General features: G+C 37.5%; 3 protein-coding genes and 2 long non-coding RNA genes across 11 annotated transcripts; 2 read left to right on the forward strand and 3 right to left on the reverse strand.

Moving 5' to 3' along the window:
- The first annotated feature begins 1,192 nt into the window (after nt 1-1,192).
- LOC140172414 (uncharacterized) lies at nt 1,193-5,457 on the forward strand. The gene is made up of 2 exons (XM_072195563.1): nt 1,193-1,210; nt 1,678-5,457. The coding sequence occupies exons 1-2, from the start codon at nt 1,193-1,195 to the stop codon at nt 5,455-5,457; spliced, it is 3,798 nt and encodes a 1,265-aa protein (XP_072051664.1).
- A 6,498-nt stretch (nt 5,458-11,955) lies between these two features.
- Nucleotides 11,956-16,459, reverse strand: LOC140135516 (uncharacterized). The gene is made up of 3 exons (XR_011856527.1): nt 16,104-16,459; nt 15,025-15,104; nt 11,956-11,984 (listed from the first exon to the last, which is right to left on the reverse strand). It is a non-coding gene; the product is annotated as an uncharacterized lncRNA (long non-coding RNA).
- Nucleotides 16,460-52,655: 36,196 nt separating this feature from the next.
- Nucleotides 52,656-160,909, reverse strand: LOC140135517 (G protein-coupled receptor kinase 3-like). 6 transcript variants are annotated; one of them, XM_072157041.1, is made up of 21 exons: nt 160,420-160,909; nt 160,123-160,199; nt 156,536-156,609; nt 138,411-138,512; nt 137,388-137,462; nt 114,168-114,229; nt 106,953-107,004; nt 97,207-97,298; nt 92,257-92,353; nt 90,795-90,876; nt 88,328-88,553; nt 86,058-86,165; nt 76,541-76,607; nt 71,544-71,644; nt 71,212-71,278; nt 69,522-69,617; nt 60,971-61,124; nt 60,129-60,286; nt 57,446-57,466; nt 54,153-54,266; nt 52,656-53,012 (listed from the first exon to the last, which is right to left on the reverse strand). In XM_072157041.1, exons 1-21 carry the CDS (start codon nt 160,530-160,532, stop codon nt 52,839-52,841), a joined length of 2,112 nt encoding a protein of 703 aa, XP_072013142.1. In that variant the 5' UTR covers nt 160,533-160,909; the 3' UTR covers nt 52,656-52,838. The 6 variants fall into 6 exon arrangements, with proteins under 6 accessions (XP_072013142.1, XP_072013143.1, XP_072013144.1 ...); XM_072157042.1 differs by lacking the exon at nt 76,541-76,607 and adding an exon at nt 76,641-76,707; XM_072157043.1 differs by lacking the exon at nt 106,953-107,004 and adding an exon at nt 107,062-107,113.
- A 52,017-nt stretch (nt 160,910-212,926) lies between these two features.
- On the reverse strand, nt 212,927-217,697 carry LOC140136494 (uncharacterized). The gene is made up of 3 exons (XR_011856666.1): nt 217,565-217,697; nt 214,932-215,042; nt 212,927-213,010 (listed from the first exon to the last, which is right to left on the reverse strand). It is a non-coding gene; the product is annotated as an uncharacterized lncRNA (long non-coding RNA).
- Nucleotides 217,698-224,188: 6,491 nt separating this feature from the next.
- Nucleotides 224,189-241,511, forward strand: LOC140136495 (uncharacterized). 2 transcript variants are annotated; one of them, XM_072158209.1, is made up of 9 exons: nt 224,189-224,275; nt 228,074-229,417; nt 230,495-230,729; nt 230,905-231,060; nt 235,083-235,162; nt 236,233-236,326; nt 236,815-236,944; nt 238,119-238,238; nt 241,436-241,511. In XM_072158209.1, the coding sequence occupies exons 2-9, from the start codon at nt 228,126-228,128 to the stop codon at nt 241,471-241,473; spliced, it is 2,145 nt and encodes a 714-aa protein (XP_072014310.1). In that variant the 5' UTR covers nt 224,189-224,275; nt 228,074-228,125; the 3' UTR covers nt 241,474-241,511. The 2 variants fall into 2 exon arrangements, with proteins under 2 accessions (XP_072014310.1, XP_072014311.1); XM_072158210.1 differs by having other exon boundaries at nt 224,231-224,418.
- The last annotated feature ends 46,847 nt before the right edge of the window (nt 241,512-288,358 follow it).

Below are 288,358 nucleotides of genomic sequence, written 5' to 3' on the forward strand. Positions count from 1 at the left end.
CGAGAACTGGTAGCATACAATACACAGGGACTTTGACTGGTGGTACTTTCTCTGTTTATCTCTTTGCTCTATGATAATAATTGACATTTCCATTGTGTTATCGTTTTTCATTTAAATAAAAAGCAAAAGCAGTTTGTAAATGTTCAGTGTACGATAGAAAGAGCCATCGGTTTCCATCATGACACCCATCATGACACCAATAGTGATATAGGACCGAATAAGATGTTGTGTCTTAATTTATTACTGGTTTATACCTTTCTTTTTCTTTTATGTGATATTTGCTGCAACATTTAACATTATTTATGTCTTATACTTTCATAATCAAGTATCCTTATAAATGTTTGTATTAATGCTATAGACTTGTTCTGTAACTATTTAATGGGTGCCACAACTCAAAACGCTCTGCATTTCTGTGGCATCCACATCTCACACACCACATTAATATAGTATTAATTTGTAACACTAAAGTATACTACATGTAATATCATTAGTATCCCATTTGTATATTAATTATTATGCATTGCATTTTGTATATTGATATGATTTATGACAATTTTTTTCTCCATATTACATTATTTCATTGTACCAATATGCGCTGAGAAATAATAAAAATAAAACTGAACTGAACCGAAGGGATCACACCAACATCTCGCCTGAAATATTGAAACATGCTTGGGGGGGCACTCGAATATGAAAGTGATGTACCTGTGCCAACCAGAGTATGGCACTAGGGGTCTATCTGCAATTTTTGTCAAAAAAGGGGGTCATTCAGTGCAGTGGCAGCTCCAAGAAAATGGGGGTCATTAGGTGTGCTAAAGAATGTGCAACATTCGTTCAAAGGGTGCACAATTTTTGCAGTTTTGGTATGAAAAAAAGGGGGTCATTGGGTGTAAGCTGATGAAAAAAGGGGGTCATTGGGTGGCATATTTGCTGAAAAAAGGGGGTCTATTGACAGGCACATAAGGCATGCAAATACATGTGAGTGCCCCCCGGCTAACATACTGAGGGTTTGAATGAAATAAGTTCACCATTTATGCTGATTTAAAAAAAAAAAAAAGAAGGATAGTCACCATGTATGTACCCAAGTTTTGCATGTAGTGGTGGCTGTATAATTCAAATTGATTTGTCTTGTGTCCGATTTGACCTTAACAACAGGCAGGCAGATATACTTTTTCAGAGCTAAGGGGCCTAAATGACTGTTGAAAATGTGGTAAATTTGTGACTATTTTTGCATTTTTCTCAAAAAATAATTACACACTGGTAACAAAAGTTATGTATATTATTGGGGCAAGGAATCCAATTACTACACTGAAATTTCATTGACTCAAGACAAGCGGTTCAGTATATATGATAGGAAACGAGGTACATCCTAGCAGTACTTTATTTCTGATCATAAATAACAAACCGCTTGTCTTGGGTCACTGAAATTCCAGTGTAGTAATTGGATTCCTTGCCCCTATAATATACATAACTTTTGTTACCACTGTGTTATTAGTTTTTGAGAAAAATGCAAAAATAGACACAAATTTATCGAGGGGTGTAAATACCCCTTAAGGCTTATTTCCATCACTGCCAGTAATGTGTAGTCATGGTTGGAGACTGGGCAGTACATGTGGATCATTTCAGTACTTTTTAAAGGATAAAATTTGAAAGGTTTGTTTATTCATCTTTTTTCAGTCCCTGAGGTCTGAAGCAGGTACTCCATGTAGAGAGCATTTGGAAGATGCAGAGAACTCTGCAAACCAAGCGCATAGTTCCACAGAAGAGGACATGAACCAGGGAACACAGATCACTCTTGGGCATGAAAAGATATCCATAAACTCTACGCTCCTTTCTGGTGAAGGGCATCATAGTCCAACAGATTCACTGTTAACAACTAGCATCACTGACAAAGAGAAGCCGACAGTATCTGTGGTAAGAGGATATGATATTGACTGCAGTCAGAATAGAAGAGATTCAAAAGTTGCAAGTGGACAGTCTCAATATATATGTGTTCATTGCAAGCAATCTTTTTCAGATTCCGATAGTTTAATCCATCACAATACCAAGATGCACACACAAGTTAAACTTGGTAGTAGCACCACATCTACTATAAGTAAGAAAATAGTGTACAGAGGTAGATATAAATGTGATGAATGTGGCGAACATTATTGCCAAACGTATAATGAACTCATGATTCATAAGAGGAAACACGGTTACAATATGCCTTTTAAGTGTCAACTCTGCAAGAATGGGTTTAAGAATGAGAGTTCACTAAAGAGTCATGATTGCTTGCCAAGGATCCATGGTAATGAAGGTACCAGCAAAGACCCACCCTTGTATGTTTGTTCACATTGTGGGAATAGTTATATTGATCAGAGCAGCTTGATGAAGCACAAACGTCGGATACACGGAATAACACCACCTTGTAAGTGTCAACTCTGCGGGAAGGAGTTTAAGAATGAGAGTTTGCTAAATAGTCATAATTGCTTGCCAAATATCCATAGTAATGAAGGTAACAGCACAGACCCACCCTTGTATGTTTGTTCACATTGTAGGAATAGTTATATTTGTCAGAGCAGCTTAGTGAAGCACAAACGTCAGATACACGGAATAACACCACCTTGTAAGTGTCAACTCTGCGGGAAGGAGTTTAAGAATGAGAGTTTGCTAAATGGTCATAATTGCTTGCCAAGGATCCATGGTAATGAAGGTAACAGCACAGACCCATCCTTGTATGTTAATTGTTCACATTGTGGGAATAGTTATATTTGTCAGAGCAGCTTAGTGAAGCACAAACGTCGGATACACGGAATAACAACACCTTGTAAGTGTCAACTCTGCGGGAAGGAGTTTAAGAATGAGAGTTTGCTAAATAGTCATAATTGCTTGCCAAGGATCCATGGTAATGAAGGTAACAGCACAGACCCATCCTTGTATGTTAATTGTTCACATTGTGGGAATAGTTATATTTGTCAGAGCAGCTTAGTGAAGCACAAACGTCAGATACACGGAATAACACCACCTTGTAAGTGTCAACTCTATGGGAAGGAGTTTAAGAATGAGAGTTTGCTAAATGGTCATAATTGCTTGCCAAGGATCCATGGTAATGAAGGTAACAGCACAGACCCATCCTTGTATGTTAATTGTTCACATTGTGGGAATAGTTATATTTGTCAGAGCAGCTTAGTGAAGCACAAACGTCAGACACACGGAATAACACCACCTTGTAAGTGTCAACTCTGCGGGAAGGAGTTTAAGAATGAGAGTTTGCTAAATAGTCATAATTGCTTGCCAAATATCCATAGTAATGAAGGTAACAGCACAGACCCATCCTTGTATGTTAATTGTTCACATTGTAGGAATAGTTATATTTGTCAGAGCAGCTTAGTGAAGCACAAACGTCAGACACACGGAATAACAACACCTTGTAAGTGTCAACTCTGTGGGAAGGAGTTTAAGCATAAGAGTTCACTAAGGAGACATAATTGCAACAAAGACCTATCTGCTAAATTGTATGCATGTTCACATTGTGGGAAGCAGTATAAGTGTAAGAAGTGGCTAGAGAGTCATAATTGCAGCAAATTGCATGTTTGTTCACATTGTGGGAATAGTTATAAAAAACAATCTACTCTATCAATACACGAACATCGGAAGCACACAACAATGCTACAGGAACGTTTTCCTTGTACGCAATGTGACAAATTCTATGAGTGGAAAAGTGTACTTAGAACCCACATGGTGGCAGCTCATTCTGTGAATGGACAGCTACGACCATATTTGTGTTCTGTGTGTGGGAAACAATTCAAACACTTAACCGGTTTCAAACAACATGAAATCAGTGCTCATTCTGTTATCAAGCCATACCAGTGTCCAACATGTCTGAAATATTTTGGCAGTAAAGTGATATTGCGCCGTCATATCGCAGGTAAACATAGAGGCGAAAAGCCATGTCTCTGCATGCTTTGTGGGAAGCAGTTTGCTAGCAATCAATCATTGGAGTTTCACTTGCGGATCCACTCCAAAGAGAAACCGTACAAATGTAAATTCTGCAATAAATCATTTAGGTACATAAGTTCCTTGAAGAACCATGAGAGACTCCATACAGGGGAGAAGCCATACAGATGCACAGAATGCGGGTCTCAGTTTCGTACCGCAACTTTACTGTATATTCATAAGAAGACGAAGCACACCAAAGACAATCCCAATGTTTGTAGTTTCTGCCATACAGTATGGGCAACTAAGAGTCATTTGAATTGTCATATGCGTATTCATACCAAGCCATGTATGTGTGTCATCTGTGGGAGAGGTTTTGCTACAAAAACCAGCTTAAAAGAGCATAAATTGTCGCATGATGAATTTGTCAGCATGGATGAAACCAAAGACAAGCTACATATTTGCAACATATGCAATAAACGATTCATACGTAAGAGTGTCTTGAACCAACATATGATTTGTCACACCAAGCGATATGTTTGTAACATTTGCAATCAAGGATTCACACGTAAGGATTACTTGGACATGCATATGCTTTGTCACACCAAAGGCAAGCCCAAAGACAATCAGAAGACACATAAATTAATGACAGAGGAACAAGTTGCTGAAACAATAGAGCAATTAATTAAGCAGGTGCAAAATGAGGAACAGGAAGATATTACTGAGACGGGGAAACACACAAGTCATACAGGCCAGGAGAACCCTACAGACACACAGCTAGAGAACATTGAGATAGTCAAACATGGAATATGTGCAACTACAGAATCACAAGATCAGGAAAGAGAGAAACCCTACAAATGTAAATTCTGCAATAAATCAATTGGGTACCTATATTTCTTGAAGGACCATGAGAGACTCCATACAGGGGAGAAGCCATACAGATGCACAGAATGCGGTCAACAGTTTCGTACCGCAAATTTACTGTATATTCATAAGAAGACAAAGCACACCAAAGACAATCCCAATGTTTGTAGTTTCTGCCATACAGTATGGGCAACTAAGGGTCATTTGAATTGTCATATGCGTATTCATACCAAACCGTGTAAATGTGTCATCTGTGGGAAAGGTTTTGCTACAAAATCCAGCTTAAAAGAGCATAAATTAAAACATGATGAATTTGTCAGCATGGATGAAACCAAAGACATGCTACATGTTTGCAACATATGCAATAAACGATTCATATATAAGAGTATCTTGAAGCGACATGTGATTTGTCACACCAAACTCAAGCCATATGTTTGTAACATTTGCAATCAAGGATTTGCAAGTAAGCGTTACATGAACAGGCATATATCTACTTGTCACACCAAAAGCAAGCCCAAAGACAATCAGAAGACACATAAATTAAGGGAAGTCATGATAGAGGAACAAGTTGCAGAAACAATAGAGCAATTAATTAAGCAGGCGGAAAATGAGGAACAGGAAGATATTACTGAGGCAGGGAAATGCACAAGTCATACCGGGGGCACTCAACACAAATGACCATACGGGTATGCTCCCCGAAAGACCCCCTTTTGGGTTTCGCAGCTCGAAAGACCCCCTATATTTGACCAAAATAAAGCTCAGAAAGACCCTTGATTTTGATAATTTCAGCTCTAAAGGACCCAAAGATTGCTTATTCCTCATATTTCTTGTTTTTTCAGGCGATTTTCAACCAAAAAGCCAAGAAAGACCCTTGATTTTGACTTTTTGCAGCTCCAAAAGACCCCATTTTACTTGTTCACAGCCCGGTTCGCAGCTCTGAAAGACCCCCTGTTACCGGTACGCCGTCAGCTCAGAAAGACCCACCACCTCAAAATTCCGGGAGCATACCCACCAAAATTTTTTGATGTGCCCCCCCCCCCCATTGTGAGTCATACAGGCCAGGAGAACCTTAGGCCCTGTATCCATAGGCTGTTCCCTTGTGACGTGTGCCCTTGTTCCGTGTTTACTTGTTCCCATGTGACCTGCCACACAGACAACCTATGGATAAGGCCACTAAGCAAAACAAAGGTTCGTTGTCTGTGTGGCAGGTCACATGGGAACAAGTGAACACGGAACAAGGGCACACACCACAAGGGAACAGCACACACCGTCATCATACCTATATCTTCGTGTTAAAAATTGCCGTGGTAGTACGATAAATCCTCACGTTTTTCAACAACTACGCATGGTGATTTTGAGCTATTTTGTTCGAGATAGGCCGTGCGACTCAGGCTATGCATACAATTTGAGATTTTGAGAGCCGGCCACACTGTTTCTATTCTATGTTTTACGATTTTCGCATGATCAGTATATGGCTGTCCGTAACCGCCATAACGTGGAGCTGCTACGCGTAGCTTACTTTTTAAACCATGAGCTAAATTGACCAATCATGTTAGATCTTTTCATTACGCCGAGCCAGTTGATGCATCATCGCTCCAGAGAGAAAACTCTTGCCAAAATTAATGTTTACTATGTGGATTTTAAATGAATCGAATGTAAATAAACCACGAACAGTTGTACAGGATCAATACCATTGTTTGATTAGTGTATAGTCAATGTTACCTTGCATGCATGTGCCATGTGTGTGGCGTGTTTGTTTGTTTGTCTACTGTGTCAGGCCAGGATCACTGACACCCACGGTACTGATACTGTCATACTATCACGGTGATCATATTGTTGAATGTTGTTGACTTAAAAATAATCATGGATGCAGTCATGTCTACAGTAGAATTCACCACGACCTTTGATGGACTTAAACCCCATTAAAAGCTATTAAACCAAGATAACACTCAATGAAAACAGCTCAACTATGTTACATCAGATCTTCTCTGGTTAAATACACACTGCACTTGTGTCTGTTTTACCTGTGCAATGAACAATGAGCTGGTATTATAGTTTCAGTTAGGTAAATGATTATAAAGCGAACGCAAGGAAACAATACTGTCTGGGCTTTTGTTTACTAAATGAGACAATAGTCTGCTTATTGTTAACCAGCGTTCTTGAAAATGAGAAGCATAATGGTTTGCAGACTTAACACGGTTTAGAAATAATTTGTTCATATTTTTTGGTGTTATCTGTCGTTTACATATCCTTCCTAAAACACAAAAGTACCAATATTTCCAAACACCTAAATTAGCTAAAATTTAGGAAATGTTACAAAACTATATTTTCTAGAATTTCAGAGAATACTTTAAATATTGACTGCTTATTTTTTACACAGTGACGTCATATAGGCAATGGCATAATACTTCTAACATACACTAGGTCACGCGTCAATGGTGAGCGCACTGAGTATTGTGTATAGGAAAACGGGCAGTACCGTAACTACAGTATGTATGGCCTACTACTAGTATATAAAGTAAATCCGAACTGGTTTGCTGAAGGTCGAATTCATGAGGCCACGCCCGCTAAGATGTACAAATCAGCTCCCAAGGCGTACACTGCAGATCGCAGAATTGTGTGCATGGTTTACCACCACTCTGCCTAGCTATATAGTTGTGTACAATACTGTATGAGTTTCTTGTGAGTGCATGTCCATCTTAATAATAAGTCGGTTCGTACTTTTCATAAATTACTTTTTGAATCATAACTATCGTGACCGAGGATATCTTGCAACTACGTGAAGCTCGTCTGGCAAATTCTTAATGACTAAATTCGCTTCACGTAATGAGTAAGTCGTACTTGATTGGTCAGTTTTACCTCCGAGTAATGAAAAACTCTAACATGATTGGTCAATTTGGCTCCACGGAACAAAAAGTCAGCTACGCGTAGCAGCTCCACGTTGTGGCGGTTGCGGCCTACCATATCAGTATCCCATATGATATTTCTATTGTAAGAAAATTGTATTTGTTGTCACGTAAATCACAGGTTTCGTTTAAATGTACTAACTGGAAATTAAATGTACTAATTAGTGAGGACCGGTATTTTGCTGTGGATATGTTTAACTGCAATTTGCGGGTAAAAAATTTGAAATCCTGGGTAAAAATTGTGATCATATTCAACTCTTTGAGAAATAATAATATAAAGGAATGTATGTAAAATCCAGCTGCAATACAATGTACATTATTGACACACTATCACGCTCTTTATCTTCGTCAATAATAGAATAATCGATTTCAATCGAATTGAATGCATGAGTTTGTAGTTGACTACTGAGGGACCTAAGCGATCGATTGCTAGCCAATCAGATAGAACTCCTTTTCTTGCGTTCAGTGAAATACCACTCGCCTGTCGCCACTACCACTACCTGTCGCTCACCAACGGAGTATTAAATTTATATTTATCGTATAGGGCGTCGACGGTGTGCAGCATATGGATACAGGGCCATCAGAAACACAGCTAGAGAACATTGAGATAGTCAAACATGAAATATGTGTAACTACCGAAACACAAGATCAGTAAAGAGAAACTAAAGACATCTGCCTATAAATTTAGATATGCTGTAAAATATTGAGATAAAATTTGAGTTGAGGCTCTGATGAGGATCCCCTAGCTGAAATTTTATACACTTTTGAAATGTATCAAATAAAAGTATAAGAATTGGAACCATCATTTGATACACTTCCATGTATTAAAACTCCATCAAATTAGCATTGCAATTCTTATCCTTTCATTTCATGCATATCAAAAGTGTATCAAATGGTGAGATAATGTATCAAAAATGTACCAAATAAATTGGGTGTATCAAATGTATCAAATGGAACATATCAAAACTGTATCAAATAAAATGTATCAAAAAAGTGTTCCAAATCTTATCCTTTGAATTCATACATATTTGATTTTTATTATATTATTTTTTGCCATATTCTACCTAATTAGTGCCCAGGTGCTTACGTCAGTCAGTTTCAGGGGGCACTTATTGAAATTGAATACTTGGGTGGAAGAAGGGCCCAACTCCATCAAAACTCTTTTTGAGATATTAAGAAAAAACTTAATTGGAAAAATTTTATAGACAGAATGTTTTCATCTTCAGGGTAATACATGAACGTACAGTATTACATACATTACATATGTTTCCATGGCAACGGTACAGGTCTTAATACGAGTTGGAGTTGGCCCTTCTTCCACTAATACACTGCAAGTGCCAGTTCCGTAAGCAGATGTGTTATAAATAGCTACAGAAATTAGGTAATTATCCATTAATTGCCCAAGTAGAAACATGTAATATGTTCGCAAGAAAGTTTATTTTAGTGAAAAGCAGATGTCATGGATGAACAAAATTCCTCTTTAACTCAATATTTGTAGAAGGGCCCAACTAGTAATTAAGTGTATGTGGAAGACTATTTAGAGAGTGGATTCTGGCTTATCTTTCACACACAAGGAAGAACAGTCTGCTGGCAATAAAATGCTGGGTCCAACTCATTTTTGTAAAAAATTGGAGTTGGGCCCTTAATAAAGTGTGATCTGAAGTAAAAATTATCACAATACTTAACTGGAAGGTTAAGGTAATATGTTTTTAAGACATTTGTATAAGTGCATTGAAAAGGGGATGCATAGACAGTGTTCTCTTGAACATTCTTGTAGGGTGCTTATTAGGTGTGGTGCTAATTATATTATATATATGTAAATGTACAAATGAAGTAATAATGCTGCTTTATTTTAATCTGATTTTCAACTCATGGTTACTTTAAATGGTGCTTACAAACATTATAAACAGTAAAAATGTAGTCATGTAGAGATAGTCATACATATATTATTTATATATATACATCATTGTTATCTTGATGAACTTGTTTTATAAAGTAATAAAATTATTATAGCAATAAATTACAACAGTTTTTCTTGAAAATTTCTATGATCTTTGTGTACCTTTTGATTGCCACATTCACAGATTTTGTCGGGGAGGGTCAGCTGAAATGTTTAGGCTAATGAAAGTTGATTCATTGGTTCCTATTGTAACGGCGATCCAAGGACCCCCGTATTTTTTTTAAGCTTTTCTATTTCGTATTTTTATTTGGTTTGTTTCCACCTTCGCGATTAATTTTCCCTGCCAAATTTCAGCTCACCTTTTAATTAAATATCTCATTCAAAGTCCCCTATCCTTTATTTTTCCATTTTAGTAGTATTTTTGCCTTCAGAACTCAAGTTAAAACTATATAAATTCTTCCGATGTCCCGCTATGAAGGTCGTCATTTTTGTTATGCACACCGCGAGGATACTGCCAGCTGAAACGAAACTCCCAGTAGACCTAAAATATTGAAAAGCTTCCTGCATTATTCCGTGATTACCGTCGGCAGCGTTCAGCATATTTTGATTAGTTTATCTTTTATTTCACCCTTTATTTTAGATTTGCTTTTGCGTGGTTGCTTTGTAGGCGCGTCGCGGGGACTCAAAAATATGCGTACGCGTAGCTATCGCCACAAATCGCGAGACCCAAATTTGCTTGCGCGATTCAGGAAAGAATACGCGGACGGACGGTAATGTTTGGAACATGCAGGAAAAGATTCTAAAACAATTCACTTTTTTGCTTTGGGACCAAAGGAGATAGTCGCATTTTATTACATACGGAGAATTCAACTTGGTTTGACCATCGGATCAATAATTTAGGTATGATGATCGGTTAATTTTTAATTAACCTAAACCTCTTGGTGGGAATTCCCACCAAGGTGGTCATTTTGCTATTTAAAATGGCAAAATGAATTATTTTTATCTTTACCGGTGATCGGATCGTCATCTCGTATTTTTGAAACTGATTTGCTAATTGATAATAATTAACTCAGCATGTGGCTTGATCGTCGCCGGCGATTTGCTGTTTATGATGATCACAATTTTTAAGCTCCCATTAAATACGAGATGAAATGCCATCACCGGTATTATTTTTTTATGTCCCTTCCTATGCTTAGATTTTGCATCCGTGATATATTATTAATGTAAAATAGGTCTTTTAATGAATATGCATGCAATTAACATCGCCGTATTTTTTTGTGTTCATGACTTCCCGATCGGCGATTGTGCCTTGAAGATGACCTTCGGCCAAGTTTGTATTGCATGCATGCTTAAGGTGAAAGCACCTATGTTTAATCACTTTAAGGTGATGATTCCCAAAAATTCTTAGTCTTAAATTATATTCTAAAATGTGCACTTTGGATTCATTCCCATTTTGTAGGACTATGGATTCGCGTTTGGATTTTTATATTTTGGATTCCAACTTTGGATAAATTTAGATTCACTCCCATTTGGTAATAGATTCCTGATTATCGGTATTAAAAAGTAGGCCAGGATTCTCGGCAAGAAATCACTTTTAATTTGCTATAAAAATTTAGTTCCAAATTTCTTTGTATTTTTTTAAACCCTTGGGATTTATGGAAAGGAATAATTCTTGTATTTTATTGCCACTCTTCTCAGTCATAATTCATGACTTTCTTAAACAAGAAATTCCTTTAAAAAGGAGCCTGGGTTGAAATCCTGATTAAATATTTATAGGCTCAACTTCTCCATTTATATTTTATGTCACACTCTGTTAAATATTTGTATTACCATTTTTAAATATATATACGCATTATAATATAACAAATCTACGACAATCAAACTTCAATTTGTATTTCAGTTGTCATTTTATTTTACCATTTCAAAGTCTCAGTCTGAATTATTGTTTATTTTATGAAATGAATGATGATGATTTTGAGGTCGAAGTTTTCCAATCATTTCATTTACCGTTTCATACGTAAATGGTTGATTTTATATGAGATGATTTGAGAGATTGCGACTTCGACATCCAATCATCATCACGCATGGATGATCTTCCTGTTCCCAATTTATAGGCCTTTCTTTCATGACGCCCTTATCATATTATTTGGTCATTCAAATATGTCCTTTTATTTGCTCTTCAGTTTAGATATTAAATAGTTCATTTCATAGCATTATTCTCCATCTTCATATTATGATATGTGCAGCGCCCTCGTGAGGCTCGCGTCATCCTTGCAATGGTGTCAGGAGGGATACTTTTCTCTTTTTATTAGGAAAATAACCCGTCAAGTGATGAATAGCGAAGAGGGAGCACGCCCTGAGTTCGGAAGACTCATCGGCAGCCGAAAAAGATCATGCACCTGTAGAAAATGAGAATAAAAGAGACGAATTAGAAAGCGAATTAACAGGGAGTCAAAATAACAGTGACATGATACAAATAACTGGAGATGGTAAATGCCTAAGAGAGAGCAGTTCACTTGCTTTTCTGTTTTTATTTATTTTTGTGAACTCCTTCTCAGAAATCCAAAGTGCACAAGCCCCATATAATAAAATTATAGGCCTATTCATGGATGTCAAAACCAAGTATATTTTTTTTTTTGGTCCTGAATCGCACAATGTGTATATTTGCAGTAAAAAGTAATACAAATGGTTCACATAGCTCATAGGTTAAAAATATATTCAAGAAAAGATTTTTGAAAAATTTGGTTAAACATGTGCAGTACATGTATGTGTGGTCCCCTAATAGAGGAATAATTTAGGCAGTTAAACTTAAGACTGCAGATGGAAGTCCATTTTAGGCCATTCAGTATTTAAAATAAGGATACGATCCATGGAATGAGGTACCCAAAATATATGAATGTATATTTATGTATATGGGGTGACTTGTTTGGTTTTTTTTGTTGTTTTTTACAACAAGTTGCACAAGCTGTCTACCGGCGCTGGTCGCTGGGACATAAAACCAATAATATTGTTACCTGAGGAGTGTTACAGAAGGGCCCTCTGTGACCGCTCAACAATAATAGGAGGCCATTTTAATTTAGGCCAGAAAGAAAAATCACCAGGAAGTCAGGTAATACTATTAATGGCTAGGTTGTTGCAAAAATGTTGTTAATTGTGTGCGTTATAATGCGAGGATTGTTTTCAAAAATAAACATTTGGAAGGCATAGCAGAGCACTATTAAATGTTTTCAAAATGTGATAATCGGGTGCGCTATAATGCGAGAATTGTATTCAGAGACAAAATTCTGAAGGACATAGCAGAGCACTGTTATATGTTTTTAAAAAAAAAGGTGATTAATCGGGTGCGCTATAATGCGAGAATTGTATCCAGAAACAAAAATCTGGAGGACATAGCAGAGCACTTATGGTTTTAAAAATATGTTAATTGGATGCGTTATAATGCGAGAATTGTATTCAGACACAAAAATCTGAAGGACATAGCAGAGCACTATTAAATGTTTTTAAAAAGGGTATTAATCGGGTGCGCTTATAATGCGAGGACTGTATTCAGAAACAAAATTTGGAATACATAGCAGAGCACTTATGTTTTTAAAGATATGATTAATTGGGTACGTTATAATGCGAGGATTGTATTCAGAGACAGAAATGTGAAGAGTAGGCCTGGCATTTTCGGGTAATTTTGTACCCGGGTACCCGCCGCAATTTTCGGGCGGGTAACCGGGTACCCGAAATTGCAAAAAAAAAAAAAAAAATTTTTTTTTTTTAAGTTTTTTATTTTTTCGGTTTTGTAGTGTCCCTGGACCTAGACCTAAATGCCAGGATCATTCATGGTTGACCTAAAAAAAAAAAAAAAAAAAAATTCAAGATATTTTGTTATTTTTATATGAAAATTGATAATTTGTATTCATGTCATAGTCTATTAATGATTTCAAAATGTATTGAATTTGAATGCATTTTGAAATCATTAATAGACTATGACATGAATACAAATTATCAATTTTCATATTAAAAATAACAAAATATCTTGATTTTTTTTTTTTTTAGGTCAACCATGAATGATCCTAGCATTTAGGTCTAGGTCCAGGGACACTACAAAACCGAAAAAATAAAAAACTTAAAAAAATTAAAAAAAAAATTTTTTTTTTTTTTTTTTGAATTTCGGTACCGGGAGGTATTTCCTACCCGGGTAATGTAATCTCAGGCGGGTACCCGTTTACCCGACCGAAAATGCCAGCCTTAGTGAAGAGCATAGCAGAGTACTCATGATGTTGTCACATTTTTTTTAGGTATATATCCAGAAAGCGAAGTATGGATATCTTAGGCCGTCCAGAATGTGGAAGTATGGACACACATATTTTTTTAGGTATATATCCAGAAAGCGAAGTATGGATATCTTAGGCCGTCCAGAATGTGGAAGTATGGACACATATTTTTTTTTTAGGTATATATCCAGAAAGCGAAGTATGGATATCTTAGGCCGTCCAGAATGTGGAAGTATGGACACATATTTTTTTTAGGTATTATCCAGAAAACAGAAGTATGGATTATTAGGCTGTATTATCCAGGGAATGGATATACATTTTTTTTAAGGAATAAATCCAGAGTATGGATTATTAGGCCGTATTATCCAGGGCATGGATATACATTTAAAAAAAAAAAATTATCCACAGTATGGATGGATGTTTTAGGTTCATTGCCTGTGAATGACAAAGGAAATTCAATTGATAAATATTGTGCATGAGAGATCATTTTATTAGTGGATTATTTCCATGTTTGGACTGTGGACCTAGGGAGGAATTTTTGAGTCAAAATTATTGTTTTTATTTTTTTTGATAAGAGCTATGTGAATTGTTTAGTATTACGAATATATCTACAAAGTGCCTTTCATGCCCCTGTCCAAAAAAAAAAAAAAAAAAAAAAAAAAATATGTAGCCCTAAACCCTATTTTTATTTCTGTTCTCATGTTGGTATACTTGCTACAAGGCATTACACGGATTGGTTGTAGATCCCTTGATCTCAGGACTGGTTGGTGCGACGGTGTCTTACCTGTGTCCCACATGATTTCAGAATATGCACCTAGCATTTTTATTAAATGGTGCAAGATTTGACTCAGTCAAATTGTCGCTCATACAACTGAGTTGCATGAGCTACGGAACAGTCAAATCAATGAATATTTACAGTACTGGAAAGATCAACTGAATTTAAATAGTCAGTCATGCAATTGGTTGCATGAGAAATGGAATAGTTGATGTACAGTACGGTAGCAAAAAAAATAAATATATATTTTAAATTTGGACACCAATTTCATAGCGCTTGATTTCAGCAAGGTGGTGATCCAGAGAGCCCAGTTCATGTAGCCCTGCCCTAGCATTTAGTAAGAACATGGAAATAGTAGATCTACTATTTCCATGGTAAGAATGAGGTAAATATTCTACTTACCTCTAGCCCCACATGTGCAAAGCCCCTGCTGTGTACCCGCAGCAGTATAGGAAGTCACTCGTCCCCAGTGGCTAAGTACCCTAAAAAGAGAAAAAAAGAGAGAAGATACTATTTACTGCACATGTTTCATGAAGTGAGAAAGCCCCCCCCCCAAAAAAGGAAAAATCCTGGCCCTCTCTTTTCTCACCATCCAGGTGAAAAGCCATTCATCGCTTTGGGCCTTGGGCAGTACAAGATTGCAATGACCAAGCACTCATCATGACGATGTTGGCCAATGACATCTCGCCATCCAGCGAAGAACCAGCCACCCATCAAGTGACGACAGACGGCTCTTTTGGTAGTGAGTTGGCAGCAAACTCAAGTCACCAAGTGAAACGCCAGACTACTACCACTACCAGTCACCGACTCGGGAGCGACGCGAGTCACGCGACTGTCATCCAACCAGGTCCGGAATAGCCAGTAAAGGACAAGCAAGCAGCGAGGGATAGGTCGTTTGATGATGAATCAACGGCAACTCAAGTTTACAGAGTTAAAGTGAAGCACCCTACTATTACCAGTCACTGACTGTCATCCAAGTCCAGAATGACAAATGGAGGACAAGCAAGCGCCGAAGGACAAGTCGTTTGATGGTAAATCAGCAGCAAGCAAAATTCTATGGACTGAAACAGCTTACAAGTCACCGACCACCATCAAAGACAAGAGTAGATGAAAGGATCAAGAAATCAAGGCAACTTTGCTGAATACGAGCATTTTTGAATTTTTCGTTTACTTTGATTTCAAAATGCTCCTAAAAATGACAAGTGACTCTGGTTTATTACATTTAATGAGAACTTCAATCATTAATAAAATGTTTTGGTGAGATGTTTTCTTAGAAGCAATTCAAAGTTCTAAATTATCCAAATTCTTTGTAAATTGCAAAATGGTCAAAATTCAACAACAGCTGTCTACTGGCTGTAGTTTTATTTCTTGTTAATGTTATTAGAAGGTTGTTGTACAAAAATGATGAAATGTTTTTTATTATGTGCTAAACATGTTTCAGAAATTTAAAACGTGGAATTAATTTTAAATTGCATCCTTACCTCTATTTCATTTCATTAGCACCAGCCCTGCATGGTGAAATCTCAAAATTGAGCAGCCATAGATGGTGATAAATTATGCCGTTGCATCCGTGTTGCATAGCATGTGAATTGTGATATACCGCACAGTCGAATCTTCATGATCTTGGATTTTAGATGATCACCTTTTTTACTTTTATAGTCCCACATGTGTTGCAAAATAGATGCAACGTAGTTTGGATGTTGGTTTCCATGCTGCCATGTTCCCGTATTTATGCAAAGTTTATTAATTCACGATAGATTTAATGTTTAATTATTTTGGAAAGCCGGAAATATGTGAAATTGATTAGCGTTGATGTTTACCGTTGCGTTGACATTAATCACATGACGATTGACGAATTACGAAGTGTTGCTAGATTTTTCTTGCAAACAAGAAATGTTTTAAAAAAGGACAACGCAGTGATTAAAGGAAATAGGCCTATGAGCTCCTAAAATATTCAAACGAAATTATCTAGTGCAAGTTTAAGAAAGTTTATGTACATATATCTTGAAATGTTTGTTTTGGTCAAATTGTAAAAGAAAAATGGGGAAAAGAAAGAATTTTCTGCGCTAGAAATTTTAGAGATTTTTTTTGTATTCTCAAAAGCAGGCAAAAATCGACGAAGTTTAAAATATGACGACAAAATGACGTCACTACTTTTGGGGCCCGATTCTTCTTTTTATTGTAATCAGCTGTTCATATGTAAACAAAGATCAGCTGATCATATCAACAAGGCAAATATCAATATGGTGTTCATCTGAGTTCATTATATTGTCGTAAACATGTTAGAACATGTGCATATGATTATTATTTATGTCTTATGTTTTGTAGGACAATGCTGAGGAGTTTCGCGGACGAAACAGTTTTTTTTTTGTTTTGTTGTTGTTGTAACGGCGATCCAAGGACCCCCGTATTTTTTTAAGCTTTTCTATTTCGTATTTTTATTTGGTTTGTTTCCACCTTCGCGATTAATTTTCCTGCCAAATTTCAGCTCACCTTTTAATTAAATATCTCATTCAAAGTCCCCTATCCTTTATTTTTCCATTTTAGTAGTATTTTTGCCTTCAGAACTCAAGTTAAAACTATATAAATTCTTCCGATGTCCCGCTATGAAGGTCGTCATTTTTGTTATGCACACCGCGTGATACTGCCAGCTGAAACGAAACTCCCAGTAGACCTAAAATATTGAAAAGCTTCCTGCATTATTCCGTGATTACCGTCGGCAGCGTTCAGCATATTTTGATTAGTTTATCTTTTTATTTCACCCTTTATTTTAGATTTGCTTTTGCGTGGTTGCTTTGTAGGCGCGTCGCGGGGACTCAAAAATATGCGTACGCGTAGCTATCGCCACAAATCGCGAGACCCAAATTTGCTTGCGCGATTCAGGAAAGAATACGCCGACGGACGGTAATGTTTGGAACATGCAGGAAAAGATTCTAAAACAATTCACTTTTTTTGCTTTGGGACCAAAGGAGATAGTCGCATTTTATTACATACGGAGAATTCAACTTGGTTTGACCATCGGATCAATAATTTAGGTATGATGATCGGTTAATTTTAATTAACCTAAACCTCTTGGTGGGAATTCCCACCAAGGTGGTCATTTTGCTATTTAAAATGGCAAAATGAATTATTTATGTCTTTACCGGTGATCGGATCGTCATCTCGTATTTTTGAAACTGATTTGCTAATTGATAATAATTAACTCAGCATGTGGCTTGATCGTCGCCGGCGATTTGCTGTTTATGATGATCACAATTTTAAGCTCCCATTAAATACGAGATGAAATGCCATCACCGGTATTATTTTTTTATGTCCCTTCCTATGCTTAGATTTTGCATCCGTGATATATTATTAATGTAAAATAGGTCTTTTAATGAATATGCATGCAATTAACATCGCCGTATTTTTTTGTGTTCATGACTTCCCGATCGGCGATTGTGCCTTGAAGATGACCTTCGCCAAGTTTGTATTGCATGCATGCTTAAGGTGAAAGCACCTATGTTTAATCACTTTAAGGTGATGATTCCCAAAAATTCTTAGTCTTAAATTATATTCTAAAATGTGCACTTTGGATTCATTCCCATTTTGTAGGACTATGGATTCGCGTTTGGATTTTTATATTTTGGATTCCAACTTTGGATAAATTTAGATTCACTCCCATTTGGTAATAGATTCCTGATTATCGGTATTAAAAAGTAGGCCAGGATTCTCGGCAAGAAATCACTTTTAATTTGCTATAAAAATTTAGTTCCAAATTTCTTTGTATTTTTTTAAACCCTTGGGATTTATGGAAAGGAATAATTCTTGTATTTTATTGCCACTCTTCTCAGTCATAATTCATGACTTTCTTAAACAAGAAATTCCTTTAAAAAGGAGCCTGGGTTGAAATCCTGATTAAATATTTATAGGCTCAACTTCTCCATTTATATTTTATGTCACACTCTGTTAAATATTTGTATTACCATTTTTAAATATATATACGCATTATAATATAACAAATCTACGACAATCAAACTTCAATTTGTATTTCAGTTGTCATTTTATTTTACCATTTCAAAGTCTCAGTCTGAATTATTGTTTATTTTATGAAATGAATGATGATGATTTTGAGGTCGAAGTTTTCCAATCATTTCATTTACCGTTTCATACGTAAATGGTTGATTTTATATGAGATGATTTGAGAGATTGCGACTTGACATCCAATCATCATCACGCATGGATGATCTTCCCTGTTCCCAATTTATAGGCCTTTCTTTCATGACGTCCTTATCATATTATTTGGTCATTCGAAATATGTCCTTTTATTTGCTCTTCAGTTTAGATATTAAATAGTTCATTTCATAGCATTATTCTCCATCTTCATATTATGATATGTGCAGCGCCCTCGTGAGGCTCGCGTCATCCTTGCACTATTTTTAATGCAAAAAACTATGTTATATTTGGAATCGGGAGTAGGCTTACGCATACTGAATGCAACAAAACCATGTGCCTTGGATGCTCCTCCTGTTTAATCAGGAGAGACAACACATAGTCAAGTGGGTTAAGGTGAATAAAAGATATTACACCTCATACATATTCATGAGAGATGGCACTATTTCATTTGTCAATCGCAACTTGTCACGGCCACAGTGACACAATGTATGGCTAAGGAGCTGTGCAATAATTATGAGCCCCCCGGGGGGGGGGGGAAATTTCCAAACTGCTCGCCAAAAAAATCGCTTGGGCTTGATACATGTTGGGCCTCAAGGAAGAACAGATGATTAATTGCGTTTTCAACTTTTTTCAACTGATTGAGTGTCCCAGGTTTAAGGTCCGTGACCCGATCGACAGCATCATCCCCCGATATTTTTCATTGTTGATGAGGTTTTGGTATCACATGATAGATACTATTTTTCTCATTACTATCCTGAAATGTATTTCCGGAGAAATCATGAAACACAGCGGTTTTTACAGGCTACCAGTTTGTAATACTAAAAATTACTTCAGATTTCTGGGCAGGGAATTAATTGCGAATCATCAGTCTCCTCAACAGCTACTTTGGTTTCGCGTCATACAAAAACAGAAAAAAAAGCTCGGCTTGCCAAAAATTGCTTTACCCCCCCTTTTGGCTCGCCAAAAATTTCTTGCATTCACTTTCGTAAGCATGTTTTTCATATCGCGGAAGGTAGGACTTTGCATTAATGTTGCATCAAGATCATGCGCTTCATTATCATGAAATGGGAATTAACGTATCTCATAACAAAAATGGCAGTGTCTATGAAAAGAAGTGTTTTCCTTGGCAAATGCAATAATATCTCAAAAGGATGCTCAATCTCTTAGTGTCCTAAACTTAAAGGGCCATTTCGTGATCCACAGCCTCATCCCCCCACTTTTCCCAAAATAAGTTGAGATTTTTACACCACTGGATACCTCTGGCTACATAATGTTTATGTACCAAATATTTCTTGCAGATTAATTCGTTTAGCAAAAATATCGCCAAATTTGAATTTCGTTCTGGTGCACGAAATTACAACACATTATCTATGGAGCAGTGTAATACACATAATCATGCATAACTCGCAAAGCGCAAAATCGGAATCAACTGAAATTTTGGAAATAAGCTTTTTTCGTGGATATCTACTGAAAATGTCATAAAAAGAGGATGCTAGGATCACAAAATCCTCCTTTAATAAATTTCTGCAGTAATGGTCTAATGGAATACTGACATTATGGACATTAGGAAGGACCAGTTGTATAGTGTATATGCTTATTTTGTACAGGGTGTATCAAAATGATTGGTACTCATTAGCTTTATTGTCTAATGAAACACCTGCTTCTTCCAAATTCAGCACTGGATCTTTAAATTACTATAATTGATAGTTTTGTTACATAAATCTACAAGTAAGGCGAAAATTATACTGCAGTTTGATGGGGGCAGTCTTGTCCATTCTCACTGGATATTGATGGGTACCAATTATTTTCATACACCCTGTATACCCATGATCACACAAAATACAAACACAAATCGTTCTTTTCATTTCATTATATATTTATTTTTGATACATTTTAATAATATATGAGGCAGTATTACAAAAACATTTTGTAATCTGGCACTACACATGACATACACAGAAAATTAATCTTTGGTTCACAGACAAGTTACTGAGTTATAACAAGAAGGATGCAAAATGTACATGGCTGACCTATTTGCATATATGCAAATTAACTGCTTGCAAATAATTCTTGCATCAAGTTTATATTAAGGGCACAATCAACTAATGTCTAAAAATTGAAAAATGTCATTGAAAAATGTCAAGAAAGTCAACTTAACTTTTGTAGAGGCAAATAGTTCCAATTTGTCAGGTTTTTTTTTAAAGATAAGCTTTAAAAAACTAATCTTTTTTCATTCAAATTGCCATTCAAGTCTTATAAATCCAAGGATTTGTCAAATTCAACTGAAAAGATCTGCATGATTTACTATGCATCTTATTGATATGTTCATGCATGAAGCTAGAGGATGTTCAGCAGATAGATGCTCGACACTCTGATCTGATTACGCAATTAAGATTATAGGCACTGGAATGAAATAATAATTTTCTTTGTTTTACCTCATTTGTTCAGCCAGAAATTAAAAGAGAACATACCTTGACATTTTGTGAGAAAAAATACAAATCCATTTAGAATGCAAATTGCACATAATTGCTTTGTGTAATGAAAAATGCTGCTTTTTGTGCACAGCCACAGTTTACAACACTCAATTTCAGTAAATCCCATAATTCTGAATGTTTGGACCCCTACATACGTCATGCCGATGCACACACCATTACCGCAGTAGCGAAGCAATTTGATGTCCACATGGGCATGGCGACATCAAGGGCCTAAACATGAAGGCTTACAAGATTTAATGAAATTTTATCAGCTACAGAATTAAATCCTTCTTGTAATAACCCAACAATGTGCTACTCAATATATTTCATTCTCATTTACATTTTGACCAATTCATATAATTTACAATATAACAAAACTAATGATATTCATTTTTTGTCACAAATACTGACCTCTGACCTGCAAAGATCAAAGTTCATTCCCTAATTATTTGACCTCTCATGAAACTCTTGTTGAAATTGTATATTGGAGAGTACAAAACAGGACTGCCCTGAGCTGTCTTACATGAGACATGATGATGATGGTCCGATTCAATCAGACCATGATCTGATCCAATCAGACCAAAGTTGGCAATAATGAAATTGTGATATAGGCAAAAATGAGGAGCAAAAATATAATTAAAACATGAGAAAATGAACATAAATTATAAACATTCATTGCAAGTATATGAGGATTTCAACATCAGTAAGCTGTAAAAGGTACTAAGCAAGTTACATTTTGTAGTAAAAAAAAAATCAAAATTTTCCACTGGTCCAAGTTGATCAGATTGTGTCAAATTTTAGTCTACTTTAGTAGACCCTTTTAATTCATCATCACTTTTATCATCTGGCATTCCCCTTCTGTCCATGGGAATCGCCGTCTTTCCTATTCAGATCCAACATCTATTAATCTTCAACGTTGATGGCTCACTCTGAAAACTGCTCCCCACTGAGCAATGCTCCCCCAGGGAATTTTCTCGGAGGTGCGGTTCTCAGCAGGGAGCAGTATTCGGAGTGAGCCATCAACGTTGAAGATTTAGCTGTTGGCTAAGAACAGGATAGACGGTACTTCCATGGTCATGGTCAGAGGGGGAAGGTCAGATAACAGATATGATAAATTAAAAGGGTCTACTAGAATAGACTAGTCAAATTTATGTCTACTAATTAAATAAATAGTCTAAACAGAATAATTATAACTGACATAATCTTTGCGGCAATCTCATTTTACATCACCTGCGATGTCATGCAAGTCATAGAGTACAGCTGTACATAATTGTGTTTATTCTTTAAGCTAGGGGGTCAATATTACCACCTATGGCTTTGCTTATCACATGATATAAATATCACCAAACAAAGCAATGAAGTGTCTTCGTACATACAATGGCAAGAGTCTGGTCTCTCCTAGCATATACTTTGTGACTTGTATGCTCCTACAAAACCCGCAACATGTTGGCAAACCTACTGCAATTAGTTTTCCCCAATTTTTGAATGTGGTACTTTCACTGTTACTTGTCAAAGCCTAATCCAGTATTAGACAAGTCCAGTTAGCTCAAATGATAGAGGTGGTACTCTTTGGGACAAATTACTTTAATAAACAAAAATGTCCAAAGAACACATGACAACTTGTTCCAAAAATTCAAAAAATCTTCAAAATAATTTATTTTTTCAAATTTCTTTTCTACTCTTAAGGGATCTAAAATGAGCGTTTATTAACGTTTCGACAGTATTTTTTGTGGGACATGAGAGCACCTCAGACCTATCGAATTGCATTCTGAATACGAAGCATGTCTTTCTGATATCAAATAATTTTCATTTTTTGAAAATCACAATATAATACAAAATTTATGACAAATTATAAAAATTTGATATTTTTCAAATTTTTGATATATAACAGTCCTCGAAGTAAATTATATAAATCTAATGACATATTCTTAAACTGTATGTAGCAGGGAGGAAAAGCCGACGGTCAATTGAAAATTTTGACCTTTCATATTGAAGATATGGATTTTTTTCCCAAAAAGACCTGATTTTTTTTTGGTGTTTTGGGAAAAAAATCCATATCTTCAGTACAAAAGGTCAAAATTTTCAATTGGTCGTCGGCTTTTCATCCCACCTACATACACTTTAAGTATAAATCATCAGATTTATAAAGTTTACTTCAAGTACTGTTAAATATCAAAAATATCAATTTTAATGATTTGCCATAAAATGTGTATTAAATTGCAATTTCAAAAATCAAAATTATTTGATATCAGAATGATATTCTTCGTATTCAGAATGCAATTCGATATGTCTGATGTGCTCTAATGTCCCACAATAAATACTGTCCAAACGTTCATACCCCAGCCCTTAAAAATCTGAATAATCAATAACAAAATCTCAATATAATTTAGACATTTTGTGGGTTTTGTAGGAATGTGTCACATGTGTCAACTAATTTATACTGGGCTATTCCAGTTGAAATCCATACACCCCCTATGGAAGACATGACCTTAATATCCCACACAGGGAGTGTCAATTTCAAATGGAGTCACCCATTCAGATAACCCCATTAGAAATATATACTCCTTGTGTGGAAGGTCATGACTTCTATATGGGGTGTATGGATTTTATCTGGAATAGCCTATTCTTGTATACATACTATCTTACAAACTAGAGATACATTGTAACAATTCTATTTGCACATGATTCAACTTATAGCTACTACGAAGTGGTACGAAGCTTGGCCAGCTGTTTACAAATAACAGGACAAAAACTTCCAAGTTCAGTGTTTCCAGAACAAAGTGTACTCAAATCAAGCCGCCTTTACCCCACTACTACCTTTCTTACAGTACCCGAGATTGGTTAATTGCAGAATATAATTATTTATGTAACCAATCAAAATAGAGCTTTTAGATCTCTCGGCAAATTAATGATTAATAATCCTCTTCAGCCCTACTGATTATTCTTACCACATCTCTGATTGGCTCAATACATGATATAGCCCTCTTTGTAACCAATCAAAATAGTTCTTAGAGGACGATAATTCAGACAGTAGCCATGTATTAAGTTTAATATTTTGGGGGGTTTTTCGTACCAATTTAGAATTGCTACATTGACTTTTAAATGTTGAACTTGAAGTATGAAGTTGATGCTGTGCAAAATTCATAAAGATGCTACCAAGCAAACACAAAACATTTAAATGTCTGGTATAAAGTGTATAAAACATTTTAATAACATTCAGAAAACATTGATACCAACAATTGTAAAATAATGTTATTATGTGTTGACAAAATATTTGAAAACCTAAAATGTTGTTAAAGTATTATTTCATATAAACATTTAAAAATGTTTTCATGACCTTTAAATAACCTTTTAATGTCATTAAAACATTTCAAACAAACCAAAATGCATTTATATCATGTGTATAATATTGTTAACAAAAATTGTGTTTGCTGGGTCAACACCATTTATGCAGGAGACAGTGACTCTTTCAAAGTAACACTGAAATGGTCATTTCATTTAAGTTATATAAAAATAAATATAAATCTTTCATCATTTTCATTAATAAAGTTATGTCTATGGCTATTTTTTAACCCAAATTCAATAAAATAAATTTAAATTAGCACATTATTATATTAGGGTTGTGTTTAACAGCAAAATCATAAAAAAGTTGATTTTGAGTTAACTGGCTCATCATGGGCTATTCCAGTTGAAATCCATCATCTCTTATGGAAGACACAATTGAGATTTGCCAGACACATGTGGAAAAACAATCCAGAGATGCACCATTTGGTTAGCACAATGGGTAGCACAATGGGCTATTCCAGTTGAAATCCATACATCTTAACTTATAACCAAACCAATCTTGTGTTGAGATAAAAAGTTTAAAACTCTAAATTACAGCTTGGGAAGTTAACACAGGTTTATTTCCATTTATCAGCGAGTGTGTTCAACAACCTCTGAAAAGTACTGATTTATAAAATTGTATAAAATGATCTGTAAATGTGAAAAACCCAAAAAGAAAAAAGGATTTGCAAAACTCAACGAGTACCAATTCAAAATTTTCCTGTGTAGGCCTATAACCTCTGGCATTTATCGGCTACCCAAAATAGAAGGATTGTTGGTGTCTTTCAGCTTGAGCATTTACAAAAGTTTGTGCATATAGTGCTTATCCTACATTCTGTGGCACAACGCCTTAACATGCAGAACATAAACAGCCACACACTTTGTATAGAGTTTGCTGGTTGCAGAGTAAAATGTCCTGAGGTATGCTATTTTGTCCCCCATGAGTGACACTGAAACATGGTGAGGTCGGTACATATCTATCAAAATCATTTTGACTTAAACACCAACTATCAGAAGTTCCCAAATGATGCAAAAGACTTTCTCCACATATGGCATTTAACATTTCATGAAATCTTCCTCTTAATTCTTGAAACTAAACTTTCCAGAATAAGCTGTTGCATTTTTTAGATATGTACTTTACTAACAGGTTCATTGATAAAATTATAGGCTGAAACAATTGTGTCCAAAATTCCATGAACCAACCTTCTTCAAATATGTCAGATCATTAATTAGTTTCATTGGTTTTTCTTTAAAATAATAATTACAAAAATATCATCACCTTTTAAAAAACATGATTCTCTCTATTTTACATGAGCTAAAATGGGCTATCCAAGTTGAAATCCATATACCACCTATGGAAGACATAACCTCAATCTCTCACACGGGGGGTATAGATTTCAAACGTAGACACCATTTCGGGTATAATTCAAGACAGAGATAAAAGCAATTTATCGCGTCTGATGTCACTGTCAATTACGATCCTTGATTGGTTTACACAGGTTATCAGCGCGTAAAAGGAAGACCGATCTATCTGGTGCTGATCAGAGAAAAGGAATAGCAGCAAATGGCGAAAAAGTTCGTACTTTTACAAGGCAAAAAGCAGCTTTTCTAGGCATTGTGGACATGGTGCCTTCGGTTATGAAAGTTTCCTATGATTCTCTGGACATACATGATCAATATGGACCGGTACGCTACTGATTTTGACCAATGCCACAGGCAGTTTTGATGGATATATGAATCTGACATAACTGATATGATACAAGTACTGTAAAAGTGGTAATTTTCGTGTGTATAATTTTTAGCGCTTTGCCTATTTTGAACTATATTGCTTGTTTTTAATTTCACAATTTGAGTTTTCTTACACAGACCTTAAATTAAAAGAACATATTTTTATATTTGCAGTAGCTGTGTTGCGCACGAAAAGCGTGAAAATTAATGTACCACGAAAATTCCACTTTTACAGTATTCACCTAACTTCTCATGACAATACTATGCATTGGGCTATTCCAGTTGAAATCCATATACCCCTTAAATGAAAGACATGACCTTAATCTTCCACACAGGGGGTGTAGATCTCAAATGGAGCCACCCATTCAGGTAACCCCATTTGAAATTCACGCTCCATGTGGAAGATTAAGGCCATGTCTTTTGTTTTCAGCTGGAATAACCCAACTGTTCCCATAAGTGCACATATACACTACACCAGGCACAAAAAGAAACTCGTCAGTTATATTCATCCTTGCTGTTCAATAACTTGATAGTTTTGGATTATTCTGAAATATACATTTTGTTAATTGGACTTTGCTTTCTCATTTGACACCCTGTTTGTGAAAAACGAACAAGAATTGACCAAGATATGCGCCTCCAAAGCCTCAAACCCCAAAATCAGAAGTTGCATTTTCAACGATTTTCAGTGGGAACGCATCGTTGTATTGCACACAAGCACAACGGGCCAATCAATAAAGCACAGTGTAGCAGGCACAATTGAATCGTTAAAATGGCAACTTTTCATTTTGGGGTTTGAGAGTTTGGAGGTGCATATCTTGGTCAATTCTTGCTCAATGTTCACGAACAGGGTGTCAAATGAGGAAAAAAGTCCAATTGACAAAATGTATATTTCAGAATAATCCAAAATTATCAAGTTATTGAACAGCAAGGATGAATATAACTGACGAGATTCTTTTGTGCCTGGTGTATAAGCTTAGCCTACTATACTCTGTTCATCTGGTAATAGGCAGAACTTTGTTTTGTCATTCTGCCCATCAATAAAGTCAAGTTTACACTCACAGAAATTAACGAATCGTGGCATTCGCATAAGAATACCATATGACACTTGGCATGCGTCCACCTGTGTCCATATTGCGTCTACCTGTGTGTCCATATTCTATATCAATCAACATGAAAAAGTGCCTCTCCTATTTGAACAAAATATAATGGGCTATTCCAGTTGAAATCCATACACCCCCTACAGAAGATATGACCTTAACTATCCACATAGGGTATGGGATTTTTAAATGAGGCTAACCTGAATGTGTGACTCCATTTGAAATCTACACCCTCTTGGGAGATTAAGGTCATGTCTTCCATACATAGGGAGCATGGATTTCAACTGGGATAGCCCAATGCCTACTTGTTTTAATTGATGCCAGTTTGGATGTCTCTGAGGTCACGTAACACATAACATTCACATGCATTATAATCTGGTATAGTACATGCCTGCATGCACCTTCCAAAAATAGAATAAATAAATAAATCCACATCAATAGGACTTATTACTGAGGTACCGTATGTACTACAAAGCACTTGATACTCTGCAAGTGCAAAATTACATAAAAGGGCATTTTCATGATAGAGAACTCCTTGCATCGAGTGTTTAGGGGTAATATTCTGGATACATTTGGTATAAGGTCAAAGGTTAGAACTATAGGGTTGTACACAAGGTGCAAAGGGTATTCCAGCGTTAATTGATATGCCCAATATTTTTTTAACATACATGTTGTGTTCTGCAATTATGACCACCTGCAGAGGTACAACGTTGCCACCTGTGCAGTACCAGGGGAGTAAAAGACAGTGTAGTACCACTGCTGGTGCCTCCTGTGGCAGTATTTGTATTGTGTAGGCAATCTGTATGTACCAGTCATGTTCCTTGGCGATAGTGTACCTGTGCAGGCAGCCCAAATAGGAATCTTGCAGTGTATTTACCTTACCTTTATCTTATACAAAAAGTTTGTTTTTAACAATAAGGAGGTTTTTGATAACTTTATTCTATACTATACGAAGAATTTCAAATGAATGAACACAGTGTGACAAACGCCTCCATTCCCACCACTTGACCATGACAACGTGCCCACATGGATCTTACTAAATGCAGTGAATGCATGCAATTACATGTACATGCGCTTCTAAAATGGTACATTGTGTCCATTCATTTGAAATTCTGCTTGTCGTTAACTTTATTTTGGTCATTATATAATGCTGAATTGGCTACAGGTGTTTTTCAACACTCAACACTACTGGTAAAGGATTGTTTTTATGATCATTATTTTCAGTGTTTCAAGGCAAAACAAATTTGACTTGTTTAAAGTGTTGCCACATTTGTTAACATATTTTGACTATACTAGGAATTTCAATTGAATGAACACAGCTTTCCACAGCTGTACACAATTCAACCATGATCATATATTGTGTATTTTAAAACACGAACACTCAACCATGGATACAATACTAACCAATCACGAGTGCTTTGGCATGATTGGAATTACTTCCATGTTACGCACACACCGTCGCACAAACTGGCATATATCGCGCAGTGTATGCAAAAAATTGTCACGCTATGTCAGGCTGTGTTCATTCAATTGAAATTTCTACTGTAGTACAGCAATTTATTTTCTATAGTGATGATTCATGAATTACATAATCTGCAGACAAAAATAAACATGTGGTCAACAAAGACCCCCTCACTGCAGAGTGACTCACTTGTACATGAGGTTGTGCTTTAGTTGGCCCGGTAACTAAACAATTACACATTTTTTCCACACTTAATTTGAAGTCATTGTTTTGCATATACGTACAATGACCCAAATCAAGTTGGCAAGTCATTGTAAATTGTGAGAACATTTACCAGGAATATGCCTTTCTATGATGAAATCAAATTAAATGAGTCAAGTGTCCAAAAATTTAATGTGGTGTACCACATGAATAAAAACGTTAATAACATTAATACAAGTGTGACAATATCATTTTTCTTCAAAAGTTTCATCTGATAATTGATTTCATTTATTTATATCATTATAATAATAAAATTTTGGTAAAACTCAGGCAAAACCTGACCAATACATTGAAGGGATGCCTACATGATTGTATCAATGCCCATTTCTTCAGTAAGTGAGAGGTCTAACCAGGTCCATAACCATTTTGTGTGACCTTGTCTTGACGAAAAAACTTGTAGACTTAGGATATAAGAAGCTGATCCCTGTCCAAGTCCATTCACAGGTCAAAGGTCAAAAGTTTGCAACCCGGTGCAGATTTCTCCCACTGAAAGAAGATAGAGTACTGTTTGAGAATTGTAAATGTCAAATTTGATTGTACTTGAATCAAAAGCTACACTTTTCTCAATAATTCTACAACTTCGTAACTTTCATAAGTATTTTAAAATGTTACTATCAGTGTACCTCTGATTTAAGCATTGCACAAATTTGGGATAGCAAACCATAAACCAATTACACTAAGACTAGCAGTATATCAGGTGCAGACACTTTGTAATATATAGAAAAGATGTGCCTTGCACTACGCGTGTACAAGTCTATGAAAGCTAAACACTGTTGCTAACTATGTATATATAACCAGGGTGTGTTTCACTGTGTTTTAATACATCGTAGCATAATAATAGTATACAAATATTGACTGCTATGAGGGGCACAGTTAAAATTATAGGCCGGTGATGTCAAAACCATGACTATGCCCGGCGAAGCTGAGGGCATAGTCATGGTTTTGACATCACCGAGGGCCTATAATTTTAACTGTGCCCCAATATTAAGCAGTCAATATTTGTTTTATATACCAAATCTTAAGATTCTTGTCATCTGTTTGGTTAAAAGCATCGATTTTGGTAAGAGAAATTAATAGTTTCAAGGCTTAACGGCACAGATCATTACAATCTGCGATATCCGCGTAATTATAGCGCGAAAACATTAACGCGTGCGTAATATCATTTTACGCTGGGAACAACGCACACGCAGAACTATGCCCGGGGAATAGTTACTTTTCCGGGCATAGTCAAAACTATGCCCGCTCTTTTAACCAATCAGATGACAGGAATCTTTAGATGCGGTATATAATAAATAATAGTTAAGTTACGATGACTCTTTACTTGTGACTTTGCCATGTATTCCTATTACAAATCCCTATTACTTACAATGTGTATTGCAAATAGTGAGATTTACGATCGATTTTGAGACTTACAACATGTAGTATATGTGAGTGAAACACGCCCCTGGAGAATAGGCTCCATCCGGCTTGTTGTTGGTTTCCACATGTGTGTGTAATACTGTTGGATACAGTGGGTAGGTGGGTCAGTGGGTTGGAATTTATGTTATTGTTTGTAAATACCAGCAAATTTGTGTGTAACAGTGGATGCACATGTACCATGGATATCCACAGTTCCTCAGGACATGAAAACAGTGCAAGGCATTATAAACAACCTCGGTGGGAAGTGTATGATCAGACCACACATGGATAGTGAAAACATATCAGTCCATCTATTGTACATAGTACCTTCAATCATATTCAATATGGAAATTGGTCCGAAACTTTACAATCATGGAAGAAAGTTCAGTTTAGAACAGCCAGGGTTCGAACTCGGTACCTTATGGTGCAAAGCGAGGACAGAAACGCTACACAAAACCTGCTGTCCCCTCATATTTGTTTGAAAAACCAAGTACAATACTGGATGGTTCTACAATATATTTTCTGTATCCTAAAGACCCAATCCCAAAGAGTACAACCTGATAGTCTGCAATGTGCTATCCCAAAATGCATTGCTCAAATCAGTGTTAACAAAACCTGGTACACTTTGTATACACTACAACTGCGATCTTCATGGACGGGTGTCACTGCTGCTGCTGCTGCACTCCTGAAGCTGAGGGCGCTCTTCACCTAGTTGGTCTCAAGATACATTGTCGCAAACTCATCCCTACTTACCAAGCTTTGGTATAGTTGTGCATCTGGCAGACAGATCTGCATGCACGTATAGGAGTAGTACTATAAATCAACAGTCACTGTTCTCTCCCTCTTTTACGCTTTGCACCAGTGTATACAAAACAAACAATGAGGAGACATTCTACCACAATATAGAAACCACATACATGCAGTCTACAAGTTACACTACACTGGCAACCACCTGCAGCTATATAGGCTCATTGTGAGCTAGTTGATATAGCTATAACAGGTCCTTTTCACTGACTGCATGGTAGCTAGCTGGCCTCAGCATACTGGTATAGCTATAGGTCCGTACTGACGACTGGTAGCTAGCAGGCCTCAGCATAATTGATAAAGCTAGAGGGTCCCTATTGCTGACTGGTATCTAGCAGGCTATAGCATACTGGTATCTAGCAGGCTATAGCATACTGGTATCTAGCAGGCTATAGCATACTGGTATAGCTATTACAGAGGTCCCTGTCGCCGACTGGCAGCAATTAGGCATCACATACTGGTATAGCTAATAGCTTCCTATAGCCGATTGGTAGCTAGTAGGCCTCGGCATACTGGTATAGCTATCTCTGCATACTGGTATAGCCATAGGTCCCTATTGCTGACTGGCAGGCCTCTGCATACTGGTATAGCTAAAGGTCCCTATTGCTGGCAGACTGGTAGCTAGCAGGCCTCGGCATACTAAGGTGTTGACACTTGGTGTTATTTACTCCATTGCCTATTATAGTATGATCCACCTGTAAATGAGGAAACAGACAAGAGTAAAGAAATGAGTTATATTACCAATGGGCTATTCCAGTTGAAATCCATACACCTCCTATATGGAAGACATGACCTTAAATCTTCCACACAGAAAGTGTGATTTTCAAATGGGATAACCTGAATGGGTGACTCCATTTGAAATCTACACCCCATGTGTAGGAGATTAAGGTCAAGTCTTTCATAAGGGGTGAATGAATTTCAACTTGAATAGCCAAATTATCAATTATTAAAGTAGTGTGTGGTTGATATGTATGTATTATTATACAATGTAGTTTTTGTATTGTATAGTACTAACACAATGACTGCACCTGTATTAAACCTGGACACCATTCCATCTGGTTAAAACTGGTGAAAACAATTAAATAAATGGATCCGAATAGTAGGTTTGTCCTTTTAAGTCAATTTGTACAGAAATTCCTTCTCACAGCACAATGTGCGTATTGCATAACAAAGGAGGTGGATTAACCTCTACACTGTATCTATTGTTATGCAATTGCCTATTACCTTGTGGGAAAGAATTCCCCTACAAATTGACTTCCGGTAGAAAACCCAGGACCCACCTGACGGATTGAAAACAAAATAGATGCTTACAACTTACATGTACGTAGAGGATGTTTTATAATGAGACATTCCAGTTTAAATCCATACACCCTCTATGGAAGATATGACCTTATTCTCACACACAGTGGGTGTCGATTTCAAATGGAGCCACCCACACAGGCAACCCCATTATAAATTCACACTCACTGTGTGAACAATTACGGTCATGTCTTCCATAGTGCGTGTATGGAGTTCCAACTGAAAAATCCCAATGGGGCCATTTATTGGGCTGTCGCACATGTTATCAAGGTAACATTAAACCCTGTCAAGAAAATAAACATTTTACAGCCTTTTAAAGTTATTCACAGACAAATCAAATCACGCAACCATACAAACATTTCTATACAACCTATTGGGGCCAGGTACACCACCACATACCAGTGCAGTACCACTGCTGGCGGGTCCTGTGCATATACCAGTCGAGTACCTTGGCCATGGTGTACCTGTGCAGGCAGCCACAATAGGAATCTTGTAGTGTACAACCAGGCTCAATGTTTCCTTGGTAACATTTAGGACATCAAAAAATGGCCCAGTGGATATTGATAGTTATTGTGATAAAAATGTCAAAGAATGGAGTGACAATAACTGTGAAATTTACATTAACATTTTGTGACTGAAGGGCATGAAAAAAAGATCAAACCAATTAAGATGGTGCATTGAATGAGTGCAGCAAATTAAGAGGGAAACATGATGTGCTATTGGTGATCATGAACTTAAAAATAAAATACAAAAAAGTATGAACATGTATTTAAGTAATATTGCATGCATGAATTTGACCACAACATTGGGCTGTTCCTGTTGAACTCCATACACCCCCTATGGAAGACATGGCCTTAATCTTCCTGTAATCTTAAACATTTCAAATGGAACTACGCATGTAACTCCATTTGAAATTCACACTGTTGCGTGCAAGATCATGTCTTCCATAGGGGTGTGAATAGCCCACTGTCACACTTTGAGTTGTTATCCATACACTAAAACATGGTGAAACCCACCCCAGCTAATTATAAGTTGCAGTTCGTGACACAGTGATATAAGTTGTGCTGCTTTAGCATACAAACATGCATCACACACAAGTCACACAATCCATGCAACAGACAGAAGTTTACATTACAAAATAAATCAGTTTAGGTAAAGGCTTGCCAAACTGTGGGTTACGACCCAAATATCAGTCGCGTGCATATCTCCTGGAGTTCATCTTGACGGAATAAATAAATAATTGTAAAATGAAGACAATTGTTACATAATTAAGGGGGTACTACACCCCTGTCCAATTTTGTGCCTATTTTTGCATTTTTCTCAAAAATTGTAGCACATTGGTAACAAGTAAGATATGTATATTATAGGGGCAAGGACTACAACTACTGTACTGAAAATTCAGCAACTCAAAGCAAGTAGTTATTGATTTATTGATCAAATATTGGTTTTCCCTCATTTTTGACTGTAACTCCACAACTGTTGTCTGTGCTGAAATAAAATTTCCAGTGCAGTAGTTGTAGTCATTGCCCCTATAATATACATATCTTACTTGTCCCCAATGCGCTATAATTTTTGAGAAAAATGCAAAATGGGCACAAAATTGGGCAGGGGTGTAGTACCCCCTTAAAAACAGAAGAGGTTCGCTTCGGAATTTGCATTAAGTCCCCTGCAGATTTTCAACACTATGCATCAAAGTGCAAGGTACCAACACTGAAAGTCAGCTCAGACCCAAGTTGCATGGTTTCCACAACACTAGCAAACTTTCACAGATTCCCAAATAAGCAGGCACATGCATCACATCAGCTTCGGTAAGTAACAACATTTGTATTATGCTGTAGAGGGTTGCACCATATTTTTCTTATACAATTTGGGTCACAGGAAAAAATCCTGGTTTAGATCCCTAGACGGTGTACCTGAAAGAAATGACATGAACATCTTGTTTTGGATGACTCTCACACCCGCTCTCACATAAGCATGTGTTTACAAGCAAACACAATCACATCATTTGAGCTAATCTTTAACTATAATATAGACATATGGGAGCTCACAATTTTATAGACTTCTTGTTGAAATGAAATCCACCTAAAATTTACTCCATTCCCAACATTAATTACATTTATACAAATAGTGCATCCACACAAATATCATGCTATTTCATGCAAGTTTCTGCAGATGTATGCCACAAATAAAATAATAGTGAATCTACAAAATGGTAATGCTGAAATGTGCAAACTGATGATATTATCAACTTTTTATGTGATCCGCTCGAATAAAGTGAGTGAACCATCGCAAATTTATTTACAAAATTATAATTTTAAGACAACATTAAAATTGGTATTTTCACTCTTTTTACTATCATCACTTTTTGGAATCACCTGTACATAAATATGTCATATTTTCACAATATATTGGGACTAGGATGAAAGTATTGTGAAGTAATAAGAAAATCTTCTTTTTCAGAGCAAACATCGTTAAAATGTCAAAATTAACATTTGCTGACTGTGACTTCATTCTGCTTGATAGAGGCCATAAACATAATGTGAAATCATTATGATATAAATTTAAAAACTAATTTCTAACTATATAATGGGAAGTTTATGTACAAATTTTTCAATTGTTACACCCTGGACCTGACAATATACATGTACCTCAAATTCAAAATATACTAAATTCTTTCAAAAGGTGAGTAGCGCCCTCTTGAATAGGTTTTGAATCCAAAGACATCCACGGTTCTAGTATACTGAATTGAAACTAATAAAATATGGACCTAAATATAAATAGCCCATGGTCATGGATAAAAATAAATGCAGAAATCATACACGGACAGCCCAATACACATAAAATATTCACATTCCAGTATACACAAAAATGCTACAAGCATCATGCACTGTCTGCACACATCCAAATTAAATCTGTAATTCCAACATAAAGTTGACTAAATATATGTGTATTAGAGGAGAACTGGTAGAGGAGAACCGGTACTCGACCGCATCTTGATACAGACATGGAGCAAAAATTGGGGTATTTGGTTTCCCTCGGAATGCGCTTTTGAGGCATTTGATGTCATGCATGACATGGCATGATGGGCACATTTGTGAGACACACTTGATGCGACCTATACGCGACGCCAAGACGATAAAGATGAGATGCAGAATTGTTTTTGTTCATCTCCGCGCACAATCGGCAAAGTCCCGAATACCCCCAATACTCATGGTTTTGCATACAGGTAAATAAACTGTCTGAATGAAATTTGCTACTGATCTGCTTGGATACATTCTATATAATCTCAGTATACATGACAGAAATGTGCCGCATTAATGCCTCACATTTTCTGCCATGTAGTATGTCAATGACTCCTTTTTCGAGGTGCATAGGCAATTATTCTCAATTTTTTTTCAGACAAATAATCCAATGTTACCTCACTACAGCCAAATTTCAAAAACTATATTTGATTTCAATTTGAAAAACTATTTTATCTAGTTACAAGTCCGCTATTTGTATTTTGTATTTCTTGGAGACCCCCAGCTACCAAAACCAAACTTGAGTACCCCCACCCCATGGTTCATAATACAGTAATACATGCACACATTTACAAACTACAAGTACAAAGTGAACTTATTCATGTACAGCAAGCATGCTCTTAGAACAAACACAAAAGGGTGCATAACAAACATGCAACACAAGAAAATGAAAGTTATATAATATTTCTAACCTGGATTAGTTGCATCCATAACCTGGGTTAGTTGCATCCATTAGTTTGTACCATTGCTTTAAATTAATACCAGTACCTTAAGTCATCATTAATTTTTGTTAGTGCTTGAAGCAGAAATATGGCAGGGAAATTAAATACCATGCACAGTGTTAAACAAGGCAAAGCATAAGGCCAAAAAATATTGTTTGCTTGCCCTCCACCGACCGACCCAAAATTGGTCAAAATCAGGGTCGGCCCATCTTAATTTGGCCAACGACATTTTCCTTAAGATGAAAATCATTAGTGTAAACTCATAACATTTATAGCTGTCCATTCCTGCATCAATGTTTCCAATAAACTTGGTGTCTTATGCCTGTAAGTATGCAGTTGTTCTAGTTGAATCCATTTCTATTGGGTATCTTGCATATTGAAGATCTGAAGTGAACTGTTGATGTATCTTTCCACATGACCAATGTTCATTGCCTATAGGCCTATACAGTAGCGAGTCATTAAAAAACAATATATATATTTTTCCGACCAACCTCAAAAATCCCACTGGAGGGCAAGTAAACAATTTTTTTTTACCCAATGGCTGCACGTGAGCCTTGTATGACACTAAGCACAGGGTATATCCATATCTTAGTGACAGATTAAATTTAATCAAAAGTGCATCCATCATTTGAAAATCATCACTTTCATGTATTTTTTAAATTCTGTAAGTGCACAAAAAGATAAAATATTCCATAAATAAAATATTCCATAACCATGGCAACATGCCTGCGCTGTGATGGCTTGTTCAAAAGGTCACATTAGAGCACTATACACTTATCAACACCATACTATATAATGAGATCTTACCAACCTTTAATGAGATATCCAAGGTTAGAAAATCTCCATTGATGTGATTGTGTCAAATTTATATAGGGGTATGATAACATTTTTTCCAAGTATTCAGATTGTCCATGGTTTGAATTCACTTCAATTGATAAAATATTGTTTTTCCTTAATGCTTGTCACTAGGGAAGCAGAGGAAATATAATTTGGAACCGTGGGCCTACATATACCATTTTTCACTAAGATGTGGCAACGATGTCAACACGTTGAGACGGCCGTTTCACATACGCCATCTATGTGGCGTCTTTAAACGTGTGTACACCAGCGCTTTGAGTGAAGCGATTTGAAGCTGCATCCAATGAAATGTGTACTGCCGTCGTTGCCTCCATGTACACCAGCTATTCTTTTTTGAATTGTTTGCCTTACTCCTTGTATTAGGCTCTTCCAGATTAAATCCACACACCCCTATGGAAGACATGACCTTAATCTACTACACAGGGGGTGTAGATTTCAAACGGTTATGTCTTCCATAGGGGGCATATGGATTTCAAATGGAATAACCCAATTCTTTTTTTGGTATTGTTTGCCCATTTCCTTGAATTTGTGAAACTGTTGATTTGAAAAGCTCCAAGTTGGCGGATCCGTGCAAAGGGCGAATATATGCACAGGGCAGCTCTCTGACAAGATAAAAAGTCTTGAGAGAGAAATTCTATCTGCGACAAATAATGTTGCTGTGTGGGTTTTTTTACATTTATGGATGATCAACTTGTAATCTATTTAGCAAACAAAATGACTGTGCATCCTATTGCTGCTGTCCCCAAAGGTACACCGCTGCCCATCTACTTCATTGATCACTGGGAATCTAGAAAACCTGCATGGGTAGTCTGGAGTACACACATCAGAATCAGATGCACAGTACACACACTGGTACTGGATTGGCACTGCACTGATACAAAGTAGCTGGGCAGCAGTGTATCTTTAGGGCAGCAATAGGAACCTGGTAGTTTGCAATGAGAGTCATATATAAAATTAACATTATTAGGTGCAGGCCGAATTGATACAGATGCAAACTTTTCCCTTGGGAGGGTGTCCCATTGAAGAGGTGGAAAGCTTTGAATTTCTGGGCTCCATCATGAACACCAAAAGTGACTGCACCCAGGAGATAAAGCAAAGATTGACAATAGCTTGGAGTGTAGTTCAAACATGACCAAATTGTGGAAAAGTAGACTTCCTCCATCCCTCGAGGTTTGTTTGCTAAAATCAACAGCATTTGCTGTGGCATCATATGGATATCTGAATCCTGGACAATGAAATCATCTGATAGGAAGAGACTGGATTCTTTTGAATTGTGGTGCTATCAACAAATCCTGAGTATCCCATGGACTGAGAGGAAACCAAATGAGTGGGTTTTTCAAGAGCTTGGAGTTCAGAAGACCTTGCGAGCCGATATCATTGCTAGAAAGTTATCATACTTTGGTCACATCATCAGGCATCACTGCCTTCAGAAAACAATCATCCAAGGAATGGTTGAGGGCTGCCGCTGACTGTCATTTGATGGTATACTCTCATACGAACCACACCTGCATATGTGTATGCAATGTGACCTCAGAGAGAGGTCTGGGGTTATGAGTCATGTTAGGGGTGTGTGGAAATAACTTCATTGATAAGTAGAAGGTAAGTATTATTGAGAGGGCTAATTAACAGACAAAAGCTAAATAGCAGTGAAATTACCACATTAAAGCCATATTGTAACATTTGCTGAGGAAGAAGCCCTCACTGAATTTTCAAAATTTCTTTTTTTACACGATTTAATTGTACTTTATTAAACCAATATACCCTGCAAAAATCAAGACTCTAGGTACTGTAGTTTTGTCAAAATTGGAGATTTTGAATAAAACGCCGGAACCGGCGCTTTATTATTACAATGGAATTATTAGTCGAACGCATACACGATGTTCATAACACACAGTACGCGTATGGGACGGTGATACACAACAAAGGGTCGTACCACAACATGACCGAAGGAGTGGTACGTATTGGCGACATGTGCGCTGGAAGTAAATTCCAATTTTCTTTGCTTTGGCGTAGTTGTTCGGCTCAAAAATAAAAGGTGATATATCTGACAGTAAAAGCTAACATTTTATGGCAAAGAAATGCTAATCTATTTTGTTTGAAAATGTTATAATATGGCTTTAAGGTGACATGTCAGCTTTAAGAACAGTTATAACCACTGGAGTGACTGGACATTGCAATTTTCCATCCTGCATTGCAACTCTCAGCAAGACTGTGATATCAGGGCATCCGTTTCACTGTCTCTGCGACTTCTTTAAACGAACATGTGCATAAGCAACATAGCAGATGCTTGCAATTTGAAGTTGTAAAGTGCTCAATAAAATGCGCATTGATGTCATGAACTCGCCATGAGTAAAAATACTATTGACCCTTTTCACGGTCATCTCAAAACAAGATTCTACCTGCAAAGTGCATTTTGTGTGTGCATGCGCCTGTCAAACATGTGCTTTCATTATCGTATACGTTTTGCACAAGCCTTCTGTATGAGAAATAAAAATGCACTTTTGGGGCATGCGTTTGCAGGGAGAACCTCGTTTTTGTAGCAAGATGGAGGATCCATGCAAAGGGCGAATATATGCACAGGGCAGTTCTGTGACAAGATAAAAGTCTTGAGAGAGAAATTCTATCTGCGACAAATGTTGCTGTGTTTGTTGCAGCAGCAATAATGGCTATTCAAGTTGAAATCCATACATTACCTATGGAAAACATGACTTTAATCTCCCACACAGGGAGTGTGAATTTTGCATGGGGTTACACGAATGGGTCACTCCATTTTGAATCTACACCCTCTGTGTAGGAGATTAAGGCCATGTCTTCAAAAGAGGCATATGGATTTCAACTGGAATAGCCTAATGTTGTGGGACCTATAACTGTTCACAAAATCTTTCACATGTAACAACCTCGTTGGTAATTTCACCGCCAGATGTAAGTTCAATTGCTAGTAACAAAAGAAAGAGTGTTAAAATAGACACACGTTTAAATCTTCATTGTATTTTGACTGGTTTTAATGCTAAGCAGACAAACCTTTTGTTTTGTGTTTTTTTAAATTACATACATATTACATACAGCACAAAAAACACCAGTGAAAAGATCTACCTAAGCATCAACATAGTTTAGTAGTTTTCATTGTTTTTTTAAGTTAATAAGACCAGTTAAAGGGATTATCAGTGACTTGCAAAACCAGAGCACCCTAGAATTCATCAGCGAACAAATGTGACCTGCTACCATGAAAGGAGCGTAAAGTTGTAAGTCGGGAGTTTCGATACATGCCAAGTATTGCGGTGTTGCGGTAATGTTCTTAGATAATGTTCTTAGGCTTGAAGACACCTGTATTGGCAGTGGTGAATCGGGACATAATTGAATCGAGTACAGCATATAGACCCTGTTGAATACTATGTGACATCCTTATTTAAATAAATTTCTGTCCACCAGGAGGCTCTACAGGAGTAATTCATATGATGATAATACAATAAACATGTGATAGGTATGAATAGTTGTTGAAACGAACAAGAGACTTGTTCCCTCAGATTAATAAGTAAACAGATTGGAATTGTCCATGCCTGTGCCCTCTACGCGTACTCGAATTCAGCTGACGCCGGTACAGCATTCAGACCTGGCGACATCGCGCAAAATTTCTTTTGTGTACGCTCGCGCTATTTGTGCTATTTTTTAGTTTCCTCACGCGGTACCTGACTTAGCGTCGATCCCCATGGGCAACATGCCAAGTTTCCACGGTATGCTTGTTCCTCTGACACTTAGAACTGTCCACCAACATGGCTGCGATTTCAATTGTTATACCGTTCAGTTGGTTTATTCGATAGGGTCTATCCACATTCACAAAAGATATACCACTGACTATACAGGTGTCTTCAAACAAAGAGCATCAACTCAACAATTGAAAGGTCTCGAAACTACCAACTTGCGACTTTATGCTCTTTTCGTGGGAGCAGATCACAAATGCCAAACGTGAAAGCAATCTGATAAAGACAAAATCAAAATGAATATAGAATAAAAATACCTCCATACTTTTATTACCATCATTTGTGCAATCCGCTCGAATGAGGCTGTCAAATTCGGCAACAAAATTTTGTGTAAGCATGTTAGCAGACGACACAGTAATAGCAATTTATATTTACAAAGGGAATTATTTGCAATGTTTCTGAAATAGGCATGAGATATTAAAGGGGCACTTCGTGATCCACAGCCTCATCCCCCCACTTTTCTCAAAAAAAGTTGAGATTTTTATATCACTGGAAACCTCTGGCTACATAATGTTATGTACAAAATATTTCTTGCAGATTAATTCGTTTTGCAAAGATATCGTGAAATTTGAATTTTGTTCTGGTGCACCAGAACGAAATTACAACGCATTGTCTATGGAGCAGTGTAATACACATAATCATGCATAACTCGCAAACGCAAAAATCGGAATCAACTGAAATTTTGGAAATAGGCTTTTTTCGTGGATATGTACTGAAAAATGTCATAAAAAGAGGATGCTAGGATTACGAAATACTCCTTTAAGATCAGATTAATTGGCCTATATAATTCTTGATCATTTTGTGGTGCAGTTAAACAAAATATTTTGTACCAAAAAAAAAAACTTGTCCTGATAATCCCTTCATAAGACCATCTCTTCATACATGTTACAAAGCTTTCCAAAGCTTCCAACACTGAATATATTATTGTAAGAAAAAACAGAAAACAAAGTCATTCAAGTTATAACATTCTCAAACAAAACATGATCATGGCTACCTTATCAATACCACCCGGAATTAAGTACAGCTACAAAATACCCAATCAATCAATAATCAATTCTTCTGTTGGGATGAATTGATCAAATTTTTAATATTAAAAATTCTCTTTCCCCAAATGACGCCAAGAGAATGCAGGCTGTTGCGTGAGTCTTACTGAATAATGAGATAAATTGTATAAAAATAGGATTGTCACTTTCCCTTCAGTAGTTTATCATCAGGAATAATAATCAATTAACAATTAATTAACATGATCCTTGTTTTATTAGATATAGAAGCCACATCTATACAAATTGACTGAATCTACATGGTTAAGAGAGATTATAGAAGCTACAAAGATTGCACATGTACTTTTGTGTGTGTATGTTTGTGTGTCAGAGTAATCAACTTCATGAATATTCATATGGTGGAAAAAAACAACTTTATGAATATTCATACTGTGATGACTAAAACCAAATATATTCATGTAGAATTTTTAATGACTTGCAAAAAAATGTTATTGAATTCACAATATTGATTGAAGAATTTTTACGCAACTTGTGCAGTCCATCATCGTCTTGCTTCTCAGATACCCACGGTTTGGTTAACATTTAACAGCCTGTACTTTCCAAAGAACAGATGGAAGTGGCGTCAATGAGTAACATGAAGATCGTAGCCTGAACAAGTTTGGGAAGAGTAATCTTCAATATTAAGTTGCTGCTTCTTCGATTGAGACATACAAATTGCAGTGCCAATTTCGGTTTGGGAAGAGCAATCTTTAGTTGCTGCTGCTTTATCAAGACAACTTGCACTGCCAAATTTGGAAACCGTGAAAAGTTACGGTGCAAGTCTGAATCAAAATGCTTTATTTTGGGGAATCCCTTTTTTCACTCAAGGTGCATATATCTACCAATGCAATGGGAAATTGACAGTGATAAAATAAAGTGTAAGGTTGTCCTCTGATTGTTTAACAATATGCAGGAATACTTAGAAGACTTGCTTTGCAAGCTAACATTTCTTTGAAATTTTTGGTTATTATAATTATTGTTAAAGAACTCATTCATCACACTTATGGAATCAAAATTGACTGCAATTTCTTTCAATTCCCTTGGCAATTTTCTATCTATATATTTTTATATTACTGTGTATGAAATGATCTCCCCCCTCAAAATTTCAAAAATACTTAAAAAAAGAATGGGAGATTCAACTAACATCCCCTTGGTAATATGGTTATTGTTAAAATGTACCTTCTCCAGGTGGAAACTCAAATATGTTTTACTTGCTGATCATTCCAATTACTGTTATATTTTTGCAAATTATATTAATATTCAACGACTTGATTATGCATGAATTATGTCACAGCCACAATCATATATCGCGCTATTTGATTTGAAATCCATCTCCTATGGAAGACATGTCTTTACCTTCCACACAGGGAGTGTAGATTTTAAATAGAGTCACCCATTCAGGTAACCCCACATGAAAATGTAGCTGTGTATGGAAGATTAAGGTCTTATGTTCCACAGGGGGTGTAAGGATTTGAATTAGAACAGCCCACTGCAAGATTAAGGTTTGTTATTATGTATGTGCAATGTCCATAACATTAGATTACAGCGCATGATCCAAACTCCAATATATAAACACAAGAGCATATCCAGCCCATGTTTAACCCCATGAGCACTACCTGCCGATCTAATGTTGCCTCTGATTGGTCAATTACATGATATCTTCACTTAAATCACCAATCAGAATGGAGCTTTGCAAATGATTCACCCCCATTTTGTTGTGTGGTGAAATTATTCTAACAATGTTGCTGATTGGGCCAATTGATAATGAAAACTTCTTTTTGGCCAATCGGCAGGTAGTTCTCATGGGGTTAATCTAAAATAACATATTGATCAATACATTTTGCTTCTGTAGAAAGATCCTATTACAACAACATTATATGCCGATTAATTCCTAAAGTAAACAAACATATTATTCAATTAAATAAATAAATATAGGTATTCCTTTTTTTTTGGTAGCATCATTCTTTCACTCAAGGTTTTTATCTTCTATTTCATCCTATATAAAAATGAAAAGTTTTGCATCATTATATCCAATTATTTCTTTCACTCTCTCGCATGAGATGTTTTGTCAGTTGCAAATAAAGTCACGCCCATATTTTCTTTAAAAATCGCATTATTACTAATCATTATTGGAGCAACTAACTCTAATATAATAAAGAAATAACTTAAACAATTATGTACATATATGAAGACACACACAAAACAATAACTAAAGATCAGAAAAATGATAAGATATATAATAATATATATATATTATATATATGTTACAAAGTAGTACAATTATTATTATTTTTTACCAGACCCAGTCCGGTATCTATAAGTAATATGTTATTTGAAGCCTGAAACCAGTCAGCGTAGGAGACTCAAGTAAATTCATATTACTTTATTTGTTTTGGTCGCAATCCCCAAAATTAAAATATGAGAGCAGCCAATTTCTACAAATTGTCACTAAATATTCACAATCTCATCGAGTTGAATCAATACAGAATACAACAGTAAAATAAATTGGTATTCATGTTTTTCCTATGAATATTCATATTCTGATTTGAATATTCATATGGATCACCATTATAAGTTTGATTTGGATTGCTTGCATGTTAATTTACAACAACATTACATACATTTGCACTTCGTCTACTGCTACAATTCTTGACTGTTTTTCAAGCACTGAAAATGAATCATAAATTTATAGCGCAATTATTTAATATCATTATGCTTTACGCTTTACACAAAAATTGCTGACCCAAGACAGAACTTATAAACCATTTAGCATCTTACAAAAGTATAGGTCTACACAGGCGCATGAACCCGAATTTGCCTATCTTAGCAAAAAATCAAATAATGGAAAACTTATAAGAGACAAATATGTATAGCGGTCTGTGGATAGCAAGTATTAATTGCATGTTACACATATCTGAATATTCTGCATGCCCGACACTTCCAGAACAAAATAGTATAAAATGAATTTTGATTTTTAACTATTTTATCTCAAACATATTCATAATTGTAAGATTATATATATATTAGCAAATATGTTCTTGACATTACTTTTGAAGCAATATTATCATATTTATGATATTCCTGCTGGCCAATACATGTATCTTCATGGTTGTCAGGGATACATTGTATTTATCCGCTATGTTTTACAATTACTGATGGTGTAATTACTTAAAAAACAGTCACAAAATGTATTTAATAAAAAAATTAAAGCTTAACCTAAAATCACTGAGCAAAAAAGCTTCAACTTGTAATGGCATAGTTCATTCAATACTGATAGCTCAAAATTTGACCTCGCATTATGGGGTACACATTTTTTGTGTCCAATACATTGAAGGCCATTCTGTGTATGTGCAAATAATATCGGGGAGCAGGGGATTTTCCTGTAAGAATTCACAGTGGGCTATTCCAGTTTATATCCACACACCCCCTATGGAAGACATGACCTTAATCTTCCACACAGGATGTGCACATTTCAAATAGGGTTACCTAAATGGGCAACTCCATTTGAAATCTACACTCCCTGTGTGGAAGATTGAGGTCATGTCTACCATAGGGTGTGAATGGATTTAAACTGGAATAATCCAATTCAATTCAGTATCAGAATAGACGCTTTTAAAGACAGCTTTGTTTCAATATGATAAAACTATTCTTACCATTTTGAGATCAATCAGGGAATTGATTTTACTAACTTTAGTGACGTTCTCAAAAAGTTTAATTGGTGCTATACAAACATGTAGACTATTAATAGTCCAAATTTATGTGCTAATTACTACAATTAAACATATCTGTTAATCAGCTAGGCAGCATATGGCTTAATTACTCATTCAACCTTAGTTTGACGTACAAATAAATCATACATTCTTTACAAAAAAATGCAAGCTTGGATGGGAAACCCCAACGAAAAAATATTATTTTTTTTGTCAAAAATCAGTTAACACTCAGGTAGATTTATCACATGATATTTTTTTTCATCATTTTGATATTAACAATTTAGTTATAGGTGCAATATAACATTATATTACAAGAAAATATTTAACCCCCTGAGCACTACCTGCCGATCTAACATTGCCTCTGATTGGTCAATTACATGATATCTTCATTTTAATCACCAATCAGAATGGAGTTTTGCAAATAATTCAACCCAATTTTTTGCTTGGTGAAATTATTCTAACAAAGTTGCTGATTGGTCCAATTGATAATGAAAACTCCTTTTTGGCTAATCGACAGGTAGTTCTCATGAGGTTAAAATCTTTGGCTGGCTCTCTCACTATTTAAGCATCATTTATAGTTTGAAAACTAGCTGATTTGTTATAAATGGTTCCTGTTATTTGTGTGTTTATGTGTATATGCTGTGTTCTATCATAGTACATCTAAGTCGCACTCTTGAAGTGTTTCTATACATAAAACACCAGATACAGGTTCCGTACATAATAAGAAATGTATATTTATATATAATACCATACAAACAGGTTAGACGATATTTTTAGTCATTTTTTTTTCTCTTTCAAGGGCTAATACCTATGTATGCCTCTCAGTAAGGCCTGTACACAGTATGCTGTCGATATACATGGGAAAATATCTATAAACAAGGAAGGAGAAGGAAGTCTACTTCATTAAAATTACAACATACATATTCATGAAGGGGTGTAACAGCTAAAAATAAGAAATAAAAGATTTGAACAAAACTTAGGAAGTATCCATCGTTGGAAACAAATAAAAACATTATGAAAGCACTAGATTCTTCTCTCAAGGTTTTTCTAATTTTAAAAATGCAGGGAGCACCTTCTAGACCAATATAATAGAGTGACTGCTTGTGCTTGTAGAAAATAACAAAGTAACGGCCACCATGTGCAATGGGCTATTCCAATTAAAATAAATACACCCCCTATGGAAGACATGACTTTAATCTTCCACAGAATGAGTGTGAATGTCAAATGGAGTTACCTAAATGGGGGACTCCATTTGAAATCTACACCCCTGTGTGGGAGATTACGGTTATGTCTGCCACAGGGGGTGTAGGGATTTCAACCAGAATAGCCCAATCAAGAATGTGTGTGTGCTGACCATTTTCCATATAATTCACATACTAGTTTCACATATTAAACCACACATGAATCACCATACCCGCTAGAGAAACAGCAAATTGTCCAAGCAGGATATTAAAAACTAATTTTACATTTTTTTTTACATTTTTTTCTTCACTATTTTGCATCAGCATACTGAAAAGTTCTTGTTTAGTTAGCACTAGTTAAATTAGGGACTTTAGACTGTTCAGATGTATATAATGCGGTGATTACCATAAACACTATTTTCTCCCAGATTTGTACTTTGCCCACTTCCTGTCCATAATTCGCTGTCTTAATGCATGTTAGTAACCATTGGTTACTGGTTCAAGCCTGGGCTCATACACCTGTACCAAATTTTGATATGCCATAGGCTTTGTGTTGTGATCATTTCGATCATTGGTTCGTAACAAACAAAGTGTGAGCCAGTTGATCTAGCAACGGTCATATTCTAACGTGCACTATGACAGTGAATGAAATCCAAACTAAACAAATGTCACAAATCACTTGGTCCGTTAGATAGCGCATATGTATGAATAATCCGACTGCCTGGAGAAGCTACATAGAACTACTAGAATTAAACATGAGGCAGCCATGCATCCCTTAGACCTCACATGACTAGATAAGTCATAACCGAGTTTAAGTAAACTAAAAAAAATTGCAAGACCAGCTTGGTTGAATTTTTTTCAAAAAATTGCAGATTTGCTCTAGAAAAGTACATGGTACCAAAATCGCAGATAGGTTTTCAGTACTATCAAACTAGATCTTTAGTTCTTTTATCATAATCATAAGCAAACTACTAAAAAATCTGATCAGAATTATACACTGATAAAAATTTCTCATTTATTTCTTTTTGGTCACTAAATATGCAATATTCTTTTCTTCAAAAATATACTTACAGATGTACATGTAACTGTGGCTTAAAAGGAGCCCAAAGGTGTCAAAAACACCCTGTTCAAAGGTGTCAAAAACACCCTGTTCAAAGGTGTCAAAAACACCCTGTTCTATCTACTGCCCTTTTGTTTTTTCTAATGTAAATGTGGATTGATTTTGACAGAAAAGTGAAGCGAGTGAAAAAAACAATTTACAGATTTTTATCATTTTTAAGGGTCAATTCACTTACTTGCAAAAAAAATGCCTGACCGATCAACTGTAGCCAAAAGGTCTAGTGCACCCGCCCATAAAACAGTGTTGTTGTTTTTTCGACGCCTAACGCTGGCCAAAAGGAGCCTGGTATGTTGAAGTAATAATGTAGGCAAATATCCAATTTATTTTCTGCTAGCCACTTTACAGCTTAAAACTGTCAAATTCTCCATACAACTTATTCTCAACCCTAGATTCCAATAAGAGATATGACATTCCAACAGGGTTGTAGCTACAGAATTTTAGTGCCGGGTGGTATTTGAGGAATTTTTTCGTGAAATTTTCAATTTTATTGAAAATTGCCTAAATTTGGCCAAATTCTATGTGATTTTGCAATTTTGACACTTGAGTGCCAGGTGTTAGAGCTTAAATTGTTAATCAGTGGTGCCGCCCGCCACCGCTCGCCATAGCTACATCCCTGCATTCCAACTCATTTGGGTGCACCAATTTAAGCTTTCATAGATTATCAATTTCATGTTCGTGATCTGAAACTGCTTTTGACGTTCCATATTTTTTTTAAACTGAATAACCAGTAAACAATGGGGGTAAATCTTATTAACATTTATCAGTTGAAAATTAGTTTAAATGCTGAGAATGGACCTGTGGAAATCTTTCACATGCTTAATCAAAACCAAAAGACACTGAAAGCATATTTTCCAAACCCTTCAGAACCTACAAGAAGTAAATCGTCTGCACACATCACAAGCAAACGTCCACCCTCAAACATAAGCAAACATTTCCACCAAGTCTACCTTCTGTTGTAATTGACACCCAAACCAAACTTACCAGATTTTGATTGACAGAACCTATGACCTATGGATATTATTAGTTATTAGGTGAAGCGGAGGTATGGTGCGGGAAATTATCGTGCTGGAAGTGTCATACTGGGTGAAGCCAAGGCTGAACCCAGTATGACACTGAGCGCACGATAATTTCCCGCACTATACCGACGCTGAACCTAATAAACAATTTATCATACCACTAAGTCATTCTAAATTTGGAAATAATTACGTTTTAAACATTTTAATTGCTGCTAAATAGGAAAACTTTGCAAAAAATAGATGACTGTTCCGCGTATTACAGATTGCGTGCATTTTACGCGCCCGGTTTACGCGAGCCGCCTTTATACGCGTACCTCGCCGTACACGCGTGATCGGGCTTGCAATGCACGCTCTTACTGACTAGATATAAAGCGTAAAATACGCACTCACTGACTAGATACGAAAATATATCAGGTTAGCGGTGTTTTTTGATATTTCCCTTAGTGGTATGATAAGAGGTAATATTCTGCTACTGCTTGGGAAGATCTACCAAAGTCATGAAGTAAACTTTTTTAATTCTTCCATGGTTCGGGTTAAGCGCTGGTCATCGGCAATCACATACAAAAGGCAAGGTCTCCACCCCTTCTACGTAGCGACGACCAATGCGTCAACTATGTTGTTGTCATGATCTTTAATCAGCTAACCAGCATGATTGCTTATCACTTCTCGCTCTTATATGCATGATACACTCGATGCACAGCATACAACACAGAAGAATTAAAAAATTTACTTGAGTATCAATGAATTAACCAAAGACAATGACACACTGACAGAACGCCCTCGCATTCATGCATTATGATACAATAAATCTTCTAACTATCCTATTGTGCAGTGACAATGTAAAAAAGGGACCAGCCTTGTTAAATATTTTTCATTGAAATAAATATATATATATGTCACGAATGGATGAACCAAGTCGTACAAAAGCCAAGACCAAATCTCTCACACTATATGTCACATTATATATATACTATAATATATTTTATGAAAAACTTCACTTCTTGTGGAAAGATTAGGTATATAGCAAACAAATCTTGCGGATTATACCAACCATCTCTTTAAGACTTATTTTTGCCTGCCATATGATAGGACCACTTTCCAATACATCCTGCAGTTCCTAAGCTTTTTACGCTTTCCTGCTGTATTCAAACCTCAACTTGCAATAACTTTGAAATAAATTCAGCTATTTTTACTGTACAGAGCTTTCTGTAGATTGAGTCAATCAAATACAAGACATAGTCTAAAACTGCAAGTTTCTTCAGCAGTTCATGGCCTTTGCTACTGTTCATACATAAAGCTGAGCACACAAGTAGCATTTTGCACTTAACCCTTACTAAGTATAACATACGCTTCAATTAACCTGCCTAAGTATTATAGTTGCCCATAATTTAGCACATCTACACACATTATTGCTGGCTTTTATGGCAAATTTTTGCCATAATCCCCACATTAGTGGGATTGCTCAACTTCAATCCAACCCACTCACCCACAACTATTTGTAACCCATCAAACACAAAAATGTTTTTTAAACGTCATAAACCAAGCCAAAATGTTTCATCTTTTTAGTGAAATCATAAGAATATGTCTTTGATCTACAAGTTAGAAACCACACTAACTACAGATGACTCAAATAGCAATATCATCAACCCCCTGATCACATTGTTCAACCCATCCATGCCAAAAGTGTGGATATTATCATTATGCCACCCCACCCCAACATTGAGCTATTCCAGTTAAAACCCATACACTTCCCCTATAGAAAACATTACCTTAATCTTCCACACAGGGAATGTGAATTTCAAATGTAATTACTTGAATGGGTGACTCCGTTTAAAATCTACACCCCTATGTGGGAGATTAAAGTTATGTTTTCTACAAGGGGTGTATGGATATTAGCTGCAATTGCTGGATCTTACTTGTAACCATGGTTTCCTGAAGTCATCTTCCTCTGTCAAAAGCTGAATTGTTAGTACAAATGCTTATTGGTCGAGGGGGGGTGCATTTCAGAGGGGTCAAAAATCATTATATTTCTGCAAAATTGTTGCAAAATATTTTAGTTTTTATTGGGAGGATAACGGGGGAGGGTGCAAGATCTTGGAAGGGAATCATTACACACTATCACTACACTTGAATAAACTGCACAAATGTATGAAGCTCAATGGTAGGTATTTAGTAGGTAGTGAATATGACATTCACCTATGCAAAAAAAAAGAAGTTATATTATCTGACAGTGAACAACGAAATAAAGTCCACACATTTGTATGAAAGGGTTCCAACTTCATTCTACTTGCTTGTTTTACATACAAACCGACTGCTCAGTGCTAGAAGTATAGGTAAGAGCAATAGCTGCCCTGTGAACATTTGGCAATTTACACACAGTATACTATACTCATCTACACATGGCAGCTACACACTTCTGGCACTAAGCAGCCGATTAACACTTCAATTTGTCATTTTATCTAACACAGACCATACAGATATCATATCATTCTTAATGTTCTCATAACCAAGGCAACCGACCATTTTCTTTGCATGAACTTGTTAATTGAGTAAAAAACATTTTGAAATCATGAAGCTTGTGCATGTGACGTTATATCGTAATATTTATAATTCTATCCCATATTCTATTCTATTTCAAAACAATAATAAAAAATAACAGCAATTATATTGATTTCATTCATTCTGAATTATTTCTCATCAATGTTAGACACAAGCTCAAATTCAAACTTTCTCGTTTACATATTCATAAATCACGATATTATTATAAAGTCTTTCCCCGTTGATATACCAATAAAAATGGCAGTTCAAATTCATACCAAAAGAGTGATATTTGCCTAAGAACATAATCTAAAGATTAAATTGGTATGTTCACTACCACCGACACTCTTGCTGTGTCGATTGTAACATGTTGTACAAATAGCATGAAAAAATGTCAACCAATATATATATATACATTGATGAGGCGCTTACTGTAGTAAACTAAGAGTTCTTCCTTTACTTCTCTGTTTGCCGACATAAAAGAAGATGACTTACTTTACCATGATAGCATCAACTCTCTATTTGTGAATATGAGTTATGTTAAAGCGTTAGTAGTAGTAGTAGTAGTAGTAATATCACTTCGAAGCCAGCAGTATTTTGGAACTTTACCAATGTATTTAAAGCATGGGACACCTCTGACCCTCTTGTTCTTTAGCTTAGAGCAGAGTGGCAAGTTTTTTCATTTTCTAAATGTCAAATTGCCATGTTTATTTTGTTTTCTAAAACTTGGAAGATTCTAAGTAAATCTGACAATTCCATTCAGGTTCTAGAAACATCATTTAAACGTCCAATATCGGGAGATTGTGTTACTGAACAGGGAATAAAACTGTTAAAATTATGACTACTTATTGGCCATAAATGCAAGAAAATAAAGAAATTGATGAAAATAGCATTAAAAGATGGGGTTTGTTTGGGCCTTTTGCCGTGATATACATTCAAAATGCCAGAAGCGCTAGGTTCATTTTAAATAAGCTTAATTTTGCAAAATTTCTTTTTTTTTTTTTTTTTGCGTATTCCTTTTCTACTCCAATTCAGTGAAGCTGCTGATGATTTAGACATCCACAATTTCTACAAAATCCGCTGGGCAAAATAACTCCACCCAATGCCAATATCAACAAAATCACTTCCATATTTTATATGGAGGTAGGGGTAATAGAGCAAGTAATCAGTGCCTCTCTGCATTACATTGGTAAGATTCGAAAACTAGACAAGGAAAACCCAAAAATGTGTTAATATGCGATTGGTTGGCTAGTGTTAGTGTGCCCCGTTGCTGTTACGTTGTCCTAGCGGGGGATGTGACTTATGTTGCATGATATCTGAAGACGAACCTTTTGTCGCCAGCATTTTGGGTCCTTTCTTCAGCATTTGTTGTGCTATATCAAAGGCATTGGTAATCTCCTTCTTCCATTGTACAAACTCAGGATCACTCTGTGTTTGGAGAGAGAGACAAATGATGTTTATATAGCAATGCTATTATGTTCAATACCGTATTCCCTTTAATTAAAGCCTTTGTATTCACCCATTCCACCACACACCCCCACATGTAATCGCTTCCAAATGTGGACGCTGCTGAGGACTATGCAAACGTGGCCATTTTAACCTCGCAACAGCGGGCGTTATATCTCATATAACGATACAGGTCGCATTTCGCAAAATACATTATACATGCATTTGCAGTCGTTTGCAGACCTCCAGAAACCGAGGACGGTCCCCCATTGCTGAGTGGTCTACGGTTTGAATGTGAAGTGCGAGTTGTGTCCTTGTTTGCTGGCAAACACCTTCGCACCCCTGACATACCTCTGTGAATGGCTTGGGCATTTTGTATTCAGCCCCATACACATACTCCTCCACCCCCTACATGTATTCGCCATCAACCAGGACTCTGTACTGGACTGATAACATGGAAGTGTTTTTTCTAATTTTCTGTGCCAAACAAGGGACATTGACTCCTTTTATACAAATTATACACAATTTTGTTGGATTTTAACCTATCTACCAGGCATTAAAAGTTTCATATCAACAATAGAGGATGCACTAATCCATTTTTAGGCTATTTCAGCTAAACGGTGACAGTCCCCCGTTGCAGTAACATCCACTGTTGGAATGTAAAGTTTCATATTAAAGTCTTGTGTTTGCCCGCAAACGCCTAAGCAGGGGTCGCATTTAAGGAGTTTGCGCATCCAGGGACTCCTTATTTTTTGATTTGCCCATTTTGGACTCCTTAAATCTCAAGTTGAGAGTGACCAAAGGGTCCGATAAAAACTGTATGGACTCCTTAATTTCACAATGCACGGAGGCATAAATCATCAATTAAAAATAAAAAAATAAAAAGATCAGTAAATCTTTTGAATCATCATAGGCCAACAACACTAATAATTTCACTGGAATATTTGGCAAGTTCCGAAGTTTATAATTTCGGACAGATGAACTCCTTAAATTCTCATCGGACCCCTTAAATGTTGGTTGTGCACGTACCAAAGGGTCCAGAAAAATTAAATTGGACCCCTTGATTTTTTGTGCTCGCGGTACCCCTGCGCCTAAGTACCCACACACACACATTTGACCTACCTCTGCCCTGACTATGAATGGCTTGGGTCCTTTGTATTTTAGTTGAATGCATTTGAAGCTTTTCACAGTGACTTCCTCTACTGATAATACCGAGTCCAATGTCAGTACACTTGGCTGAAAATACAAACCAAAACCAACATGTAACATAATACAAAGTTGTCATGACAATTTTGGATACACCTTCCCAAGCTAGCTCTCCTAACATTGCGCTATTCCAGTTGAAATCCATACACCCCCTATAGAAGACATAAGATTAATCATCCACACAGGGGATGCAGATTTTAAATAGAGTTACCCATTTAGGTAATTTCATTTGAAATCTACACTCCCTGCATGGCTGTATGAGAGATTAAGGTCATGTCTTCCATAGGAGTGTATACATGTCAACTGGACTAATATAACCCATTCCCCAAAATATCTAAAATCCACACATCTCCATGGAAATTCCTTAAAATTCCCATCAAATTCCAAAGTTTAGTCATTCAAAAAAGACCAATATTTATCCAAAAACAATGGGGAAAATGTGAAAAGCTTTATATCCAAAAAAAAAAACCCATTTCATTTGTGGTGACATATTGGTACTGATTGAACTGGGTTTCAATATCTTCTACAGTACTCAGCCAGAACACAAACATACATTTTTTGTTGGATTGCAACTGTAATTGAGTTATGTGGACTTCAAATGGAACAAACAAAACTGGTGTAATTTTTCATCCAAGCATCCATTACTGGCCCCTACTAAATTTTTATGACTAAGAAAGTTGCTATTACATAGAAATTCAGCTTCTACACTACAAAGCATATACACTACTCACAAAATTAAAGGATCATATATAATTATTGGCATTGTTCAAAAACAGCATTCACATTGTAAATCAAATAAGTGTAATGTGAGGCCACAAGCACTTGCACTATACCATTTTTCACCCTGATGTGGCAGTGATGTCAGTGCTCATTGGGCGTAGCCTTAGATCGCTGGCGTTTTGCTCAAAGCGTTGGTGTAGACACGCGCACACTAAAATACGCCACCTAGATGAGCGAGCATAACAGCTGCTTCAACGTGTTGATGTCACTGCCACATCAGGGTGAAAAATGGTATAGCGATACTGAATGAACTGAGCAATATTTTGGTTAGCACCATGAAAACATAAAAGGAAGAATGCAAATCAGGATTTTCAGATTCTGATCCTTAAAATCAATTGAGTAGTGTACTTGATATTGTAATTAGTTAACCAGCTTTCCCCGCAAAAGAAGCACCTTCAGTATTTCACTATCCTCTGGAAACCACCTTAATTATTTTGCACAAGCTGGCATCAGTTGAAAAATTATTAATTCTAAATACATTTCATATATTGCATTAACATTATAGAAAGGAAGCCCCTATTTATCCTAATTGTTATTTATCATACCTGTATACTACTTTTAGTTAATATTACCCCAACAATATAGCAGAGATCTGAGGCAATTTTCTACATTATATTAAGCATCTTCATGGACTAGCTTCATATTTGTAAGAAATTTCTAAATAATACAGCTACCAAAGATATAAGACAGGAGAAGTCCAGCTCTGTATTGCCCCATGCATTAAGTCATATCACTTTATCATATTAAATTGTTACAGTTAGGCACCAAAAATAATGTACCTCCATTCTAAGGAACTTTACAGTACTTTAGCGCACCAGTTTTAAATGTGTTCACACGTACAACAAAGTTGTAATACACACCAAACTCAAGTTGCAAGTATGGGCCCATGGTTAAAGAATCTTGGAGTTCACTACTTTAGGCTCTATATAATGATATCTTCATATTAAAATCTACAATCTTTTCATGGGGTACATAAAGAGAGCTGCAAATTCATTTTATGTGGTACTTCATGGTTCCATCCGGGTCCTTTAAACTTCATTTAAGTTAGTTCATTCCAGTTCCAACAATTTTGGGCAAAATCAGTAGATATTTAAAGTAAAAAATGCAAATATTTTTCTCTAACATTGGTTTCTTAAGGGATGGGGTATGAACGTTTGGACAGTATTTATTGTGGGACATTAGAGCACATCAGACATATCGAATTGCAGTCTGAATACGAAGAATGTCCTTCTGATATCAAATAATTTAGATTTTTTGAAATTCGCAATGTAATACAAATTGTATGGCAAATGATTAAAAATTGATATTTTTGATATTTAACAGTACTCGAAGTAAACTTTATAAATCTGATGATTTATATTTAAAGTGTATGTAGGTGGGATGAAAAGCCGACGATCAATTGAAAATTTTGACCTTTTGTATTGAAGATATGGATTTAAACACCAAAAAAAATAGGTCTTTCTGGGAAAAAATCCATATCTTCAACATGAAAGGTCAAAATTTTCAATTGATCGTCGGTTTTTCCTCCCAGCTACATACACTTTAAGAATATATCATTAGATTTATAAAAATTTACTTCGAGAACTGTTATATATCAAAAATGTGAAAAATATCAAATTTTAATAATTTGTCATAAAATTTGTATTATATCGTGAATTTCAAAAATGAAAATTATTTGATATCAGAAAGACATTCTTTGTATTCAGAAAGCAATTCGATATGTCTGATGTGCTCTCATGTCCCACAAAAAATACTGTCAAAACGCTCATTCCAGATCCCTTAAGGACAAAGAGTTACCACATTTTGAGGAAGTGAGTCCAAAATTTCTTGAATGTTACTTTGGAAACCATGAAGTTTACAAAATTGAAAATGGTTAAAAACATCACAAAATAGTCCCTGAATTTCAGAATGGCCCAGTTGGATAGCTCATCAGTGTTTTGATTTTAACTCTGGAATACCAGCAGAAAAACATCAAAAAGTAGCTCAGCCATTGGGTACCCCACAAAATATAGCATGTCTCATCTAAAATTGAAAGCAACACCATACTGGATGTCACAGTGGCAGTTTTGAATTGTGTGTGATAACCTAATTCCTCAGGGCTAAAACACATGCGTGCAAGTGGAGTTTGTCAGTATGCTGGCAACACAGCCGCGTAAATGCACTAACACTGGACATCCAATATGGCGTTACTCTCAATTGGAGACAAGACACACTATAGTCCAGCTGATTTATAAATTTACCCAAAGAGATAAGACTTAAAGAACCCTGCGCACAACACTATGGTAAATCCACCATATTGTATTGTCACTCATGGGGAACAAAATTGGGAGCTACACTATTTTGCCCTCCATGAGTGACACACAGGATGGAGTCTAATCTCCTTAGTTAGCCCTAAAGCATGCTTCTTATAAACCTGATATAAATTGTACCTGAGTCAATAACACTTCATTCTTATACACACCAACCATGTTGATACATACAAATATGCAAAATAAAATATAAAACAATACAAAATCATATTACAACAAGGTTACAAAAATTGATGACAACATGGTTATTTACTGTGAAATTCTATTCTAAGTTTCCAAATCTATAGTGTCTATGATATTGTATGAAAATGATCAACATCAAAGTAAGTCTCTGTAATGAATGATGCATGCATGTCATGTGAACAAGAATATCTTATGAAAAATGTTATGATACTAAGTTCATGCAAATTAGATATTGATGAGTACCCCACTCTGATCATGAACAGTTGTCAAGATGATGATGAAATTTTTTACTTGAACCAACCCCTCCTGACCCCCCTTGAGGAGGAAGATTTTGAACTTCCAACCAAATTCAACAGACCCCTCCCCTTGAGGAGGAAGATTATGAACTTCCAACCAAATTCAACACTTTTAGCCATTCTAACTCCATAAGTATGGAAGATTTTGTAACATTTCCAAACAAAACTTAAATATGGACACCATTTTGTAAAAAAAATTGACAAAATTGACAGTTTTCTTTCAGATAGTTCATCTGTATTGACCATATAGTTCAACAAGAATACTATGGGATAGCTTTCAAACTAAAATGCCGAATTCATTACATTAATTGGCGTTTATATAGTGAAGAACCACAAAATGCAATTTTGATCTATCGTGGCTAAATGTAACTTTTGGGCTTCCACTACCTTTAATTTTTTACATTTGGTGGGCTTGAGTTTTAGAGTGGCAACATTGGTATGGCCATTCCAGTTGAAATCTATAATACACCCCCTATGGAAATCAAGACCTTAACCTCCCACATAAGGGGTGTAAATTTCAAAAGAAGTCTCTAACTGCTATTTACACTCCATGTGTAGAAGATTAAGGTCATGTCTTCTACAGGAGGTGTATGGATTTCAACTGGAATAGCCCAAATGTAGCCCTTATATTGCTAACATATGACTATGAACCAATGAAGATGAAGTACAAAATGTAAGTAAAATGCAAAAACATGCTAGTTTCATTCTTTGGGTTGATGGCAAACCAAAGTCACTTTTCTCAATTTTTTAACTAATCCCTACATCAAAATATCCAACAAAAATAGTGCTTCTGAATTGTAAGTTAAAAGAAAGTGGAAAGTTTGGTGCAGAATCAGTTTGTTTTTCACTTTTTTTTAGGTTAAAATAAGTGAAACAGAGTATGAGTAAAAATGGGGGAAATCATTACAATCATTCAATATTAATGTGCCAATCATCACACGAACAGACCTGCAATCAAATTCCAACACATTTTTCACATGAAATTAAACATATTCAAAATATGTGGATATAGGCCAGACACACAAACTAAGCCAATATCAAAATATTGGAGTGTGAAAAAAAATATTAATCCAAAATTTCCACTTTCTTGATCTTATCCAAAATTATAAAATGGTTTTGTTCAAATTGGTTCACGAGATGTCGCATTATCATTGTTTTTGTAATATCTTCGAGTTATTAGAAGCACAAGCATTTAAATTACAGAAATCTTGACAAACTCCGATGGCATCGGTAACTTTGGTTTTTAAAGTGGATCTACATATCGTACTAGAAACTGTTCTTTTACTGGAGAATGAGACCAATGACATTGCTCATACCACTTGAATATTTGATAGTTTATTTTTATCCATTTCGTAAATTACACTACAGAATTTGAAATAAAGTCTCATTTTCCAATGAAGCCAGGTGAGTCAATGGTTTTATCAAATTCTCAGCATGTCACAACTGACCTTTTTGGTAAATGCCATAATTCTTTGCGATTAGACCCGAGATGTCGTCATTTGACATCACACGGACTTGCAATGCACAGTAATGGTATTGGATAAACGATGTGCACATCAAAGTGATGTCAAATGACGACATCTCAGGTCTAACTGCAAGAAATTATGGGATTTACCAAAAAGGTCAATTGAGCCAAGAGAAGTGCCCTACAAAGTAATGCCCATGTCATACTAGCAAACACAACATGGAATTAAAATATCGCTAGGGATCAATCACTACCAGTGCAAGCAATGAAGCATCAAAGTTGCCTACCAGTCAACTGGTTAGGATTTGATGCTAGGGCATGCTAATGACTACTGATTGCCATATTAGCATCACATGTCACAAAAAATAAAACGCTGCGCTTCTTGCGATTGCTAAGTATGATATAGGCATAAGGTTGCAGGTTACTCAATATTGCATTTTTGTCAAGTTTGTTCGGCTTATAATTGCCAAAAATTATTTGGTCTTCGTTATTGGGCGAGGCAAGTATAAAACTTACACTCGGGTAGTCTCATATTTTCGCCAATTATAAGCTGAACAACCTTTAGTTCAGGAGAACTCCTGGCTACTGATGTATGGATCACAATGCAAACGTTAATTTGCTTCTCGAATCAAATGCTGCAGTTGAACCAACTGCAGCAATTTTTTAGTTTTCTGCAGAATTTTCAATTCACAGTCCACATCAATTGTAACAGCACTTTATTGGACAGAAACTGTTACAAAAACTTGTTTACTAAATCCAATTGACCCATGTGCTTCATGTCTAACAGTGCCTAGTATATAGTATCATGAGCTAAATCTACAAGAACAAGGAATACCAGGGATTACCTGTGCACACTTACCGAACATCCACTTACCGAGGTTATCCCTTTCTCCCCATCTTGCCATTCCAGCCTATTTGGAAAGAGGTAAAAGTATCGCTTCTGCCACGATGTCAAGAATGGTCCTCCCAGTTTGCACAGGTGACCGTGCATTATGCAATCGCTACCAAGAACATATTCTGAGACAGAAATAAATAACATTAGAGAAATGATGAATGCAAGTTTCAAGGACACAAAGCTAAATAACCCCATATGTGTCACGATCTGGTCCATGGGGGCCAAAGGAGGCATTTTTAAAAATTGAGTTACTGTAATTATTACATCATACATACAATAGGCTTTCATTTACTGAAAACACCAAAGGTCTAGTATACTTGGATCTAAAGTTATGAAGTTTTTTAATGTATATTTGGTTATGTATGTTATTGTTTTTTACTCCATATTTTTACCTTTATCTCAGTTTCAAATGTCCCGCCTTTGGCCCCATGGACCAGGTTGTGTCACATATTCTATTATATTAGACTACATGACCGTGCTGTGAAAATCCCAAGTTACAACTTAAGCTGCCATAGAAGATCAATTTGTTCCATACTCTGCTAGCACTTGGAATGCTCTACCAGTACATTATATATAGTTTTTATAAGGATTTCGCATCGCACACTAGATGCATTTGAGAGATGCACTTGATTAAATAAGACGCAGAATTGTTTTTGCTTGTTTCCGCACACCATCGGCAAGACCCGAACCCCCCCAGCTAATGGTGCTACTGTACGTGGTGGTATAGGGAGTCTGGGTTCTCTAGGGTAGGGTGGGTCGGGCCCAATGGTTGGGCGAGTTATGCCAATATTCAACCGTCTACTCACTCTCTTCATCTAGTTTCTTAGCTCTCTTTTTGGCTTCATTTCCGTCTGCGGTTTGGTTGATAGCATCAAAGACTGTCTCAGCTATTTCTTGCTGCCAGCGCTCTGAGATGGTCAGGGGGAAATCCTTGTAGATTTCTTGGTCTGAATCTTGTAGCTGAAAATATTAACAATTCATGTCAGGTTAGTATTATAGTACAGGCCTTTCAGAATTTTCACTTGCCTATTTCCACCGTATACAAAATACATGCATGGACCTATTTATCAAAGGTTTCTGCTTCTTCATATTATTAGCAATAACAAAAGCAATTTCAGTGAGATGAGGCTAAATAATATAAATAAATATATATAAATATGGCATTGTTGTAGGCAAGCTAAGTTAAATACACCTCTCCAAAAGCATGTGGCTGTTAAAAAAGACCCGTAAACATGCTATCTTGTGCAAAATCCCATTGTATTCCCTGACATGCCGAAAGTGTCATTTCGGTAAAATTTTGCATTTTTCAAGAGCTGTGAAGTAAAAAAACTATTGTGGGATAGTGAAAGTGTGACGTATTAGAATAAGTAAAAAAAACACTTACAGAGTGTCCCTTGGCCAGATATAATATAAAAAACATGTAAAAAAACACAATATCGGCCATTTTCAGTGAAAATGGGGTAAAAAGCAAATTTTGTGTAAATCTTTAAAATGCTTTTTTATCGCAACGGCTTCACGATTCAAACAGTTCTTAAAAGAGTTTTAGAAGACAAAAAATTATACCTAAAATCTAAGCCAAATTAGCATTTTGAAATTTTCATATAACTCGATCCCCATATTCATAGAATACGGATAAATACATTTCCAGATATCACATTTTCTAGGATATTTCATTGTCCTTGACCTTGCAAACATTATCAGCCCATCTGCAATGCTGCATCTCAATGAATTAAAACAACGTCACCACACACTACTGCACATGTTCAAAGATATGCACATGCTCAGTGATGTTGTGTGACATAGATTCAATCAGAAATATATTGCAAAGGATTGTACTGAATACCAAATGGGCTACTAAATCATTGATACCATCTTATTATAATCCCTTATCGTGTCATGGTATCACAATCCCTTATCCCAGGATCACATTCAACATTTTCTGGGTACCTCCACATATTTTCTGCTGAGTATAAAGGATACACAGTCATTTTAATTTTAACATCCACAACCTAAGACCAGCTTACGAAAATTTTGACAAAATATGCATGATGTGATTAAAAAACAATGATCCTGCTATTGCTGAAATCAACTCAAAACTGTTTTCTTCAATCAGTTAGATAGAATATTCTCAAATAAATAAGCTGCTTCGTACACAGGCAATTCATTTTTTGATGTGGTTCATCTTTCTCATCGAATTGTACTTGTGAAACTGATTTCCATTTTTAGGATATATGAAAACTGAATTTATCCATTTTGCAGGCAAAATGACTATATCTGAGTTGATGTTACATGTTTACATTCATAACACCCTGTTGTTTCATGCCTGGTACAATAATACAGGAGTATCTATGACAGACCACATGAGATCTTTTCAAAACCCAACTTGAAAAAAAATGTGTTGTTTAATTTAGTGACATTGTGTAGCTTGTAGCGCTACGCAAGTTTGATAACAATTTTGGTATTATTTGCTTAGAAACCAAAGTTAATGCAAAAAAAATCAACTTTGTCCATGGATGTTAATTATAACATATTTTGCCTGACAGTTGTTGTTTGTTATCTCATACAAATAGATATGTATCAAATGTAAACACATGTCAACTTACCAATATTTTATAAAGTTAACATCATGTTCATGATTTTGTTATATGAAGAGCTTATTTCCAAACTGTTAAGTCCACAACCATATGTTTCTCATTTACTTGTGTGATACAATCACAATTACTTTGACAAGTTTGACATTAGCAACAACGAGTACCATCGACAAGTCATTATTTACCACAACAATGCTGCAAAACAATATGCAGACTAATTGTACTCATTTAGGAACCACAGGCCTCACACAGTATTAGTGTAGTCACCAGAGGGGGTTCCCATGCACCGAGTGCTTTTTTTTTCTAACTTACATTTTTGTAATCCTGAAGGTGTCTAGTAAATGAATTTTGATGTTCCCAAAATTAAATATTGTCCCATAGGGTTTATTTGGCTGCCATCTTGGATTCCGACAAAATTCAATTAAATTGACATAACTTTTGAACTAGACATCATAGGAAGACAAATGACCCCATTTTTCGGGATAATGTGGACATGAGCAATCAATTAAAAGGTTTATTTTCATGATTTAAACATGTTGGATATATTAAAATGCAAAATATTATGTCCCATGCCGTTCATTTGGCGGCCATCTTGGATTCTGACAAAATTCAATTAAATTGACATAACTTTTGAACTAGACATCATAGGAGACAAATGACCCCATTTTTTCGGGATAATGTGGACATGAGCAATCAATTAAAAGGTTTATTTTCATGATTTAAACATGTTGGATATATTAAAATGCAAAATATTATGTCCCATGCCGTTCATTTGGCGGCCATCTTGGATTCTGACAAAATTCAATGAAATTGACATAACTTTTGAACTAGACATCATAGGAAGACAAATGACCCCATTTTTCGGGATAATGTGGACATGAGCAATCAATTAAAAGGGTTATTTTCATGATTTAAACATGTTGGATACATTAAACTGCAAAATATTACTAAAAATAGTATCTTCAAGGCATACTCGTCTGTATAGGAGCTCTTTTTGGTACATTGAGAAGGATATTTTGATGTTATTGATTTATTTACTATTTTCTCTTCTAGGTGCATGACTTAACTTATTATTAGCTAGAACTGGTGTTAGTGAACTAAAAATCGTAGCATAGTAATAGTGAAGTGGTGGATAATCATGCCAAAACGCATAAGGGTGATAAAGGTACCGAGTCAGACTCACTGCAGAAGCGTCCACCTGTAAATTGTATTTTTACATGTGAGTGGTATTGAGCATCTAGATTATCGCCGCTCAGTAAAGTAAGGGACTCCGCCACTGACAAGCTGGCTCAGCTACATGACATTTGCGACAAAAGACACATTGAACCTCTTGATTCACCCTATCGCATGGATGATGTCTGTAATCACATTCCGGAGAGTCTTGCTGGTGCAGATTTATATAGAAACAATTGGATATCATTGAGGCTGCTACCAAAACTTTACTGAAAATCAATATCGTTTGGAATGTAGTGCAGGAACTAATGAATCTTCAACATCACAATCCTCTCGTAACCGTAAATTACAATTATCAACTGTCATGCGACTGTTCCCTCCAGAATGTATCTTTTTAGAGTTTAGTTTTTTTAGAAATTAAAGTGTCTGGAAAGACTGAGAGACGCATCAAATTCCCAGTATTCAAGGACAAATACGGAGCATTTAAGGAGCCTACTTGGAAACAGATTGAGCCTCGGGCACTAGAACTAGGACTACATCGTCTACATAGCATGGTGCTAGGTGAGGACCTCTTTACAAGAGAGGCGAATGAGAAGCTGAAGGTCCTACTTGAGAACCACATTATCCATGACTCGATCGCCTATGCCAAATTTCATCTAGGTGACAAAGGGTATATCACCAACAACCTGGTCTACAGCGGCAGCATCTCTGTCGCAGACGCGGTGATTGGAACCTACCAAAGCACATACTGCTCTGCACTATCATCCGGCACCTCTACAGAAGCAAACAACTCGCCACTATTCTCAGCGGGATTCTCAGTAAGCTGGATATAACTGTGACACTGAGACATAACTTCGCCTTGGAACTTGAGACAGTGCTGGCCAAGGATCTTGATGAGGTTTCCACATCCCTTACTCCGCAGATCATTACCGGCGAGGGAAAGGATGTGTTTCATCTCGAATGGGACAATCTAAACAAAACAATGACAAATATTCATGGGCCAAACGTGGTGAACAGCACTGGTGAGATAATGATACAAGATGTGAAACCCGGGTTTGATACCATTACTAACCAGGATCGGACTCTATACCCGAGACCATGGCTTCTGTTCATATCTGTAGTCAAGTCGGGCCCAAATTTCCTGAGGGAACCGTGTTCACTCCGCCCATGATAAAAAGCGAAATGTACTCAACATGCATCTCAAAGAATATCGTGTCTGGTCATTTACACGGGAAGCAGTAGGGAGAAGCAGCCTGTCCCAGGGTTTGGTGGCTTCCTCTCAGCTACCGGTGTGAAACCCCAAAGAAAGTCAACTATCGACTATTTCACCTATATCCATCACCCCTTCACCATCCAAGTGGGTCAGGAGTATGTCCTTGTCTTCATATGTGACATACTTCACAATAGGGTGCATCAAACGCCCCTCATGTCAATGTTATTTTTTGCTCATATGATTAAAGTGTGTCACTTGTCAAGTTAAATAAGTGGTCCAAATTTAAATTCAAGCGGAGGTCGGAAATGGGTCCACCATAGCTCAAAGTTTGAGCGTTATTTGCATGTATAACATATAATTACACATGAGGCAGCTATTTAGTTTTCGGTACTTTATGACATATGCACAATAAAGGCTGCCTCATTGATTTGTGCACTAAGTAGCCAAAATGTATCATCTCAATGATCTCATACTTACAAATCATAATAATCATGCTAGGATGATGTCACAGGTTATAGATATGCCTTCAAAATGAATAGCTGCCCCATGTATTCAAATACATAATAAAGCATACATATCTCTTATAGTCTTATTTGGTGTTAATTCACTTTACGGTTGCCATCAGAAAGGAGTCAATAGATAACCAGTTAAATACAATGATGCTTCTGCTTGAGCAGTGAACAATTAAAAAGCCATTATTTATATTACCATTGCTCAAGATACTGCCCATGAAGTGAAAATTACTAGTTTCGTCTTAATCACGGCTATCGCTATACAGTTTACGCTTCTGCAAATTTGGTGTCTTCTTCCGATCTTGCTCCACCACCTGCAGAACATTCTGATAATGTTTCTCACTGTGGGCTGTAGCCAGGAAATCGGCACTCAGTTTCACACCACGTTCCGCTGCGTCATTAACCACATTGATGGCTTTAACATTGTTTAAGGAGGATAGATCGCTGGGGATTCTGGCCATGTGTCTCGTCATCTGTTAAGAACGCCTCATTAATCTGCAAGATGTTCATAGTAACCCAAGAGGCTCTGCCGGCAAAGTCAGCTAAAGCTGTTGTTTGTGTGATGTTCTCATCAGAGAACTTAGGCTTACCAAAGCCTGAACCATACCAATTAGTTGGTGTGACCATCACTTCATCGGGTTTAACTGCGAGAAGCCTACTAGCAAGAGCTTGTTTCTCCTGTGGTGGCACCTTATCACTGAAGAGAGCCAGTGGGATCATTTCTTGGGAGATGTACCACAGATGTCGTTTCATGGCTTTTAGGGCACTTGCAGCAACATCAGCATTGACATCAGAATACTTAAGCAGACTCTTGTATAAGCAGAGATCGTTCCAGGGAACACCAAATTTGCGGAAGCGTAAACTGTATAGCGATAGCCGTGATTAAGACTAAGCTAGTAACTTTCACTTCATGGGCAGTATCTTGAGCAATGGTAATATAAATAATATAATGGCTTTTTAATTGTTCACTGCTCAAGCAGAAGCATCATTGTATTTAACTGGTTATCTATTGACTCCTTTCTGATGGCAACCGTAAAGTGAATTAACACAAAATAAGACTATAAGAGATATGTATGCTTTATTATGTATTTGAATACATGGGGCAGCTATTCATTTTGAAGGCATATCTATAACCTGTGACATCATCCTAGCATGATTATTATGATTTGTAAGTATGAGATCATTGAGATGATACATTTTGGCTACTTAGTGCACAAATCAATGAGGCAGCCTTTATTGTGCATGTCATAAAGTACCGAAAACTAAATAGCTGCCTCATGTGTAATTATATGTTATACATGCAAATAACGTTCAAACTTAGTGAGCTCGCGGTGGACCCATTTCCCGACCTCCGTTTGAATTTAAATTTGGACCACTTATTTAACTTGACAAGTGGCACACTTTAATCATATGAGCAAAAAATAACATTGACATGAGGGGCGTTTGATGCACCCTACTTCACAAGCAGGGTAAAAGTGGAGGGGTCCTGTAAAGCGAGGTCGAGGGTCTCACGAGGAGTACATGTCTGTACAAGATTCAGCAAGGTCTTGGGGTTGGTGACCTCTCCTCCTCAATGAATCGCTCAATTAACAAGCGCTTCACCGGCTTCACCGACTGTTTAGAGGCAGAACAGTGCTTTTGCATATGCCTTCCCTGTCAATACACTACGTAGGCAGCCATTGGTAATGAGATCAGCCACCAAACCCTGGGACAGGTTGCTTCTCTCAATAGCTTCCACAGATGTGAACAGGGAGCGCGTAGAGAGGGAGAGTTCGATCCTGGTTAGTGGTATCAAACCTGGGTTTCACATCTTGTATACTTATCACACCAGTGCTGTTCACAACATTCTAGCCATGGATATTCATCATTGTTTTGTTTAGATTGTCACATACAAGATGAAACATGTCGTTTCCCTTGCTGGTAATGATCTGCGGAGTATTATGTGGAAACCTTATCAAGAGCCTTGGCCATCACTGTCTCTAGTTCCTAAGGCGAAGTTGCATGTCTCACAGTGACCCAGCTTACTGAAGATATAGTGGTGAGTTTTTTGCTTCCATAGAGGTGCCCGATACTAGTGCAGCATGTGCTTTGGTAGTTTGGTAGAAGAAACAGGGTCACATCCTTATACTTATCTTTGAACCCCAGCTTATATGAATAAGTCACCGCGTCTGCGACAGAGATGATGGCGCCGTAGACCAGGTTGTAGGTGATATAGCCTTTGTCACCCGGATTAAACTTGGCAAAGGTGATCGAGTCATGAATATCATGGTTCTCAAGTCGGACCTTCAGCTTGTCACTTCTGTACTCTGGATTGGGGAAGCCACTTCTTTCAAACTCTTGTATGATTGTACAGAAGACTCAGCGATGTAAGTAACATAACCTCCTTCTGCCCAGTAACTCGGTCTTGAATGAAATCAAGGACAACAGTGAATGCCAGCAGATGTGCAACAGCTTTACGATCCTGCTCTGTTTCAATCGTCGCTTTCGCTTCATCACGCAGGTAAGTTGTGTACTTCGTGTTGAAAGAATCGCGACAGGAATAGTGGAAATTCGCCTCTCTTGCAAACCGTGCACCATGCTATGTAGACGAAGTAGTCCTAGTTCTTGTGCCCGAGGCTCAATCTGTTTCCAATTAGGCTCCTTAAATGCTCCGTCTTTGTTCTTGAATGCTGGGAATTTGACGCATCTCTCAGTCTTTCCAGACACTTTCATTTCCAGTCTTTCACAAAAGATACATTCTGGAGGGAACAGTCGCATGACGGTTGATAATTGTAATTTACAGTTACGAGAGGATTGTGATGTTGACGATTCATTAGTTTCAAACGATATTGATTTTCAGTAAAGTTTTGGTAGCAGCCTCGATGATATCCAATTGTTTCTATATAAATCTGCACCAGCAAGACTCTCCGGAAATATGTGATTACGGTACCTTTATCACCCTTGCGTTTTGGCATGATTATCCACCACTTCACTATTACTATGCTACGATTTTTAAATATTTTGCATTTTAATGTATCCAACATGAAAATAACCCTTTTTATTGATTGCTCATGTCCACATTATCCCGAAAAATGGGGTCATTTGTCTTCCTATGATGTCTAGTTCAAAAGTTATGTCAATTTCATTGAATTTTGTTGGAATCCAAGATGGCCGCCAAATGAACCCCATGGGACAATATTTAATTTTGGGAACATCAAAATTCATTTACTAGACACCTTCAGGATTACCAAAATGTAAGTTAGAAAAAAAAAGCACTCGGTGCATAGGAACCCCCTCTGGTGACTACACTATATCCACTGTTTGCTTTGTAATGGACTGGTGCATCCAACTGAAATTACTATAGCATCACAACCCAATGTAATATCGCACAGTCAGGGATGCAAGCAGCCTTGAAGGAAAAAGCCTGAAAAGTGTGTGAATCGGGCTCCAAAACAGGCTGGAAATTGCAGGAATTTGGACTTCATAAAAGCAGGAATTCCTGCAAAAGCAGGAACACTTGCATCCCTGAAACATGTGTTTGTGGACTTAACATGGATTGGAACCAAGCTCTTCATATATTATAAATGATTTCATTTGAACAAAACCAAAATGTAACTCACGATTGACGGTTTCGCCTATCATGGTCGATAGGCATCATCAGAATGATGCTTGTTGATCCTTACTTCGGTTGGGCGAATCCCGGCCGGCGAGGTGTTTTATCAGCCAGGAGAGGATCATACACGTGACTAAGCATCATTCTGATGATGCCTATCGACCATGATAGGCGAAACCGTCAATCGTGAGTTACATTTTGGTTTTGTTCAAATGAAATCATTTATAATGTTTACCAACAAACCTGATGAATCTATTTTCTTCATATATTGCTTACCTTGATTCCTTTGACATCTTCTTCATCAAAGGAGCCAATATCGAATGCATCTGCTGCATTCACTTCACCTCGTGGTGGAACCAAAGGTGGCGAGTACTAAACAAATCAAACAAAGTAAGAAAATAACACAAATTATTTAACAGTTGTTGTTTTTCCTCTTATTTTATTGGTTCTTGCTTGTGTTATAATATGAGAAAATGGAGTACAACTTGGTGTGTATAGAGTGTATGCAATAAACCAAACAGAATGGTAGAACAAATGAAATGGCAGCAATGCTGGGGGACAGTTCTAAGGTGACAGAGGGACAGGTCTCTAGTTTATTCCACAACCATTCATACCGAACACCTGTTTTATTTTGTTATCATGCGAATTGCCCCGTGGTACCTTATGGTGGCTAGAAATGAGGATGACTCTGTCATGAGTGACGTTGTATTGTATACCCTCTATTGAACTGCATGGTTGCATACCGTAAAACCTTGTATACAAGCATATATGTGATGCGATCAAGCAAAATGAGTCTGATGTCGATCAAAATCAAAATTCAGTTTTCAATCTCATTATATGAGCCATTCTCAGAGCTTTACTTTGCTGAAAACTCCATCATAATTAGACTTATGGTTCCAGAGATATGGCCATTTTAGTGTCGCTCAGAACATTAAAATACAAAGGAAGTTTAATACTATTATTGATTATATCTCAATATCAATATTCCCGACATCCGACTCATTTTGCTTGATCGCATCACATATAGCGGTTTTATATGAAAGCTCAATTAATATGAAACAAGTGTGAATATGCCAATACAATAGATTGGTCTTACAATAGTACTTGTTTGTAATTTATTTGCCCAAACTCCATAATGGTGCCTGGATTAATTTAGCTTTCATCAGACGCCCTCTATACTTATATGGTATATTGTTTGCATTGCGTGTAACATGGTATGTGTGCAGCTATCGCTTGCATTGGGCACAGAGCGATGTTTTTTCATCAACATGTGAAGGACTTAATGGCTTGGCCAATTTCGGGAGTGACTTGTTGAACTTAATCAAAATGGCTAGAAAGTTAATTACATACAAACATGATTTTATGAGTGATCTGTATAAAGGTAGTCATTGTGACGTCAACGCCGCCATCTTATAAATAAATACAATCTTGTGGGTATGGAGTGCCTTGTTGCTAAGATCACTGCATTGACGCTTGACTGAAGAGATGCGTCATGCGCTGCGACTTTCGTGTAATCGGGGGCATAATGTTTAACGCATGACATGCAGAACGGTAGTACCCACAAGATGGCGGAGCTCGTGGAAAAGCTGCCGGCCTCTATTGTTTTGAGACACAGCCGTGTCTCTATTGTCTGAGAGAATACACATAAAAATAATAGCACACAAAAAAAACATTATTTTTGTGTGGAACAACTTGGCATGACAACTTGTTGTTCCATTTAAAATAATGCTATCAAAGTCCACATCAAACACCAGTGACAAGATATGTTGGTCTCATTTGCCAGGTGGGAAGGATACTCACATATTCCTAAAATTTCCACTGAATACAGAGTTTTTAAGCCTGCAAAGTATCCTCTGCAGTTTTGGAATATTATGCTTAAACCTAGCTGTTCTTTTAATTATTTGCCTTTTCAACCCATAGTATTTTTCTCTGCATAAAAAAATACTAAAAACACGATAGTACATACCTTCTGATAGTAGACTTTATTCCAGTCTATTCCATTGAAGAAAGGATGCTCTTTAAGTTCTTGTGCACTGTGGAAACAAAAATAACAGTGTTGTTAAGACCTTTAAACAAGTTCATGAGGAATGTTGATTTTACCTCTAAATTTTGTTCATTTTGAACAATTCCTACAAAAAAACGAAGATGATTAACTCATCACGTTTTAGTGATGTGTCACCACTACACTAATAGCTTCATCAGACTGGCAACTCATCACATCTGACTGTTTCCTTTTATGGTACGGTACCTCTTGTTTTGCAATGCAATTTTGAGGTTGCACAATGACACACAACTTACCCTCTTCCCTCACACCCTAATCTTTCCGACACCTCCCTTTTTAGCAAGCCTTGTAAGATTGACTTCATCTCTTCTGTCATATTTTCTGGAAACTCCACATCCTGTAACAAATCGGCAACACAAAATAATTTAACAAAATACATTTTAGTCTTGGTCCCAGCTGATTTGTGCTCCTTCATCAATACACAAATCTGATGACAGCCTTGAAATGATGATAGCTGATTGGTTGATGAATTTTAATGAACTTCCAACGCTGCAGATAGTAAAATGTTTTAATTGGCTGAATGGAATCACATGACTGTAGAACCAGGAAGTGTCTTTCAAAAATGAACCGGCCAGATGTGGGCTTCTCTGGAAAACTACGGCCAACTTGAAAACTGCACAGGCAAAGTGTACACAGTGTGTTTGTGTTTCTTCTTAACCTATGGTGGTGGCTTTCATTGTGTGAATCTGCGTACCGTATTTCGTCAAATAGTCGCCCCACTCAAATAAACGCCCCCACCACTTTTTTCAACCAAGATGTTTCAAAATGCCAATATTTCCATGCTATCTTGTGTAGTAAGCTTACCAAGTTGCCCACATGGTCGATAATAGCGTTAATAATTGGCGAAAATCTGAATTGGAAACCCGGAAGTGAACCAGAAGTCAGTGTTTCTAGTTCATAGTTCGTCATTTAAGCGTGAGTTTTAAGTTTACCTAACGGGAATTATCGTTCTAAAATTGACCTTGAATAAACGCCCCCTTGGGAAAATGTTGACGAAATACGGTAGTTATTTTTTGTTTCAACTCTACGAAGCTTGCTTTGGTACTTACTCGTTCAAGAGGAGGAATTTACATTCAACTACTACTAATAGTGACAATAGGACTATCACCTAAGTCGTGTGGTACATGAGGAATGTATGTACTGTTGATCTAGTTTTAAATGTCAATCTACACTAAGCCAAAAAAGAAACTTATAATTTTTCACAAGGTCATATCTTAAAATCCTCTCCATAAAAATGAACAAAAATTGCACACAGGATTACTTCAATACTCTACTCTAAACACTGGTCAGTAACCAAACAGTTGCCCAACTGACACAACAGCAAAATGCACTGACATGCAACACCTTCCTGGACCACATTCACAGCGCAACAGATTTCTTTGGCTGGGTTCCAATTATTCGCATGTATATGAATAAAATTACACACAGGATTACTTCAATACTCTACTCTAAACACATGTCAGTAACCAAGCAGTTGTCCAACTGACACAACAGTAAAATGCACTGACACGGAACAGCTTCCGGGATAACATTCACAGGCGAATAATTGGAACCCAGCCAAGAAATCTGTTGCGCTGTGAATGTGGTCCAGGAAGGTGTTGCATGTCAGTGCATTTTGCTGTTGTGTCAGTTGGACAACTGCATAGTTAGTGACATGTGTTTAGAGTAGAGTATTGAGGCAATCCTGTGTGTAATTTTGGTTAATTTTGATAGACGGGATTTTAAGATATGACCTTGTGAAAAATTATAACTTTCTTTTTTGGCTTAGTGTACAATCTGTGCTGTCAATCAACCAATCAAGTCTATATGCAACCCAGTTGAGAATTGGGTTTAACAGCCAATCAGAAGAGGCCTACTTGTCTAGTGATGAAGGAGCACGAATTGGCTGTATCCGGGACTCAATGGGTTGAAGCCAATTTAAAGTTTTGGTCAAGGCAAGGAAACTGCAGCATTTGGTGTAGTACACCGAAACATAAAACTGAATGATCCATGTTGCTACCATCAGGTCATTCAGTTTTATGTTTCGCTTTTGAAGCATTTGTAATCATGTTGTCTGTTTGGGAATTGCTTAAAATAAGAGAATGGCACCCTATGTCAATATTCTTCTCATCTTAAAATTCTATAATTTACTAGGTTTTTCCCTGTATTTACCCGAGCTCCGACTCATAATTGGAAGGTTGCAGGTTTGAGCCCCGGCGATGACATCCTGTTGTACCCTTGAGTAAGGCACTTTACATTATCGATTACTCCTCTCCACCCAGGTGTATAAATGGGTACCGGCATTCTTAAATGCTGGGAAGGGAACAGACTAGCTGTGGATTTCATGGTGGAGTCTGGCCTAATCGCTAACGAAATAGTGATGGGCACTCTGTCCTGTAAAACATGCAGCTAAGACTCCTTGTGGGAGCACGTGTGGCCGAGTGGATAAGGCGCCCGACTCATAATCCATAGGTTGCGAGTTCGAGCCCCGCTCGTGCCAACGTGTTGTGTCCTTGGGCAAGGCACTTTATCCTCATTGCCTACTGGGGGATAGGGTTGGGTTGGATTGGATGTTTGTAAAGTTGTTTGTTTCAATGTTGCAATATTGGTGCTGATTAAGTTGCTGCCCGCAAATTGCATTGTGTCTGTTTAGTTGTGTTTAATGTACATTTCTAGCAATTTGACCTGCGGGTCATCATTAGAGTTTGAAATAAAACCTTCCTTTCTTTACCTTTTACTTTAATGCTTGTTAATTATGTGCACTTTAATCTTGATACAATAAGAGCCTCACAAATTGCGATTGTTACGTAAATTGATCAAGTTTTCTTACTCCCAAATATTTGTTGAGCAGGTGTCCAATTACTGTATTATCATGCTATCAAGTTTCCCTTGTTTTCATTGCTGAAACGCCTCAATTTACCGACTTGATAAATTCCGTATCACACCCACTTATTGCGCATCAATGCCCTCATGTTATGTTAGCAGGACATGTGCATGCGCAGTACTGTTCATATGTGACCCATCGCATCGAAACACGGCAGTTGTCGGAAACCCACATTTAAAGATAATTTTAAAAAATGTGCCCCGAAAAATAAAGAAAATAATAAGAAATTTGAACTGTATTTGTCACATAAAATCACCATTTTACATGCGATGTCATTTTAAAGCTTAAAAACAGTCCTCTTTCTTGGTAAAGAAATCTACAAGTTCATTTATGACAACAACTGCCATGTTTCGATGTGATGGGTCACATATATTAGCAACCGGCCTAGCGACACACATATTTGACAAAGTATTGAGTGTGTAAAAGAAAACAGGAATAATGTTGTATTGATTGATGAGTTACCCTGCAGATAAAAATCAGGTTAGCCACAATACAACACTGGATATATACCTACTACCTACAATGCTAGACTTGTCCATAGCCACCCTTTTTATTTCAAACCCACCCTTTATACCAAAACCCCGAAACCCACCCTTTCTAAGCGTGGTTAATTACTAATCATAGATAAGAGGTTATGGTGGTCCAAGAGGTGCAGATTTGCATCCAAAGAGAATTACATATTGAAGTTTTAGATGACCAAACACTACAGAAGGAGATTTCAATGTTTTTTTGTGTTTCATTTAGTGTCATTCAATCGGAAATTAAAGTAAGCTTTGAGATTGCAATTGTTGACTTCTAAACCCACCCTTTTTATCAGTGACCACCTTTTATATTTGGACACACATTTTAACCAGAAATTTTTTTAACCCACCCTTTTAAGCATTTTGTGGACCTCTCAAACCCACCCTTTCTAAAGCGTGGGTTACCAACAGTGTTGTCTAATAGGTGTTGCTATATTCAACTATTACCACCACCTTTCATTATTTAGCCGATTTATGCTGATCATGAATAAATGTACAGTTTAGCCTCTTCAATCCGGCCATGATGAGGACCAAGCATCAGCTAGATAAGTGAAAAATTAAGAAACGTAAAGTGTGTGTAATTCTGAATTCAACAACTCTTCCTATACATTGTACCTTTGTACAGGAGCCAACTGCTGATAATCAGTGATGAATCCACACTTTTACAGTAGCGTATATGTGAATGCAAGTTAACGGAAGTGCACATACACGATATGCGTGAGCATGTAAAATTTGTCATGCCTGGAACTTACATGTTGACTTTCATTATTTTGGAGGAAATGGCTAAACATTGCCATTTTATTCTGCAATTTTATTGTTGATAATAACAGGTATCTTCTTGTAATGTTAGGTGGCAATGACTAACCGACATTCCTCATGAATCATGTGAATTAGATAATATTTAGCTTGTTTTCATTGTTGAAAGGGATTCAATCGCGTTTCACCATTATTCATAACTGTTTAACAACTCGAGTCTTGCGCATCTGCATGGTTTATTTCACTCGGACACGCAGACGATGTATCATTGTGAAACGCTGAAACACGGCTGAATCTCTAATTGAATGTTAAAGGTGTCAAAATTGGGATGACAAGAATAGACTATTCTATGGGGTAATATCGCTGAAAAGATGGTATTTGAGTATACCACTGCTGCAAAAAACAAAGATTTTGTCCTTTTGATGCTTTAGAGCATAAAAATAAGGTGTTGAATCATTGGGCTATTCTAGTTAAAATCCATACACCCCCTATGGAAGACATGATCTTAATCTCCCACACAGGAAGCATGGATTTCAAAAGAAGTTACCCTTTCAGGTATTCCCTATTTTAAATTCACACTCACTGTGTGGAAGTTTAACCCAAACTGGAAGGGAAAGAATGGAGGAATAAAGAGAGAAAACAAAGAATGGAGGAAATAGAGAGAAAACAAAGAAGTTGTTTGCTCTGGGTAGGATTCAAGCCCGAGACCCCTTGCATGCCAATCACTAGGTTGGCTACACTTAGCCACAGGTCTTTCGCTAGCAGGGCCAACAAAAGCGTGCCTATATATCACTTTGGGTGATTGTGTCATCACATCATGTGAGATGCACGTACGCGCAGTGCATATATCATGTAGTATTTTGTAGTACTCAGGCGTGTTAGGGTTAAGGTCATGTCTACCATAGGGGGTGTATGGATCTCAACTTAAATAGCCCACTGGAAAACATGTTTTTCCTTTGAAGATTATTTATCTGGATGGCCAGATAACAGAGAGATCTGAATAACGAAGTCTGGATAAGAGAGGCTGGACTGTAATTCATTCGTTCATTCTTTGTACTTTCATCTAGGATTTGTCATATCTATCTAAGCTTACCATTGAGAGAGTCATTCTGTCAATCTCATTCTTATCTTTTGTCCTGTGCTGCCTGAATGGACTGTGCCTGAAATGAACAAGAATTGACAAATAAGCTTACCATCGTGAGAGTCATTCTGTCTATCTCATGCTTATCTTTTGTCTTGTGCTGCCTGAATGGACTGTGCCTGAAATGACCAAGAAAACAAAATACACCTCACAAAATTATAATAACTCATACACTACTCAAAAAAGACAAAAAGATTAAAGGATCACATATATTTGTTCAAAACCAATATTAACGTTGTAAATCAAATGAAAGCCATTTCATTCAGTATATGTTCTTGCAACATAAAATTTGCACTATTGAGTAAAGTCCAGTAAAGATAGAATGCTGCAAATCAGGCCTCGATATAAGCCAGAATTTCCGGGGGCCATTTGGGCCCTCTATCTTAAATGTTTAAGGGCCCTCTAGGATTTTTGTGGGCCCGAATTTGGGCCATTGGTTTTAACCTATGAAACCCACAAAAAAGTGAGAAAAATGGTTAATTCATATTTGGGCCCGCCGGATGTATCTTTTGCGTGCCCTCACTGATTTTCGGGGGCTGCTGCAAATTAAGGATTGTCAGATTCTGATCCTTTAAATATTTTTGAGTAGTGTAGATTAGAAGATTGCCACGATTTGTTCCAACATCTCCTGATGATACCTGTAATATTTTAAACATATGCATTAATTGTAACATTGGGGGCAAGAAGAGGTAATTTCACATTTATAGAGAAACATTTATAACTGTGGGTCTTCAGTACAGCAGTAGAATCTATGTTAAAGCAATAATGTGTGATTTGAATAAAGAATTCTTATTTAAATGTTTGTTTTCACTGATCACATTATCCCCTTTTAATTTCGAGCCAAACAAATGAGGTATAACGAAGAAAATTGTGATTTCATTCCAACGCCTACAATGCGTGTACTACGCTCGCCGATCGTATTACATGTAACTGCACAGAGCAAAACCCTGGTAAAGCAACCCTTACACATGTATATAGATGTGCTCAAGCAGGACACAGGACTGGAAGCATCTGACCTGGTAACTGAGAGGCAGGGCAGGAGGACATGGACAGCTGTTGTAGTTTGGGCAAACCACCCAAAATAAGCAAGCAAATATAACCAATTAAAATCACGTTGAAAATACTTGCTGTAATTACAAATAGCAGGAAATATTTTATCAGAAAAAAAGTTCTAAAGCTAAAACAACTTGCATGCACATTAGCCATTGTCAATGCTCAAATCTGTGATTTGGTTGGCAGTTCAGATGCCAGATCTAGTTCGGCTTCCAAATGCTATTTTCTGTTCTAACTTGTTTTTGATCCATGTTACTTCACAAGACAATATATTTGGTGGCCCTCAGCCATTGGGCAACTTGAGCATACTTTTTTTTATCGTATGACAAAGGGGATTTGGTGAACTTTTCAACAACATTTGAGCAGTTTTGAATTTTAATGAAGTTCAACACTTCATATCTCAAAATGCCCATGCTGATAGAAGGTCAGTATAATAACCTTGACAATTAATATCAATCAAAAACAAACCCAACCCCAAACAAGTAAATATAATTGGCAATTGGAATAATCTGGTCCATGGGCCACCTACATGACCACCTTCAATCATGGTTATAGCTCTGATGGGCCTCAAAATTACCTTAAAAATGGGTCAGTTGAAAAAAGTCAACAGATTTATCATAATTAGCAACAGTGATATCCAGGGTTTAAAAAAATAGAGAATTTACACCATACATTTGAACTAACATTTCAACCCTGCACTCAGCCCAACCCATATCATCACAAAACCTGGGTAACAGCCAACATGCTGGGGTTCATGAAGTGTACCAGATAGAAAGCATGTTCAAACGGTTATAGAATTTTTGAGGTCCAAGGATTTACATACTCCAGAATTCCTATTCCTATTTAATTCCTGACATGACTCTATTGAAAACTGGAATTCTTGAGTTTTGCAATGTCTCATGACATTAGCTATGCAATTACTGTGACCAGGCCCGTACGCAGGGGGGGGGTGCGACCTCACCTCCCCAAATTTGCAAAAGTATATAAAAAGTCCCAAAATGTAAGAATTTGCGAGCGTAGGGAGCAAAAAATTTCAGGTTTTTTACGGTTTTTTGGTCAAAAAAGGTCCAAATAAAATTGCCCCCCCCCTTTGGCAAAAAGTCCACTTTTTCAAAATCAGCACCCCCCCAAAAAAAAAAAATCCTGGGTACGGGCCTGACTGTGACCTATCTAGTGATATCCCAAATTGAACTATTGTACAATATTATGTTTTGATGATCCAAGTGTTCTGTAATTGCACATAAATCTGTGCCAGTTACTTTCACGCACAGAGGAGGGAGAAAACAGAGAGCGTACCACCAGTCATTCAAGTCCCCGTGTATTGTATACGGTGAGTTGCGTGCGCGCTTTTGCGATTACGCGATAGGCCATGAAAATATGCGGTAATTGCGTAGCAGTCTCGCCTGTCGCATTTCATGGAACAATCGGCCCTCATTATTGGATGATGCAGAGACTTTGACTGGTGGTACGGGGTCTGTTTTCTCTCTCCTCTGTGCTTTCACGTCTAAATATGGCATCTGTGGCAGTTACTTTCACCTCTAAATATGGCATCTGAAGTCTTAATTGCAGCACATTTGATAGATTCATTTCTGCTGTCATCGATATATTCATCAGCTTCAAACATAATGAGCCATACTAATCTCATACCCGATGACAAAGCTCAATGACCCCCATTAAACAAGTAAAGCTGAAATGTTGACCTAAAGTTGTAGAACATGAGTTTTTGTACCCAACACATCCAAAGGTCATTCTTTGACAATAGACGTCTATTGGGGTTAAGGAACTGTGTCCTAGAGATTGTCATGTTTGAGATCTTAGTGAAGCTTGCCACACTGATTGATCCCCAATGTGCTTCTTGTTCTGGTTCATGATGCATAACTCAATATGTTTTTGGCAGTCAAACTAGATAATGTAAAGGAATAATTATGTTGCAATTCAATATAATATAGAAATAGGCTATTCCAGTTGAAATCAATACACCCCCTATGGAAGATACAACCGCAATCTTCCACACAGGGTGTGTGGATTTCATATGCAGACACCCATTCAGATACCCCTTTTGAAATTCACACCTGTGTGGAAGATTATTAGGTCATGTCTTCCGATAGGGGGTGTAGATTTCAACAGGAATAGCCCAATAATAACTGTACAATATACACCAAATGTCCCAGCCATCGTAACTCAAGATGACTGGAAGTGTTGTGATGCAATTGAATTTTAGATAATTATTCTATGACCATTAATGGTGTTCAGTTAGGAAAGTCCACAAGGGGCACTACAACTTAGTTCCAATTAGATAAATGCATTTAAAATACGCTGCTGCCAATTGTGCAATTTTTCCACTTTGACCTCCATAAATTGCTGTGCTAGGCTCAAGAATAGAGCTGGCATGGAGTACCACTTTCAAATTTCATTTACAATTGATGGCCAATGTGTGTTTGTCTTAAATTATCCTCCCAAAGGAACTCGGTAACAACCCCCATGTGAGTAGTGTAAGGTCAATACCCAGTTCCATGCAAAATTGATGTGTGGCAACATCAATTATTTGGGTGTGTGTGGGTGTCAGATGATAAAATATGCTTGAAATCCCAAATATATATCTTGTCATCACTTACAAGTAGGTTAAAAACTGAAAACTTGAAGGTGAGCAATTCACCCATTGCACGGTTCCGCCATATGCGAGGAGAGCCTCGATCTGGCAGCATGCATGAATGGGATTTGAACCAGTCATGTAACATTGGGTAAAGTTATGCAATACTTCCTTTCATGTCTATTGCCAGTTCAAGGCTCTCCCCGCATATGGCGGAACCGTGCAATAGGCAAATAGATTGTTTTTCTTGATGTGTTATTGATTTCATGAGAAAAGTGAGAAAATTATTTGGAAAATCTTTTCACATACATTATTTTTGATGAGAAATACTGGATTAAAAAAAAAAAAATGTTGTAAAATTACTCCCACACAGGAAATGTGCAAACAAAAAAGCTGGCATGACAGAAATTTGCAATAATGCATTACATCAGTTGAGGCTCAATTATGTAAAACCAAATCCAAAATTGACATGAGTTGTTGCATACCCTTTAACAACTTGTACGCATGACCTCCATGCCACCTGAACACAATCATTCTGTTATTGTGTTCTTCATAACATCATTTCATTCTTCCCATCATACCACACAGTGATCAGGTGTTCACACTCATATCAACAATGTTATATCAGACCCTAAATGCTCTGCGTGCTAGCCATGCGCTTCAATGGAAACAGTTCAAGTTTTGAAATATTTTCTCAAAATATCAAGAGCTATCTTAAGAACTACTGAATCAATACTAGGCTTGTTTGTACTCATTTTGATGCATTTTTCATGCCGATTCCAAAAATGGTCATGAATATTTACATTTCTGACATTTTTGAGTTTGTAAATTTTTTTTAAAACTTGTCGTCTGCAGTCGACACCCGCGTGAAGAGAGTTAACACTTCCACCTGGGAACCAACAGGTTATCAATCTTCTGTATCAATGTTATTTTCAGTGTATCCTTAATTTAACCCAAGGAAAGGATGTTCTTTCTTACAGTTACTAAAATTTTGCTAAGTCAGCAACAAATAACACAAGGTTATTATCACACCACAGTATCAAATTCAAAGTGTTTTAAAATGTCATAATTTATAGCCTCTCTCCTGAGATATTATATGTATAAATTAAAATGCAAATATGTTACTCAGGCCTGATTGTGGTCCTAAAAAAAATCTGTTTTGGTTTAAGTTGGCGACCCGAAGCTCCTGGGTTTTAGCCATATCATAGGGTAAAAATTGGGTTTCTGAGGCATATAATTGTATGGGTTTTTTCTAAAATTGTTTTTCATTTTTAATGCATGCAACTCCTAAAAAGTTTATAATATTAACACTTTCTTAATTTTCCCACTAACAAAAATTTTCTTGCTCTTTTTATGATGAAATATCATCATCCACTTCCGGAAATGTAAAAAAAAAAAAAAAAAAATTTAAATTTATTTTTTTAAATTTTTAAATCGGGGAAGATTTAAATCGGGGAATAATCAGGCCTGGTTACTCTTCCTCCAGTGTCTTCTATATGGCTGCTATTTGGCGCCAATGGTGTAGCCAGACGGGAAAAAGGAGGCATAATAATAAGAAAGGTATGAGCTTTCTTCTCATCTCCATTTCAGAGGCTGTAAATCAGATCATCCCCTTTTAAAAACAGAAACAGAATATGAGGGACAGTTTACACACAAAATATGCTTTCCTCATTTGAACAAAATTGTATACACCAAAAACTTCCAAGTAATATTTTATTGCAAATTCTGCTAGAAATTATTGTACTTGTGTTTGATGCATAGTTTGTCTTTCCCTGTATATTGATATATTAAGAATTGCGGTTCAGCATCATTAATATGATCTCATGCGCTTGTCTGTAATGCTTGATTGTTTCTATGTTCCTGTGTACAATGCATAAGCCTCTTCCCTTTTTAATATTTAATGGTAAAAATTCTGCTTCTACAGTGCCACAATTATTGCAATGATTGGGTGTAAAATGCACAAAGGTGGCAACACTGGTTTTGTTATCTACATGGCAGTTATTCAAGTATTTCCTTGTTTACATCGACATTTCCTCTCGGATCACCTATGGCCTTCAATTACTACATCAAAATAAGCTCATGCTTGTCTCTCGCTTTTATACTCTTTATAGATACAGGAAATAACAACATGGACAACTTTACATTATTATGACCCACTTTTAGGAATATTTTGCTATGCATAATATCATTGATATTGATAAGTTGCAAGAACTATACCATTACAATTTACATTTGAGTATACAATTACAGTCAGCGCAGTAAATAAGGTGTCAGTTTATGAGCCATACTTTGCAGCAAAAGGTGACCAAAATGTGTGCAACACTTCATACCTCAAAATACCCATGCTGATCTAAGGCCAGTAAAATAACCATGAGAATTAATATCTATCAAAATGTTTAATTTGAGATATCAGTTACAGCAAATGATGGAGAAATCACCAAGTTATGATTCAGAAGTTGCAATTTTCACTTTTGTTAACATATATCCATAGCAGGACAAGTAGCATGCCCCATTTTCCACACTGCACCATGCATATGCACTTTGTGAGTAAGGAAGGAAGCCTTTTGGGATTTGAGACTAAAATGCTGAGTCAAGTGATTCTTTTCAATTTGTATGGCTTTCCAAAACTCACAATTGATTTTAGAAGAATCCTGTGAGAATGGTTTGCTGATATGTACTGTAAAATGTCAAGCATTGCATTGATATTGTTTCAGGAACCTGAATTTTCATCACTGCTCAAGCAAGCAGACACTGGCCCCAAGACCAAGATTATGCATAAGGCATGCCTGCATGCAGGATTTCTTTTAGGGGGTGTCCATTTTGAAAAAGTGGACATTTATTCCAGGGGGGCAATTTTGATATAAAATTGGATCGATTGAGCCCATATTTATTGGTCGAGCCATGAGTTTTAAAATATTGGGCGAGGCGTAGTCGATTCCAATATTTTAAAACTCATAGCGAGACCAATAAATAGGCCTATTGGGCGTAAAGCATCCAATTTTATCATTATTATGTGTTGGATCCAATATTATCACAACTTGGATCCATCAAAACATAATAATGTTAAAAATGGACCTTCTTCCCAAAATTTGGATCTTCATGTTTATCCTCAATACGAAAGATCAACATTTTCATACGATGGTCGACTTTTCCTCCCAGCTACATACACTTTAAGTACATATCATTAGATTTAGAAAGTTTGCTTCGAGGACTGCTAATGTCAAAAATATCATTTTTTTATAATTTGCCATGAAATTTGTATTGTAAAAAATCCAAATTATTTAATATCAGAAGGACATTTCTCGTATTCAGAATGTAATTTGTTGTCTGATGTGTTCTCAGGTCCCACAAAAATACAGTACAAAGGTGGGTAACCAAGCCCTTAAAAGATGTGTAATAGTAGAAATATAATCACTTGGTGAAAGATTGAATTGTTCCAGTCCACTCCCTGTTACAGCTCATGGAATGGAACAATTCATCATTTGCCTCATGATTATATTTCAACCATCACTATCATAGACAGTTAATTTTTGCATATTATCTGAACAGGCATCCATTAGCTAGCATTTTTTATTACTTCCATTAACTATCTTGTTTATAATACTAACATAAAAAAGGTCTGATATCAGGTCAAAATAACACTTTTGGTTCAGGTTACCCGTCAGTAGGAACTTGATACAGGAAATCAATGTATGCGTTGAAAGAGAATGTATATTACATGAAGCAGCTTTGAAAATTACATTTCTAATTGCACTCTCACAGTAATAGCTGCCACAGATAAAAAGTATGATGACATAAACTACTGCTTCTCATATAAATCAGACAATCACTTTATCCAAAAGAACATCTTATATTTTTCAGGGATGGTGCATTGAAATGGGCTATACCAGTCAATGAGCCCACTCCCTGTGTGAGAGAATCAGATCATATCTTTCATAGTGGGTGTATGGATTTCAAGCGGAATAGCCCAATACACCCTTATCAACCTATATCAAGATAACCTACGTGTATCGCATCCAGGGTTCATTTTCTGTTTCATTTACACCATGGAAATTTCCCAATGAAATGTCATGCCAGTTGTGATTACCGACATTTGATCATTTTGGGTCGATCCTTCATGTAATTATTTCGTGTAAGCTAATCCTAACTCTAACCCTAATCCTAATTCTAATCATAACCCTAATCCTAACCCTAAACTAACCCTAACCTTAACCCTAATTTCGTGTAAAATTATATGAATAAGTTTTGCTGAAATAATTACAATGGTGTTCACTCGGTCGGGGATGTTCCATCTATTGCACTTACACACTTAACACGTCTGTCAAAAGGGACACCCTCGCGAAATCCCTATTGGTTTGTACAGGGGCTTTTTTTTTCAGTTCAAGTCAATTTTCTCAGCACAGAAAATACCAAATTGCTTTGTCTTTGGTAAATATTTTTCCCTGATAAGAAATCAAACTTTTGGAACTGTTTCATCAAGAGGTATTTATTTTATGGCATGTTTTGTGATTTTCCCTTTTGAGTGCAACGGTAAGTGTCCCCTTCGTCGCAAGTGACGTCATGACGACCAACAGAATATACACAAACCAAATATTGGCAAAAAAGTTACACAAAACCTTTTTTTAAATTATAGACAAGAAAAAGTGCTTTGATCATTATGTGTTTATAGCCTTACACAACATGTCATTTTTTAAGCATATGCAATAGAAAAATTGGCCCTTATGAATATATAAGAAAGAGAGCTACATAGTAACTGCAGACTGAGACAGTGTGACTTGTAATCACTGAAGATTGAGCAGAACAGAGGTTTTGATACCTGATAAGCATGCCACCAAATCAGCTGGTTCTGCAATGCTAGCAGTCACCTATCTGCCAGCATCCAGAGCAAGATCATCCCAGGTAATATGGATGGATGGGATGAAACCAGAACCTCTCTACCATACAGCACAAATTTTCTCCCGTTCAGACAGATGCAGTAAACAAAAAAAAACACCCAAAAACACACTGGAATCAGTGTGTTCTAAGACTGAGCGACATAGTGTGATTGTTAATATACAGGATTCCTCTTACTTGATGCAGCATATTGATATGGTGTGGTTGGACATGTTTTGATGGTTCCATGTAAATGTTTTTCGTTAAATCCTCCTGTAAAGGCCTATTCACCACAGAGATATATTAGTATATACTTTTGTTTGCCTGAAGTTTAGTAGTGACGACAGTGCCTTTTTTTTGCAGTTGTGATGCAAGCATGCTGACAAAACCCACGTACGCACTGCACCATTAACTATATGTACACAAATGAATACTATAACCAGCGAAATACGCACCTACGTCACTACACTACATAACTCAGGGGTGTGAGAGGCCACAGACCAAAAAAGAGAAGTTACAAAAAACGCTGAAAAACAGCGTAGAATCAGGGTAAAAATGCCAAATATGGGCTGAAAATAAAAGAAAATGTGTAAATTTTAGTACCAAAAAAAGAGGAAATCAGCTGAAAAGAGGAACTCTCACACCCCTGATAACTAGGCCTATATCATGGGCCATTCCATTTAGAATCCACACTCCCCCCTATGGAAGATTTTGCTAGTCTTCTTCAGAGGGAGTATGGGTTTTAAATAGAAAAAACAACTGTGTAACTTCCATTTGAAATACTCATTCCAGTTGTGGTAGATAAAAGGCACAGCCATATACGTGGGGAAGTAAGGGTTTCAAAATAAATAGCCCTAACCAATTCCATTTGAAAAACATACTCCCTCTGTGGCACCTAAATCTTCAACAGGGGAAGAGCAGATTTCAAATGGAATAGCCAAATTTGAGACTTACCCTCTGAGTAGTTTATAGAGCATACAACCAAATGAAAACCAATCGGCGCTAGAATCGTACGCTGTGCCTTTGGATAGTACTTCTGGTGCCATGTACCCATGTGTACCCCTGAAAACATACAAAAATATAAAGAGTGAACAATTATTTACAGAATGAGAAGATTTACATATTGGGAATAGACATCAAAAGTAATTTTTAAAACTGGTCAATAACACCAACTTTTTGAACCAAATATTTCTGAAAAACCAATCTCCATCATCAGCAGGGGTACACCCCATCAGTCTGAAGCACCGCTAGTCCCGAATTTTAAGCTTACCTAACACTAACCCTAACACTAAACCTAACGCCTAACCCTAAACCCAACACCTAACCCTAACCCTAAACCTAACCCTAAAAATTTGGACTGACAGTGTTTCGGACTGACGGGGAGACCCCATCAGCAGTAATGCTGTTTGGTATAGAAATGAGACATCTACCCAAAAAGGACATTCACCACAAAGGACAAAAAGGACATTGTCAACATTAACATCTTGCCTCAGTCTATTTGTCATCCCTCTTGACTTTGTACTCTCCTGCCCGTGGGGGATTGCACTCATCCACCAACATCACTCGCCTTGAAGTACCAAAGATAAACAGCAGAACTCTCAAATAAGCCGCTGACAAGACATTATTTTTTACAGCACCATCCATGTGGAACAGTCTGCCTCAAACCATATTAAGATCCAACAGCTCATTTCCAGTCTTCAAAAAGGGCCTCAAATCCCACCTTTTTCCACTATTATAGTTGTTTCATGTTGCTTTTTGTTGCTTCATTTTTTTCTAATTGTTGTTTTTCTTGTTAATTGTTTTATGCACCGTGATCACCTGAACTGGCGCATTATATAAAAGCCTGTGTATTATTATTATTATATAAAAACACTAGAGAATCATCAATCAGTCTACAAAAGCATTACACCGCTGATGGCACAGAATGATTTTTCTTGAGAATCTGTGAGTTAAGGGAGTGTTGTTGACCAGTTTTTAAAAACACTTTTAAATAATTTACAGGGATTATATTATGCTTCAATTTTGATCAACTTTCCAAAAGATTTCAGCCCGAATCGCGGGTCAAATAATCGAAAAGTCGCCCAATTTTTCTCTTTACCAGGAAACTATCAGAAGTCGTGGGTGCTTAAGATGAAAAGTCGCCCAATTTTTTTTAACCATTGGTTACTATGGGACAGGAAATTGTCAAAAGTCGCAGGAAAATCTTCAAAAGTCGCCTAATTGGGCTACCAAATCACAGGGTTTGGCAATCCTGATGTAGATGGGCGACTTCCAAGTCAAATGACCTTTGTAAAAAAAGTATCAGAAGAGATCACAGCTGTCTACAGATAACTACAATATACTAGTGTCCATTATGCAAATTTTACATAATACTGAATAACCTATATACCATGTGTTTCTCTTTCTTTATTTGGAGATTAATTGGGTCATTGATGAACATGTGTTAAGGGATGGCACTTTTGATAAAATATGCATTTTGCGATTAAAAAGGATATCATATTAAGTACATGTACATAGATCAAGTTGCATTTACCTTTGTGTTAAAAGCTACATGATGGAGAAAAAATCTTTTTCTTTACCATTTCCAGAAAAGACTCTTTTTTTATATTTATAAGTAAAAAGAGAATGGGGTTTCCTTAGCATATTAGTAAATGTTAACATAACAATACATGTTTTTCAGAACTAGGTATCACGGGCTACAATATGGTATATACATGGGTAGATAAGACCAAAATGGGCTCAAATATCTTCAACCTCCCGTAACATTTTCTAATGTTAAAAAAGCAGGATCGGATATACAACTAGCTCATTCTTTTCTCTTGTAAATTTAGTTAAATTGCTTGAAATTTTGAAAATTGTTGAGCAGTTGACATCCATCTTTTCCAGATTATTTATTTATTTATTTTATTTATTTATTCTTTCTTTAGGCAGGGTAGCCCCTTCAATGCTAAAACACTGATTTCCAAGGAGGCCCTGCATCAAAAAGTACAACATTCTTAAGTTAAAACAAATTTAAAATTACATATAAATACTGTACATACATGTAAATAATATAAATTATTTTACGATACAACTTAAAAATTACATATTATACATTAAGGGATCAAATCAAAACTTGACCTGCGGTTGAACCACATTCAAACTGGCTCCAACCAGACGGAACCTGTGGTCGAGTTTTGATTTGATCCCTAAAATTAAGCAGGTGTGAGGATGTTAGTACTTACACACTAGCATGTGGTTTCTTCTTGATAAAATCACAGGCTAGACCAAGATCTGAAATCCTGACATGTCCGTTTTCATCCAACAGTATATTGGCAGGTTTTAGATCCCGATAAACTACATAACGACAGTGCATGTGCTCTAGACCCAGGATAATTTCCGATGCATAAAACCGTACGTCCGATTCGTTGAAGACGCCGTGCTGTGTCAGGTGATAATGCAAATCCCCACCTAAAGAAAGTTGTAAATTACGATGAAGAAAGAAACTTAAGCATTATATATTTCAATTTAATGAAAGATAACAAAATGAGAAAAGGAACTTATAAAGATTGGAAATTGAGATTTGAATCATTGATATTGTAACTTAAAAGAGTATTTTGTGAACCAATCATGAATCATCCTCTTTTTATGACATTTTTCAGTAGATATCCACGCAAAGGTTTATTCCCAAAATTTCAGTTGATTCCAATTTAGTTATGCATGATTATGTGTATTACACTGTTCCATTGACAATGTGTTGTAATTTCGTTCTGGTGTACCAACGTAATTCAAATTTCACAATATTTTTGCTATATACGAATTAATCTGCAAGAAACTTTTTGTACATAAACATTAGGTATACAGCCAGAGGTTTCCAGTGGTATAAAAATCTCAACTTTTTTTGAGAAAAGTGGGGGATGATGCTGTGGATCAGGAATTGCCCTTTCAAGTTACAAATGTATAATTCAACAACAACAAATTCACAACAGGCCTATTGCAGAATTACCAGAGCTATTTTTTTGCGTACATGCCTGTAACTTGATCCCATATTATGTCTTAATAAGTCACGCTTAGCTAAAAGGCTCATTATCATCACTATTCATTAAAATGAAAAGTGGATAAATAAATTACTTGTCTAGTAGAACAAATCTAATCTTTTTTATTTCCATCATCAATACAAGCTGTATCAAAATAATAGGTACCCATTAGGTTTGATGGGTATTAAAAAGCCTGCTTCTTCCAAATGCAATATCGGATTCTCTTGAAATGACCACAATTGATTGTTATAACTGTAAACTGTATGGATTTTATGTTGCATTTTAATGTAGCAGTCATGACCATAAGGCGAGGAAAAAAGAAAACCCTGTTCTACGGGCACGACCGACCCAGATTTTGAACAAATTAGGAAAACAATTTGGTGATTTTGGTGATTTTCTTGTGTAATTTCAACAACAAAAAATGCCTAACCAACCGACCCTACTTGAAAGGTCCGTCCGCCTGTAGAACAGGATTTTTTTTCGTCGCCTAATCACTGGAAAACTAATGGGTACCAAATATTTTGATACAGCTCTGTATACCTGTAGATACCATATCTACCATTTACAAATCATTTATTTAATGAGTCATTAAAAAGTAAAATATCGGTCAATTTAATTGGGTATGGAGACAGGTTACTCCAATTTCAATCTGGTATCATCTATAGCGGAGCTCCGTCATGCCGGTGAAAATAATCAAATCCTGGTGAAAACAATATGCGCAAATCAATTATAAAGGCCACTGCACATTGCGCCTACTGTGCATCAAGTGTGCGACGCTTGTGCTGAGTGCGTGCATGGAATGTTTTTATTTTGACTCACTTGTTGCTAGGGAATTTAGCTCAATTTGTTGCTAAGCACCTTGATGTCCGTGCCCACCTATAGGATATGTTGTTTTTTATAAAGTGGGGTTAAGTGGCCAGAATGCTTTTAAAGGTGTGTGACTTAGGGGTTCATTCATAGGATTACGGGCATGATCGCTGTTTATGCCCGGGCGTGAGCCAAGGGCATAAACAGCGATCATGCTCAGTAATCCTATGAATGAACCCCGCTCATACATACCCAACATTCTTAGCAATTCAATACAGATGAAAATAATAAGGGTTTACAAGTTTAAATGACATTTCCATACCGTTTTCCTTCATAAATTGGAAGAAAATGAGTAGGCCTACTTGCTGGAAGCAGCTTGGCTCATGAGGTCAACGGCCGGGAGTCAACGCGTGATACGCGTCATCTTATGCGCTCAGCGTGAGATGGGCGCGGTGACATCTTGCGATGTACGCAACACTAGCAAATCGTGGATCGTGTTAATTGGGTTCCAACGCTGCGTGGCGCAGCTTGTTTATGCCCTGCATGTACTGGTCATAAACGGAATTTATGACCAGCAAAAAAGGGCCCAAATCCAATCAGAAACGTCGTTATATCGTGAGTATGTATGAACAGAACCTCATCCATAAAAAAGCTCATATTTTTTCTCATTACACCAGTAAACAAGTATAGAAGTAACTATCTGAAGGGCTTCAATATACTGTAGAAGAAGCAAATTGGGGTCTTGATCACTTGCACCCAATGAGGTAGAACCAAAGAGAACCACAGTTATTTCAAAGTCTGGTACAGGTACATGTATAATCAAAAACATCTCTATTCATTCAAAAGAGCATGATCATCCACCACTTACCATTCATAAGGTCAAGAATGAAACAGAGCTTATCAGGGGTCTGGAATGCATATGTCATGCAAACTATGAAAGGACTGTCAACCTGAAAAGAAACAAACAAACAAATTAATAATACACATTTAAACATCCTTCATACTTGACGAATCCTAATGAAATCTATGTTAATCCAAGATTTGAAGCACAGACCTTGCATTCGCTAGTCTAGGGGTTGTCAATAGGTGGCATGTGGGCCTGACAGTGGTGAACTAGGGGGGCCACTAGGGCACGCCAAATCGGCCCCACTTTAAAAAATATTGAACCTACCATTTGGCATGCATGAGCATGATTGCAATTTCATTTTCATGATGTCTTATTATTGAAATACACCCCAACGTCTAAGATATTCTTGGGTGGGGGGGTAGGGCACCAATTTTGTTTCTTGCCCGGGGGGCTACCAACCCTAGTTACGCCACTGCCCTCTGACCAATCATGGTTGGCCCATGAACAGCTTTGAAATATAAAATACAAGGTGTATTTGGCAGTCATACAGATCATTTTAATTAGTTTTACCTCCCTTGCACTACTAGTCCAATGCTGAATCAACTGAGCTTATGGCCAATAAGGGGAAAAAAGAATGTTAATGTAAGGGTTTAAGGAACCAGTTTAGGGAATGCTCTCTGCAAGGCATGTTGCTATTTTCCCATAATAACTAGTATTATAATGAGTACAGTAATTCGGCATTGTGTGCTCGTCCTTGCGCTGCATGCTCCAGATGCACTTCTGTGCATCTGTATCCATAGGGCGTCTTTGACAAATACCACAGGATATTGCCAATCTGCACAGGTTCTTTTCTCATCATGTTGCTTGACCTATAACCCATGGAAATACTGCCTATTGGGATTTCGGAAATAAGCCTGCTGCGATTTTGGACTCTGCCCAGAAGAATCTTGATCCTTTAGATTCCCAAAGCTAACACCTGCCATTTGCGCTATTTTTCCAAAAAATTTCTAGACATTTTTCACATCTGTAAATGTAGTGGTATCTGACACCTCTTTGTGCCTGGTTTAACACTCTTCAATTTTGGTACCTCAAATCACCAAAATCAGTCACTGCTGGGTTTTTTCATCACAGTTTCCTTAATGTATCTCCATTTTCAACAAACGAGGTCTCAAATGCAAGAGGACATCCTTGCACACATTATGGTAAACATTTTTTTTTTTTCTATCATCACTTTGATTGTAAGGTGATATTAAAAAAGGTTAACTTATTGATTGTGCAAACTGTGGAGGTGTGTATGATTTGCCACATACCAATTGTGGAGCATGCTCGCAACTATGGAGCTCCACAGTTGGAGATAACCTCAAAAACAGGGTCTTTGAAAAAATCTCCCTAGTTGGAATGTGGGTGTGTGAATCTCCCCAGTTGGAATACACAGAAAAACCCACACTTGGCAGCATTTACAAGAGTGTCGGGGTGTACTTACCTCACTGACTAGAGATAACATGATGCGTTCATTGAGTGCAAGTGTTTCTCCTTGTTTCAACTTGATTCTTTTCTTATCCAAGCATTTCATGGCATACCTAGGAATTAAGAACAAATGGAGACAATAATGCAATTAGTAAAAGAATACACTTCCCTAAAGGCAGACAAACTAATAGGGGGAGATGTGGCACAGCGGTTAACCCTCCAACACCCCCAACCCGACACTTAAAAGGCCCATGCTGAAAATTTCCCATGGAAATGCTTCAAATTTGAGTTACTCAAAGGCAGCTTAGATCATCATATTGAGCCAAGAACTCAGTGTCTCTCTTTTGGTGACCAAGCTTTTGCTGCCTGTGCTCCCAGATTGTGGAATAAACAACCTGTCCAGGTCAAATAAAACAATTGTACTTGAAAAAGTTTAAGTAGCTCCTGAAGAGCCACATATTTCAGGATGCTTATCAGCAGTAATTTTTGAGCTAATGAGCATGTTGAATCTTTCAGAATGAATTTGGCGCTATGGCATAAATGTAAATAAATGTAACTGATTGACTGATTGAAGTAGTAACCTTGCGAAGGGCTGATATGTATGTGAATAGAACTACAATACTATATAGTCTGTCTCGCGGGGCATATACACACACAAAAAAGGCGCTTTTTAATGGGATGCCATCATCGCAACTGCGTAAACGCACCAATCATAATCTGCTACTGCGATCTGCGTAAACGACCAATTAGAATCTGCCATTGCGAAATCCAACATGGCGTTTCTCAACTTGAAACGAGAAACACTATAGTTTGAACTTTTTTTCTGCATGGCTCCCTACAGCTCCTGGATTTTATCCTTTTAAATTATATGGCGTAGGATGGCTCTCCATGACATAATCAAGTTACGAAATTATATATATATATATATTTTTTTTATATAACTGGCCGCCGTGCGCCATTTGGAATGCGCCAATACGCCACACGTCAAAGGAAACAATTTGCTACCCTTTAAACAATAGCAAAATTACATGCTCTTTACTCGCCGCAATCTGTCATTCTTTTGAACACCTAAACATGTGCCAACTATTCTCGACTTCATAAATAGATAATTGCACCCATTATCACCTGCTATTGTTAATATACAGGATATGGTATACTGTATAATGATTTGTAAAAACATTTGTAATATGTCATCTAATCAAAAATATAAAGCACGGATTAGAAATATTGTCAATCTATCTTTCAGGGCCCTATATATTAAGTAGAACAAAAGATGTTTACAAGTATTAACATTAGACAACATTACACCAAGCCCCTGACTGCGAACACGCTAAGGATCCTGAAAAGAAACCGCAGCAAATCACAAAATTTGGAGCATGTATGGTAGCTGCCATTGGGGTGCTGGGGTGTAGATTGATTAACTACTGTTTAAAGTTTTGTAGGTATAGACTACTTGACATATTTGTTTATCAACAAAGGCAAGGGACTGGTCTATCGATATGTTTGAACGAACTGCAACACTGTTCAATGGCTTTCTTGTACTATAAGAAATGTGGTGAGCGATTTGAAATGCATGTGCCCTGAGCAAACTACGATGCATACAAACACTGCAGGGCAAAGAACAATGGAAAGCAATATAAGCAATCTCTCCTTGCAAATGAATTTGCTTAATATTATAGGAACTGGATTTAAGGTGGTGTGAAATTAGGGGTTCATTCATATATTTTCATGACTACACGGTTGTTTATGTCCAAAGGGCCAATTTCATCAAGTAACATCCCTACCCCAAGATTGCACATGCGGGCCACCAGCCATTGGATTGGATTTGGGAATTTCCGCCTGTTTTTTCAGGTGCACCACTGTTCAGCAGTGTACTTTGAACATCTATCTATATCACCTTTTCACAAACATTATTGTTTATGCCCAGCTTTCGATCAATCACACGTGCTGTTATATAGCGTGTATGTATGATCAGGAAAAAATAACAATAATATCAATCAGTTTACTTGTAAGAGTGATTAATATGTGTCACAATGCTTTAATTTAATTCTTATCTAATGTATAGGCACTATCTTTGGATATCTTCATTATAAGGAAAGGGAGTGGCACATCAAGTACTGATGAACATATTCTAATTTCAAACAATTTCAAGGATTTCAAAACGCATTAAACAGGAAAAATAATAAGCATATTAAAGTGGTAGATTTGACTAGTGTGGAGGTATCTTATTCACTAGGATACACAACATGCTCATCTATCAGGGCACAGTTCTTTAACCCCAATACATTTGTACATTCACTGAATGACCTTTGAAAATTTGAGTACAGAAACTCATACTCTGCACCTTGAGGTCAAAATTTGCACTATGATGGTTTAATTGACGTTATTGAACTATACCATTGGGATGAGACCATTGTGGTCCATGGTGATTACTTTCTGTGTTCATATATACTTACTGGGTGGGTAAAAACAGGGATAAGGAAAGTTGGGATAAGACTCCTAGTCAAATAATATATACAGGTATGGAAGCCGCCATTATCCTGCCATCACGTAGCCCTGGAACACTACCGCGACTTCTACCGGCTGCATCGCGTCCGTGCTCCGCGTTCAAGTAATAAAATTACCCGTAAAAATCACGGCTTGCTGCATCCAAAGTTAGACTTTTTCAAGCCTGCTACAGTGTATTTTTTCAAATGTTGAACAGCTATTTTTAATATTTTAATGACATTTTTAGCGCATCCATGAACTAATTGTTATTGATTACATCCAATCGACCAACAATCCCGCTATCCTGGCCAAGATATACAAGAAAATACTGTTTCAAACACAAAAATTAACCCTAAGTTACACACCTACACGTAAGACTTGGCAATAGTCTAGTTAGATCATTGTTGTCAAGCTCGAGGTGATTGACTCCCAATGATTGACAGTTGGGAACACGTAATTGTACGCGTAGTCATGGTAGCGGGGGTGCTAACGGACGAGCTCGATAGCACCCCGGCGCCCTGTTAGCACCCATTAGCACCCTATGGCGGCCCCCATACGTGTGTCAAATTTTGTGATTCACAGCAACTTCTGTACAGCATTCCGTAGCGTGCAAATTTGGCGAATCCGCGTTTCACTGTCAACCCCCTGGTAAAAACCAGGAAGTGGTTATATCATTGCAAAACTTGGACTTTAAGCTTCTATAACTTTTATAATTCATTATGTAAATAATCTGCAAATCAGCAGTCTCATTGTCATACAGAATAATATATTATGATTGAAATTTTTAAACAAGTGATAAAATAAAAGGATTTGGACTATTTTACTGCATTTTGTGCTATTTTTAGGGTAACATTTGGCCTAAAAATACTTGAAACATGAAAAATAATAATGAATTGTATAGTATTAATTAACAAAATGATTATAGGCCCTTCACATTAAATTCTTAGTTTACTGTTCAAGATGTTTTTTAAATGCACAAGGTAACTTTTTAATTATTAATTCCTTAATATTTTCTTTATTTTGAAACGAGTGGTCACAGGCCAATATCAACAGTACATTTTGGCACTTAGACAACTTTACTATTTAATTTTCATCTCTAATGTGGAAACACCATTAATTTGTTTTTGTTAGATATCTTCATCTCAAGGAGAGGGAGTGGCAGTTACCATGGTTACATCAAATATTGATTAACTTACTATTCAAAGAGTATTCAATGTGATAAATAATAACATTATTTAATAATAACATATTCCATGTTATTGTTATCGTTCAATAACAATAACATTAATTAATAATCCGTTCCAAATTGCTTATTGACAAATTTATATTGTAATTTGCATCTCAATTGCGTTAACATCTTTGTCTCTTCAAAATCTTTTTCCGAAGGTGAAGAGGGTGTGTCAGTAGGAAGAAGAGGTGTGAAACTTGACCATTAATAACAATTACATTAATCAGTAAATGCTTTAAAAACAAATTGATTAGTGCATCCACAGACTAATAAAGACTATTTTCCAACAGTCAAAGTCCCTGTGCATTGTATGTTGTGAATTTTCGCATATCAATGACGGTTGATCGTTCGATTGTGTGTGTCTAACAATCACACCACCATTGGGTGCCTTCATAAATACACGATAGAGCATTGGGTGTCTTCGCGAACGAACACAAAAATATGCGGTATTATGCAGAGTAGTTTCTCCCGTCGCACTTCATAGAATGATCAGCCCTCATTATCGGGTGATGCTGAGACTGACTACTGTATATGGCAATATTTTCGTGTACATATATTTTCGCGGTTTCAAGTATTCACTGACAATTTTCGCGAGATGTTAAATTTTCGGTTGTTGGCAACTTATAATAAAATACATAAGAAATTTCTTCATTTTAACGTATTCGCGGGTTAATATTTTTGTGGGCACATATTAATCTGTGAATTTCGCGAAAATAAAACCACCGCAAAAATTTCAGCGTATACAGTATTTGGAGTTTATTTGTATCTCTTTAGCCTATGAGTGCATGGCTGTGTGGAAATTGTTTTTCTTGGATATTTTCTCAAGGTAATGGAGAGGGAGTGGCAGTAATAACCAGAACATAAATTAGTTAATGCTTTAAAAACAAACTGATTATTGACAAATGTTTAATTAAATTTCTGTCACAACTGTGAGAACATTCTAAAACTAATTTTAGACATCACACCATCATCAATCAGATTCCTGATTAAGTCCCATGATTTTGAAAATTCTAGTTATAATTCTAATCCAGTATATCAGCTTTTATTTACAAAATAATGTTTGAACTACTGGATTAATTATCTATAACTTTACAAATGATACTGGCATTATAACTCAAAGACTAAGACCACAACAAATCTGTATTATGACAAAGAAAAACACATTTCCCTTTGAAGATAATTTGTCCGGATAACAGGGATAAAAGAGGTCCGGATAAGTGAGGCTGGATTGTATCATGAGATTGTACTTACATTTTGCCTGTGTCTGCTTTACGACAGCCGTAGACTTCACCAAAGCCCCCTCTGCCTATTATTCTGTGTACACTGAAGTCATTCATTGTTAACTAAAAACACAAGAACACAAAAAGAGACAGAAATATAAAGTAAGAACAAATTTATAGCAAAGTAAAAGTTAATAAGGACTGAGGACAAGAACTTCCCAAAATCTATGACACTTTGCTTCTAGAAACACCGGCCAAAAGGTCAAAATAGGAAACTGTCAATGTCCGGGAAAAAGTACAGGTCATTCACCAGTATCACACCACTGATGATGGAGTATGTTTGCTCCGACATTATCCAGGCAAAAACGTAAATGTTGTTAAATAGCTTAAAACTTCTCTTAAATTGAAAGTACAAATTGTTTGACTCTTCCAGGTCAGAAATGTAAACATGATCTCTGTGATGTCCTGCATCAAACTCGTTGGTGCTTTAAACATATATAGCTATTAGTTAAGAAAATCATATTAAAGGAGTGTTTCGTGATCCTAGCATCCTCTTTTTATGACATTTTTCAGTACATATCCACGAAAAAAGCCTATTCCCAAAATTTCAGTTGATTCCGATTTTATGCGTTATGCGAGTTATGCATGATTATGTGCATTACACTGCTCCATAGACAGTGCGTTGTAATTTCGTTCTGGTGCACCAGAACGAAATTCAAATTTCACGATATCTTTGCAAAACGAATTAATCTGCAAGAAATATTTTGTACATAAACATTATGTAGCCAAAGGTTTCCAGTGATATAAAAATCTCAACTTTTTTTGAGAAAAGTGGGGGGATGAGGCTGTGGATCACGAAGTGCCCCTTTAAAGGGCATTTTGTTGTGATTCTAGCATCTTCGTTTTAGTGTATGTATGATTTAATTGATGTAGGGCGATTTCACAAAAGGTCATAGTTTAAATCTGCCTCCAGAAAACAAGATGCATGGAACAAAGCAAATGAGTCAATCAGTATCACTTCAACTGAGGATTTCATTTGTGCTTTATGTAGCAGCATGTCTTCTGGAGGCAGATTTGAACTAGTGACCTTTCTTGAAATCACCCTATACATGAAAAAGCTTATTTTCAAAATTTCAGCCGATTCAGAAATTATTTGTGAGTTACATAAAATTGCATGTATTACAGTGCCCTGGCCCACAGGCCACTGTGACTGTGTGGGCATTTCCATCTGCCAACTAGAAAATACGAATTGGCCGAATCTCTTTTGGAGTAAGTGGGGGATGGGCTATGGATCATGAAATGCCCCTTTAAGATAAGGATAACATTACTTTCTTATGTAATAACCATCTTAATTTACCATAAATATGACTACATCTTTATAACTACACCTTGAATATTTTTTGCAACTATAATTGCAAGGTTTTTATTTTCTTGCTTTTCATTATCAATGTCAGAAGTGCAAAATCCTGAAAATGGCATTTCCCAATACTTGTGACTAGTGAAAGAGGAAAAATCTGAAATCAGGAAAAATCCTGAGAAATTGGTACTGCAGAGAACACTTTTCTTGGTAAACTTGCATGATTGGCCTTACAGCCTACCTCTTTTATTTTGTAATGTTGCTCCACATTTATACATTACTTCTCGTATGATTGTGTCATTTGTATGTATATATTGTGTACTGTTTTGCAAGTAATTCAAATAAATATTATTACTATGACATTAGTTATCGGACAACATTGGAACTTTTTTTCACCGGTGTAGTACGTGCAATGCATAAATAAAATAATGGGTTCTGATTGGCTGACTGAATCACGCCATAAAGAGTTAGCACCTCATTCGCTAAATAAAGCCGAGTGGCATCACATGACCTTAGCATGATCTCATTTTTTTGCACAATAAACGATCGAGGCATGGACATCACCAATGTAGAAGTTTTCTAGTACATTGTAGTGTGTAGTATTATCATATTAGCACAAACCAAAATGATATACATTTTGTAAGCACCGAGTTAATCATGCCAGTTGCTGAAAAGTATATACTTTCAAAAATATTTTGTCATTTTACAAAATATTTGATTCCCAATTCAAATTGTAGTACCTGGTAGTATGTTTATGAAAGTGCAGATACATAATTTTGACTTTGTGATTAGACTAGTGCAGTGGTGGCACCAGGGGGGTGGGGGTAGCCAGAACTCTCTCCCCTCCCCCTGTTTCCCCCAGTCAGAACTCTCCACCCTCCTGTTTCCCCAGTAAAACCCAAAATTACAAAAACTGTTGATTTTGCCACCCCCCCAAAAAAAATTCACTTCCCCCAAAAAAAATCTTGGTGCTGCCACTGGAATATACTATTCAGCAAATTACTTCAGCAGTACCCGTCTGATTACCCCGTAAAAAGAACTAGATCACACGATGCTATGCAGCTTGACCAGCGAATGAGATGCGTGATGATGACGCGATACAATTAGCCAATCAGAACCCCACTTCCGTATACGCCATAAACTGTGCAAAATTGGCAGACCGCTGAAGACCTGTGCTGAAAACTGTGGTGCAAAACACCTGTCTCCTGAGTAAGAAGACAGTATCTGTTTTGCACTGTGTATGTAGATACTGCATCTACTTTAGAGGGCAGGACTAGAGTAATGCTGGTTTCATACTACCCTGCCGCTTGCCGCTGAGCGGCGTGGCGCACGCGTATTGCCGACAAACGGACACAATCAAGGCTTGTCATTGGTTGAATGCCCTGCCGCTTGCAAGCAGCGACAAGCGGCAGGAAAGTATGCTGGAGGCTTAAGAGGAACTGATGTGCTCCCAAAGTGCTTCCTACTACATTGTATTGGGCCATTCCAGTTAACATCCATACACCCCCTATGGAATATATGACCTAAATCTCAAATAGGGTTACCTGAATGAGTGGCTCCATTTATAATTCACACTCCCAGTGTGGGAGATTAAGGTTATGTGTGTGTATGGGGGTGTATGGATTTCAGATGGAATAGCCCATTAATAGGTCAAAGTGCTCACCACTTCTGATAGTCCAAAGTTTAAGGAAGTTACTCAAACTGTCAACAGTAGTGGCGGAAGTATTAACATTTTGGGGATGAGCATATTTTGTGACGATTTTCAATTTTGGCCAATTTTAGCCCAAAATGATGGCAAATTTTGGCAACTATTGGACCAGTGCTCCCCCTCCCGCTTCTGCCACCTATGGTTGTCAAATTCACAGTGAAATAAACTACCATACTCTCATACTATAATAATTATTTTATTACGTGTTGATTGCACACTTAGATTCCAATCCATGATTATCATGTGGTTTCAGGTTTACGTGTCGGGTATCACACATACGTATAACTTGCAAAAGGTTACATTACATTAGATTCATAAATTGAATTTAATGACTGTGAATTTCATACCATAGTTAATAACTAGTATAAATGACAGGATGCATCTCTAATCATTAAAACTACATAATTTATTAAGGATCGTATGAAGACTGACACAAATATGATTAAATTGGTTGGCGTATGTATCCAACCATTTTGAATCATGGGCTAGCTGCGCACTGTTTACCAGCCAAGTCGTAACAGGCCACATTAAATAGTATGTGTCATTGCTCCAATTCTACTAAAATTATGAAATGGAGCATAGTTTATGCTCTCATTAAATATGAAGACTTTTAAAGATGAATTTGTACTAGATCGCCTTGTGTTATGCATCACTTTTGAAAAGTGACGGCAATTGCTTTTGCATTTATAATAAACTCGCTACTTCATAAAAACATTTTGCAAATTCACAAAGTACATTAATTGTTAGGACATCCATTGTTTTTAATTATTGGTTTGTGGTATAACTGATTTTCTGATATAAAAGGGGGTGATTAAGTTCTTAGTTAATTATTTTTTGACAAAATTAAAACATTAATATCTCAGGGAATGTATACAGTTTTATGAAATGTCCACCATTGTAGCTTGTAAAATTGGCAAGGAAAAGCAATTAATGGATATTGTTTTTGCTTGACACATTATTAGATAGGACTCATTTTGCACATCATCCTATCAAATGTCTACATATCAGACAACATCTGTTCTCATGGATATCTTATTTTGTATTCAATAAGAAGTTTCACAAGATACATAACGCACAGGTCTACTGAAATTTGGCGGGTCAGTTGCCTGATGAAGTGTGATGGTATCACACGCAACATAGCATTGCTAAAAATAGGTAAGTCCAGTATTTTGATTTAATTTCAAATTTCATGTTACTACAACTGGATGACTGAGAACATTCATCTTACATTTGTAAGAAGTTGGCTGTTGTGAAATTCTTCCATTTTCAAGGGATCGTAAAGGTCCGTTCATACTACCACCGCATTTGCGATACGTTGCTTTGCGATGCCGATATATCAATTACTTTTTGCGCAACTCAACGCAACTTGTTGCATTTCCAAGTTAAAATGTATTTAACTATTGCGATGACGCAATGCAGTAGTTCGCAGTACGATGCAGTGCGGCAACGTACTGCAAATGCGGTGATAGCTGTAAGATTATGTATTTGCCGATATTCATATTGTTTTAAGAAAATCGGGCATCCTCCCTTGGTTTCAAGGGTGATTTCCAGTGTTCGAATTAAGGAAAAATAAATGGTTGTCCCACGGACAACCAGGTTACAATTTCTGGTTGTCCGTCTAAGTTTTTGGTTGTCTGTACTTGGAATATTACCATATCGGCTAAAAGATACACATACAAGGTGAGTTTTGGCTACAGATTTATGGTTGTCCGGCGGACAACCGAATCAGTATTTTTGGTTGTCCGGTGACATTTTTAGTTGTCCCGGGCAACCGGACAACCAAAATTTCGAACGCTGGTGATTTCCAATGCAGTATGTGCCCACATACATAAACTTACCCCCCCCCCCACACACACATGTACCCAGCGGGAAACTTGGACTGCCACACAAACTTTGCGTTCTAAGCTGTTCTTACTATCTACTATGGAAACACACACACAAACCTTATGAGTTCTATTCCTTACTAGACTCTGGTAATAATGCATTTTATTCCAGTTCTCAAATGTCCGAATCGACATACCAAGGAACAAAATGGTAGATTCTGTGTGTGCACTACCACTTAAAGGAAGTCTCCGGCAATCACAACATTATTCCTTATATGTTAGAAAAATAATTATCAAGCACGAATCACATGGTTTTATTTAAAACAAACTCATAGTGACCATAAAAACGAAACACGCGATATTCAAAATTCCCGGGCGCCGAGTGCAATGACGTCCCAGTAATACAATGAAGACTGACGACAATTGAACACAAATAACCATTACGTCATTGCACTTAGACAATTTCGGCGCAGGAATTTTGAATATCACGTGTTGAGACCCGACTGTTTTTATTCGTTTTTTGGTCAATATGAGTTTGTTTTAAATAAAACAATGTGATTCGTGCTTGATAATTATATTTCTAACATATAAGGCATAATGTTATGATTTACGGAGTCCCTCTTTAATCATACAATGTAGGTTAATAAATGTGTATCACTTGTCTCAAGTGAAATTGTACAAAATAATGTGTGCCTACTAAGATGTTGATGCGTCTAATGCACTCCCCTGTGGGGATTTCTTAAGCAACAAGTGATACCCATTTATTCACCTATTTCATACACAATGTGTGGACACACACATTTGAGTTTTATTTCCCTTCACTCCTTGAGCTATATCCACTCTATCACAGATTGACCCTCACCCTCCACCCCTTACTGTAGATATTATTTATGATGCAGTGTTAAGCTATTTGCGATTTACCAACATCATCTCTGCATCAAGATAATTATATATCTACTTGACTTATTATGGGTTACATCTGAGGTAATGGAATTGGTGTCAAGAAAATATGACATAATGGATCCTCATATTGTGCTGAAAAGTTGTTAGAATAGAAGCAAAAGAGATAGTGTGCAGATTTATAGAGAGTGTACTGAGCATCAGCTATTCCAGTTGAAACACATACACCCCCTATGGAAGACATGACATTAATCTCCCACACAGGGGTGTTGATTTCAAATGGAGACATCCATTCAGGTAACCTTATTTGAAATTCACACTGTGTGTGGAAGATGAAGATCATGTCTTCCACAGGTGTGTCTTCCATAGGTATATGAATTTCAACTGAAATAGCCAAAAATGTAGCTGCACCAAAGAAGTTAGAATATTGTCACGGAGGTATAAGTGCGTTAGTGTTATAGACCTGAAGGGGAAGTCCTCTTTTGGTCTATACGCTAGCGCGCTCGCCTCTTAAACCCAGGGTCGTGGGTTCGAGTCCCTGCAGGACCGGAAGTGGCTCGAGGAGGCGCAGGATATTCCGTGAGGGGTTTGTGACAATATGATAGACTTGGCTCTACCATACTTGATTGTGTGATGTTGGTCATCACATTATCACATTAAGTCCAGCTGTGCTCATTCAATTGAAATTTCTACTGTAGTTACAATGTTTAGGTCTATCTGAGTCGTGACATAATGGCTACTGTGTAAACACTTCTTTAAACTCACATGGTACATGTAAGAAGACCAACGCAATTGTAAACCAGTTACATTAAATTTGTCACAATGATGTATAGGATCCACAAACCTGATAAGTTCCCCCTAACCCTTTTTGAAATAAATTGACAAATATTTTATGTAATGTAAAAAAGATGCCGTTTTAAAAGTTGCATCCGAGTCCATACAAGTCAACTCTCAAACAATACAGTAGGCCAGGCCTATACCAGTGTTTGTTAATGAAACCCTAACTGCTATGGACTCGGTTACAAGTTTCAAAACAACCCCTTTTTTACATAATGAACCACTATGACTGAATGCAAGGATGTGCGAAGCTACAAATTTTATACATGTGTAAAACAGATGAGACTACACATACCATTTTACATTATTACATTTCGTAAAATACTTTTTCTATGCATTTCAAAAGTTGTTGGGGGGAACTTAGTTGTGGATCAACTATAATATCTGACACAATCTGATCTAACCACACCAAAGGAGACAATTTTGAACACTTATCTAATACCATCAATAATGTGCACAGTAACAAAGTGCTGAAATCAAGCATACTTGGTTATATACACTACAAGATTCCTATTGGGGTTGCGTGCACATGTACACCATCACCAAGTTCTCACCAAGGTACTAGTACTGTGCATTACCAGTATAGTACCAGTGCAGTACCACTGCTGGTAGGTCCTGTGCAGTTGCAGCATTGTTAGTGTGTACCAGTCAGGTACCTAGGCGACAGTGTGCCTGTGCAGTAAGGCTGTGACCTATCGGGTAATGACGTATTCGGTACCCGAGGTAAATTTCAGGCGGGTAACCGGCACCAAATTGCAAAAAAAAAAAAAAAAAAATTCGGTTTTAGTGTTTCTGGACCTAGACCTAAATGCTAGGATCATGGTTGACCTTAAAAAAAAAATTGAATTTTGCACATTGTTTTGTAATTTTAATATGAAAATTGATACATAGTTTTCATGTCATACTCTATTAATGATATCAAAATGCATTGAATTTGAATGCATTTTGATATCATTAATAGAGTATGACATGAAAACTATGTATCAATTTTCATATTAAAATTACAAAACAATGTGCAAAATTCAATTTTTTTTTTAATTTTTTTTTTTTAGGTCAACCATGATCCTAGCATTTAGGTCTAGGTCCAGAGACCCTGCAAAACCGAATTTTTTTTTTTTTTAATTCGGGTAATCCGTAAATGGAATTTGTATCCGGGTAGGGAAAAAACAGGCGGGTACCCGAATATCCGGGCTTGAGTCACTGCCTTACTGTGCAGGCGGCCACAATAGTAATCTTGTAGTGTATACTAACAGTTACAATAAGTAAGTATATAAGGATTTATAACAAGAAACTATGATCCACCAAGTGGATCCCAAGCGCGCTGTTGTGAAGCACGATTTCATGCAGCTATTCGCTGTCATAGTGCACGTTAGTAACCATTGGTTACTGGTTCAAGCCTGGGCTCATACACCTGTTCCAAATTATGATATGCCATATAGGCTTTGTGTTGTGATCATTTCAATCAGTGGTTCGTTCCAAAGAAAGCGTGAGCCGGTTGACCTGGCAACGGTCATATTCTAACGTGCACTACGCCAGTGAATAACTTAATGGGGCAAACCTAGGAGGAGGTGCCATTTTGAAAGGCAGGAGAGAAACCCGCATCCTGGGGACAAACTTGCAAGGATTAGCAACCAAGCTCACTTAGGGGATCAAACACGGGCCACAGTGGTGTGGGGTAAAAGCTATGACCATTTAACTGAACCATCCTCACAAAACAATGCCTACATGTATTTTACTTTGATTGTTTTTGCCCCCTGCTTTTTCCTATCTCAATTTCAAACTTATCACCTTTGGCTTGCTTGGTTCAGATCATATCAAAACAAGAACTGCCTTTAAAAAAGACAACACCACAGATGAAGATCATGTTTCATAATAATAAGTGTGGACTAATTAAAACAGGGTGTGAAATACCGGATCAGTAATTCTTGGTAAAATAAATACCAGTAAGGTCATACTGGGAAATACCATGAAATATTCAAGAATTTTCATACTGAAGCTGACACAAAAAGTAATACAGAGTGCATCAAAGATATTTAAACTGTTGACAATATCTAGACTATCTACAAGGTCTTTATCTGAAATTTCTACATATTAGGCTATTCCATTTGAAATCCATACACCCTATGGAAGACATAACCTTAATCTCCCACACAGGGGGTGTGGATTTCAAATGGAGTTACCCATTCAGGTGACCCATTTGAAATTCTGAAGATTAAGGTTGTGTCTTCCTTAGGGATGTATGGATTTCAACTGGAATAACCCAAATTTGGCTACTGTGTGTACACAGTTTTTAAATGCAACCAGGATGGAGAGTAGAAGAAGAAAGTTGACTTATTATAGTCACAATGTACAGGTATATTATTATGGTGTGCCTCAAAAGAGATGTCAACTAAATTGACTATACTATGATCAGCTCGTAATAGGCTATTAGGTGTATCCATAATATGGTGTAATCCTTGATGTAAGATATTCATGAGTTACACTGGTGTAGACTGAATTGAGGAATTAACCAGCTTACAGAATAAAGCTGTGAAATCCTTCCATAGAAGGTTTCTGTGCTAGACTAATTCCGTACAGTTTTACACAGATTAACCTCATAATGGCCAAGAATCATTTGTTTTTTGTTATTGCATGCATCAATTAAGTCTGAACTTACTCCTGCTTAAATTCATAAAGGCACGCGTCAGCCACACAATACACAAAGTACAGCAAATTCCTGTAGATGCCGCACCCAGCTGTGTATTCGCTATTCTATATTAACCCTAACCGGCCTGAGCAAAATATAGGCACGTTTTCCTTGGCCCGGCCAGCGAAAGACCCATGGCTAAGTGTCAGCGACCTATTGCTTAGCATGCAAGGGATCTGGGGTTTGAATCCCACCCAGAGCAAACTCTTTATTCCTTCCTCCTTTCCCTTCTACTCGCCAAAAAGCCCTTCAGACGTTAGGGTTAATCCCGGGGTTAATCCATCACGTTATTAGTCCTGCCTACTACTAGCGGATCATAGAATATGTACAAGGTATGTCTACTGAAAAAAAGTTACAAGTAGGCCTACATACTGTAAAGGTATCATGCAGTAAGACTGAAGAGAAGAGACTAAAAAGAGAACTGGTTGTGTCACCATAATAGCAGCCAACCTTAGCTTTTACTTACATTTATATTAAGTTCTACATTCTTCCACTGGCAAAATCTAGTAAATTTGTCACTGCAAGAGAATCAGAGATATAACAGCCATATTATCAATCATTTTGTTAACACTTACATTTATATCTAGTTCTATATTCTTCCACTGGCAAAATCTAGTAAATTTGTCACTGAAACAAGAAGAAACAGAGAAGAGGAAAAAAAATCCAAACAAAAAGAAATGTTAATATGGGATGCAAGCACGCAACAAGACGAGGTACTGAGTAGACACATGAATTGAACCAACATATTACATGCATGATACATACAGGGGTATACAGACATTTAATTTTGACACCCACAGATAATACCAACTTGCCAGTATTTTGATATAAAGTATGAAAACTGTGATTACAAAAAACCTGATCCTGTTACTGAATTGATTCAAAACTTTTTTTTTTCATAATTCCTTAGGTAAATGGAACACCTTTGAATAAATGGCACATGTACTGTTTATTCCACCTTATGGGGGCCACTGAAAGGGGGGTATCAGGTATGTCCATGGACTCACAAAAAGCACCCTAAACAAGTATTTCTGCAACTGAAATTTGAACCCCTAAACAAGTATAAGTAGCCCGATTTCCTACCCTAAACAAGTAGTTGATTTTTCCCCAACCCTAAACAAGTAATTGATGCAATTATTACCCTTAAACAAGTAAACACACAGAAACAGGTGCTTTTAACCCTAAATACGAATCTGCTGCCTTCAGGAGCTCTTTCATACTGCAGGCTTTATATAGTTTCAGCGAGTTTGAGGGTGAGGATTTATTTCAGGAGATTTGTTTAACATTTTTCCAGAATGAAGGAAAAAGCATAAAATCCTAAACTTGGCAAAACTATTTAAGTACATAAGAGCTCCAAAAACATACCCTTTTACACCAATTTTACATGAATTTGACACCCTATTCACATTACGCACATACAGTGGCCGACTGTGAAAATATACCCTTTTTATGTGAATCTTTTGACGCACCTGATATCCACCCTTTTCGTGGACATTGTTCATCTTTCTCCTTGAATTTCACTTGGTGGGAAAAAGCTCAAAGATTTGGGTTTTTTTTATTTAGGATGTGTTTTTTAGGGTGTAAAAGTTGATATCTAATTTTTGCTAGCAAGATTAATATATCCACATACATGTTCACAATATTAAAATACAAACATATCTCATATCTTTTCCTTTCAGTTAGGATTTTCTTTAACAAATAAAACAGATAAAGGACCATAGGTGGCAGAAGAGGGGGGGATGGAGGGGACAAATTCCCTCTAACTTTTTGCATATGGGTATGTCCCCTACCCCACTAAAAATTGTGATAGAAGAGAAAAAAAGCAATATTTGCCCAGTATATCCTCCTTTTTAGTGCAAGAAATACCATGTTTTGGGCCAAAATAAGGTAAAATTGCGAAATTCTGGGCGATCAAACACCAAAATTTAGCATCATTTTGGGCAAAAATAGTTCGGAATTGAAACCTCAGTAGAGCCAACACAAAATATTACTCGTCCCCCTTTTTATGTTTACTACTTCCACCACCACTGCAAAGGACTGAACAAATCATTGCACACAAATATACACCCAATAACATGCTATGACATCATACAACTAGTCGATGAGCTTTGAAAATATATAATCCCGGGTAAATAGTACACCAAGATATGTGCAAATCCCTAATTGTTTGTCTTTTACAAGAGTAATCCCTCTGAAATTAATTAATGTCATAAGTAATAGCTATCAATGGCATCCAAGTTGGCTTCTATTAATAAAAGCAGGCCCATTAAAATTCTACTATCTACTAGTGGCAATTGCAAAAAGATTATGGTCATATAGCCATGTATTTCTTGTTGCCAAGGAGGACATTGCTATTGAGATGTCCCACCCATTCTTTTCTGTTAATAAAAATTCCCTCTTTGTATTACATGTAACTATTACATGGCTATTTTGCACTAAATTATTGTTATTTTTGATATGCTCACTGTAAACTCTTGATTATTAAAAATGTGTGCTATAATTTCAACAATATTTACATAGATATAAAACAATAATAATGTAAATCTATTAGAATGAAAGTTCATCTGTGTTGGTAGCAAACATAATTTAGTGGTTTAAACCTTTGAATTTGCGTACCCGGAATTTTCAGTCGACACTTCGACTTTCATCAGCAGACTGGCAACGTCTGCTGATGAAACTTCGACTTTCATCAGCAGACTGGCAATGTAAATCTAGTCGCATAAATGTGAATGTATACATAATTTTGCTTTATTGAGGGCATAACTGATAGCATCACCGGGTCATAGTTTAAAGTTGCGAATGTCACTTGCAGTCTGGATTTGACTAACACAATAGCCAACTAGTCATATCACCTGGGCGTGCAACCCTAATTTCCAGATTCTCTCGGTCAGGGTTGTTCCATCCATTGCACTTACCCATTTCTCACGTCTATCAAAAGGGACCTTCGTGTCAGAGGGTGCAAGATGGAACAGCCGAATCGCGGCAATAACAACCAATGGGATGAAGCGATCTATCATGGGTGATGTCATGTCGACCTACTGAATCACCCAGACCATTCATCTCAATGTCTCGCTCTTCTTTCTTACATGTAGATTGATAAGGAAGTTGTCCACCTATATTCAGACAAGGAACAGGTGTTGTGCAATGGAGGCCTATAGATCATTTATCAATAACCTAACCTGTCAAGGGTTTATAGCTGGTAGAAACCAATGAAGTAGAACCAAAGAGTACAGACTCTGCCATATGGAAGGAATATAGTTATGATGTGCCCCTCTAAACTTTGATTGCTTGTTTTCGTTCTGCTTCTATATAATCATTCAAGAAGCACCTAGGCTAGGGGGGAGGGGGCTCGGCGAAGCCAACCAGCAAGGCCGAAGTCGCCACGCTATGTAGATTTTAAACCTCAGCCGATAGTCATTCTTGAACTTGAAGGACTTATACTTCTATCATGTGTTGTGGATAACACGCGTGTAAAGCTTTGTAATACGTAAAGAGTGCAATATTTGCTCTGTATGCATGAAAACCAAGATGGTGGATTTACCACAGCCTTACTAAGCCTTAATAATTATGCACGGTGCAATTCCAAGTCTACTCTTTGGTTACAATCTCTTTGCTTAAAACAAGAGTTTCTGAAGTTATAGACGAATCCAACGAGCCAAGTCATGGTCAGGATTTGGTCGGCCATATTTGGGTCTCCGCAGAACCTAACTGGTGTTGTGACTGCCCAATTGGGTGGATTAAAGCCGCTTAAAATTCGATATTAGATTCTTTTGTGTTGTAAACTGTCATCATTCTTTTGTCTACATGTAACACTGGTGATAGAATGCAGTTTAAAATACCCTCCAAGGCCGCATCATTTCACATTTTAGGTGAGATGGAGCCGACGGGGAACCAGCTCTGGCTGCCATTGAGGTGTAGGAATATGTGAAATTGGATTCGTCTATAGTTTGATTCCTCGAATAAGATCATTTATTGATTTGTTTTGTTAGTTTTGTGTGTGTTTTTCTTCCAAAAAGGCTGTCATTATAGTGTAAGGCTTAGGCCTACATTAATTAAGAATTAAATAGAGAGCATGCAGTATCCTTTACACCCAAAGCATGTGAGTAATAAAAGGCAGGAAAAACATACCAGGAGTACGTACAAGAATACGTCAGCTTAAATTAACAGCGCATATCATGAAAATAATGTATGTGTAACTATATAATGCTACACATAGAATGTACCATGCTTTGCATTTAGATGTGATCAGAGCACATTATTGCAAAACATTAATGCACCTTCATGTGATGCATTTGGACCAATCAGTGTGCAATTTTGAATAATGGACAGTGGATGTACAATGTAATAGAGTAATCTTTAATAATGCAGTGAGATATTTTTGTTGGGTTAATTTATCAATTCTGGACAGTTTATTGGGTTTTTAATTCATTTTTCCAAATATATTCACATTAAGTGCTATGTGTAATGAATATTTATGGCCACGAAAAGCGCAGAATTTAAACCCCCACAAATATTTCCCGCTATACAGTAAGTGTAGTAATGTTGCAACTGTAATAATCAAGCTTCCTCTTTGTGAAAAACACAAAATAGGAATGGCGGTCTCATAGGAATGGTTGTCTACACCCCTGTCTACACCTTATTCTGTATGATGGATGCACTGACAAACTGACACACAAATCACACAGCTACAAGGCCTTTCGTTCGACAACATGAAATTAGTAATAAGCACATGCAACATTTAACAGAAACACACATTCATTACAAGAAAACAATACAAAAACAAGGGGATTCAATGAGTGGAAGTATTTCCAGCGTATCCATATCCCTGAAACTGCTACAATGTATAAACATATAATTTACATAAATGTAATTATGGGGGGAGTAGCTGAAAATGGTCTGATATTTCATATTATTAACATAACCTAGGGGATGTTGAGCCCCTAAACCAAGGCTCCCCCTTCACTAGACACACCAATGCTGAAGGGGGAAGTGAATTTCAAGGGGAGAGGGGAATATGAACATTTCCACAAATTTGGTCACCCCCCCAAAAAAAAACCTAGACCTTTTCCCCCATATTTTTGTCTGGGGAAAGGGGGAACAAGTGGGAGATGGGGAGCAAGTGGGAGTTGGGGGAAAGCCCAATATCAATTTGCTTATGTTATATGATATCAAGTATAAATTGATATATTATTATTGACAAATAAATTAATTGCCAACCAATTAAAATATCTATTAACAATTTCATAGAAGCAATTTTGAAACAAACTTCAAATAGCTAAGTCACATACACCAGTTTGAACAATCTCTGAATGTACAAACCCCTTCCAAAACATCACATATGGCCATCATACTTTTCAAGTGAGACTTCAACATCCTCCGATGGCTTATTTTTCAGTTCACATTTGGCACAAACATGCAGGGCGGTAACATTATCCTCTTACGGTGTCATATGAGGTAAAACAGTGATAACACTGCGTACTGTATAAGTGGTAATTTTCGCGTACAGTTATTTTCGCGATTTGGAGTGAGAGACACATTTTCGCGAATGTTATTTTCACGATTGCCCAGTCCATCCCTATACTTGTGATACATTATTGCATATATCCGCACAGTGTTATTTTCACGGTTGGAGCTCTAATCGCGAAATTGGTGAAAATAAAACCCTCGCAAAAATTACCACTTATACAGTATCAGGTAAGGTGGCGAAAACAACAGCTAACACTGAAATGTTTTCTGCTCATCAAAAATGCATTGAGCTACATATTAGACATACAATCACACATCTTCTATACATTGGAGAGCTCTTGCAAAAGTTTTGTTATAAACAGAACATCATGGTTGAATATTATGAAATGAACAGAGACCACAGGCTATTCCAGTTGAAATTCATACACCCCCAATGGAAGATATAAATCTGAATCTCCCACACAAGAGGTGCAGTTTTCAAATAGTCATTCAGATAACCCTGTTTGAAATTAAGTTGTATATTAAGGTTGTGTCTTCCATATGGGTGTATTATGGATTTCAACTGAAATACCCCAAACTTGCTTGCATACTTAAATACTGTAAAACCTCATCTACAAGCATATAGAGTGCTTCTGATGAAAGCTAAATTAATCCAGGTGCCATTATGGTGTTTGAGCAAATAAGTTACAGATCAAGCATATACAAACAAGTATTATTGTAAGACCAATCTACAGTATTGGCATATTTACGCTTGTTTCGTATTAAGTTAGCTTTCATCAAAAACACTGCATATGCTTGTAGACTGGGTTTTATGGTATAGTACAAGCCTGGTGCCTGGTAAACATTTTTAGATCACAAATTATTCAGGGTTACAAAGATAGTAACCCATTTAAGTCCTCCTTCTTTAATCATTGGGCATTCCAGTTGAAATCCTTACACCACCTATGGAAGACACAACCTTAATCTGCCACACAGGGGGTGCATATTTCAAATAGAGTCACCTATTCAGGTAACCCCATTTGAAATTCACACTCCGTATGTGAAAGATTAATATCAGGTCTTGCATAGGGGGTGTATGAATTTCAACTGGAATTGCCCAGACATCAGGTGCCTGGAACAAATGCATATTACTTACAAGACAACAGGGTTACATGAGAGTAATGTTACTAAATAGGACCTTTTCCCTTATGATCAACATCTACACATACATAGTCATTATGGTTACTGTGTGGCCTCTGTCTTGAGGCAGGATAGCTTGCTGGTGATAGCACTTTTCTGAGGCCACACAGTATGAAGGCCCTATCTATTAAGCTTACATATAAGCGGTTATAAAGTTTATGCAAAAAAGGGTAATCCTGTTCATAAAATTCAAAAAAAATTTTGTCTCAATTGCTAGAGGTGCTGGCAGAGATAAACTTGGAATGTTGCGTGTGATGTCAGGGCAGAGGTGCAGCATGATTGGTTGCTGACCTACGAAGTACTGCATATTCGGTCTGATTGACAAGACATCAGACGCAGTATCAGTGGATTGATAGGACGTCATATGCAACAATCCATGTTTATCTCTACCAATGGCTACAGCACATTATTTTAATGATGATCAGGAACTTGGCATCCATTTTGGTAATATAGCTTCTTACAAATTTTATTTCTTCTTGGAATTTGCCCTTTGCACTGAAATAAGGTCTTCCTTGCAAACACATGCACAAAAAGTGCATTTTTGTTTGCTTGTGCTAGCTTTTCTAGCAATGCACTACAAGGCTTTTACAAAATAAATCATGCAAAGGGTAAATATCCCATATACCAGGCAAAATGTGACAATAATTGTCAAAATTGCTGAAAATCCAAAATAACACAACAGTAAGCATCCCACAAGGGGCAAGCAAGATGTTTCCCAGGGGGTACCTGTCCGCTTAATCCCTTGGCTATGCCACTGATGTATATTAGTGGACTTTTAGGTCCGTATGCACGAACGAGTTGGACCGGGTCTAAAGTTAGACCTGGTCTAAGTGGAATTTAGTCCCAGGAGAAAGGGCATTTTACTTTACATTTGCTCAAGTTTTTTTGTATTATTTTTTAACTTTAGAATTTGCTAGCTACTCTAGGAAGGAAATAAGAGTAAAGGACCATTCCCGATGGAACTAAATTCCACTTAGACCAGGTCTAGCTTTAGACCTGGTTTTTTGTGCATACAGACCTTACAGACTGAACTTACCTCTCTAAAAACTTCTGAAATATTTCTCCCCTAAGTGAGTTGAGAATTTCTACAATATATGGCTGTAAAACAAAACAGAAAACAAGAAATTTATATTAGCAACACAATATTTTACAAGCTAGCATCATGGCATGTATTCACATAATGTATTTTGTAACCTGTAAAAAAGCACAATATTATGACACCAAGAACTTTTCAAGATTTTTAAAATTCAGTGACTGTAATGGTTCTTGTACTGAAATATTGTGCAATTGGCTTCATAACATTTTTAAATTGTATCAAGCCATCTTTATCTTCTGTGAACAATCTTGTTGACTGACATAATTGTTGACATGTTGAAGCATATTGTTACCCAATATACATAAATACAAAGCAACTTGATTGTTGTTAAATTTGTTCGAATATTTGACGTGGTTATTTAAATACAAATTCCCTTGTTCATGATACGGATCTACTTGTGAAGAAAACAAAAAGGAAGGAAGAGGATGTTTTGCCCACTTTAAATTTCCTCTCTCAGCCTTGCCATGTAATGAAGGTGAAGTTACTTTAGACCTTAAATTTGAAGTACATGTATGTCACCTACAATAATTTATTATATCTTTTCTAAAAATACTATTTTGTGAAAACTGAAATCCACATTGCACTTTCCAATAACCTTCTCTTGTCATGTCCATTACCAATTACCTCCAGAAATAATTATGATGAAACAAATCTATTATGTTGATGTGAACACTTACAAAAGATTGGGCTGTTCATTTAGTTTAACTCCACACCTTGCATAAGTCAGTTTCATTATAAATGACTGTTACAAGAAAATCGGAAAACATGGACTTTACAAAACATACTAAAAATACAAACATCTTGAATTTTTTTTTAGGTCATCCATGAATGATCCTAGCATTTAGGTCTAGGTCCAGGGACACTACAAAACCGAAAAATTAAAAAACTTTTTTTTGAAATTCAAGTATAGTCCCAGCCCCCAATTTTGAAAAATGTTCACCCAAAAACGGGGTGGGATTATACTCGCGTCAATACGGTATATCTTTTCTAAAAATACTATTTTGTGAAAACTGAAATCCACATTGCACCTTCCAATAACCTTCTCTTGTCATGTCCATTACCAATTACCTCCAGAAATAATTATGATGAAACAAATCTATTATGTTGATGTGAACACTTACAAAAGATTGGGCTGTTCATTTAGTTTAACTCCATATACCTTGCATAAGTCAGTTTCATTATAAATGACTGTTACAAGCAAATCAGAAAACACAGACTTTACAAAAGACAAGTTAGAAAACCCTTTTCCTAGAAAATGGGCATCCCCTAAACACAAGTCATGCCTCCTCCCCCGGACCCACCAACACCGGGGTCCCATTGTGGCCTGTACACCATCCGCGATAATCAACTTTTGAAAAGCACCCTAAACAAGGATTTAACCCTTGGCTAAAACAATACCCTAAACAGGGATTTTATTCCTTGCATCAAATTTTATACCCTAAATTTCATTTCAGCGTATTAGCAATTGCAATTTTGCTACCCTTTTTCCAATATTTCATGTTTTTGACACCCTAAACGCGTTACGCGCCTACCCACGAAAAACTACTCTTTTTACGCCTTTTTATTATCGCGGATGGTGTACAGGCCACAATGGGAGTGACCCACGGGACATACACACACCCCACCCATCCCTACATATACTTAAGATTTTAGATGATTACTTTTCATTGCCGTGCATCAACATAGGCAATATAGCTTTAGAAAATCTGTTCAAAAATGGGGAGTAAAACACATACGTAAATCAACACATACATGTAATTGTTTGAATCGATGTGCATCATTCATGCATGCATTACATTGTTGGCAATCAATCTGAGAACAGGGGTGAGTACCAGTAGATGGAACAGCATCATCACTACCCAACTGTACAGATTCAACGCGACAAATTCTTAATCAATACATGTACACGATTTTATTGTCTTACACTTCACTATAGCCATTAACAGTCAAGGAAAAATATGTAGAAATATCCAGCTATCCGAAATAGCCAGTCTGCTGTGACCTAAAAGATCGCTAAAAATAGCTTATTCCTTGTCGCTACGTTTCAGAGCAACAATTACAGAGTAAGAGGCCAAGAAATTTTTAATTATTCCACTATTTCTCTGCGTTTTAGCATATACATTATTATGATCAGAATGACCTTCACCATTGGGCAGTGCAATCATGCATCTTAGATATTGCTGTAACTCTAAAACATGCATGAACATGCCCTTACTAACTGATTTGCAGCAAAACAGCGTCTTTTGTCATTTTTTCTGCTATATTAAATCAAATTGTATAAGAAATGCTTTCAATTGAGTGCATATGTATGATCATTTTTTCCAGCCAGTCGGGGCTGCTGTGTGTATGTGTATGCTATAACTAGAGGCAGACTTGACACCATAATTTACCTATTTTTCTCTTCGCTAATTGAATGCTAGCTTTCATATAGCAGTTGTCAAATTTAATATTCCCTTAAATTAAAATGACAAATGAAAAATAAAATGCTAAAAAAAAATTTTTTTTTAATTAAAATATCAGTATGCTTGTTTCAATGCATGCATATCCAGTAACATGATAAATGTGGAAAATTGAAATAAAATTATCGTAATCAAAGGTAGTGCTCTGCCTTTTAACCTATAAATTCCTATGATCTTGAAATAACAAACCATAAACTATGCAGGTACTTGAAATATTATATAAATAATGTGTCAAGTGAGAGTAAATGCAATAGCATCCACGTATACAGACATACTATCCATACGCGCCTGGACAGTTATGCTACCGCTACACGGCATATGATGCACATAAATTAATAACAACAACAGGACCCTATGGTTCAGTGTGCATTTTAAATGATATTATGCTCTGGCCAGTCGATCAGTTGCTTGCTTGGATTTCATATCTAGATATAGATATAAAGTAACCTTCGTCATCACTTGGTATTCAAACCCCCATCTTGCCCGGCTCTTTTGATAATATTTATTACTTTGATTATAGTTGTTGTTCTGGCAATCAAAATTGACCTATTTTCTAGTTAACATCATAATTGTCACCATGGCAACCACTTGTGCATATAATCAAACCCCCCTTTCTTAAAGACTAACATGAAATTACAATCTCGCTTACCGTGGGAGCGCAAGAGAGGTATGCATGCACAGGTTGACATGGTGTGTAATGTGTGAGGGATACAGCACACTACAGCATTTGAGCAACATATTGGCATTAAGAAGAGGTAGTCTCGGTTAGCGCGCATAATTTTATGTGTGTAAAAATAACGTGGCTCGGATAAACTGTGTTCCCTTCATGCATCTGGGTCTGTTTATTTTTAGAAACATCAGTTGATCTTATAGCTGAGGGCCTCAAATGATATATGTACTGCATGACCAACAAACCCATATCCACTGGAGCTGAACAAGTTGTGGCTATGGTTAGAGGTTTTTGTTTATGCTTGCTTTTGAACATTGAACTGTTTTTGACACATCTTCAAATGCCCAGTAGTACACAGAAATTTAATACACTGTAACTATATACATCTAAGTAAATGTGCACACAATTAATATGAAATTAATAGAAAGGCAGAAAGGAAGTAAGAAAATAAGGAAGGAAGGAAGGAAGGAAGGAAGAAAGGAAGGAAGGAAAAAAGGAAGAAAGGAAGAAAGGAAGAAAGAATAAAGCTATACCTTTTACATGTAGATGCAGAGTTATGTTGAAGTAGAAATATAAGTACAATGTTTATATGGACAAGTACAAAAACCAAAGGACAAAAACAATCATAATGCCTTACATTTGTGCACATCTTCTGTACAAATGTAGATGTACTCTATCCATGGTAGATGAATAGAGGCACTATGTGTATAATCTACATTTTACTTTTACATATCAACTGCAGGTTTATGCTATCTACTGTAGACATACTTGGTTACACTTTCAGTACATTTTAAATGCCTAACTGAAGGCATAATATTGTCAATGTTCAAAATAATGAACAAAATTCATGCTTCAAATGCTAATTTGGAACGTTTTCACTTGGTTTTTTTTACAATTCTGTTAGCTTCATTATACACTGACCTTCACAAAAAGGAAGATTTGTTTCTTGTTATTTTTGTGGCAGCTGCTTGAAACAGGAAAAATCATGAAAATAAATGTAGCTCAGAAATTTGAAATTTACAATTTAACAGTAACCTTGCACCATTTTGTATATCATCTAAATGGGCTACTGTAGAATATTGAAATCCATACAACCCCTACGGAAGACATATAACCTTAATCTAGAGTCCGAAGTTTTCCATTTTACGGAAAACTGAGGAAAAGCACAGAATCGAAGGTACAACACGGAAAATGACATTTTTGTATGTGACAAAAATTGTTAAAAGATAAGAGAAATAAATGTTAAAAACAATCATGAGTTGTGTATGTTAATTTTTATGATAAAAATACTGTTCAATAATACCGAAATAAAGGTATATTACCAATATGAACCCCCTATATCCCTCCAAACATCGTAATGAGTCGGCCTATTATCGTGAGAATATTCAAATCAGAGCATATCGATCGCAATTGTGACAATAATATGCATTGTATTTTAAGCTTTATTCAGGACACAAATCTACACATTTTACAACACCAATTACAACACGGAAAATGGATTTTAAAAAACGACTCTACCTTAATCTATCACACAAGGAGGGCAGATTTCAAATGGAGTCGCCCATTCAGTTTTACTCCATTTGAAATTCACACTACCTCTGTGGATGATTAAAGCCATACAAGTGGGTGTTTTACAGATTTCAACTGGAACAGCCCAATAACACACCCATCTGCCACAGAATATGGATACTGCTGTCGGTATTTTGGTCTCGCTAGCAAGTGACTTCAATTATTTAAGACTGATGTTTTAGGAAATAGGAAGGCATTTTTTGTAGGATTTTAGAATCTGCCCAATACAAATTGTCACCCTATACCAATTCTCGCTATTCGCAATAAGGGCGCCGCCAGCGGTTTGCGATGTAATCGTGATGTTACATGGGAAAATCGTGATGTATCATGGGAAAAGGTCGACATCCAAGTCCGCGCAATACGAATATTACCATGCTATTACATAGGAACACATGACAATATTTTTAGTTTGTCAATATAACGGTATTACACGCAAATCGATAGAGAAAAAATTAATTGTGCACATTTCAAATCACATTATTAAGTATTATTGAGTATCGATTCGCGTGTAACACCTTTATTTTGACAAACTAAAAAACTATTGTCACGCCTTCCTATGTAATAGCATGGTAATATTTGTATTGCGCGGACTTGGATGTCGACCTTTTCCCATGATACATCACGATTACATCGCAAACCGCTGGCGGCGCCCTTATTGCGAATAGCGAGAATTACCCTGCCTTTTGCACATTTCTATAGGCAGGCATGAGAATGATCATCCATGAAAAAACTTGAAAGTTTGAATAAGCCTGAAAAGATGTGTGAAATGAGGCTAAAAAGGCCAAAAACAGGCTGAAATTAAAAGAAACTGCAGAAATTTGGACCACAAAAAAGCAGGAAATCCTGCAAAAGCAGGAAAATTCTCATGAATGGGCAGCATAAAAAAAATACTGTTTTATTATAAGATATTTCAAACAGACAACATATAAAAAAATTGTTTGACATTGTTCAAGCATAAGAAATTAATCACATGGAAATAACCACTTTCACATCGTCTTAATGAAATTAACATACATTTTTTGACACTCCATATAATGTAGGTTACATTCTCGTCATGTAATAAATAATGGTGCGATATTGCATTTTCTTCCCATCTGCTTATAAATTTATGTTACTACTATCTATCTGCGTGGTAAATTTATGTTACTCATTCTCTATGCTTCAATAAAGATTACATGCGCAAAGGGCAGATACTTGCATAACATGAAAACCATTCTGTAAAAAGAGCAACTTCATTTTTTCAAATTAAACTGAAATGATTTTAAGGATGCAGAATATTTTCAAACAAAATGAATGTATTTAATTTAATTAACAAGTCAAAAAATCTTTTAATAATAACATTTCAAAGTATCACATGACTTGTATACTCAGCAAATGGTTGCATTTTATTATCCCCTTCTAAAATGTATTGAAACAAACGGTTCCACAATAACTATACATTCAAAGAAACATGGACCTATAATGCAAAAATGAAATCAATTATTGTTGTAACCATTAATTTGTTCACAACCAAATTTCATCATATTTTCCCAATTAGAGATGACTTAGACTACCCCGTAGTCCACTTGCCCATCCCGCACACTCCGGATATCGTATCTCAGCCTACCACTCCGACTTAATTAATCTGTCCCCCATTGCTAGATTTTCACATCTGTTCTTTTCAGCCACCCTACTCCCTCTGTTTGTTAGCTTCCCAAGTGGACTACTGACTTTGGATTGCGATCAGAGATGCATAACACGGCTGTCTATGAGCTTCTATGGATGAGATTGTCGGAAATCTGGCCTACTAAAATTGGCCATGATGTAATGCATCTTTAAATGGATCTGGCTTGTGATTGGTCGGCCCGATCTCGTTATGGTTTAAATCCTCCGGGTACCATTAATAACTACATGGTACACAAGTATGTGGCCTACCCGCCTTTGTGTTGTGTAATTGCATGAACGCGTCAATAAGTGCATGAACGCGTTTTGTATTTGCTTATGCAGTTAAATTTGATTGATAAACAAGTATGATTGACAGTGTGAGTGTTAGGGACTTTCCCATTCAAAATCCCATTTAAAATTGAAAGTCCATAGTCTATTTTTAACATGGAATTTCGCGATTAATAAACTGGCAGATTCTAAAATCAGAATTGTTCAGTACTAAAGTGCCAATACAATTATGACATCATGATATGTTGCATTCAATAATATAAGCCTATGTACACTTTACTTTTACTATCACTAATATAATTATATAAACTTTTTCATAACAATTTAATACTAGTATTTTGATGTAATTAATATCAGTATAATTTCGAGTTCAACTGAATGCTTTCATCATAATTAACATCAAAAATAGACTATGGCATAGTCTAGAGATGACTGAAAACCCTCTTCAACCTGGGGCCACTTACATTTCCTCTAGGACACCTTTCAACAACAATTCACAAGGTATAATTGTCATTTGAAGGCAAATGAGCCCCAAATGTGATGTTTTTTGTTTGTTTTTTGTTTTTTGTTTTTTTTAATTGTTACCCATTTCACAATAAACTGATAGTGCTGATATACAAGAATTAACTACTTAAAATGAATGCAAAAAGGCCTCAAAATTTAAAATTGTCAATTAACTATATGTGCAAAAATGTTGCCCATGCAGTTACGTCTACAGTAGATGTACAATGGAACAGGAGGTATGTATAATAGAGTGTTTGTAATATAAAGCAGCTAAACCAAATAGATCAACAGGAGATGAGCATTTAGCAACTGTAGCAATAGATCCGGGTTCTCAATATACCTGCATGCCAGATCCAACCTTCCAATCAATTGTTTTTGGCCCATAAACAGCTCTGAAATGTACAGTAAGAATAGCAAAACAAGGTGTATTTGGCCCTCAAACACAAATCTTTGAAATGAGTTTGGCCCTCTGTGGCATGTGAGCATATAATTGAGAGCCCCTGCAATAGATGTTCATGGTCAATGGGTGTCAGAATTCCTAGATTTCTCATATTTTAACTCCACCTTTTTTGTCTTATATCCATGAAAAAAGCCTGAAAAAATGCATGAAATTGGGCTAAAAAGGCTAAAAATTAAAAGAAATTGCGGAAAATTGGACAACAAAAAAGCCTGAATTCAGGCTTAAACCTGAATATTTTCATGCCTGGTCTTAGAGGATATCAAAGTACAGCCAAGGAGATATATGGATATTTCTATAACAGACAAGCTCTGCAGTTCAACATGTACTTGATCGTATCTCAAAATCAATGTTAACGACATAAACGACTTAGTTTGCTTCATTGCACCAAATATATTCACATATATGATCATGCTAAATGAGACGTTGTCACTAATATTGATTGAGGTAATAATAGCATTTAATTTCCTTTGTATTTTATTGTTCTAAGCAACACTAAAAGGAAAATATCTCTGGAATCGCAAGTCCAATTGAGATTGTGGGATAGGCTTTTACGACGGGAATTCATAACAATTAGTGGGTTTTTAAGCGGGTTAGCCGTCGGACAAGTTTAGAACTGTCAAGCTTTCGTCAGGAGTAGCTCTGACTTCTTAAGGACAAAGTACCTAAGAATGAGACATGTAGACCGCCCCTTGTCTACTGATGACTCTGAAAGAGCTGTTTGCTGAAGACTGCCCCTTGTCAACAGAAACTACCAAAACTTACAAAATCAGCAGATAGGCGAGATCTGCTAGTTTCTGTTGACAAGGGGCAGTCTTCAGCAAACGGCTCTTTTCAGAGTCATCAGTAGACAAGGGGCGGTCTATATGTCTCATTCTTAGGTACTTTGTCCTGAAGAAGTCAGAGCTACTCCTGACGTAAAGCTTGACAGTTCTAAACTTGTCCGACGGCGAACCCGCTTAAAACCCACTAATTGTCCAATTGAGATGGCGTTTTCATCAATTAGAGCTCTGACAATGGCACATATAATGAATTTTGATTTTGCTCGACATTTGACAAATGCCTCATTTTGCTTTATTGCATCACATTATGTTCAAATCAATAAATAAGGCCAAAAAAGTTTTAAAAATAGTGTCTGCGTTTTCCACTCACTTCTTTTGATAGATGGGTCAGTCAGTCAATCAAATGTTTTTTATTTCTTTTCCAAAAGTGACCAGCATGCCAACATACATGTATATAACTCACTATAAGGACCAATTGCAGGATGTGACGTTTCAATTCTAGTTAACAACACTTTTGTTGTACAAATTAATACCTTTTTCAAATGCACATTTCAAATACATCGAATTGTACTGCAAATTGGAAGCAATGTATTGTAATGCTGCAGTCTCGTTATATTGGTAGGGCCTATACAATGTATATCCGATGGTGACAAAAATAAATTTTATAGATTTATAATAACTTTAGCAAAATGTTACATTTTTTCACAATGTCCTCCAAAATCAACCTCTAAACAAAGTATATAAGTAATAACAAATAAACAGTACACAGACAAAAATGTAATTTTAATGTCGTTCGGCTGCGATCACATAGAAGTATACGGTATACGGTATTCGCTATACGAAATACGCTCATTCGATCAGGCTGAGTTCACATAGGAATATGCTATGTGAACTCAGCCTGATCAATGAGCGATTTCGTTATTTCACAATGCCAGGGTGATGTGTAATAATTAAAAAAAGGCAAAAAAAAAAAAATTGTTGTGTTGCCCTCAAGTGGAAAAATGGGAAATTTGGGTAGGACGGTCGGATTATTTTTTTTTCTTTCTTTTTTTTTTTTTTTTCAAACCTTCATTTTTTTAAAATCCCCTCAAATATTAAATAATGCTTGTTCAATTAGGGGACATTTGTCAATTTTGACTTCTGAATACCTGTTCTAGACAACAATTAAAGACTAGTCTTACAATAAAATATTAATTTTAAGTGAAAAACATTGAGTTTTTGAACAAATCTGTAAAAATCATCATTCAAAAAAAAAAAAAAAATTGCGACCCTGATTTTTCAGGATTTAGGGTAGGGCGGTTGAGGGCAACACAACAATTTTTTTTTGTTGGCCTAATTATAGTGTGCTATAATAGTGTCATACAAGAAGCCTGCTACAAACAGAAGATGTAGGTGCAGCAACATGCAATGTGAGATACATTGACGCTACCTACAGCAGATAGCGACATAAAATTAACACAACAGCAAACTGTTCAGTACAATATATTTTCACAGCATAAAATGTTCTTAATTTGAATAGATAAGAATCACCATTTTTGTGCATGCATGCAATTTCAGCAAAATTGAAACATCTTTTTAAAGGCCTATAAAATAGGAAAAAGAAATAATTTATTTGCGAGCATAATTTAATGGATGCATGTCATTCACAATTTTTTCATGCGCACAAATATTTCATGCTTTTAGTATCCTTGTTGTAGTCAATATCAACCAACTGACTGGCCTATTCCAGTTGAAATCCATACACCCTATGGAAGACATGACCTTAATCTCCCGCACAAGGGGGTGTAGACTTCAAATGGAGTCACCCCCATTCAGGTAATCCCATTTGAAATTCACACTCCCTGTGTGAAAGGTCAATGTCATGTCTACCATAGGGGTGTATGAATTTCACCTGGAACAGCCCATACTGCTCTGCAGCTGTCAGGTCTATGTGAGCTAGCCCAATAAAAACATAACTCACCATATTGAAATTATCATTTTGCAATCAGCCCTTAATTTGCACTAGATTTATATACTACATCAACACACAACACAGCTTTTTTACACAATCTAGGCAATACAATGATGCGCATTTGATGATAGATGCAAGTTAAAACCTTTGAACCTTTGAAATTAAGGCTTATTCACACATTTTGCGTGTGGTAGACTGATATTTATAAAATGTCCTAATTTGGATTCATGACTTGGTGCACGTCCATTTAAAGGAATACCGTAAAACCCCGTCTACAAGCATATAGAGTGCTTCTGATGAAAACTACATTAATCCAGGCACCATTATGGAGTTCGAACAAATAAATTACAGATCCAAGCATATGCAAACATGTATTATTTTTAAGACCAATCTATTGTATTGATATATTTACGCTTGCTTCGAATTAATTTAGCTTTCATAAAAAACACTATATATGCTTGTAGACGGGGTTGGTATGGTATGTTGCACTAGATATTCCCAAAGTTTCAGTGGTATAAAAATCTCAATCTTTTTTAAGTGGGGGATAAGTGGACGAAATGCCCCTTAACATTTAAAAAAATACCAAATGGAAGTTGCAACAACATGTTTTATACAAAAACATTTGTGCCCCCCCCCCTATTTTTCCAAATTTCTCATTGTCAAATTTCATGCTTACTCTTTTTTTTTCATTTAAAATGTTTTCTTTCATGTTCCCTCCATTTTCCCCAATTAAAATGATTGTGTTCCCTCTTTGTCACATTTTTTGTTTCATCGTCTACACTAAATTGCCCCATTTCTCCCCCTGACATAAATATTGAATCATTCCTAATTCATGGAGAACAATGTGTGGGAATTTATTACGGAAATTACCATTTTTTAAATATATTTTTAAATAAAGCCAAGTTGCAACACACACTTTTTTATAAAATTGTAAATCAGTGCTCAGTCAATTTGCACACAAATATGGAGCCCCTTCAAATGAATTGAAAATTAAACTTGCTACAAGCTCAATTTCACCAGGGAAGTGCCCCAGTGGCACTTCCCAGACTGCGACCATCCCTGCTATCAAATTGTCATCAAATTTTGCATATAAGAAAACAGAATAATCCAGGTACAAAATAGCTAGGTTTTCATCCCTTTGCTTTGACCTTGAATAACTGCAGATAATGTTATCTTCTTGCGCAAGGAACGGGCAAGAAAAGAATTTCATCATATTCTATACATCTAAGGGTCAGTGCAAGAGGGCCTTATAGCTGCTCTATTGACATTCAATAATTTCTGCATTCCATAATCATGATAATTGTAAATTTCTGGGAAATACTACACCTGGCAGCTATTGAAGATAGGGCCTTACACTACATGTAGCCCCTTAGCATCAAGGGGAAGTGAAAGTATTGAGCAGTGTTACACCCTTTAATGCGGCACTGACAGAATTGACAGAATTTGCTTGATTTAGCAAGATTTCAACAAAAGTGGACACTTTAAATGATAAATTTAGTAAAATACACTTTTTTTTTCCAGTTTGAGTGGTGGGCTCTAGCAACAAAATGAACCTTCAGTGGTGTGCTCCAGATCCAAAAGTGAGTGGTGGGCACCACCGCCGCCCACCGTAGCTACAACCCTGAGCAATGATATCTAGAAACATCACCAGTTATAACCACATACATGTATTTATAAAGTGATTATATTCCCCAGTTATTTTCTTGCCGTATTCACTCTATTGTCTGTAAGCTACAAAATAATTGTGAGAATCTCTTTATATTCACGCAAATCAGTTCAGGAGAATCTCAGGGACGATGGATTCTCACCAAATTTTTGAGCCTGGTCGTTAATAACCAGCAAGGTAAAAAGTGAAATGTGTGACAATATAAAGCAATTGCTGCACACATCATCCGTCAATCAGTTGATTGCAAGCAATGCAGTACCCGCAGTACTCCGGTCATCTAATGTATGTCCAATACATATCATCTATGATAATGTCCAGTACTATAGATTAACCTGCTTGGATAATTGGATGTAATTTGGAATTTGGACGTAATTCTATTTTGGCATAATGCATAAAAAGACATGTATGCATTTGATTTTAGGTATAAGAATTAGAGAATAAAGGCATTGGTTTTAGCCGCTGTTGTGCATCTATCATCAAATATAATTTTGGTTTGTTTAATAATATTGGTTGATATAATACAAATTTTGTGACAAATTATAAATAAATGATATTGTGATATTTAACAGTCCTTAAAGGAAGTCTCCGGCAATCACAACATTATGCCTTATATGAAAGAAAAATAATTATCAAGCACGAATCACATAGTTTTAATTAAAACAAACTCATAGTGACCATAAAATCGAATAAAAACATCCGACTCTCAACACGCGATATTCAAAACTACCCGGCACCGAAATTGTCGAGTGCAATGACGTCCCCAATAATACAATGAAGGCTGACGACAATTGAGCACAAACAATTATTACGTCATTGCACTTAAACTATTTCAGTGCGGGAATTTTGAATATCGCGTGTTGAGAGCCGACTGTTTTTATGGTCAATATGAGTTTATTTTAAATAAAACCACATGATTCGTGCTTGATAATTATTTTTCTAACATATAAGGTATAATGTTATGATTGCCGGAGACCCCCTTTAAAGTAAACTTTATCAATCTAATGATATGTACAGTACATCAAGTGTATGTAGCTGGGAGGAAAAGCTGTCCATTAGATGAAAATTTTGACCTTTCGTATTGAAGATATAGACTAGATATGAACTTTTTCACAAAAAGACCTCAAATTTGTAGGTGCTTTGGGGAAAAATGTAGAGTTTTATATACTTTGGACTTAAACTTTAGGAATAATGATGTTGGAAAAGGTCCGTGTCCTTTTCACTTAAACGGATAAACACACACACACAAAAAGGAATTAAGTTGCATTGTGGCAAGTCAGGCAGACTCAAAATGTGCAGAAGAAATAGACTCATTGAACTTTGAAATTGTCTTGTCGAGTGTAGCTTCATCAAGAAATTGGCTGTAAATAAGAAAGAATTTGTGAGCAGTTTATCTTGGTCTATTTGATCTACCATGACAATGCACTTTGGTTTGAATTTCAATGAATGTATGTTGGAAGATACGGTTGCCATTGCCAATATAGAAATGTTCAATTATATGCAAAATTCATATTGAAATACTATATCAAGCATGCAAACATATTAGAATGCTTGTATGCCAATGGCAATATATGCTACAGATATTATGGAACAAATCTAATCACTTGGATATAAAATGTGAGGTTTGCACAATATATGAATATGGGACACTAAATATTCACTACAATTCATTTCCATCCATTTAGATAAACTTGATGGATGGACAGAAGATTATATGCATCATCCTCAGTGGTGGCACTACGGGGAGGGAATTTACCCCCCCCCCCCAATATTTTTCTTGCTCCACCACCACCCAAAATTACGTAAATTTCCACTTTTTACATCAATTTTGCGTAAAAATTGTCCTTATTTTGCTTTAAAGACATATATCGAGGGTTGAGAGCCAGAAAGCCATAAATCACAAAGGAATCCTATGTAAGTTACAGCTTTCTGGTTCTCAATCCTCCATATGTATGCTCACATCAAAAGATTGAGAAGCAACCCACCCAGAGATGCTAACACACATTGCTGTAATATCATCAAACATGGAATCTAATTTGAATGGCTCAATCAATAACAAGGCCATATACTGGGTTTCTGTGCATTCACATCAAAAGGCGAAGTATACTGGGTTTGCGTACATATTTTTTTGCGATTTCCGACAACGGGGACCGTTGTGCATTTTGGTATTTTCACGAATTTCATGCTTTTACAATGTTATATTGATGGCAGAAGTTTTGTGTGTTGTTAATTTTTGTGACAAAACCCCATATTCGCGAAATTAGAAGAAAAAAAACGTGCCAAAATCACCGCAAATAAATGCAGTAATGGGTGGGTGGGTGGCTAGCATCTAATGAAGGTGGCAAATCCCATCTTCCCAAGCGATGGCGAACATTGACAAATATCACACACAAGTATGCATACATAGAGAAGCAAGCAGGCAACATGCATGTATAACTGATGAAATGATAAGATTGGCTTATGCCCACGTCTCAGCTCCCAAGATGGGTTCATCGTGTACTGCATTCTGACATGTTCAAGGGCTTCCCAGCCAGCGCTCAATATATGCATGCATGCGCCAAGACTAGCAATAAACCTACCCAGTGTGATAAACCCAATCTGATTATGCAACTGGGGAAAATTCTGGGTATGCTATACAATTAAATAAATGTTATTGCAGGGTATATAGGAATATATAGGATCCCATTTAGCAATCTGGGTATCGTAGTCTTGCAATCAAATTATAATAATGTTATTTTATGGCTAATAAAATGAACTGCTTCCAGCTAAATGCTTATCAAAAATATGGCACATAATTTTCTCATAAATTTTGTACAGTAAATTTAACATTTTGACTTATCGTAGCATTTTTGAAAAAATGTCAAACCATTATTTTCCAAATTCACAGAATACTGGTCCTTTCTATTCGTATAATATATTTTATAATTTTTGCAGCAAATTGGGCTTCAACATCAGGGTTACAAAATGAATTAGTCTTATGCGTCCATCAACTTCAATACCGAGAAGGGGAGAGCAATTTTAATTTGTACAAAAGACCTGTTTCAGAATCTTGACCTAAATTGTGACGTGTCATGTCAAAAGGAGACACTTTTGGGCAGGATCGTAAATGGAGATATAGCCAAAAATCTGCCCGGGGTGATTTTTTCACAATTTGGGATTGTTGCGAATTTGTAATGTTATTAATGTTAAAAATATTGTCTGATAATTTCAAACCGGAATATAACCGGCATCTTGTATTTTTTGAGACATTTGTCAAGGTAATTCCTACTCTCATCATTGTCAATAATATTTTTAAAGGCTGATATCTCAATTTCCAATTTTATAATACCATAACTTACGAACTCAATATCTTCGCTTAGGAATGTCCGATTTCATTTGGGAAAACGGCGTTGTGGAGCAAAATATCTCTATATTTAAGATATGTAAAAACCTCAGAATTGATTACCTGCCCAAAAGTGTCTCCTTTTGACATGACACGTCACAATTATAGTTTGTGTATGTACCATTTTACACATTTTCTTTTCAATTGTAAAAGCAAACATTTAACAGTAACACTTTTCAAATGCTTTTGCGGTTAAGCTTACATTTTAGCATATCTTGGTTTGGTATCAGGAAGTACCACAGAATTAGTATACATAATACATAATATGTAGATTTTGAATATGTTATAGAATTATCAAAGCATTAATTACCGTACATTTGAATTCAAATTCAATGCAAATAATGTAAAGAAATACATGAAACCAAGAGTATCACAAAACACAGTAATGGGTTGTGCAGAAATCATGAACCATATAGTAGGAATACATTTCTAAATAGTGTACTAAAATTGCTCTCCCCTTCTCGGTATTCCAAAAATTGCTTGCGTCTGTCTCAATGTGCCATAAAATCTTTTCCTCTCCCTCCTCAAGCACATGCCACATTTCTGGAAACCCAATCTTATGTTATATGTTATACACTAAGCCAAAAAAGAAACTTATAATTTTTCACAAGGTCATATCTTAAAACCATCTCCATAAAAATTAACAAAAAATGGACACAGGATTGCCTCAATACTCTACTCTAAACACATGTCACTAACTATGCCATTGTCCAACTGACACAACGGCAAAATGCACTGACATGCAACACCTTCCTGGACCACATTCACAGCGCAACAGATTTCTTTGGCTGGGTTCCAATTATTCGCCTGTACATGAACAAAATTACACACAGGATTACTTCAATACTCTACTCTAAACACATGTCAGTAACCAAGCAGTTGTCCAACTGACACAACAGTAAAATGCACTGACATGGAACAGCTTCCGGGATCACATTCACAGGCGAATAATTGGAACCCAGCCAATTAAAGAAATCTGTTGCGCTGTGAATGTGTCCAGGAAGGTGTTGTATGTCAGTGCATTTTGCTGTTGTGTCAGTTGGACAACTGCATAGTTAGTGACATGTATTTAGAGTAGAGTATTGAGGCAAACCTGTGTGTAATTTTGGTTAATTTTGATAGACAGGATTTTAAGATATGACCTTGTGAAAAATTATAAGTTTCTTTTTTGGCTTAGTGTATATGATATAATGAGAATAGTTGAGTGAGCAAGCAATTTTGCCAATTTTTAGAGATTAATATTGAAAAGGTACTGTAAATGTGCCAAAAATTGCCCTGCCCTCTTTTTTGATCTATTCAAAATTACTTTCTCCCTTTTGACTTCCAAAAATGCTTTCCCCCACCCATTTTTCCCTTCCCTGTGGTCGCATAATAATGGCAAAGCTGCTTATAATGTGAATTCATGCCAATGAAAAACTTGTGAAACCAAATAGTATCGCCCGACACATCAAGTAACCTAAATGTACGTAAATTCAATGTCAATGCAAATTATTACAAAAATTATTACATCAAAGTCAAGAAAACTGGGTTAAACAAACATCATTTCAGAATGTTAAAGTTGAACATTCTTTAAGAAATTATTGAAGCAAAACACAACTGCCACAATACAGTGTTGCCAGCCAGTGTTGCAAAGTTGTTTTAACCTCCTTTATTTAGCAGATTTATTTCCTCGATCAAAATTAACTTCAGTATCGTAAACGTTTCCAAATATTCCAATTGGTTTACTATCCAGCAGATGTTGTATCAACAATCTTTACATGCAAATTTTAATTTTGTAAATTAATTCAATTTTTCACATAAATTATTTCCTTGTGAAAAAAGCAGCTGGCTTTACTGGTATACAAAATGTGTACATCCATATCAAAATGATGCACTTGTCAGCTGCTACATGTGTCTCATTTCACATAATAGCTAGCAATAAATACCAGAGTCATCTTATAAAAGTGGAGGTCACTTCAAATAATCCCCAAAGTCACATGGTTAAGGAGTGTTCTCTGTATTCCTAAAACATGTGACTTGGGAATCATTTGAAGTGATCTCCACTTGAGATGAGTCTGGTAATTATTCCTAGCTGTTATGTGAAATGAGACACATGTAGCAGCAGATAAGTGCATCGTTTTGATATGCATGCACACAAATGTACATTCTCTGACATTTTTTAATTATGCCACTAAAAGATAAGACATCGATTGAGAGTAAGAGATGTAGAGCAGTTGGAGCTTGCTGCATTTTGTTAGATACAGGCTTTTTCTGTATTCTGCTCGTCAAAACCAAATTGATTTTTAGTCACAATTTAATATTTCGTCCATCTCATCAGAAGACTTCATCAGAAATTATCAGCTGATCCACTCTCCCAGGAGTCTAGCTGGACTTCTTTCAAGTCCACAATGTTTACGAATTACTTTTGAAGACTGAAAAGAAGTCTAGCCTCTGGAACCAGAAACCAGTCTCCAGGGAAAGTGGATCAGCTAATAATTCCTGATGCAGTATTCCGATGAGCTGGTCGTAAATTATATTAAATTGCGAATAACATCCAATTTTGGTTTTGACAGGTAAAATTAACAAATATAGTTGATCAGCAAACCTGCTGAATGTTTAAAGGAGCACTTAGTGATCCTGCACCTCATACCCCCAACTGACTCCAACAAAGTTGAGATGTTTATACCATCAAAACGTATGTGCTGTTTGTATGCATAACCTTTATTGCAGACTCAGTCGTTTGACAAAGATATTGACCAGTTTGTATTCTGGTCTCACAAATTCCCGGGAGGGTTACTCCCATTGTGGCCTGTACACCATCCGCGATAATAAAAACGCTTAAAATGGTAGTTAGTCAAAAACATGAAAAATTGGAAAATAGGGTAGCAAAAATTACAATTGCTAATACGCGGAAATGAAATTTAGGGTTTAAAATTTGATGCAAGGAATAAAATCCCTGTTTAGGGTGTGACAAGAGGCGTGTGTTACCTGTTTAGGGTATCGTTTTAACCAAGGGTTAAATCCTTGTTTAGGGTGCTTTTCAAAAGTTGATCATCGTGGATGGTGTACAGGCCACGATGGGAGTGACCCCCCTGGGAGCAAATTCAATGTCCGACTCAACTGAAATTTAGGAATAACCTATTGAAACAAAATAGCTTTTGAGGATAATAGTGTCTTTTTGTTTGACAAAATCCTAATGCCTAAATTCAACTGCAAAACCTTCCCATGCAAATGTGTATTTATCATAATCCCTGGTTCACAATGTATATTGTTAGCTCTGCAATGTAACATCATTCACTAAGCGATGTAGTATTACTAAAAACTTAAATTAGAAATGTTTGCATATTATGTCAAAATAATCAGATACATGCTAACCCATCGATGATCAAGAAAACAAAAACTATGATTCAAACTCTAGTCTTTTTGTACCTTGGTAAATCAATGAATATGAGAAACATACATCCACACAAGAACAAATGTCATCCATCTTGTTTAGGAAGATGAGCAAAATTTTGAAAAGCTTTCATTGTACCAGAAACCGTGAAGTATCCATGGATATATGGATCTCCAAAGCAATGTTGCATAAATCTCAAGCAACGTTCAACTGTCTCAACACTACACTTAGCATTGTTCTTATCAGTTGTTATCAGTTGCTGTCAGTATCTTAAAAATAGTGCACCGCAGCGCCACTGTAAAACATCAGAAAACGATTCTGAATATCTCCAAATTAAGAATCTTTTACATATATTTTGAATACTTCAACGTAACTGTTTTTCTTTCTTTTTTCCAGGTTTCAACCTTTAATATTGACAAGTAATTTACATGTATGGTCTTTAACTTTTTTATTCAATTTTGGGAAGAACAAAAATTACAATTAACAAGAAAATAGGTCCCACAGTTCACACAGAGCACTTAAAAAAAAAGCGTTTACTCAAAACATTCTGTATGAAGAAAAAATATTATTGTATGCAAAATTGATTGCATTCAAAGTGAGCACATACTATGCTTAATCAGTATGCCATGCGTATAACCCTAACGAGTTCCGGTAAAACACAAAAGCTTTTTTCATGTGCATGCCTTACACTTTTATTGAAGCTATAATATGCTACTTTCTTTGATTAACAATCAACAGAGGAGCCAGCCGTCAAACCATTTGAAATTCATCCCTGCTTCGACAAAATGAGCATGCAGAATTCCCACCCACAAATAAAATATAATAAACCACAATGGAATACATGTAAAAACACCTTCGTCACATTGTCAGCCTGTCAACCCATGTAATTATCTTAATATCGTAATTAAATTGTAACCTAACCCACAATATGTTGTCACACTCCCTATCACTATGGACCACAATGGCCTCATCCCAATGGCATAGTCCAATAACCTTAATTAAACAATCACAGTGCAAAATTTGACCTCAAGTTGCAGAGGATGAGTTTTTGCACCCAAAGTTTCAAAGGTCATTTAATGAATGTACAAATGTATTGGGGTTAAAGAACTGTGCACTACTAGATGAGAATGTTTTGGATCCTAGTGTATCACCCATCCCACATACATGAGAGGAAAATGATGTGCTACTGATTACGGTGCATTGTTGTTGACATTATAACAGTCAGTCGCAGAAGCAGATAGCCACCCCCATGCTTAACGCATCTGTTAAGGGTGAAAACCCTTCTAGATAACAGGATTCATGATGATATGTACCCACTCAATTAATAGATTCATAGCCCCACATCATTAACCCTCTCCATGTGGCACCGCGCGGGTGTTGAATGCAGACGACAAATTAAGTTCCATATTTTCTTTTAAAAATTCATAAATTTCAGAATTGAATATATCCATGACCATATTTGGAAACAGCATGAAACATGCAGTGCAAACAAGCCTAGTATTGGTTCAGTGATTCTTGATATAGCTCTTGAAATTTTAAGAAAACGTTTCAAAACTTGCAACTATGTTCGAAGCATATTGTCATCAGCATGCAGAGCATTAACTTTTACCCACCCATCTGGGTACCGGATATATTGAGTAGTGAAAAAGAGCACCATCACTATGAACCACACAATGGCCTCATCCCAATGGTATAGTTCAATAACCTCAATTAAACAATCATAGTGCAAAATTTGACCTCAAGTTGCAGAGTATGAGTTTTTGTACCCAAATTGTCAAATGACATTCAATGAATGTACAAATGCATTGGGGTTAAAGAACTGTGCCCTGGTAGATGGGCATGTTGTGGATCCTAGTGTATCCCAGGGCTTCAAGCCACCCACCCATTTCCTCCGCCCACATTATAACCACATTATCATTAAACCTTCTCATTATCAAGAGGCTCTTGCCAAGTAGTCATTAGCATAAAATGGGATAGGTTGCGCTGTGCACTTTAGCTGACACTACACTGCCCTATTTTTGACAACATTTACTATCTCCAGTAGATAGAGAAAAACAAATATTAAGGAAGGGTTCCACAGTTCTCACAGTTCTCATATCACATTCTTGTTTTTTCATGTCACTAGGTATACATGTCTTCAATGTTAGTCAGCATAGTTCATGACCAGGACTGGGTTTTCATGCTCACCGGAAGCCATTGTAAATTTTTAAATTATAAAGTTCATGTGTATAACTGCTTTCTTGTAAAATTTGAAGGAAAACAAGATTTGGCCTAACCTAACCTAACAATATGGTTTCCAAATATTTATAAATTGATTTAAAAAATATTAATCACATTCATTTTCATGTCCTTGATTCAAGAATTATGAATATGTCAGTGTAAATTCCCCGGGGTAAATTCACTTTGCAAATTCAAAATGAAATTAATTTGAATTGTGTTGTTGTGTACATGCCATTCAAAATGTTCAATTATGAATGTTTCTTTTAATAGCACATATGTTTGCATAATAATGTTCTAACAAAAACCAAAATTATTTGCCTGAATGGGTAATCAAACTGGTGATTTTTTTCTATTCCAGTATGTATTGGTAGCACCTTCCTGTTTCAAATTACGGAATTACTGAATGACACAGTAATTGGATTTTTATGTAATACTCTGTCGTTAGTGCAAAAAGTGGTAATTTTTGCATGTGAAATTTTTCAACTTTTGCTGATTTTGAAAAAGCTTGCCTGTTTTTAAAGTCACAAATGTAAATTTTAATAGCACATATGTTTGCATAATAATGTTCAACAAAAACCGAAATTATTTGCCTGAATGGGTAATCAAACTGATGGTGATTTTTTTCTATTCCAGTATGTATTGGTAGCACCTTCCTGTTTCAAATTACAGAATTTTACTGAATGACACAGTAATTGGATTTTTATGTAATACTCTGTCGTTAGTGCAAAAAGTGGTAATTTTTGCATGTGAAATTTTTCAACTTTTGCTGATTTTGAGATTTTGTATTTAGACCTACCGTATTCGTTCCATTAACCGTCCATGCCCTTATAAGCGCCCACCCACCCGTATAAGTGCCCACCCAGTGACTTTACAACAAGACAACTGATATTTAGTTTATTATTTGCCCATGCAAATCTGAATCACGGACTGAAACATATAACACACTGATGATAATGGATGAATATTCTGTTGACAATTTGTTGACAATGTAAAAAATAAGCGCCAACCCAAAATGACTTTTTTAAGCGAACTGGGTGGTTAATGGAACGTATACAGTATATATAAAAAAAAACTATAATACACAAAACCACATAGTACGATAATGTTCTTACGGCATGATTTTATAGTGTTTCACTCCATATATGAAAGACCATCACTGTGGTTTTACATCAATGTGCTTTTATTTTTGCAGTACGCTGCATTAAGCACAAAAATTATAATGTTCCATAAAAAATACCACTTTTACAATATTGCATACCAGGATTATACATATGTACAGTGAAAATTAATTTGGCACTTTTTGCGCTATGCACAGCTACAGCGAAAATAAAATTCACTGTGCATAAATTGTGTGATATTTGCATGGACCGCGCAATGTATATTTCGATGTACGAACACTCAAAATTCGAATTTTCATACATTGTAAAAGAACAAGCAAAGTACATGCAGTTCCAAATCGGCAAAGCATTAAAAATTACAAAAGGAAATTATTCACTGGATGCAGGTGTAAGGTGTTGCAAAAAGGATCAATGGCTATGCTGATATTAATTATTAATATCGCTCATACATCAATCTAGACAGTTTGTTGGGCAGATTACCATTTATCATTTTTCCCACCATCCTCTCCAAGAAGTTTTTACTATCACAGTGTTGTGCCGCAGTGTGCATGCGCCAGTCTGTGCATCCATTTGAAATTCACACTCCCTATGTGGGAGATTAAGGTCATATCTTTCATAGGGGGTGTATTGATTTCAACTGGAATAGCGGTAGCCAAATCCTGACTGGGTATGTGATGCAGGTGTCAACTTTGGATCATAAAATACACCTTAGGATTCCAATATTGAACTTGAAAGAATTTTAGACAAAAATTTGTGGCCCACAATGCTCTGATGACACGCTACCCACTATGATGGTGCAAATTTTGTTTTTTGAAACCTTGTCAATGTCATGCACATCTAAGTCAAAGTGGTTCTACATGTAGATATATTCAATTTGTGAATCACAATCTCTTTTTGAACATTTCTGTATGTACACAGGGTTGACTCTTCTGCACATGAACAACAGCTTTACCCGACTTCTGAATCCATGAGATGCTGCACATACACTATGTACACTGAACCTGCAGTGTACAGGGGTGAAATAGCCCATGCCTTAGACCACTCGGCCATCTCACCTTTTTAAAGATCTCACCCTCTTACCTCAAAAAGATCTGCCGGTGTTTCTCTTCTAGTCAGCATATGTGTAACCCTTTCCACTGCATCATCAGAAAAGCACTGGAGAAAAGAATATGCAATGCAAAGTAAACAATCAAAACATGATGGACAATTAGGAGTCTTTGAATCAAAGACATTTTGACAAATAATAAACAGCAGGGACTGTCTTTTCAGGAGAGTGAGAGTAATCGCTCTCTACTGCTCTCTTTAAATCTGAAATAGGAGAGTGATTTTTAGCTCCCCTTAGTTGACCATCTCTCCTTATATTCTATTTATTGTAAATGCTCTAAACCTCTCTCCTTGAAGGCACCAGAAGAGCTATTTAATGCTCTCCTGCAGATTCCAAAAGACAGTCTCTGAAACAGATGGTGCATAATGTTTTTAAGCTTAGTGATTTATAGTGCGCTATGCACAGGCGCAATGCCTAGACGTTATTCCACAAGCTTGGACACTTTACTGGTTGCCACTGACCACACAACAGCTCCATATCATTCCGTAAACCATTTTCGATAACACAGGGACTTGCAGCTAGACTGTCCATAATCAACCTTCGCAACCAGGATCAGCTCCCTAATTTGCATACGGTTACAACAAGACAATTAGCAGTAAGTTAGCTTGTACAGGGGAATTTCAAACTCAATTTTACATGAGAGCATTGTAGCTTGTGGGTACAAGCCAGTAGTAATTAATACTTTTTCTAATGAAAAAATTGGAGACAAAAAGTTTTGGTCTGAATAGCCACAACCCCCCCCTTCCCCGCCCTTTGTGGAACAATTCACAATTGAAAGGTGAAAGGATACAAAAAAAATTAAAAATAACCCTTCAGCAAAATGCTTTTAAAGAAAACCCTGCCTATTAAGAGGTAGCCTAATAGAGCAGCCATTCGCTTACTGCTCACTTCTGGTTGGGTGTAGTGGGCATGAATTGTTCTATGTATACAGCGCACAGGGACTTTGTCTGTTGGGGCGCTATCTGTACTTATTTACTCTATGATTTTGACAAACTTACATGTGAACTTGCAAGTAACTCTCTCATTACAAAGTCGTCAAAGATAGGTCTTGCTTTCTTCAATCGCTCCTCATCAGAATCCAATTTTTCATATTCTTTGATCTGAAAAGAGAAAATATTTCAAATGGATGAAATTGATGTTGGCAGACACATGCTGAAAGGTAATAAGCCTCACAACTGAAAATCATGCCTTAACATGATGCAGTTGTGAAAATTGTACTAAATCGCACATGACTTGCTCATAGAGGTACTTTTAGTCACTATATCGACCCATATGTTGAACTAGACAGAAAATTGGTGACAGAAAATTGAAATTGAAGAAATGCATTGTGGGGAGTGTAAGATATCTTCTCAGAGCCTTAAGCTTCCTCACAATAGTCGTCACAGATCATTTGGATCAATCTATATTATGTACCCATGGACAGCCCAACTGTACTACATGTAATACATAAGCGGGTTGTTTAAAAGTGCTTTTGGCTGTCGCTTTATAAATCTAGTGTCGAGATGTACAGTGTAATTGATCCTAAGAGATTAGACCAGGTAGTTCTCAACTTGGTGATTTCCCACTCGGGCCAATCCCATTTGATCCAATCACACTTGGTCCAGATCCAGTTAGTCCCAACTTATTTAGTCCATGTCCCACTTAAATTCCCACTGAGTCCATGTCCCACTTCTTCTTCCTCCTCCGATGTACGTGCTGTACCTCAATTTTGATTATTGTCGCACAGGCTTTACGTGCACAGTTTTACTATACACAGCCGTTTTCGCCAAATGTTTGTCAAACAATTTCCGAGCATAAACGTTTGTCAAACATTTTCGTAAACGCCCGTAAACGTTTGACAAACGTTTTGATCGCTAAATGTTTGTCAAACGTTTGGCGAAAGCGGCTATGTACATGTAGATGGAATTGATTGCAAATATCAGAACCAGGGATGGTTCCCCTTCTGTTCTCTTTTAGAATAGCTCTGACACTTAACTTGCACATGGTTCAGTCACGGCGCTACGGGAAGGGGCAATATTTTTCTTGCCCCCCCACACACTTTTGAGGCAAAACCCCCAAAATCACGTAAATTTCCACTTTTTATGGAATTTTGCACAAAATTTGCCAATTTTGCCCCTCAGCATGCCCCCCCCACCACCTCCTGTCAATTTTCACCTTAAGTATCTAGGAATATTTCCCCAAATGTCTTAAGGTATTTCTTTATTTCAGAAAGCAACATTGCATTCAACAATTTCCATCTAAATAGTAAATTTTCTCTCCAAATGCCACATTTTCCAGGCATGCCAGTACTACAATTTCGATAATGCAGGACTATATTTCGATCATATATATGGGGACTCTCACTGCATGTTCTCTATAATGTACATATTAAATGTAAAGGGACACAACCTCATTTTAGTGGGCATTGGAAGTGTGAAGGGTCAAGACTCAAGAATTGCATTACATGTAACTATGCCACTACAAAAGCTCTTAAACCAATGCCCAACACACACCCCTTTCCAACTACTTTCATGTTAACAGTCCACTTCCATCTTTCAAATTGGGAAGGCTTTAAAAAAATAAAAATTAGAAACAAACAAAAAATACTTCGCTGTAATACAGCAAACATAACTTTATTTGCATTATCAGACAGCAATTAAACACTCCAGAACCCATTGGGGAATCCGACAGCGCACTGGACACAATATCAGCGTTACTCCACACAAAATTTACATAAATTGACAGCTCTTTTGTTGAAAAATTAAATAAAAACATGCTGACAATATCATGATTTTCTAAATTAAACTTTAAAGAACAACATGTATCAACCTGTAAAATATTTGTATAAATTGCAATTGTTACAAATTCTTCTTGATAATCGGGTAAATTCAACGGCTAGTGTGTACAGCAACACACACATACACATGCAGATGAAGACGAGTAAGGAGCACACTAGACTTTCACACAGTTAAATTGTGCTGTTTTATTAACAGTAGCATTTTCAAGTATGTAGGAGAGACTAGCAGCCAGCATCATACCCTGGGTCACTACGAAATACCAAAGGTCATTTAGCATGGCTGATCAACTGACTCTTTTACTTGCTCAGCATACACATGCTGGCTGGCTGACTGGGAAAGCGCTGCTCCATGGCCATACAACAAATATCGTTTGTTGCTTGTAAAATGTATCAGGTGAAAAAGTAATAATTATTGTACCGTACACATAAGTGTAGAAAAGCTGGGTATTATTTTGTTTTTACTTTGCATTTTGATGATACAAACTAAGATTTTAACCCTAACCCAACTAGGACTCACTAAAGCTCACTATTAAAACCGCTCTGCGTGCACGGATTCCACGGGACTTGATGACGCAATCAGACAAAGTCATATATACCCATGGAATCGCTTGGCGGGCCAACGCCACCTGTGTAGCTACATGCTGGGGATCTTCTGCATGTGGCATGCGAGGGGTCCGAGGCTCGAATCCCGGGGGTGCCAAGTGACTTTCTTCTTCATCTTCTCTCCTTTTTCGGTCCTTCTTTCTCTTCCGATAGCACAAAAACCACGGGTAGGGTTAGGATTAAGCTATATGCATGTTTTCCCTATATGCCTTTTTAATGTTCTGAATCAATGGTATCACAGGAGGTTTTGACTATGTATTGGAAATCAAATTGAATGCTCACAAGAAATGTCTGTGTAAGAAAAAAGGGGGGTATTACGTTTTCAATGTTCTCAACTTCTCAAACAATGTTCGAACTTGCTTTCTACATCAATTTTAACAACTTGATCATCATTTCGGTCTTCCAGTTGATGAGTGCTTAATCAGCCAGCCAGTCAGTCAGTAAGGGCTGTGCAATAATTATGAGCCCTGGGGAGGGTAAAATTGGGGGGAAGATATTTTTACGAGCTGAAAGGAGGGGCAACCAATTTTTGGCAAGTCAAGAGGGGGGGCAAGCGATTTTTGGCACACATTTCCTGCTCGCAACATACATCTAGACCATTTAAGATTTGCAAATTTGGATCCCAAAAATTTGCCATGTTCAAAGGGGGGCAAAGATTTTTGGCGGCCGAGAGGGGGGGGGGGGCAAGCAATTTTTGGTGAGCCGATTTTTGGCAAGCCATTTGAACATTTTACCCCCCGGCTCATAATTATTGCACAGCCCCTAAGCTCAATTGGCATTAGACTCTAGTGCATTGGTGTTTGACGATGTGAGTTTGATCCCTGGCGCAGTTTCTGTTTATTCTTGTAAATATTTGAGCTAACTTGAAATTCCCCTGGGCAAGGAACTAACTGCTTGCTTGTCTTGTTTACCTGTAAGAGAACTTAGGGGGCTGATCCTGGCTGTGATGGTTTATTGTGGTGTGTATAGGGTGTGCACTATTTAGCTGCAAGTCCCTAAATGTTGCTATTATTTATGGTTTATGTGTCTTGGGCCACAGTGGTCAGTGAACCCAGGTCAGGGAATTCCTGTATGCTGATCGATGCTTTGCGTACTATAAATCACTGGGTTGTTTTTTTGTGGGTGTTTCTTTTTTGGTTTTTTGTTCCATACCAAACCAAAAAAGTACAAAATCCCCTAGTGAGACATGTTTCATGTCACAACAATATTGTACTTTATGTTAGCTCTGAAAAGACCGGGGGTTATTTGTTTGTTTGCTTTTTCAAAGCCTATAATTACACGCAGCATGTTTCCAGATCAATAGTGTAAATTCCATGTTTACAAATTTGTAACAAATACATTTATGTATTTGATGCAAAATAAAATTTTTATAAATATTATTAGATTATAGTTTATATTCGCTGTTTAGCAATTTATATTTTCCATGGCAATATTGATTTACACTGGGTAAGATTGTTGTTCAGTTTACAAATATTTTGTTTGCTTGTTATTAATCTTATCTATAATTTTCTTAAGTCACTTTATTAAATTTTGTTTACATATTTATTTTTAGATTCTATCTTGTTCTCTCTCAATTTCATTTAGTTCTATGTACGAACCCATTTTGGTCATATCCAATCTTTTTAACGCAATTATCTTCTACTTTCATTGGTTGAAAAAAGTATCACAACTTTTGCATCAAAATTTTGAATTATAGGTATTTATCAGTGAATTGTCAAACCATAACATAAAATTCTTCAAATTTTGCAATTGTTTGGAATAAGCATAGCATTAATGTGGGGGAGCGAGTTGGCACAGCCGTAGTTCCCTCGCCTTGCACCACTGAGGTCCCGGGTTCAATCAACGGCGAGGCCCAAGGACTCATGTGCACTTTGTTTATCCCGATTCCATGCTCGCTCTCGCATGTTTTCTCCGGAATCTCCGGTTTCCTCCTGTATTGCAAAAATTGGTGATTAGTTGTTTGGTTATCAAAACTTCCTTCACCCAATGGCATTTGGGGAGCTGCACAGATAATTGGTGGATGTTACTGCAGATCGGTGTGCGCCGTTCGGCAGCAACTGGCCTAGTTGATGCGATCTGATTGTGATGATTCACCATTGCAGCGAAATTACAGCGCTTTGAGTCCTCTAAGATCTGGAGAAAGGCGCTTTATAAATCCAAAATTTATTTATTATTTATTTATTCATTTATTTAATAAAGGGAAGCAATGCCAAACATCAAAGCAATCTGAGAAGGACAAAATCTGACATCAAAATAAAATGAAGATATGATTTACATTCGTTTGCGCGACCGGCTGAAGGAAGGGCGTTAAATTCAGAAACCATGGTTAAGGTACACAGGCTACATACAACACTGTATGCTGAAATTTATAGGGAATTAAAATGTTTATGATATAGTTTACATGCAGGTATGATATTTTACGATATTTGTTGATCAAATTGGCCTATACTGTACATAAATTGCTGATCGTCCCATGATATAGTTCCAAAGCAAAATATTTTGTACAGAAATCTCTGACAATCTCTTAATTTCCAGAAGCCTTGAAAATGGATAGCTATCTGAAACATCTTGAATTCTGAACTTGAGAAAACAAACCGATCAATATCATTCATCTTAGGACAGTATTTTCATGCAGGTCAGTTAAGAATGGAAATCCTGCATAGATAATTACTACTCAATCTGTTTCTTCGAAAATATAAATTTCTATTTAGTTGTATTATTATCATTTTCAGGGATTCAAGCTAGCCCTTGCAAAAATATAGGACTAATATACGTGTAGGAACATTTTTTATGAAAATATAGGATGGTGAAAGTCAAATACAGTTGGTAGGCCAAAAAAAATTTGTTGTGTTGCCCTCAACCGCCCGACCAGGGTCGGCATTTTTTTTTTTTTAATGATGATTTTTACAGATTTGTTCAAAAAATCAATGAAGCGATTTTTAAAAACTGAAGGTTAAAAAAAAAAAAAAAAAAAGAAATCCGACCGTCAACCCAAATTTCCCATTTTCCCACTTGAGGGCAACACAACAATTTTTTTTGGCCTAATGGTATCAGAGACAGTAAAGGAGTATTTGGTGATTCTAGTATTTTGTAACAATGTAGGAATGGAAAATATACAAAGGGTTCAAAAATATGGGAAAAATAGTAAATATAGGGCCACTTGAAGGCTCCCTACATTTTGCTATGTATCACAAGATGAAAAAATGCAGCTCTATAAGTGCACCATGTCAAGAAATTGCTGAGCTGAAAAACAAAAATGGTATCTAGTCATTCTACGTGTAGTGTGCAATTTAGTTAATCACCATACATATACCTGTAATCTTATTTTAGTGTCTTTTACGAGCCTCTGAGTGCCTTAGTATACAGAGTGTGTGAGCGCATCTAGAGCATGTCATGCAATTCTTGGATTACATGTCAGTATTGAGCTATCTACAGTAGACAGCAATATTACCATTGGCTACACTATGTGTGCTTCTTACATAATGCTGTATTACATATGTACAGGTGTGATCTAGTGTTATTTCAATGCATTGGAATAGGAATTGAATTGAATTTGATTTTGGCCATTTTTCATTTCAATTCAGTGAATTGAATTGAAATGTTTTAATTTTTTTCGTTTCAATTCAATGCATTGAATGAATCGAAATGTGTTTTTTGTTCATTTCAATTCAATTCATTACATGTAGATATGTACCCAGATTTTCAAAGATCATTCAATGAATGTGCAAATGTAGCGGGTTAAAGAACTGCACACTGATGGATGAGCTTGTTGTGGATCCTAGTGTTACTAGTATGCCTTTTTCCTTGTGATACATTTCAAATTTTCAGACACTAATTACTGAAACAAATGCATTTTTTCTTGACGGTGACCTTTAACCAAATAATGATAACCCTGTTATTAATTACTCTGTTATCAATACTAACCTATAATTAATAACAATTAATTTCCATTTTCATTAATTTAAATTCCTCAAAAGCATCATTATATTTCTTTGACGTAATCAAGTAACTGTGCGTAAGAAATTTGTTTTCGAATTTAGCTACAATTATAAAGTTACGTCATTGCCAATTCAGAAATGCTTTTTAAATTTTTAATAATATTGCAATGTCAAAATCATTACTGCAATATTTATAACCACAAAATGAACAGCAAATCAAGATTTTTTTTCCTGATTGAGGAAATGGAAAAATATTAATATTATTTGTCCTTGACCAGAATTTCAACTCCGGTACATTAGGATTTCATATTGGAAAGCTTGATTGATACACATTTTAAGATGACATATGTTGATTTGTTCAAAACATTTTATTTTTAATTTTAAGGGGTGGGGTATGAACGTTTGGACAGTATTTATTGTGGGACATTAGAGCACATCAGACATATCGAATTGCATTCTGAATACTGAAGAATGTCATTCTGATATCAAATAATTTTGATTTTTGAAATTCGCAATTTAATACACATTTTATGGCAAATCATTAAAATTGATATTTTTGATATTTAACAGTACTTGAAGTAAACTTTATAAATCTGATGATTTATACTTAAAGTGTATGTAGGTGGGATGAAAAGTCGATCAATTGAAAATTTTGACCTTTCATTATTGAAGATATGGATTTTTTTCCCAAAACACCAAAACAAATTAGGTCTTTTTGGGAAAAAAAATCCATATCTTCAATATGAAAGGTCAAAATTTTCAATTGACCGTCGGCTTTTCCTCCTCCCTGCTACATACACTTTAAGAATATATCATTAGATTTATATAATTTACTTCGAGGACTGTTATATATCAAAATTTGAAAAATATCAAATTTCTATAATTTGTCATAAAATTTGTATTATATTGTGATTTTCAAAAAATGAAAATTATTTGATATCAGAAAGACATGCTTCGTATTCAGAACGCAATTCGATAGGTCCGAGGTGCTCTCATGTCCCACAAAAAATACTGTCGAAACGCAATAAACGCTCATTTTAGATCCCTTAATTTCTTACATGGATGGTATTTATTTGTTGCTGATACAGTTTACGTATTGAGGATATATTTTGTCATAGACAGTAGAGTGAATGTTTTTATTAAATTTGGTCATAAAAAAAATAGGTCTAGGCTGGGCTATTTGTTTGTTTGTACATGTATGTTTATTTTTTCTCTCATCAGAATTCACAAATCTGAAAATCAGATAATTCAGATTATTGACATTTGAAGATATTTGAGATGCTTATTATTTGGATCCCACTTTATGACCATTACACACTCAGGGCATAGAAACTTGCATCAATCATGTCAGTGTTGACTTTCACAATCACTTAATTTTCATAAAATTTCACTGAGTAAATCACATTCTTCCTTTAAATACACTGAGGTGTAATTTTGTAGTATTTACCACCGTAATATCATATCCCATGGGTGCTGCCCTACATGATTAAAGAGAAACAAACCAGTGAACCTCCGAGTCCGAGGGAAGGGAGTGATACTTCCGATATTTTGCAGCAATTTTAAGCTTTTTTCACTGACAATTTGCCTCCATGCCTTTTTTGAAAAATTACATGACAGGGATATTTATTACAGACAATATATGGTATTACCTAGCCTGAAATTATTTCTGTTCAAAATGTGGCAAAATTTTGTAACAATTTCATCAAGATTTTTTGAGAAAATTTCTAAAAATCACCCCTTAAACCAGTTTTATGAAATTTGCACCTGAATCTATAAACAATAGAGCCAGGAACTACACCTCAAATCTAGAGCTGCACATATCAGCACATTACTTTCCATTAAGATTCCACCCCTCCCCTCGTATCCCTCCCCTCAATAATACAGACCTCGGATTACACACCATACAGAATGCACATTGTACATGTATGTAGTGTAAATTTCTTGTCAAATATTGACCTGTTGAGATTGAACTTTTCAAAATGGCAAGCAAAAATGTGACACATATTTCACAACATGAACTATGTTGCACTGGCAAATGACAATACTATACAATTTACACTGCACTGTTGTTCAAATTTGTCAGCTACCATGTTTTAAAAATGTATTTTATAGCATTTCAATTGTCGTCTGCAATCACTATTGCCCTAATTAGTATAAATATAAATGCAAAAGCGACGGGTGATGCACTGAAAAATTTGGCGATTGCCCATCCCTTTCCAAAAGTGGTGCATCCAATCACTCAATGATCAGGTACATGTATAAATTCAGCTTCTAATTGCTTTTCATACTTTCAATAATCTGAAAGTAACAATTTGTATAGCATTATATGTGATGCGATCAAGCAAAATCAGTCGGAACTCGGAAATATTGATTTTTAGATACAGCCAAACAAAGGTAATAATATTTCCTTTAGTTTCATGCTGTTTTGGAAACTCTTTAATTGCTCATATCTTTGGAACTGATTATTCAATTTCAATGGGGTTTCCGGCAAAATGCAGTTTGTATGCTTTTTACTATCCTATAACTGAAAATTTAATATTTCTAAGTTTCAACTGATTTTGCTTGATTGCATCACATATGTGTATATCCATATCAAAAGGATGCACTTGTCAGCACCTACATGTGTCTCTTTTTACATAATAGTTAGCAATATGTACCAGACTCATCTCAAGTGTAGGTCACTATATCATACCAAGTCACCAAAGAATGTTATCAGCATTCCTAAACCATATGACATGGGGATTAATTGAAGTGACTTCCACTTGAGATGAGTCTGGTATATATTGCTAGCTATTATGTAAAAGAGACACATGTAGCAGCCGACAAGTGCATCCTTTTGATATGGATGTCCACATATAACTTCAGCATAGAAGACTTCATAGCCGACCATCAAGCTGTAACAGGCACACCCAGTGGCTGAAAAAAACCTCAAGAAGCAGGGGTGGCATAATAAGGAGTCTGCGCGTCCAGGGAGTCAGGGACTCCTTATTTTTTTATTTTGGCCATTTTGGACTCCTTAAATCACAGTTGAAAGTGATCAAAGGGTCCGATAAAAACTGTATGGACTCCTTAATTTTACGATGCATGGAGGCGTAAATCAGTATATAAGAATCGTCAATTAATAATATAAAAATAAAAAGATTGATCAGTAAATCTTCTGAAACGCCATAGGCCAATGACACTAATAATTTCACTGGAATATTTGACCAGTTCCAAAGTTTAGAATTTTGCACAAATGGACTCCTTAAATTCTCATTGAACCCCTTAAATATTAGTTTTGCAGGTACCAAAGGGTTCAGAAAAATTCAATTGGACCCTTTGATATTTTGTGCTCATGCTACCCCTGACAAGATACCTTTAGATTTCCAAGAGTCACTGACCCGAAAGTATTATTCAGATTTCCTTTTACAAATTAAGCATACTGCTAGCCGTCCAGCGCGTATTATTTTGCACATGGCCCAAGGCACACGCTTGACGTCTCGCACGTATACGCGATGGTTTTGTAAAAGGAATCTGAATAATACTTTAAGACCGGACACTGCTTGCTCCATGATATTGTGATATCATCTGGTCAGCAGGCCATCTATACCACCCTGCTATCAATTACTGTAAAAGTGCACATTTTCGTGGTACATTAATTTTCACACTTTTCGCGCACAACACAGCTACCACGAAAATAAAAACATGCAAATTTGTTCTTTTATTTAATACATAGGTCTACATGTATGTAAGAAGACTCAAATCGCGAAATTAAAAACAAGCAATTCAAAATCAGCAAAGCACAAAATATTACACACACGAAAATTACCACTTTTACAATAAAGCATGAAATGTTCATGTGCCTGAACATTTTGTGAATTCTGCGAGTGACATAGATTGAGATACATGAAGCTTTTATGCTCGCAAATGTTTCTTTTTCTATAGAAAATGTGTAATAGAGGTTATCCGTGTTCTATAAGAGCCTCTGCATATCCTATTAGCGACTGCTATACCTTGTTTAGGACTTTCAAAAGAAGTACCTGAATGTGCAACCATAACTGTTTCAAAATAGCCCGCCAAAGTCATGCAGGTAACTCCGAGGTCATGCATTGAATTGGTTTGAATGAGGAATACTACGGGAACCAGTGCCTTTTGTTAGAAGTCACACATGAGTAACCTCTATTTCACGAAAATTACATGAGCTGCAAATTTACCTGATGGCTGTTTTCAAATAGTGTACATGTGCCGCAAAAGATATTTTGCTTTACAATGTGTTTTGTATCCTAAAGGTGAGTATCAATGACCACATTCCAGTCTACATGTGTTTTCTATAGCCTACAATATTTGGGATATTTTTATTTTCATACACATATCAACAATACAAGCTATCTGTTGGATATCTCAATGACAATTTTAGCAATTTATCATCAGCTTTTGTAACTTGTAAGCTTCAGCCCAATCTGGAGGGCAGGGGTGTTGCCCTCTGTACCCCACCACCCAACCTGTAAGCACGGGAGAATTCGCAACATGCAAAAATTTATGAATTTTGGGTATAATCATGAATTTTCAGTTTGGCCATAAAGTTTAAGATTTTTCCAAGATATCCAACTTTAAAGTATTCATTTTCCAAAAAAATTGAAAGAATTAATCCATGGAAATCTGCAATACACTCCATGGTGCATTAAAAAAAGTATAGAAAATAGACCATGTATAGGACTTGAATTATATTGAATTCAACTCTGCGCCACGTAATTTAATTTATTAAATGGCAAATTATTTGAACTTTTTGGAAAATGCATATATCGTGCAAATCGCAATTTTTCTAAAACTGATGTACACGACATTTGCACTCAAAAATCACACATTTTTCCTGATTTGATCCAGTGTGTACACACAGTTGCATCACCACTCACTGGCGTACGGACAAATCGCGATGATATACACCCAGCAGTGTTAGGTTAAACTTCACTCACAAAATTCAAATCTGCCACTACAAAATCCAACATGGCGGTACTCTCAACTCTCGACAAGACAGCATAGGCGTAGATCACGGGGGGATGGGGGATTTAAAAGTGCACATTTTCCACACTTCGCGCAAATTTATTCCGCTAGTGCACCATATTTCAACAGTTTGGCTTCAAAATTTTCGCGCACATTTGTTCCATAAACTTATTCTGGAGCCAAAAGATGCTGGATTCAGTATACTTCGAGAATTTTTTTCCAACCTCACCCCCCCCCCCCATGTCCAAAAGAATTATACGCCACTGCAAGACAGAATATGGTCATTTTCACAGTAAAGGGTGTAACTTTTGATTTTTAGGGTCAAAATTTCAAACCACTTAAATATGTTTCTGTTTACTGAAATCATGCATAGAAGCAACTTAAATTCCAGTAAAATAATGTTTCAAGGCTGAAACCTTTTGATTTCTAATAAAAAAATTGACATTTCCATAACATTTTGGTTAAAATCTAAGAAAAAATGTATTTTACATAACCTCAGAAAATTATGACATGAAAGCTGGAATACATGTGAAATCCCATTCCAAAGTAAGTCAACAGATATAAGTTAAATTGTATACCATGTTTTGCTATGTTTGTAATTGCAGTTTTGAAAATTTTTAACATCAAGTGTCATTTACAATGGAAATTTCCAAACCTTAAACATATTTTTTAAGTTTTAATTGGGTTCCTAAAATAATTTGAATGTCTAACTTCATGTACAAATACTACTTGATGAAAGGAACCTCCCAGCCAAGTTTCACAGAAATTGGAGTTATTTTTAGAATTGGCAATTCAAGCGATTCGTGTTTCGGAGGCTTCAGTTAACAACACAGGTGATAATAAAAGTAAAATATTTGGCTAACTACTACAAGTTGACATAAAAAAATAGGTAAAAAAATATCACAATTACCAATTTTCATGCTTTGCTTCTAAGTATTGAATTTCAGTTGTGACAAAAATTAAATTATCCCAGCAAGTCATTTTTTTTGTTTCGGAGGCTTCATGTTAACAATTGTTAAACATTGCAGAAGTAGTTTTTTGAAAACAACAGTGTTGGGATCATCTAAGCTGTTATTTTCTTGTGTGTATTGAATCAATGATTCTATGCGGCAGATATTGTAGATTTATCACATGTTAATTTTTTCACCCATTTGTTATGTATGGTGTTTTTTGCATGTGAAGCCTCCGAAACAGGCTTTTTGGGGTATCAGTATATTTTTCAAACATTAACCATAATGTCAAAATTTTTTTAAATTTATGACATTCTGCACATATCAAGTAATAATTACAATGCAGATATCAGTATGAAACACACCAATTTAGATATGCATAGATGATAATTAATCTTATTGTTGTTTCGAAGGCTTCATTTGTTTCGGAGGCTTCAATTGTTAACGGAAAGTTTGTATTGGGTCCCATTTTCAAACGGTGATATATATCTGCATGTTTTAAAAACATGTGACTTGAGGATCTACTTTGCTACATTTTGATAAATAGATTGGATGAGCTCTTTTATTTATATTTGCACAAGCTTGCTGAACAGTTTGTTTCGGAGGCTTCAAAAAGTTAACGAAAAACGGCTCTTTGAAGTCAAGATTTTATAAAAATTTTAAAAGCTTGCAAATCGACTAATTTTTGTTACCCATTTCAAGTTAAGGGGGTACTACACCCCTGGCCAATTTTGTGCCTATTTTTGCATTTTTCTCAACAATTATAGTACATTGATGACAAGTAAGGTATGTATATTATAGGGGCAAGGACTACAACTACTGCACTGAAGATTCAGCAACTCAAGGCAAGTAGTTATTGATTTATTGATCAAATATTGGTTTTCCCTCATTTTTGACTGTAACTCCACAACTGTTGTCTGTGCTGAAATAAAATTTTCAGTGCAGTAGTTGTAGTCCTTGCCCCTATAATATACATATCTTACTTGTCACCAATGGGCTATATTTTTTGAGAAAAATGCAAAAATAGGCACAAAATTTTGCAGGGGTGTAGTACCCCCTTAAGATAACAACTGTTATGAATCAAGAAGAAGTGAAGAAATAACCAAGAATTATGAACCAAAGCTACACCCACAAAGTTTGTTAACAATTGTTAACGGAAAACGAAGCCTCAGAAACGACAAACATCGAAGTCCGGTTATCAAAAATACAGGGCTGTTCACAATTAAATCTAATGTGGCAGTGTTTACTGAACATATGACTGTACTTTCAGGATAAGAAAAATTATCCATGAACTAACTGAAGAAAACAGGGTTTTACAAAAATGTTACTGTTTTTTATAGTTTTTCAAAATGGCAATATTAAGTACATTTAAGCCTGCTAAAACTGAACGCAGTAACTCCCAAAGCTGATTATGCTACCCAAGGTAGCTGCTAACTAGATGACTTATGTGGCCAAAAATCATGGAATTCTGTGGCTTTATTAGAACACTACGGATTAAAATGTTTAAAATCCAAAGTTACACCCTTTACCGTGAAAATGACCATATATGAAAAATAAGCCAGGGAAAATATGATACATTTATTTTAAAACTCCAGTCATCCAACTTATATCACAATCACATTATTTTGTTTCAGTTTCAAATTACACAGACAGTAGATAGAATGATTTTATGGTACAGTAGGCCAGATCTTTTATAGGTCATCAAATCAAAATATAATTATAAAAATGACAATTATCAAATAAATACATGTACAATGTATCTGACAATGCGAATAAAATCCTGAAAAATGGAATAACCATAACTACATGTACACCATTTATCGCTAGATCAAAGATAGAGATATTTGATAGTATTTGATAGTAACATAGTTGCATATTTCGCTGGTTGCAGTTGACTTCTGGTTCACTTCCGGGTTTCCAATCCAGATTTTCGCCAATTATTGACGCTATTATCAACCGGCAACTTGGTAAGCTTACTACACAAGATAGCATGGAAATATCAGCATTTTTGAAACATGTTGGTTGAAAAAAGTGGTGGGGCGCGTTTATTTGAGGGGGGGCGACTATTTGACTAAATACGGTATAAACTTTCAAAATACAGTGTTTCTGAAATCAAAATCATCATACTCCTAAACTGAAAGGTTTAAAGGTCATTTTATTCAGACATTTGATGGAATTTAGTTGTACATGTACAAGTGCATCGAAAAGGGATCGCTTATTATGGGAGGAGCATTAATTAGGTTTCAGTGTAGGCATTATAAGGCATATACAATACATGTACCATAACCACCCGGGTATAAGCCCACCTTCGACTATATGCCCACCCCCTATTTTTCAAAACATTCTGGGAACAAGGGTGCACTCAGGTATAATCCAAATTTTGGCCAAGTTCTTAAATCAAATCAATATTTATAATGCTTTGCTCTCATATTTAAGAACAAATATAAAAAATATCAGTTGATAATTAACATTCCACACTTATAATTTTAAGAAATTGACATAGAAGATAGAAATTACTGGTACATTGGGCATACAATGTATACAAATGAGGGCGATTGTTCTTATTTTTAAATTCAAGCACTAGCCCTTCCTCGGTTATAAGCCCACCCCCATTTTTGATGCGAAATCTGCCATGTAGGGGGGTGGGCTTATACCCGAGTGGTTACAGTATTAATATCAGGTTACTTGCTTAGTTACCAGATAATATTTGAAACTGAATACAAGAGAATGATATACATTATTGATACCTTACACAGTCCCATCATAAATTTGCTTGTTTAATAAGTCTGTATCACTCCACTTTTGTTGCCCAGCATTACTAGCCAACCCAAATTCTTCTTCCCTAACAACCAACATGTTTCTCCTGATGCTGAAAATAATATGTATCTACCAGATATATAATTACTCTATGGTGTGTATCGGAGTTTAACTAAAAACCTGGGTGCCTTGACCATATTAACAGTTTGTTGGACATCCTGTACAACAGCCAACCTTCGCTTCACTGTGTTTCTACTATATGGGAAATGTCTTCAGAGGTATCATACTGAAAATTTGTCACAAGAACTTGTCGTAAAACATTAAAACATAACAGTACTCTAACAAAACGCAGCAATGTGCAGCTTTTTCATCGTACGGTATGTGTTATGGTGATGCACCCGATCTCTTGTGCACTGCTACAATGTATACTCCTGGAGCTTTAAGCCTCCAGCATACTTTCCTGCCGCTTGCCGCTGCGGCAAGCGGCAGGGCGTTTCAACCAATGACAAGCCTTTATTGTGTCTGTTTGTCTGCAATGCTGGCGTGCGCACGCCGCTCAGCTGGCAAGCGGCAGGGTAGTATGAAACCAGCATTAGGGGCTGTGCAATAATTATGAGCCCTGGGGAGGGTAAAATTGGGGGGGGCAAGCAATTTTGGCATGCATTCATGGGGCGCCTTTTAATAAAACGCTCTAAAAGGCTTAGGAAAACAGTACGGAAATATGCAAATTTTCCTGCTCGCTGCGCTCGCAACATACATCTAGACCATTTAAGGTTGGCAATTTGGGCTCCAAAAAATTTGGCATGTTCAAGGGGGGGCAAAGAATTTTTGGCGGGCCGAGAGGGGGGGGGGCAACCGATTTTTGGCGGGCCGAGAGGGGGGGAAGCGATTTGGAGAGCCGTTCTCCCCCCCCCCCCCCCGGGGCTCATAATTATTGCACAGCCCCTTATACATGTACAGCTGACCGACCCGACCCTCACATCAGGTACTCAAGTGGAGTTTTCTTATAATTAGCCCCTTCCAGCAGTTGCTGGCATTTTGGTTTGGCTAACTCCAATCAGGCCGGAATTAGCAAAGTGGAAAACTGAGAGCGAGGATGATTGTGTAGCCTGGCTTCACTAATCCTGGACTGATTGGAGTTAGGCGAGCCCCAAAACACCATCAACGGCTGGAAGGGGCCAATTATCCATTGAACAATAGAAACCTCCCCTGACTGTCTGTCAAAGCTTTAGCTAGAGACCCGTCCGGCCGTCCTGTCACAAGAATGGATGGCCTACAAAATGCTAAAGCCATCCATGAGGCCGTCCACAAAATAAACCTTTTGCGATATATAATCATGTTGAATGTTACAAACCACTGGAGGAGCCTCTTAATGTCTATAAAAAGGTAACAAACCACTGTTAGGAGCCTCTATTTACATATGTAAATGTCTAGATAAAAAAAGGCACTTTTATATTATACATTTTCACAAGTACGACTTCGATGGGCGCCATTTTGTTTTAAGCTTGTTTACTTCCTGGTTTGGTGACTAGCCGGATTTCGGTCGTTGGCGGCGCTCTTCCAAAACCCCAGACTGAGTTGGATGCCCTACTTTCAAATCCTGGCTTATACCCTGTTGTCTGCTCAGCTAGGGTGCTGGCTGTCATGTGTTGAAGCCATCTCTTGCATGTTTTTTCAGAGTTCTTGAGAAAGCAAACATCTCCTCCAAATGCAATTTCCAAGGAAAAACACATTTTCCAGGCTTGTGGTTGGTAACAACCATAACATTATTTATAGCAAAGACTAGGATTTGGGCCATATGGCTATTCTCATAAAATGGCGATCATAAAACTATCTTACACTTTACAGCAGGCAAAAAAAAGACATAAACAGGCTATTTTTAGTTTCTTGTAATGGAAACAAAATCGGTCAGATTTCGTTTAGTCAAGGTGCAAATTATTCAATTTTTCTTAGTCAGTGGGAGTGGTCTATTACGTAGACACATAATCTGATTGGATAATCGCATGATTTCGGGTGTCATCTATCTAACTTTCCCTTCCCCTCCAACATTTAATACAAAAAGAACACATAAATGTTTCTTGTAAATGTGACCAATTCCTGATGGAATTACTGACATTTATACAGCGTGATACTGGTAAGTATAGTGGGTTTTTTTAAATGATAAATAATCATCATGATCATGTAATATGATCAAGCAAAATCAGTCGGAACTCGGAAATATAAATTTTCAGAAAACCCCATTGAATGAAATTGAACAAACAGTTCCAAAGATATGGGCAATTAAGGGTTTCCAAAACAACAGGAAACAAAAGGAAATATTTCCTTTATTTGGCTATATATCTCAAAATCAATATTTCTGAGTTCCGACTGATTTTGCTTTCGCATCACATTGACATCAAATGAAAGACCTGATTTTCTCATTATCAATTAAAATAAGGAGTTCCAAATTAAAGGGTGTATAAGTTTCCGAAGATACCATCAAAAAACTGTTGAATTCCTTGGTCTCAAACATGTTATCACAGTCAAGACTAATTCAATAGCTTTTTTATATCTTCGGAAATATCCCGATTTTCATTTGAATTTGATATCAATATATTTCAAGATCATCATGCTTTACACTTACAGTAATTTCATAAGAAATTAGTCACATTTGTAAGAAACATTTAACTCTACATGTACCGTACATGTTCTTTTTGCATGAATGCTTGTAGAAAACATTGTATGTTACGCAAGTTTTAATGAATTTTCCAAATACCGTATTTCCTCAAATAACGTCACCTGGGGTGTTGCATTTTCCAAACGGGGGGGGGGTTATTAAAGGTCATTTTAGAATGATAATTTCTATTAAAATCATTTATAGGTAAGCTTAAAAATCATGCTGAAATGACAAACTATGAACTAGAAACACGACTTCTGATCAGATTTTCGCTGATTATCGATTTATGTGGGCAACTTGGTAAGCTTACTACACAAGATAGCATGGAAATATCGACATTTTTAAACATCTTGGTTGAAAAAAGTGATGGGGGCGTTTATTTGAGGGCGGGCGACTATTCGAGGAAATACGGTACGGTATATCGGGTCCTTTAACATATACATTGTACTGAGTCTGTGCTTACCTCTTCATAGAATTTGAGTTGTGGTACTGGCTTATCATATACATTTTCGCAGAAATCTTTGAAAAGTAGAAACCCTGTAAATCAAGAAAAGATCAGACACAGATTATTGGCGATTCATGGTTACCGTACTCACAAAGTCATTTAGGGTGGACGCTTATTTTTTACCTGGTTTACCTAATTTTTTCGTAAGGGCCATTTATTACAGACAAATTTACCTACGTTATAATAGGGTCCAGAGATGTTCTAGTAGCTTTTCTGATGCAGTAAATGTATTTCAAGCTAGTTTACACAGGACTTCAATTCCTCAAGCTATTTCACTGTATCAATGTCTATCAGTCACTTAACATTAATGGTACCCTTTAGCAAATTGAAAATACCCTGGGTGGGCGACTGGGCACTTATTGGGGTATGGACGCTTATTGGAACAAATATGGAAGTACATGTAGAAATTGAAACGCAAGCTCAAACATCAATGAGGGTCTGGGTCTGGCAAGTCAACAACAGGAGGACAAGTAATTTTTGCAATACCGTACTGGTAATTAACTCTTTTTTGTCACAAAAAGCTATTTACATGTAGGGCGGTGTTTGTAGTTAGATGCATTTTAAACAACAGCAATCAGAATTTCAGAAAGGAGCCAGAAAACTCCAAAGACTATTAAAACAAACAGTTCTAACTTGCTTAAAATTTCAGAAATTCTGACCCTTTGCCTGTTTAGTTCCAATCTATTTCTATAAGCCTGCTATGGGTTTTCAGAGTATATTTGTAAACAAGGCTGGTGAATGCACAGTATGCATGCATACAAGTTGCAAGTTCTAGCAATTCAACAAAATTTTGAAAGTTATTGTTGTTAAATTACAGTACCGATACCAGAACTTGCAGCTTTGCATTTTAGACCCTACATTGTAAATTTCATAATCTTTCACTGGATAAATCATTTTCTCATTATGCTGCAACATAGTGGTATAAAGAAGTGGCAACACTAGCTTCATATTTTATAGTAGACAACCGGATGTGTTTCAAACACAGCACAGGAATGGACAACAACCTTGACAAAGGTTCACTTAAAGTCTAGATCCAGGCCCATTTAAATGTAACTTTTTATGCATAAATGTAAACATACATTGTACATTGTAGCTTTGATGAAATTAAGAAGCATGATTGACATCACATTTCACATACAATACATTGTAACTTTACAATAAATGTACAATACAAGTACATTTTGTAGCACAGACACTAAACTGGGGTGTGGGGGAGAGAGATTCTTTCAATGGAAATAAGGATACGGGAGTGTGGCAGATTTGGGGTGCATTTTCAGCCATTTCGGTTAATTAATATGTGTAGACAGGGATATAGCTACAGTGGGCAGTGGTGGGCGGTGGTGGGCGGCAGAGCCCACCACTCAGTTTTGGAGCCCACCACTCAGCTGCAATTTTAGTGCAGGAGCCCACCACTCAGTCAGGGGCCAAAATTGCACAATTTTATTAGATTAGTTAGTCAAGAATTTTGTCAATTTTGGCAAAAAATTGCCAAATATGCAAGATTTTCATTAAATGCTGCCCACCACTAAAACTATCCTAGCTACAACCCTGCATGTAGATATCAAATTTCATGAAAAGGTGCTTTTATTCAGAATGTAATTTGATATGTCTGATACATGTGCTCCCATGTCCTAGAAAAAATACTGGGGGTCAAAGTTACTTCGAGCTAATTAGGGGTCATTTTGTTAAAATCTATAAAATGCTAACTCCTATTACGGTACCGGTACTCTAAATTTATACATTCATACAAGCCCCCCTCAGTCACCTTCTACCTTGGACTTCTACCAGAAAGAATCCCACTCCTGCCACCAAATCCAGGGCCCAGCATCTACATGTATGGAAGTCGGAAGATCCTGGATTTTAGCCCCACCCCCCGATTGACTGGAGAAATAATCCCACTGGAGAAATAATCCCACTCCTGCCACCAAAATCTCATACGAGACATACTCCCACTTACCCCCGGACAATTACAATAATTACCACTATTTAGCCCTACATTCATGTGCAAAAATAGCATTATCAATCAAAACTCTCTACTGTGTATGATACAAGTCAACCCTGTTAAACATCTTGAGATAGTAATTATTGCCTTCCAGCTTCCAAGTTCCATGACTATTTTGACACCCGGGTCTTGACAGTACTATAAAGTAAGTAATTCATTCGATATCCCACCTCTGCCACCATATTTGTAATCCATCACAAGCACAACTGAACAGTCATGGACACATGTATAGCATGGCTTCTTTCTTTTTGGGGGGGTATTAAAGCTTAAATGTCCCGGGTACAGGTGTGCAAAAATATGGAAAAGGGGTATAATCCTTCTTGTCTTCCATGAGCAACCGCATCACATCGGGTATAATCTTCCTTCCAGGAGCAACCACTGTGCATGATTGACGGGCTATTCCATTGCTCGTAATAGGGTACGGTAGTGTATTTTAGCGACAATGCTGGATGGTGCACGCACGCGTGTACACGATGTGCAAGGTAGACTTTCGCCACGAGGGTGTGTGTGTTGGGGAGGCGTGTTGTCCGAGATGTTAGGAATTATTTAATAATAGTTATTAATATTGGAAGAACGTTTTAAACTTTGATTTAAGGCATCATATACGATTTTATACTATTTTAGATTTTCAATTAAAAACAAAATAATAACTTGAATAGCATTTAAAAATTATATTAATAGGCCTATTTATTATCGCACGCCATGTTAACAATAAAGAAATTGGCACACGTACTTTCCGATAAAAATTTGGGAAACAAATTAATTTAAAACAAAAATAAATAAAAACAATCTTTCTTAAACCAAATTTTCATGGAATTGAGGGCCATCAATAAACCAAAATGCACCCCGAATCAGTCGCACATCCCCGTAGTAGCCTAGGCCTACCCTCCTTTCCACCCCCTGTTCTAAACTAGACCGTAGGGCCTATTAGGCCTAACCGCCACGCAGTATTTTTTTACCTGTGGGCAAGCACACCCCTACAGTCGCAAATAGTTCTAGCCCAGATAGCTTTTAACTCACGCCCAGTAATAACGTACTTTCATCAAGTGATGGCGCTATAAGGTTTACCACGGAAGCTGTTTGGTTTACCGTGGAAGAAGATTATACCCTATGTGAAAATATGTGCACATGAATAATATTAATGTACATGTTTAGGACACATATCATTATCAATATCCTAAAGCATACAAACATTTACTGTAAAAGACTGTGGGGTCACACACAAACAATACAACAACAACAGCAATGAAATGCAATGCACATAAAAAATGCCCATGACATTTTGACATATTGACATAAATATTGAGTAATGAATGAATGCACAAAGAAAAAAACATTTCTATTAATTAATTTACCCGTACACCACAATTTAATATCCACTTTCATAATTTTTACTAGAGCCACCATTTTTCAAGCTAGTTACATCCTCCAAACAAATACATGACAGCTAGCAGTCAGTGCAGATCTATCCCATTTATCATGACATGTTAATTAGATGCAACAGCTATGGCTGGCTGCAGCACATAGCGCGTACGGTGCTTACCTAGTCTCTGAGTGAAAATCTTGTCGAAGTCAATCTCGTTCCTTTCTTGAAGATATTTGTACATAACACTTCGTACGCTGATGAATGCAATATCATGAAAAGAAAGAGAAGAGAAAAAATGCAAAATCAAGGCAAGGACGATATTAAAATCCAGTTGTAATAAACATTTAAAAATATTTTTCTGTATATAATCCGCCGCATAGAAACAGTGAAAGGAAGGGGGCTGGGTCGCGTTCGAACGGCGAGCCCGACTTCCGCAACAATAATTCCACAAATCGGACGCAAAATTATACAAACCTAGGGTCCGGTAGCATTATTTTTTTGCTTGCTCTGGCTGCTGGAGTCGATTTACTCTTCTCCATAGCCATTAAATAGCTCACATCAGCGAGCACAGCCTCCAAGTCCGCCATTTTTGCTAGATTTGCCGGTCCGTACTACTCAGTTCACACACGGGAAAGAATACGGGAGATGGGCACTACCGCTGCTTTGGTTTTTTCCTAGTACGAAGCCGAAAATATCCTGGAAAAATGCCAAATTATATCATCCAAGGTATATCCAAATCGTCCGGTAAGTAGCCCAGAATGTCCTCTGTTTCCTCAGAGCTCCATAATGGGGGTTAGCTTCGGTGATTTGGTGGTAGAAATGCGTTAATTGATCCCGGTCATGATGGATGGTAACTGGGGCCTACACATAACAGCAGACGGCTATTTTTTACATACGGAGGTCCGATGGCTCATCCCCTCGCTAAATTGATTGCCAGTGTGCCACTGTGCTGTGCTGTGCGACTGTGTATGTGTGCAGTCGCCTTGGAGGAAAATCGTGACGTCACATGCAACATAATACACAACTCGCTCTGACGACCGACCACACACAAAACTGAGATGATATGCATGATGTAGGGCTGGTCCATTTTTTAATGAGAAATAAATAAAATTAATTAAAAATATACTGGAATATGTAAAAACTATTTTTAAAATACAAGTATTTTGTTGAATACAAATTTTGCAGAATACAATTTTAAGAATTACTAGTATATAATTTATAAAAATATAAAATTATTAATAAAATAATCATAAAATCATGGTGAAGACAATTACTGAACTTATTTTGAAATAAATATTATTTTGTAGATAGCATCATCATGCCAGTTCGAGCTGAGGATTCAAAAATTTTCTCTGTAAATATTTAATATTTATTTGTTCTATTTATGTGATTTCGGAAATAATTCTGTGGTTTGTGATTGTTTTAAACTTCAGATATTTTAAAGCCTACATTATGTACGTAGTTTAAATTTGTTGTTTATATGTAGGCCTATATGTATTATGTATAGGCCTAAATGTATGATATCACAAACGTGAATTATGTGTGAATCCCGATGTGAATGAAATTAATGAAAGACTTCATTTGGAACATGGGCCTACTGAGAAAAAGGCACATTGATGTAGGCCTACTGATGTAGTCAGAGACAAGCCTCAAAATAAGCAGATCTGGAGCCGGAGCCACACATTTGGAAAACTTAAGCAGCTCCTGGTCCTGAGATTATCTAGTGAACCAGGAGACATTTTAAGAGCAGCTATAAGAGCTACTTGAAGAGTCATTTCAAATAAATGTCAATTGTACACATTTAATACAAAACCTGCTTTAACTACCAGGCTCTATTTAAAAAAAATGTAGAGCCTGGTTCACATAGTCCTTCAAGGAGGACCACGCTCCATTTAGTACGATAGTCCACGCCGTCAGGCGTGGGTCCTTCTAGATTAGACATATCCTGACCTGGAAAGTCGAGGGAAATCTCAAACTGATTAACCACGCATACACTTCTAGTGCCCGTTTCTATTCATCGTTATGTATTCTTCTCCCGTGCATTATTTTCGCGAACTACCCTTCACAGCCCAAATTATATAAACCTGCACGCTAAACAATGCATTATCTAAAACCTGCACGCTAAACAATAGATTCTAGATAATACGTGCACGCTCAAATACTAGAAATACTACTTTCACATAACCATAAAGTAGAGTTAGGTGGCGCTTTAGACACAGAGATCACATAACTATATAATTGTCTGTTCGATATATATACCAACAAAAAAGTACGAATATACATTCTGTGGTGTTAAAATGGTATAGTTACAAATGGTGTTCTATAATAGTGTACAATTACCGAATAAGGTGCATCTCGCTAGACTTGAGTCCAGTCCTCATTTACGGAGTTTAGGATTAGGGTTTAGGGTTGGGATAGGGCAGTCTTGTAATAAGACTAGTAGAGTTGCACCCTTGCAAATATCATTGTCATAAATTATGATTAATGACCTCAAATAAATCAAACATCAAATGAGAATAATCGAGCTTCTATTAATTAAAAAGGGCCAAAACAGGTGGATCATAATTATACAAGATGACACCATTGCAAAATATTCAGCATTTTACAAATGAAATACATGTAGGCCTATATCTAAAATAACATAGCCGGGCCCGGGAAACACACACTAGCGCATAATATCATGATCATGTTTTATAATACCATAGGCCTTCAAACACATGTGTTTGAAGGCCTATGATAATACTGAACAAATTGTTAAATCCCAATGTCGTGTGTTTTAATATAAGTAGTTCAAATTATAGAGCTATAAAGTCCAGTTGATATTCACCGTAGTACTAGTCTGACATCTAAATCGATCGTTTCCAACTGGTTCAGTGCTCTCTGTGTTCGAAACCACGATATTAAATGATCACAACATAAAGTCAAGTCAATTAAACCATGCGTGAATAAGTTACCTAAGTATGACGTATGGCGCAATCGATACCATTGATTACAGGGATTGATTTTCTTTACCAGTTAAATGCTACGTAGCTGGTCAATGTCCTGACGGTGTTTTTAAAATGTAAGATATTTTCCTAATATTAAAACTAATATAATGAATGCAGCAATTAATATTGCCTATTGTTTTAATAGGCCTACACTCAAAGTGTATGACGGATAATGTACTCGTGCAAATGCATTCGTCAAGATAATTGCACTTGCCATGGAGTTATTGCATTTAGCTTTCGAGACTATCGGCTCTCAAGCTAAATGCAATAACTCCACGGCGCGTGCGATTATCTTGACGAATGCATTGCACTCAGTTCATTATCCTTATCCTACTGACAGCTACTAGTGATATTCAGCCAATCCGATTGACTAAATATCATCAATAGCTGTCAGTAGGTGTGGCTTGCCTACCTGCTACCAGAACACTAGCTTCCAGCTTGGAATTGACACCAGTATTGCGTAACAAAATTGATTATTAACCCTCTTCAGTTGCATGTGTTAATCCTGTTATAATACTCGGTTTTCTTCTTACCCTCAGTTCACTGACCTGTAGGTTGCACACAATCAATTCCTTTTGTCATCACTACATTTAATCACGGGGGTGACACTAAATTCACGGTTATTCTATTACGCACGCAAACCTATGACAAATCCCGCTGGTTTGCTTGGTAGAAAATGAGTCCAGTTATCGATCGGTTATGGATATTAGCATGTTCGACCCCTTGATTATGTTAATTACGGTTGACAAATAAAGCCGCCATTCAGTTTGCGAACTTTGTCTGTTCAATGCGAGTACCAAGCTTGAAAGTGCGCCCCTCTGAGAGCTGAGACCACTGACCTCCACTGACCTCGTTTGTTTTTGTTTCCTCGTGTGATGATAAATATCATTCAATCTATAGTTATCGGACGTACACGTTGTATTACCGCCCTAAGCAGTTTGTTTTTAAAAACAAGTAAATAATCATTACTCGCCGTTCTATTTGATCTTGTGCATTTCCCAAATAACGTAATAAATTGAAACGCCCTCAATTGAGCTGAGGCCACGGATTATGTAATCACCCGAGTGTTTTGAATTTTGATTTATACACTACAGCGTGTGAGCCGGTTAGTAATATTAATGAAGTGACACACTGATGCACGGCGTTTAGCACTTGTAGTTGTATATACATATGTCACTTGCTGAATACGTATAGGCCTACTCATAGTATTTACTACTAGAAGAGTTTAGGTCTATCAAAAGAATGATTGAATGATTTTGGAGATTATCCCCGGAGATTATCAAGGGCTGTTGTGTAATAATTCTGAGCCGGGGGGAGGGTTGCACATAGGCCCTATTCATGGTAGGCCTACGCCTATTAAATAAAATGCTCTAAAAAGGCTTAGGATAACAGTACGTTACCGGGGGTAAAATGTCCGAATGGCCCGCCAAATATCGTTCCCCCTCTCAGCCTGCCAAAAATCGCTTGCACCCCCTCTCGGTCCGCTAAAATTCTTAGCCCCCCCTCTTGCACATGGCAATGATTTGCGGGTATCATGCGGTATGGCTTATTATGTTGCGAGCGCGACGAGCAGGAAAATTTGCATATTAAAGCGTTTCCGTACTGTTTTTCGAAGCCTTTTAGAGCGTTTTATTTAAAACGCACCCCATGGATGTGTGCCAAAATCGCTTTCCCCCCTCTCGGCTGGCCAAAAATTGCTTGTCCCCCCCAATTTTACCCTCCCCCAGGGATCATAACTATTGCACAGCCCCTAATGATTTCAAAAGAGAAATAGGCCTACAGCAATTTTATGAAAACAAAACAAATATACAGATAGATAGCCGTAAACGAAATGGGACATCTATTGCATTGATTTTTCTTGCACAACTTTTATTTATTCATCTAATAATTAGTTAGTTAATTAATGAATGAATGTATGAATTAATTACTTAATAAATTAATAAATTAATAAATTAATTAATAAATTAATAAATTAATAAATTAATAAATTAATAAATTAATAAATTAATAAATTAATAAATAAATTAATTAATTAATTAATTAATTCATTCATTCATTCATTAATTCATTCATTCATTCATTCATTCATTCATTCATTCATTCATTCATTCATTTATTAATTTATTTATTTGCTTGTTTATTTATTTATTTAATTTAGGCCTATTGAAGTAACTCAGCTCTTAAACATTTCACGTACTCACTTGCAACGGCTCAACGAATTAATTGATGTATCAATTCTTCAAGTTATCAATCAATCAAACAATAACAATATTAATAATTATATAATAGTCAATTTCGATCAATAGACTTATCAAACCATCAAACAATGAAACAATGAACTGATCGACCAATCAAGTTGTCGATCAATTTTAATTTTATGACTTGTGATGACGTGAGACTAAATGACTGACAGATTGACTGATTGATATGTTGATGTATGGGTTGATTGATTGATGAATTGATTGATTGATTGATTGATTGATTGATTGATTGATGATTGATTGTTGGAATAAAGTGTGAAGGTATAACAGGTAAATGAATGAATGCAAGAGTAATTGAGAGGAGGGAGTTGATTGGTTGATTGATTTATTGACCATATATTATTTCACACAATATTATTTTGTAAGATGGATGATTACTGAATCTGTCATTATGGTAAAATAGACAGTGGTGACGGTAGATTTCTTGGCATTGGTGGATGCATTAATTTTTCTGAAATAAATGCGAGCAATAAATTGCCATTTTGAAATTAAAGTGAGACAGGTGTCAAGAGAAATCAAAAAATCATCATTATATCAATGTGTTTTTCATTATTAGACACATTAACATAATGCACTTTTGATAATAATAAACAAACTTTCAAAAGTTATGCAAATCGGATAAAAAAATTTAAAAACAACGTTTTTTTTAATTTTCAAACGCGTTTTTTACACATTTCATTTTTTCACCATATTTCGACCTGAAATAAAATGTAGCTCCAAAAGTATACCCACCATAAAAGGCCTTAAACTTTGCATATATTGTCTTTAGACTATTTTCTACTGCATGCACCTACAATCAAATTAATCTTTCTTGGACAATTATAAAAATATTTGGTCAAATATACAAAATTGTAATAATTTAAATAATATTTTTCATGATATAATTAATTGGGTTGTTTTGTCATCAGAATGAGATTAATTTTAAGTGAGTGAGTGATGAAGTGAGTATAAATGTTAGTGATTAAATAATAATAATTAATTAATTAATTAATTAATTAATTAATTAAGTAAGTAAGTAAGTAAGTAAGTAAGTAAGTAAGTAAGTAAGTAAGTAAGTAAGTAAGTAAGTAAGTAAGTAAGTAAGTAAGTAAGTAAGTAATAATAAATAAATAATAAATTATAGTACACACAAGTTATTGTAATATATTTTTTTCCAATAGAGGCAGAACATTCTGTTTCAAAATATTTATTTAAATTTATTTGATTATTTTCTAACTTAAATATTTTCTTTAGAGCAAAGACAAATATTTTCCCTTTTCTCTAGTAGAGCTGTCTCCAATTTGAGCCCAAAATAAAACTCTTTTATTATTGATTTAATTTCACGATTTATTCCATTGAGCAATATCAAGGATTAAAATCACACGTCTCACAGCAGATAGTTACTTGGCGTAGTGGTCGTACGCTGTGCCTTTCAACCGAGAGGTACTGAGATCGATTCCCGCCTCCGCCTACTATTTTGTTCAAGACTGGAAAGAATGAAGCTTATTTGACTTTACAACACTAAATTATTCATGGCTTACCCTACCTGGTGGTGTAAAGTGCTACTGGTAAACATGAATATGAATTTATAACACAATGGCTAATTTAAATAAGAATGCGGCCTCATGCTAATTAGGGAGTGCCTCTTCCTATCAATTATTCCATGATTTAATATTGTCCTGGTTAACCTCGATTCCTTACTATTTTTGTATAGAGGTTGTGCTTGAAATTATTGATTGCAGTGCAGTCCATTCAATCAAATGTTGTCATAAACCTATTTGATCGTAGTGCATTTGTTATGTGTGTGAGACGAACTGTCTCGGTAGATTGCAATCATGCTTTTGTTGAATGGATTTGAGTATACCGCCATATTTACGGTATGATACGTCATATGCGCAACCTCTATTAATTGGGATAGTTGACCTATTCGTTTAACATGTTTAAGGGGTACTACACCCATTGATTTTTTTTGCATTTTTTGCATTTTGTGAAGAAATTACAAAAAAAATTGGACAAAGTGGTATGCAAAATGAAGGGGCAAATCTTCTCGTTTTATTGGTGGCATCGGTATCAACGTAGCGTACATGCTTTTAAAAGTAGAAGCCAAAAGGTGGTACATCACTGATGATTTAAATTCACTTCATTTTGGAAAGCTTAATATCAACGGATTTCGTTAAAATTTTGGATATGTGTTGCTAACACGTTAGGGAAATAAAGTTGATATGTAAAATGGGAATAAGTGGTTCCTGATTTCTTTTATGACTTCATGAACTTGGTGCTCCACAACTATCAAAAAGGAACTGGTTAAAATGCTTCTATTTTCAATGTTGAGCTATATTTTGTATTTTTAACTTGCGACATTATTTCACTGAAACTTAATTAAGCCATAGGTAACAGGTTACCACAACCATACTACAGCAATGTTGAAAAAATTGTATTTCTTGTCACCTATACCACCATATTGGGTAGTTTTCCGTAAGCTTAGCTTTTGTGATTTTGGTAACTATTTTATATTTATTTGTGAAATCCATCTCAACTAGGCATTCTAAATTGTACTCACCATTTACATCCCAAGGTATATTAGTATATCCACCTTGCACTTCTCGATATATATCCAGTTAAAGACAGAATATCAAAATTATTCCTCATTATGATACATTTTGTATCACAGACTCTCACATGTGTATTCAAAATTGATGCTTAAATTTGACCTGAACCAATTGACCTATAACCTGACATACGGTGACCTAATAGCCTTTTCTTCTCCTAACAACACATCAATAACAACATCAATATCAAATTGACTAATGACTATGCATCTATTGTGTAAGTGTTTATTTAATTTATTCAGTGTTATATATTTTGCAAGCACCACTAGATTTTCTATAGAGAGTATAACAAAGGATTTAATGTATTCTATTCATGTACCCTACTTGAACATGTTGAAAAGAATAAATTATGGTTTGTTATGAAACACGCATCTGAGTTACCAGGATACGGTAAACAAAAAATATATAGGGCTAAAATGACTTACTATACAATGGTTTAAAAACACCTTTTTATTTATTTTTTTAATTTTTTTATTTCACATGATCCGTGCATATATCGCCTCGCTATAAATGAAAAAATATTTTTTTATACCAATCAAACCAATATATGGGTGTAGTACGCCCTTAAGAAAAATATAGAATTGGAGGACACACGCTTCATAAAAACTTTGGGTTTCACTCATTTATTTACTTTATTTCCTTTTCTTGAAAAAAAAAAAGTTCAGCAAGTTCTTTCTTTCTTTCCTTCTTTCTTTCTTTCCTTCTCTCTTTCTTTCTTTCATTATTTAATACGGGCCTATAATTACATTTATTTCATGTATCATCATTTATGTTTTATTATTAATGTGTGTTCATTAATTATTCATTTATTTATTTTATTTTCGTTGATTGATTTATATATTGCCATTGATCAGGCTTCTATAGCTTATATCGTGAAATTATGATTTCTTTCATTTTTGCTTGCTTACTTTTTTGTTTAGAGATTTTTAGATCAAAGACTAATCATATCAGAACCAGAGTATTAATGATTATTGAGATTATTGATGCTTTTAAGTGACTGATTAAAATCAGTCACTAATGAATGATTATCATGCATATGAATTATAAAGGAATGCAATTTGTAATTGAATTATAGAATGAATGATTGGTAGATTGGTTGATTGAGAGACTGATTAATTTGAGATTGATGAAGTTATGAGCGGTCAATAACTATTTGGCTGACTGATTGAGATTGCCAGATCTAACACTATGGACCACAATGGCCTCATCCTAATGACATAGTTCAATAACCTCAATTAAATACTCAATAGTGCAAATTTGACCTCAAGTTTCAGAGTATGAGTTTTGTATCCAAATTTTCAAAGGTCATTCAATGACTATACAAATGCATTGGGGTTAAAGAATTGTGCCCTTATTAATTATAGATGAGCATGTTGTGGATCCTAGTGTAAGACCATGAAGAGACAATTGAGAGACTGATTATAAATTGAGTGGTTGCTTGACTACTCGATTACTTAATTGATTGATATTTTAACACCAAGATACGGTACATTAATTGCGAGACTACAATGTAATTTGTTAATAATTGATCGATTGATCGAACGAATGATTATTGATTGATACTTGATGAGTAGTTCAATAATTGACTGACTATTATCGATATATCAATCTAATAAGTTATTGTGATTCTATTATATTATATTATTATATTGATTGATTGGATGACCATATCAATTAATTGATTAATCAATCAATTCAATAATGATTCTGATTGTTTTCTTGATTGTTTGTTGAATACTTATTGGACGGATCGTTGGTTGAATGAACCAACGATTGAGTGATTAATCAAAGAATCCCTTGAACTTGAAGAACAGTTTGCATCCATTTTTCGAAAATCGGAGCAACTTTTAATTTTTCACCCCTAGCGTGCAAATTGACCTTGGACCTGTCGAACCTCAAAACTCAATATGTCCTACGTGCGCAATAATTTTGCACTTTTGTGATCCTTAGACCCAGACAAATAATTTGACACGTTTTTAGTGAATTTGGAGCATTTTTGCCCCCCATATGACATGAGCATGTAGGGTATTTGAGGGTCTTTTTGGAGGGTCACGGAGTTCCAATATATATATAGCTTGGTAGACCAAAGTTTTGAATTCAGCATACCCGAATTAAACAAAACAATTTGGTTGCCAGCTTTACGCGAACTTGCCGCTTGATGCTTAAATAAGCACATTTCCAAAATAGAGCCAGACTAAAATAACAACACTGATTTTACAAAATAAATCAATATGATATCACGATTTAGGCCTACACTGGTCGAAACCCAGCTACTTCAAAAGTGTGAAGTGTTTTGATCCATGCAGAGAAGATTCTCATCTTCTCTGATCCATGCAATCTCATAATCAATCGATTGAGATGACTAGCGTACTCGTCCCAGTTACATAACAGATGCGGTTAAATAATGGGCGGGGTTACCAACCATATTTGGAGTTATTACGTTGTCATTAACTGGGTTGGTTCTGGTCACTGCTTATGGTAATTCGATTGCGCTGCTGGGGGTAGAGCACCAATCTATAAGGACCAACGCCTGACGGCGTTGATAATAGTGCTACATATTGCGTTGGTCCTGTATGGACTAGGTTCACATGATTTTGGTGTGGACCAGGAGCCAAAATGTTATGACCATTGGGTACATGGCTCCTGAGTGCCTGCCTGCCTGGTTATTTTGAAGTTTGGTCAGAGAATATGCATTGCAATTGGGTGATAGTTGGTAACTAGTCCAAATGGAAAGTGGCAATGAAGTGGCAATTGAACCAATAACAAGTAGACCAATGACAAATGATAATTGGATGGACCAAGTGAAAACTGGGGGATGGGCCGTGCCGTGGAGCTGGATCAAAATGGCAATTGGACAAAGAAATGGGTGGGTAGGGGATTGAGTGGCAATTGAACAGTGTCAACTGCAAGTGGCTAGGGTGAAATGAGTTTGGCAATTGGACAAAGAAATTGAACCGAGTGGCAATTGAGCAATTAGACTTGAGTGTGAGTGAGTGAACTTTAGCGGAAATTAGACCAACAAGTGGCTATTGGGAGAATTTAAAAACCGGCGAAATGAGTTTGCAGCAAATGACAAAGATATTGGACTGAGTGGTATTGAACCAATCGGACTGAGTAAGTGTGAGCGAGTGAACTTCAGTGACAATTGTATCAAGAGACCAATAATTGAACTGGACGGTCATCAGATGTGGATCCAGATGGGGAATTACACCACCACCTTGGAAATCATACACTAGCTCGCTTTCTGGGAAGAACTCAAGGAAAGGTGTGAAAGTCAAAAAGAGGGATGGATCAGCCTCAGCTATAGTGACCATGGACTGCTTGAGGAATGGAAGGAATAGTTAGCTCACTCCTTAACAACGATAGTGGCAGAGCAGCTTCAGAACTTCATGCTGTTGAAGATCTTCCTATTATCACTGAGACCCGACTTGTGAAGTAGTATAGTCTATGCAATAGCAGCCATGTAGACCAACAAGGCAGCGGCATTGGACTGTGCTATAACTGCTGCAGCACTTCAGGGAGGAGGAGATAGCATGATTGATGATTCTCAAATTCTGTATGGACGTATTCTCAACGCTGACACCGCCACGTCAATGGGTCACAAAATAATGCAATCATTCCTCTACCAAAGAAAAGGCGACCTCTCTCTCATGACAAACTACCGTGGTATTTCGCTTATGTCCATTGCATGCCGCAAAAGTCACAACAAGATCCTTCTGAACAGGATTCGACCTAACATTGATCCTTTGCTGAGAAGCAACCAGTCTGAGTCTGGCTTTAGATCAGGACGCAGCTGTGCTCAGCAAATACACATTTTGAGGAGGACCATGCATGGAAGGCTTCAAGGAGTACCAACTTCCCATGACAGTCATTTTTGTGGACTTTTCGACTCCATCAAACAGGTCCGTCATGTTTTCAGTGCTGCGACATTATGGAATACCAAAGGTTGTGGTCAATTCAGGTGCTCTACAAGGATTCCAATAGTGCCGTTATGGTAGATTAGAGTATCTCAGAGCCTTTCCAAGTAACAACTGGAGTGCTTCAGGGTGATGTGTTCACTGTGTTGGCACCATTCCTGTTCATTATCCTGGTAGACTACGTTTTAAAGAAATCAACTTCTTGAATTGACGCTGGAATTGTTACCTACCCACGTTGGTCAAGGAGGTATCCTGCTAGGATGCTGAATGACCTGAATTGTGCTGATGATCTTGCCCTGTTGGAATCTTTCCATAGCCAGACCCAGTTACAGCTTACTAGAACTGCAACTGCAGCAGCAGATCTAGGCCTTGTCATCAGCGCACCGTAGGACAGAATAATATGATTGACTGCAAACTGTAACACCCAGCCAGCACTTTAGGCAGATATGAAAATGTGCTGGATATGTTTTTTGTTTATGGGTGGAATTTGTTGTAATCAACGAAGTCTGGCAAATGAGTCGTTTTCAAGTAACAACTGGAGTGCTTCAGGGTGATGTGTTGGTACCATTCCTGTTCATTATCCTGGTAGACTACCTTCTGAAGAAATCAACTTCTGAAATTGACGCTGGAATTGTTACCTACCCATGTCGGTCAAGGAGTTATCCTGCTAGGATGCTGTATGACCTGGAATTTGCTGACGATATTGCCCTGTTCCATAGCCCGGGCCCAGTCACGTCTTACTGGGACTGCAACTGCAGATCTAGGCCTTGTCATCAGCGCACCTAAGACAGAATATCATATTATGACTGCAAACTGTAACGCCCAGTCAGCACATGAAGTCTATATAATGTTAGTACCATCAACCATGGCACAAACTTCAAGTATTTGGGTTCCAAAATGGGCTCTAGTGTTGCAGACGTAGACCTAAAATGAAGAAAAGCACTAAAAACTGGAACGCCTTTGGAGAAGTCCATCCCTGCGCCAATCGAAACAAAAATCAAGCTGTTTGAGACAACCTGTGTTACTGTCTTTCTGTATTGGTACAAGTCATGGGTAACCACCAAGGACATGGAAAACAAGATCAATGCCTTTGCAACATCTTGTTACAGAGTCATGTTAAACATCAAGCGTGTGGATTGGATTCCAAATGTAACCATCTACAATCTGACCAACACCACTCCACTGGTTGCCAGAGTCAAGATTCATCAACTGAAAATTTTCGGCCATATACTACGTCTTAAAGACGACGAGCCTGTGAAAGAATATGCCCTTTATATTCCACCACATTGGAAGAGGAAACCAGGACGGCCGCGCATACTGTACTTACAGTATGTCCAGCACGTCCTGAGAGATACTGCAGCCAAATGGGATGCTACAGTTTCGCTTGCATTTGCCCAAGATCGCAATAGTTCATGTAGTTGGAGAAAGCTTGTAGTCGCTTGCTCCGCAGCCGACTTATGATGATGACCAAAATTGGTCGAAACATATTTTTTATGGTAGCCATTTTGGGGACCCGAGAATGGGCTATATAGTAGTAATTTGGACGAATATGGACCAAGAGCTATAAATCAAGTTACAATTGGAACGATGGACAACTAGACCAATAACAATTTCATCAAGTGGTATTTTGAAAAAGTGGTAATTGCATGTAAGTAGAAATTGGAGTGAGTTACAAGTGAACTTGTTTTTGGACAAAATGGACTTGGAACTCCCGGGCTTGGAACCAGTGGCAATTGGACGGGTAATTGGACTAGTATTGGTGTTAGGCTGCACTTGAACGACAGGAAAATTTGAAGTGATACTACTTGTACCAAATGTAGTCCGAGGTTGCCCAGACTGATTTTCTCCAATATATTGGGACGTTGATATCGTACTCCAAATAGTAATGAGTTGAAATAGGTTTAGAAAGGTTATCAACGAGGTTAATTTGAGAAGAAAAGGTGACTAACGAGGCTTAATGTGAGAGGGAAAGTGATCTACGAGGCTAGTTAGAGAAGAAAGGTGATCTACGAGGCTAGTTCTTGGATCTTGGATTGGAAAACCTCCAAATACTCATGGGGAGTTGAAACTGGAGGTGTGGTGAGAGCGGAGCTAATTTTTGAGGCGGGGTCAAGCACAGTCATTTGTCAGGGCATTCTTTAATTAGCTATCGATGGTTGGGCGATTGTTGTCGGTGGAAGAGAGTTCCATTCCTTGACTGTTCTTTGATGGCTCTTAGTTCGAGCAGAAAGGTGACCTACGAGGCTACTTAGAGAAGAAAGGTGATCTACTAGACTAATTGAAAAAAGGGGATCTACGAGGCTAATTAGAGAAGAGTTATCAACGAGGTTAATTTGAGAAGAAAAGGTGATCAACCGGGCTTATTATGTGAAGAAACGTGATCTACGAGGCTGATTAGAGAAGAAAGGGATCTACGAGTCTGATTAGAGAAGAAAGGGATCAACGAGGCTGATTAGAGAAGAAAGGGATCTACGAGTCTGATTAGAGAAGAAAGGGATCTACGAGGCTGATTAGAGAAGAAAGGGGATCTACGAGTCTGATTAGAGAAGAGAGGGATCTACGAGGCTGATTAGAGAAGAAAGGGATCTACGAGGCTGATTAGAGAAGAAAGGGGATCTACGAGGCTGATTAGAGAAGAAAGGGATCTACGAGGATGATTAGAAAAGAACGTGATATACGAGTCTGATTAGAGAAGAAAGGGATCTACGAGGCTGATTAGAGAAGAAAGGGATCTACGAGGCTGATTAGAGAAGAAAGGGATCTACGAGGCTGATTAGAGAAGAAAGGGATCTACGAGGCTGATTAGAGAAGAACGTGATATACGAGTCTGATTAGAGAAGAAAGGGATCTACGAGGCTGATTAGAGAAGAAAGGGGATCTACGAGTCTGATTAGAGAAGAAAGGGATCTACGAGGCTGATTAGAGAAGAAAGGGGATCTACGAGGCTGATTAGAGAAGAAAGGGATCTACGAGGCTGATTAGAGAAGAAAGGGATCTACGAGGCTGATTAGAGAAGAACGTGATATACGAGTCTGATTAGAGAAGAAAGGGATCTACGAGGCTGATTAGAGAAGAAAGGGATCTACGAGGCTGATTAGAGAAGAAAGGGATCTACGAGGCTGATTAGAGAAGAAAGGGATCTACGAGGCTGATTAGAGAAGAAAGGGGATCTACGAGGCTGATTAGAGAAGAAAGGGATCTACGAGGCTGATTAGAGAAGAAAGGGGATCTACGAGGCTGATTAGAGAAGAAAGGGATCTAAGAGGCTGATTTGAGAAGAAAGGGATCTACGAGGCTGATTAGAGAAGAAAGGGATCTATGAGGCTGATTAGAGAAGAAAGGGATCTACGAGTCTGATTAGAGAAGAAAGGGGATCTACGAGGCTGATTAGAGAAGAACGTGATATACGAGTCTGATTTATAGAGAAGAAAGGGATCTACGAGGCTGATTAGAGAAGAAAGTGGATCTACGAGGCTGATTAGAGAAGAAAGGGATCTACGAGGCTGATTAGAGAAGAAAGGGGATCTATGAGGCTGATTAGAGAAGAAAGGGATCTACGAGTCTGATTAGAGAAGAAAGGGATCTACGAGGCTGATTAGAGAAGAAAGGGGATCTACGAGGCTGGTTAGAGAAGAAAGGGATCTACGAGGCTGATTAGAGACGAAGGGGATCTTCGAGGCTGATTAGAGAAGAAAGTGATCTACAAGGCTGATTAGAGAAGAACGTGATCTACGAGTCTGATAGAGAAGAAAGAATCTACGAGGCTGATTAGAGAAGACAGGGGATCTACGGGGCTGATTAGGGAAGAAAGGGATCTACCGTACAAGTCTGATTAGAGATCGAAGAAAGGGATCTACGAGGCTGATTAGAGAAGAAAGGGGATCTACAAGGCTGATTAGAGAAGAAAGGGATCTACGAGTCTGATTAGAGAAGAAAGGGATCTACGAGTCTGATTAGAGAAGAAAGGGATCTACGAGTCTGATTAGAGAAGAAAGGGATCTACGAGTCTGATTAGAGAAGAAAGGGATCTACGAGGTTGATTAGAGAAGAACGTGGTCTACGAGGCTGATTAGAGAAGAAAGGTGATCTACGAGGCTACTTTAATAGAGAAGAAAGGTGATCTACATACGAGGCTAATTAGAGAAGAACGGGGATCTACGAGGTTAATTAGTGAAGAAATGTTATCAACGCGAGGCTAATTAGGGAACAAAGATGATCAACGAGGCTTAATATGGGAAGGAATGGGGGATCTATAATCGGGAAATGCCTGTCACTGAAGGTCACACAAAGTCACGTGTCCATAAGTGGTATATTATCATGTCTATGACCTGAATTGACATAGGTCAGTCCTTCCCGGCATGCATAGGTGCCATTGTGGGAAATGGGATCTACTACGAGGTTAATTTGAGAAGAAAATGGAATCTACGAGGTAATTTGTATAACACTTCGTACGCTGATGAGCAATATCATGAAAAGAAAATACAAAATCAAGGCAAGGACGATATTAAAATCCAGTTGTAATACAAATACTTTCCTGTATAATTATAATCCGCCGCATAGAAACAGTGAAAGGAAGGGGGCTGGGTCGCGTTCGAACGTTGAGCCCGACTTCCACAACAATGATTCCACAATCGGAGGCAAAATTATACAAACCTAGGGTCCGGTAGCAATATTCTTTTGCTTGCTCTTTTTTCTGGAAGCGATTTACTCTTCTCCATAGCCATTAAATAGCTCACATCAGCGAGCACAGCCTCCAAGTCCGCCATTTTTGCTAGATTTGCCGGTCCGTACTCAGTTCACACACGGGAAAGAATACGGGCGCTGGAGATGGGCACTGCCGCTGCTTTGGTTTTTTTCCTAGTACGAAGCCGAAAATATCCTGGAAAATGCCAAATTATATCATCCAAGGTATATCCAAATCGTCCGGTAAGTAGCCCAGAATGTCCTCTGTTTCCTCAGAGCTCCATAATGGGGGTTAGCTTCGGTAATTTGTGGTAAAAATGCGTTAATTGATCGCGGTCATGATGGATGGTAACTGGGGCATACACACATCAGCAGACGGCTACTTTTTTCCCGCTTTTTTTACATACGTTGGTCCGATACGATGGCTCATCCTCATGCTAAATTGATTGCCAGTGTGCCATGTGTTGTGCGACTGTGTGTGTGTGTATATGGCCATGTGTTTTGAGTTGGTAGATTTTTCGGTACCCAAAATTTCAACTCTTTGAAAATACACGATTTTTGATACAAATATTATTGTATATAATTGTATAACTAAACCGTGGTACAAGGAAAGTATACATTTCCTGACAGGAAATTAAACAGGGAATCCAAAAATGATTTTAGTTCCAGAGGAGGAGGGAGGTAGTGGAAGTCACATAGCAACATGGCCATTTTCAATTTAAAAAAATATTTTTACATCAATAATACCCTATGCTGAAAAGAAAATAATTTTTATATGAGTTCATTGGCTCAAGAGCTGTAAACAACTTATACTTTTATTTATACCTGCTACAGGTTTTACTGTGTGGGAACATATTATTTTGAAACAGGCATTCTGAAATGTGTAAAATTTGACAAATATTGTAAGGAACACTTGAGGTTTTGACTTTTAAAACATGTTGGCCAAAAATTGTGTTTGGATAGGTCGTTTTCAACAGATTTACCACATTCGCCTTGCTATAAACATTGAATTGCGTTATCTGTTGACGTAATGAAAAAAGGTGTTTTTAGGGGAAGTTCGTTCGATATTAAAAAAAATTTCTGATTGGATGAAGGGAACACTTGAAGTTTTGACAAACTCAATCACAGATACCTATTTTCCACTAGATCTCACACAGCTCTTATGATCGCGTAGAGGCTAGACTCGCTGTGCTTGGAAATACCTGTGTACTGAGGTGTGTTGAGGTGGAAACTGATGCATAGTCAAACCTTTTCATATGCAGCTGTGCTCAGCAAATACACATTTTGAGGAGGGAGTACCAACTTCCCTAGACAGTTACTTTTTTTGACTTCAAAAAAGCCTTCGACTCCATCAACAGGTCCGTCATGTTTTCAGTGCTGCAGCATTATGGAATGTCAATGCCATTCAGGTGCTCTACAAGGACTCCAATAGTGCCGCAATGGTTGATGGAAGTATCTCGGAGCCTTTCCAAGTAACAACTGGAGTGCTTCAGGGTGATGTGTTCACTGTGTTGGCACCATTCCTGTTCATTCCTGGTAGACTACCTTTTGAAGAAATCAACTTCTTGAATTGACGCTGGAATTGTTACCTACCGTGTTGGTCACTCAAGGAGGTATCCTGCTAGGATGCTGAATGACCTGAATTTTGCTGATGGTCTTGCCCTGTGGAAATCTTTCCATAGCCCAGACCCATGCAGTCACAGCTTACTAGGACTGCAACTGCAGCAGCAGATCTAGGCCTTGTCATCAGCGCACCGTAAGACAGAATAATATGACTGCAAACTGTAACACCCAGTCGGCACTTGAAGTCTATGGTAGTACCATCACATGTCACAGACTTCAAGTACTTGGGTTCCAAGATGGGATCTAGTGTTGATGCTAAATTTGATGATGCAAACTGTGCGCGCACTAATAAAACAAGAACTTGATTTAAAGGAATCTGAGGAATTCCAACAAATTGACCCTCCCTAGGTGCAGAACTGATCGTTGTAGAAAGAGTCCAATCTTGTATATGACTGATTTACGGAACAAAAAGGTGCCATAAGTCTTCTGTTCGTGCAATTCAGTTTTGAGACATTGGCTTGCCTGATTTTTAGGAGTGGGTTTAAATTGTTTTTTACAATCATACTGTTTATATTTAATATATTATTATACAGAGGGCAATATTCCTATTCTATGTCTTTTTTATTTAGTTTCTCGAATCTATTTTTACCCTTGGATTGGTTTTAAGTGTAGGGGTGCGTGAGTGTGGGAGGGTGTGCATCTTGTATGATTTGTGTGAGTGAGAGGGGGTGTTGCTGAGGGCATATGCTATGGGACGTGCGGTGGGTGCATGGGTGTGAGTGTGCGGATGGGGTGTGTGGGGTGTGCTTGGATGCGTGTTAGTGTTTGTATGCATGTATGGGGCATATTTGCTGGTCAATGCTCATTTTGATATTTTTCGTAATTTCTCGTATTGATTATTTTGATGTTGTTGAATTTGTATGTAAAATTGTTGGAATTCGGTTTTTTATACTGTGATTACAATTTTTGAATAAACCTTTTATGAATGAATGAATGAATGAATGAAATATTTTGTTTTTCTGATGAGTTGCAGTTAAAGGCCCATCAGTGATTCGTTCATCCGGACGATCGTAAAAATCGTCAAAATTCAGATTTTGGTACTTTTATCATTGTCATAGATGTGGTAACATAGCCTGCTAGTGGTTTAGCCGAAAGCCGTGTATTTAAGACAAAATAAGACATTTTACACAAATCTGTAATTTATGAAAATATTATGATGATGGTAGTGATGAGTGATTTAATTAAATATGAAATCTTCACACCCTCCCGCACCCACCTAGTCAATGTTGTTTTGATACTGAGACACAGACAATTAGTCTAGTGTTGGCTCCAGCATTGAGTGATCAAAATGTAAAGTGCCTTTGTTACAAGTGTTTGTAAACGGTCCCATATTACAATATATTGCAGTGACAAAATTAAGCTGAAATGAAAAAAAAATTGACTATTAAAGTCTATTTTGAAAATAAATATTGTTTATACATGTAGTATATTGAACAATGCCCCTTATTTGACCTATTAAATAAATAAATAGCTGTTATTATTTTATTATATTATTTATTATTTATGATCTTCATCTATGGCGTTGTCTTTTTTAAAGACAGTTTTTGTTCTGTATATAATCCGCCGCCCTGTCAGCCGCCATAGAAACAGTGAAAGGAAGGGAGCTGGGTCGCGTTCGAACGGCGAGCCCGACTTACAATAATTCCACAAATCGGAGGCAAAATTATACAAACCTTGGGTCCGGTAGCACTATTTTTTTGCTTGTTGTAGCCGATTTACTCTTCTCCATATCCATTAAATAGCTCACATCAGCGAGCACAGCCTCCAAGTCCGCCATTTTTGCTATTTAGTACTGAGTTCACACGCGGGAAAGAACTTCGGGAGATGGGCACTCACTGCTGCTTCTAGTACGAAGCCGAAAATATCAGTCCTGGAAAAATGCCAAATTATATCATCCAAGGTATATCGTCCGGTAAGTAGGGTCAGGTGGTAAACATCAAGTATCTGCTGGCATTTTAGGTATCACTCACTAATATTCACTGCGTGGTACTTACTAACTTAAAGCTTAACTATAAGCTACTATATTGTGACACTCGTTGTGATTTTTGAAGATAAAAATGTCATTGTGACTGGATGTTCAGCTGTCCATAAGCTTACCAAGATGGCGCCCAAGGCCAAGACTGATGCCAAGAAAGGCTATACCGCAATAGTAGTAGTATATAAATATAGACTGTAATATAACCAACACAGAAAAGAACTAGAGCTAAGAGTGTTTGATCTTCATGATGTACTAGAGTACTAGAGTGTTAAGAACAAGTTTTCCAAGCTCCCAATCATTTCCTCATAGACTCCTCATCATGAAGCCCATATACATGTATAATAGCTGAGATGATAGTGTTGTTGACCATTCATGGCAAGTATCAGGCCATGATCCAGTAGAGAATAATGCGCAAGACGGTTGCCAAGATGCAAGACCAACCGTGAAGTAAATATGATGGCGTTATTCAGCATCGAAGTGGTTATGTAATTCTCTTGGTTACCGGATATTCCGGATAACATTTTGGTATATGCCTTCGAGTGCCATATACTTTGTGTGGTGATTGTTTCGATCGTGGTTCATTACTCAAGCGGTCGATACTGAATAGATGATGGTATCAGCAGGTATCAACATGATCATGGCACTTAAGGGTAGACGAGATATTGTGGTCGAGGCATCCCAAAATAGTCTACTTTCATAATCTAAATCAATATATTATTTAAAAATAACACTTTGATGTTTTGCAAAAGTTCATTCTACAAATCATATACTCTAAAAACTTGCTTGATTTGTTGTAGTTAATGAGTTATGTACGTTTTACAAAAGTGTTGTTAAGCTTTGTTATCTCAGCCCTCTTTACAACAAAACTCAAGAACCATAGGACCTACAGAAGTATAGCTGTGATATTTAAATTCTTTTACAAGCTCGCTACGAATTGATCAATGTATTTTTTGCCAAAGCTCACTACCATTCGCAGCATGCTGTGAACTACCAAATTGCTACAGTTTAAAATAGTTGCTAACCGTATGAGTTTTGTGCTTCCACCGCACGGGACTCCCTGCGGGTCGGACCGCTAGTCATAAGGGTTGCTAGTTATAAGGTTTTTAGTCATACGAGTCGCTAGTCATGTTTTCTAGTCATGAGGGTCTCTAGATATAAGAACAAGTTCTTCAGTCATACGGGTTTTTAGTTATTAAGCGCTATTCATAACTATAAAAGGATCCGCTAGTGAAGTGACGTAATAAATCGGATTAACTATTATAGCAATAGGTGAAAACAATTTTGACTATATCGCGCTGCACTACAAGCGGGTTGAACTCATCACCTGTGTATGTCTGCAATCATAGGTTGAATACAATACCGGTCTTTTCAAAAATACTAATCTTACAGGTGCGAGTGATCAGCATGATATGGTTCAATGCAGATTATTATTAGAGAACCAGTTCTAGTTTTATGATTAACGACCCTATTTGTGTGTTTATGATTAACGGTCCTTAGGTTATGACTAGGAAGCCTTATGACTATCGAACCTGAATTTTATGACTGGCGAACCCTAATATGTGTTTATGTCTAGCGAGCCCCCAGTAGAGGAAGATTATATGTTATGACTAGCAACCATTATGACTAAAAAAACTTATGACTAGCAACCCTTATGACTAGCGGGCGGACCCCAACAATTGAGTTACCTAATTTCTTATGGACTTGTGACCCATGCATTGCTGCGCTCCCTACAATCAAGAAAATTGGGAGAACATTGCAAGGAATGAAGAACGAGCAAGTTACATGTAATTCAAAAATAGAGCATCTCAACAAAAAACGTTGTTACGTTGGAAGACTCAATAGACACCAGAGTTAAAGAAGCAATCGATGAGTACAGAGAAAGAAAAGATAGGAAATATAATGTCATCATACACAATCTCCCTGAATCTGACCGTATAGAACCCAAAGATAGAATCCAAGAGGATATAGACCGTGTCAAGGTGTTGCTATCTGAAGGCGTAGGCATTGAAGGAATGACAAAACAGACAACAGTTAAGGTAGTAGTAGATTCTGTAGGCTCGAAAAGAGGCGTGCCACAAAATGCTAAGGAACTCAAGAAAACAGTCATGGGAGCAAGTGTATATCACACCTGACTTGTCACCAAAAGAAAGAGAAGCTAATAAGATACTTAGAGAAAAACGGAAAGGAAGGAACTGAACAAGGAGATGATAGTTCAACTTGAGCCTGAGGAAGGTAACACCAGTCAGATCTTTCTTTTGTACAGGTAACAAGAGGATAGTCGGCTACAGGGATTTGAACCAAGTAAACGCAGCACCAAGCACAGCACTACCACTTAGCAATGAGTTCACCCCTTAGGGGGATGTCAGTTCTTCGGAAGGGCGTCCCAAATATGTCGGTGACCGGAGTCAATTTTTTATGACCTCCCTATTGTAGGCTAACTTTTTATGCCACCCCCCCCCCTGTCTTGGGTCGAAAATGTTTGTGTAAGACAAGTGCAAAGGCACTAGTCTAGTTGATGAAGAGAGGGATGTTAGTGATGAAGGAAGAAGTAAGGTGTCACACACGTCGTGGAAAAAGAGGGGAGGAATAAGACTCGTGCAAACCAAGTTGAGGTACAAGTTGATGATGTTGTTAGTAAAGGAAGGAGAAAGGTTTCCTCCAAGAGAGTTTGTGCAGGAGGCACACGTGCCATTGAAAAGGAAGGGAGGAATAAGTCTTCGGTAAGAAATAGTGCAGGAGACACAGAGGAAGTTAATAGTTAAAAGTAGTGCAGAAGTAAAGAATAGTGGGAGAAAAAAATCATCCTCCAGAAGCAGTAACAGTGACCGTGATAAATGTCAAGAGCAGAAGAAAGAGACTTCTGACAAGCCAGCCAGTAGGGAAGTTCCTGATAATAGCAACTCTCCTGATGATAAGGTGAAACTACAGATAATGTATACAAATGCTGATAGCATACTAAAGAAGCGTAGTGTGTTAGAGGCAAGTATTGAATGTACCAATCCTGACGTTATAGCCATCACAGAAGTTTTCCCCAAGAACCGTGATGTTGAAGTTCAGAGACCCGAACTTGAGATTGAAGGTTTTTATTGCTTTCTAAAAACGATGGAGGACGAAGATGCTGTATTTATACCAAGAATGGCATGAAGGCGATGCCAGATGATGAGCTAACCAATGATACTTGTTTTCAAGAAAGTATCTGGAAGCTCTTGATTGTCTTGTGTGGAATTAAGTTGAAAGATAATGACAAGCTATTGGCTGGCTGTATACAGAAGCCCAAACACAGCAATGGACAATAATGCTAATCTGTGTCAATTAATTAAAAAAGCCAGCAGCATGAATAATTCCCATCTTATGATTCTCGGTGATTTTAATTATCCTGAAATCGACTGGAAAATCTGGCGAAGCAGAGTAAGTGTTAACCTCAGCTGGACACTAGTAGACTTCTTGCAAGACAACTTTCTTTTCCAAATGGTCAACTTCAACACAAGGTTCCGAGATCGCGAGAATTAAGGACAGAAGACCAGTCTGCTCAATCTTGTTAACACAAATGAAGAAGGAATTCTCGAGCTATAGAAAATAGGAACCCATTTGGTAAAAGTGACCATGTTGTGATTGTTATAGAGATGTGCTATTACATGGACGAAACTGCCAACAATAGCCCTAAAAGATTTCATTATGATATGGAAGCAAGTAAATCATGGGATCTATTTGCCAACAAGTAAAATGAAGCCATGGAAAGACATGGTCGCATGTTATAATGTGGGCATGCAAAAAGGGTGACGGTGTTACATTTTCCCGAATGGGGTCGTTAATAAAATACTACAACTTCACAACCCCTTGGCCTGTTCAGCTGGTTGTACATCATTTTACAACTGAAAGATGAGTCTATGAATGTAAGAGGTTTCATTGAAATAGGAATTCAAATAACAGAATAACCGCCGCTTGAATCTGAAAAATCAGGGCTGTCGGCCTAGGCATTGAAGGAGTGGCAATACAGACAACAGTGAGACTTGGTAAGAAGGAAGGTGTGACGAAAAGGTTACTTAAGGTAGTAGTAGACTGGGAGCAAGTGTATGTATATCACACCTGACTTGTCACTAAAAGAAAGAGAAGCTAATAAGATACTTAGAGAAAAACTTAAAGAAAGAACTGAATAAGGAGAAGAAAGGTTGGTAATAAGAAGGGAGAGAATACCCGGGGGGGCACTTCAATTTGAAATGGATATAGGTGTAAGGCTGGAACTTTCGCACTAAGGGGCATTCGGTGAGAGCAAAATGTAAAAAATATGGGGTCATTGGGTGAGAGCATGATTTTTGGCATTCGGTGAGAGCAAAATGTAAAAAATATGGGGTCATTGGATGATTACATGACTTTTTGTTTTAATGGAATCTTTGGGTGAGAACCGAAACAGCGCCTCAGAAACCTCGAAAATCAAAGTTCTAGTTCTAAATGGCTTCAGATTTCTTTCTTTTTTTTCAAAATAAGTAACAAACTCAGTGATAAATGAAAATTGCTGTTCAAATTGAACTTGTAAGGGTCTTTGGGTGACAGATCAAATAGAATAATAAGGGGTCTTCGGGTGACAGAGCATGTGTTCGTGAAAAAATATGGTGTCTTTGGCTGACAGCCCTACATACGTGTCACCTCCAAAGTTGGAGTGACCCCCCCCCCCCCGGGGGGAGAATAGTTCATCTTGAGCCTGGGGAAGGTGACACCAGTCAGACTTTTCGTTAGTAGTACATGTAACAAAAGAGGATAGTCGGCTACGGGGATTTGCAGCAGGTAAATGCAGCACCAAGTACAGCACTACCACTTAGCAAAGAGTTCACCCCCTTAGGGGGATGTCATTTTCTTCGGAAGGGAGGTCCCAAATATGTCAGTGACCGGAGTCAATTTTTTATGACCTCCCTATTGCAGGCTAATTTTTTTACGACCCCCCTGTCTTGGGTCGAATTTTTTTATGTAAGACAAGTGCAAAAGGCCTGATGAAGATAGTGATATTAGTTATGAACAGGTGGTGGCCGCATCGCATTCTCTAAATTCAGTAAATTTTCATCGTCAACCGTGTAATTGAATGGGATTATTTTGAAATTTTAAAACGCTTGAAATATCACAAACAAATAGGCATATGTTGATAAATAATATAAATACAAGCTAAAACCGTTGGGTTCGATAATGAACCCCACAAAACTAACCGACTATATTGGAAAATGCCATACGGCCGGGCGGTTTCACAAGTTGCCGGCTCGATCATGTCATCCGCCGTCTGGTTATGATGGAAGAAGTAAGGTGTCACCCACGAGAGATTTGCAGGAGGCACACACGTCGTGGAAAAAGAGGTGAGGAATAAGATTGGTGCAAAAGGCACCAACCAAGTTGAGGTACAACTTGATGATGTTGTTACTAAAGGAAGGAGAAAGGTGTTCTCCAAGAGAGTTTGTGCAGGAGGCACACGTGCCATCGAAAAGGAAGGGAGGAATAAGTCTTCGGTAAGAAGTAGTGCAGGAGGCACAGCGGAAGTTGATAGTAATAGTTAAACGTAATGCAGAAGTAAAGAATAGTGGGAGAAAAAAATCATCCTCCAGAAGCAGTAACAGTGACCGTGATTAATGTCAAGAGCAGAAGAAAGAGACTTCTGACAAGCCAGCCAGTAGTGAAGTTCCTGATGATAGCAGCTCTCCTGATGATAATGTGAAACTACAGATAATGTACATGTATACAAATGCTGATAGTATACTAAAGAAGCGTAGTGTGTTAGAGGCAAGTATTGAATGTACCAATCCTGACGTTATAGCCATCACAGAAGTTTTCCCCAAGAATCGTGATGTTGATGTTCAGAGACCCGAACTTGTGATTGAAGGTTTTGATTGCTTTCTAAACGATGGAGGACGCGGATGCTGTATTTATACCAAGAAGGGCATGAAGGCGACGCCAGATGATGAGCTAACCAATGACGTCACTTCTCAAGAAAGTACCTGGTATAAAATAAATTTGAAAGAGAATGACAAGCTATTGGTTGGCTGTATATACAGAAGCCCAAACTCAGCAATGGACAATAATGCTAATCTGTGTCAATTAAGTAACAAAGCCAGCAGCATGAATAATTCCCATCTTATGATTCTCGGTGATTTTAATTATCCTGAAATCGACTGGAAAATCTGGCGAAGCAGAGTATAGTGTTAACCTCAACTGGACACCATTAGACTGCTTGCAAGACAACTTTCTTTTCCAAATGGTCGACTTCAACACAAGGTTCCGAGAAGGACAGAAGCGCACTCTGCTCAATCTTGTTATCACAAATGAAGACGGAATGGTTGGAGCTATAGAAAGCATGAACCCATTTGGTAAAAGTGACCATGTTGTGATTGTTATAGAGATGTGCTATTACATGGACGAAACGAAAAGTAAATCATGGGATCTATTTGCCAACAAGTTAAATGAAGCCATGGAAAGACATATGGTCCCATGTTATAATGTGGGCATGCAAAAAGGGTGGCGGTGTTACATTTTCCCGAATGGATTCGTCAATAAAATATTACAACTTCACAATCCCTTGGCCTGTTGAGCTGGTTGTACATCATTTTACAGCTGAAAGATGAGTCTATGGTTGTGATAGGTTTCGTTGAAATAGGAATTCAAATAACAGCAGCTTGAAATTTGAAAAAATCAGGGGTGGCGGTTGAGGTGGTGGCGGGTAGTGTATTAGTATAGGAAAGTGCTACATAGTGTTGGTTTGAATAAATTGTTGTATGTTCATAACCCCTAGTCATGTAGAGCTCATCAATATCTCATTTTAGAGCCAATTACTCGAAGAAACAAGATGTACTTAAAAATTGATAATTTCATATTCGACATAAACTTCTCATTACTTTTTGTACCACAGTTTGCCCCTAAATCAATGCACATCAGTCAATGCAGACACGTGCAGAAGCTGCAAATGTTCATATCTCGTTTAATATTCACTGTATCATGATAAGTGTAACATTTTCTGAAAGGAAATTGAATAAGAAAACTAATTATGACATTTGAAAACTAGTAGGAAGTAGTGTTGGCAAAATATTTATGATTGATTAAAATTTAATTAATATCAACGTTTTTTGGTGTTTTCTATTATATTGTGAACGCGATTACATAAAAAAAAACAATTTGAAAGGTGAGACTGATACTTCACTATGTTGTGAACATTCCTGGCACATTGGACAAAATCCTACTTCAGATCCCGGCTTCAGATGGGATTTGTTATGTGAAAAAGATCCAATTTGAGAAAAACGCATTTGAAATTTCAGATTTACATTGCCGCATGTACACTAATTAATCATTAATTGGGCAATTATTCCAAAACAAGAGGCATTTTGAACTTAAAATTGGTATGAATGATTAGAGGAGTCTTAGAGGGTAACCTCCAACATAATACGTTGTTTTGGTCAATTGTAACCATGTAACACAAATTACACAACCTTACGACATGCGACCATATACCAAAATCTAAGCCAAGACCACACTGTAGACAAGAGAGAGGGCGGAAACCGCTTTGGATGGATGTGCAAGGAGGCAAAGAAGTTCGGAAAGCTAAGAGACAGTATGAGAGAAAGATTGCGGAGGACATTAATGAAACCCCAAACCATTTTTGGAAGTATGTTCGTTCTAAGACAAAAGGGAAGCACGGTATCAGTGACTTAACTAGAGTAGATCCCGTCATCCCAACCTACCTACCCTATTTTTTATGTTACGCCAATCAAACAATTTTCTTTTTTAGGCCTAATATACCTGAACCTGAGACCAGACAACAGTGAGAAACTATGAATACAATTTCAGTTTCTTTGGAAGAAGTGCTGAAGAAATTATTGAAATTACAGTCATCCAAGTCACCTGCCCCAGATGGACTTCACCCCAGAGTACTAAAAGAAGCAGCTGGGACTAAAGCATCTCCACTTATTAAAACAGTTTTCAACCGTGAGGGTGTGCTTCCGTCTGACTGGAAGATGTTACTGCCATTTTGAAGAAACTGAGTGTCAAGTCACCAGGAAACTACAGACCAGTGATCTTAACATCGGTGTTATGCAAACTACAGGAATCCATTGTAAGAGATGTCATGGAGTTCCTGAATGCCAATGATCTCTTTAGCGAGGACCAACATTATCGCTAAAGAGATCATTCATTCATTCATTCATTCATTCATTCATTCATTCATATTTTATTTCCATAAAAATCAAAGACATTACAAAAAAATATATAAAAACACGGTACATATGGAGGAAAAGGCTGGAAGACCAAAAAGGTCTGAAAGTTAGCCTTTCCCTGAAATCAAATGAAATTAACAAAATAAATCAACATTACATAACATAACCAAAAGACAAGGGAAGGGGGGGGGGTGCTCACGAAAAAGATTAATTATATTTAGAGATCAGTTTTGTTTTGAATTGATTACGGAAATGTTTAACAGATTTTGAAGCTTTCAGATTTTTATCTAAAGAATTCCAAAGAATGGGACCTCTTGTACGTATAGCATGATCAGAAAAGACTTTCTTATTTTTGGTTAGATTTAGGTCATTTACATATCGTGTCTTGTAGTTATGTATGTCAGAACGTTTGGTAAAATAATTATCAAATGAACAGGGCAGCTCATTTATAGAGTGCCTGTACATGAATGTACCTAATTCCAGTGTGTACATATCTTCAACTTTTAATATGTTATAATTAGCGAACGATGGCACTGTGTGGTCTCTATAGTGAACGTTTGCCACAGTTCTAATAGCCCATTTTTGAATTTTTACAATTTTATTTAAGTAAGTTTTACATGTATTTCCCCATAAAAGTACTCCATAATTCAAATAAGGCAATATTAACGTACAATAAAGTGTAAATAAAATACGACTTGGAACAAAATGTTTCAATTTATTCATGACACCGACATTTCGTCGGCCGCATCACATACTGACGTATTTGCAAAATACGCATTTCGAGAAAATCGAAGTTGAAAATTTAGAGATTTTCATTTGCTTCATAATCTTGATTAAAACATTATTGTCGATTAAAACCAGGTTAGCAGTAAAGCGAATATACTATATTTTCAATATAATTCACTTATTACTATCAGAGCATAACTTATTCTGCAAAAAAACAATATTAAATAAAATACGTCACTATGTGAAAAGGACTAATGACAATTTCGCTGTTCAAATGACAAATACGTCGCGCAAATACGTCAGTATGTGAAACAGTTGCGCAAATACGTCAGTATGTGAAAAGGACAAAACATCGATTTTATCGTGTAATGACAAAGTCGCGCAAATACGTCGCGCAAATACGTCAGTATGTGAAACGGCAAATCCTTCAAATTGCAGATACGACATACTGGGCTTGCGCAGTATAGGTGATCGGCAAATACGTCGTTATGTGATACAGACATTTCAAGGTTTTGTAAATACGTCAAAATTAAATTAATTAATATCTTACTAATTAAGTCACTTTGAGGCATGGTTTTTGGTGAATACATAGAGTAGAACATAACAAACTAATATACCAATTTTCTCAAAAATGTTAAAAATTTCGAATACGTCAGTATGTGATACGGCCGACGATTTCTTGAAATTGTTCTAGATACGCAATCTATATCATTGGCATTCAGGAACTCCATGACATCTCTTACAATGGATTCCTGTAGTTTACATAACACCGATGTTAAGATCACTGGTCTGTAGTTTTCTGGGTTAAATCAACTCTGTACTGCATCAGGAAGATCGTTGATGAAAACCCCAAAGCAAACAATGTAGTTTGCATAACACCGATGTTAAGATCACTGGTCTGTAGTTTCATGGGTTAACACAACTCTGTACTGCATCACGAAGATCGTTGATGAAAACCACAAACAAAATTGCTCCCAAGACACTGCCTTGTGGAAGTATATTGGTCCATGATGAAGATTTCCCATTTACCATCACCCTCTGTTTCCTTCCAGTCAGGAATGCATCAATCCATTTCAGTAGTGGACCATCAATGTGCTCTTACTTTCTTCAAAAGCCGCTAGTGAGGTACACTGTCAAACGTTTTTTAAAATCTAAATAGACTACATCAGTTTATTCCACCTCCTTCGTCCAGCATACTTGTCCACATTTCCATAATTTCTAATAATTGTGTTATTTCTAATAAAGGTTTTTGCTGACGACACCAAGGTTTTTACACATGTTCAAGATAAGCTGATGAAGACTGCCACAAGCTGCAAAGAGAACTGTATGAGCTTAGTAATTGGCCAGACCTATGGCAGCTTGGTTTCAATGTCTCCAAATGTGGCACTATGCATTATGACAACCAACAAGGTCCACACACATACAGCATGTCTGATGGAACTAGTAGAAGGAACCTTATGTGCTTCAGGAAGAAGTCCGATCCAACATTAACCTTCAGTAAACATGTTGCAATGGTGGCGAAGAGGCGAATAGTATGATTTTTCATCACATTTACCCCCCTTTTTTCATGCAAAATCGAGGACAAATTTAGACCAGAAGGAACCCCTTTTTTGTGGTTTTCAATTACTAGAATTTCAGGCACCCGGTCAAATTTCGCGGACAGTGAAAATTAAATGTCCCCTATTTTGCCAATTTGGCGGTCCTCGCTACTGGTAAAAAATTACCCCTTTTCCGCGCTATTTGATTTGTAACCCACATGGTTACCAACTTTTGTGTTGAGTTGGGGGCCGGGAGAAGGCTAAAAAAACTCAGCTATACCAAATGGTATTAAGCCGAAATAGGTTTGGATCAAATGGCACTAGGACTAAGTGACTGCAAGTGGACCATTGAAAAAGTGCCAATTGGACCAGGTAACAATAAATTGGACAAAGTGTCAATTGGAACGAGAATCATTGAATCAATTAATTGGCAATTGGAAAAAGTGACAATTGCATTGAGTGGCAACTGGACCAATATCACGCATTCCTACATCTTAGTGGCAGCCATGGCTGGGTCCCCGCTGAGTATATCTCACCTGAATTGTGAAATGATGCGTCCTTGGCGGGAATTTTAGACTGCATTCCATCACCCGTGTTACACGTAGACAAAAGAATGATGAAAGTATACAATATAACATCGATTTTTAAGCGGCTTTAATCCGCTGAACCAATTGGGCAGTCACAACACCAGCGGGATGCGCCGGGACCTAGTAATGGCCGACCAAATCCTGACCATGACTTGGCTCGTTGGATTTGTCTATAGTGACAATAATGAAGTGAACATAGGCGGCGGAAACGGGGGCGGGGAGAGGGCAGTGGTGTGCTTAGCCTGAGTCGATCGGCCTTTCTTGAACAAAATCGCCATGCATGGCTGTTAAAGAACTAGTGGATTCGCCCTACTATCATGGGAATTTCTGACACGAAGAAATAGGGATAATGACGCTGTGCGATGGACAACTGGATCAATAACAATGACATCAAGTGGTATTTTAAAAAAGTGTTAATTGCATGTAAGTAGAAATTGGAGTGAGTTACAAGTGTACTTGTTTTTGGACAAAATGGACTTGGAACCCCGGGCTTGGAACCAATGGCAATTGGACGGGCAATTGGACTATTGGTGTCATGCTGCAATTGAACGACAGGAATATTTGAAAAATGATAGGCTACTTGTAGCAAATGTAGTCCGAGGATCTACGAGGCTAATTTGAAAAGAGAGTTGAACAACGAGGCTATTATTAGATAAGAAAGGTGACCAACGAGGCTTGATAATGAAAAGAAATGGGGATCTGTGGGGCTAATTAGAGAAAAAAAGGTGATCCACGAGGTTAATTAGAGAACAAATGGGATCTGCGAGGTTAATTTGAGAAGAAATGGGATCTAGGAGGCTTAATAGAGAGGAAAGTGGATTAACGAGGCTAATTAGAGAAGAATGGTTATCAACGAGGTTAATTTGAGAACAAATGTGATCATCGAGGCTTTTAATTAAAATTAATAATATTAGAAGAAATGGTGATTTATGAGGCTAAATAGAGAAGAAAGGTGATCACCGAGGCTAATTAGAGAAGAAAATAATGTGATCAAGGAGGCTTAATATTAGAAGAAATGGGGATCTACGAGGCTTAATAATGAGAAGAAAGGTGACCAACAAGGCCAATTAGAGAAAAAAAAGTGATCAACGAGGTTAATTTGAGAAGAAAGGTGATCAACGAGGCTTAATTAATAATATGAGAAGAAATGGGGATCTACGAGGCTAATTAGAGAAGAAAAGTGATATACGAGGTTAATTAGAGAAGAAATGGGATCTACGAGGCTGAGAAGAAAGGGCATCTGTGGCGCTAATTAGAGAAGAAACGGATCTACGAGACTAGTTTGAGAAGAAAGGTGACCTACGGAGCTAATTTGAAAAGAAAAGAAAGGTGGTCAAAGAGGTTTAATATGAAAAGAAAGGTACCCTACGAGGCTAATTAGAGAAGAAAGGTGATCAAAAGAAAATAGGGATCTACGGGGCTAATTATATATTTTTTAAAGGTGATCTACGAGGTTGATTAGAGACGAAATGGGATCTGCGAAGTTAATTTGCCGAGAAAGGGGGATCTACAACGCTAATCGATCAACGAGGTTAATTTGAGGAAAAGGGTGATCAACGAGGCTTTATAATATGAGAAGAAAGGTGATCTACAAGGCTAATTATAGACGAAAGGTTTAATAGAGAAGAAATGGAATCTACGAGGAATGTGAGAGTAAAAGTGATCTACGAGGCTACTTTAGAAGAAAGGTGATCAACGAGGCTAAATAGACAGGAAAGGGGATCTTCGAGGCTAATTAGAGAATAAAGGTGATCAACGAGGCTGATTAGAGGAGAAAGGTTAATTTGGGAAGAAAGGTGATCAACGAGGCTTAATTAATAATATGAGAAGAAATGGGGATCTACAAAGCTAATTAGAGAAGAATTAAAGTGATCTATGAGGTTGTTGAGAGAAGCAATGGTATCTACGAGGTTAATTTGAGAAGGTGATCAACGAAGCTAATTGGAGAAAAAAGGTGATCAACGCGGCTTACTTGATAATCTTAGAAGAAATTAGGATCTACGAGGCTAATTAGAGAATAAAGGTGATCAACGCGGCTGATTAGAGGCGAAAAGTTAATTAGGGAAGAAAGGTGATCAACGAGGCTTAATTAATAATATGAGAAGAAATGGGGATCTACAAAGCTAATTAGAGAAGAATTAAAGTGATCTATGAGGTTGTTTAGAGAAGAAATGGTATCTACGAGGTTAATTTGAGAAGGTGATCAACGAAGCTAATTGGAGATAAAAGGTGATCAACGCGGCTTACTTGATAATCTTAGAAGAAATCGGGATCTACGAGGCTTATTAGATAAGAAAAGTGATCTACGACGTTGATTAGAGAAGAAATTGGATCTACGAGGTTAATTTGAGAAGGTGATCAACGAAGCTAATTGGAGAAAAAAGGTGATCAACGAGGCATATTTGATAATCTTAAAAGAAATTGGGATCTATGAGGTTGATTAGAGAAGAAATTGGATCAACGAGGTTAATTTGAGAAGGTAATCAACGAAGCTAATTAGAGAAAAAAAAGGTGATCAACGACGCTGATTAGAGAAGAAAGGTGATCAACGAGGCTAAGTAGAGAAGAAAAGTGATTTACGAGATTAATTTAGAAGAGAAGAAATGGGATTTACGAGGTTAATTTGAGAGGAAATGTGGTCTACGAGGCTATATAGAGAAGAAGTGGAATCTACGAGATTAATTTGAGAAGAAAGGTGATACAGGAGGCTTAATTTGAGAAGACAATGTGATCAGCGAGGCTAATTAGAGAGGAAGTGGAATCTACGAGATTAATTTGAGAAGAAAGGTGATATAGGAGGCTAGAAGAAAGGTGATCAGCGAGGCTAATTAGAGAAGAAAGGTGATCAACGAGGCAAAGAAATGGGGATCCACGAGGCTAGAGTAGAAAGGTGATCTACGAGGTTAATTAGAGAAAAAAATGGGATCTCACGAGGTTAATTTGAGACGAAAAGGTGATATATACGAGGCTTAAAATGAGGCTATGAGAAGAAAGGTGATCTACGAGGCTAATTTGAGAAGAAAAGAAAGGTGATCAAAGAGGTTTAATATGAAAAGAAAGGCACCCTACGAAGCTAATTAGAGAAGAAAGGTGATCAAAAGAAAATCTACGGGGCTAATTAGAAAAAAGGTGATCTACGAGGTTAATTAGATACGAAATGGGATTTGCGAGGATAGTTTGAAAAGAAAGGGGGATCTACGAGGCTAATTGATGAGGAGAAAGATGATCAACGATGTTAATTAGAGACGAAAGTGCATCTGCGAAGCTAATTTGAAAAGAATAGAAAGGTGGTCAAAGAGGTTTAATATGAAAAGAAAGGTGACCTACGAGGCTAAATTAGAGAAGAAATGTGATCAAAAGAAAATGGGTATCTGCGGGGCTAATTAGAAAAAAGGTGATCTACGAGGTTAATTAGAGACGAAATGGGATCTGCGAGGATAGTTTGAGAAGAAAGGGGGATCTACGAGGCGAATTGAGGAGAAAGATGATCAACGAGGTTAATTTGAGGAAAGGGGTGATCAACGAGGCTTCATATGAGAAGAAAGGTGATCTACAAGGTTAATTAGAGACGAAATGTGATCCTACGCGAGGTTAAATAGAGAAGAAATGGAATCTACGAGGCTTAATGTGAGAGGAAAAGTGACCTACGAGGCTACTTAGAGAAGAAAGGTGATCAACGAGGCTAAATAGAGGCTAAATAGACAGGAAAGTGGATATATGAGGCTAATTAGAGAAGAATGGTTATTAACGAGGTTAATTCGAGATGAAAAGGGGATCAACGAGGCTTATTGTGAGAAGAAAAGTGATCTTCGAGGCTAATTTTTGATATGTATGAAATATGTATGAAGTGGAAGGATAAGAATTTCAACGCTAATTTGATACAGTTTCAATACGATTTTGATACATAAAAGGATTAGAATTGGAACCCTGATTTGATAAAGTGACATGATACACTTTTGATATAATTATATAGCAAATATTATGAAATGAAAGGATAAGAATTGGAACGCTGTTTTAATACATTTCATTTGATACAGTGATATGTTCCATTTGATACACCCAACTTATTTGATACATTTTTGATACATTATCTTAGCATTTGATACACTTTTGATATGTATGAAATGTGTATGAAATGAAAGGATAAGAATTTCAACGTAAATATGATACAGTTTCAATACGATTTTGAAACATAAAAGAATTAGAATTGGAATGCTGATTTGATATAGTGGCATATTTGATACACTTTTGATATAATTATGTAGCAAATATGAAAGGATAAGAATGGGAACGCTGTTAAAACACATTTCATTTGATACAGTTTGGATAAGTGCCATTTCATACACTTGATACACCCAATTTATTTGGTACATTTTTGATACACTAGTTCACCCGTTGCTGTGAGAGTAACTGATGGCAATGCTATTTGACCCCTGATGACTTTTTGACACGTTCTCCTCATCTCGAGGATTCTTTCTACCACTTTTAAGCCCAGTTGGGCATACTGACCCCATATGACCTTTGCCCTCGAGTGACCTCGGTTTGATTTTGTTCATGCTCCCGTGATATGGAGAATTACTTTCACCAAGTTTTACCCGAAATCAGGCGAAGTTTAAAATGCAGCCCCTGGATGACATTTGACCTCGGATGACCTCGATTATATTTTTACGTGTTCCCCTCATATCAAGGATTCCACCCACCAAGTTTGAGCCCGATCGGACAAAGTTTGAAATTTGAACCCTCCGTAATGACCTTTGACCTCGCATTTTATTTCGCGCATATAGGGTACCTGCAGGTAATATGGGACCGTTAAGGACGTTTAGCTTATTTGCATAAAAACTAAAGAAGATATGCCCACAAGAGATTGCTATGATGAACAACCTGTCCTTTAAGATGAATAAAACAGGCAATGTTACCTTGTTTTTATGTTTGTTTGGACGCTATGACGTCAAAATGACGTCATCGTCAAGTGTGTTATCTCTATGGTGAAAATCAAAAAGTTCAGAAAATCACTCTTTTGTTCTAAAAACATTTTTGTTACATGATTTTGAATGTTAAATGCAAATTTCTACAAGAAAATTCAATTTTCTAAATAGTTTTGCTTTTCGCATTGACAATGCACACAATTTCCTATGTGTCCCATATTACCTGCACCCATTCAGTTGAAAATCAGAGAAAATAATCATTTATAAAGGAAAGTGCCACTTGTCAGTGGAATTTTACCTGCTGATAAGCTTAACCCATCACCTAAAGATCATAACAAATGACAAATGCCCCCTCAGTACCAGAGTTTTTGGATACACAATCATAAAATGTGACGTCATTGATTTTATATCAGGCCAAAAAAACGACATAATTTTTTGGGCAATTTCGCTCTTTTTGGCATTGATTTCCAAGAGTTTGATACACAGACTCCAAAACTGCATTTCTAGAAGCACAATTGATGTCTCTAAACACTTAACAAATCAACTTAAAGTGTTTACCTTCTCTAAGCTACTTTTTGTTAAAATGAAAACAGGTGTCCCATATTACCTGCTGTCCCATATTACCTGCAGCTACCCTATTCCCCTGGTATCAAGGATTCCACCCACCAAGTTTGAGCCCGATTGGACAAAGTTTAAAATTTGAACCCTCCGTAATGACCTTTGACCTCGGTTGATCTCGCATTTTATTTCGCGCATATATTCCCCTGGTATCAAGGATTCCACCCACCAAGTTTGAGCCCAATCGGACAAAGTTTGAAATTTGAACCCTCCGTAATGACCTTTGACCTCGGCTGACCTCGCATTTTATTTTGCGCATAGGCCTATATTCCCCTGGTATCAAGGATTCCACCTACCAAGTTTGAGGGTGCATGCCACTAAATCCGCGTGTGAAGCGGTTTCCGGTAAAAGTTTATCACGACTATAGTCCCAACTTTGCATAAAAAATGTGCAAAATCGGTACAATATTAACAATTTTAGTGTTGCAAATCGTGTTTTGCTAGAACTTGTGAATGTGATCTCTACTAATTTGAACAGAAAACGCGAAAATTTGAGTGATGTTTACGATGATGAGCGCATGAACACACGAGGTCAAAACGCGGTTAGCAGTCGGACGTAAACACGGGAAAATCGGGTCTTTTTATATAGCGCTATTTTTCTCAAAAAGTAGACCTAAAATATGGTGTCATTTTCAGATATGTTATGCCGAATTTTGTTCTGATTAAGATGATATCAAATATATATTTCAAAGTAAGACGTAACTCGACTTATAGCCTAAAACGTGACCCCTATTTTGCACGTAAAGTCTATGGAAAGCTATTTTGTGGCATGTACCCTTTAAGGAGCAATTCCATGCGTTTTCCGCGCGTCTTTATCTATTTAAAATGCACGCGAAGAAAAGAGGAGGGACATCAACAAGCGCGTTCATGGACGCCGCCAGGTTTTTCGCTGTATGTGCGTTTGCCGCGAATAGGCCTGCTTTTATTTCCAATTTAATAAAAGTTCCGATTTCGGTAGAAGTTTGAAACCTTTTGATATGAATAAAGAAGAGTTTCAAAATATTGAAAACATTTTTTATTGGTGTTTAAATTACAAAGAAGTTTTTCAATTTCATTGTTATTTTTTAACCAATTTTTTTTTCATTTAAACTCAAGTTTTGGCCTTCAATTTTAATAAAATTATATAAAATATTAGATTTAAGATATTTAAGTTTCTAGTTTGCTTTATTTATACCACTGTCCAGTATTTTAAATTGTTATAACATTCAAAGTTTAATTTATATTAATATTTAATTTCAAATAGCCATTCATTACATTTGCTTTTTGGACAAAACGGGTTAAAAGTGACGCTGAAGGGGGGGTAGGCCTACTTGATTGACATTTCTTGTCTTTTTAAATATTCTGCAGGTACTGAGAATGTTTTAATTTTGAAGTTATGCACTTGTAAAAGATGTTTAAAGAACGTTTACTCTTAACATCAATTAATATCTTCATGAAAATAGCAAATCAGCAACCATTGTGCATTCATGTGCATCAAAATGACGAAAAATGGCAATTGTCGGCTATCATGCTTGTGCTTGAAATCGACATCCTGTCTAAAGTATGAAAGAAAATAACCCAAAATTTCTTACAATTAATTCAAAATGTAATGAAAAAGATAACAAAATCATTTTCAAGGCCTAAAAACGATGTTTTAGCCTCTTCAAGGGTGCATGCCACTAAATCCGCGTGTGAAGCGGTTTCCGGTAAAAGTTTATCACGACTATAGTCCCAACTTTGCATAAAAAATGTGCAAAATCGGTACAATATTAACAATTTTAGTGTTGCAAATCGTGTTTTGCTAGAACTTGTGAATGTGATCTCTACTAATTTGAACAGAAAACGCGAAAATTTGAGTGATGTTTACGATGATGAGCGCATGAACACACGAGGTCAAAACGCGGTTAGCAGTCGGACGTAAACACGGGAAAATCGGGTCTTTTTATATAGCGCTATTTTTCTCAAAAAGTAGACCTAAAATATGGTGTCATTTTCAGATATGTTATGCCGAATTTTGTTCTGATTAAGATGATATCAAATATATATTTCAAAGTAAGACGTAACTCGACTTATAGCCTAAAACGTGACCCCTATTTTGCACGTAAAGTCTATGGAAAGCTATTTTGTGGCATGTACCCTTGAGCCCGACCGGACATAGTTTGAAATTTGAACCCTCCGTGATGACCTTTGACCTCGGTTGACCTCGCATTTTATTTCGCGCATATATTCCCCTGGTATCAAGGATTCCACCCACCAAGTTTGAGCCCGACCGGACAAAGTTTGAAATTTGAACCCTCCGTAATGACCTTTGACCTCGGTTGACCTCGCATTTTATTTCGCGCATACATTCCCCTGGTATCAAGGATTCCACCCACCAAGTTTGAGCCCGATCGGACAAAGTTTGAAATTTGAACCCTCCGTAATGACCTTTGACCTCGGTTGATCTCGCATTTTATTTCGCGCATACATTCCCCTCGTATCAAGGATTCCACCCACCAAGTTTGAGCCCGATCGGACAAAGTTTGAAATTTGAACCCTCCGTAATGACCTTTGACCTCGGTTGACCTCGGATTTTATTTCATGCATACATTCCCCTCGTATCAAGGATTCCACCCACCAAGTTTGGGCCCGATCGGACAAAGTTTGAAATTTTGACCTTTGACCTTGACCTCCGGTGACCTTCAAAACCACCCGGTCAACATGCTTTTCCCGATACATATCCATATCCAAAATATCGGATCGATGCGTCGAAGCGCGGCGAAACGCATAGCCGGACAACCAGACAGACAGACAGACTTCGCTGGTTATTTTAGTATAGTAGATTATCTCACCATTTGATACACTTGATATAGGCCTATGCATGAAATGTGTATGAAATGAAAGGATAAGAATTGCAATGGTAATTTGATAGTTTTAATACAATTTTGATACATAAAATGAGGGTTCCAATTCTTATACTTAAACTAGTGCACCTGCAGCTGTGAGAGCCCTGATGCTGTGAGAGCACTGGCATGATAGCATTTCTGTTTGACCCCAGATGACCTTGGTGTAATTTTTTTCATGCCCCCCTCATACAAAGGATTCCACCTATCAAGTTTAAGCCCAATAGGGCAAAGTTTAAATTTAGCCCCTATATGACCGTTGACCTTGGTTGACGCTCAATTTTATTTTATGCATATATTCCCCTCGCATCAAGGATTCCACCCACCAATTTTGAGCCCGATAGGACAAAGTTTGAAATCCATGACCTTTGACCTCGGATGACCTCCATATAATGTTTTTCATGCTCCCCTCAGACGAAGGTTTCGACCCACCAAGTTTGAGCCCGATTGGACAAAGTTTGAAATTTGACCCCTCCGTAATGACCTTTGACCTCGGTTGACCTTGATTTTATTTCGCGCATTATATTCCCCTTCTATCAAGGATTCCACCCACCAAATTTGGGCCCGATTGGACAAAGTTTGAAATCTTGACCTTTGACCTTGACCTCCGATGACCCTCAAAACCACATGGCCAACATGCTATTCCCAATACCTACCTATATCCAAAATTGCAGCACGATGCGTCGAAGTGCGGCGAAACGCATAGCCGGACAGACAGACAGATAGATAGATACACAGACAGATAGAGACCGCTTATTATTTTATTAGTATAGATATTTGATACATTTTGTATACGTATCAAAAGTCACGTATCAAAAGTGTATCAAATTTCAGCCAGGGAGGTCATGCTTACTGCCCTGCCCAGCTGACCTCCAGAGCACCACCGACATGTGAAAGGACTAAACATCAGCAGGTGTCGAGAGCTGTCGAGGTAGGCCTATATGAGATCAAATTATGATATCCAATTTCGGAAAATGAAACCAGTGGAACAAAATTTATTACCCGAGGCTCGCTTTTCTCTAATTCAGCATCAGCGTTTTCTTGCTCTATTCAGATGGCCAAAAAGTTTAGCAGATATAGTATGTAGGCCTATACCTTTCTCGAGTCAGTAATTTAGAGCTTTTAGATATTGTTTTTTATTGTAGGCCTATGTATATGCGTGATGTAATGATGAGAAGTATTTAAAAACATCATTTTCAGAAAGGTATATAGGGGCCTAGTAATGATGCAAGGAATCCAACTAGCATACCACAGAGTCCTGCAATATTGACAGTTTTTGAGAAAATCTCAAAATTTGATTTTACTTTACTCTTGATTAGTTATAAACACTTAAAAAGGGTTAGCAACTACTATTTTAAACTGTTGCGATTTGGTAGCATCTTATGAATGGTAGTGAGCTTTGGCCAAAATTGCATTGCGTGTAGAGCCTGTAGAAGAATTCAAATATCACAGATAAACTTTTGTAGGTCCTGTGGTTTTTGAGTTATGTTGTAAAGAGGGTTGGAACAACAACACTTTTGTAAAACATCAATGATCAAGCAAGTTTTGAGATTATATGAGTTTTTGCAAAACATTAAAGTTTTATTTTTTAAATAATATATTGATTTAGCGAATAAAAATCGATTTTTTGTTTGTTTGTTTCGACCAACAAAAGATCGCGTAAAAAGTACCATAAATTATATACATTGTATACATAAATTGTATACATAAATTGTATACATCTGTTTCTTTCGCTGTAAAATGTGACAACAAACTTACTGATGCGTTTAGGGGTGGTGCAATAATTATGTGTACCCCGGGGTGAATTATAGGGGGGCAAAGATTTTTGGCAGGCCAAAAGGGGGGGCAAGCATTTTTGGCAGGTCGCAAGGGGGGTCAAGCGTTTTTGGCAGGTCGAAAGGGGGGAAAGCAATTTTTGGCACAGATATTTTGGGCATATACCGTTTCTATATTACGCCCTAAAAAGGCGTGGGACAGCGTTACGAACACGTCCAAATCTGAAAAATTTCCTGCTCGCTGCGCCCGCATTATATGTTAAGACAATTTAAGGTTTGAAATTCGGGTTCCCCAAAATCTTGCATGTGTAAGGGGGGGGGCAAAAGGGCACGCAAAAGGGGGGGCAAAGGTTTTTGGCACGTCGAAAGGGGGGGGCAAAGGTTTTTAGCACGGCCAAAGGGGGGGCAAGCGATTTTGGCAGACCATTTTCAGAATTCACCCCCCTCGGGGTACACATAATTATTGCACCACCCCTTAACACCACAGTCGGCGTGAAACAAGGCTGTGTCCTTAGCCCAATTTTCTTCAATATTTTTCTTAGCGATCTTCCAAAAATATTTGATGCTAATTATGCTCCAGTGAGTCTTAACAACTCACCTCTCAGTTGTCTCATGTATGCTGATGATCTAATCATTTTATCTGAAAGTGCAAATGGCCTTCAACATGCCCTTGATAAATTGCACAATTATTGCAGAAAGTGGAAACTGTTAGTTAACATTGACAAATCAAATGTCATGATATTCAATAAAGGTGGTCATGTTTTGAAAGGTTGTAAATTTAATTATGGTAATTGTAACATCAACATAACTAATGAATATTGCTATTTGGGTATCATTTTTGTACCATCTGGTTCATTTACAAAAGCAATGATTAGACTTAAAGACAAAGCAATGAAAGCATATTATAAAATTAGGGATAATTTTATAAGTGACTCCTACAAATGTAGCATGAAATTATTTCAGACCCTCATCCAACCAATCCTTAGCTATGGATGTGAGGTTTGGGCACCATATTTGTTAAACAAACTGAACGACTCAAACTTTCTTACAACATGTGATAAACTTCCAAGTGAATCTATTCACATTAAGGTTTGCAAAATTATACTCGGAGTTCATAAAAAATCCACTAACAATGCAGTAAGAGGCGAATTAGGTATAGTTTTCCACTGCTCACAACTATGCTTTCTTTATCTGTAAAATACTGGTGGAAGCTAAACGAAAAATGTATGAATGGTAATGATTCTCTTGTAATTCAAGCACTTGTAGATAACAGAAAGTTAGTGTGTACTAATAATTTCACATGGTCGACAGGTATAAAAGATATATTTAGCCTTATCAATAGGATTGACATTTGGGATAAACCAAATACGATCACCGCTTCCAATTTTAATGAAATTATTGTATCTAAACTTCAAATCGTCTATAACAATCTTTGGGTTAATCATATTAATAATTTTAGTCCTAAACTCAGAACATATTGTACATTCAAAAATTCTTTCAGTACAGAAAATTATGTTATTATCGCTAAAAGATCTTCCAGGGCTGCATTCTGTAAATTAAGAATAAGCGCACATAATCTCATGATCGAAAAGGCGCCACTTCTCTCCAAAAATTAATCCAGAGAATAGAATTTGTACACTTTGTAATTTAAATAAGGTGGAGGATGAATTTCATTTTGTAATGATATGTCCTTTCTATACCAACCCTCGCCAAGATTTATTATCTACAATACATGAAATGTATGATATAGATGGTATGGTAGACACTGACATTTTCAAACTTATAATGAGTGCAAGTGATTTTGACAGTATTACTCCAATAACCAAATTCGTCAAATCAGCCTTTGATTCACGAACGAACATGGACTTATAGATAATAACAAAGTTCCCATTTGGGCTTAGAGCAGCGACCCCTGTCATATTTTCATTCTATAGGCTCAATGTAACGTGGACTTGAGCGCCACTATTAATATTGTCTATTATTATTAAGACTAATTTATATTTCTTCTATAGGGCCTAATTGTAAATATTTGTACTTGTAACTTTAATATTGCAATTTCAATTGTAAATATTTGTATTTGTAAATATTAACTATACCAGTTTGTTTGGTGAATGTTAATAAAATATATTGATATACTTCACCTGGTCCCTACCTTCATGTCCCCAGGAGGGTGAAAGTGCACAGGAACAATGCCGGAAACTACGTCACGCTATTGTTCGACCTAGGCTAGTCTCCTACACAGCCAGTTTTCGTCGGTCTGACACTCGTCGATCCTCCTAGCCACATACAGTCTGGCCGCGAGACTAGACCTAGCGCCAATAAAAGGATTAGGGATTAATCTAATGTGATAATCACAACCAGGCACATGTAGCTTCCACGAGTGCAGAGACAGAGAGAGAGAGCCAATCCAGGCTCAGTGCACCTTAAGGGCACACAACTATGAATCAACTGGCGTAACTACCTCTTTCTCTCTTTATGTTTTTTTTTTTAAAGAAAAAAAAAGGATCACTTTCCTCACAAGGAAGTGAGGATAACACTACTAAACAACTACTACTAACAACTGACTTGCAGAAACCAATCTAACAGCTTATGTGAATGAAGACACTGCTGGTTAGAACACTCAAAATAGGCAATGTGCCAACAGTCAATAACATCAACAGTTCAAGAGTCTTTTTGTCTGCAATGACAAACTGACATTCAACATGAAAGTAAAATGGTTCAAAGTTCAAAGAAGTAAACGTCAGTTCCAGAGTTTTCTTTTAGAATTCCAAATGACATACGTAAATCAGTTCAAAGTTCAATGAAGTGACCATATAGGAGGACACCGATGATGGATTAATGTCATAGTACACAGTGACCTGTCCATTTAGTTTAACACATAGTCTTTCAGGTGCTCAGGAAGTTTGTGAGGGCGCTGAACGCCTTTGTGTGAGCAATGGTGGCATGATCTCAGGGCCAACCATACTAGCTTGGGGGATACTTTCACTAACCTCACTGCTGTTACCGGTACATGGATTAGACTGTGCAACCAAACCGGAGGTATTGCTGGAGCTATGACCGCTATCGCGCAAGGGATCGCGAGGATCTGACTCAGAACTGGGGTGCGAGTGATTAGCATTCCTGGGCAGGGGGTCACAAGTAGCAGGTGTGGACAACTCGCCAGGTATGAAAGGAGGCTCTGGAGGAGTACATTCAGGGACCACTTCAACAAACTCGGAATCCTCGGTGGGTGGAGACGACTTGGGAAAGGGACGAGAATCCAGGTCAGGATAATACTGGACCTTAAAGCACTCAGATTTCTTGATACGATAAGAAGTATTCGAAGCTGAGAACCCACAAATTCTGGGATGTTGCACCATGGGCCTTCGATAGTAGTGACTAAGTAGCGATCTCTAGCATGAGATTTCTTGCGATCTGAGTAGAGGTAGACAAGATCACCAACCTCCAACTCTGCTGCTGGGGAGGCAGAGGCTAATGGGGCCTTTGAATGAGCACTGTGTGGGTGGTTGGCTTTTCGCAAGGCATGCTGGGCCTGAATCATTTGACAATCAGTGAAAGGAACCTGCTCATTGGTAAACTGGTCTCGCTGAAACCACATCTCACGGGCTGAAAGACCTCGGGATCTGATCACGAGTATTAAGGGCTGCAGTAGCAATGGCAAGTGATAATGCTGTAGCCGGACCACCTGTAGAATCTTGTCTGAGCAACTCATCTTCAAGCTCACGAATGGCTTTGTCAGCAACAGGATTCTTGTTATTATTTTTAATACTGACCGATCTCAACCGATAGATGGTAACGTGTGAGAAGTTTGTCATTGGCGAGTCGAACAAACCCTGGTGCTGGGTCAGTACGAATGACTGCAGGGGGGCCATCAAGTGGACGAAGTTCAATGCACAATTGAATCAGGGCTTCACGCAACGTGCCATGTTGTTCATTCTCGACAATGCAAGAAGCTGTGTAGGACGTTCTGGTTTCGCGCAGCACAAGGACTAGCTGGCGGCTACGCTTCAGGATATCAGCTGCAAAAGAAATGCCAACTGCATCGGGAGGGTCACTTGAGGACTGCTCGATCAATGTCTTAGGGGCATTGGACAGAGAAGCACACTGGTGACAAGTTGATGTCACTTGATCAATAGCCTTGTCCATATCAAGAGCATAAAAGTAACGCTGGGTCACCAAACTGAGCTGATGTTTGGAGGGATGGTCAAGTTGGATGTGCAGGGCAGTGAGAAGACCATTTAAGACCTGTCTGGGAACAACAATACAATCGCGAGTTGGGGACAATGGTTGATCACGACGAACAACAAGAAGGCCATCTCTAGCGATAGATGCAACCTGCAAATAGCGCTTCACATCTTTGACAGAAGTAGCTTTCTTTGAAGGGCGAGTGCCCTGAACTAGATGAGCATGTGTTAAATCGCAGATCCGGGCATTCCTGCTGAATAGCATGCCAGGCTGCTTTGCTGGCAAAGGGAGCTTAGCTTTCCGGACAGAATGTCATGTGCGGAAACACGAAGGACAGTTGCTTCCTCTTCACGTTTGATAAAGGAGCATATTTGACAAGTGGGCTCAGTGCAGTCAGGGGCATTACGACTAGCAAAGTCTGAGGGGTGTTAGCTGATCCTGCAAGATGACGAACAGATGCTTGGAAACGACTGACAGTGGAGAGGAATGTGGACACGCGAGGACTGGCTGAAAACTCACCCGCAGAGCTTTTCATATGCCTGAACACAAGGTTTGCTGTCAGTGAGGATACATGTCTTGTGTTTGGACTGAATAACATAGGGACTGAAGTGCTTGGTGGAGGTAGAAATAGACAGCGCCTCAATTTCGCAGGGTAACCATGTTGGCTGTCGATCCCGCAATTTAGCACTGAAGAACCCGGCGAGGAAGAGTTTGTCATTGCGGGAAATATACAATGTCGACCCAATGCTATGTTTCTTCACGGATCCATCAGTAATGATCCAAAGCTGATCATTGGGATGGGGAAGTGTGACTGCCCTAGCGGAAGACAGTGCTGCTTGAGCCTTGTGAAAAGCAGTATGCAGACTATCAGACCATGTAAGCTCTTCAGTTGATTGGTGCCCTGCAATAGCATCATCTAATGGGGCTACCAGACTGGCACAATTCTGAATGACACGGGCCAGAACCTTGTATGCACCGATGAAGGACCGCATGCCACCAACTTTGCTTGGAGGCGAGCAGCTGGAAAGTGTATGCGATGCTATGGGGGCTAGCACAAAGGGTTCCATTTGACCAAATCCAACCCAGAATTACTGTCTTTTGGGGGCAAATGACTGTTTTGGAAGCAGAAAGACGTAACCCAGACTTAGACAAAGCTTGCAAAACTTGACGCCAATTCTCAACAAGTTCATCCACAGTATTACCACCACAGTACAAGTCATCAGCGAGTTTTGCTACGACACCTTTCTCTAAGAGGTCACCAAGGACACGACACATCAGTTCCTCAAGGGCTGTTTCAGAACCTGGCATACCCATGGCACACCGTGTATACACACGCACCCCACGAAAGGGAGTTGCAACACCACAGTATTTCATGGACTCATGAGATAAAGGGATTTGGTAGAAAGCACTAGTCAAGTCAGTGGCAATCAAATACTTCCATTTGGCAATTGAACGCAATGTTGAGTCCACATTGGGCATTAGAGAGGGTTGTGGCTTGCTATATCTACCGACATCAGCAAATGCAGTAACCAGACGAAAGCCTCCCTTAGGCTTCTTGACAAGAAAGGACGGGTTAAGGTATTCGACACACACACCGACATCTTCAGGTCTAGCAAAGACGCCTGCTTTTTCAAGCTGATCAAACTTTGATTGCAACTCTTGGAGTTTATCCTGTGCATACAATGGGAGACGACATTTGCGTTGGGGGGGTTGGACCGGTCCCATATTAACCACAGATTTGAAAGGGCCGACAGCACCATTGTAACCTGGGAAACTAGGGTCAAAAACCTCATCGTACTCATCGAGAAGACTGCGGAAGTTGGATTGCTCACAAGTGCCAAGTATACCATCTGGGTCAAGGGCAACAGCAGCTGAGTAGTTAACCGGTGAACTGGGCTTTGGGACACTGACTGATGCTGCTGCAGCAGTGTGTGATGGCTTAGAAGTTAGTGATGGTGAAAAAACAGTGTGTATATGGCCAAAATGTTCATGCTTTCTGATGACAAGTGGCACACCAGTATTGTTGGGAATGCGAACACTGCCTGCAATACTTGTGATTACATCAGACTTGGGCCAGGCTTGTTTGGGCGGTAGGAACCTACCGAGCGGGGTATCAACACGGGGCTCAATGGCAAAAGTAGCATCTGATTCAACGATGTCTGCAGGGAGATTTACCTCAACGTATGAGCCTGGCCATATGGTAGTGTTTTGAGAAGGTCCACGAAGTATATGGGCACGACGAACAGTGTGCTGGGATTTGGGGCTCTTGTTGGCGCCATAAGTGATAATTGTACCATCTGTCAAGATGATTTGGTTCTTAGCAGGGCTAATTATACATCATTGCATTTCATGAAGGGAATACCTGCAAGGATTTCTTCGTCAAGGTCTCTAACAACTAGACCTTTAAAGACAAAGGAGTGTCTGTCACGAGTAAAGGTGAGGGTTGTTTCCCCAACTACCTTAAGAGGGGATGACCCATCAGCTTGACGGGCAGACTGCGAACTCTGATGAATGGGGCATCCTAATCGTTGGACAGTGTTTTCGCGAATGAGATTACCAGTGGATCCACTGTCAATGGTGATGCGGACCGCATGGTGCTTGTGGAATGCAGCTACATAAGGAGACTGATCAACATGAATTCGCAGCGCTGTCTGAACATTGGGCTGCGCACTAAGGTCAGATTGGTCAACAAAGGCGCATGCTAAATCTGAGTCGCTGTCACAATCATCAAGGATGTTAAGCTGACGAGCCCGGGCCAGGTATTTTCTGTCCTTTTCCGGGAGGTACGAGCACTCGCTTAAGAAATGCGCATGGTCATGCCGACCAGCTTGCTCACACAGAGGGCAGGATTTACCAAATGATTTCTTAGCTTTCAATTTAGGCATCGGTCTCACGCTGACTACTAGTGCGCATGCTGCGAGCAGCATCGTTTGAGCTCAGCTCATCCAGGAGCGAATCCAGAGCTTGAGAAATTTCGCTTTGATAGAAGCCAAGGTGCGGATCTTAGCTCTGTACCGTGCCGCTGCTTTACTAATCGGGGCAGATCAGGGTTTATAAGACGCAACCACGCTAACACTACAAAGTTTTCGAGTGTAGGCGTAATCTCCTCATCTTCATCGATGACTTGGTCATGGTGACTGATGCCGCCTCCTTCACGCATGAGGTTGTCTTCGGTGAATGCTACTAGACGCTGGTACAAGTCCTCTGGCCGTTCATCAGGGCCAAGGGTAATATTGTTGAACTCTAGGAAGTGGCCACCTGTTGTTTGGAAGCCAAAATGGAGACGGATGGCTTGCCATATCGTTTTCAGGCTGGTGCAGTTTTTGAGTATTGTATTTAAGTGAGATAATTGGACAATAGTTGGCTATTTGTCCAAGCATAAGCTCAATGCAGCATTTTTCTGGACTGCTGTTTTCCTTTGGGCTTCCTGTATGTCCTCACCGTCGTTAGTGAGACCTCAAGAGGGAAGTTTTTGACTTTTTGCCCCATACCGCTCCTTCGACCAAGTAGGGAGAAAAGCTTGGGTCTAATGACAGTGTATACTGGAGGTTATGTTTCCAGCTTTCAAATGAGTTTATTGTTTCGTTCTTTGTTAGAGGCCATTGCTTGGCGCACGATGTGTTGTGGCCATTGCTGATTGTTTTACACTCGTGTATGTGAACCAGAATAAAGCTAATATGCAGCCTTGCAGGCTTAAGCTTACTGTTTTAAGCTTACTGGTCGCTCACAGTCTTGTGAAAGATCACACATTTAGGGTTCAAGATGACCACCAATTTCGTCAGGAAGGTCAGCTGAGAGACTTCAGAGATGACTGGTTTCGAATCCAAGCTGCCACCACGCCAATAAAAGGATTAGGGATTAATCTAATGTGATAATCACAACCAGGCACATGTAGCTTCCACGAGTGCAGAGACAGAGAGAGAGAGCCAATCCAGGCTCAGTGCACCTTAAGGGCACACAACTATGAATCAACTGGCGTAGGCTACATCATTTTTAACGCATGCGTGTTCGTCAATACAGCTTTAGACTCCTCCACCTTCGCAACACGGTACGTGGAGTGACTGGCATCACACTGACGGCGGAGGAGAATACTAGCTGGTCAAACAGTTTAATTCTATCAAGCATATAATACCTGAACAATCATCGTCATTTGATCTATTTACTACAGAATATATTGTATACTCAAAATATAATTTTAAAATTGTAAACCTGTTAACGTGTATATTTGTGTACTAAAATATAAGGACATGTGAATAAAATCATGTCGAAGACAAAATGGCCGCTAATCCGCCTATTGTGAGACCTAGGATACATATTTCAAAAGAGGGCAGCAGACTAGGATGCCTATCCCCAGGGGGGGAAGGAGGATTATGGCCTGTTGACTAACTGAATACTACTATCGCGGATTCAGGGAAATATGATTGCCCAAATACGCAAATTAACGTGGTGTAGGGATTTTTTGTGTATCTTCGTTAGAAATATAAAAACAAAGAGAAACATAGACATTCATTTGATCTTCCCCATTTCATTACATTCTGAAATGACTGTAAATTAATACCATAGGAAGAAAAAAATACAATCTAAATTTTAGCCATATATATTCCAGTATCTATGGGCCGTTTTCTAGAAAATTTAGCTTTTGTAATAACCTCATGGCGTCAAAGTTCACTCACAGGTCCGGTCAATGTTGGTATGTAAGCGATCCGTTGAGTCTGTTACTGAGACTGTAAATTGTGTCGATATCGATTACCCAGGCAGCAGACGACGTTAGCAGGAACCTCAATCTCGACCTACTCCCTAAAATCTTTATCACGTAATGAATACGGAATAAATCACAAACATTAGGGACTGGATCGGGTTGGAGGTTATTATGGATCCTTCATCAGTTTCGCTGTGATAGTCATGTAGTAGGGCCCCTAGATCATAATTAGGCCTATTATAAAATATAAATCATATTACATTACTTTTTAGGGGAGTTCTTGAATTCTATCTTATTTATTTATTATTTATTTTATTCATAATCCAGGGTAGCACAATTCAACCAAATAGCTGGTCTAACGGGGGCCCTGCGATACATTTACACAACAATTATCAACATACTGCAGTTACTGTCCGTTTTCCTATACACAATACACAGTGCTCTTTCCCATTGACGCTGCGTGACCTTTACAAATAGCCCTACGTTAACAGTATGGGGATATGACTAGTTAACGTCGCTGTGTGAAAAATAACCGCCCAATATTAAAAGTACTCTTCTAAAGTTCTAGAAAATATAGTTTTTTAACATGTCCTAAATTTTTAGCTAATTTAGATGTTTGGAAATATTCGTACTTTGGTGTTTTAGTTAATGTATAGGTAATAGTAGGCCTACATTGCCTAGTTAACGTCGCTGTGTGAAAAATAACCGGCCAATATTAAAAGTACTCTTCTAAAATTCTAGACAATATAGTTTTGTAACATGTCCTAAATTTTTAGGTGTTTGGAGAGGGTCGTACTTTTGTGTTTTAGGAAGGACATGTAAACGACAGATAACACCAAAAATATGAAGAAATTATTTCCAAACCATGTTAAGTCAAAAATCATTATGTTGCTCATTTTCAAGAATGCTGGTTTACAAAAAAGCACGTCATTGTCTGATTTCGTGAACAAAGTCACACATAACATTGTTTCCTTTCGTTTCCTTTATAATCGGTTACCCAACTGAAGCTATGAATACCAGCTTTATTGCGATATCGCACATGAAAACAGTCACTTGTGCACAACCAGAGAAGATCCGATTTAATCAGTTGAGCTGTTTCAATGAGTGTTATCTTGGTTTAATAGCTTTTAATGGGGTTAAGTCCTGCAAAGGTCGAGATGAATTCTACTGTAGACATGACTGCATCATGACATGCAATTTATATAGAATAGGCCTGTACAGTACGCCTACAACTATTTAGGCGGTAGGCCCTATACAAAATTAAAATACAGAAATGCAAATACACTTTTCAAAGTAAATAAAAACACATCATTAACAACTCCATGCTCAGAATCTTGGATTCTATGCGATACCTCCAAATCAGTAGGCCTAGGCCTACTCCCTGTAGAAGTATTAACTGGATGGTGGAGGGGGGGTATGATGGGCCATGAATAGGCCTAGGCCTATATAGGGGTCATAAAAATATGGGGGAAGGGAAGAAGTGCTACTAGGTCATAACATTCATGATGATAGGCCTATAGCCTATTTGGGATTGGGACTAGGCCTATAATTGGCCTAGGCCTAAATATTGTTTGAAAAACTAGTTGATTTACAATCAATAGGCCTACAAAACTTTCAAGCGCTTTCCAAATGGACTTTAGGCTTAGGCCTAAGGGAACAAAACAGACCAGTAGGCCTATTATAGTTCAGGTGTTTAATTATATAAGCCTAGGAATATAATTAAACACCTGAACTTTGTGGAATCTAGGTCTAATAGGCCTAGCTAGGCCTATAGGGGCCTAATAATTAAACGGGAATTAAACACCTGAACTTTGTGGAATCATTTGTGCACGGAAGGGGTGTCATAACAATTTTCAAAGCCGAGATAGGGAGTTTCATGGGGCCGTAATTTGTTTTAACCCGTGCGGGTCATTGCCTCTGGTCACTGACACATTTTGGGACTTTTTTCTAAAATTGGGCAAATTCCGCCCAAAATGGTGCGATTTGCTCAGGGCCATTGCATTGTATTCGAACAATTTATAAAAAATAATCTAAGCCTACCACTCATGTCCCTCCGAGGCTCTCCGGTGTGGATGAAAAACTGATAATCTAAATCTCAAAATATGGGGGCGAGAGCAAAACATAGGCCTATTTCAAATTTGAACGTTTCCGTACTGTTTGATAGGTGTCGTGTCCCCATAAATGTGTGCCAAAATTTTTCCCCTCATTTCAACCTGCAAATAAATTTTGCCCCCCCCCCCCCCTTTTTTTTTTTTTTTTTTTGCCAAACAAATCCCCTCCATTTTATCCTCCCCAGGGCTCATAATTGCATAGCCCTAACCATTTGTATGTTATTTCTAATTCAAATTGGAGCGATGTATAGAGCTCGGGTAGAAGGTAAACTGGAATGGGGATAAGTTTTGCCGAGAATAAGTTTGGTATATTATATAATGTTCTGCTTGAAACAGCAGAGTGTAGGGAAAGCCCCCCCCCCCCCAAATGGATTCATTCAGCAAAACCTAGCAAGTTTTGGGTTAAACAGGAGCCTCAATAAATTGAGTAAAATTTGGGGAAAATTCAGTGAGGGAAAATTGCACAACTCTGGTTGACTCAAAAGGATAATTTGGTGAGAGCTTATCTAACATTAGTTCAAAAATATTTGTTACAAGTCTTTTTTAGCAGTGCTCGTTCCCATTCAAAACAAACAAAGTTTAATGTTTAGGAAAGAGAACCATAATCTTTATACTGATTTCCAATTGTAGATCAAACTTAGCGTGGTGGGTTGACTTGATCTTGGGCAACTATGTCATAGGTGACTTCCACTCTGGTACGAAATCCAATTGCCAGGAGCTACTTTCAAGTAGATGATGCTGGGGGCACAATTTTCCGGGCCATCCGTCTCTGGTATTTGTTTGTTGCTGTAGACCAGTTTCTTCCAGACGTGCAAGTTCATATTCTGTAAAATGAAATAATTCAAGACAATACTGTGATACTTGTAATATTGGGCTATTCCAGTTGAAATCCATGTTATACACCTCTATGGAAGACATAGGTCACCAATTCAGGTAACCCTATTTGAAATTCACACCCGGAATTCACACTCCTTGTGTGGAAGATTAAAGCAATAATCAGGGGTGTGAGTGACCACAAATAAAAGAGCCTCAAAATTCTGAAATTTGGAAACCTCATATAATTTAATTCAGATTTTAATCTGAACTCTCACTCACACCCCTGAATAATGCACAATTTCAATCATAGGTTCTTTGTTTCCATAGTTTTCACTAATCACATTATGTCCCCTTTTAACTTCGAGCGGTAAAACAAAGAAAATTGCCATTTCATTCCAGTGCCTTTAAGGTACCGTTCACAAACACTTGTTAGGGGGGCCTGATGCAAAAAGGGAAAGGGGGGCCCTGAAAATATTTGACCCTCCTAAGGGGGGCCCTGAAAAAATGACCACAAATTTTCCTGGGAAAATTGAGTTTATATGCTTTTCTATGGGGTTGACCCATAATTTTCATGTCAAAAAAGGGGGGGCCTGAAATTTTTGAGGTCTGTAAAGGTCCAAGGGGCCCCAAAAAATTTTTGTGACGGAATTTTTTTGCATCAGGCTCCCCTCTTACAAGTGTTGTGAACGGTCCCTAATTATCATCAATGCGTTTTGGCTCGCCGATCGTCATTGAGCTTCATGCAGCTTGGTTGTATAAAGAGACATTTAAGACAAATAGCGATAGATACACACACAGTTTATATGTCACTGCCCGGGTGTCACTGATTCAATGATATGTATGCATGAGATGTATCAGCCATCACAATAAAACCAGAGATATCAGGTTTTAATTATAAAAACTTAAATTTTACTGTAAGCACTTCAGGCTTAGTCTTACTACTCTTTCACGTGGTATTTCAGTACGCTATTAGGCTAATGGAACTCGATTGTTAGTTTCCTATTGACCGCCCGCATCACTTTTTCAATTTGACCAAAACTTTCATTATTTTCATAAAAAAGTCAATTATCTGAACATTGAAATGGAAATAATCAAAATTGAAACTCTCAAAATGTCTGACATCCCCTGCTGATCGTAATCAGCACTTTTTCTTAGTTGTAGGGGTAGAGGATGTAGTAAATAATGGAAATTTAAGGATTACCTCATCATGTTTCTAGTGATTACAAAATTGCTAATTTCTTTTCATTTTATGAAAACAAATTCAAATCTTTTCTCAATCTGTTGCAAAATGTCTGTAAAGATGATCTAAGCATTAATACCAGTTTTGAGATGGTCTTTCATCAACAATATATACTTCGGTACTGGTGGGGTACCTAAATTTGGAGAAAGCTGTTCATAAAATCATTGATTTTGTTGACATAATGGATAATGAAAAGAGACCGAATAATGAATAATGAAATAGCGACCTCATCCTTTTTTTTAAACATCCAATCGGAAGCTAATATTCAAGTTCCATTGGCCTTAGGCATAACAATCATGCAAAAAGAAATTGAGGTCATCACTGTGGAAAAATCACACATGGCAAAAGGGCATGTATTCCATGGGGGTTGGGGTTGTATGGATTTCAACTGGAATAGCCCATTGCAACAGTAAGCCTACAAGAATATTTTTAAGCTAAACAGTATTGTCACATGGAGAGCACACAACAACATTTCTATTACGGTACTGCTGTTTGTTTGTATGTTGTATTTGCGGCGTCCTGATCATCACGTAAAATCTGGCAAAATGAACTAGGTGATGTACAAATGCTAAAATAAACATGTTGTTGCATCTTCCATTTATTTATTAGATGAAATCACAGTATTAACAAATAGCTACAAATGCATGCCCTTAAATCAAATAAAAATTACAAATTATAGTTGTACATACCAGGTCTTTATGCTATTTGTTCACTCTGTAGAGTAGATCTATGTAAAGTCACATTCTCCTCACAACTGTGGCATGTGGCTAAAGTTGCTGCAATAGTTCACACTGACCTAGCTGTTGGCAAAAGTACAAGAAACATGACTTCATGTCAAGCTAAAAATCATATAAAAAACAACACCTTTTTAGTCCTAGCCCAATTTAGTCGTTGAGTAGGCCAGAGTCAGCACCTATGTTAGGCCTATGCCATGGCATGGGCCTAAAGAAATCCCAACTCACGCTTGCGTAAATTCACATTAGGGTGCACCAGTCACACAATACACAACATGGAACTAAGGTAAGTGCTGTACCCAACTGCGTGCACACCATTCTATCTCAAGACATGATGTTATGATTTTTTTCATCAATTATAAGCCGAACAAACTTTTAGTCCTTGGTAGTATTTAAAAAATCAGCATTCTTAATAAAATACCAACTATTTTTAATTTGTATGCTGCTGCAGCATACAACTAATTATAGGTTAATAAACGTGTATCATTTGTTGGGAGAGAAATTGTACAAAATAATGCAGGTACGTACTGAGATGTTCATGTGTCTAATGCACGAGCCCTGAAGGCGGAGTGCATAAGACGCATCAACATCTCAGTACAAGTGCATTATTTTGTACAATTTCTCGAGCAATAAGTGATACGCATTTATTTCATACACGACTAAAAAATCCTGTGGTTTTTATATTTTTTATAACAAAATTGTCACTAAAATGTTGGAAAATACAAACAAATATAAATGCCTCCACCCGCAAGAAAAAATGAACGCATCCGAAAGCACTGCACATACTACGTGGAGTGCGCGCCAGTGCAATTATACCATATTTAGGCACGGCTATTAATTTACTAACGCTTGCTCTGATTGGTTCATACTATGAAAAATGATAATATTCATGGATGGTTGACATTGGTTGTACTGAATTGCGGCTTCGTGAGCAATAAATCAGTCAATTATGTTCAGGAATAGATTCAAACATTGGCTTCAAAAGTGGCGAAATTGAAATTGTACGGTACTAATATATAATATATTAAATTCATGTACATTGTGGAACATTCAACTACGCTTGTTACTCCGCGACTAATCATGCTAACTACACGCACGTCGCACGTACAACCCCAGACAAACAAGAACCTAGACCTATGACTTTGGTTCGCGTAGTGAAGTCAACACTGCTTAGCAACAACTTTGACAAGGACGCATACCCGGACGCAAGCAAGCAGATATATTCGCGTCTACGGAACATGTCGCATTTGACGCCGGCGATAACGGCGCAGCAATCACGCAAACGAGCGCGTCAGACATGTATGCGATATTCTCCGCGCCTAGTAACCCCGCCAATCCGTCGATATCACCGTGGATAGGGGGCTTCACCTCCCGCTGTGGTAAGGGATGGGCAGTAATAGGTCTAGGTGGTATGTCTATGCGTACAACGCTACTCTACGCATCCATATTAGCGAGGCTATCTGCGTACAACTACTTACTACGCACAGCCACGCAAAGAGTAGGGCCCTATGTTCCACGATGTATACGAATTTGATAATTTTTCTATAGAATTTGTTTGCAAGCGTTTATGGGTAGCCTACATAGGCCTACACTCAAGTGTTTACGGATATATGCGCGCAAGTGAATATGGGTATGCACGCGGTCGCGTACCTGTTTATGGGTAAGCACACGTTTTTGCGCAAGTGTTTGTGGCTACGCACACAGTTGTTTGTTCCACTTTGCGGGTGCCAAGTGTTTGCTAGTGCTACTCAAGCGCTGTGCTTGCCCACAAGCAAAGCAAAGTTAAGGCAAGTCTAACATGCTACGCTAGAGAAATACTTCACGTAAGTCTTAAGTTCAGAATCAGTCTCCAACACAGGGGTAGCGCTAGAACTAAACACTCCAGTGTCCGCAGGGACCCCCGAACTTGCAGAAAATTAAAAAGTAGGGGGTCCGGAGTAGAGTTTGGTGAGTCCGAGTTGCACAAATGCAGCATAAATAGTATGTTTGCAATAGCGCTAGATTGAAAAACTGGGGGTCTGCAGGGACCCCTGAACTTGCAGAAAATTTAAAAACAGGGGGTCCGAACTCTATTGTGGTGGGTCCGGGACCCCAAAAAGCGACCTAGCGCTACCCCTGCTCCAACACACCACTATGTACTGTGTGTGGCTCAAGAGCCACGATTTATGGGCTGCATGCAGTGACTTCTCATTTGAGCTGTATGCGCCATGTGCGTAAAAGCGCCATAAACACTTGCAAAGTTGCAAACGCATGTGCGCACCATAAACAATTGCGTGTGTGCATACCCATATACCAATATTAGCACACACGTGTGTGCGTACCCATAACACTTGCACACAATGCGTGCGTACACTGCGTATCCATAAACACATACGCATATGTACCCATAAAACAGTTGCAAACACATGTGCGTACCCATGCTAAGCCACTGTCATGTTTTAGTCAAATGACGGAATCCCACCAGGTATATTTATATTATTCATTAGATTGTTTAGTTCTGACTTCTGAGAGTGATAATTGGGACTGGGACTCGGAGCTACTCAGTCACTCAGGGCAGGCATGTCAGGGGATCTCAGCTACTTACTTACCGAACATTCATGTCAGTTAACTTTGCAGAAGTACTGTAATCATGATCAGCCCATACCGCCATGATCATCATGATGATGGCCATGTCCATGATGATTCAAATGCATGAATGCAACCATCGATCGGCGTCCTGGCCGGGGAATGGATCATGCAGTGCCACTCCCTGTACTATTCGGAAACAGGACACCTCGCCCACACGCAACTTCGCCTACACGGCATCTCGCCTACGTGCCATCTCGCCCCCTATGCAATGCAATGCATTGCAATGTCGGTTGTTTGTTTGTTTGTTTACCCAGGTTGGTCCGTGAGGAACACATGCTAATCCATGGAAAACCATGGACCGTTCCAAGCTCATACAAATGCACAAGCCTGGATAGCCAGTGTAGGCTAATATATGCATGCTGGCCTAGATAGCTTTGATAAACAAAGCAAGAAATGGAAGAAAATAGCTAGAGGAAAAAGAGAAAAGAGAGAAGGCCACTCCCAAACACAATTGTACAATTTTACTCTGAGACCATAATACCTAAACTCACCTAAACATTTAGGTATTATGGTCTCAGATTTTACTCTTAGCCCTTACTTCGTGAGAAAGGAAACTGGAATTCCAATCTCAGGCCCCGATTGTGGATGTATCATGACGATCGATGTGACCAGAAGGGTCGTGTGTTCCTGTGTTGGTAGCAGACTGTACGATCAAGGATTCGTTCCAATGAATGCACGGGAATATTCAACAAATTTGTGTGTGTGGGGGGGGGTATGTGTGTGCGTTTTATAAATTGAGGCCCCTACCGTCCGCGTCCCGGTGTAGATCAGAGATTACGGTTCGGTTTTTAACGCACCGTGCTGATGTGATATTATAACAATATTTTTAAATATTTTAATATGTGTATGCATTTTTTCAACATGCATTTTTCGTGTTAAAGTGAATTTATACGTGAATTTTTATGAAGATAATTATAAAGAAAAATATGGCAGTCTTAATTTTCTTAATACCATTGATTGTTAAAACTTCCAGCCTACTTTTAATAACTTGATAATGTGATAAAGTGTTTAAAATCAATTTTGGCCATTTTCAGCGAGCAGGGCCTGCTGTGCGTTTCGCCCCTTTTTACACCGCGGGTATTTGCTGCCGACGATTGCTTGACAAGTCCCCTGCGTGACCGCCAGCCAAACCACGGAATGGCCCGGAAATGGAATATATTGGATACGTTGCGTGCTACGGTGACAGTGCCATTGATTTACCCATGTCATACCCGGCGATTTCGCGGAAGTCTTTACTTGCCAGCGTGTTGGAGGACGGGTAGTGTGCGCAACAAAAAATGTGTAATTGCGGGCCGTGTTAAAACATGTTTTGTGCTTGTAAGTCCGTACCATGCACACAAAGACGAAGGAAAGCCATTGAATTATTATTCAAAATCATAAGGATAATGAAAGTTGATTCCAAGTTTCCCATCATCGGCATCACTTTTTTACATTATATTAGCCTATATTTTCACGAACAATAATTAATTTAATATGTCCGAAATTTAGGCCTTATCAATGTATTTTTATGTTAAATCCTTAGGCCTATGTATTTTATTTTTACAGGTATGTTTTCATGAACAAAAGAATCAATTAGGCCCTATTATATGTGTTATTTTATTTTACAAATTATGTTTACTTACTTCATATAAGTTCATACTTTTTAGTGTTAAATTAATTATGGCCAGTATGGCCTAATAATTTATATAATATGGTCAAAAAAAGCGCTTGCGAGTTTTGTGTATTTTTATTTAATTAACTATAACCGAATCATTCATTTTACCGGCTCAAACTCACTTAAAATAAAGTTTGAGATGTTCAAAACTTTTAAAACTTGCAGTCCTATAAAAGATATTTGCAGTCCTATAAAAGATATTAAATCAGAGAAGATCTTCTTTGACATAGCCTAATGAAACAATTAAGGGAAAAAATATTTGCCAAATTTTTCAAAGACAAATGCGCACAACTAGCAAAACAAACGCCAGCAGCATGCAGCTTTGAGATATTTTGTGGGGTGCTGTGCAGTGACTTATGCCCCATTTTGCACCGCGTGTTAACGGCGGATATTAGCTACCACTTACACGAAAACGCCGGGTGTGATTATGTTCAATCAATGGTACCGTGATCCAAGCACGCAAAAATGCCAGAATACACCGATGTACCTTCCTTGACAAGGCCGGGCCCCGCGCGCGGCCGCATGCCATACACACTGATGTACGAACGATTGCTCGGTAAAATTTTAATTTGGGGTTATTCTTTGTCAAATATTATTAGTATTAACGTGCTTCCTTATATAATAGGCCTACACATCCAAAGACCCATCATTTTCTTATTGTTTTCACGCAAAAGGCCAGCTCCCAAGACCATTTTGTGGAAAAGTCTTAAGTTTTAGAATATGGCCCAGAAAGAACTCTTGGGGGGGGGGGTCTTCCCTCGAAAGGCCTCATTTGTTAGCAACTGCCCTCGAAAGACCTCTCTTTTGGATCCTACTCCTATTTATTGCACAATTTTGCCCCCGAAATACCTTATGAGCGCGAAAATGAAAAATGTTACTTTTGCGCGCATAAAACTGAATCTGGAATCTGTGTTTTGTTTTCTTTCTCCTATAATTCTATAATGACTTTGGTTTGTTTATTTGTTCTCTCTACGTCCACTCCCGCATACACACCCACCTAACACTCCATACACACCCCTTCCTGAACACATCTCGAAGAATCAAGCGCGGAAATTGAAAACGTTACTTTTGCGCGCATAAATCCGAATTTGAATTTTTTGTTTTTGTTTGACGGTGGTGTTTGTTAGAAATCAGTAAAGAAATATGATGTGCATATGTATAATATACAAGAAGGTATACACATTATAATAATTATAATAATAGAAACAAGGAAGGAATTATTTTAGACAAGTGTTAATTGTGTGTATGCCCAGCCTGATCATGCAAACGACATCTGAGTAATCCGAGCTTCCAATTCTGGGTGTTTGATATAAGCCTAGATAGGGAAGACCTATTCGTAGACGGTGCGCACATGAACAGGCAAAATAGGCAAAATAATGATTTATATGAAGTTTAAAATGAAATCATGCATGGTATTTGATAGACCTAGAAGACGCGGTGCGCGTGTTAACAGGATCTAGGAAAAATAACGAGTTATATGAGGTTTAAAACGATCATACCTGTATATAAAGCCAAACAACCTACATCTTCCAAATCTGGGGAAAATAACGAGTTACGTGAAGTTTCAAATTAAATCACAGCTCGTATATCAATAAACACATTTATTGCACAAAATGTTTCCATTTATTTGAAATTTTTTCCCAGGGTAGCTCCGAATTTGATTCCAATGTATACTCAGTGGACATGTTAAAACATTACAATGCCAAAAAATCAGCATGATCAGGGTTGAAACGTTTTATGTAAAACGATGGAAGGCCTACACTATATGGTATTTTATCTCTTGGCCCCGGCTCTTGACAGTTCAGTTTCGGCACACTAAATTAATACTAGGAGAAACTTAAGAAATAATGGGAAGGATTCGACTTTGAGCCAGTCTCACCAAGAAATTTAAGAAAGAAGGACTCCGGGAAGGCCCGAATAGACTTTGAGCATTGGTCATCAAAAGGCCCTTCCATCATGAGATGACCATCTATATACATGTTGCGTAGAGAAACGTAACACTTACAGCTGTAAATGCGTAGGTCTTTTAGTTTTAGCTTAATCTTTCACATGTCATTTCAGTACACCCATTATAATCATTTTTTCTCTTTCCCGTCCAATTATGCTTGTTTTGTACTCCGTCGGTAATCACATGATTCAAACTATAAACGAATAGATTGTTAAACCCGGTTTCCTCCTTCAGGCATAAGGCCAAAGTCTTTCTTTCCTTTTGTCCTTAATTTTTCTTTATTCAATCCTGTTCTTTCTTGAGGCCTAGGCCTAATTCTTTTTCCCCTTTGATACGTTATGGTATTGTCAATGGTCATGTCATATACATAAATGATTCAAACTTTCTGACTTTGGTTTGAGCTGAGACTAAAATACCTAAAGCCTTACTTGCATTTGAATCAAATAAATATATTATATAGGATACATGCTAAATACTTGAAGCCAAAGCAATTAAGTATAACGAGTCAGATCATGCGGACGGTGTTTATGCTACATCATATGCGCAGGTGCCCCTTTGTTAAAAGGGAAATCCCTGATGAGGAACGGTCAAAGAGTAGTTCTCGCCAGTCAAGAAAGATAAACTGTGAAAGTCCACTAACCGCCCCACCCGAAAAGGAACTTTCACCAGTTCGTCTTCATGGTCTTTCTTACGCCAAGTGAGATACTAGTAGTGATCATATATTTTGAGCTAAGCATAGTTTGGTAACTATAAAGAAAAAAAAAGTCCTACTCGTCCGACTGTCAAAAAGCTTAGACGGTTAAATAATAGCATTGCATGAGTACGACACTCATAGAATACTATAGCTTAAACATATAAATCATCATTATTAGTTTGTTTTATAAAGTTTCAACACCTGTATAACTTATACGACATGCATGAATAAAGTGCACATGACATAGGCCTACATATCTTCCAAATCTAGGTTTATCAAACTCCCAGATTTGGAAGTTATATGAAGTGGTCCTTTTTTATTATTATTCATTTTTGCATTTATATTAAACAGGACAAAACACAAATAACTTGAGAAAAAAAAAGATAGAAAGAATAAAAAACAACATACACAACACAAATACAAAAGCATCTCTAACATTATAATATATGACTAGTACAATATTAATGCATATTTTTAAATTCGTTTTATACTTCGTTTGTCCGTGGGCACACGAGAAAGACAATAATATGTTATATTTATGTAATTACTAATTTTCTTTGTTGTTACATTATTTTCTTACACAAAACATTCCCATTTCATACGAAGTGGTCCTTCAATAATGTGTGATTTGCATAAAAAATAGCTTCCTATTTAAATGATAGTTCACTGATAGCTCTTATATATTAGCTCGTACTGATCGCATTATCCCCTTTTAATTTCGAGCCAAACAAATGAGGTAAATTTAAAACGAAGAAATTTGCTATTTCATTCCAGCGCCTACAATCTGTGTATTAGCTCGCCGATCATATATATATTATTATCGGGCGGGAGCTAAAGGAAAATTATAAAAGACCAACTTGGACCCAAACCATACCGATCAGATAGGACCTACTGCGAGTCAGACTCAGATGCCAACAACAACCCACCAGGAACCACGGAAATCCCCCGGGAAATCCATCCAAAGTGGCAATATAATAATAAGAAGTTAAGAACACATGCAGTAAAACTTAAAAACAGACCAAATAAAAGAGGCGAATAAAAGTAAAACAAAATTGTGACTGAAAATATTTAAAAAAAGTAGAACCACATAACAAAACAATAACATAACACATAACAAAAAGTAGAAAAACAAACATAAAAATAGAACAAAAAGGCCTAAATCTAAAAGAAAACAAGAACAAAGAAAAGCATACAAAAAAAAAAAAAAAAGAAAAAAGCCCAACCCCCAAACATGTCAGAAAACAATACCAAATAAACAAAATCAAAAGGAAACAGTACAAAATACAGACAGACATAATATTAATTGATACAGACAAAATAAAACAAACAAAACTTCAACAGCACCACAGCACCATCATCAAAAACAATCATCACCTATCGACACCGGGTTATTCTCAAGACTACAACAGGACGTGGTCACTATTGTCGTCCATTCAATGGGGGCGATTTAATGAATACATCATTGATAGTACGATCTGAATACACACACATCCTGTGCGCATCGATCGTATACATCCACAATGCCATTGCGTTGCATTGCCGCAATAGCTAATTAGGGGGCGAGATGGCACGTAGGCGAAATGGCGTGTAGGCGAAGTGCATTGTGGGCGAAGTGTCCTGTATTCGTACTATTCATTGCAGTGCTGGTGTGCAAACATTGCCAATGCACGGCGTAGTGACTAGTGTTTTTCTTCTGACATGTCCGATTAGTACATGAACTCTTGCAGTTATCTCAACTTTAACTTTACACACAATCCATGGCATAAAATAATGTGTACATTTCTGCACCCTTGGCCGGCATTACGTCCTGAAAGGATCCTACTGAGTATCGACGTAAACGTAAACCGTACTGGAAATGGAAAGTCACCATTGACAGCTCGACCCGAGTGGCTCGACAGGGTATGCATGTTGCGTGTGTTGCATACGAAAATTGTCAGTTGCCGGTTCGCTTTCTGCAGTGATTTGACGACCTTTTATGGGCAAAATCTCTCAAAATCAAAGAGTTGCGGTGTGCCCATTATGATCTAAGTCCGAAAATCTTTACATACACGAAGTTTTAAGTCATGAACATCAGGCAATGTTGACTTTTTTTGGAATTTAAAAACTGTGTTTTCCGATGACAAAATGGCGGCGTTTTTACCAAAGTTTTTCCGATCCAGACCGGCCTGGCAAAATCTGATCACGATTATCGATTAGGACCAGGGAATAAATAAAGGGTTGCCAGTCATCAAGAAATCCTCCGTCCCCCCCTGCCTATCCCTTTGTCTATTATTCCTGATGTCCCTACCTTTTAGTGGTGTGCGCCTCTAATGTTGCTGTCATCGGCCGTCACCACATGCTCGAATTCCGAATTTACTTTTCCTATATTTTGAAAGGTAAAAAGGGATACATTGGATTGAAGAATGCACTGTTTTATGTTACCATGATAGTTTATGTATGTTATATGATAGTTTTGTTTCAAATTCAGCATCAGTGTTTTCTTGTCTTGTCTAGAGTACGTATTTCTAACAAGTTCGAGGTAAGCTTACCAAATAGTATTCATGCCTTATTTATACCAATCATACTGACATAATTATATTAAAAAAATTGAACTTTTTTAAAATTCTCATCAAACGAGTCTCATATTGTAAAAGAGCTAAATGAAAGAAAACTTATGAGCCATAAATGAAAGTCATACGTCATGTGGCTGCAATTGTGGGGTTTATGCACTTTCCCAATGCATGGTGAATGGGAATTGTTGGATTGCATACTTTACCAACCAATGTTTGGTGAGCATGATATTCCTCCAATATTTTGAGAAGTTGACGTCAAATTTTCTATTCTATATTGTTTGGCAATAATGTCTTTTGTCAATGTTTGTGTTTTTGATTGCAAAGATCAGATATTTTTAATTCAGTGTTGTACTAGTCGAGGACCTCATGTCCGAGCCCAAGGCCGCAGGGTACGAATTCGTTTAAAAATTTTGCGTAGCAGTTTTTGGCTAATTCATCATAATCAGGATACTTCCATACGTGCATACTAAAGCACCCAAGGCCAAGGACTTGGTGTCCGAGGCCAAGGCCAAGGACATGGTGTCCGAGGCCAAGGACAACCCTCCGAGGCCAAGGACTTTTGTCTCCGAGGCCAAGGCCAAGGGGGGGGTCATATTGTCGTCAACATAAGGCAATTTTATAGACCACTTGTTTATCAACAAAGGCGAGGGATTGGTCTTTCGATATGCTCGAACGAACCGCTTCACTGTTCAATGGCTTTTTGTGCTATCTGAAATGTGGTGGGAGATTTAAAATACACATGCCCTGAGCAAACTACGATGCGCAAGCACACTGCAGCGCAAAGAACAATGGAAAGTGCCATAATGCATGCGCATACTGCCGGGCAATGACGTCACATGTCAAGTGGTCTATATGCACTTTAAATAACGCTGCACAGTAAGCATATCTATAGAACTTTATAAAATAAACATGCTTAAAATGAACTCTTTATCCTAGTTTCAACCAACAAAACCCAACTTGTTCATTATATCGATTTGTTTCTTAGTCTTAGAGAACAACCCAAAAGTTTGATGAAGTCCTATAAACGGAAGTCCTTTCGCTAGAACGCTAACCCCCTCCACCCTCCCCTCTAACGCAAGTGTCAATTATCAAAAACTCAACCTGTATGCATAGGATACAGTGCCATCGCTATGGTGGATGGGGGTGCGACAATGCTAGGATATTTTCTTCGTACCTTTTTGGCACGAAAAAAAATAATAATTAGGACTTGCTTGATTTTCAAATAAAAAAGAATCAGCTGCTTACAAACAATGACAAAATTAACTTACAAATTACAGGTTGCAAGTACTATATTGATTTTAAATCATTTTGAAGCAACCACTGTAAAATTTCAATATTGTAGGCCTGCTTCAGAAAATACTGAAATTTTATATTAAATCCTTAAAGATCAACTTTGACCGATGTTTTAACGACTTTTTATACAAACATAATCTGACCAAGGCCAAGGCCAAGGACTACACGTCCGAGGTCAAGGACTACATGTCCGAGGACCAAGGACTTCAAAACCTATCCTCAAGGAGTCCTTGAGGCCGAGGACAGTACTCGAGGACTACAACACTGATTTTTATTCCGATTCGAATTCTGAACCCTTCAAAGAGTGCAGAACTTTGACGATAATTTTGCCTTTTTCGACACTAAAATGCATTTGATCCTTAATTTTGTTTCAACTGAGTCTTAAATTAGCAAGCACAATAAGGTTGGTACCACTTTTATATAGACAACTGATGAAATTTTAAAGGATTTTTTCCAAATTTCTGACCTGCGCAAATTGTTAAGTGTGTATTTCCCATTGACATCCAAAATGGCGTTTCCAGTCTAGGCTGCAAAGATATATGCTAATTTGAATATCTCAATTTTCCAGTCAATTTCCTATTATCAATTGCAATAAAACTCTTGTCTCTGATTGGCTGCTGAGGTGATCTGCTGTTGCCGAGTGGAAATTTATGAATGAACTGTGCACCGTACGTGTTGTTAGGGGGCTGGCATTTTCGTCGGAAGGGGGGTTCTAAAAATACGGGGGTCATAGAATTTTCAGACTAAAATTTTAGCGCACTACGCGCGCATTCTTTAACTTCATAATCGAAATGTGCGTACCATCTACATTTTGTATGCAAACTTTTTAGCGCCTTCTTTACACTTGCAATAAACATTTTAACGCGCTCCATGCACGTTCTTCGCTCTTAGTTTTGGTGTGCTCCTCGCCTTAGTTCCGGCAATAAATAATTTGTCTTGAGTCTGTGTAGGTGGAAGGGGGGGGGTCATAAAAATTTTCGACCCAAGATGGGGAGGTCATAAAGAAATTTCTCCGGTCACCGTCATATTTGGGACCCCCCCTTCCGAAGAAAATGCCAGCCCCCTTAGCTCCGAATTTGCAACATCACAGTACACGGTACAGTCACGCTTGTTAAACATGTAAAGGTTTACCGGTACCGGTACTGCAAAATATTATAGTTCATGATGCTGTTCATCACCACCATGAATGACCACGTCACCAAAATCGGACGTTGTTATTTTGTTAACTATGATCAGAATTCAAAAAGGTTGTTGACCTTTGAACGTTTTTCGTCATAGTGCCATCTTGAAAGGTCTGACATACATTTTTTTGAATCCTCATAACCATACGAGTAATTTGATATAATACTTGACATAATTGGAGCATTCTGAAAATTTGACCCCCATGTAACCTTGATTGACCCCTCCCCGGAATGCCCGGATGTTTCAGGAGGTGAGCCCAAGCTAAATTTATTCAGAATCAATCAAAGATCCAAAAATGACTCTCAAACTTTTGTTCTATGATTTAGTCACGGATTCTACAGGCTGGTCCTCTACTATTGATCACACCATATATATTGGATGAATAATTCGAACAAAATAAATAAACTTACAACTTGCACTTTCACCATCTGTGCTGATGGCTTGATCACAATTGACTTTTAAAGCAATAATGTGTGATTTGCATAAAGAATACAAATGAGGTAAAATGAAGAAAATTTGCTATTTAATTCCAGCACATACAATGCTTGTATCAGCTCTTCTATCATAGTGCATGGAGCAGCCACCCAGAGTATATTATATGATGTACAGTGAATAGCGATATGCACACAATTTATACGTCACTGATTCATTGATAGAATTATGAGCTGACATTCACAAGATGTGTTAGCAAGCACTTGATTGGTGCTTTGAATAAAACTGCAAAGATCTTCGGATTTAATATAAAAACTTATATTTTACTTTAATTGAAGTACTTCATGCTTAGCATTTCATGTGGTATTTTAGTACACCACTACCAAAAAAAGTAGATATTTGCGAAAAATTGAGGGTGTTGCTGTGGAGCAAATCACACATTATGGCTTTAATGCAATCACCAGAAGAATAAGGGAAGCAACAGAGGACCAAAGCAATCAACTGTGATGAAGGTATCATTTCTCTTGATCACATACATGCATGTACTTCCAGGAAATGTCAACAAGCAGTCGGGGGGGGGGGGGGGAGACCAAGTCAATTGTGGTCAAGCTGTCAGCACAGTTGGCAAAAGCTAAAGTCATGAGTTACCTTTTTCACTGGATTTACCAATCAAAAACCTTTTGAAGTTTTCTCTATCTGTTTTTAAATTTTTAGATGAGCACATACAATTTCATAATGAACTGATCAAGAACTCGATGTTGATGACATGACCATGGCTTTGGGTACTTCTATACGCATCATCTGTCAGGGACAGGGGAGGTCAACCCGTGCATTGTTCATACTCTACAAACCACAGTTTGCCAGCATATTACAACACATCGATAGAACCTCACCATCATGTTGGCTGCAGAGGTTTACTTTGATTCACAAGTTTCACTCATCACCCAGACTCAAAGTACCAAGAGGTCTCAGAAGTCCTTCCTCTGTCCTGGTGAAAGCATCCAGATTAGATGGTCATCAAGCAGGGAGCGATGAACAAAGGGAGAGGGAACTAGTCTCCAAAGACGTTGGTCTGACTGGTACCTATATTATGGACAGACAAAGTAACTTGACCTCAAAGAAAGATGGAGGTCAAGTTGATCTTTTGATTAATGAGAGCAGTGAACAGTTGTGGTTTGCTGAGGATGAGGATTATGATAATGAGGTGTACATGTATAATGATGAAATGAAAAAGAGAAAACCAAACAGGTCTTCATCAGTAGATACACAATTGGATGAAAGTAGTGATAGGGATTATATGGAAATGGAAAGAACTAAAAGACAAAATTCGCAGCAGAATAGATATGAGAAAATGAGAGGGGATAAACGACAATGGATTCATAGGGCTCAAGATGACAGCAGTGTGTCAAGACAAAAGTTGCCACAGAAGAGAGAGGAAAGGAGAGAGGATAAGCAGCAATGGATTGATAAGTCTTGGGGGACTCAAGATGACAGCAGTGTGTCAAGACAAAAGTTGCCACAGAAGAGAGAGGAAACGAAAGGGTATAAGCAACAATGGGTTGATAATCCTTGGGTAACTCAAAGTGATGATGACGGTAAGAACATGTCAAGAACTATGGATGCCTCAAGTGAAGCAAGAAGAATAACAGTACCAAAAGAGTCAAACGCATTTCCGTTTCCTAAATCGGATGATTTGCCACGTGACAAAACAACTCAAAGAAGATCTAGAAATGAGAAAAGTGGTTGGAAAGAAAAAAGAGGGAGGCATGATTTGTCACCGGAGACTGAACGACAGTGGGTAGATGATTCCTGGTTTGCAGAAAAGTCTGTTGATGGAGATGAGTCTGGGAACATGGGCGAAAACAAAGCACATAGAACATCATCACCATCCACGTCGTCCAGTGTGATTGAACATGGAGATTCCGACGATTTGCTACAAGTTGATGAGGAGTGGACCTCTCAAAGGAGATCAAAGCAGGAGTTTGGAAATGAAGGTTGGAAGAAAAGGCAGGAGTCCAAAAGGATGGAGAAGAGGAAAAAGCAACATGAAAAGAGAAGGTATCTTTCAATTTTTCTGGTGTTCCTTTTTGAAAAAGGCAAAGATATTGGGAATAAAAGAAAATATGAGATTAAAGTGGGAAATACTTTACCTCTGTTGGCGACATTCATGGGGTGACTTCATGGGAACTTTTGTTAGATAGGAATAAAACAGACAATCAAGGGAAAAAGAAAATAGTTTGCAAACTATTTTTCAAATTGGTTCCATATTGCAGAGCTGCCAACCCTTCTTGATCCTGCAGAAGACTTCCTCATTTGCTGACAATCTTCTGCAAAACGTTAAATCTTCTGCATTTGCGGCCATCTGGCTAAATCTTCTGCATTTACAGCCATCTGGCTAAAAAATCAAAATCAAATCAATTATACACTGTCCTGTCCTTTTGCAAAAAAAGTTTGAGTAGCCTTGGAAGCTAACATCCAGGAGCTTTTGGGCGCTGATCCCACGCAGGTCGCAGGGCCGCCTCCCTTGGTGCGAGAGCGCCACATCCTAAGCTTTTTTTACACTTGACAGAAATCTTCTGCATTTACATATTGCAATGTTGGCAGCTCTGATATTGATAATATAGAGGCAAGTCTGAGAAGATTGCCATGTGTAGCAGAGACTCTTATGCCACCATTCCCCATCCCAAGCAATCAGTATTGGAGAGAAATGCTGGTGGCATGACTTTGCGTGACAATACATTGTGGGAATCGGGACAGTAATTTACTTATTAGATATTCAAGATATATTGTTGAATAGAAAACAAGTTGTTCATACATACACGCTATGTAACAGCGTGCATGATTGGTCGAGAGCTGGGCATAAGCAACATTTATGCCTGGTGTCCCGGATGTGAGATCGCCGGGTAGGGAAAATGAAGGAAAATCATGTTTTTTACTGGTAGTTTTTTGTTATTTGTTTTATCACACCCATGAACAAAATGTGCTGGTATGTATGAACGGGGCAAGCGGCCCCTCTGGCATAAACAACCGGTTAGTCATGAAAATATATGAATGAACACCTAATTTATCAGCCCGTTAGTATTATGTGTAGATTTCAATTGATAATAACAGCCTTTGGCAAATTGTATGTTTCAGCATTTTGCAAGATGTGCCAGCAGCCGGTAATGAAATACTCTTTGGAATCGCTCCGTGTTGGCTGGCATTACAGAGAGCCAGGAGGGTCATCCATCGGGCATTCATTACACCAAGTTTCCAGGAGTCGGACAGGAATGAGGCACGGAGTATCCTTGCAGCATTGGAAAATCAATTTGACATGAAAGTTGTGCATAGAAATGAGTTGGACAGACTTACAGGACAGCGTCCTCATCAGGTGAGAAGTGTTAAATGTGGTTTGTAATAGGTTGTGTTTATTATGCGCCATGGCACAAAGAATAAATATTTTTATTTCATAAATTTTTATCAGAAATACACCCTGTGCATTAAGTGCTGCTTATTTTACATTACATCAATCATACAATGTTTGAATATGTGTGTTTTACATGTAGGGCGTGTGCTTGGAGACCAGCCCATTGGAGGTATTCACACTCTCGGATCGGGAGGATGTGTTAGGTGCACAATTAGAATCTTTCCATCAACAGCAGCAGCAACAGGCTGAGAGTGCACAGCATCACCCTGTTTGGTTAGCATTGGATCAAGTCAAGGTAATTTAAGAATACACGTACATGGAAACTTAAACACAGCACAAAGTAATTTACCCACCTTTATCTTTATCACAAGACAATAACTCAAAATCTGTGTATCCAATTTTGAAACTGAAATAGCAAAACGAATCCCAGTTTAGTTCTGCAAATTTTGATACCTCATTTATTTGGATAGCTTAAAATCTGTAGCCATGCCATGGTGACTCCTTAAATGAAGAAGATGCAGATTCAAAGGTGGCACTGATAAGCTATATTACATTCTTTACATGCATCTTTTTCATTCAAATGATCACAAACATTGCAACACCTTCTTTGGCTATTATATTGACAAATGAGGTTATGAGGCATAAAAATTGGCAAAACAAAACTGAATTTCTTTGTACTATTTCAGTTTTGAAACTGACACATAGATTTTCATTTATTATCTTGTAATTACTTTATGTGATATGTTTATAATGTAATCAAGGAGAGTGGGTTTATAATGTTTTGGGCTTAGTTGCTCTTGTGTGAAGTGATAAATGTTTGGCATTTTAATTTCACTTACTTGTTGCAATCAATCTATCGATTTCATTTATATCATTCAATAATGCAAGTATGTTAAGGTATCTAAAAGATAACAAATAATGTCACAATTCATATTGTGCTGAATCTATGTTATTCACTATACTATTTGATACTACACTACTGCTAAAATATTTGTGTGCTTAAAATTGTATTATGGTAAATTAAGATGGGTTCTTTGTTTATTTATTTATGTTTATGTGTATATTCGTTGTTTTGATTAAATTATAATTATTTGTTAGTTAAAAGGTGGTACATCATTAGGGATGAAATCAAAACTCGACCGCCGGTTGCCCGCCGGTTCCGGGCGGTTCCGTCCGGTTCTAAAATATACACAGTAATGAGGTCAGTCGTCACACCCTGGTTCATATGGCCGGATGGTATCATCAAGTGAGTGCGGGGAGTGATTTCAAGTGGTTTCTTTTCAAATTTAGTACAATAGGAATAATCGATTTTCCTTCCCGGAGTTCTTCTCAATCAATGTAGCTACTTTTAGAATTTTATTTTGATAAAATATAAGCAGAGGCTTGGTCTATTCATTTCTAATTATTTTACATCGTGACAGGTTAGACAAGGCCTATATTAAAGTTTCATTTCAAGGAATAATCGCGATCTCGAATTCTGTATGTTTTAAAACGCAAGGGTAATACATTTCTCATAAACTTAGTTTATAATCGAAACAAAGAAAGCAAAACAGACTCAAAGAAAAAAAAGAAAGCAAGAAAGAAAGGGGAAAGAGAGAAAAAAGAAGAGAGAAGGGAAGAAAGAAGGTGAAGAGAGAGTGGGAGATCACATGAGAGAGAGGGGGATACAAAACTACACTATTCGTAATATAGGCCATATTAGGCCGGTATATTGGGCCTATAATTATGTTGGCCAGGCTCGTTGAGGTGATGTGCAAAAAGAACTAATGATTTTGCAAGATGCATAAAATATATGCCAATCCCATCACCCATCGGCACCGCGCCCTTCATCAGCACCAATGGAGATTAGCCATGGGGCAGGGTGGCAAGTCAGTCCCCTCCCCTGCCCAGTCGACAGAAATATTGTGACAAAATCTTCCCTTTGGTCTATTTTAGACCCAAAATCAACCCCATTTTGGGCTATCATTTTCTTGGGAAGAGGGGGAGGTGTCCCAAATATACGGGGGGAGGGGTAATAAAATTTTGATAACCAAAATGTAGGGAGTCATAAGATGACCACAGATAGTGTGTTTGTTTTATTCAAAAAGACTGATTTTAGCTTGTTTAGGGGTGTGTCGGTGGTGGGATCATAGAATTGTTGTTGCCGAAATAGAGTCAATCAATATCACTTCAACTGGGGATTTCTTTTGTGATTTATGCAGGAAGATTTGAACTAATGACCTTTCGTGAAATCGCCCTATGGTCATGCTTTTTATACTGGGACCCTAAAAAAGGTGGTGCTGTCACATTTTGCTAAATCATTTTGTCTACTTATTCCTATATTTTTGCTAAAATTCATCATGAACAAATGGTTTTGGTCTTATTTTGAAGATAAATTATTAATCTAATGAATTAATAACAAATACAATTAAACAAATGTATTAATTAATTACAACAGCTTAATTAAGTTAATTAGTCAGGGGTGGTGCCGGAAGTGGAGGAGCCGGAAGCGGAGGAGCTCTGTGTAATTACAATGGGAAGTTGATGTTCATTAATAAAATGTATGCACTTTGTTGCCTAGGAGAAGTAAAAATGCATTTGCATAATGTTAATCTTATTTTTAACTTTCTATAACTATAATTGCCTAGTTAATCTTAATAAACATAGTAATTAAGGATTTAACAAGCTTTTTAATTAATGCAGTGGAATGGGTGTCATACAATACAATGGGCTTTAATTTTGCATGCATGCATATGAAATAAATTTCAATATTGTTTTATCTTTGAAATATAAAATAAATCTTCTCAAAGGAGATTATTACAGTCAAAGGATTTATTCTGATGAGATACTGATCTTTGGTTATTGTTAAATAGTTTATTGATGTAGGCTAAGTGTGCATGTATACGCCTCATGTACATGTACCTTTGTTACTAATTATTCACTGTATATTGATTTTGGAACACCCTATATAGGAATTGGATATTTGAATTTGATATTATAGCAATTCTGTAAACTATTTTGAATATATTTTCCAAATTTAATGACACTTTGGGAAATTTTACATAAATTAAAAATTTTAATTTACAACTTTTTTCACACCCTGTATAACACAATGGGCTTACTAAATATAGTACAAACTATATATTTAATGAAAGGACTAACTGTGTACATTCCAAATATCAAGTTCATTTTTCAATTTAATATACTATGTAGAAATATTGGAGTGGTAAAGGAATTTAATTTTTCAGTATTTTTCAATGGAATCACCCTGTATATTTTTGGTACACCCTGTATATCCACTCAAACTTTACAGATTTGCAATCATGACAATATATGCTTTCTAAAAATGTATACTTTTACTAGTTTGGGTGAAAACTTTTTGAAATATAATCAGAAATACAAAAAAGGAGTTGATTTTTGACCAATAGCAAGATGTGACACAATTGGGTCCCACCTCAAAAAACATGACCCTATAGTAATTTATAAATGATAATTGTGCATCACCAACACAGGCCTATGTGATTCACAAAATAATAATTCACAACTTCTAAATTACTTAACCTATAGAAATCATTGAAACACTGTTCTGAACTGAAATTAAATGATCTAAACAATGGTGACATATTCAAGCAATTTTAACCATAAACAAGAAATCATTTCCAAAACTAATTTGCTTTGGTGACAAGCCAATAGATACACGACTAAGAACAATCGATCATCGTGTAGTACTTTCAAGTATGGGCTATTGTGACCGTGAAATTTCAAGTATGCGCTATTGTGATCGCTGAAATAAACATATCGACATTTTGTTATAATCTCTCCGGTTATGTGCTTAAACCAACCGGCGGTTGCTACTCATGCATTCTTGAATATTCATATACCAATGACCTCTGCCAACCGGACGGAACCGCCCGGAACCGGCGGGCAACCGGCGGTCGAGTTTTGATTTGATCCCTTATCAGGCCTCGGCTTTGTGATGTACCTACCTTCATCAAATCTTGTTAATACACAATAATTGTATATAATAATGCTATAATGTTTGTATGAGATTGATGAAAATAAAGATTGATTGATTTGATTGATAATATACAATGAGCTACAATGCAAATTAGCAAAATATTTTTTTTATATACAAAGCAAGAAGCAATTTATTTTTATGAAAAATGTAAAGAAGCACGATGATGGATGAGGACACAGCTAAATGCAGTTGGTGAAATGTAGTGCCCTCTGTCTAATTTATAACTTAAAACATTTACGGAAAAAGGAAAAAAAAATACAAATAATTTCAGGTACTGGTATAACAGATTGTGATACGGATGTTTAACCTTTATTTTCCAGGACCCAATGAATTTTGGTGCAGTGCTAAGATCATCATACTTTTTAGGAGTTGATAGAGTCATTACTTGTGTTGGCAATAGGTAAGTTGCTCCAATAAATTCAGTAAAAGGGGCATTTCATGATCCGCAGCATCATCCCCCATTTTTCTCAAAAACAGTTGAGATTTTTATTCCACTGGCAACCTCTGCATAATGTGCAAGTTCAACTCGCAATCAAAAAATCGGAATCAACTGAAATTTTTTTAATAAGCTTTTTTCTGAAAAATGTCATAAAAAAGAGGATGCTAGGATCACAAAATACTCCTTTAATGAAAATAGAATTGAAAATATGTGCCCTGAATCCTCTGATTGAAGGAAATGAGTTGCATGGGAGTTGCTGGGAGGACCATGTTAGCCATCTTTGTTTGGTTGCATGGGAAAATGCCTGCCAATGAGGACACACACACCCATTTTTCACATTTGGGGACCTCTCCTCATCGGGGTACCGTCCTTGGTTCAAGGAGGTCTGCAAATGCATGTATGCTGGGTAAAATGTCCCACACAAAATGGTGAAAATGTCCTCAGTTTGTCGATTAAGTACGGATTCAGACATACGCATTCCTAAACAGCGTCCACATTGGGAGTGGATGGTTGCATGGATTTAAATGTGTGGCAAAAATGTGAACCTGACAAAAATGTTTATGCTCCAAAAATGTTAATGGTCATATCTGTGCTTCTAACATATTTGTGCCAACCAAACATGGTGATAATAATCTTGGGTAGCAGACATCAGATGAGTGGAGATATTTAAGGTTCATCTAGAGGTCAATTGAGGTCATAAGGGTTCAACTCTTAAAATTGTTCCAGTTGAGCTCATACTTGGTGGACATAAACATGAGGGGAAGGGGAACCTGTTAAAATTCAAGCAGAGGTCATTCAAGGTCAAAGGTCATTGGAGTACAATTTTTAATTACTTGATTAGGGCTCAAATTTTGAGGACATAAACCTGAGGAGGAAAGGTAACATCTTAAATAAAAGTGGCGTACTAATATTCTGTGAATATTATGATCACAACCACCGAGAACCGTGCAACCTGAGAACCACTAAATTGTAGCTGTTTTTTAAAGTATAAACCATGATCAGTAAAGCAAAACATTTTTTTTCCTTCACAGTTGTCCATTGAGTCCTGTGGTGAGTAAAGCTAGCAGTGGTGTGATGGAATTACTGGAGGTGTATGCTGCATATGATATACCATTGGTTTTACAGGTATGTGGTTAAAATTTTAGAAATCTTGTCTTGACCCAACAGCCCATCCATGAACTTAGGTAATTAAATATACCAAATCGACCAACAATCCCGCGATCCTGGCCAAGAATACAAGAAAATACTCTTTCAATCATGAGAATTAACTTAAATTTTCATGCCCTTCACATAAGACTTGGCGATAGTCTATTCAGATATAGTTTTCAAGCTTGAGGTGATTGACCCCCCTGTGATTGACAGTTGGGAACGCGTCAAGGTGCTGGGTGCGTTCGAGAGTGCTGGTGTGGAACTGGGAAAGGTCGGCACGGATCAGCGAAATAAGGGGCTTGGTTTGACCTGCATGAACGACATGAAAACTAGTGGCGTCTGTTCTCTCTGAGTTTGCTCTGTGGAAGACTTTTCTTTCTTTTACAGAATATGGCAGATTTCAATGGAATAATCCAATTCCTAATTTACTTCATTACTTCCCATATTTTGTTGATTATTTTCAGAGCATGTCGTCCCATGGCTGGCAGGTGATTGGTGCTTGCAGTTCTACCTTCGCTGCTGCAAACCAAGAGGGTATCGAACATGTCCCATGTCACCAGTTTACTCTCACAAAACCTACAGTGTTAGTTGTCGGTAAGAATTGGCAAACTGATTAACTGAATTGAAATAATCAAAATGAAGTTTAAATATATTTATTTTAATCATCCTATTTGTTTTACAAACTGTGTAGACTCTCATTCATATGGTATGTTGAAATTAAGATTTAATTTAAATCTGGTCAACCAGACATACCTATTTTTGATGGACGAACCTACAGTTTAAAATCATACAGTACAAATGCAGTACATTGCCTACATGCAGTACGTAGTTGGAAACCAATGTGCGTCACTCTAGCTGTACAAAGCACAGCCTCACTCTAGCTGTACAAGGCACTGGCACAGTCTAACCTCCCTTATCCGAACCTCTTTTATACAGACCTTTCTGTCAACTGACTGTGTTCTTCATAAGAAAACATGTTTTTAAAGCTGTGACACCCTAATTTTATGCTCAGAAGCATTTAGAAAGCCTTGAATATTGCATACAGCACTCAAATACATGAACCATCTTTCAGTGTTATCACCCAAATTGAGTAAACTTTGTTTGCTCCAATATTAATACTTACAATATTCAATGCAGAATTATATATAATTCACTTTCTGGATTCTGGCAGCCAGTGCTTGGTTGAACTGTAGAAGTATACAATTTTAGAAACCTGCAGGTGTCCTCAATGCAGAATTATGTAAATTCACTTTCAGAATATTTACTTATCTATGCTTGGCCTATCAATGCTTATTTAGCTTCATCATTGGCTGATAAAAGAGGTTGAACTGTAGTTGAAGTATACACTGCTTTTAGAAACCCGAAAATCAATCGTGCATCGGAGAGCAGTTGCAGACATCAAATATTAAAGTGATGATGATACTAAATTATTCTTGTTCCACTTAAATCATTTGCCTATAGACGATTTCGACGAGCCAAGTGATGGTCAGGATTAAGTCGGCCATAGTTGGGGCCATCCGCGCCAAACTAACTTAGTTCGTTTGGATTGCGATCCAAGACGCCCACTATCGCGAGCGCATCGGACCGCATAGCACTTGCACTGTGTCACAGGAGCGGTAAACGCTGCACGCAATGGATGGATGGCCGCCAGTGAGGTGTAGGAATGTGGCTCATCGGATTCATCTATTGTTCACTTGGCTTCCTCGAGACGCTACTGTCTCGAGAAAGCCAAGTGGACTATAATATTATCTTCTCTTGTTTTCCCTAGGTAATGAAGGATATGGTCTGAGGTCCAAAGTGAGAACTGTTTGCTCCAAGTTTCTTACCATAGAGCCGGGAAGAGAATTGCATCCTGGGATTGATTCTCTCAATGTGTCTGTAGCAACAGGTAAGGCGTGTTTGTGTGCGTTTGTAAACACCATCAAATGAGGACACACCTGGATACACTCTGACAACCGCAGACACTCACCAACTGCAGACATCCTCACCATCATATTGCAAACAGCATTGAAATGTATAAGACCAAGTCTTGTACGGAATGTACGCTGGTATAGTTTCCGGACTTGATTAGATTTAAAAACTTCAAGTGGTTTCTTATTTTGGTGCAAGTTCAAGTGTACAAAGTCCTTGTTAACAGATAACCAACTTTGGTCGGTGTTGACCAGCCTTTGCAAGTAGGTGTGTTTTGGGGAGGGGTGGGGCACAGTGTCGACTTCCTATTCGATAAATATAAATTTAATACTCCGTTGGTGAGCGACGGGCGACTGGTATTTCACCGAACGCAAAGAAAAGGAGTTCTATCTGATTGGCTAGCAATCGATCGCTTATCGCTTAGGTCGCTTAGTAGTCAACTATAAACTCAAAACTGAGCATCGATTCAATTCGATTGAAATCGATATTCTATTATTGCCGTAGATAAAGAGAGTGATAGTGTGTCAATAATGTACATTGTATTGCAGCTGGATTTTACATGCATTCTTTTATATAAATTTTTTCTCAAAGAGTTGAATATGATCAAAATTTTTACTCAGGATTTCAAATTTTTACCCGCAAATTGCAGTTAAACATATCCACAGCAAAATACCGGTCCTCACTAATTAGTGTATTTAATTTCCAGTTAGTGTATTTAAGATAAAACCTGACAACAAATAAAATTTTCTTGCAATAGAAATATCATATGGGATACTGATATGGTAGGCCGCAACCGCCACAACATGGAGCTGGATATACGCGTAGCTGACTTTTTGCTCCGTGGAGCCAAATTGACCAATCATGATCATGTTAGAGTTTTTCATTACTCGGAGGTAAAACTGACTAATTAAGTACGACTTACTCATTACGTGAAGCGAATTTATTCATTAAGAATTTGCCAGACGAAAGCGCCACGTAGTTGCAAGATATCCTCGGTCACGAAAGTTATGATTCAAAAAGTAGTTTATGAAAAGTACGAACTGACTTATTATTAAGATGGACATGCACTCATAAGAAACTCATACAGTATTGTACATAACTATATAGCTAGGCAGAGTGGTGGTAAACTATGCACACAGTTCTGCGATCTGCAGTGTATCGCCGGGAGCTAATTTGTATAACTTGCGCGAATTCGACCTTCAGCAAACTGCAAACCAGTTCGGATTTACTTTATATACTAGTAGTAGGCCATACATACTGTAGTTACTGTCCGCTTTTCCTATACACAATACTCAGTGCGCTCACCATTGACGCGTGACCTCTACAAATAGTGTATGTTAGAAGTATAGGCCATTGCCTAGTTGACGCTACTACTGTGTAAAAAATAACCGCCAATATTTAAAGTATTCTCTGAAATTCTAGAAAATATAGTTTTGTAACATGTCCTAAATTTTAGCTAATAATTTAGGTGTTTGGAAATATTGGTACTTTTGTACCAAAAAATATGAAGAAATTATTTCTAAACCGTGTTAAGTCATTAAGCTTCTCATTTTCAAGAACGCTGGTTAACAATAAGCAGACTATTGTCTCATTTCGTAAACAAAAGCCCACAGTATTGTTACCTTATGTTAAGCTTTATAATCGTTCACCCAACTGAAACTATAATACCAGCTCATTGCTCATTGCACAGGTAAAACAGACACAAGTGCAGTATGTATTTAACCAGAGAAGATCTGATGTAACATAGTTGAGCCGTTTTCATTGAGTGTTATCTTGGTTTAATAGCTTTTAATAGGGTTTAAGTCCTTCAAAGGTCGTGGTGAGTTCTACTGTAGACATGACTGCATCATGATTATTTTTAAGTCAACAACATTCAACAATATGATCACCGTGATAGTATGAGAGTATCAGTACCGTGGGTGTCAGTGATCCTGGCCTGACACAGTAGACAAACAAACAAACAAACACGCCACACACATGACACATGCAAGCAAGGTAACATTGACTATACACTAATCAAACAATTGTATTGATCCTGTACAACTGGTCGTGGTTTATTTACAATCGATTAATTTAAAATCCCCATAGTAAACATTAATTTTGGCAAGAGTTTTCTCTCTCTGGAACGAGGATGCATCCACTGGCTCCGCGTAATGAAAAGATCTAACATGATTGGTCAATTTAGCTCCGCTGAAGCAAAAAGTAAGCTACGCGTAGCAGCTCCACGCTTAGGCGGTTACGGCCAGCCATATATTGATCATGCGAAAATCGTAAAACATAGAATAGAAACAGTGTGGCAGGCGCTCAAAATCTCAAATTGTATGCTTAGCCTGAGTTGCACAGCCTATCTCGAATAAAATCACCATGCGTATTTGTTGAAAAACGTGAGGATTCATCGTACTATCACAGCAATTTTTAACACGAAGATATAGGGATGATGACGGTGTGTGGGGGTGATTGTGTGTATGTTCATTATTTGCATGTTTGAACACAGATTGATGGGCAATTTGTCATGAAGCCAGATGCTTCAATACTTCTGTTAGAAAATTAATTATTTTCTTGGCTCATAAACATCTTTCTACAGGGGCTGTGTGAGATTTCTAACCAGTTTATTTTTTTCATGAATCATATTTTAGATGAACTGCTGAATCATATCAGCAGCATAATTTCACCGAACACTTTTCTGATAAGCAAAATTGCAAGCGTATTATTACATGTAGCAATAATCGCATGACTAAATCAAACATTTTTGTATCAGCGAACCCCTTAAAAAGATTATTCTCTGACCCCATGCACCTATCCACTCAAGATGGAAGTAGTTGGACTTTAAATTTATTATCTGTGTAAAGTAAGGAATTACCAAAGGGCCCACTCTAATCATTATTGACTTTTTTATGCACCCAGGAACCACAGATAACATAAAGGGAGTTGAGCGACCATGAATTACATGTAGTATCCAGATCTGGACTATTTACATATTTCCAAAAGAAAATAGTTTTTGCTTCTTCTTGAAGCAGTTGTATAAAATGTAATGCATTGGTGGATTGCATTTGCATACAAAATCTCATTTTTTGACAAAAATAAGGATGTCTTCTTGAAAAATCTCACATAAATGTCCAGTTTATCATTCAATCCATGCAAACCATTAATACATCTTTGTTTTCTATTTGCCAGGTATACTGCTGCATTCATTGCTGGGAACAAGAAAGTGAACATTTTCTGGAATCACCTGACCATCTGGAATTACCTGTATCCTATTTCTTAAAGAGTCTTTAATCTACATGTATGCTATTATAATAGACCTTAAGCTGAATTGACATTCGATTGTTGAACGATTGCGATGCATCCATCGTTCTTAAAAAGTGATGTGCAGTGGCAGAATTCTGCCATGCTTCGGTTGTCGCTTTTTCTTTTACACTAATAATGGCGATCATGATTGCAGGTGAGAATTACAATATTCAAAATACTTTTTTGGCCATCTATTGATAATTATTGTTTTGAATTAATTCACTTCCGAAATTTGATGATCCAGAAAAGTAAATTAATTAGCAAAATAATAACCCTGTAGGTAGGCAGTGATTGGTCTGTGCAGTTCCGGCGTTGAACTTTTTTCAACTTGAAAAAGCAATGGATATCGATTGATTAACTTCATGTCCTGAAAATGGAAGTAAACATGGAGCATGCGTTCATCCCAAGTGTTGAAGTAATGTCGGGCTTCTCTTTCTCACTCTTGGCTTGGCTTTGGTAATGAAATTCTAAAGCCTGTTGTCCATATTTGACTGACAAGGCTGATGTGGGACAGCCAGATCCAAAATTTGCTTTTCTGTAAAAGCACTCGAGTGTAAATTCAGAAGAAGCAGTCAACTAATTTGTGTAAAATTTCATTACAATCATACCCTAAATGTGACCTGTAGTAGAAATCACTGCTATAATAGATTCCATATTATATTGGAGCATGAATGGAGCATTGGGAAAAGGTTAAAGAGCATTGGATTTTGACCATTGTATGATATAGGTAATGGAATTAAATATTATTGATCTCTTGCTAACTGCATAGTGTTGAGTCGGTGATCATGTCAATTGATAAAATTACCTGTGCAAAAATAAAGGTCACTCTAAACGAATATGGAATGTATTATAGTAAAATATCCAAATTTGGAAAGATTTTGCAATGGTCTGTTAGTATAAGGCACAAACTCATGTGTGCACTTCAATTGGTGTGGGATGAGTGTGAGCTGCTGTAATCAGTGGCAAATCTTTTGTGTTATTAAAATCCCAGGTAATTTAGATTGACATGTTGTAAAAAACAACAACTTGTACCATATTTGTTCCATTACCCGCCCATGCCCCTATAAGCGGCCATACAGTGACTTTAAAATTTGCAAACAGATATGTGACACGATCTGCCCATGGGGGCCAAAGGCGGCAAATTTGAAACTGAGATAAAGGTAAAAATATGGAGTGAGAAAACAATAAAATACTTAAGAAAATAGACATCAAAAAACTTCATAACTTTAGAACCAATTAAGTATGCTAGACCTTTGGTGTTTTCAGTAAATGATAGCCTATTGTATGTATAATGCTAATAATTACAGTAACTCAATTTTCAAAAATGCTTCCTTTGGCCCCCATGGACCAGATCGTGTCACATATTATTAATTACCATTGCAAATCTGGATCATGGGCTGAAACATGTCACACTGCAGATGATGGATAAATATTTTGGTCCATTTTTTATGTATGCAATTATGTAAACAATGTAAAAAATAAGTGCCCGCCCAAAATGACTTTGTTAAACACACTGGGTGGTTAATGTAACAAATATGTTAGTTGCACGCAAGAAGGTTGGAAGTGCAAATTAGTTGTAAAACAGTGACAACCATCTTGATAAAGTGATCAAGATGAAAAATCACAGAAATAGATGTCAGTGAAATACGGTTACTTTTATTCTTTTGAAACACAGCGCAGGTAATTAATGCGTTCAAATAAACAAATGTTATGCTGGTTTCATACTATTCTGCTGCTTGCTGTTCAGTTGTTTGACCCTTCATCCTGGCGTTTGCCACTGAGCGGTGTGATGCTTCATCCTGCTGCTTGCATTGTTTCTGCAAGTAGCAGTCATCGGTATACGCCGTAGAAGTGACGTCATAATTGGATTAACTGCCATAGCAATAGACGAATACAATTATTGAATAGACCGCCCTGCATTACAAGCAGATCGCACTAATCACTTGTGTATGTCAGCAAACATAGATTGAATACAATACCGCTCTTTTCAAAGATACTTATCTTACAGGTGCGAGTGATCAGCCTCTCTTTGACACCTATGGTTCAATGCATCGGTGTCGCGTGAACGATGTAGTGCAGGGCGGTATAGTCAAAATTGTATTCATCTATTGCTATGGTAGGTAATCCGATTAACTACGTCACTTCTACGGCGTATGCTGCTCAGTGACAGCAGCATGACTCTGGAAGCCAGTGTTGCCGCTTTGTGCTCATTGGCTAAAAATCATATCCTGTGCCATAAGCCATAGTGGCAATGCTCCAAGCGATTTGCTGCTTTGTGCAAAGCGGTGAAGTGATTGATATATATATACTGATGTCATAAGAGCGTCAAGCGGCATGACGGTATGAAACCAGTATTTTTTTTATACTGTTACATGTACATTTATGGCATGATCTGGTCCATGGAGACCAAAGGTGGCAAATTTGAAATTGAGAAAAAGGCAAAAATATGCAAAACTCACAAAAATACAAAATACACAAAACTTCATAGCTTTAGAACCAAGTGTGCTAGTGGTATTTTCAGTATATGATGGCCTCGCTAATCTTTGTTTGCTCAGTTTTCAAAAATGCCTCATTTGGCCTCCTTGGACCAGATCGTGTCACATTTGATAGTTCTATACACTGGGCTGGTTCAAGTGTTTGATTTTAGTTTTCATGTTGCTTTTTTGTAATTTGTAAGTCCATCGACAGGCATACATCCAGAACAATAGTACTTGAAAAGTGGTGACAGATTTGTAAATCAAGTACTTGAAACAAGTTCAAGCAACAAACTGAATATTATATATAGCCAAACTGAATTAATCAATTTAGCCGATATGATGCAATTAGTTGGGTGTATCACAAAAAATATGTGTTTGAACAATACGGCGATTTATAATGGGCCTGTCACTGAATTTGATGTTTTAATCTATGTGCATTTATGGTTTATGAGAGTTAATTCAGTACTTCATTGAACTTTTCAATATTGTTTGGGGCAGAAAAGTGTTAAGTAGTATGTTTAAGTGCAATTTTGGTCAAAATAGCCTGTTTTCTGTCAAATTATTGATTTTAAATTATATTCGCATGAACACCATCTTGATCCATAGTTACATGTGAAAATGCATTAAGACTGAAATCTGATTTTTCAGTTGTTTCAATAATTCAAAATTATCAATGTTTTTCTCAAAACTAAAAAATTGACCTTATGATCCAAGCAGTTGAAGATTTGCACCAATCTTTGAACGAGTTCATTAGGAATGTTAGATTTAACTGATAACATGGTTCGTTGTGAAAAATTCCAATGAAAAATGATGTTGACTACTCACATTTTAGTGTCAATGTCAAAATAATCCTTCAAAATGTGATAAACTTTATCCATTAATTTAGATGAATTTTCATTTGCGAGTTGAGGCATACCAACAATGCAAAAGTTATTCCTGCGTGAGAAACGCTATAGTTTATTTTCGGCTTCTTCAGACCGCTTTAACATGGCGTCGTGTTCCATTATTGTTTTTCCAACTCGCAAACCTTCTTTTCTACTGGTGAAAAACGAGCTTCCAGCTCAGTTGTACATTGTGCCTGAAACTCTAATGATGCCTCAAAATTGCTAAGTTTTGCTTTGATATCTGTGATACCCTCCATTACAAATTTCTCAAAAGCGTTTCGAGTCAACAAAATGGGAGCACTATCCCTGTTAGATCCTTGACCATGCTGTTTGTTTTGTCGTTCATTCGTTTAGCCTGTCACATTCATGTTGCATGTCCTCTAGGTTCAGCATATAATGTGCGGTGACGAGTTGTGTCGTAAATTGCAATCGACGACTGACGTTGCAGCGGGTGACTAGTTGTGTCGTAATTTGCTTTCGACGACTGAAGTTGCAGTGGGTGACGAGTTGTGTCGTAATTTGCTGTCGACGACTGAAGTTGCAGCGGGCGACTAGTTGTGTCGTAATTTGCTGTAGATGACTGCTGTTGCTTCGAGTCGTTAATATCATAACTTGCCTCTGATGCCGGCGGTTGCTGCACGCGACTGGTTGTGTCGTAATTTGCTTTCAACGACTGAAGTAGCAGCGGGCGACTAGTTGTGTCGTAATTTGCTTTCGACGACTGAAGTTGCAGCTGGCGACTATTTGTGTCGTAATTTGCTTTCGACGACTGAAGTTGCAGCGGGCGACTAGTTGTGTCGTAATTTGCTGTAGATGACTGCTGTTGCTTCGAGTCGTTAATATCATAACTTGCCTCTGATGCCGGCGGTTGCTGCACGCGACTGGTTGTGTCGTAATTTGCTTTCAACGACTGAAGTAGCAGCGGGCGACTAGTTGTGTCGTAATTTGCTTTCGACGACTGAAGTTGCAGCTGGCGACTATTTGTGTCGTAATTTGCTTTCGACGACTGAAGTTGCAGCGGGCGACTAGTTGTGTCGTAATTTGCTGTAGATGACTGCTGTTGCTTCGAGTCGTTAATATCATAACTTGCCTCTGATGCTGCTGCAATAGTCGAACATGATAATATATGTTCCATTTTATGCATCATTGTCACAACCTTTGCTGCTTCTATAATTTGGCTTCTATTTCTAATTCTTCATGTATTCTTTCTAACTTATCCTCCTCCTTTAATTCTCTTTTTCTCTGTTGGTGATTTGTCATCTCTCTGATTAAACGTAACTCCTCCTCATTTCTTCTGACTGCAGCCTCCATATCTTCTTGTGCTGCTGCTTTCTTCAAATTCTCTTTGTAACTGTTGCTTTCTGGCAGGGAAATGATTTTTTCTTTCTGACCAGCTCTGCTTGTGCTGCTAATTCAGCCTCTTTGTTGATGGCTCGCTGAGCTATCTGTGAACTGGTAAGCGATGTTGTAATACTTGCACCACTCACTTTTACAGACTTAATGCCTACCATAGACGCACTGTCCTCATCAGGTTCAATGTTAACAGTTTCTACAGCAGGTCTATTATACTCACTACGATCATCAGGGTATATGTCATTCTCCATGCCTAACTCATCATTTATATAACTTGAGTTCGTTTCCATGTACGAACGCCTCAGTTCATCTAATTTTTCAGAACTGTCGCTATCGGTGCTATTTCGACGGCTTCTGTGAATGTGATACTGTGATCGAGTTCTGTTTGCTTTGAAATCTTGTTGATGATCCATTTGCTGAGAATGTATTGGCTGTTGCTCATTAATAGTATGACTTTCCATAATTAATTATAATCATTATTTCAAAGTTTAGGGGCCTGAGCTTTCAATCCTAGCAGGATCTTTATCAAAGGCAAATTAATTATAATCACTCGCATTGCATATATGGTGAGCCAAGCACAATCATCACTTCTAATAATATGATTTGAGACTCTTGCTACATCCCATGATGACAGTTCACCCAGGTTGCCCACAGTAGACGATACCGATATAACAGTATCATCAAGGTTGAGGCTGAGATCTTGTAAGCGTTTAGCATGATTGGGAGAAGACATAACAAAGAACTCTTGTCTTGTCAGGATTGAGTTTCAATTTGTTATGCACCATCCAGCGTTCGAAATTTTGGTTGTCCGGTTGCCCGGGACAACTAAAAAAGTCACCGGACAACCAAAAATACTGATTCGGTTGTCCACCGGACAACCATAAATCTAGCCAAAAGTAATAAACTTCCATTTCCAATGTCTTTCCTCTTTGGAGGCCTACATTTGTAGGCCTTTGGACAACCAAAAACTTAGACGGACAACCAGAAATTGTAATCTGGTTGTCCGTGGGACAACCATTTATTTTTCCTAAATTCGAACACTGGCACCATCCATTTGTTGATGTCTTTGACACACTGAGAAAGCTTAAAGATGGCACAAGCTGCATCTCCAGGAATGCATGGGTCAACAGTGATATAAATCTGTATGTCATCTGCATATATATATGTGATACTGCAGATTATGTTGACGAAGTATACGACCGACAACATGAGTATAGAAAACAAATCCTAAGGGACCTATAACTGAGCCCTGGGGTAGGCCGTACTTGAGAGAGATGTTGTCGGAATACACCCCTGAAACAAATACACAGAAAGATCTGTTATCAAGGTATATTCTGAACCAAGTTTGAATTGAACCAGCAATGCTAAATTCTTGATCTAATCTGTGCAGTAATATTTCAGAGTCCACGGTATCAAATGCCGCACTGAGATCTAACATGATAAGAAAGACAGCTTTCTGGTTATCTAGAGCACACAAGAAGTTGTTCTGAACACATGCAAGCGCAGTTTCAGTGCTATGTTGGATGTGATGTGCAAGCCATCTGGTCCCATTTTTTTCTGTTGTTTACTCAACAGCATATAAGTGACTTTGTTTTTCATTTCATTTATATACCAAACAAAGTCACTAAAATTAGCAAATTGCAGTGAATGTTATAGGAATATATAGGTTGCAATCTGGTTAACATGTGAGCAAATACATGTACTATACATAAATGATTTAACACACACAAGGGATACAAATATTATTGTTGAAGCAATCTTTTTTTTTTTTTTTTTTTTGCAGAAATGCAAGCCTCAATCCAAGCGACAACACAGCTGTTGACAAAATTGGGTTTTACACTCAATTATGAGAAATCTGTAACAGAACCCTCAAAGGTCATCACATATCTGGGTTTTTGTATTGATTCCACCCTCATGCATGTCACACTGAATAGTGATAAAATATACACAATTAGTACAGAATGTGAAAATTTATTAGGGAAGGATAATGAGACAATACGTAATATAAGCAGGGTGATTGGCTTGATTGTTGCTACCTTCCCAGCAGTAGAGTTTGGCCCTCTCCATTATCGTGCAATGGAAAGGCAAAAACAGCAGCACTCCGTGAAAATTACGGAAATTTTGACTCCCTTATGCCAATTACAGTCAACATGAAACAGGAGTTACAATGGTGGGTTGATAACCTGCCAACTCAGAGTAGACAGATTGTACTGGGAAATCCAGAGTTGACTATGACAACTGATGCCTCCAATGAAGGCTGGGGGCAACATTAGGAGTGGAAAGAATAGGTGGAAGATGGGATTCAATAGAGAAGCAACATCATATCAACATTCTAGAACTATTAGCTGTTGATCTTGCACTAAAGTCATTTGAAGATCAAATTCAGAGGAAACATGTACAATTTTATGTCAGCTTCAGTTGAATTCGCTGCCTTGCTGTAGAATATAGTCTCTGTCCGCTATATGCACTAATTAAAGAAACTTGGCTACTATGGTCCTGGGTTTTCCATTGTTCATTTTACCCATGCAATGTACATCAGCCAGGTAAGTGAATGATGAATAGTGTATTCCTAGCTTGGAGCTCCAAAATTCTCTCAGAACATATTCGGTGGTGTCATGTATGTTATTGTCATATCCTGGTATTCCCATGAAGATAAGGTTGTATTTATAGCTGTACAGCTTACCTCTTTTTCAAAGTCAGCTCTTAGTTGATTCACCACACTTGTTTTTGCTGTCTCGTTGAAATGCGATTTTATATCCCTAATCTCACTGTGCACAGACTCTAGACTTTCTTCTGTTTTTGCCATACTCCCATTCTGTTGGCACTCCCTATTGACCTGTGGCGTGTACCCTTGCCTAATTTCAGACACACTTGTTTATAGTCAATATACCATACTTCTGATTTAAAATCCTTATATCTTCCAATCTCCTGAGGATCTCGTCTAGTCTATTACTATCCGCCATGTTAACCTGTTGGTTTATGCAGACATGCAATGGGAGTGGGTGTTGAATATCCCGGTTTTCTAGTCCTATTGATTGTATTGATAAATTATAGATAGGTGGAGACGAATAAAACTCGTCTTACTCGTACGGTGCCAGAACCCAAACCATCAATCATGTCCTTCTCATTAAAATATCACATATCTCATTTATTTGAATTACTTGCAAAATACAAAATATAATAACAATTAACAGATCAAATGTTTACACTTCTAATAAATTACAATAAACAAGTAATTCAGGATGAGTGTATGGGCTTAAAGCCCAAACACATAAGTGTCCACTCATCCTGCACATGAATGTATAATTAAGAAAAACAAAATCAAATTCAGGTCAAAATACACAAGCCATAAAATGAAATACTACTTAATCATTTAAGCTTGTTTAAGTAAAAAGATCTGCAAAGTTCCAGCAGTTGCAACATCATAAGGAATGCATAAATTAATGAATGCTAGTAACTCTATCACATGTACAAATCACAAGATTCACCTGCCTCATTCGGCAAAGTGCCAGCAGTTGCGATCTTGTAAGAGGGCGCATGTATACTAATGAATAACTCATTCAGAATCTGATGAATCAACTGCTTTATCAGATGTCGGAAGAAGTGCCAGCAGCTGTGACTGCGCAGCAGTTAGCGGTATGGGACACTTTGACCTCATCCATACTGTGGATCCATAGAAAACACAAAACATGCTTCTGTATACACTTCATCTCCTTGCATCCTTCAACTAAATCCTTTGCGAGCACAAAAACTCTGAGCACTGCCATATAAATGACAATAATAAATCAAATTGTCATGCCCTGCTCACCCCGCTTGTTGCCAAAATGAACTAAAGATTCTGGTGCACCCCAGTGAATAACATAACGTACATGTGGAAAATGAACACCTAAAGATAAATAATCAGTAGCTAAAATAACACAAATAACATTCTGGCTTAAATTCAGATAAAATATGGTGATGATCTTCAACAAAAAGTTCACTTTGAAAAATTTCTAACAAAAGGTGGTCCCAGTCTCCAAAAGAAAGGTTTCCATAAGCGTGTTCCCACAGCTCTCCAAGCAAGAATTGAAACAAATTGGTGAGAGTAACAGCATTCCTGAAACAAAGGCAGAAAATAACATGATAAACAAACACACAAAAGAATATTTGTATGATTCGTATAATCATAATACAGTACATTAAGTATATAATGGCTTTTTGGGATCTGTATATAATGGCTTTTTGGGATTTGTCTATTATTATTCACCTTGCATTATATAATAGTCTTTGGCGTGTCTGCTCCCTTGGATATAATCATGTCCATTAACCACTTCAAATCACCAGCAGCAACTGGCCTCTTTGGATGCAAATGGAGTTCTATATTGGGTCTAAAAATAAAACGAAAGAATACAATTAGATCATTCTGTTGGCACTCCCTATTGACCTGTGGCGTGTACCCTCACCTGATTTCAGACGCACTTTTTTATAGTCAATATACCATCAAAGTTCATCCAAGTTCCACTCTACAGGTATCTTTTCTTGGATTTTCCTTTATTGTTTTCTGCATATTGACCTTTATAGTTGCGTTTGCGTTAGTCTACCTTCTCAGTCTATTTAACACTCTGTCGCTAGACAATGATGATGAACCAGCTTCATTAATTGCTCTCTACCTGTTTGCGACAAAATGCGAAAGTAGCAAGGCGATCTCTGTAATTTGCCAAATATTCCGACAGTTTGACATCGTCCGTCATATGCGATATTTTCCCATATTCTATTTAATTTAAAAACTGATGGAAATATGTTACTGATTTTATGTCAACAAAAATTCCATTGATTATTCATGTCAAATATTATATAGACATCTAACAGAATTATGAACCGGGTCTAAGAGTTGTATTTGACAAGGGGATAACCTACCTATCAATTGACGCTGACACAATGGATATTGTGTTGGAAGTAATGTGCATGGAATGCAGAATCTGCTAGTAGATATGCTGGGTCATTGACACTGATAAAATCAGAACCTTGCAGTCCACCAGCAAACTATGCAGTTGGTCCAATTTGGCCAATGCAGGTCTAAAAGACTTTCCTTGAAAATCCAAAAAAATCTGAGCATTGGCATATAAATGAGAATAAGAAATCAAATTGTCATGCCTTGCTCGTCCTACTTGCTACCAAAATGAACTAAAGATTCTGGTGCACCCAATGAATAACATAACGTACACCTGGAAAATGAACACCTAAAGGTAAGCTTCTGTCCCGCTTGCTGCCAAAAATGAACTAAGGATTCTGGTGCACCCCAAAGAATAACATAACATACATCTGGAAAATGAACACCTAAAGATAAACAACCATTAGCTAAAAGAACACAAATAACATTCTGGCTTCTTAAACTAAGATTAAATACGCTGATGATCTTCAACAAAAAGTTCACTTTGAAAATTTCCAACAAAAGATGGTCCCAGTCTCCAAAAGAAAGGTTTCCATAAGCGTGTTCCCACAGCTCTCCAAGCAAGAATTGAAACAAATTGATGAGAGTAACAGCACTCCTGAAACAAAGTCAGAAAATATCATGTACAATAAACATGATAAAGTAAACAAACACACAAAAGAATATTTGTATAATTTGTCCGTCTCCAAAATGAAGGTTTCCATAAGCGTGTTCCCACAGCTCTCCAAGCAAGAATTGAAACAAATTGATGAGAGTAACAGCACTCCTGAAACAAAGTCAGAAAATATCATGCACAATAAACATGATAAAGTAAACAAATACACAAAAGCATATTTGTATAATTTGTCCGTCTCCAAAATAAAGGTTTCCATAAGCGTGTTCCCACAGCTCTCTAAGCAAGAATTGAAACAAATTGATGAGAGTAACAGCACTCCTGAAACAAAGTCAGAAAATATCATGCACAATAAACATGATAAACACACCAAATAATATTTGTATAATTTGTCTGTCTCCAAAATAAAGGTTTCCATAAGCGTGTTCCCACATCTCTCCAAGCAAGAGTTGAAACAAATTGATGAGAGTAACAGCACTCCTGAAACAAAGTCAGAAAATATCATGCCCAATAAACATGATAAAGTAAACAAACACACAAAAGAATATTTGTATAATTTGTCCGTCTCCAAAATAAAGGTTTCCATAAGCGTGTTCCCACAGCTCTCCAAGCAAGAATTGAAACAAATTGATGAGAGTAACAGCACTCCTGAAACAAAGTCAGAAAATATCATGCACAATAAACATGATAAACACACAAAAGAATATTTGTATAATTTGTCCGTCTCCAAAATAAAGGTTTCCATAAGCGTGTTCCCACAGTTCTCCAAGCAAGAATTGAAACAAATTGATGAGAGTAACAGCACTCCTGAAACAAAGTCAGAATATAACATGCACAATAAACATGATGAACAAACATACAAAAGAATATTTGTATAATCATATAATCATAATACAGTACATTAAGTATGTAATGGCTTTCTGGGATCTGTACTTATACACAGCTGTGCCATGTACATGTAGTTCATAGTTAATTTTAATTAATTTGTCTATTATTATTCACCTTGCAAATATAATAGTCTTTGTTTCTGCTCCCTTGGATATGATCATGTCCATTAACCACTTCATATCATCAGCAGCAACTGGCCTCTTTGGATGAAAATGGAGTTCTATATTGGGTCTATCTTTCTTCTCAGTCTATACAAGACTCTGTCGCTAGACATTGATGATGACCCTGCTTCATTTCTTTCTACCTGTTTGCGACAAAATGCAAAAGTAGCAAGGCGATCTCTGTAATTTGCCAAATTTTCCGACAGTTTGACATCGTCCTTCAATACCGATACACTGCAGTCAATAATGAATTTTTGGTCAAACCTTTCAGTATCATTGCATTAGATTCGGTTGGTTCTAAATGACATGATTGCTTGATAATGACCAAAACATTACTGGAATTACATTGATATGTATTTAATATTTTCTGTATCAAACAGTATGTCTATAATTGTACGCTATATCAGAGGTAATCAGAATTCATTCACCAAATTTGATAATATTTTCATATGCGATATTTTCCCATATTCTATTTAATTTAAAAACTGATGGAAATATGTTACCGATTTTATGTCAACAAAAATTCCATTGATTATTTATGTCAAATATTATATAGACATCTAACAGAATTATGACAAGGCATTGCGGCCGACGCTTTTGCGTCGAGAACCGCGCCGGTCAAGAACCGCAAAATTCTAGTTACAAATGTCTCTTGTTACTGTTGTAGTAATGTTCACTTTCATATCAGTTAATATCAGTGTGTCTTCCTTCTGCCTGAATAACTGCCAAGCACCTCCGCCTCATACTGGAGTAAGTTATGTAAGTTATTCTGTTTCTCCTTCTCCATTAATAACAAATCATTGTGTTGAACAAATTGATCAACAAGATCAAGGCGTTTCGTCAACGATGAGAGAGTAGAATTCCACTGAGATTGGCGTTCTTTTAAAGCTTTCTCCATATCCATACGGAGTGTATGAATTTGTGTCACAGGAGATGAATCTTTTGATAGGTTTAAATAGCATGAAAAATCTCTTAGCCCAGCCTTTGGATCCCTTGTATTTTATCATGGCCTCGTCTATAGCAAGATCTTGTTGGCAATTGTATTTTGTGCAACAATTCTCAAGCACCGTGTCCCATAGCTCTGAAGTGACAATATTGGTGCTTTTTTTCTTTTCGTTTGTGGATGTGTCCCATGATTCTGGATTGGTTTTTGGGCGCGTACACTGGATGTACCGTGATAAATCATCAAAACTGCCCCTTTTTGTTGTCTGTGAGATGAGTATGTTCCGAAATCCAGGCTTTTGGGACCAATATTTTCTGTTGTTGTTGGTTTTGACAAGGCCCATTACAATGTGGATGCCGAACCAAGCCCGTATATCTGCTGTTGTGGTCTTCTGCTGCGTGGTCTTTATAAGGTCCAGTTTCTTGTTTGTCCATTTGGCGATCCGTGTAAACAAAATAAGTGGAAAAAATTGGAAGAAAATATCCAATGGTCCCATAGCACGGGTTCTAGGAAACGTTGGACCTGCTGGTGTGGGTCCTTTGAAGGATCTCAGCTGCACCTCCATCATAGTCCTACTCCACCCAAGTTTGGTCTCTGAAGCGTTTCTTCTTAGGCTGGTTTTACAACCTCCGCTGCTTCTTCTTCAGCCTTGGGATCTGGGCACTTTTCACCTCCGGTTGCGTACATTCGTCGCTCGTTGTTATTGTCAGGATCATTAACCAGATCCCCAGGATGGTTTTTGGTTGCCTCCAGGTGAGCCATTGTGACATACTCTAGGCCTTGGTCATCTTGTTTGAAATCAAAAGAAAACAATGTATGCAAACACCAACCGTTGTAACCCAACTGGATTAGAGGGTTCCAGTGCTTCAGAATCCATCATCTTGCATAGATCCCCTTCAGCATTGTTGCCTTTGTGCTTTGGTGTCTTGTCTTTTATCGTCATATCCTGGTATTCCCATGAAGATAAGGTTGTATTTATAGCTGTACATCTTACCTCTTTTTCAAAGTCAGCTCTTAGTTGATTCACCACACTTGTATTAGCTGTCTTGTTGAAATGCGATTTTATTTGCCATACTCCTGTGTACCCTCGCCTAATTTCAGACACACTTGTTTATAGTCAATATACCATACTTTCGATTTAAAATCCTTATATCTTCCAATTTCCTGAGGATCTCGTCTAGTCTATTACTATCCGCCATGTTAACACGTTGGTTTATGCAGACATGCAATGGGAGTGGGTGTTGAATATCCCGCTTGTTTTTTTCTAGTCCTATTGATTGTATTGATAAATTATAGATAGGTGGAGATGGATAAAACATGTCTTACTTGTATGGTGCCAGAATTACAAAAAAACCTTGATTTGCTAATCTTTTTTTCTCCCCATATAACCAAAATCCTCCAAACCATCGATCATGTCCTTCTCATTATAACTGAACCCTTCCTTTAAACTGACTTCATCAACTAATAAGACACAAATCTGTTTCATTCTACTCATCTTCTCTATATGCGCTTACTTAAAATATTGAAGCTTGACATGCCTATACGTGCATTCTCATAATAATAATATTTATTTGAATTATTTGCAAAATAACAGACCAAATGTTTACACCTCTAATAAATTACAATAAACAAGTAATTCAGGATGAGTGTATAGGCTTAAAGCCCAAACACATAAGTGTCCACTCATCCTGCATATGAATGTATAATAAAGAAAAACAAAATCAAATTCAGGTCAAAATACACAAGCCATAAAATGAAATACCACTTAATCATTTAAGCTTGTTTAAGTAAAAAGATCTGCAAAGTTCCAGCAGTTGCAACATCATAAGGAATGCATAAATTAATGAATGCTAGTAACTCATTCACAAATCACAAGATTCAACTGCCTCATCAGAATTCGGCGAAGTGCCTGCAGTTGCGATCTTGTAAGGGGCGCATATATATTAATGAACAGAACAAATCATTCAGAATCTGAAGAATCAACTGCTTTATCAGATGCTTTATCATATGTTGACGAAGTGCCAGCAGTTGTGACTTCAGAGTAATTAGCGGTATGGGACACTTTGAACTTATTGATTCTAGAAGTTTTTATGCCTCCACCGCGAGGCATACTGTTTTTGCACTGTCCGTCCTTCCGTGCTTCCGTCCGTCCGGATGCTGTATCTCGGGCATGGACGGGCGGATTGGCTTCAGATTTTCAGGATAGGTGGGTCATGGTCAGAAACCCTGGATACTTTTTTTTGGGTGGGGTTGAATGTCATATACTGAAGTCAAAGGTCATAACATTCTGGATTCTTAAACTTAGATAAAATATGCTGATGATCTTCAACATAAAGTTCACTTTGAAAAATTTCTAACAAAAGATGGTCCCAGTCTCCAAAAGAAAGGTTTCCATAAGCGTGTTCCCACAGCTCTCCAAGCAAGAATTGAAACAAATTGATGAGAGTAACAGCACTCCTGAAACACATGCACAATAAACATGATAAAGTAAACAAACACACAAAAGGATATTTGTATAATTAGTATAATCATAATAGGGTTTACAGGGCACCTGATCGTCTACATGAACCCCTCATACACTGTCCAATAGGTCCCACCCTGCAAGTCTATATTAAGGTGTGATATGATCGTTAATGTTGTTAACATTCAAAATGACTTGGTGAGTCTCTGCCATTGTATCGGGTACATGTCATTCTCCTCTGAGACTTCTGCACTTGCAGTCTAACTTGTAGTCTTACTTGGTTAAGGTGTCACTGTCAGTAGCTTTCAATTCAACTTAAATTCAAGGTAAACGAGGAAAACATAATCGTTTACACAAGTAAGCTACAACACAATGATTTCCATGTAGTCATTTTGATTTTCGCGCTAGCAGTTTTGTATTTCGCGGGCTATTGCCATAATTGCTGCTTTTGCAGTGACTGGGAAAACAGCCTAAACAGACTGACGTTGTCACTTTGCCACGGAGCTTACAGCTGATATTTTGTATTTACGAAAGACATTAGCTGTGGTCCGGAGGGATGGTATGTACACGTGAACACTTGTACATACATATATGAAGCAGATGAGTTTCCCAAGGTCCCAACATCGTCTTGGGTACATTGTCCTTTCTCAAGCAGGAAGACTATACTCCGGTCCGGAGGGATGGTAAAACATCAAGGTTTGTGCTCCACCTCGTCCATGTTTTCTCTCACCTTCTCTTCTTTCTGTGCCTGTGCCTGTCTTTGCTGCAACATCTCTCTCATCCTTCTTTGGTAGGTTTTTCCTCTCTCTCTCTGTATCTTTCATGCTGATTTTGACTCCCTCTTTAACTACCCACAGGATTTCTTTTCTTTTCTCTTCATCCAAATTCTTCTGCATGTTTTCTGACTTTATTAGCTTTGAACATGACCTTGCTTTCAACTTTTCCCAGTGTCATTGCTGGTGCTCTTGTTTGAATGGATTTGAATGAAGTGTTTGGGGCTAATTAAATTAATTTGTCTATTATTATTCACCTTATTATTCAGTCTTTGGCATTTCTGCTCCCTTGGATATGATCATGTCCATTAACCACTTCAAATCATCAACAGCAACTTGCCTCTTTGGATGAAAATGGAGTTCTATATTGGGTCTAAGAATAAAAGGAAAGAAAGAATACAATAAAGTGATAATGACCAAAACATTACAGGCATTACATTGATACGTATTTAATATTTTCTGTATCAAACAGCTTGTCTATAATACACTATATCAGAGATAACCAAAATTTATTCACCGAATTTGTTAAAATTTTCATATTCTATTAATTTAAATGTCAACAAAAATTCCAGTGATTATTCGTGTAAAATATTAAAGAATGGATAATGAATAGAACCATGTAGACATCCAACGGAGGTATGAACCGGGTCTAAGAGTTGTATTTGATGAGGGGGTATCTTACCTATCAATTGACGCTGACACAATGGATATTGTGTCTGCAGTAATGTGCATGGAATGCAGAATCTGCTGGTAGATATGCTGGGTCAGCGACGCTGATAAAATCAGAACCTTGCAGTCCACCAGCAAACTACGCAGTTGGTCCAATTTGGCTAACGCGGGTCTAAAATTCTCCCTTGAAATCCTAAAATAACATTGATAGAACTTGAGAGTTATGCATTTACACTGCACTGTACATTATGTAATGGCTTTCTGGGATCTGTACTCATACACAGCTCTACCACTGTGGCTGTGCCTTGTAATTCACAGTTAATTTTAATTAATTAATTTGTTTAATATTATTCACCTTGCAAATATAATAGTCTTTGGCATTTCTGCTCCCTTGGATATAATCATGTCCATTAACCACTTCATATCATCAGCAGCAACTGGCCTCTTTGGATGAAAATAGAGTTCTATATTGGGTCTAAAAATAAAATGAAAGAATACAATTAGACCATTCTGTTGGCACTCCTTATTGAGGAAGTGTACCCTCACCTGACTTTTTTATTGTCAATATACCATCAAAGTTCATCCAAGTTCCACTCTACAGGTCTCTTTTTTTGGATTTTCCTTTATTGTTTTCTGCAGATAGACCTTTATGGTTATAATAATTCAAGACTAAAAAAAAACAAGATACACATACAAGTAAACATGACAACAGAGTTAACAAAAAAAGGTATAGCTGATTAAAACAAATCGACTACCTCCAAATTGTAAGCTCAATACAATTTCATACAAAATACAATCAACATGAAACCAAAGAATCCTTAATACATGTAAAACAAAAATACATAGCAGTATAAAATCAAACACTGACATTATACGCAGCATTGAATAAGAAAGTCCAGATTTGAACTGATCAACAGAAATTGATTGTCTCAGATTATAGGGAAGCAAGTTCCAAAGTTTTGGTGCAACAGTAGGTTGTGTTTGCGGTAGTCTATCTTTATTCTCAGTCTATTTAGCACTCTGTCGCTAGACATTGACGAACAGCTTCATTGCTTTCTACCTGTTTGCGACAAAATGCAAAAGTAGCAAGGCGATCTCTGTAATTTACCAAATTTTCCGACAGTTTGACATCGTCCTTCAATACCGATACACTGCAGTCAATAATGAATTTTTGGTCAAACCTTGCAGTATCATTGCATTAGATTCGGTTGGTACTAAATGACATGATTGCTTGATAATGACCAAAACATTACTGGAATTACATTGATATGTATTTAATATTTTCTGTATCAAACAGCATGTCTATATTATGCTATATCAGAGGTAATCAGAATTCATTCACCAAATTTGATAATATTTTCATATGCGATATTTTCCCATATTCTATTTAATTTAAAAAGTGATGGAAATATGTTACCGATTTTATGTCAACAAAAATTCCATTGATTATTCATGTCAAATATTATATAGACATCTAACAGAATTATGACAAGGCATTGCGGCCGACGCTTTGCGTCGAGAACCGCGCCGGTCTAGTTACAAATGTCTCTTGTTACTGTTGTCGTAATGTTCACTTTCATATCAGTTAATATCGGGTGTGGCTTCCTTCTGCCTGAATAACTGCCAAGCACCTCCGCCTCATACTGGAGTAAGTTATGTAAGTTATTCTGTTTCTCCTTCTCCATTAATAACAAATCATTGCGTTGAACAGATTGATCAACAAGATCAAGGCGTTTCGTCAACGAAGAGAGAGTAGAATTCCACCGAGATTGGCGTTCTTTTAAAGCTTTCTCCATATCCATACGGAGTGTATGAATTTGTGTCACAGGAGATGAATCTTTTGATAGGTTTAAATAGCATGAAGAATCTCTTAGCCCAGGCTTTGGATCCCTTGTACTTTATCATGGCCTCGTCTATAGCAAGATCTTGTTGGCAATTGTATTTTGTGCAACAATTCTCAAGCACCGTGTCCCATAGCTCTGAAGTGACAATATTGGTGCTTTTTCTTTTCGGTTGTGGATGTGTCCCATGATTCTGGATTGGTTGTTGGGCATGTACACTGGATGTACCGTGATAAATCATCAAAACTGCCCCTTTTCATTGTCTGTGAGATGAGTATGTTCCAAAATCCAGGCTTTTGGGACCAATAATTTCTGTTGTTGTTGGTTTTATATTACAATGTGGATGCCGAACCAAGCCTGTATTTCTGCTGTTATGGTATTCTGCAGCTTGGTCTTAATAACGTCCAGTTTCTTGTTTGTCCATTTGGCGATCTGTGTAAACAAAATAAGTAGATAAAATTAGAAGAATGTATCCTATGGTCGCATAGCATGGGTTCTAGGAAACATTGGACCTGCTGGTGTGGGTCCTTTGAAGGATCTCAGCCGCACCTCCCTCAAAGTCCTGCTCCACCCATGTGTATCTTCATCTCCAGCATCATCTTCAGAGTTGGCTTCCGATGGATCGTTGTCTGAAGCCGGGTCTCTGAAGCGTTTCTTCCTAGGCTTACAAGTTGGTTTTACAACCTCAGCTGCATCTTCTTCAGCCTCGGGATTTGGGCTTGCGGTAGTCTACCTTCTCAGTCTATTTTTAAATGAAGCAGGTTCATCATCATTGTCTAGTGACAGAGTGTTAAAACACTCTGTCGCTAGACAATGATGATGAACCTGCTTCATTGCTCTCTACCTGTTTGCGACAAAATGCGAAAGTAGCTAGGCGATCTCTGTAATTTGCCAAATATTCCGACAGTTTGACATCGCCCGTCATATGCGATATTTTCCCATATTCTATTTAATTTAAAAACTGATGGAAATATGTTACTGATTTTATGTCAACAAAAATTCCATTGATTATTCATGTCAAATATTATATAGACATCTAACAGAATTATGAACCGGGTCTAAGAGTTGTATTTGACAAGGGGATAACCTACCTATCAATTGACGCTGACACAATGGATATTGTGTTGGAAGTAATGTGCATGGAATGCAGAATCTGCTAGTAGATATGCTGGGTCATTGACACTGATAAAATCAGAACCTTGCAGTCCACCAGCAAACTATGCAGTTGGTCCAATTTGGCCAATGCAGGTCTAAAAGACTTTCCTCAAAAATCCAAAAAAATCTGAGCATTGGCATATAAATGAGAATAATAAATCAAATTGTCATGCCCTGCTCGCCCCGCTTGCTGCCAAAATGAACTAAAGATTCTGGTGCACCCCAGTGAATAACATAACGTACATGTGGAAAATGAACACCTAAAGATAAACAATCAGTAGCTAAAAGAACACAAATTACATTCTGGCTTCTTAAATTCAGATAAAATAAGTTGATGATCTTCAACAAAAAGTTCACTTTGAAAAATTTCCAACAAAAGATGGTCCCAGTCTCCAAAAGAAAGGTTTCCATAAGCGTGTTCCCACAGCTCTCCAAGCAAGAATTGAAACAAATTGATGAGAGTAACAGCACTCCTGAAACAAAGTCAGAAAATATCATGCACAATAAACATGATAAACACACCAAAGAATATTTGTATAATTTGTCCGTCTCCAAAATAAAGGTTTCCATAAGCGTGTTCCCACAGCTCTCCAAGCAAGAATTGAAACAAATTGATGAGAGTAACAGCACTCCTGAAACAAAGTCAGAAAATATGTACAATAAACATGATAAAGTAAACAAACACACCAAAGAATATTTGTATAATTTGTCCCAGTCTCCAAAAGAAAGGTTTCCATAAGCGTGTTCCCACACCTCTCTAAGCAAGAATTGAAACAAATTGATGAGAGTAACAGCACGATCCTGAAACAAAGTCAGAAAATAACATGCACAATAAACATGATAAAGTAAACAAACACACCAAAGATAATTTGTATAATTTGTCCCAGTCTCCAAAAGAAAGGTTTCCATAAGCGTGTTCCCACAGTTCTCCAAGCAAGAATTGAAACAAATTGGTAAGAGTATATGCAGTCCTGAAACAAAGTCAGAAAATAACATGCACAATAAACATGATAAACAAACACACGAAAGAATATTTGTATGATTCGTATAATCATAATAGGGTTACAGTGCACCTGATCGTCTACATGAACCCCTCATACACTGTCCAATAGGTCCCACCCTGCAAGTCTATATTAAGGTGGGATATGATCGTTAATGTTGTGAACATTCAAAATAACTTGGTTGAGTCTCTGCCATTGTATCGGGTGCATTGTCTTTCTCCTCAGAGACTTTAGCACTTGCAGTCTCACTTGTAGTCTTTCTTGGTTGAGGTGTCACTGTCAGTGGCTTTCAATTCAACTTAATAAATTCAAGGTAAACGAGGAAAACATAATCGTTTACACAAGTAAGCTACAACACAATGATTTCCATGTAGTCATTTTGATTTTCACGCTAGCAATTTTGTTTTTCGCGGGCTATTGCCACAATTGCTGCTTTTGCAGCGACTGGGAAAACAGCCTAAACAGACTGGCGTCATCACTTTGCCACAGAGCTGACAGCTGATATTTCGTATTTAGGAAAGACATTAGCTGTGGTCCGGAGGGATGGGATGAACATGCACAGTGAACACTTGTACATACATACATGAAGCAGATGAGTTTCCCAAGGTCCCAACATTGTCTTGGGTACATTGTCCTTTCTCAAGCAGGAAGACTACTGCGGTCTGGAGGGATGGTAAAACATCAAGGTTTGTGATCCACCTCTTCCATGTTTTCTCTCCCCTTCTCTTCTTTCTGTGCCTGTGCCTGTCTTTGCTGCAACGTCTCTCTCATCCTTCTTTGGTAGGTTTTTCCTCGCTCTCTGTATCTTTCATTCTGATTTTGACTCCCTCTTTAACTGCCCGCAGGATTTCTTTTCTTTTCTCTTCATCCGACTTCTTCTGCATGTTTTCTCTGACTTTATTAGCTTTGAACATGACCTTGCTTTCAACTTTTCCCAGTGTCATTGATGGTGCTCTTGTTTGAATGGACTTAAGTGATGCAAATTGCCTTTCACCTGATATAGTTTTTGCAGAACAGGGCGTAAGACAATGCAAGATACATATATATGCGATAATAAATGATGCAAACCCGAGAAATTGTGATTTGAATAAAGTGTTTGGGGCTAATTAAATTAATTTGTCTATTATTATTCACCTTGCAAATATAATGGTCTTTGGCATTTCTGCTCCCTTGGATATGACCATGTCCATTAACCACTTCAAATCATCAGCAGCAACTGGCCTCTTTGGATGAAAATGGAGTTCTATATTGGGTCTAAAAATAAAAGGAAAGAATACAATTAATTGCTAATGACCAAAACATTACAGGAATTACATTGATATGTATTTAATATGTTCTGTATCAAACAGTATGTCTATAAAACGCTATATCAGAGATAACCAGAATTCATTCACCGAATTTGTTAAAATTTTCATGTTCTATTAATCTAAATGTAAAAAAAAATTCCATTGATTATTTGTGTCAAATATTAAAGAATAGATAATGAATAGAACCATGTAGACATCCAACGGAGGTATAAACCGGGTCTAAGAGTTGTATTTGACGAGGGGGTATCTTACCTGTCAATTGACGCTGACACAATGGATATTGTGTCAGAAGTAATGTGCATGGAATGCAGAATCTGCTGGTACATGTAGATACGCTTCTCAATCTATTCAATACTCTGTCACTAGACATTGACGAACCAGCTTTGTTGCTTTCTACCTGTTTGCGACAAAATGCAAAAGTAGCAAGGCGATCTCTGTAATTTACCAAATATTCCGACAGTTTGACATCGTCCTTCAATACCGATACACTGCAGTCAATAATGAATTTTTGGTCAAACCTTGCAGTATCATTGCATTAGATTCGGTTGGTACTAAATGACATGATTGCTTGATAATGACCAAAACATTACTGGAATTACATTGATATGTATTTAATATTTTCTGTATCAAACAGTATGTCTATAAGTATACGCTATATCAGAGGTAATCGGAATTCATTCACCAAATTTGTTAATATCTTCATATGCGATATTTTCCCATATTCTATTAATTTAAAAACTGATGGATATATGTTACCGATTTTATGTCAACAAAAATTCCATTGATTATTCATGTCAAATATTATATAGACATCTAACAGAATTATGACAAGGCATTGCGGCCGACGCTTTGCGTCGAGAACCGGGCCGGTCGAGAACCGCGAAATTCTAGTTACAAATGTCTCTTGTTACTGTTGTAGTAATGTTCACTTTCATATCAGGTAATATCGGGTGTGGCTTCCTTCTGCCTGAATAACTGCCAAGCACCTCCGCCTCATACTGGAGTAAGTTATTCTGTTTCTCCTTCTCCATTAATAACAAATCATTGTGTTGAACAAATTGATCAACAAGATCAAGGCATTTCGTCAATGAAGAGAGAGTAGAATTCCACTGAGATTGGTGTTCTTTTAAAGCTTTCTCCATATTCATACGGAGTGTATGAATTTGTGTCACAGGAGATGAATCTTTTGATAGGTTTAAATAGCATTAAGAATCTCTTAACCCAGCCTTTGGATCCCTTGTATTTTATCATGATTTTAGCAAGATCTTGTTGGCAATTGTATTTTGTGCAACAATTCCCAAGCACCATGTCCAATAGCTCTAAAGTGACAATATTGGTGCTTTTTTTCTTTTCAGTTGTGGATGTGTCCCATGATTCTGGATTGGTTGTTGGGCGCGTACACTGGATGTACCGTGATAAATCATCAAAACTGCCCCTTTTCGTTGTCTGTGAGATGAGTATGTTCCGAAATCCAGGCTTTTTGGACCAATAATTTCTGTTGTTGTTGGTTTTGACAAGGCCCATTACAATATGGATGCCGAACCAAGCCCGTATATCTGCTGTTATGGTCCTCTGCTGCTTGGTCTTAATAACGTCCAGTTTCTTGTTTGTCCATTTGGCGATCTGTGTAAACAAAATAAGTAGATAAAATTAGAAGAATGTATCCTATGGTCGCATAGCATGGGTTCTAGGAAACATTGGACCTGCTGGTGTGGGTCCTTTGAAGGATCTCAGCCGCACCTCCCTCAAAGTCCTGCTCCACCCATGTGTATCTTCATCTCCAGCATCATCTTCAGAGTTGGCTTCCGATGGATCGTTGTCTGAAGCCGGGTCTCTGAAGCGTTTCTTCCTAGGCTTACAAGCTGGTTTTACAACCTCAGCTGCATCTTCTTCAGCCTCGGGATTTGGGCACTTTTCACCCCTGGTTGCGTACATTCATCGCTCATTGTTATTGTCCAGATCATTAACCAGATCCCCAGGATGGTTTTTGGTTGCCTCTGGGTGAGCCATTGTGACATATTCTAGGCCTTGGTCATCTTGTTTGAAATCAAAAGAAACTTTGGAGGCCTTCCCGACCACGTCTGCAAAAGTGTAGTGCAATGTATGCAACTACCAACCGTTTGTAACCCAACTGGATTGGAGGGTTCCAGTGCATCTGATTCCATCATCTTGTGTAGATTCCCTTCAGTAATGTTGCCTTTGTGCTTTGGTGTCATGTCTGTTATTGTCATGTCCTGGTATTCCCATGAAGAAAAGGTTGTACTTATAGCTATACAGCTTGTTGTAGATTACCTCTTTTGCGAAGTCAGCTCTTAGTTGATTCACCACACTTGTATTAGCTCGTTGAGATGCGATTTTATATCCCTAATCTCACTATGCGCAGACTCTAGAATTTCTTCTGTTTTTGCCATACTCCCTCTTATTTCCGATATAAAATCCTTATATCATCCAATCTCCTGAGGATCTCGTCTAGTCTATTACTATGCGCCATGTTAGCATGTTGGTTTATGCAGACATGCAATGGGAGTGGGTGTTGAATATCCTGGTTGTTTTCTAGATTGGTGGAGACGAATAAAACACGTCTTACTCGTACGGTGCCAGAACCCAAACCATCAATCATGTCATTCTCATTAAAATATTGAAAATATCACATTTATTTGAATTACTTGCAAAATATAACAACAAATAACAGACCAAATGTTAACACTTCTAATAAATTACAATAAACAAGTAATTCAGGATGAGTGTATGGACTTAGAGCCCAAACACATAAGTGCCCACTCATCCTGCACATGAATGTATAATTAAGAAAATCAGTTAAGTAATTCAGGTTAAAATACACAAACCATAAAATGAAATACCACTTAATCATTTAAGCTTGTTTAAGTAAAAAGATCTGCAAAGTTCCAGCAGTTGCAACATCATAAGGAATGCATAAATTAATGAATGCTAGTAACTCATTCACAAATCACAAGATTCAACTGCCTCATCAGAATTTGGCGACATGCCCGCAGTTGCGATATTGTAAGGGGCGCATATATATTAATGAACAAATCATTCAGAATCTGAAGAATCAACTGCTTTATCAGATGTCGAAGAAGTGCCAGCAGCTGTGACTTTGCAGCAGTTAGCGGTATGGGACACTTTAAACCTCATCCATACTGTGGATCCAAAGAAAACGCAAAACATTCTCCTGTATACACTTCATCTCCTTGCATCCTTCAACTAAATCTTTCGCGACCGTGAAAACTGAGCATTGGCATATAAATGAGAATAAGAGATCAAATTGTCACACTCTGCTTGCCCTGCTTGCTGCTAAAAATGAACTAAGGATTCTGGTACATCCAATGAATAACATAACATACACCTGGAAAATGAACACCTAAAGGTAAGCTTCTGCCCCGCTTGCTGCTAAAAATGAACTAAGGATTCTGGTACATCCAATGAATAACATAACATACACCTGGAAAATGAACACCTAAAGGTAAGCTTCTGCCCCGCTTGCTGCCAAAAATGAACTAAGGATTCTGGTACATCCAATGAATAACATAACATACACCTGGAAAATGAACACCTAAAGGTAAGCTTCTGCCCCGCTTGCTGCCAAAAATGAACTAAGGATTCTGGTACATCCAATGAATAACATAACATACACCTGGAAAATGAACACCTAAAGGTAAGCTTCTGCCCCGCTTGCTGCCAAAAATGAACTAAGGATTCTGGTACATCCAATGAATAACATAACATACACCTGGAAAATGAACACCTAAAGGTAAGCTTCTGCCCCGCTTGCTGCCAAAAATGAACTAAGGATTCTGGTACATCCAATGAATAACATAACATACACCTGGAAAATGAACACCTAAAGGTAAGCTTCTGCCCCGCTTGCTGCCAAAAATGAACTAAGGATTCTGGTACATCCAATGAATAACATAACATACACCTGGAAAATGAACACCTAAAGGTAAGCTTCTGCCCCGCTTGCTGCCAAAAATGAACTAAGGATTCTGGTACATCCAATGAATAACATAACATACACCTGGAAAATGAACACCTAAAGGTAAGCTTCTGCCCCGCTTGCTGCCAAAAATGAACTAAGGATTCTGGTACATCCAATGAATAACATAACATACACCTGGAAAATGAACACCTAAAGATAAACAATCAGTAGCTAAAAGAACATAAATAACATTCTGGCTTCTTAAACTCGGATCAAATACGCTGATGATCTTCAACAAAAAGTTCACTTTGAAAAATTTCCAACAAAAGATGGTCCCAGTCTCCAAAAGAAAGGTTTCCATAAGCGTGTTCCCACAGCTCTCCAAGCAAGAATTGAAACAAATTGGTGAGAGTAACAGCACTCCTGAAACAAAGTTAGAAAATAACATGCACAATAAACATGATAAACAAACACACGAAAGAATATTTAAGTATAATTTGTCCCAGTCTCCAAAAGAATGGTTTCCATAAGCGTGTTCCCACAGCTCTCCAAGCAAGAATTGAAACAAATTGGTGAGAGTAACAGCACTCCTGAAACAAAGTCAGAAAATAACATGCACAGTAAACATGATAAACAAACACACAAAAGTATATTTCTATAATTTGTCCCAGTCTCCAAAAGAATGGTTTCCATAAGCGTGTTCCCACAGCTCTCCAAGCAAGAATTGAAACAAATTGGTGAGAGTAACAGCACTCCTGAAACAAAGTCAGAAAATAGCATGCACAATAAACATGATAAACAAACACACAAGAGAATATTTCTATAATTTTTATAATCATAATAGGGTTACAGGGCACCTGATCGTCTACATGAACCCTTCATACACTGTCCAATAGGTCCCACCCTGCAAGTCTATATTAAGGTGTGATATGATCGTTAATGTTGTGAACATTCAAAATGACTTGGTTGAGTCTCTGCCATTGTATCGGGTACATTGTCTTTCTCCTCTGAGACTTCTGCACTTGCAGTCTCACTTGTAGTCTTTCTTGGTTGAGGTGTCACTGTCAGTGGCTTTCAATTCAACTTAAATTCAAGGTAAACGAGGAAAACGTAATTGTTTACACGAGTAAGCTTCAACACAATGATTTCCATGTAGTCATTTTGATTTTCGCGCTAGCAATTTTGTATTTCGCGGGCTATTGCCATAATTGCTGCTTTTGCAGCGACTGGGAAAACAGCCTAAACAGACTGACGTCATCGCTTTGCCACAGAGCTGACAGCTGATATTTCGTATTTACAAAAGATATTAGCTGTGGTCCGGAGGTATGGTATGAACACGTGAACACTTGTACAGACATGAAGCAGATGAGTTTCCCAAGATCCCAACATCGTCTGGGGTACATTGTCCTTCCTCAAGCAGGAAGACTACTGCGGTCTGGAGGGATGGTAAAACATCAAGGTTTGTGCTCCACCTCTTCCATTTTCTCTCCCCTTCTCTTCTTTCTGTGCCTGTCTTTGCTGCAATGTCTCTCTCATCCTTCTTTGGTAGGGTTTTCCTCTGTCTCTGTATCTTTCATTCTGATTTTGACTCCCTCTTTAACTGCCCACAGGATTTCTTTTCTTTTCATCCTTGAACATGACCTTGCTTTCAACTTTTCCCAGTGTCATTGCTGGTGCTCTTGTTTGAATGGACTTAAGTGATGCAAATTGCCTTTTACCTGATATATTTGTTTCAGAACAGGGCGTAAGACACATATTAATATGTGCGAGGATCGGAAATAAACGATGCAAGCCCGAGAAATTGTGATTTGAAGTGTTTGGGGCTAATTAAATTAATTTGTCTATTATTATTCACCTTGCAAATATAATAGTCTTTGGCATTTCTGCTCCCTTGGATATAATCATGTCCATTAACCACTTCATATCATCAGCAGCAACTGGCCTCTATTGGGTCTAAAAATAAAAGGAAAGAATACAATAAAGTGATAATGACCAAAACATTACAGGAATTACATTGCTACATATTTAATATTTTCTGTATCAAATAGCATGTCTATAATACACTATATCAGAGGTGTAATCAGAATTCATTCACCAAATTTGTTAAAATTTTCCTATTCTATTAATTTAAAAACTGATGGCAACATGTTACCGATTTTATGTCAACAAAAATTTCATTGATTAATCATGTCAAATATTAAAGAATAGATAATGAATAGAACCATGTAGACATCCAACGGAGGTATGAACCGGGTCTAAGAGTTGTATTTGACGAGGGATAACCTACCTATCAATTGACGATGACACAATGGATATTGTGTCAGAAGTAATGTGCATGGAATGCAGAATCTGTTGGAATATATGCTGGGTCATCGTCGCTGACAAAATCAACACTTTGCACTCCAACAACAAGCTACGCAGTTGGCCCAATTTGGCCAACACGGGTCTGAAAGACTTTCCCTAAAATCCAAAAATAAGAAAAACGTCCCATATAACATTTGCTTTACATTATACAGACATTGTAATATTTTATATTTGAACTTTGTACATGTAATATAGGGTTACTGTACACAAATGTATACTGGGGATAGTACATTATTATATACAGGACATAGGTGTATATAGCTCTCTATAGTGGCAGCTTTGTCTCCTGCATACTGGGCATGAAGAAGCATTCTTGTGTCAGCTTCTTCATGGTTGCATCTCAAGGCTTAAATCTGAACTTCTTCCACTACTGGAATTTTTCCAGGCTATCCTCAGTATGATGTAACAGTGTTGCCTTGTTTGTTTTAAGAATAGTTTCTTGTGGCAAGGATACACAGAGAGGTAGTGGGCCTAAGTTGTAGGGCAGCATTTCTTGTAGCTGGATTTGTCGTGCCTTTCCAACAAGAACGAGTCATGCAACACTATATGGGATTTGTCCCATGAACACTATGGGATCTGTACTCAAACACAGCTGTGCCACTGTGGCTGTGCCATGTAGTTAACGGTTAATTTAAATTAATTTGTCTATTATTATTCACCTTGCAAATATAATAGTCTTTGGCGTTTCTGCTCCCTTGGATATAATCATGTCCATTAACCACTTCATATCATCAGCAGCAACTGGCCTCTTTGGATGAAAATGGAGTTCTATATTGGGTCTAAAAATAAAAGGAAAGAATATAATAAAGTGATAATGACCAAAACATTACTGATGGCATTTGTTGTGTCTATTATTGTAGAGCGGCTTGAAATTGCTGGTACCGTGGTTCACATTTTCCTATTAACTGTTGAAACCCCTGGCCTTCGATCACTGCAGTGGGCCGCATGTCAATGACTATGAACTTGGCTATGGCCTGGGTAATCTCTTCATACCTCTCCAAGCAAGAATAGAAACAAATTTATGAGAGTGACAGCACTCCTGAAACAAAGTCAGAAAATAACATGCACAATAAACATGATAAATACACAAAAGAAAATTTGTATAATTTGTATAATCATAATAGGGTTACAGGGCACCTGCTCGTCTACATGAACCCCTCATACACTGTCCAATAGGTCCCACCCTGCAAGTCTATATTAAGGTGTGATATGATCGTTAATGTTGTGAACATTCAAAATGACTTGGTTGAGTCCCTGCCATTGTATCGGGTACATTGTCCTTCTCCTCTGAGACTTTTGCACTTGCAGTCTCACTTGTAGTCTCACTTGGTTGAGGTGTCACTGTCAGTGGCTTTCAATTCAACTTAATAAATTCAAGGTAAACGAGGAAAACAATCGTTTACACAAGTAAGCTACAACACAATGATTTTCATGTAGTCATTTTGATTTTCGCGCTAGCAATTTTGCTATTGCCATAATTGCTGCTTTTGCACCGACTGGGGAAACAGCCTAAACAGACTGACGTCACCGCTTTGCCGTAGAGCTGACGGCTGATATTTCGTATTACGAAAGACATTAGCTGTGGTCTGGAGAGATGGTATGAACAGTGAACACTTGTACATACATACATGAAGCAGATAAGTCCCAACATTGTCTTGGGTACATTGTCCTTTCTCAAGCAGGAAGACTACTGCGATCTGGAGGGATGGTAAAACATCAAGGTTTGTGATCCACCTCTTCCATGTTTTCTCTCCCCTTCTCTTCTTTCTGTGCCTGTGCCTGTCTTTGCTGCAATGTCTTTCTCATCCTTCTTTGGTAGGGTTTTTGTCTCTCTCTGTATCTTTCATTCTGATTTTGACTCCCTCTTTAACTGCCCCCAGGATTTCTTTTCTTTTCTCTTCATCCGACTTCTTCTGCATGTTTTCTCTGACTTTATTAGCTTTGAACATGACCTTGCCTTCAACTTTTCCCAGTGTCATTGCTGGTGCTCTTGTTTGAATGGACTTAAGTGATGCAAATTGCCTTTCACTTGATATATTTGTTGCAGAACAGGGCGTAAGACAATGCAAGACACACATTAATATATGCGAGGATCGGAAATAAACGATGCAAGCCCGATAAATTGTGATTTGAAGTGTATGGGGCTAATTAAATTAATTTGTCTATTATTATTCACCTCGTCAAAGTCAGAAAATAATGTGCACAATAAACATGATAAAGTAAACAAATACACAAAAGAATATTTGTATAATTCGTAAATCATAATACAGTACATTAAGTATGTAATGGCTTTCTGGGATCTGTACTGAAACACAGCTGTGCCACTGTGGCTGTGCCTTGTAGTTCATGGTTAATTTTAATTAATTTGTCTATTCACCTTGCAAATATATTAGTCTTTGGCGTTTCTGCTCCCTTGGATATGATCATGTCCATTAATCACTTCAAATCATCATCAGCAACTGACCTCTTTGGATGAAAATGGGGTTCTATATTGGGTCTAAAAATAAAAGGAAAGAATACAATAAAGTGATAATGACCAAAACATTACAGGAATTACATTGATACATATTTAATATTTTCTGTATCAAACATCATGTCTACCATGGTGGTGGCTCACTAGTAGATGCCCCATTTGCTGATTTAGGTGCTCTGCTGATGGTGGCCATGGTGACCACACTTCCTCTACCTGCACACATAGAGGCCCAGAAGTTTCAACTTTGTAGAGTTGTATATTTCTTCAACCATTGATTCTTCAAACTCCTCTACCTTGCCCTTTTTATTGAACCGCTGAGGGGAAAATGGTTCTTTCCTAGAGCAATTATATCATTATGTTGACACTCCCTATTGACTTGAATGTGGCGTGTACCCCCGCCTAATTTCAGACACACTTGTTTATAGTCAATACCATCAAAGTTCATCCAAGTTCCACTCTACAGGTCTCTCTCTTTCACAACAACCCACTCACGGGAACCATCATCACCGCATGATTTGATGCCAGAATGTTTCCCAATATGCTGGAGAACTCCTTTGACTGCTTCACAAAAACTGGATCCACCATCTGTATTTGCAGGATCTTTTTTTCACTATTTTGTGGAGCATCAAAACGTGGCTTTTTTAAGAAAGTATGCAGTCATTGATTGTCTCTTTCATTTTGCTGGTTGTTAGTGGATCACCACTTCGCGCCTTTCTGCGTAACGCTCCAAAATATTTTTGCAGTTCTGGCATTTAATTTTTTTTTAATCCTTGCTTTGTGTGTGGCGACAAGATGTGCACGTTCCCATCGTCTTGGCCTTATCTTGTCTTTCTATTTCTGCAGTCACTTCTTCACATGTGTCTGTTGTTTGCTGACTCAGATCAGTCACTGGTTTAGAAAGCTTTCAAGATGCGATTTGTAAGCTTGGTCCATTACAGGGGTCAAACCTTGCAAACAAGTTGTCCCAGGTCTGGTGATGGTAAAATGTATCCCGTACAATGATTGAGCAAAGGTACGGATGATCATCCTAAGTCTGATGCTTCAGCACGTTGAGCATACTGGTGAAAAAAATGTGGTCCAGATCTTTGAGCAGCCCTTAAGTCAGTTCTGTTTTTTGCTTTGGAAAATTGTTCTTGTGCTATGTCTCTAGCTAGTCTTCTGCTAACACTTTCCTTTCCCGGAACACATGCCCTCATCTACTAGGTAGTTCACTTGCTGTCTGACTCCTTCACAACATACACCAAAAATCCTGCATTTCCTGGGGGTCAAGAGGTATATGGGACCAGGCTGCAATGGATTCGCAGGTATGTACACCTTTGGGCGAAGTCAAAGGTGTAGTGCATCTCTTTCACTGTACTATCCTTCCAAGCACTGTCACTGGTCAGTTTTAGCTCAGTATTTTTACCAACGACCACTGCATGATTCATCATCTGACAGTAGAGATCATGTTCCTCTTCTATGTGGGCTAGGTGGTCTAGTTGATTTCGACACCGCTCTGCTTTTTCATTCTCTGATAAGTTGATACGATAGCCTAGTTCTGCTGGCATACCCAACACAAATCTGTGGCAGGCTTGCACCAAATGATGTTATGACATAGGCGGAGCCACACATTCTTGAAGCTGGTGTACTTCATACATCTGTGTTCTATAAAGATACAAGGATGAATTAAGTTGCATAGTAACTGAAGTCAATGATGATTGGCTTTGTAAATAGGCATGATCTAATCCCAAAGTCCATCTCTGAATTTACACAGGTTGTCCCAGGCCTGTTGATGGTCACAAGACTTCATGAAGTACCCCAGTGAACTGTCTGTAGTAAACCCGATGGTCTCGATGTATCATCGCCCATCCCTACTGGCTGTTGGGGAGTCAAACCTAGTGGCTGTTGCAGTGCTCCACCTAATGGCTGTTTTGGAGTACCACCTACTGGCTGTTGCAGTGCTCCACCTGTCCCTAACTCTTTATAAACAACTTCCCAGTATAGTTTAACAAAGGCTTTTACCATATTCATCTCTTCATTTCCAGGACGTTATTTTTTCTGTGTTCACTGCGGACTTCATAGGTTTCGTGCATATTTCTGGATTCACAATGTTTCTGCTGTTTACACTATCAAATAATTCGTCCATCTTGTAACAGAAGTCAGCAGTGAATGCAGCTTCTGGTGGCATTTCATTACATGCAACATTAGTATTTCTGCCAGTGGCCACTGAGCGGCTTAAGGTTTGCGCTGCAATGGGCACCGACATCTTAGAGAAAGGAGGCAATGTGATATGTTTTTGTGTCAGTTTGTGTGAGGCATGAAGACCTGTATTACCTCTTTTGGTCTCAATGTCAAAGTACTGTGCAATATAATCCCATTTAACAATTTGACCTTCAATATCAAAAATATCAAAGTTGTGTTGCTTTAAATTGTTTCGGACACACTTCAGTAAATGTGGCAGGTCGTACGTGAAATTAATGTTTCTCTTCGGTAACGCCCAGATTTCTGAAAGCCCCCTGTTCCCCACCCCCTGATCCCCAAAACATATTTTAACAACCAGCCCAATACTGTATAATATTGTAATACAATCTTCATCTTCAGCTTCATTTTTCTAAATAAGTATCTGGGGTTGAATTCCTTGCAAAAATATGCTAGTGGTTGCTTCCAATTAGCTGTCAGTCCTCTCACCGTAAACATCAACCTTGATTCGCTAACCTCTTTGTTCTCCCCATATAACAATAATAATTATCATATACAATTATTGTTACATGAGTATTGATAAAAATAAGATTATATAAGAATAATAAAATATTATCATAGCATACACATGAAGGAAATACAATATATGTAAAACATAAAATACAATAATAATAAAATAAACATAATCTAAATTGCCATTATTTACTGACATGTTCAAAGATTGTTGATTTAGATAAATATAAGCCATTCATTGCATGTATATGATTTTGTAGTTTATTCCATTCTTGATATTGAAATGGGTGTAAAATGACATTCATTGTCTTCTTTACATGAAAGGTGACTTTGTTTTGTCACAACCATTTACCAACATTATCAAGCTGAGCATCCAAAACAGACTGTTACGCATACATGTTTGGCACTGATCTTATGGCATAAGTAGTCGCATATGTACACAAGTACATTGTCTTTACTAAGTGATCTTGGAGCTGGTGTAGTGGTGTAGCATTCCCAGCGATGGGTACTTGATGTGATGTTATAGGTGAATGATAAGGCTGTGGCCCACTTGTTGATTTGGTGCATTCAAACAGGTAATAGACAAATTCCTTGTCATTGTCATCATCAGATAAATGCCGACAGTTGGACGCAAAAAATCGGTCAACCACCGCTGCCTTCAAACAATTCCTGAATTGGTTGTCATTGGAACCTCCCTTCTGTCTCAGAACAGAGAGGAGATTCAAAAATTCAAACCCCCAATGTAACCACAGGTCATCCCACAACATCATCAATGCATTAAGAGTGAGAATCTATCCCTGAACACATTGTGCCAAAATCTATTTTCCACGATTAACCACTTTTGGTTTTGAGACCTCGGATGCCAGACATGTGACCAGCTTAGTGTGCCACTGGGGTGTACCTAATGTAGCTAAGCTTTCCATGCCCATAAGTGTGGTCTCATAATAATAATAATAATAATACAATGTATTTATTTGAATTACTTGCAAAATACAAAAAATAACAACAATTACAGAACAAATGTTTACACTTCTAAGAAAGAACAATAAGCAAGTAATTTAGGATGAGTGAATGAGCTTAAAGCCCAAACACATAATGCCCACTCATCCTGCACATGAATACATAATTAAGAAAAACAAAATCAAATTCAGGTTAAAATACATAAGCCATAACATGAAATACCACGGTAATCATTTTAAGCTTGTTTAAGTAAAAAGATCTGTATTCAGACTTAAATACAACAAGATTATTTACTTGATGCAAGTTGAAGGGAAATTTTGTAACTTTGATTAAAATCTGCATGGAAATTATTTTTGTTTCAAATTTTTTCTCTGTCCCTTGTGTATTAAACTAGCATGTTTACTTCGCAACTGATGCATGTTAGAGAGATTGGATGGTAGTTTAATGGATCCGATTTGAGTCCATATAAATTGCACTTACCAGTGCATTTTTCCACTGTGTAAGCACAGTACCAGAATCATACCATTGTTGAAACAAGAAGGTGAGAGAGGGAGCAGGTGCAAGTTATCACCAGAGTTTACCGACCACAAGCTATGAGCCTTTTGGCTTGTTACTACTTTTAAGGGTCTGAAATCGAGCCCTACACCAACCTCATCACAGTTCTCAAAAGTTGTGGAAGCAATTCATCAGAAAGAATATAAAAGTATACATTTTTAGAATGGCAAAACTTGATGAATTCATCAGTGAGGTCAAATTTGGGCCAAAATGCTAATTTTTGGAGAAAATCCAAAACAACATGGTATTTTTTGGCCCAACTTAAAAATATTGAAATTCTTTGGCAGATAAAAATATGTAGGAATGGTTTTCTATTTTTTTGAAATTTGATCAACTTTGCAAGCAAATATCTCTCTAGCATTCGCCCCATCCCGTTAAAAACTTGACCATGTTTTTTCAAGATTTCTTGCTTTGACACACCATTTGACATTTGATGCACATTCAAATCACAACTTGGTTTCTCAATATTTTTGTATTGGACTTTAATCGGTCCCATGACCTGTGATGTAATTGAGCCCTAAGTGGCATGCAATTGTCACCTTTTACTACATTGAAAGGCACATAATAGCTTTCACTTGTCTTAGGGTTTCTGACTTCGAGTTTACAGACACCTATAATTGGCATTTTTGCCTTTTGATTGTACATTCTCAATTAATTTGCAGGAGGTTTTGGTCAGGATGCAATTTGCAGGTACAAATCTCTCTGGTATGACATTACATTCCGCCCCTGAGTCAACCTGCATCATAATTGGGTACGGTTGTCCTGCAACGTCCATCGCTGCCAAAATCTTCTTCTCAAATTTGTTTTCCGTGATATACTAACTTTGACTGGTTTTGTATTTCCGGAACTTTTGACTGACTGTATTTTATGTTCATCTCTATGATCAAAACTTTCAATTGAGTGATCTATTGTGCAAATAGTATGGCTACATTTTTTATATATTACAAATCCCTGGTTTCCTAAGTAGCATTGATCATAATGATGATGATGTAGACAGAATCACTTTCTCGGGAAAGAGTAGCAGCCGCCATGATTTATTTCTAAAACCATTGCCATTGAATCACTCTTGTTCTTCTATATTGGTATAGTTCTGCTATAATATGGTTGGTAATTGTGACTTCAGGAAGAGGAGTCCCATGCTTGTAACCTCTCTGGCGTTATACCTTTATCCTCACAAATTGGTCCAACAATGTCCTTCTTTTGTCCAGTCAAGTCTGTCATCTCCACACATAACTGCATCTCCTGATTTCTCTGCTTTTGCTATTTTGCGCTTGAATTGACAGGGGATTAGGTAGCGCAATTTTCCGTTCTTTCAAACCCATGGAAATTAGAACTGGAATCCAGTCTTTTCTGTAGGTTAATGAATCAGATGTGTCAATGGCATCTCTAATTGCTTCTACTCGATAGTTGCATACAGATCCTTGCCATGGCATCCAATGTTGGATGATATAGCTTAGCATTTCCTTGTTGTACTTTGCTCTAGTGTCTTGACATTTCCTCCGTTCTTCTTTCTCCTCTTCCTCTGACAGATTACTCCTTGTGAGATCCCTTCCAGCTGCCCTACCATCCAAAGCCTCATGCCACTGTGCTATTGTCCGGACATATTCTTCTTCTTTGTAGTAGCCTCTTTTGCCTAATGCATCAGCAACACTATATGATAGCAGTGCCTTTATATGTGTATACTTCATTAGAATAGGATAGCTCATCTATGTTGTTGAACTGTTTAGGTGTTGCTCCACAGATATAGCACCGCATTGAAGTTGTGGTATCTGTTAGAGCATTTATTACTTTCTGGTCTACCATGGTGAGATGCAAGTCATGTGACTTCCATATTGTCTTCTGTTCTGATCTGCTTCAATCTCATCATCAATATCTAAGGTCAGGCTGCATGAATCGCTCAATTTCATTGCTGATTGAGTTGTCGTCCTCCTGAATCAACTCAACTGTTTCCTTTTTAAATCTTGTTGAGAATTAAACCGGATTCCCAAAACAGTGAAAAGTACTGCAAATGCTTATTACACATGCAGTGCCTGTCATTCCCTGGGTTATTTGAATGCTGTCCATCCATCCGCAATTGCACAGCCCCTTAATTAGTGAAGTTGTCTCATCATTTAATGAGATCTGATTGCAGATTCACTAAAACTGCGCAAATGGTGATAATGTCATCAGATTTTTTGAATAAGTGAAATTGGAAAGGTTTCACTGAGTGTTTTAGAGTCTTTCAATCTATTTATCACCCTTCAACATGTATCCCGAAATTTGCCACAACTTCGGTTTTCTGGACATTGTTCCGCGTCATCTGCCTATTTCCCTGTCCTGCTGGTGGAATTTCTAGGGTGGCATGGTGCAACATTAGATCTTTCTGGATAGGAAATCCATGATCAGCCATCATGTGGTTCAGTGAGCGACAAGAATCCACTTTTTCAAACAATGAACATGTCGGAAACCCTCACCTGTATGCTCTGGATATAAATGACATGTGTTCATTAGCCCATACATTTATGGACATGATTGACATTTTCACCATATGTATTATGGTCATTGTTCCATTTAGCACTTTAGAATCTCCATCATGATGAATTGGCCAATAAACTTTATAAAGCTCCGACTCCTGCACTGCTTGACTTAGGCTCTCTTGATATACCATTATATCTGCAGGATTTGACAGATCATCATTGATCTCTTCAACATCTCCATGATTAAATGATCCTCCATACACCAGTTTCTTTGCTGTAAGTCTTGAGAAAATGCTGCCTATTTGTTGTAGGGTCAGATCTCAGATGCACTAAATACCTTGTGCAAAGATAAATGATGTTCCAGTGGGAACAATCTTGGCCACTGTAAATCATTGCATTTTTTTAAAAACTAGAACTGTATATTTTATTACAGTACCATTGTCCAAACTTACTCTTTTTTTTGTACATGCTTTTTAGGCTGTCAACATGGCTCACCTCTGATGTACTTGGGGTGTAAACTTAGTCATCCATGGTCCTGTGAGTTGTTTGCCAAGAAGTCCAAGAACCTGAAACTCCACTTTGGCGATGGGTGAAGAGAAGTCCTTCCGGAGATTGCTTGAGAGTAGGCCATCTGTTTCTTGAAACAGTTTAATAAAGAAATCCTCATGATGGTGTAGTTTGCCGGCAATGTGAAACATGATGTGCATGCGGTTTCCTCTATAGCGGGGTAGGAGACATTTTGGAAGACCAGCTTTCTCCAGGGAACTACTGACTGCTTTTGGATCACCTGATCCATCCTTGTAACGGAAGGTATTCATGGCCAAGATGATCCTGTGCGAAATGTTGTCATGACCATACGTGTTCCTTGGCACATCATTTGGCTCCTTTGACTTCATTGCTGAATGAACTGAATTGGCTATCGTATCCAGAGGATGAAGGTGGCAGTTCAGCTCATTGATGGGCTTGTCCCATCAGCTCAACTCCAATTGCTGTATAGTTGCATGGTTCACTGCTGCCCTATCCGTCATGGTATTGCCGATGTTGTCGACCATGGTTTTCCTTGTGTCATCAAAGTTAGCCTTGGAGTGGTACTTGCAGTAGACCTCTGCTAGTGTATCGAGTGTGCTGTTAACATGCAGCTCATAATCTTCTGCTGTCCCTCCCGAACAATTATCGCAAACTTCAAACACTTATCGCAAACTTCAAACAATTATCGCAAACTTCAAACACTTATCGCAAACTTCAAACATTTATCGCAAACTTCTAACACTTATCACAAACTTCAATCACTTATTGCAAACTTCAATCAATGTGGCCCTCACTATCTGCCGTAATGCATTTTGAAGTTTGCAAAAAGTGATTGAAGTTTGCAAAACTATCGTCCCACGAGGGACAGCCTAAGTTCGTCAGCCAGACGCCAATAGAGTGACGATCTCTCCTGAAACTTGTCAGGTGAGCTGTAGGGGAACTGTTTTAATTTAATCACTTGCTAGGTGTCGCTGTTTTCTCTCCTTTTTCTTTCGAAGATATTCGGCTCTCATTCTCTGTAATTATAACTAAAGATAATACAAAACAAACTTTTAAATGAAATTTGGGCACATGCAATTACACCTGATAGATTGTGATACCAAGATTATGGTTACAAACAATCAAAGCTTTTATTAACATGCCTTAACTAAACAATTATCTACTTGTAATATAATTGACTTGATTGAACGTGTGTGCTCAACTACCCCCACTTATTTAATTATTTTAAATCTTAAAAAAAAAGCTTTTTACAGTCATATTCATTCATGCCGATCATCAAAATAGTCTTACAAATTGAAACATTGGCACCAAACATGATTGAGAAGTATGTGCAGAGAACGCACAATGCCAATTTTTTCTCATTATTCCATGAACTAATGTCTGTTTCATTGATTTCGTCAATGCTTTTTCCTTTAATTGCTTCTATATTCCCATGTTCCACTGCAAGTAGCAGCTTTGAAATCTTGCCAGCTTCAATAACCCCCGAGTGCAGCCTATAAATTTGCATATGTACGTCCAGGTCATGCCCTAGATGGTTGGCCACCCATTCCAGTTCCCCTGTTGAAAGGGAAAGTACCTGGAGTAGGGTAGCGGTGTATTTCCTCAGTCTTGTGGTCGATACATTAATTGGTGCCTCGCACCCTGCCTTCACCGCACAATTACGAAGAGTCTTTTGAGATAACTCATTCGCCAAAATGGAAAGTACAAAATTGCACTAAATCTATGACTTGATGATTAGGTACTGTGATAACTAATGGTGTACTTGTAGAAATACTATAAAATTTTATTAACACTCTAAATTTTGAACATATATTTAAAATTTTTGCTAAACTTGCACATAAAGTAAACATGGTCGGAAGAAATATTCTTCCAAACACTGATTTAAAATTACTTTCTGAAATTCTTCTTGCATATTTTTTGTACAATTTGGCATTGACTATGTCGGTTAAGTGTCGGGGTGAATTTCTTTGTGGATCCAGTGACACCCTGCCAGTGTCTGGTCAGGGTGTCTGAAGTTTTAATCATAGTCCCTTCACGACTCAAAAAGAAAAGATTTCTGCTCTTGGTATTGATGACTGACCTGAGGTGTTGTACATATGTACATAAAAGTGCCTTTCGTCGCTGTTTAAGGGTTGGTCTCGGAGCATTTTTCCTAGAAAAATATGATAGAGAAAGTAAAAATTTATATTTAACTTTAGGCGTTACATGTAGCTGTTCTAGTTTTATGATTAACAACCCTATTTTTGTGTTTTCTCATGCATGCCTTACCTTTTTACCATGCCTGGCCTTTTTTTCTTTTTTGGTGTCCCTATACATTGCTGCGGTCCTACATGGCCTTGCTGCAGGTACTACTGCTGTAGATGGCCCTGCTGCTGTGCATGCTGCCCAATGCCCTGTTGCTGTGGTGCCTACTGCACTGGAAAAGATGATTTCCAGTCTTTCAAGATATGTCTCCCTCAAACTATCTCTTGCATACTTGGTGACAGGCCTCTCTTAGAAAATCGCTGCATTGTAACTCATGCTGATGATGCTGAAGATGGCCCCTGGGTCAGCTACATCGAATGGAAGAAAAATGGCGTCGGAACTGAAGTCAATGTCGGTAATATTCTTGGCTTCTTGGATTGCTGCTGGCTTCACAACACATGTAAACAAGTCTAAATGTAAGTCTAAAGCTGTCATATCCTCTGATTTCACAACGGATAAATCCTGTGCCTTTTTCTATCCATATTGAGCATCAAAGTGAGATCTCTAATGTATCATATAAGATAGTGTTTTGGTCTGTACACCTTTTCCCCCTTCTCATCTTTCCCCATGTGCACTGTATCTTTCTTATCGGACATGGTGTAACAAATACCTGGTGTTTTCAAATGAGGCCATTAGTGCTGCTTGCACGTCGTGCAATTCCTGAGTATTTCTGGCTGTTTTGTCCAGGTCGGAGAGAGTGATGTCTTTGTTGAGAACCTGATCAATCATTTCACTTGCCACACTCGCTGACATGCTGTCTCCAAATGCCCACAAGTGATAGAGGGAAAATTTAATTCCCCCTCCTTTGTGATCTTCTTTCATCACACGTCTGTCTATGGTGTCATCTTCATATGCCTTGTATTATAAAGTGGTTTATAAGAAGTGCCCTGCTTGAGTGATTTTGAAACTTCTCCACCACTTCTGCCCATGTCTTCACTCCCAATTCTCCCATTAGTGCTGCTTGCATGTCGTGCAATTGCTGAGTATTTCTGGCTGTTTTGTCCAGGTCGGAGAGAGTGATGTCTTTGTTGAGAATCTGATCAATCATTTCACTTGCCACACTCGCTGACATGCTGTCTCCAAATGCCCGCAAGTGATAGAGGGAAAATTTAATTCCCCCTCCTTTATGATCTTCTTTCATCACACGTCTGTCTATGGTGCCATCTTCATATGCCTGCATAATTTGTATTATAAAGTGGTTTATAAGAAGTGCCCTGCTTGAGTGATTTTGAAACTTCTCCACCACTTCTGCCCATGTCTTCACTCCCAATTCTCCCATTAGTGCTGCTTGCATGTCGTGCAATTGCTGAGTATTTCTGGCTGTTTTGTCCAGGTCGGAGAGAGCAATGTCTTTGTTGAGAACCTGATCAATCATTTCACTTGCCACACTCGCTGACATGCTGTCTCCAAATGCCCACAAGTGATAGAGGGAAAATTTAATTCCCCCTTCTTTGTGATCTTCTTTCATCACACGTCTGTCTATGGTGTCATCTTCTTCATATGCCTTGTATTATAAAGTGGTTTATAAGAAGTGCCCTGCTTGAGTGATTTGAAAACTACTCCACCACTTCTGCCCATGTCTTCACTCCCAATTCTCCCATTAGTGCTGCTTGCATGTCGTGCAATTGCTGAGTATTTCTGGCTGTTTTGTCCAGGTCGGAGAGAGTGATGTCTTTGTTGAGAACCTGATCAATCATTTCACTTGCCACACTCGCTAACATGCTGTCTCCAAATGCCTGCAAGTGATAGAGGGAAGATTTAATTCCCCCTCCTTTGTGATCTTCTTTCATCACACGTCCGTCTATGGTGCCATCTTCATATGCCTGCATAACTTGTATTATTCTCATTTTCTTCTTTTCCAGCATTCTCGTCATCTATTGCCCTATTCTGATCCTGATCATTACTGTCATTGCCAGCTTTCTTATCTACAAAGAGCCGCCTCTTTAATGCTAATCCACCTTTTTTATCAAAAAAAATTTCAAACTTACAGTGACTTGAGGAATTTTTCAGGGCATTTACGTACTTTTTTGGCATCAAGCCAATTTGTGCAAGAAGATCAATGGTCACAGGGTAAGTGTTTATCATCCCTACTTGTTGCCCTTCCTCTACCAACTCCCCCATACCACTTTCAGCCATTTTCCGCAAGTAGGGAGTGCACTTCTCCCCAGTCAGCGCACAGTGAGAGCTGAATTATCTTGTGCCTTTCCTGGGGTTTACAAATGGCCCAGACTGGAGAAGGATATTCTTCATGATGATATCATCTGAAAGCCGACCTCCTTGCTTTCTCACTTCACTATCACCACTGATCTGCACCAGGATTTGGCGCTGATCTGCCACATAGTCCATTATTGTTTTGACCCTTTTACAGGTATCCAATGATATCTTATTCGTTCACCTATCCTCCCCTTTTTTTTAAGGGTACAGAACCCTCGCTCCAGAATGTGAAGTAAACATGCAATCTTTGGTGTCAAAGTATGTGTCTTACATGACGTCTTGTCTCAAACCAAACCTGTAATTACACACAAGATCTTGTCCACCAGATTGATTTCTTGTTTGAGCTCATGTAGAGTCTTAGAAAACTTTGCTTTCTTGGCTACGGCTTTCTTCTTTCTCAGATAGCAACAGCTTTGGTTTGGGGCAAAGAATCAGAAAGTGGACCATAAGGCCATCTTGCCAGCCACACAAGTGTACTGCTTGCTCTTGTAAGAATGCCTTTGTCCATATTAGGACAACAATGCCTATGGCAGGCTCGTGCACAGTTTGGGCTGTTGATTTCCCAGTTGTCCCAGATTGTACCACGGTGCCTTTGGTGCCATCAAGAAGTTGATTAATGAGGGACCTATTTGAAGATGACCCTCTTTGAAGGCACATCTGGATGAACTTATCCCCCTCATCTGGAGCGATTAACGCCCTCTGATGCCCAATCAAATGGGACACCAGCCTCTTCGTTGTGAACTGTTCAATTAAGAGCCCTAATCCACGGGCTGTATTGCCACCTTGTGGGCTGGTGACTTCACTGTGCCTGGTTCCGCCAGGATAATTGCTCCTATATTCAAAGACACATCCCAATCCTCTTCTACATGTATCTTCACCTTAGTTGATTGTTCTGCAATTGAACTTAAATAATTACTGTCATTGGCAGCTTTCTCTTCTACAAAGAGTCGCCTCTTTAATGCTAATCCACCTTTCTGATCAAAAAACTCCTGCTGCGAATTCAATTTCAAACTTGCAGTGACCTTAGGAATACTTTCTTGGCATCAGACCAATTTGCACAAGAAGATTAATGGTCACACTCAGGGTAAATCTTTATTAGGCCTATTTGTTGCCCTTCCTCTACCAAATCCCCCATACCACTTTCAGCCATTTTCCGCAAGTAGGGAGTGCGCTTCTCCGCAGTCAGTGCATGGTGAGAGCTGAATTGTCTTGCACCTTTCCTGGGTTTACAAATGGCCCAGGCTAAAGAAGGATATTCTTCATGATGATATCATCAGAAAGCCAGCCTCTTTGTTTTCTGACTTCCATCACCACTGGTCTGCACCTGGATTTGGTGCTGATCTGCCACATTATAGTTTTGACCCATTACACGTATTCACAGATATCTCAGTCGTTCACATATCCTCCACTTTTTAAGGGTACAGAACCCTCGCTCCAGAATGTGAAGTAAACATGCAATCTTTGGTGTCAAAGTATGCGTCTTATATATGCCTCGTCTTGAACCAACTGTAATTACACATGACCCTGTTGAGATCTTTTCCACCAGTCTTGTCTGGGTATCCCTGTTCTCTTCAAGGTATGTGCCTGCTTCCTAGTTGAACTTACATGTACAAGGCAAATGGTGGTTCATATATATATCAGAGTATACATGCCATTGAGTTCATGTAGAGTCTTAGAAAACCTCACTCTCTTGGCTATAGCTTTCTTCTTATACTCAGATAGCAACAGCTTTAGTTTGGGGCAAAGAATCAGAAAGCGGTCCATAAGACCATCTTGCCGGCCACACAAGTGCTTGCACTTTTAAGAACGTTGATGCCCTTCCTCTACCAACTCCCCCATACCGCTTTCAGCCATTTTCCACAAGTAGGGAGTGCGCTTCTCCGCAGTCAGTGCATGGTGAGAGCTGAATTGTCTTGCACCTTTCCTGGGTTTACAAATGGCCCAGGCTAAAGAAGGATATTCTTCATGATGATATCATCAGAAAGCCAGCCTCTTTGTTTTCTGACTTCCATCACCACTGGTCTGCACCTGGATTTGGTGCTGATCTGCCACATTATAGTTTTGACCCTTTACACGTATTCACAGATATCTCAGTCGTTCACATATCCTCCACTTTTTAAAGGTACAGAACCCTCACTCCAGAATGTGAAGTAAACATGCAATCTTTGGTGTCAAAGTATGCGTCTTATATATGCCTCGTCTTGAACCAACTGTAATTACACATGACCCTGTTGAGATCTTTTCCACCAGTCTTGTCTGGGTATCCCTGTTCTCTTCAAGGTATGTGCCTGCTTCCTTGTTGAACTTACATGTACAAGGCAAATGGTGGTTCATATATACATCAGAGTATACATGCCATTGAGTTCATGTAGAGTCTTAGAAAACCTCACTCTCTTGGCTATAGCTTTCTTCTTATACTCAGATAGCAACAGCTTTAGTTTGGGGCAAAGAATCAGAAAGCGGTCCATAAGACCATCTTGCCAGCCACACAAGTGTACTGCTTGCTCTTGTAAGAATGTCTTTGTTCATATTAGGACAACAATGCCTATGGCAGACTCGTGCACAGTTGGACTGTTGACTTCCCAGTTGTCCCTGATCATACTGCAGTGTATCTTTTGCCATCAAGAAGTTGATTAATGAGGGTCCTGTCTGAAGATGACCCTCTCTGAAGGTGCATCTAGATGAATCATCTGGAACGATTAACACCCTCTGATGCCCAATCAAATGGGACACCAGCCTCTTTGTTGGGAACTAGTTACCTAATGGTCATTAGATTTTACACTTGCCCTTATATCCCAGGATTTGCTTTGAAGATATCATTTGTGGCTATATGTGTACTACTATGGTTGTTGGGAATTGTTCTTGCCCAGCAACCATCTTATTCTACCAATTAAATGCATCAATTGTCCTCCCAGTCTTCCATCCCAATAACACTCTCCGCCACCATGCAATTGAGTATTTCGTGTGCCAGCGTCTCTTATGATACTATCACCGACTAGCCAGGTTTGCATGTCGGTCTGCTAGTAATTTATCCGCTAAGACTCTTGGCTCTTGTTGTGCTGTATCATGTTGATTTACTGGCACCATCATTTCCTTTGCCCCCCTCCCCCCAAAATGGGGCAAAATATTGACAAATGGGGATGGAAATTTGGCTTTGCCCCCTCACACTAAACAGCTGGCTACATTTTGGTCTACATATGGGATAAAACACATTTCAAACCAGTTCTCAGGGATTGCCAAGTTGATCCATCCTGACTTGCTAAACTGTACATTCCAACCATCTGGTGCACCTTCTATCAGCCACCTGTTCTTCCTAACCCCTAGATAACCATTGGTGGCGTCATTTCCCCTCTTGCTGCCCCACATGTCATAATGGTAATAATGGATTTAGTTGATGTATTGCTCTGTTAAGTCGCCCGGCACATTGGGATCAAATGATACATATGTAACTGTGTATCTTCAGCATACACATGATGAGAAACATGATGCATACCAATGTCACCAACTGGAAGAGTGTATACAGTGTAGCCAACAGGTCCAAATACAGAGCCCAGTGGCCAACCAAACTGCAATATAATTGGCTCTGAGAGTTGACTTGCTATATCCACTTGAGTCGACCAATCGGCAAGATAGGATCGAAACCAATTTAGTGCGGGTCCTCTGACACAAATTTGATGAGAAAGACGTGAAATTAAAATGTTGTGGTCAATAGTGTCAAAAGCAGCTGATAAGTCCAATAAAACTCTGTTTGCATCAATTGAAAACATAATATCATTTTTTACCTTTATTTGTGCAGATTCGGTGCTGTGCAGTGGTCTGTATGCTGATTGATAAGGGTCCGCAAGGTTGTTTAAATCCATATGTTCTGTGAGACGTGAACCAGCAATCTTTTAAATTAATTTCCCAACAAAAGTTATATTAGCAACAGGCTGGACTGTTAGCTTGACTAACTTGAAACTTTCTCTTCATTAGTTGACCGTCTTGCCTAGTACCTTAGTACATCATTGCTTGCAGTTTCATACCAACTATCCCTGATGGTGTTGACTTCAAGTAACTTGTTGCTGTATTTCATCTCACAAGCCTTTGATAAAGGAATGGAGTTGCCTGTCTTCATCTATATTAAAATGGTGACAAAAGTGCTTAACTTAAAATTTCTTCGGGTCTGGTTTGACGAGTCTTCTGCAAGGTGTAGTATGGACCAATACCCAGCCTTGGCATCTAGCTTTGAGAAGCGTTTTGCCTTTGCTAGCTTTGGGTTTATTTTTTGCAGTGTAGACATCAAGAAATCAAGCTTTCTTTGCATTCCTTTACATATCCATCCTTAGCGAAATCAGTTGTCCATCTACCATGCACCCCCTGATCTTAAGCTATGCACTCCAAATTTGGACACATCTGGAACTAAAGGGCGCAATGCTCCCAGAATGACCTCTCGAACTCAATAGTGTATGAAATCGTTTGGTTGCCTTCCCTTAACTTATACCCATCCTGAGTCTTTGACAGACTACGAAAAAGAAACTTTTATAAGTGGACCTGCGCTAAATCTATATATAACTCTAGCATTTTTACAAGCCGGAGAATTTTAGTGACAGCTACTGACTTCCCATGCCTATAGACATCTGTTAAATATAAATATTGCAATTTTATATCTGACAGCTCGTTGAAATGCAAGAACGCTGAATATTGCCGAAGTTGGATGAACCTTGAATCACAAGGAAACAATCATGAAACCACAGAATAGAAAGCACATTCAATTCTAGAATATGGCGCATTGCTAATATACATCATCATAAAGTACCTGGCAATGTCCTCAGATTGTGCAGGGATTTCACAAGCTATGTCCAGCACACCAACTTTTCTATAGTACTATCAGTTGGGAATTTCTTGGAGATCCAGGCACCTTACACATAAAGCGCGTACCTCAATATCTA

Source organism: Amphiura filiformis, chromosome 16 (genome assembly GCF_039555335.1).
Source record: "Amphiura filiformis chromosome 16, Afil_fr2py, whole genome shotgun sequence".
In the NCBI taxonomy this organism is placed as follows: Eukaryota; Metazoa; Echinodermata; class Ophiuroidea; order Amphilepidida; family Amphiuridae; genus Amphiura; species Amphiura filiformis.

Bases quoted from the DNA above. Each gene is read 5' to 3' on its own strand.
- LOC140136495 (XM_072158209.1), top strand. From the start codon at position 228,126: ATGACCATGGCTTTGGGTACTTCTATACGCATCATCTGTCAGGGACAG. The intron at 235,163-236,232 runs GTAAGTTGCTCC...TTTCCTTCACAG, and splicing joins ATTACTTGTGTTGGCAATAG to TTGTCCATTGAGTCCTGTGG. The intron at 238,239-241,435 runs GTAAGGCGTGTT...TCTATTTGCCAG, and splicing joins CAATGTGTCTGTAGCAACAG to GTATACTGCTGCATTCATTG.
- LOC140135517 (XM_072157041.1), bottom strand. From the start codon at position 160,532: ATGGCGGACTTGGAGGCTGTGCTCGCTGATGTGAGCTATTTAATGGCT. The intron at 114,230-137,387 runs GTAAGAGGGTGA...TTTGTTTTACAG, and splicing joins CACCGGCAGATCTTTTTGAG to CCATATATTGTAGAAATTCT. The intron at 71,645-76,540 runs GTAAGCTTAGAT...GATTTGTTACAG, and splicing joins ACAGAATGACTCTCTCAATG to GATGTGGAGTTTCCAGAAAA.